Source organism: Chroicocephalus ridibundus, chromosome 3 (assembly GCF_963924245.1).
Source record: "Chroicocephalus ridibundus chromosome 3, bChrRid1.1, whole genome shotgun sequence".
NCBI classification, from domain to species: domain Eukaryota; kingdom Metazoa; phylum Chordata; class Aves; order Charadriiformes; family Laridae; genus Chroicocephalus; species Chroicocephalus ridibundus.
In genome coordinates this window covers 44349983-44615980 of record NC_086286.1, presented here as the reverse complement: position 1 = coordinate 44615980, position 265998 = coordinate 44349983, and the positions used below count along the sequence as shown (strand labels likewise).

The 265998-nt window shown below is 38.6% G+C and overlaps 2 protein-coding genes and 1 long non-coding RNA gene across 5 annotated transcripts; 2 read left to right on the top strand and 1 right to left on the bottom strand.

Moving 5' to 3' along the window:
* The first annotated feature begins 45617 nt into the window (after positions 1–45617).
* On the top strand, positions 45618–208069 carry FMN2 (formin 2). Of its 2 annotated transcripts, XM_063328951.1 has the most exons (19): positions 45618–47379; positions 65122–65288; positions 79465–79612; positions 85632–85693; positions 99059–99091; positions 102347–104052; positions 105153–105297; positions 117551–117638; positions 138710–138771; positions 146298–146389; positions 146538–146667; positions 147640–147786; positions 149639–149698; positions 149881–150001; positions 159945–160037; positions 174288–174339; positions 190277–190426; positions 204487–204568; positions 205984–208069. In XM_063328951.1, the coding sequence occupies exons 1-19, from the start codon at positions 45816–45818 to the stop codon at positions 206008–206010; spliced, it is 4929 nt and encodes a 1642-aa protein (XP_063185021.1). In that variant the 5' UTR covers positions 45618–45815; the 3' UTR covers positions 206011–208069. The 2 variants fall into 2 exon arrangements, with proteins under 2 accessions (XP_063185021.1, XP_063185022.1); XM_063328952.1 differs by lacking the exon at positions 99059–99091.
* A 3606-nt stretch (positions 208070–211675) lies between these two features.
* Positions 211676–251413, bottom strand: GREM2 (gremlin 2, DAN family BMP antagonist). 2 transcript variants are annotated; one of them, XM_063328949.1, is made up of 2 exons: positions 250974–251413; positions 211676–214574 (listed from the first exon to the last, which is right to left on the bottom strand). In XM_063328949.1, the coding sequence occupies exon 2, from the start codon at positions 214571–214573 to the stop codon at positions 214067–214069; it is 507 nt and encodes a 168-aa protein (XP_063185019.1). In that variant the 5' UTR covers position 214574; positions 250974–251413; the 3' UTR covers positions 211676–214066. The 2 variants fall into 2 exon arrangements, with proteins under 2 accessions (XP_063185019.1, XP_063185020.1); XM_063328950.1 differs by lacking the exon at positions 250974–251413 and adding an exon at positions 231269–231386.
* On the top strand, positions 250529–258624 carry LOC134512991 (uncharacterized). The gene is made up of 3 exons (XR_010070289.1): positions 250529–250589; positions 255830–255904; positions 257382–258624. It is a non-coding gene; the product is annotated as an uncharacterized LOC134512991 (long non-coding RNA).
* Positions 258625–265998: the final 7374 nt, after the last annotated feature.

Genomic DNA, 265998 nt, shown 5'->3' with positions numbered 1-265998 from the left:
GATTTACTTGCAGATTTTTTCTTAATTTTAAATATTAAAACGGCTCAGGGGAGTTTCAGTTACCCCCGACAGAGACTGTTTAATGGAAGGAGTGCAGGGAACACAGGAGAACATTAAGATAAGCGCTACTTATTTCATGGCTTATTCCAACATGTATTGCGTGGTATGCATATTGTCCCTGTACATCTCTATGCACTACGTATATCTCAGAAGGATAACGCATGTATAACATAGTACTGTGCATATGCATCCGGAGAGATGTACACACATCTAGAGCAATGTATACAGATGTATATACAAACTTATGCTGAAATTGTCAGCCGTGGTAAATATTGCCTTTGATGCCTCATCAGTTGTAACTGGACAGTGGAACTGTGTTTAAGTCTGCTCTGCGCAAATAATGTGGGTTTTCAGTCTATTGTGCTGGCTCTTCAGACATTACCCAAAATTTAGAAATGCAGGACCAGATACCACTTATTGAGCTATTGCATCACTCGGTTTAACTCCATTAGCTTAACTGAAATCACTCTGGCTTTGCCAAACAGGAAAATAAAGGCCTCTATTTCTAACAGTAGATTCTATCCAAGTTGACGTAAGAAATAGGGCTCCCAAACTCCTATGTTCATGTGAGCATCCCTGTCAGTTTCTCAACATGGGTGCAGGAATCCAGCCACTATTAAAACAGTTTGAGGCAAATGTCACAAATATATAAAGACAAAATAAAGCAAGCCACCACTGCAAATTGTTTAAGGTAACAAGAACAGCGGTCCTCCTATTAGAAATGAGAGGAAGAAATTATCATCCTCCCTCATCCCACCCTATTGCTCTGCCCTTTCTGTTGCGTGGAATAGTATTTCATTTCCACAGGTGGAATTTGCAAGCTTTAAAAACCTTTTTTGCCTGGTAGGACTGGGAAATGCAGGGTTAGATCTAGATCGTTCACCCTTTTCTGTGTATGTAAACAAGAAAACCTTGACTGAGTTTAACTGGGGTGTATGATGCTAGCCTCAGGGAAATGGTGAAAATGGTGGTAAACCATTCAGCTTATCTGTGGTGTGGAGACCCAATTCTTTTTTCCAAGCTAGTGAAGCTGTACAATTTATTTAACTTGGCAGAAAGCGTGGAAAAACCCCAAGACATTCAAAGTTTTATAGATCTGAACATCCTCCTTGCATAAGGGTGAATAAACACATGTGAACACTGCCCAAAAAAGTTCATAGGATCATGGAATGTGTTGGGCTGGAAGGGACCTTTAAAGGTCATCTAGTCCAACCCCCCTGCAGTAAGCAGGGACATCTTCAACTAGATCAGGTTGCTCAGAGCCTCATCAAGCCTGGCCTTGAATGTCTCCAGGGATGGGGCCTCCACCACCTCTCTGGGCAACCTGTTCCAGTGCCTCACCACCCTCATTGTAAAGAACTTCCTAATGTCTAATCTAAACCTGCCCTGCTCTAGTTTACGCATATTCATTATGCTCTCTCATATCTGCTCTAGTCATTCAGCGTATGAATGACTCCGTAAGCCAAAAGCACACACCAGCATCACTGACCCCGTTGGCGGAGCAGCCTGATGCCCCACTCGGGCCTCTGCAAAGACACTCTAGGACTAAATAACTAACTTAGTCTAGGGCGAAATAAGTAGGCATTAATATGAAAGCGGGATTTGTTTGTCTGGGTGCATGTGCATTTTCCAGGAATTTGATGGGCAATTCTTACTCTTTTCCGGGACAAAAAGTTATTTAGTGCAGTATCTGGAATGAAAGAATGCTTGAAATGCTCTAGTAATCATTACTCGACCATGGCTAATAATCAGAAAAGCACAGGACATTACTGTACAATGAGAACTTAGATTTATTTTTCAATTCATTCATAGAGGCATAGTTAATTTACTTCAAATACTCAAAGGCTCTGAAAAATTTTACACTATCATGGAAATAACATCTCTGGAGAAGAATCTGACTCCTTGTTTGGCTTCAAAATATCCAGTCCCCCTGAGACTATTTTTCTTATGGATTGAAATCTTTGGGCAACAAAGCAACTGTAGTCCTTCCTCAAATACTACCTAGTCTAGAGATGTCAAAGGGAAGAGGAAGTGGCCTTCATTAATTTGTGCTTAACGAGTCCACTTTAAGAATTATTACTGTTGTGGCACAGACCAATTAACAGCACGAGGGTAAAAGAGACAGCCCAATTCACTTTGAACCCTGCACAGAGCTGCAGCCGGCCTTGTGCGGATACGTCACGAGAAACAGACCCGTGCAGCATTTCCTGATGCTCAGTACTTTTCTGCACTCACTGCTTTTGTTTTTCATACGGGTTCAGTCCCCTCCTGTTGAATATACCTACTGAATGTACCCACCGAATGTAGCTATTCAATACCTACCCACTGAACATACCTATTCAGGACTCCCTATCATCAATATAGGAGTATGCTATTTTTTAGCATTTGCAAAATTATATGAAATCGGATGTAGCTGGAGTTAAGCAGCTTTGTTCCTCTGGCAGTGTGAATTTTTCTGATTCAGAAATGCATGCCATTTGCTTGCCTCGTATCTGCATTTATGATCTTTATTTTACAACTGACTGTTATTAGGACAAAACCTTTCCAGTGTTCACGCGGTGGAAGTATCTCTGAGTAAATATTTGGCTCCTTTACTCAAAAAGAGTGTGATTCCTTGACCATAGGCTAATATGAAAAAACTTCTGTGTGTGAGGATGGAACAGGCTTCATCTCCCGCTCTGCCCACACACTTCACTGCACACGGTGGCGGGTCCCTTCAGGCTCGTTTTCGGGGCAGTGTAGCTGCATTAGTACTTGCGCATTTCCCCGCAGTAATTGGTACTGTCTGAGGAGACCTAAGCCTGTGAGTTTTGCTCCCTGCTGTGAGACAGGAATTATCAGTATGAAGAACTACCCCACCATTCAACGCAAGAGAAACTTAAACTAATAAGCATGTATGCTGTTTTTTTTTTTTTTTGTACTCGGTGCAACGTGTACCAACTGGCGCAGTGCCCGTCCTTAGAGGGGAAATAGAAAGCAAGACGAGAGATTCACAGCTGCTCTCAGCAGCACGCCGCATAGGGAAGGGTCACTGAAATCCGTACACTCAATGCACAAAAGCGTTGATTCGAAAGTTGAAGTTTAAAAAAAAAAGCATGGATTACCATTCATTGCTTTATGAAATAACTAAGAAAATACTAAATATGACGTGAAGCTTTGCAGTTGTATGATGTCAGAAGAGGTCAGTGAAGGAGACGTAATTTTATTTCACACTAATTAATTGGCCCGGGGTCTCTAGAGGTGTCCCCTCACCCAGTTGGATCTTACCCCGATCTTTCACGCCTCTTCCACCCCAGAGCCCCACACCGACGGTGGCGGGACTCCTGCCCAGCACCGAGCTGGAAGGGATCTCTGGCCCCTTCCACCCCGTGATGGGAAGGGTGTGGGCCACCACACCAGCCAAGACAAGTTGTTACAAGAGTCATAAGCTTCCTGCTTCTGTTTGGAGATAGCGGGTAGTTTTCTGATAGAAAGAGAGATAACGTAACAGGAATCTGATGGACATATTTCATGTGTTTCCTGATATGTTTTTTTCTGTTCCTATTACTTGAAAGCTTTCTGTGCTGTACTTCTGATTATGGAGCAAAACAAGTGCCAGAGACAATATCTGAATATATGTTTTTAAGGCTTGAATATTTTAAATAAATTGACATTTTCCTGGTTCTTTCTGATTTTGAAGTATACGGGCAAGTTACATGCAGTAATTAAGCAGACCAGAAATTGCTTTCATAAAAAAGGATTTGTAATTTTACCCCTTATCAAACGCTGATTTTCTTCAGCCAAAAGCAGTGGAGCTGAACTTAGGGTAAACCAATGAAATAATCAGGAAGCAGTAGAAAGGAGACCCTCACCTTCTGCTACATAAAAAGACAGTGCTTGAGCATTCACTTAAAGTCTGGTGTCCATTGATCTACTCCTAGCCACCCATTTAGATGCTATGCAAAATATTAGCGTTTTTAAAATTACTGGCCAAGTTGCTCTTTTTTTTGCTATCAGCTGCCTTACTGCCTAGCAATCCTTCTGCTGACTAATTAAATTCCATGTCTCAGTAAACTCTTAGAAAGAATAATCGGTCCTAGCTCATATTGACGGCGGTTTGCAAAACACTAGCACATTAATTGGAAGAATAGAGGTAGATAATCATGGAGTGCAATTGTTTTCCTCTGTACCAATGTTTTAAAGGAACCCTCCCTTTCCCAGCTACTAAAAACAAGAGTAAGAGAAGATACACCGAGACAGACTGAAATGCTTTTGTAGGCGTCCTCCCCTCGGGAATGGCTGCCAGCGCTGCAGTCCTGGGGGCAGGAGGTGGATGGCCGTGTGTTGGTAGAAAAACCAACGCGTTGACCCGGGTGAGGTGTCCTACGAGCTCTCACATTTCTCCTTTCACGGCTCGGGTATCAGCCCAAAATGTGTTGTCAAAACTTGGCTCCCGCTGAACTATCACGGTGGAACATCGTGCTCTTAAGAGATTTCTCCTGCCAAGATGCTTTAACATCTTTTTTTTTTTTTTTTTTAACCCTCCACATAAACTTAATCAGGTGGCACCTTCCCGTGTGGAACTTTCCTTGCAAATATATTATTGTAATCTACAAATGACTTTTACCCTGTATGCCCCTGATAACAATTGCATTAATGTAAGCTGATAAACTCATTTCTTTAGTTGCTGCTCATAGAGTGGCTTGCTAGTTCAGATAAAAAGTAAATTATGTGATATAAAAGTCATATCTGATTGTACAATAATACAGTGTGTGCCAAGCAGTTGGTGAGGTAAGGTTTACGTAACCACTAGATGTTGCTTGAACTTTTGAAATGTATTTCCATGTGCTTTTTTCCGCTCCAAGCCCAACGCGGGGGCAGAACACAGAACAAGCAATTTAAAAAAATGTAATTGTTTCGATTAAAGTAATTGGAGATTAGAAGTTGCAAGAGGGGTAAACGATCTGGAGAAGGTGTTTGGAAGTCTTCATCGTGTACATCCTTTGCTTTGGGGGAACCCCTCCGCCTGGGAGGGCTCTCTTTGCAGTCCTAGATTTGTAGGAGGAAATTGTGACTCTGTTCATATGCTACAATATTTTTTGGCTGCTATTGATTCACTTAACGACGCAGTCAGTTGCTCGGTGAAATTACTCTCTGCTCTCTGACCGGTGGCGAACGCCAGCCTTTTCTGGGGGCTGATCCAAGCCCAGCTCCAGCTGATGGAGAGAACCCCACCACGCTTCTTCACATGCACATTCTTCCCCCATGGAGGGGCAGGAGGCAGCCAGACGCCTGCCCCACGGCGCGGGGCTGCACTGCGTGGCCTCCCCTCGGCCTCCCAAACCTCCACCCGCACCCTCCTCTCTCCGGGCACCAGCCGGCAAAGAAACTCTCCGGGAGAACATAGAGCCATCAGAGCGAGCCAGCGGCTGCCGTGTCTCTCCTTCCACTTCTCTTCCTCTTTCCGGCTGCCCGGTGGCAGTGTAGTCACGCAACAAAAACCAGTGGCTTCTAAAGTCATTTCCAGCTTAATTGTAAACTGCAGTGGCCTTTATTCCCAATAGCATTAGAGAAAAATGGAAATGAGGAATCGCTCATCTCTGGCCCATTTATGATGACCTTTTTTTTTCTTTCTCATTTAAATGATGTACGTATAACACTTATTTGTTTGGAGGACTGATTGCAGGTTACCGACGCAGCTTTCTGATCGATATTCTAGCATATCCAGAGAAGAGAAAGCTCAGTCGCACAAATGGACATCTTGCATTTCTTTTTCCTTCCATCCCGAATTCATTGCAGGCAGTTTAAAACTCACCGCCAGCTGCACGAGTCTCTTCCTGTGTTTTTGGCAATTGAGCAATTTCCTCACATGTGCCAGGGTTGTTCAGGCTTCTTCCTTTATCTGTTTCCTTACTGCTGGTGTGTGAATTAGCGAGCTTTTGCCCTTTTGACGGCACACAGAGTCTGTTTGCACCAGCTTCGGGTTGATTATGTTATCTTAGGTATCGGGAGCTGTGGTGTGAATCTCCTCTCCCTTACCTTATTTTACAGCTTGAGTTAGACCCTCATCATTCTCCATTATCACACGCACACAGACAGGGGGGTTTGTCCAGTGCTTTTAATCTTCATAAAATTTAATAAAATAATCAAGTGCATATAATCGAGGTGTTAAAAATACCGATCCATAATCCATCCTATTACTTTAAAGCACCATATCAAATATATTTTCCTATTAGTTGTGGAAGCAAATATCTCAGTGCACAGCCATGACTAGTTATGTAGTCTATAATGAGATCTAATACAAAACAGATAGTCTTCAAATATTTCATTAAATAATGTGACCTAATTCATCCTGGCTGAACAGACTGATTTTAGCTCAATCCTGCTGTTAAGCCTTCTTCAAAATTCTCATTAGCATCAATGGAAATTCTAGCAGGAGCAGATAAATCAGTTTCTCTTTATAGGACAGACAACTAATGCTTTGGTTTTGTATTTCTAGTTAATAAGTGTAATCAAATTACTTAAAATATAAACACTTAAAGCCTGTTCTGTGCCCTCAGGGAACCCCTTTCACTATCCCAGTGCAGTAAAGCTGCATATAGCAGGATATATTCCACTAATACCGTCAAAAATATATGGGTGTATAAGACTAAACAGCTTAAAAAAAATCATACTGTAAATGACGTGATTGAGTGAAATTGTATGTATATTTTTCAAGTCTTCAGAATAGTTGAAGTTTTAACTTATTTCAAATTTTTAAGTTGAAATCTATTCATATTTGGAAATTTTGTACAACCTTGTAAAGTTAAATACTATGTCACTGTAATTTATTTTTGTTGTCATATATTGACACATGCTCATTTATATATGAAGTGTACTGTTTATCAATTGCTTCTAAGGCAGCAATAAAAACATGAAAGTTGTTCTCATTTTCCCGTCACGGCTGTCATTTATATCTAGTATATTTTTTTACTTTAATACTTTTAATTCTGTTCCTTCCTAAAAGAAGTAGCGTACTGAGTTCTTACCTGTATGTCTTCCGGTGCTCAGTCAGTACATGGGCTGTTCTTGCCTGTGCAGCTACGAGAATTTGGGGATGCAGAAGGGGGTGCAAAAGCCCTAGAGAGAGGTTACCACCTCAGTGCATCACCCCAAGAGGAATCAGAAAGTGAATGGGAACAAAAAGTCGAAACTCCATCACTTTTCCTACCAGTTTTGGTTTTACTTTTTGGTTGAAAGGTTTCCACATCATAGCACGAGTCCTTTCAGGCTCTGTGAAGTGCTGGGCATTCAGACCTCTCATGAAAACGAGCGTGAGTAGAAGTTACAGAGTGCCTTAGAAAATCAGTCCTGATGTTGAGATTTGATTCACTAAAAAAAAGCTCTTCTCCAGTTTCCCTCCATCTTGTGGGAAATGCTTTAAAACCTGCCTCCACAAGAACAAACTGGGGGGGGGCGGGGTTGAAGTATTTCCCACCCCTTGTGCACGACGGGATGTACCAGCAAATTCCTGGCCGTATGGAGGGCTTGCACGTGTCCAGCTTTTCCCTTGGTCCAACCCAAAGGCTAGGTGCATAACAGAGGGCAAATGTATTTTTCCGTATGTCAAGGAGCACCGGTTGCTACGAAATGCGAAATCATCTACAGACTTGGGAGTGCCATGTCTACAGCCGCTGTAAAGCAGCAGGCCTGTGGGCAGTGGGCACAGTCAGAGGAGTCTCCTACAGCGATTCAATTTCTTTTCCTTCTCTCTGATCTGGGGAACATAAACGTAAAGATAACATTGATAGTACAGGCAGCTAGAAACAATAAATTTTGCTTTATACGATGGTCTCTGCAGTAAAGTACTAGAAGAAATACACAAAATACTGAAAAACAAAGGGAATACCCTGGACTTTGACCACAGATAACATAAAAGGAAAACAAATGGATGTTGTAAAGTAGGTTTGTTTACTTTGTATAGATACTACAAAGGTGGACTATTTTCTTGCTGGATGTCCCTCGTTATCTCCTTGTGTCATGAGCCTTTCTTTTTGATTGCTACCAAACTTTACCTGTCCATCTTCCCTCCTTTTATTCCAGGATGGAACAGATTTATTATCACTGTCACCCTTTGAGGAATAAGTGCGAGCTGCGGATCACAGAGTGACTGCGGTGGCTGGAGCACAGCTGGATGCAGCGAGGGGCTGAGGGTGCCACTCCTCCTGCCCTGGCTGGCTGAGCCCCCTGTGCCGGGCTGGGCAGGGAGAGGACACACATGGCAATTACTGATGGTCACCTGGAAGCAGTAACTCTCCACCCCGGTTAGGGATGCCTTCCCAGCTGGTACAAATTAGCCAGCCAGAGTATAAATACACTCTAAGAGAGGAAAGGAAAGGGTTGGGGGGAGGACAGGAAGGCTGGTATGGCTAATGGAAATGCCAGCTGAGAGGTGGAGGCTGCTGCTGGTTGGTATTTCTGGTGAGTCTGGGACCTTCTCACAGCAGTTTGTGTGGCTGAAAGGGGCTGGGAGGTTTGCTTGGCCCAAGCGTGCAGCATAGTCTTAGCCAAGGTCTGGTTGCTGCGATGCCAGCAGTGACAGCTCCCTGTCTTGAAGATTCCTGAGGGTTATTTGTGCTGCATTCAAACATCGGTTGCTTCAAGTAAGGCTAAAACAGCGGTAGCTACAGATTAAAATTCTGGATTAAGGATTTAAAGATGCTTTTAAGCAATTTTAAAGTAACTCTGGATTGGGACTAAAGCAAATTCCTGATGCAGGCACCTCCAAGCTGCGTAGTCCAGCTCCAGTTCAGAAGCCCTAAAATAATTTCTTAAAAACTACTCATTCCTAATCCTCTGAAAACCCTCAACCTTTTCCTTAATGCAAATGGCTCTGTGCTGCACTCCTTATAAATATAATTTGGGCTGCTTTATTAAATAAAACAATAAGCTATCCCCATGACTTGAACCAGAGTAATGTCTGCCATTTCGGCAGCTGAATGCATCTGCCTGACACAAGAAGAAAATGTAAAAGCACAAATCCTTTTCTCCAGCCAGCAAGCTGTTTCCCGATGAGGCTTTCAAAATGGAAATTTACTTCTGCTTCATTGTACGAATATCCATATCCTGGGTTTTCCAGCATTTCTGTCAGCCAGCTGATACAACCCTTCACAGCTTTTTGGGTGTGCTACTTAATGCAACTGGACGTGGGTTCCAGTGAGCAGTTTGTTTCTCCTCTGAAGCCATTTATTCTGCTGTGAAGTAATAAGTCGTTGGGGAAGCATGGGAAACTGTTGGCTTACTGAAAGCATTTCCCACAATTTTTGTGTTTCTTCCATTCAGCTGGGGCAACAGAAAAAGCAATGCATCTCCTAATGCTGCTCAAACAAAATCTGAGGGTGTATCACGCTGTTCCTCAAAGCTTCCGCCTACTTTCTTGCAGTTGCTTCAGCAAGGATTTGCACTGTGACTTAAATACACAGTCCTGTGCCTCTGAAATCCAGTGGATAAGTATCTTTTCATAGCTATGAAGTGTGGCTATCTGGCAGATTTGTACGTGTCTTAAATTAAAACATGCTTATCTTGAAGAAAGAAAAGATGGGATTTTCTTTCTCCAAAAACGTCCATCAGGGATACAGAGCAAAAGCAGCATCAAAGTCTCCAACTACTATGATGCAATCCAAAACCTCAACTTTCCTGTAGGTGCTTTTTGCAGTGTTAAGGACTTATCACAGTTGTAGCCAGTCCAAAATATAATTACCTTAAAGCTGATGGTTCCACGCAGAACAAACCAGGAGGGATCTTGCACATAATGAATGAGTCTTGCCTTTGGGTCATTATAACAGAGTATGAGAACAGTTGCAAGGGTCCCTTGGATATAATAATTATGTTATCAACAGATTTTATAAATGAGGAAATATTTGCCTCTTGCTTCTCCTGTCTGTAACAATAAAAGGCTACAGATGCCATGGAAACAGATTTTGTGGGTTGTTTTTTTTTTTTTTTGCCAGGCTGCGAAGGTTATGAAGTGCTTTGCCAAATGTCTTCTCCTCTTGATACATGTGGGGACGGAGGGCAGGACAGAAGCCCCTGGAAATAAATGCAATCTATACAGGCAAAAAAACTTCATACACGGCTCTGACTGCAGCAGTGTTCCCTGTAGAAACTTAGAAAGACATGAGAAAATAAGAAGTGGATATAACTGTGAACAGGAGAGATCTACCGAGCGCAGAGAAGGAACTACAGGTTTATGCATAATTATGGTTTTATTATGGATATTAATAATTATTGTGGATATGTAATACATAAATGTGGCTGAGCATGCTGCCTGGATTTGGAAGCTATGGACTCTTTGCCAACATTGTCCCTTCTGAGAATAAATATCAGTATTTTGTTGAAATGGGGAGCAGGGGGAAAAGAAGAAAGGACCTTGCCTGGAAGAAAATAATCTGGGATTTCCACACATTTCATTTTAAGAATCGGCATTAGATTCAGCAGCTGTTCTTTGACTTGATGTGTGATGAAACTAAGTTGTCCTAATTCTCAAGCATAAGTCTGATCTCTCTCTCTCTCCTGAACAAGGATGTATTTTTTGCCTGACTGATTTGCGGCAGTAGTAGTAAATGTAGAATGTCCAGCCCTTCCCTTGTATGTTGTTTGTAGGAAAACAAGGAGAATGACTAGACAGTAGACGGTTAGGTGAGATGAAATACCTCCAATGGTAAGAACTATTAAATTGTAATAAAAATGAATAGCAAAGGAGGCTGCAAAAATACGTAAAGCATACATAAAGATTGGTCTAACGCTGTTACAGAAAGCAAGAGAGAGAATAACATCTTGTCATCAGTTTTCTGAACTTTCTCATGATTTTCTATTTGAGTGGTTTGAATGCTCTATCTGTCAATACAGCGTGTTGTAAGCCTTATTGTGAACACCTTTTCCAGAGCAGACCAAAGAAGAAAGGAGCTGCAAAAGCCATCAGAGCTACCCCTTCCTCCCTGCTGCTGAGTAGCACCTAGAAAACTGCCCAGGCTCAGTGCCCGGGTCTAACAACAGTTAACTAGCAGTACCTGCTTCTTACTGTCAGAAGACTTAAGAGTTACCTGACCACAGGAGCATCTAATCTGCATGTGATCACTTTCTTCAGGAATTCCTTCATATTGCAGTTGCTTACCATTTTAAGAAAATTATTTAAAAACAAACAAACAAAAACAACCAACCCCAAACCAAAAAACCTGGCTTCCAGATATTGTAGCTCTTTCTTACACAATAGCCCAATGCTTTCATAGAATGGATAAACCAATGGATTATTAGACAAATTACAGGCAAGGTAAATTTGCGATCAGTTCATCTACTATTTTTGTGATGTAACAGAAACAGGACAAAAGTCTCTTATAAACCTGGGATGTTATGAGCTGACTGAGCCAAAGGCAGGACAGTCAAAACACGGGGAGGCAGGGAATGAAACTTCACCGAAATAGATTAATCCTGAAAAGTTATGACTTCTTTCTTCCTTTCTGAAGATGCCTGGGGAGACTCTTGATGGAATATGAATTTGCTTTCCATCTAGAACAGTGGCTCCAAGTGGTGAGGTAAAATTAAAGCCCAAGAATTAGAAGGTGTGATGCTTTGCTACATGGCAACACCTGCCCACTCAGGTGGCACACAATGCACCGAAAGACCTGGCTCTTCTGCTGCACCTGATTCCTCATGAGGAGGGGACTGGGTTTAGGTTGGAATTTGTTGAAGTCACAAACAAGTGTATCAGATTGGAAGAGGATTAGATGCTACAGGAGGGCATCATCTCTAATGATGTATGTATATAGACTGTTATTTGGTCACAAGGCACAATACTTGCAGGGGTAACATCATGACTGGTAAATCTGTGTGCAACTCCTGGCAACAGAGCATACCGTATTAGCACTCCCTTCTCCAGTCTAGCACAGCACTTGCAATTCTTCTTGTGTGCTCTAGGAGGATTATCACTGGTAAACAGCTTGTTGCTTGTGGTTCAGCTTCTGGGAGAGATGTTAATACCACAGTCGAGAATTATCCAAAGAGAGGAGGTATGTCATAAACCATTCAAGACAATCTTAAGGGTGGCAGAATGTTTTGCAGCTCCAACTGATTTTGAAGAGAGCATCAGTAGCAATGGGTGCCAGTGGCATTGATATCTTCTGTTACCAATGAGTAAAGCTTGAAGATCACTGAGTTAAACAGTTTAGCTGGCAGTACAGATGATGCTGTTTGGGATTATGACGTAGCCTTTGATTCCACTGAGTGCATGCCAGTCAATTCCAACTAAAATCCACTCGGATGTTCAAAGGACTGAGTATGTGATGTGATATTCAGTGATGCATTACGTATTTGATGGTAAAAGTAGAAGCTGTTTTACGCTTTAGGTGAGCTTCATCTGGATTGCTGCAGAATGACTCATCTAATGTGGATATCTAATAGAGGTCCTCATGAATGAAGCTATTTGTCTCAATTGACTGTAAGAGGCATCTCTACAAGTAACTCGCATTAGTATCTCTGTTGCAGATATTCGAAGTTCTTTGTATTAGTATCTCTGTTGCAGATATTTGAAGTTCTTTGTGTTAGGAGAAATGCTTATGTTCAAGTTTAAATTACTAGTTCTAAGTGTTTTGTACATATGCAAGGAAAAGATACAGTTGTACAAGTTTACAAACTATGTTTACGATTACACCAGTGGGATACGGATCTGAACACTTCCAAAGTTCAGGCCATAATAAGCTCTGGGGCTTTGGTGTGAGACTAATTGTAAGACAAGGATGAGGCTAATTACAACAGAGTAAACTGACGTAGTAAGAGAAGCCAGATCCTTTAATCCCATAAACATACAGATCAGTTAAATGCTGAAGCAGTGGGGGTGGCAGAGGGTTACTTAGTCTCAAAAACTGTTCCAGTTCAATAGAGGACATCTCACAGAAGTGAAGTGGCTTGTCTACAGTCATAAACCAAGGAGATGGCTGTAGCCCTGCATGCCGGGTCAGTGGGAACCCAACGAGGTACACACTGTGGCTCTTTGGGGGTTGTATGAAGGAAGCTGGGAGGTGACACAGCCTGGACAGCTGACCCCAACTGACCAAAGGGATATTCCATACCGTATGACATCATGCTCGGCAATAAAAAGCTGGAGGAAGAAGGCAGGGGGGATGTTAGAGTGATGGTGTTTGTCTTCCCAATTAGCCATTAGGTGTGATGGAGCCCTGATTTCTTGGAGATAGCTGAACACCTGCCTGCTGATGGAAAGTAGGGAATTAATTCCTTGTTTTGCTTTGCTTGCGTGTGAGGTTTTTTTGCTTTACTTATTAAATTGTCTTTACCTCAACCCACAAGTTTTCTCACTTTTACTCTTCTGAGTCTCTCCGACCTGGGGGGAGTGAGCGAGTGGCCGTGTGGTGCCTAGTTGCCAACTGGGGTTAAACCATGACAGAAATCAAAGGACACAGCTCTGGAGAAATACAGAGTTGGGCAGCTGTGCAACTGGAGAAGACAGTGCTCTGCATCCTGGGCATCCTGGAGGATGGTGTGGTCCCAGCAGCAGCTTCAGGCTGCAGAAATGCAGCATAGCAAAGCAAAGAAAGTGCTTTGACCTTCTAAGACGACAGATAGCAAGGGAGAATGTATATTGATTATAACAGGGAAGGTGAAAGACTGCCTTTTAAAGAAGTTGTAGGTCTCGGACTCTTGCTTATACCGGAAGGCGAGAACTTGTAGTTTGCCTAGAACAAACAACAGTCATGAGTCTGTTTGTTAGAAGTACAGCCTACAGTACTGAGATCAGAAGAGCTACAAGGCAGATCAGCAGTCTTCACCCTGAATTTATACATTACTTCTTACAATTCCATCCTCTCTGTAAATGTTTATTTTCAGCTTTATATTACATTACTATTATATTATATTTTATTATATTTTCAGTTATAATGAGTTCTTTGGGCTTGGGTATTGTGAACTTCTCGGTGTTGACATTACCACAACAATGATAAACAATGCATTTTTCTATTTTGTTTTTCCTCTGATTAACAGAGCTGCAAAGTAAAAATTAAAAGAAAAATCTTGTATTTCATTTTTGATCATATTTTAAAAATGTTTAATGCATGCAAAAATATGTATGCATTTTTTGTGCAGGATGACTGAGAAGCCTATGGTATCATTAAGTGCATATCTGTGCCTATTAAGGCTAGGCACTGCTAGGCACAAAGCATTAGCCACCTCATTACACATGCATTAAGAGAACAGGTTTTGGTAACAAGCAACATCACACGGCTTCCTTGATAAATGGCATGTGCCTTGGGAAAAGCCCTGTCAGATGTGGGAAATGTATGGCAGATGTCCGGGGGCTGCTCTGTGAGCAGCCTGGTGGCACTGATTAAAACTCCGCTAAATTGTATTAGCAAGTAGGTTTGCTATTGCCAAAAAGAAATTAAATCTCTTTCAGAGTCAGACATTTATGACAATACCCAGAGCAACAGTGCTTATATGTGACCGGGCAGCGGAGCTATTGCATTTCCAAAAGGAAGAAACATGTGGAAGCCAAGGTCTGACCTTATAGAAGTGCTCTGCCACGCAGTAATGTAAGCAGGCTTCCTCTGAGCATTTTGGGGAAGAAAGGTAGCAAGTGACAGAAACCTGTGCAAATTGCCCACCCTACGTGCAGTTATGCCTTTGCACCCCAGTGAAGGGATTTGTTTTAGCGACAACGTGGCTGAGATGAGAATTTGTCTGTGAGAGAGGAGTGAAGACCTCTGTAAGCAGCCGTGGGGGAAGGACAGCGTGACACAGGGAGCGCGCTGAGCTTCACGAAGGCTTCCCAGCAGCCGTGAGTGAGGCGGTGGGGACCGTTTGCCTTGTGCGATAAGGCACGATGCCTTATGTAAACTGAAATAAAAATAATATTCTTGTCGATCTATAGCTGTACTAGCTTTATACAGCTCAGTAATGAGAGAATTAAAAATCTGTGCTATTTATTTTCAGTCCCTGAGGCAAGAAGAGTTGGCTCAAAGCAGAGTCATCTACTGGTTGGCTTGATTATGCTGAGGTTACATTTAGAAACATGTCATTTTAATTGTATTTCTGAAGCTGGGTCTTTCCATACATAACGGAGTTACACCGTAGACTCTGTCCCCACTGCCCATCTCCTGTTACCTGCATCGTGAAATATTTGATCTTCATGGATTAAGGAGTCTCAGCCCCTTCTGCACAGGGAAAAAAGTACCAAATTTCTGGGGGAGGTTTCCTTTCACGGGATAGTGAGGAGAGATGCTGATTCATGACATGTTTCAAGGTTTCAGTGCTGCTTATTATGCCAGCAGTGTCCAGCCGGCGGTGAGCATGGTTGTTGACTAGACAGGCTCACTGCACTCCAGCTTAAAATTTGTGGGAATAAACCTGGACTTTTAAACATAATTCTAGTAATTTTAAAATTGTTTCTAATACTAAAATATGCCTGGTGCAGAAAATTACTTTTCACGTATAGAACGAATACAATTTTCCTTTACTCTGAAAAGAGGGGGTTTTATTTATTTATTATTTTCCAGAGTATGGATACTGTAGCCATGACAACAGTGGTTGCCTCGAAGAAAAGTGTGGGGATGCAACAGACATGCCAGAAATGCATTATCTGTCAGGATAAAAGATTGCTTTAAGACCTTTGAGTCACAAAACCAAAGTACCTTACAGGGCATTTTAACTCATATTTTTTTTAATCTGAGAGAGGCAGGGTGATCTCCTCAGCAAGGCAAGTGAATGAAAAAAAAGCCCCACCTTTACTCAATCCCTGTCTGCATTCCACTTTCTAGGGCCTTGACTAGTATATTAGAGTTACGGCACGCAGTTTAAAAAATAAAGGTTTTTTTTTCTTTCCTTCTATCTAAAAATGGAAAATATTTTTAAAATTTCGATTTCCATAAAACGTAACTATGTGAATGTCTTTGCAGAAATCTAAACGTGAAATACCGAAGGAAGGAAGGTCTGTTCCCTCTGCCCCAGCCAGATATTTACAGGCTTGGGTCCCCTTCCATCCCAGCTGGAATTTAGGATGTGGGGCAAAAGCACTCCATCAAGTTCAGTGGGGATCTTCTGTTGTATTCAGCACATCCTGGTTCAGTCCTTCAGGCTATATTTCCCCTGGGAGCCTTAGCAGGCTTCCTGATTTAGCTCCATGTAGCCTCACATGTATACTGGAGTAGGGTGCCAGCAGGTAAGTGCCACGCTGCCAGAACGATAAGGTTTGGGTTACTTACAAACTTCTGATGCCATTGCCACGACATGTGGGGTCTCAGCCAGGAGAGGATCCCTTGGCTGACCTGGTTGCAAATCATGCTGTAAAGCTCACAGTGTAGGCACCACGAACCCCGGTGTACCATGTGCCTGGTCCAGCCATCACAGAGGTGAGAGTCCTCATCTTTTTCCTCTCTGAGCAAGCTCACAAACAGAGCCTGCAAGACTGCATCCACAGTAAAAGTTCACATTGTTTGACAATGAGACTGGGGTTTGGTTTGTGTTCAAAACATAGGTATGACCTTAAAGTGCACTACTTTTTAACAGAATTAACCCCGTTGTGAGGGATGCAAGCCTCCGCCTGCATACCTGTGGCAAATGTGCCTGGCAATTCCTTATCCCTATGTCCAAGCATACGATCCGCAGAAGAAAGAGTTGCGGGATCCCCCTCCCTACTGCATGTAAAGCTTGAGCAGAGAATAAATGGAGCCAAGCATTAAACTAACTCAATGTGCTGCGCTCCAGTGAAGGCGATTGCCTTGCCATTGGGTTTGCATTGCCTCTCTGCTTACCCTACCGCATTACGCTTTCCCAGCAACATTTTCCGTGTCTTATTTTGTTTCGAAGATGCTCAGAGTGTTCAAGGGCTCACAGGGAACTTGCGATCAGCTGAGACGAAGTCATCAGAGAGTAAGCTTATAGATGCAAAAATGTGCCATTTGTACAGGATTTCAGTAAACCAAGTTTTCATGCTATGAGCTTATGAACTAAAAAGGTAAAATCAGACATTTGTCAGTGTTTCAAGAGACTAGCGTGTTCCCTGCAGTGATTGTAGGGACCTTTTTTTCAGTCTAATTTTGTGTCCAAACACTTTCTGTTGCAAGTAAGCCACAAAATGTCAGGATTAAAAAATCATCAGTCTTGGTGGTTTCAGCATGAAAATAGACTTTGTTTTAGAAAGATTTTCTCAAATAAAGCAAATTCTTCAAAGTGCTAGGCACACAAGAATCAACACACAGCTAACCCTAAAATCTGGGTGTATTTTACAATTTAGGTGATGATTCTCTACCTGCAAGCCAACAGTGCCATCCACTGATTTTTGTATGTTTTCACACAGATATTCTTAAAAAATGTTCTAAAACAACAGGTGATCCTAAAAGCATTTTTAAGGATGTCTGTATGTTGTTTAAGAGAACAGAATTCTTTTGAACAGACCAACAAATAATAAAGAAAAAAGTCTATTTCATAGTCTGGTGGGGTTTTTAATGTATTTGATCTCATATCTGCAGAGGGCTTCTCTGCTTTTGCAGGAAGCCGACCTGTATTAGTTAGACATCTCATCCTCATCTGCCAAAAATTCCAATGTCTAAAGATCAGATGGAAGTGAAGACTCTGGTTATAAAATATTAACCCTTATTCATTTTTCAAAGGGCCTGAATTTGTGCTGATGTCATGCATCGCTCTCTTAATCCGCTACATGCTATAAAGGGCACCCAGAGACTGCACAAAGTCACTCTGCCAAAGGCGTTAAATACATCCTCTCTCTCTCTGAAGGGGAAGTGTTTTGATCCAGGACATAAAATCAGTTTCTACACTACAAATGGAAAAACTACAAAGGTCATGTATTAATATTCCCAGAATTAGGGCTGTTTGTTTATTTATGTATTTATTTATTTTTAAAGGATACAAGAGGTAGGAGGAATTATTTAATTAATATTTGTTTTTTTAAGCCTTTAATGTTTGGCATTTTAAATTATGTTCTGTAGCTCTGAGTGCTAGAATCATATTTATTTTTGTTTGGTTTGCCTTTGGCTTGATTACGTGCAAGCACAGATTACTACATAAGTACCTGAGATACGCATCTACGGAAAGACAGAAAACTTTTCATACAACTGTGAAAAGCCATGCCGTAATTTTAAGAATCAAAAAGCATCCACTTTTTGGTTACTTTATACCTGCATATCTACCTTGAGGCTGACCATAGCGCTACCCTTGCTCTGCAATCCTGTTATGAACTGAAGGGTGTCCTTCTACAGGAGCAGCCCCAATGAATAGCACTGCGTTACTGCCGCAGGCTCTCATGTGCGTGCTTACACTCTTCTATTTTCCCCAGGGCTGCAGTGTAAGGTACCTCTTGCTCTTATTTCCATAAGATCTTGTCACATGTAGAGGGAAATTCTTTTTCTCTGGTTAATTACCTTTGCAGTAACTGCTCTTCTCAAGCATCGCTTCTTAATTGCCTGTTGGCCATTTGGTAACTTTGTATGTTGTTCAGATAAACATGTTTTGTATGCCATAGTAATAAATGTGAGCCTCCTAAATTTGAAATACAATAGTTAAGTTTTGAAATATTCTAGTAAAAAATTATGTTGGAATAACATATTGTTGGCGGGGGGGGGGACAACAACACGACCCCCCTCCTTGCCAACAAACCAAGGGAGTCACTTCTCTAATAACCTGTTACAGAAGTAGTTGGTTTCAATTGTAGTAACTGTTTTTTCTGCAAACCTCAGCAGCAACAAGTAGGTGGCACTGCATGATCATTTGAGAGACTGCAGGGTGACATGCAGAGCTGGGCTCAATCCCCAGGGCATCCCCACAACTCCGTAGGGCACAAGTGTTACCCAGTCCTCGGGCTGGCAGCAGAAGCAGTCTAGCTACAAAAATAAGTTATAAGAAAGTATGAAAATATATCAAGACAGTTGATATTTTTTAATTTTTTAAAAATTAGATCGTTAAAAATGGATTAAATATGTTCTCCTGTTAAATTTACTTGTAGTCTTTTACATTAAGTATACAGGTATATGAGTATGTGCATCTATAAATCTACATATACCTGCGCCATGCACACCATCTCAACAAAATAAAAGTGTACATCATGTTAAATAGTATTTATTCCTAAATTTTACTTTCTGGATGAGCAAAACCCAAGAAAGTATGTCTTCAGTAAAACAGTTCTTGATCATGGTTCTTGGATCATGGTTCTTTACATGTAACTGAACATTACACATCACAAGGAAAAAGAAAGACTGTAATAGAACTACATAAGATTTGTTCTCCTGGTGTTTTCTTCAAAGGCAGAACATCTAGGAGCTAATCAGGAGGGGTCAGTATCATCTCAGGGTTTTTCACTCTAAGCAAATATATTCATCTTATTACATCCTCCTACACTGTATTGCCAACAACTCTCAGGGTGCCCATGCAGGCAAATAGGCAAGGCATGCACCCGAGGAGGGTCTGAATACCTGCTGCACAGAATTTCTCCCTTTCCAAAGACCGTGTACCCCAATGCCATACAGACTGCTGGACGCAAGGGCGGGAAGACCAGGTTCACCTTTGCAGCCATGCCACCAAGCGCGTCCCCTGTGCCGGCTTTCCTTCCCACCCACTGCACCTCACAGTGCCGACGGGGCTATGCCCAGGCTCAGCCAGGGCCAGGGGCTGCCCCACACATCCCCCAGCTCATGCCCTTCTCTAGCTGGGGGCCAAAGTCTTTCTCTGGCCCCAGCAACTGAGAGTTATACTCTCACCAGGTTTTCTACATATTTAACCAATTCCTGCTCTGCAAAAGCGTTGTACCACTGCTAACTCTTGTGTTTACACAAAGGCATGCCCTCCTTGGCTAGGAAGCTGCCCTACGGGTGGACAACGTGTGATACTGTGAATCCCGAGTACATGGATACACCTATCTCAAAAGCTGGAAACCGTTCAGATATTATCTCAGGCTTTGGGTTTTCTGCTGGTTGGATGTAGGCAGGTTTTGTTCAACGTTAAAGGGCAATGCGTTACCATTTGCAGGAGCCTTCACCTCACCGCAGACTCTGTGAGTAAATAAACCGGGTTCCCTGAAACACTCTGCTGGGCCTGGGGCTGTGAAGGCTTTCCATCATTTATGTGGGCCACTGGCATCAAGCGAGCTGTTTTTTTCCCCCCCCTAGTAAAAATGCTTTCATTTCAAAAATATTTATCATAATACATTGCTGTCCTCCAGGTTCCACTCATCCAAAAACTAACAACCTCTGCCCTATACAATCTGCTTCTTTCTGCCCTGACAGTAAAGGATCGTCATTTTTTCACAGATGTCTTCCCCTGTTAAGCCCAAATGACAGATGAAAACACTATAACTTTGTAACAGTCCCGCCACTGTACCCTGCGTTTTTTCACATTCATTTCCAGGTATGAATTTTTTCGTATCACTTTAACAGAAAAAGACAACTCTTCAAAAGTAAGAGCAAGAGCCAAGAAGTGGGAAAACAAATACCTGGGGCTTGGGGAGGGAGAGCAGTTTCAAGGTATACAAAAAGACTGATCAGAGAAGGAGCCTAGGAAAGGAAAACCTGGGAACAGGAAGAGAAATATGGTGATTTTTAAAAGCTGCAGCACTGACAGCTTCTGTGGGTTTGGTGCTAACATTGAGGTGTTTTTCTTAATGCTCTACTTTCTGGTGTTACATGCTTATACGCAGTTTCATATTTGCATGGTTTAGGGAAAAAACTTGATTCAAAATCTGTAAGGTATATTTGAGTAATAGCAACTGTTCTAAAGAAATTGCTAACTTAGCTACACTTATTTATTTAGATGCAGAAGAAAAGAATGTAACGCTGAGCAATAAACCAAGGCCATACACCCATTGTAAGTGCTGTCCTGCTGACATCACTGGTAATACTAACAGAGATTGATTCCCAATTTCAGCATTAGATTTTTAATTTGTTATCTAAGCCTAGCTCCACTTAATTAGTTTGCTCTATCAATACATGGGAATGAAAACCCATGCCTGGGGACTGTTTATTTTCCCAATACGCTATTTTGCTAATCAAACTATGCAGAAAAGACCAACAAGTGCATGTGAAAACAAAACCAAACAGGTATGCATTTTATGATCAAAAATGCACAAACCTGCACAGAGTTTTTCACAACTTAACTATTACTGCTTCGTTCTGCAAGTGTAGCTGATAGAGACCTAACCAGTGGTACTTAACCTACAGCTTTTTTTCTGTTGAACCAACCAACATGCTTGCCTTCACACAAATACTTAAACCTTATTTGGTTAAAAGGTAAGTCTAGGGTTTGATATATATTCTCATACTGGGGCCATCACCCTTACCCTCATGGCTAAGATAAATACTTTGTAATGATTTCAGTTAACTAATACAAAGATGGACTTTGTGCAGGTGGAAAAGCCTGCAATGTGTGTGACCATTTATATCGTATTTTGGGACAAAAATTGGAAATTATTAGATTCACAGTACAATAAAATGTTTGCAAAAATTAATTTGGGAATAACAGAACAATCTGTAGCCCTGCTTTTGATTGAAATGAAGTATCTGTCAGTGCCTAAATAGAAAGATTTTCCTAGGGATTAATCTCAATTTACCCTCCAATTACTGTGCTGTGTCACAGGTGTCTCCTGTCTCCATCACTCTGCCTGCATCCAGCTTTCTATCTGGGCAGCACCTCCTCTGGTTCACAGCTGTGAGTTTACTGAACCTCACTGAGGGTAGCTCTTGGAACACGCACCAGACATTATTGTGTATGAGACAAGCTTTTATCAGCCCAGTAGAGCCAGACCAGCCCAAGGTAAATTCCGCAGTGGTGATTTAAAAGGGGAAAACTGGTGTTGCTTATCAATGTTAACGCCAACAGGCTGGGGCTCATACAGCTACCATCTTAGTTGGCTTCCCAGCCTATAGCGTGCAGCTCTGGACTGTGAAGCCGTGTTACATCTGCTCTGCCTAAAACAGCTCCAGAAGAATTCAGCGCCAGCCCTGACAGTTTTGTGTGTCACCATGCAGGCAGAGCAGAGAGAGAATCTGCTCCCAGTGAGGAGGCAAAAAACCCTTCTGCTCTGCCAGCAGGACTGCCAATCTTACGGGAAGGCATTCAATAGCTTCCTCCTGCTTGAAAGAGTGTGGTTGCTTCCCACAGCCCCTTCTTTTAGCAGTCTGCTGAGGCATCTCTCCAGCTCCGTTGGGCCAGGCCAAGCCCTGATCCCCCATCAGCCACAGTGGCCAAATGACTGGCCCAGGGCTGGGGAGAAGCTCCTGCTGCCATTGCTTAAAGCAGCCCCCTGGGACCCTCTTCTCAAGGGAGCTGGGCTGATGGCTGTGCTCTCAGTGAGCACCTGCCATTCCAGGCCTTTCCTGTCAAGTGATGTGATGCAAGAAGGAAGGGGAGAAAAAAAACTTGTGCCGTATTCTTTCTACCTAGTCTCTTTTTTGGCCCCTATTCTAGTTTCTCTATTGCCTGCTTATCTTCATTTTAATTTTATTTTATTTTGGCTAGTCTCTCCTTTGTCCTGTTCTATTCTCTGCCACCATTCAAATGCAAGAGGCATGTATGCTCACTTAAGGGTATAAACAGGGATTACCCTGATGACTGTGCAGCATGTAAGTTGTTATACTAATAGCCATTAGCAGAATAGAGGCTTTCAACTTACGCTCTTCAGGGAGCTTTTTCTTTTCCCCTTTTCCCGTATTTTTAAGCCTTTATCATTTTCTGGTTCCTCCCTACAGAGCCCACAGAGAAGGAAACATATAAATCCTTTGTTGACAGCCTGAACGCAGCACTGACGCAGGCACTGGGACAGTTGTGGCAGAGCCAGGAGAGACAGTAACGAGGCACAGGTGTGGTTTCACAGCCTTGCAGAAGAGTTAGTTTCTAGTGATGATCTATAAAAAGAGGAAAAAGTCTGTCTGACTCTCAGTGCTCAAAGAAGATATGTAGGGAGGGCATCTTAAAGCTGAAACTTTATCAACTGAGTTCATCACCCTGAAATCCATAGGAAAAGGTAATTGTATCCCTCTACATTTGGAACTGTGTTTTTTTTAAAGAAAAACTTGACAGTATAACTTTTTTTCTCTGATATTCACCAGTCAGTTCTTAGCTGCTAGCTGCTTGACACTGTTGTCTGGTACATGCAAAGCTCTGGAAAGAAAGAGAAATATCCTCCTTTTTTTCCTCTTGTAAAGAAATATTATCCAAATGCTTCTTGGCAGCTGATGATAAGAGCACAGCCTGTAATACATTTCTCCAATTAATTTCGGGCAAAAAGCCAGGTGTTACTGCTCTTCAGTTTGCCAAACCTATACGAGTGCTTAGATTTTGGCTATCTTTTTTTTTTTTTTTGACCATTACAGAGGTGGAGGGAGTCAGCATTAAGTCTTGCTATAAGCATTTGATCAGGTATGAGGTTAAAGAGAAACAAGAGCCTCCACGCTGATCCCTCTGAAGGTAAGTCCTCTGCCATTTTAGTGAATTCCTCAGACTTCTTCTGGGGCTAAGCCATAGTTTTAAGAAATGTATCTTTATATAGTCATTTAAATCAGAATTGTTTAAGTTTTGGGGGGTTTCATGAGCTACTCTAATTTTTAGCCAGTATTATCTCTGTTACAATTTATAGTTATATTTACATCATAAAGGTATCTTGCAAGAAGCCTTCTGTAAACAGAAGCAATTGCGTTTTTTTAATCAAGTTGTTTATACAGCTAATGTTTTGCATCTGAACTGGATGCAAAATATAATTTGCTTTGTTTCAAACTAAAATACAAAGAGGTTACCAAGTACAAGACCGGGAATGTTTATGGCAACACTTCTTTCATGCATATATCTTAAAATATCCATAGGCTGCTGAGGAGGGAGGAAAATGTTCATACAAAACTTTAGGGTTTTCAATAAGAAACTGAGCACTGAATGAAGAAAAAGGCCAGAAGAGGCAGGGAGTGGTATGTAAGCACACAAACTGTACAGCAAAACAACATGTTTTTCACAGTAGCAAACATCTAGGTTGGTGAGTTGGTTTGAAAGGTACTGTGAGGAAATCTGTCACAGCACTTATAGCTTCAGCTTTAGGCAGGATATGTTTTTGTAACCAAATGTTAGAGAATATCTCTCTATGTGGCCACATTAACATGGAGTTTTCTTTCCATCTCTTACATGAGGAATGTTAAAAGGAGATGGTTGTATCTACAGCCAGATCTTCCTCTCTTTATCCTTAAACAGAAGCGTCTGTCTTATTTGGTGCAACTTGTGCCACCAAGCAAGTAGAACTTTAGACCTTCCTGAGAAGTGGAGTCTGAGGACCCCAAAACAAGGACACGGCTTTAGTTAAAGTGAGGAGCTTCTTTTAAGGACTTGCACTTTTCAGTGACTTGGGCCCAGGCCTTGGGCTCGAGGCAGTTCTGTCACCGAATTGCTGGACAGCTTTTGGCAAGGTACTTTGTCTGTCCGTGCTTCCACGCTTGTGAAAGGGACACAAGAATACCGAGACATCTGTGAGACTTCTGCTGCTGTTGCTGGACCCCTCCTGATTCATGAGTTTGCTGAGCATGCAAAGTGTTACTTAAAAGTTCAGCTGCATGAATTACCCAGGATCTGCTCAGAAAATGATGACAGATGCTAGAATTCATTTTCAATTTGAACTGTGAAACACTTTCCCAATCCTTGCAATTGTTAGAAAACAACTCTATGGTTTCCTGTAAACAAAGTTAACAACTTTATTTTCTCAATGATCAGTGTAGCTTTTATCTTCTTTATCTTCTTGCTACCTTTCTCTCATCACACAGATGCTTCTCTTTTAGAGACTGTATGATAGACCCAGTAGGCAGAGTGTTAGACCTGGGAGTATTTTCGCTGACATGCACCTAATTTCTGAGGTAATATAGTACATTCCACAAACTAGGATTATGATTCTCCTCAGGCACAGAAAAGCCACAGAGAAATCCTGCTTGCTGCTTTTTCCTGCAGCCAATGTCAGCTAACGGAGTAATGAAGTTCCTGTTTTGGACTAACCCTGACTGCAAGAATTGCATGCTTCCCAGTAGTATAGTTATATTAGACATATTCTGTACTATTTCTGGCCATTTCTGCTGTCTGATGGTGTTTGGTTTTTTTTTTTTTTTTTAAGGTAATAATGTACCCTTTCAACAGTAGTCAAAAATGTTGGACTTTTCTGGGAATTCTGCCTCAGCCTTTGAAATGCAGAATATGATGTAAAGGCCAAGTTGATACTCTAATTGTTTTACGACTCTCTCTGTCTCCATAAAATGAGTGCTATCTCTGTACAGGATACCATAAAATTTAATAACATCCATCCAGTGTTCTGAGAATGCCTTATATCATATAAAAAAAAAAAAACCCAAACCTGCTTATGCAAAATAGCTACCTTAACTTGTTCTATGCAGCACTCTGTAGAAGCTCTGACAAAGCAGTATGATCAGCAGTATTTCAGTAAGTGGGTTTGAAATAATGACCAGAAGGTAAAATAAAGGCTAAAAACTAAAGACAAATTTATAGAGATTTATCACTTAATTTCCTATGGGTTTCTGTGCCCAAGAGATGATTCATCTGACAAAATGCCCACCAAAAAAAAAAGGATGTTAAGAGACTTTCTTTTTTTCTTGCTGTGTATGTAAATTAAGATACGCTTCTAAGGAGTAATAATGGAAGAACAGACCTTCATGTTATTCCACAATTTGGCTTTTTCCCATGTCCTTTGAGTGCCTCCACGCTTCTACCTTGATCAGCAACTCAGTTTAAAATGCTTAATTTTTCTGGATACAAGAGTTTCAGTGCCTGGATCATCACAAATACTGGCACATCACGCATCTAGCAGCACCGAGAAATCAGATCAAATATTATATCATAGGATCTGAAAGCAGTGAAAGAGCTTGCTCTGTGCTGAACTTTCAAGCAAAGGGAAGTGTACTTACTGAACACATTTCCTTATATTAAAACTGTTCTGTTTACTGCTTTGCACTTCTGAAATGGTGATGTTCTCCGAGTTATAGTTCTTAAGTTTCATGTTGTGTGGCTTTCAGTCCTAAAGTCACATTCTGGTACTGGGAGTAGGATTAGAACTTGGTGGGCACTTAATGTTCCCTTCAAAATCTAATGTAACTTTTAATTTCCAGTATACAGAAGGCAAATAGCAAGGCTATTCCAGGATACTTAGCTGTAAAAAGCACCTCCTCTGAGGAGACTGTGTTCCATGAAGAAAGCAGTGTTCTGACTTCTTGAGAACCTCTGCAAGATTCTTCAGCTTTTGTACCTGGTGAATCAATATACAAGAAATAACATTTCTAGCTTCCGTTCAACGGCTTATGGGGGAAAAAGGCAACTACCCTCATTTAATCTCATTCTAGATACTACTTTGGACAGTGGAAAAAAACATTCTTATATTTCTACCCTAGGCATGATTTTTGGCAGGGCAATGATTTTAATACATACTGTCTTCTACTTGTATTTCGCCAAAGTTAGGTTTGTATTTGTGTCCTGAACTTAAAAAAAAAAAAAAAAAAAAAAAAAAGACACAACCAAGAAAACAAACAAAACCCGTGTCCTCTGGTTCTTCTTCCATAGTTGCAATTTCCTAGACACTGCTGCTGAATATGACAACTTCACTATATTTTTTTCCTGACGGGTAGAAAAAACAAATTAAAATCCACTTTCCCCTCTTGACTGACTGGAACCTTAGGACATGTGTTGTAGCAAAACATCTCCATATGGGCGCTTTCCTTGTAGGGCATCAGTTTTGATCAACCTTGTCTTAACATTAAGATAGAATGATTTGATAATTGGAGGAAAACAGGTTCAGGAGCAATTTCTCTGGCTTGCACCTGCAGTTAAATTAGCTCATGTAGTGCTAAAGACACAAAATACACCCGCCTGTGTGACTCAGTAAATGATCAGTGCATATCCCTCCTTGGGGCATTGAAACCTGGATCATAAGTTCAGTCTGATAACTGAAGTGGAGGGAGCTCCGTAGGCTGGTGAGACGGAGAATATTCAGTCTCTGTTTAAGTTACTGCTGTGACTGTTCTACAGACAAAATGAATTCAAAAGGAAGTTTTCCCATTCAGTTTTTAAAGCAAACTTACTAGGGGATTTTCTATGTGGAGGTGGTTTTTATGGTGGTGGGGTTTTTTAAACAAAAGATATTTTTCTGTCCCTCCTGTAGTGCAAGCAAGATAAGAAGCTATCTTCCTTCCTCCAAATACCCTCACATTATTTATGACTTCATGAAATAATCTCAAATGATGTCTTCATGATAATCTTCCTAACCCACTCAGGCAGGATAAATCACCTTCTTTTGGACTGTGGAGTTTTCAGATGGTTGTGATGTCTTTGTTCTCTCTAATTCAGTGTCTTAATAATGATAATGCAGTCAATGTAGGTGAGGAGAAAATGGTGAGCTACCTAATCTCCTATAGGTCTATTCCTTACAATCTGGGGATGGGGAAAAAACATCACGAAGCAAGAATAACGTGATGTTCCTATGACTATGTTAAAAGACTGCTGGACTTCTTCCTTCTGAAGTATCAAAATTTCACGCCTTTTGGCTAAAACTATGTTTGTTTGTTTGTTTGTTTTAGAGGAATGCTTAATTCTTTAATCTAGACTGAAAATATGACAAAGAAACGTAACATCTTATGCTTTCAAGCTAAATGAAACAACTGTTCTACTCGCTGCCTCATATCTAGCTTTTGGGATGTGTATACGGCGTTATGATGGATCTAGTTTTCCCCAAGAATTACATATCTTTCAGGAGAATTTTGAAAGCAAATGACAAGACTACGTCTATTCTCAATTATTTTCAGGCATCGGACATATCTACCAGTATGGGTGCTACACCACATGGATAGCAGCTCTTACGGAAACACTACCCACTGCATACCCTGGCCATTTCTGTGGAACACAAGCACTGTCTGTGTAGCTCATGCTCATTCAGTCTAACATGCCTACTATATCAGAAATGCATATGAAGGGGGAGTTTTCTGACATTAATTCATCTTTGAGGGACTCGATCACTAAACTAGATTGATATTAGCTTCTGAACAGAAAAAAAATCTAGCTAAGAGTATCCCTTAGTAAATGGCTTTGCTTCTTTCCTTTGATTGTCCGTACCAAACATAAAAAAATCAGCCCATTTCTGGCAAATGTTGGAGGGACTTAACGTGCAAGTACAATAAGGGTGATCTGCCCATAGTGAGGAAGTCTGATATCCACAAAATGTGTACAGGCTTTCCCTTCAAAGCACGCATTAGACAGCAGGTATTTACTAGCAGTGTTAGAACAACTGCTCTGCACCACTGCACACCTATCAATTTCTTCTCTCTCCTGCACACAGAATGCCAAATTGGTTTGCTAGTCATTTGGTCAACTCTTTGGCTGAAGGTGCAAGAGCTGTGGGAACCACGGGAAAAGGAGAAAGAACAATATGACTTCATTTTGTCTCTGTTTCCCCTTAGAAAAATATCAGTATTATTCTCCCAGAACAGTGCAAAAGTTATAGAGGGATAATGTGCATGTATTGCTTTCATCTGTCTAGGTTTAACTGGGTTTGAGTTTTTTCTCTTACTCATGTCAAGAGGCCAAAGATTTAGACAATTCTGAACACTCCTTGTGGGCTTCATGAGGACTTCAATTTTTTGGTTCACTTTAAAAGACCACGGAGTACAGAAAGGAACCATCTTAGGTGGGAGGAAGGCTTAAAATAATCTGTGTAACTTCCATTTACACAGAGAGGAATAAGAGTCTGTCAGATGCTTGGACCCAGCTACCTCTTGTCCTGTAATACAATGATTCAGGGACAGAGTTATGCCCCTCGAGGTCACCTTCTGAACATGAGACTTCCTCAGAGACTGAGATGAATTGGAACAAATGAGAGCTAAACTCTGAGCGTCTCCATTACTGCAGTCCTGTGAAATGTAAACCACAAATCTGTCTCCCTCTCCTCGCCCACCCCCCGCCCCATGAATGTTGCAAACCTGATGGAGAGCTCCTTCAAATCTAAGACAATAAAAACAATTCCCCTTACAAAATTGAAAAATGTGTTTAAAATAAATGAAGAGAGGGAAGGGAGCTTACTGGAAGCTTAGGTGCCAATCACAGATTTATTCTAATTCATCACTTTTGCCACTCAGAGGTGGAATTCATCCCATTTAATTTCTCAAACTCTGACATCCTTTTAAAATCAAAATATCAGATTCTTCCCTGATTTGCAAGCAAGTCCTACTTCAGTGAACTTGTAATGACATGAAAGACAGGACAGAACTTTATTCAATATAGCTTTCTCTTTAACGTACTACATAGCTATGTATCATGTTACCTTGAACACTTGTATTATGCTACTGTTCCTCACAAAACCCATGCATACTGTATTTTCAATAACTTTTGCGATAAGTCTTTTAAGCAGTGAAATTTCTCAAGGCATTTATGATTTTTTTTCTTTTAAACAACATTCCTGCAAATGTCAGTGGCTGTTAACATCTGAATCAAGCTGTTCCCAGTGCATGTGACTGGAAATGGTGCCCAGAGCAAAAAAGCCAGACACTCTGACTCTTGTATAAGTACAGTCTGTGTGGAAAAGTTACTACTGAACACAAGTAGAAGTTGCTGAATCCACATCAGAATACATTTTGGCAGGAAATAAGGTAAGGCTGCATAATGACTTTTATTATTATTACTTTTATTAAAGGTATGTTTTAGAAATGGTCTAAGAGCTGAGGAAAAACACGATGAGCTGCTGAATAAGGATTCTGGCTGGACACAAGGCTAACTGGCTCACACGTTGCTGGCAGTATCTGGAACTCTCCTGGGATTATACTGGAATTATCTCACAGGAAAGAAGGCTGAATTTGGGGTTTTAGCGTATAGCCACCCCAGGGAGCAGTTCTGAATGGCCTTATGCTCTTAAGAGGTTTTCCACCCTCTAAGTAGAAGGAATGCTATCCGGTAACCAGCTGTGCATAAGGGTAAAGGGTATTTATAGCAATGGAGAACAAAAGAGATTAATTGAACTTTATGCACATGTGAATGAGACTTATTTGGCATGTTGCATGGGTGGCATCAAAGACAGAAAAGTGTGCCAGTCAGAGATGGCTGGGCTAGGAGCAGCTGCAGACATATACTTGCATTTTATCTCCAAAGGTGTTAGTATACCTAAATGTATTTCAGACACAACACATTGACATATGCACGTACTTTCAGAGAAACTGGAAGATCTAAAAACATAGCAGAAAATATGTAACTGAATCCCTAACTGCCTATGAAACTCCCAGTCCGGAACAGAAAAGCTTTTCTGTTGTTGTAAAAAAGTTGATTATACTTATAAGCTCATATGAGTACTCTAAACTTCTTCTGTCATTTAAGAGTAAGTCTTTTTTAAGACCAAACACTGGATGGCCTATACTGGGTAGTTAGGGTGCATGTATTGTTAAGATACTACTTTACTGAAAGAAAAGAACACGCAACAGTAATTAGCTCCTTCTCCCCAACCTCCAGCTACCTTCACTTATTGTTACCCACGCTGTTTGCAGGCTCCTGACTATGTGAAAGAAACGTCTGTGGCTGCATAGTCCTCTCCCTCTCCTCCATGGTGGCTTTGAGTCCTAACGCTACGGGAAGATCTCTCAAAGCAAGCTGTAGCTACAGAATGAGACAGCTGTAGTCCTTTGTACTTTGTTTCCTTCCTCTTTCTTCCCTGCCTGCTTACAGGTTGTGGTGCTTATTTAGGAGAGGGGAACAGGAGAAAGAAGTAGCTATGCCATACCACCACCATAGTCACAGGAGGTTTGCTGCTTCGGCAGCACATTTGTGTCCCTATGTAACTACAGGACAGGGTCGTCAAGCTGCCCATGTAACACTTGACTAACTTATATTCCATGGGGCCCAGGCTGCCTCCTTGAACAGATGGATTGTTTTTTTCCTTTTCTTTCATCACAAAAGTTCTTTTCTTTCCTGTGTACATCAAGACAGAACATGGTAGGGGTAAACTAAGAAAAATACATGCTCAACTAATTTGACAAAGGAGGTTTATATCATGTTTCCAAAATAGCCTTGGTGGAGCGTTAAACAATTTGTACTCGCCCTATCTGTGCTGGATATGGATTTTGACTTAAGCCCAAATCCTCCAAGAAAAACACGATGAGTGCATTAAATAAATAAATAGCTGATAATGAGGTGTTACAGCAGCTCATGTTCAATCTTCCAAGATCTGCAACTGATCTCCCTAAGCTGGATCCTTATCATTTCTAACTGATACAAAGTCATGAGTTGTCTAGAGGTGTCAGGGGTGGGTGTGTGTATGTAATCTTACGAAAGACAAGAAGTTATACCCTTAGTGTTTAAAAATAACTAACCAAGTAGGTGGCTTAGTACATCAGACACGTTTTATCTGTTTTGGGATGATAAATGAGGTACAATATAAACCCCGTTTCTGTGGATATTTCTTCAAGCAGCAGAAACAGTCTGAAATATGTGCAAAAGCCACAAACTGTTGAGACAACTAATACCACATAGTTCAGTTACATCTGTGGGCCTGTAGAAACCAGTTGTGCTCAAGAATGCAGAAGAATTCAGAAGAATCCTGTATTTGAGGTTTTACTAAAAATCGCTTTAACAGAAGAAAGTGAGGTTGAATGTACTTTCATGTAATCATTCGACAAATGATTCTAGAAAACAAAAATCGAGATGTGCTAGGTAAAAAGGACATTTAAGTAGTGAGAACTTATTTTAGATAGCTCTGAAATAGTCTTGTAATCAATTCCAGTCATTGAAATTCTGGGTGTCTACATAATGTCTATAATGTAGCTCTGTCTTAGTCATCATAGGACAAGTCCAAAATAGCCAAAAAACCAGCAGTTTTCAAAGTTCATCATACTGAACATATACAATGATTTTTGCAGTTTGCGTAGATACACACACCTGACCTGGATCAAACTTTTTTTTCCATTTTGCAGCATAAGAAGAGAATTTTTCTGTTCCGTCAGAAGTCAATAAATGTTTATATGTTCAAAATTTTAATCCTTACTGGTGCTAAATTCCCTGTGATGATGTCTTCACATCTGAACATAAGAAAACTCTGTTTCCTTGTGTTGAGTGAATTTCTCTCCGATACTTTAATCATTACATTGTGATCTGGAGGTTTGCCTGCTTCATGCAACAGCCTGGGCCTTTACTATCTTTTCCATCGGAACTTTATGACTATTTCTTCAATGTTCTACTCTGTAGCACAGCAGTTCACACACAGGCAAATGGAGAGTTTAAAGTTATGTTCTCTAAAGCTGCCTTTACATATAGTCATCATAAATATTTCAAGACTCTCTGCACTTATTTTCATAATGGGACCAGAAGAGAATGTGGAATGAAACATAATCATCAAAGAATATGCATAGCTCACAGCACACACTATAATTAAAGGAATTCTTAAGTAACTTGACGTTCTATCTCTTTGAAACATAAGCTATACTACATGTTAATATTTGCGTAAGAAATAGTTATCTAGGTCATGAACAAGGTATTTCTGTCTTTTCTCTGTATGGCTTTCTCAGAAAGCAGCAGGCAGGACCATTTCAGGCTACACCAACTGGAGTATCAAGGGTTCTAGGACACAGCTGGAGCCGACCCTAAATGAAGGAACAAGGCAGCTGTGTCAAGATACATGTATATTTACAAATAAAGAAGACTTTTGTGTGGGTTTTGCCTTAAGGTCTCTCTGAAATCTGTGCAATTAGGGCTTTAGTTGGCAAAAAAAGCAGCCTTATTAATAAAAGATTTGGGCTAGTGCCAGTTTAAGGAACTGTAACTTTGCCGGGGACTATAGGAGTTGAATTAAAAATATATCTTTAAAAAAAAAAATTATATATATATGGAAATCATTTGACTTCTATTTTTCAGAAAAATAATAGATCCTTCATGCTACTAAACAGATGTTTATTCACAGCTATTTCCAGTTGACTTACTCCTGCCGGTATGGACAACCTTGAGAACTGTGGTTTAGTGCAAAGCCATCTGACTTCCTCTCTGAGACACAGCTGGACTTTTACATCAGAGGAAGAAATGTCAGGCTGCCAATAATGCAAAATTTCACACAGAAACATTGAACTGCTTAGAACCCTGTTATGAAGTTTGAGATATTTTAGATTAGCATTGAGTTAGAGGGGATAGAAGAAGCTTATTTGGGTCTAATCAAATATTGACATGATGCTGGAAGAAAAACAAGAGCATCACAAATAGTCCATAATGGGAGTGAACAACAATAAATTCAGTGGAGTGGAACACAAAAAACCAGGATGAATTGTCTGCATATATTCTGTCAAAGTTTTTCCTCCTTGTTTCTTAGACTGATAAGATACTTATCTGACAAGATGAAAATAAGTGTATTTTCTAATGCTGATAATACTGCTTCATCTGTAATCTTCCCATGCCCCAGATTAAAAAAAACCCAACAAAACAAAAAACAAAAACAACACCCACCCATCCCCCCCAAACCCCCAAACCTTATCCTCTGCTGTACTTACAGAATGTTTAGTGCACGGTGAGCCCTTGATCTAGATTAGGGCTTAATGTCAATATAGATCCTCTGACAAGAGTTGCCTTCATATTTGAATCTCATATTTGGCTACAGTATCTTGCCACAAAAGCAAGAATGATAACAATAAGAGTTGAAAATAAAGCTTAGTATGTCGATGTGAATAATCATGTGTTCCTGCAATAGGGCAGGAAAAGTCCAGCATTTTGGTATCTGTGAAGCAGCAAAGGTGTTCTTCGCTCTTTCAGTGCTTGAGGACTCGTGTATTTGGATGAAATGAAAATAGGAGGCTAACGTCTAGGCCCACAGTCGAGCCACCCCAGAACCAGCGAGTTCAAGGCAATGCTCTCTTATGATGTATTATAGAAAAGATTGATCTTCCATCTGTCTTCAATTTTCCTTCTACAAATCTTCCTTCACTTCCTTATAACACTAGTGATTGAGCTTTTCATGTCACATTTGTCCCATGTCAGTGACACTTATGCTCTGTACTGTCCTGACCCTTTCTGTAGTTTATTGCCCCTTGCTTTGAAAGTGCTGACAGATTTAGTACTCTTTTCTTTCCCACCTTTACGTTTACTTGTGTGGTGCTGTACACATGAAATGACCACTTAATTTTACTAAGCCATGACATCTGTCCTTTCCACATCAAGATTCTTTCTCAAGCTCATAATTTCTGTAAGGCTACTGATATTTGCCCATCAAATGTCTCTGCACTGCGCTGTGGTGCAAAAACAAAAGCAGTAAAAGGCAGGGGGAAGCGAACAAATGTAATTGAATTAATGAGGTTATCCATGTGAGTCTACTTAGGCTGTGAGCTTTCTGAGGTAGGAGCAGTACACTTGTAACATTTGGCATAGTGTTTGGTACAACCGGGCTTTGACTGATGTGTCTATGAGAGCAAAATGCAGCTAAAGTGATGCCCTGAATTACAGCACAAGATTGTTTGTAGTTATAAGACTTGATTAAAACAAAAAAATTAACAAGCCCCCTTGTCTAAGGACGTAAATTAACCTGGATGATAGACTTATTTACCTCTAAGGTGTCTCCTGCAACGTTGTCTGTACTGATCACTGCTAGAGGCATGATATTGAACAGATGTACCATCAGTCCAAATCCCAATTTTTTGAGATGATACATGCTGAAATATTTCCATTTCTGTGGATATCGGGAAGATTTCTGGCTCAAAGGCACATAAATAAAGTGCCAGATGACAATGTGAATACCCTACTTAAAAGTCATGAGTCTTCTCATGACTTTTTTTTTCACCCTCTTTCTTTAGGCTACACTAAAGAAGCCTAACCCTAATTTAGTAAAGCAAACCCTTCCTGTAATAACGCCCTAGGTAAGACTAAGCTAGCTTAGAAAAGACCATAAGAATTTTTTTAATTGAGCCTTTAATCTTTTTCCCCCAGGTGATGTTTTTTCCCTCAGTGCTGAGTACATTATGTAAAAAATAGAAAGATAACCCTTCTTAGGGCATAATTTATCCTTCTCATTGTACACATATACAAAATGGTCAGCTGTTATATGGACAGTTCACACAAAGCCTCTTTAGGTTAAATTTAGAACTGCTGCTGAGCATTTCAATATGGTTTACTTGAACATCCTCCCTGAACATAAGTGAAATAGGAATGATGTATCTCATGCCATTTGATGAGTGAAGCTGATCAGCTTAGATGTTAGGAAGGACTCTATTTTCTAAATAATTTTTTGTAAGCTCTTAATATGATGACATCGGCAAGGGTGGGGACAGAGCATAATAAAACATTTGCTGGAAAGTTTTCTTGCCAACTGTTGCATAAATCAATGCTTTGGTATTGCTTCAGGTTTCATAACTAATTTCCTAAAGTGCTCTAGGCTGTGAAATTTTAAACTAAAATGTTTTAGGAGAAATTAAGACCTTGAGATGTGATGCAAGCATTGTCTGAATTATAACTCTCGACACTGTTTGCCATTCTTTCTCAGAATTGAAGCTTGTAGTAGTTAAACGTAATTGTTCTTAATCTCTTTTCTACATGTTTTCTCAGTGGAAACTGTCTAGAAAAAGATAGAGGCAAATATTTAATTCTTTCCTTTCTGTTTCTGACCAGCTTTGTTTGGATTGTGACACACAAGAAGACTGGAACCCAACTCAGGGTCACCATAAAGGTGAAATGAATCTGCTGCATAAAGCTAAAGGAAATGGTATAAGAATTACAGATAAAATAGATGATGAATACAGATTGTCCTTTATATTGTCAGTAACGTCTTGACAATATTTGAAAGACACGGGCATTAATGTTTAATAGTGCTAACTGAGAGCCAAGATAAGGGAGGAAAGTAAAAGCAATGAAATATCCGAGCTGTAAACCTGTGAGGTAATTTAATTGTACTCCTTACCCACGGTAATGGGTGAAAGAAGGTGATGTTTAGTCCTACATGCTTCTGCTCATTACTGGCTATCTATCAAGAGATGGAAGTAACTCCTTTCATCACAGCCACAGATGTGAGTCTAGGTACAGTGAAGATCTTGGATTAAAACACAAAATGAGAGTGATGTGATGGCACACCATTTAAGGACAGAACAGTTAACACATATATGAGAGAACGGGGATGGTTAGCAGAAGGAATAAATGGCACTAAAAGAGAAGGTGCGTTAGAAACTGGCAAACTAAGGTAGGTCTTTGAAATGATCAACAATTTCAGACAAAGAAACTAATTAAGATAAACAAGTGTAGGAGAAGAGATGCCTTTTTGTAGCCAGAAGCAGATCACCCACCATATTGAGAACATTCTTGGTCTGTGGATAACCTTGGAGAAATCATGCAACAAGATGAGACATCACACAAAAAGTTCTGGGATATAGGGGTGGAGATGAAGTCAAAGGAGAGTTGCTCATGACAAGAAATTCAGTAGGACAGTTTATATCGGATACTTGGTCAGACGAAGATATTGAAGTTGAGGAAGAAACCATAAGAATATGGAAGATTAGGAGTGGGTATAATGAGCAGAAACAGTCATCTGGCAAAATTTTAACTTACTGTTCCTCATGGGAGGGACTTTTCATTCCCTAACTGGATCACCCTAGTTGCTCTATGTATTTAGCCCCACAGAAGATGTAGTTCAATGGTGGCCTCTATGTATGGCATAATCCTTTTGATATGAAAACATCATCATCCTAATTGAATTTCCTGACCTTTATCTGGGCATTTGGGTTATTCAGCTGCACCATGATTCTTTTGTCAAATAGATTGCCAGCTGTTCATCTGCAATGTATTTGCTTTAGAAAGACAATCAGCACCAGAACTCGGCTTATTATGATAACTATTCCAGCTGACAAAAGGAAAGCCATTTTAACTACAAAACCAGTAGGAATTCACTGTGCTAATTAGGCTTTGGATCCTTCATGCTAAGGCCTAGCCAAGGACATAAAACATGAGTTATGGATTGAACCCACTTTACTTAGCTGCACCTGTCTTAGTGTAGATAAGTCCTACCTGAACTAGTTCATCCTAGACAGGCAGCCAGAACTGCTTGGACATTAAAAATTACTGTATTTAGGTGGATCTGTAGCCCATCTGATGTTCTGTGATGCTGTGGCTCATTAAAGCCAGCTGCTTTATTACACTGCAGAGTTAAGAGAACAGGCAAACGACAAAATACTTGAATACAGACCAAACTGATTTCACCAATAGCAACATCCAGTTCTGGGGTACTTTGAGGGGTATTCATAAACCTGATCTGCTCGTCTCCTCTATATGGGAACTTAGTGGAAAGAACTAGTATTCTGTATAAATACTTCAGGAAATTAAATTTTGGTGTGCTAAATAGTTCTACATCTAGCCTTTTTTTTCTACATAAGAAGCCCAGAAAGAATAGACTCAAGGCCTTGAATCAGGTTTCGTAAATTCCTCTCACTTTCCTGGTCTCTCTTTCCCCTATTATGAGAATATATAAAGCCCTAAACCGAAAGTATTGGGACAACTAAGACTGCACATGTTTAGACAAGGCAAGCATTTTCCTGAAGAGGGGCCACAACTCAACCAATCACTCCTCGAATTGGAGAATACTATTCGTTGTGCATCAGCAGCTCTTAGCAGTATAAATGATAGAGACTGCATCTATCCAGACTATTCACTGCAGTAGCTTCCCCTGACCTTTACTTACGGCATGAACTTGAATTGTTATAATTGCTAGAGCAATTTCAGTTTAAGCTGTAGTGTGGAGATAAATAAAGGCAGAAATCTGAAGACAGCAGTTACGAACCCCTGTCTGGATGACTCTTGCTAATCATCATGTGACAACAGCAAAGGATCAGAGTAAGAGGAAATAAAACCATGAGACGCTAATATTACATGTGATACATACTATTTCAGCTTTCCTTTGGTTTCCTCAGAGCTCGTTTCTTTTCTGGGTTCTCGGTGCTTATCTTTCTCTGTGTTCAATGCTGGTTTATAATTTTACTTTCAGTACACTTTATTCAGTCCAGCTGAACTCCTATGAACTCTTAAACAGATGAGGGCATTCACATTTGTTCATTAGTTTAAGTAGTGTTCACCTTGCTAACATTGTAGACTGAAGTAAACCAAAGGCTAGGAAAGAGATGTTCTTCCCTATCTATCAGGCTGGATTTGTTTAATCCCAAATGTGATTATGGAAATACTATTAAAAAAAAATGCATTCTAATTACTAAATGTATTTGAGACAATGCAACAAATTTGTTAAAAACTGTTGGGTTATCTTCAAAACCATCCTATCTTGTAAACTAACTTTCCCAGGTGGTTTACAAAGTGAGCTTGCCCCAGGGTTGTTCTCTCTAGGGGGGACATATTTATAACAATTGATAGGAGGATGCTTGCTCTTTTAAAAAGAACTGAAAGCTGATCAATAGCTTTTTTTTTTCATTTGCCACAAGCTCTGCACATCCGTGTGTGTGTTTGAATGTCTGCAACAGAACAGAAAATGATGCCTAAGAGTGTAAAAAATTATGAACCGTATTTTTCTCTCCACATATTTTTAAAAATAAACTACGTCACTAGTTGAAATCTTTCAAAAACTGAGAGAAAAACTTTATCTTTGTCAACTTGTCCTTCAGATTAGTAGATACATGTTGCAGTAGAAAAGATAAAATTAGAGCCCTAAGTATTTAAACTAATCCCTTGTCTCCTACAGAAAAGGACCAGTCACAAAAATCTACCATTGTTTCATGGCATTTTGGATTCTCTACAGGCAAAAAGGTCCACTGATACGATCAAAGTCCACATTTTTCAACCCTGTCATTAAGTACTCTGGGAGTTGTCCAAGAAAACCAAAAAGACAATACATAATTTTCTGCTTGATTTAACAGAATATGTTCTTCTCTAAAGAATGAAAATGAGGAGGCCCAGTTTCCTACAGATTTGTATTCTTTGTTCCTTTCTCTGTCCTCTAGTACAATAAATCTCTTCTCTTCTGCTCTCATTTTTCCCTATGAAATGCTTGTTTGTGGTGAGTAGTCCTAAACTATGTGAATCCTGTTCAATTGACTGACACAGTCAGTTCTGCTTATCTTTCCCTCCCTCTACCCAAATACTGATTCTGTATGTGCGTGAATTTTGCCGGGGTTTAATGATCTTCATCTTAAAAGCTTGGTTGATGTTTCCTACTGTGTTCAAAAGCTATTATGAAGTCTGAAAAAACACTCTTATTGCATAAATTTCACTCCCTTAGAAAATGAAATTTATAACTTAGACTCTTACTCTGATTTTTACTGTACTTTCCAGGGGTTTAAATGGTAGAAACTTTCTTATTTGTGCTTCTTTGATAGCCTGGTCAGCAGATATTTTGATAATTATTTTTTCCATTATGCAGCCTACACTATGTTGCATTGAATTTGCTTAGCATATATTACCAAACAACTGCTGGCTATCTGCATTTGGAAAAAAAATTGCCTGAAATGAACTCTGTGCAAGGAAAAGTGGGAGCTGTGGCACAAGATACCTCACTTTTCAGCCTGAGATAGAGAATAAAACAGACTTTCACACTTCCCTATTGCTTGGGTTTGGTTAAAATACTAGTGTAGCATCTTGTATTCCAAATACAGGAGTCCCTGGCTGCAGTATCTGTAGAGGCCTGGATTTTCAAAGACTCTTTCGGTGACCTGACCCTGACCTGCAATGCATACATCTCTGGAATGCTGGCAGGGTTTTGTGTGCAGCTGTTCAGCCAGCCCTTCCTATATAAGTAACTATGAAAGGTTCTGTATAGCTTTTATGCTGAAAAGTATATTTTACAATAAAGCAGCAGTAAGAATGTGGAAATGTTAGGGGAAAACAAGAAAATGGCTTGTTGGAATGTGTATGGCTTTTCCTATGTCAAGCTGATCGTATTTTTAAACCAAAAAGCTCTGTTTCACAATGCATAAATGTATTATTGCATTTAGGTGAGAAATCCAGGAGGTTAAACGCTTCACAAAGATTTTGGCTCCTAACCAGCGGGCATTCTGCAGCATAGTAGCTGGCAAACATTGCCTTGCTGGAGACCCTGCTTCTTCAGATATGTTGATTTTAAATGTTAGTTCTCACTAGCTAGAAATCATGCAGGAGAAAGTTCTGCACTACGTAGTAGGTATTTGAAAATCCCAGTCATCATTTTCTCACGCACCTAATAAAAGCTCCTAGGCAAGCCAAACACTCGCCTAGGATCATTGCTTGCTAGGTTCAAGCTCCTTATAAAAGGAACCTTTCCATAGGTAAAACAAGTTTTCTCATTAGCTGGATCACCTCAACTTAATATAAATACAACGCCTAAGGCATGATTGCAAACTGCTCAGACAAATATTAAAAGAAAAAGCAGAATCTCATTTCCCCTAGAAATTAAATGAGGCAAGGGCAGGACCAGCTTCATCCCTAGCCACTCTGGTCTCTTAATCCACATTACATTTTCAGATCTCCTGACTTGGTCCTTGCCAGTCAAAGAGGTGATGTGAGTCTGCTAGAGCTTGTCAAGTCATAAAAGATAATTCTCCCTATAGCTGAAAGAGATGGGGGGTATGAAGGCAGGAAACAATTTTCAGCTGCTCAGAGCACAGCTTTGGCAGTACAAGGGAGTATTTAATGGCAGTTGATGCCTTCTGGAGAGAGAATTTTCCAGCACACTCAGTGGCAGCCAGGGGAGGCTTCCCATTGCCACAGAACAGCAGGAACAGGGACCTGGATCTAGTGCTGGAGTGAACGAGAATGAGCCCTCTGCTTGCTTATGAAAATTAAAGCTTCAGTAACATAAAGATAGCTGTGAATATCCTGATCTGCTTGAACAAACCTTTCTTCGTACCATCTGCATTACCATACCCCAATCAGTAACGTGACATCAGAGGACTTAAAAAAAATTCCGTTAGTCTGTGTGCCTTTATCTCCAACCCAAACCCATGCACATCGAGCCTCTAATTAAAAAAATTGATCTCTGCAGAGCGTGTATGGCACAGGTGAGGATCCACTGGGCCCTCCCTGTGCTCCCTCTCCAAGCAGTAGCCCTGTCTCCCCGGGTACGGGGCAAGGGGAGGCCAGAGGAGCCATAGTGCCGGGGGGAGCAGAGCCCAGCTCCCAGAGCACCTCCATGGCACCCGGGCCCTGCAGTACCATGCGGCAACTCTCACACTGCTGCTGCCTCACCCTCAGTGTGGAGGCGAGACAGGTCTGCCAGTGGCGGCCCAGGCCTTGCCTGTGGCCTTGGAGAATGAGGTTCAGCCTTCTCCAGCAGGCCTCCACCCTAGGCCGCCATGCTGTGGCTCCCCCCCCAGGAAAGCACCTCCCATGGGCCGCAGTTGCCTCCCCCACCCCAGCTGCTGAGTCTCCTCAATAGGGGAGGGGGGCACAGAGCCCATATATACACATGTACATAGCCTGTCCAGACGCTTTGGGCTCCTGGAAGAGCTGGCCATGGGTGCAGGTAGAGAGCCTGCCCCTCAGTCACCACACAGGGCAATACGTGCAGGGCGCATGGCACGGCTCATCCACGGGGTGCATTTGCTTGTCTCCCTCCATCTTTACTGCACAGTGGTGATAGTGCTTCTGTGCAGGTAGCCACAGCGTCACTGACGGGGTGCTGTTTTGGGCATGTTGTGTGTTGCCTGCACTCCTGTGGTTTAAACTCTTCCTTGGGATCGTACTGGTGAAGCCTAACCCTGCCCCAAAGGCTCGGCTCCCAACAGGCACGGCCTAAGGCAGAGCTGCACAGTAACAGGGCGTTATTATCTTCGCTCCACAGGGACTTGCTCAATGACTACTATTGCGAGCAGAACAAAAGGTCACAGTAAATAAATCATGGTGAAAACTTGTCCACCCCAAGAAAGCTGTGTCTCCCTGGGGCAGGCACCCTTCTCTCCCCCCAGGCAGCCTGTGTTTGTGACAGGCCCAAAACGCCAGGATGCCAACCAGTCGCCTGGCCTTTTTGTGAGGAACAGGGGCGGGGAGGAACCCTTCTCCCACCATCCCAGCCCCGCCCGGGGGAAGTGCTCTGCCTTGGCTGTGCTGCAGGAGGCCGAGGCGTGCACCCAGGTGTGGGCAATCCATGCTGCCCACAGCCCTTCCACTCCCAGCAGGGCAGGCAGGCAGGCAGGGCTGGGGGGATCTGGACACCTTTCCAGAGAGGCTGCAGTAAATGGTGACTGTTGTCTTGAAAATAATCACAATCTCATAACAGAAGCTTACTTACTTTTCTAACAGGAAAGCGTTAAATTGGAAGTCTCCGGGAGCACAAGGACAATATATCTGGAGCTGTAAGTTTTGACTCTCCCCTGTGCGTTGCCATTCCTGTTTCCTGAGCTTTGGAGGAGAATGAGAGGGAGTCTTGGGCCTACGCCTGCAACTGACCACTGGCAAATATTAAATGAAGTGGGCAGGCAGGCAGGCAGGCTCAAGGACTAGCCTCAGTTGTTTGTCGAGAATTTTTAGCAAGCTAAGAATGAGTTATAGTTACTCTTAAAAGTGAAATATCCTAAAAACCCTAACTAAAACCTGCACTTTACCCCATTTACTTTCTGCTGAAAGTCTCTTTTTTGGTGTAGAATATTAAATACATTCTTAGCTTTTAAAATCTAGTTTATACTGATGCCAAAATGTTCTGGTTTCTTGCTGACTTTTAATAATAATATTGTTTTTCTTCAGAAGCTAAAAGACTCCTGAGAATAAACAAACCTCAAAGCATTAACATTTGTTTTTATGTTTGGCTAATGTTAACCTTTTGTACTTTCCCACAAATGCTGATTGAGAGTTATGTCTGTCACTACCACTTTGGGATAATTTGTGTTCTGCCCTCACTCTTGGTTTTCTTTTTCTTTTTTTTTTTTTCCCCTGTAAATGTATTTTCTGTGCCTTATGTGGAATAACTAGAGCAAAGTCTTTGATGTTCACATGTGTATCTCTGTTTGCATAAGTATGCCCATTTTGGTGATGCTCTTTCCCTGTATAGATCAGAAATCCTAGTCAGAATCCATGATGGGTAGGATACCACATTCAGAGGGATTATCCAGAAAATGATTTGTCTTTTTTTCTCTTGTAGTTCTTTTGCTTTTAGGATTACAGCCACAAATTGAAAAAATGGAATGATTTTTAGTGTAATATATTTAAATTTGGGTAGTATCTATGGCTCTACATTTATATGTGTTTTTTGAAGAACTTACTCATCAGGATGTGCTGTATGAAAACTTCTAGGAAATAGTGCTGATACATGATTAAACCATTATAAGTTTCTAATTAAAAAATGAAGATCGGTCTTTAACTTCACTGTCTTATAACCCCATCTTTGTTGATGGCTTGGTTTTGCAGCATCATTTGCAGTATAATTACTGCTGGTGAATTCTCATTAGTTGTAATGAGAGTATGGTGTGTTTGTAATGCAAGTTTACAGAGAAGGAAGGAAAGGGAATGTTTCAGAACATCATTGTAATTCTGCATTTCCCTTACATATTCAGTCCACAGTATCTTTAATTACTTCTGCACTATGTTAATTTCTGGCGGATTTTAGTGGGAGAAAGAGCTCTTAGATGGTGTTGAAAGCTACAAGTACTCCAGTTGTAATTGAGGGTCAGATCCTTGTCAGTTCTAGTCAGTGAAAATACCCATTAAGGTAGTATTCTACTACTATGGTTCCCTCAAACTGTGCCTTAAGTGATTCTTACTGTGTATCTTCAGATAGCCTGAATTTACCTGAGCCTTCAGAAGCCTTTTGCAAGTATGTAATAATGTGGTAAAAGGGAAAATACTGCAAAGAATTAGAAACTAAGTAGGATAACAGAAAGCAAAAGCAGGAATGGAGTCAAAAAGCAAAATCGCTTAACGTGCTCTTGCAGGTTTTGCTATACTAGCTCTTTCTGAATGCTAAAAATGTAAACAAAAAAATAGATTAATCACTTCATTAGGTAAGTGAAAACTAAAAAAAACAAACCCCAAAGCACTGAATGTACAAAGTTATCTGATCCGCTTACAACACTTGAGTTCTTGTAGGCAGGTGGCTTCTTGTGTCTGAGCCACAGGCCCCTCAGGGCAGGACTTGCATCAGAGCAGTAAGTGACCAAGAAGCACAAGGCAAAAAAATTTACTTGCATATGGTATTGACAGTGCTATTCTTTCCAAATGGCATTCACAGCAATTATTTAACAATGACCACAGCCCAGATTTGTAAATGTATTTAGTATCCCCTGGAGAAAACAGTGTGTAGGAGGGGGGTGGGAGGGTGTGTGTGCCTGCATAGTTTTTGAAGTGTGAATTATATTCTTTCTCTTCTTATTCTTTAATGTGTATCAAGGCAGAGGAAAGCAAATTAAACCTTTGGTAGGAAGAGAATGATGCCAAAACTAAGACTTATGTAAACCAATAGGATGCATTTCCCTGGAATGATGTGTTAAGTAATCTCTGGTGAAAGGGAAATTGCTACTAAAGCAGCTCAGAGGTATGAGGAATACATAAAGTCTTCCACAAAAAGTGAGCCTAATAGACCGGGCAGTTTAGAGATGATAAATCATAAACAGAAATCTATGTAATTACTTCTTGGCTGGTGTTGAACCAAGATACTGGACTGCTGAACTGATCCAACTTGGCAATTTGGCATTCTTATGCCCTTATTCCAGTTATTTTAAATCTAAATCTTAAAGGTGGAAGGGAGTACCTGTCTAGAAGTTCAGGAAACATATTTTTGAAATATGGATGCTTATACATCTAAACCAGATATGGAGGAGGAGAAGTAACTGATTAAAACTGTTGCACAAGCTTCCAAATTCATTAGCTAGTGGCAGTGTTTAAATCAATTATTAAATGTATAGGGTGAAATATAGGAATGCTTTACTGTATCCTTTTTCTTTAGTAGCATTTGAATAGTGCTATTTTTCTTGTTTGTTTTGTCTTGTTCCATGCCAGATGTTCTCATCAGGGAAAACAATGGTGGTGTGTTTTAATATTGATGAGTTGATTCTCCTGGGAATAATAGTATATCTACCTTTTCAGAATACAAATTGTGAGAGGTTTTTTATAGTGTAATTACCATAATGCATTGAATTTTAAGTGCAACTCTTTAAAACTGTGGAAAGAACTTTTTGTTTATTATCTTTCTCCTATCTACTTTGAGCGACTCTCATTTTAAAACTGTGTACTGTGTTTTGGTGGCCTGTAAAAAGTAAACATGTAGATCACCAGAGGTATTGAGTAATCTTGTCAAAGTAGCATATGCCTTAGCACCTTATAAACTATTAAATAATCATAATATTTCTCTTTCCGAGGCTAATCGTTTATTCATTTAAACAATTGTAGGGTAATTAAAGTACCTTGCTTTAACTTTTTTTTTCCCCCCCTCCTCCAGAAGCTTGAACTTTGAAGTCCTGAAATTCTAAATGGTTTGGTGATGAGCTGCGCTTGCCATGCAGGCAATAAAAACGGTGGAAAAAGAAGTGACTTTTATAAAGGAAATACTTTTCACGGAATCCTTCCTAAAGAAACAAGAGTGCGGCAGGAGCCCGGAGAGCCGGCGGCTCCGCGAGCAGCAGCCATTGGAAGGAGCTGTCTGCGGCTCTCAGTGCTGTACTGAGCATGTCCCAGCGGAGCCCACTGCGAGCAGCACATTATGCAAAAAGGCAGCTCTAGCAGATGGGAGAGAGGCACAGCAAGCGTTTGCTTCGCTTGCATCACCACCGCTTGAAAACAAATCTGCATCGCTAGAGGGGATCTCGCCGGCAGGCCAAAGGAATGAAATCCGGGAGCATGGCTTGATTGCTGAAGGTGTCGCGCTGCGAAAAATCATGGGGAATCAAGATGGGAAGCTAAAGAAAAATACAGGTGATGTGCATGAAGGAGAGGATGCCTCTGGGCCCAAGGATACAGACGGCACAAAGAAGGTATCGGGAAGCAGAAGGGGACTGGGGAAGCATGCAAAAGGAAGTGAATCCGGTAAGAAGAAGGGTAAGTCGGACTCGAGGGCCTCGGTGTTTTCAAATCTGAGGATCAGAAAAAATCTGTCTAAGGCTAAAGATGGGAATAGTAGTTCACGGGAGGATGTTTTGGAAAGCCAGGCCTTGCAGGCTGGAGAGCTGGACAGTACTCATTCAATTGTAACCAAAACTCCAGATATAAGCATCTCTGCGGATGAAGGGGGTCTCTCAGACACAGATGTTGAACATTTTGAAATCAGAAATGAAACTGTCCCAGCTGCTGCGGAGACACAGGATGGACAAAGGACCAGCTCTGGCTCCGATACGGATATATACAGTTTCCATTCAGCTACGGAACAAGAGGATTTGCTTTCTGATATCCAGCAAGCTATTAGACTGCAGCAGCAGCAGCAGGGGGCAATTAACGCTGGAACTGAGGACCTTGTCACCAAAACAATGGGCCGACACATGGCTAATTCGCAAGCAGCCCCCTTAGATTTTGAACGGTTTCTTTCAGTAACCACCACTGACAAAGAGAGGAGCCCAGACACCGAGGGGGCTTTTCCAGCGATATCTGAAATTGCAGAAAAGATTCCCATCTCCTGTGCAACTGAACATGAACTGAAAGAAGCAGTAAATGGCACAGGCTCTCCTGGTAACGGCTTATTTGAAACAGAAGAACGTAAGCTATTGATTGAGGAACCAGAACAGCTCGTTGCTGGAGTGGATGCTGGAGCTAGTGAACTAGAAGAAGATCTAAATAGAACTGTGGTAGAAAATGGGTCTCTCACACACAGCTTCACACAACCTTTTCCAACCTCGGTAGCAGATGCTGAGACTAAAATTGCTGAAGTGCAGGCTGTTGATTTGCAGAGCTCAGAAACAGAGGATGGTATTTCAGATGCAGGCCATGATCACGCTGCTGAGACTCAGGAAGGGAAACCCACTCTGTCAGCCAGTCAAGAGGACCTGCATAATGATTTAACCACAGAAATGAAAAATGGCATTTTGTCCTCCGAGGGGACAGCAGGCAGTCCAATGCTTGCTTCCCGATGCTTTAAGCCCTATCTAATTAATCCTTGTTACATCAAAACCACAACTAGGCAACTGAGTTCTCCCAACCATTCACCATCTCCCTCCCCATCCCAGAGCCCGCTTTTTACAAGGAAGCAGGAGTCCTTCCACAAAAAAGAAAAAGTCTCTGTCAAAAAGCAGAGGTCTGCTAGTTTGGCAGGTTTATTTAGTCGTTCAGCAGACTGGACAGAAGAGGTATCTAATCACAAATGTGAGATAACGCAGAAGGTGGGCTCTGCAGGCTACTTGGAGCACAAGGGGTTTAGAGAGAAATTTCAAACAGAAAGAGTGCCTTCGACTCATTCAAGAAAGTCCTCAGGGGTGCAGGCTTCTACAGAGACGTTTCCCAATGTCTTTTCAGGTGAGTGACATGTATTAAGGTTTTTTCCAGAGAGTCTTTGAAAATATATTTAAAATACTTGAATGCAGTCCTTTGCATGTACTAGTGTCTTTACTTGTGCTGACAGTTTTAAAATCGAAGGCCTGATCTTACAAACACAGTCGCATTTCATTAATGAGCATAGCCTCTCTATTCAGTGTCAGCCTGGCAGTACTGCCAGTAAAGGAAGTGCATAACTCTTTGAAGTTTTTCTTTCTGCTTTTCTCCTTTGTCTAAATCCTGTAGGAAAAGGCTGGATGCCTGAAATTATTCTTGTTGAAAAATGCTAAGAGCTGCACTGTTTTAGGCAGACCATCTCTCGGCATAAATAGATCTTTCGGATGTGAAGCTTTCTGTAACTGTGATCCTGTTTGGGGTTTTCTTGTGCTAGGAGCTGTTCTGATGTACTGTAAATATTTGAGAGCTGCACCTGGTGTTAGACTGAGGCAGTGATGAGGATTTGCTTAGTACAAAGAGGAAAAAGCCATGCAAGCACAGATGGACAGCACTACAGAAAGGAACCCATTTCCCCTTCAGAAAGGGGAACGGGGAGGAGAAGAAAATGCTAATGACTTGAAAAGACAGCATAAAATGGAGAAGAGAAGGGAAACTGTGGGTAGTACAGTTTGGTAGCTCTGGCCAGCTGCTGCTCAGGCTGCTTAAGGTGACTCATTCAGGAAAGCATTCTTTTACCTTGCCTGTTAGGCAGCTTGCATTTACTCCTAAAGGCATAGGAATATAGAGTTTACAAATGAAACAGTGTGAATAGACGGTTATATTTTCCTGCACGTTGAGGTTATTTGACCCTTTCTCTTCCCCCTATCTGAAGTTTCTATATAAAGCTAATCTATTCACAAATAGAGAAGGCCTCTGCCACATAGGAGGTATTTATACAGAGGAAATATATTCCATTTATTTTTCAATTTTAAGAAAACTAGAACTAAGGGAATACAGAGAACATGCCCTATTAGCAAGCATTACAAGATTAAAACAGTTGAATCTATAATCAGGTTTGTTTTGAATGGAAGTCTGTTCTAGATGCGTGAGCACACTAACCACATATGTACGGGAGCTGTTTAGAAAAAATGCAGTGAGAATGTTTTTGTCCTTTTATGAAAACTAAACAAAGTATGATTTATGAAGGGAGCAATGACATAATTTAAAAATCACATGTAAGAAAAAAGCCATCAACAGCTGTTTTGCATAAAAAGACTATCTTGTTTTATACTGTAGATTTTAAAAATTATATAACTTGTAATTGTTTGCATTCGTAGTTGCTTTCTTTGTGCATATTCTGCTCTGCTTGACATCATAGTAATACTGGTGAATGAACCTGGCTGTAAAAAGAAATTAAAATTAGAGGCTTTTTTGCAAAGCAGCTAACTCCAGGAGTTTGAAATACTCAGGTAAAGCATTAACATTATTTTCCAGATTCAAATTGCAAGAATACTTTCATTCTTCAGTAGTTTTGAACAGAAATCCCCAATTTCAGTCTTGAAAATTAGAATTCAAGTTTTTAACACAAAAAAGTCAGTCCCCTCTACAGGAGACCCAGCCCCCTGTGAAGTGAGCCGAATCTTTTTTGTGTGTTTTAAATCCCTTCCGCCTGTTTTCTTAGCTTTAATTTCAGACATACCTATCTAAAGTTTTACAACTTGAGGTGATCCCTACTTTCAGATTTATAGCATGTAAAAAGCACACTTTTTTTTTTGCTATCAACATTTGACAGCTTATGAACACCTCAGAGAGCAAAGCTTTTAATTGCATCCTCAGTAATTAGACTTTCTTCTTTATGGTGGTGCTCTGATGGAAATAAGTTTTATTTGGCGAACTTCAAGAGCATGGATTTACTTTTTAGAAACCGGTTTTCCAGGGAACAGACTGTTTCACATTTCCTCACGAGGTTTTGATTTACTTATTAATAATTTTTGGTTTATTCTGTTTTCCCACCAATGCTTTAGACTGTTATTGTGAAGGGACAAATGTCCAATGCAACAGTAGTTCTGTCTCTTATGGAAATTACAGTGACCCTCATTTGCATGTACATACCAGCTGTCTTCTAGGCAGAGGACAATTATACCTTTCAGTTCATGCAGAAAAGCTTGAAATGAGGGAACTGGAATTGACGTGGTAACACTTCATCTCTTTTTGATCATTCTTCTTATTTTCAAAAATATATTTACAAGCTGAAAATTACCAAGAATATAGAAATAACAACTAGTGTACAAGGAAAAGGGAAATTAAACTTAAGATTAGTGTTCCCACGGATTGGCTGTCATTGCTGCAAGAGTAGAAACACCTCTTTATTTAAACCAGTCTTCACGGAAACAATTACAGAAATAATTTTCTTGTAATCTGAATACTGCTTTTGAAAAATATTGTATTTTAATTGCATGCATGAGGTGCATCAATTTGGGGATTACCATCAGTCTTTTAGAAATAACATTCCTTATAGTGCCTCATTTCTATCTTTAAAAAAACCAAACCAGCTTCTTGCCTAGAGCATTAAATCCCATCTTGCTGTGCAGTGACTGCAGTGTTGTTCTGCATTTCTAACTAGAATCAAGTAAAATATTCCACAATGCTTTCGTCATCGATTTTAATGACAGCAGGTTCTATGCAGATGACTGGCCTACTTTTGCGCTATGTTGTGGTTTGGCTATGTGCCATTTGGTTTTCACAATGATCCATATGAACTCTTCCATGGCTGTTTTAATGTAAAATGTAGGTGGCAAACAACAGGAATGGTAGGGACTTTGCATATTTTAATTTTGCTTTATGTAAGAAATAAGTAAAGTATGGTATTTCAAATGTGATGCATTGGCTAAGAATGTGGTGGGGTCGAACTTATGGGCATTTTGTAATTCAGGCATCAGATCTATTTCTTTTGTGATGAGGACAGATGTATTTGAAATTGCAGTGACAGTAATTACAAGTTCTAGATTACCTGATGCACAGTGGAGCCAGGGCTTTTATGTTGTTGTCCCAGGAGGACAAGAGCTGAACCTGAATGAATAGGGTTGGCTCTCTCACTTCGTTGTGTGGCAATGAATAATTTGCACTAACATTAAGAGAGTATCTTAGTGGGAAAATGAAACTGATGTTTCCAAACATTGACATAACTGAAAGAGAAGAGCTAATAGATTGATTTAATCCTGGCATTAATTTGAGAGCAGTGATTGCAAAGGAGCTAGTAAGGGTGTTTGTTATATAAACTGAGTATAAGAGTCCTGTCAGCTGCCCCAGATGGTAATTAAGGTTGACCCAGTCAAACCCATGCCCTTTCTAATCTCTGTTGGCTGGCTGTAATACACTTGCTGCATGAATCTCTTTCAAACAGATCATTTAGCTTTAAATTTCTCTTCAAAGATTTGTATTTGCCCTGCTGTAGCTGTAAACAGGAGACAAACAAACAAAAAGTCCTGGTTACCATAAACCAAAACCTGAAGTCACCCCCATGCTTGCGTGCTCACGGCTCTCTGATCTCCATGGAGTGCCGGCCTGCTTCTCACAAATCTCACTGTCATCTGCACCCACTTGCAGTTCCAGCGTAGCGTCTGCAGGCCTATACAAGGGTCTTGGTGACCTTTGTATACGTATGTGAAATGTATGTATATGTATAAGGATGTGAAAACTTGAAAAAATAGGACAAAAGTTTGTGTCTGAGACATAAAGCAGATGGTGTTAGATACTTTTTCAAGGTTTTGTTTCATTCTGATTCATGTGATAATGCACACAATATGGATTGTATCTATTGACATCCTGAAGAGACTATTTATTTTGGAGCTGTTATTTGACTACTTATGGTTTACTGTTACACTGATGATTTTTGTTAGCAGTAATACAAATGTGTCTTTTATCAGATGGCGGGGCAGTGCAGCCTCCTCTAGCTAAGGGAGCTGCCTAACAGCAACCCTTCATGTGATATGGGATCATGAGTGTTGCTAGTAAGCATCTGAAGGGAAAGATCCTCCTCTTTTTGCCTAGGATCCAAACACCAGGGGTGGGGGGAGAAGAGCTGCAATACTGCACTCCAACTACAGTAAAACCTGTTTGAAAATGGGCTGCAATATGTTATTGAAAGACTGCTGAGTGCTAGTAAGTTGCTTTCATGTTACTGCGCCAGCACTGCAATATGGGAATCGGAGCAACATGAGTAATGTCACGGGAATGCAGTGCTGCCACAGGCTTGTTTTGATGGGGTCTCATGATTAATGCTTTGATCTTTATCTAGAACTTCACTGGGAGTACAGTTTTTGGTCATGGGGTTGAGTGGCTGCATCTCTTCTCCTGAGCAGCTGCCCTTTTCTGAGGTCTGACCGGCAGCCTGACGTGTGTCTGGAGTAGAAATGTGTTGTCCTGGATGCCTTCTGGTCTCTTTTGGTGTGCAAACAGGGAAAGGAAAAGGGACAGTTTATAGCTGGAGGTCCATGCATCTCTGCTTGGATCCGAGACATAGTACCAGTATAATATCCATCACACGTGGGATCTGGCTAGAGCTGGTCATTAAAGGCCATTGTGTGCTTCAGTGATTTAATTTCTCTGAAAAGAACAGTGGATTATTTCAGTGGGAATCATAGACTCATAGAATCATTTAGGTTGGAAAAGACCCTTGGGATCATCGAGTCCAACCATCAGCTCCACTCTACAAAGTTCTCCCTTACACCATATCCCTTAACACCTCATCTAAATGACTCTTAAACACATTCAGGGATGGTGACTCCACCACCTCCCTGGGCCACCTATTCCAGTGTCTGACCGTGAAGAATTTTTTCCTAATGTCCAGCCTAAACCTACCCTGTTGCAGCTTGAACCCATTCCCTCTTGTTCTATCGCTAATTACCTGTGAGAAGAGACCAGCACCAACCTCTCTACAATGTCCTTTCAATTAGTTGTAGGGAGTGATGAGGTCTCCCCTCAGCCTCCTCTTCCTCAAACTAAACAGTCCCAGCTCCTTCAATCGCTCCTTATATATAGTTATATATATATATGAGTAGTTATATGGAATTTAAATTTGAATATATTTCTTGTATGTAATTGTGCTTTATTATTTGTTAAAATATTTAGAAATTATTTAATAGCCTGGAGGGGGGTGGTTTGTCCATTGGGTTTTTTGTGGGGTTTTTGTTTTTTTTTTTTTTATTATTTTTTTTTTTTAAAAGTGTGCATAGGCTGCCTCTTTGCAGAGAAAGCTCTGTTCCTTGAAGCAGGCCTCACCTTTTTCTCCATAATAAACTTGGAGTTGAAAAGCATCTCCAGGAGTATTTTAGGCTGCCTGAATATGAGGGATCAAGCTCTAATGTGAATCATGGTGAATGCTAGTTAGCCAAGGCATTTTGTTTGTGCTGTAGTTTAACCGAGCTCAGGATATGGCCAAGTGTATTCCTTATAAACTACTCCTGCCAAAATTTGGACTTACATAAGGAATAGTGGTGATGAAGCACATATGTGTAGGTGTTCCTGTGACTGTGGCTTTGATTATTTTTAGGTACATTTAAAAGCATCATTCTGTAGCGGCTAGGTGGAATATGAAAGTTTCTGGAAACTTACTTTTAGGCACACAGTTTATCTTTTGAGGGGATGAGGTGAGCTGATACAAAGGGAACAGGGCAGAAGCAGTGAGAAGCTGTGAAAGGAACGCGATGGAAGGATGTGAGGGCTTTACATTGTGTCACCTCATTCCTCCTTCTTCATATGATAATACAAGGCCAGTTGCATTTCATTAAGTGTTTTAGAAAAGACAGAAAAGTGGGTTCAGGAGCTGTGTCACACAATTATTTCCTTTAAGCGGCAGCAACTTCCTGCATTCCTACATTGCAGTTCATGTGAAGAAAGTTAGGGATCACAAGATGGTCTGTGTTACCATGAGTACAAAATGACATTTCCTCATTTTATTTCCGTATTGCTGCTGTCCAGAATAAGTTTCCTTCACAATGACGGAAATGGCTAGGCTTTCTGACCACGAATAGGAAGTGGATTATGTTTTCTGATGCAAAACCTTACTCAGTTCTCGGATAAATACAGAACATGACTTCTTTCATCTGTAGATGCACAGATGATAGAACCCATTAAGTCAGTTAGCAGTTTTGCTACAGTAAGAAGCCATGCTCATGGGATTGTTTGTATGTGTGTGTAAACAATGTCACAGTTGTAAAAGTAAATCCTAATATACATAAAATTAAATGGAAATATATACATACAGAAGAAGTACAAAAACGTCTGACAATTTAATCTTCTTGGTATGTTGACATATGCAGCTAAATAGTGGCAGGTAAGCCTAGTCACAAATGGAATTTATCATTGAGACATTCTTATTTGTCAGTAAAAGTATGAATTGTTTGGTCTCAGGATCTGTATGAAATTAATCAGGAGCACCAGAGCTCTGAACTTGGTATGAATTTGAATCAGAAGGAAGGATAGATAACTTTACTGTGGAACTAATTACAGGAGGCAGCTTTCATTCTAGACTTTATTTGATGCCAAGATCTGGCTCAGATGTGCTGTGAAGATACGTAATAGGTAGTACGTAACAGGCGAAAAGTAATTCTTATCCTTTCCTCTTCCTTGCACTGATAAAGAAAAAATCACTGTACAAAAGAACTCAGTGCTGCAGTAACAGTGTAATTAACCACACTGACATCTGCTAACAGTCATGGAAGAAAAGGTGGTTTTCATTAAAAAAAACGGGGGGAGGGGCAAAACCAAAACATTGTCTTCATAATAGAGGGCGTGTATCTAAACACTATTTTGTCATGCAAAGAGTCAAGGCAATACAATGTGCTGAGAAAAAGCTGAGGGACATATCTGATTACATCTACGAAAGAACATGAAGGTCCAGTTATAGCAAGGGAGATGTGCTTAGGTTTTATTCAGATGAAGTCTAGAAGAACATCTCTGCACAAACATATGGATGTGCATATATATTTTTTTCATGGAAGGTAGTTCTAATTTTCTGCTTTTCCTCTTTCTTCATCTTACCCGTTTTTATTTATGGATACAAAGAAGAAAAGCTTTTGTACATTGTGATAGTTATTAAAATATCAGCAGTTACTGAAGTTGGAGGAGCTTGTCAGAGCTTCGGTGCACAGGTCCTGGAGAGGAAAGAAAGCTAAGGCATGCTGGGACTCTAATGAGTAGGTTGAAAGAAATTTGTTATTTGTGTCCCACTTCAGAGGCTTGCTAGTTCGGTTCAGTTGTGTTCTGTGACCTGTAGCTGCTTGAGCAAATACTTGGATTTACTTCTAAGGTAGAGATTGGCCAGACTGTATTAAATGTCAAATGAAATCTAGAACCCTTGGGAATAAAGAAGTTTTACAAAATTGGCTTTGTGTGTGTATCAGTTTGGACTGACAAAAGATGCTGTTAGTAGTAGCTGCCCAAAAAGACATCAGAGGAGCTTCTTACTTTAAAGAGCTAGGCAGAAATAATTGTAGCTTTCCAGCAGTCTGTGAGAACCTGGCATGGAATACCGCATTCACATCGCAAATCACCACAGAAACTAAAAGGGTAAAGACGGGCAGAATTAAATACTTGCTGAGAGGAACCCAAGCACCTGGAAGACACAGTATGAAAGTTGCCAGAGATGCATACGGTGTCTTAAAGATTCAGTAGGCAGACACGTATAGATTATCTTTATCATAACCTGCTATAATTAGGAAAGCTTTAGTAACATACTTTTGTAATCTGCAATAATACTGCATTAGAACCTGAAGAGGTGAAAGGAGACATGCCATATAAAGTTGTGGGAGGGTGCACCTTGTTTATATTTTTAGAAAGACATTTTGTACTATGTACCACAGCTGTATCATAGTTGGAGAATTGTTTGGTATTTTAAAACTTCAGCTTTTTAAAGATATTAATGACATATAAGATTTAGTCTTACCTTTCACTATATATATATAAAAAATATATATAAATATATAGAGAGAAAGGTAGGGATAAAAGCATAGTTTAATACTTTGTGTCAGCTTATCCTCGTATACATATGTCATATATCAGAAAATTCAGTGTGGGGGAAAGGTGTAAAATCTTAGTCACTGTGGAAGCAAAATTTCAAGGACCTTAATGCTCAAGTTAGGGAGACAGAATGCCTAAGAGACTTGCTAATCTGCAAGAATTCTAAAAGCACTGTCACAGGTCATCACAAATATATTTTGAAGCTCTGGTGACAGCAAAGTTAGAATACCTGCTTTTTAAAAAAGGTGTAATATTGTTGTTATTGCAAATAATCCAGACAATTTTAGTCTTCTTATTTTGACTGCAGCAACAAGCAAGGTTTTGAAACGAATCTTGAAGGAGGAATTATAAGATATAATTAGGTATTGGGTATATGATAAAAGGGTAAAGAAAAATGGAACAAAACACAGCACGGTTTTAGCAAAGATCAGTAAGACTGCGTTGATAGCTTTTATGTACAGCTGCTTTCTAGACAAAGCCAAGAGTGGTAGGAAGGAGTTCATCTGGATTTCCGTAGAAAATGGCAACACTGCAAATCACTTACACAAAGAAGAAAATTATTGGTGGCTTTGATAAGGAACACTGTAGTGTTACTTCTCTTCCACCAAAGAGCAACAGCTTCTTTTTGGTCTATTTCTACCTAGTGATATGATAGGCGTGGTCAGGCTGTGGAAGTTTATTCCATGATTAATGCAAGAGTGGAGCTGGGTCCTGACCTTTGTCCTGACATTAGTGTTTGCAGGACTCAACCTTTTCATCACCAGGTGAAATCTGCAGTAAACTTTTGTCTTTCTGTATTATAATACAAATTTCAAAATTAAGAACTGCACTGGCATTATGAGTTCATTTATCAGGACCAAGGTTTGCATTAATCAGTTTTTGACCTGTCTCCTCCTGCCTTTTCCAGCATGATTTGTGCAAGTATAGCATATGGTTAAGTAGTCTTTTAACAGGTCATTGGGGGTATGCTGAAATTGGTGTTGTTGCCATGTCTCATAGCCAGCACAAGTGGAGCAAGCTGTTTTAAATACAGCTGCTTGATTCGATTATGGGATACTAGAGATAAAGAGTGAGATGGATTGGGTTTGTTTTTTTTTTTTTTTGAAAACTCTTTGTAACATCCTTTCTGGGGTGGCTTTTTACTTCATTAAATCTGGGGTCTTTCCTTGTCATCTTTATTTTTTGGGGAATCCCATTTTCAATTTTTTTGCCAGAACTCTGTTTTTTCCATCAGGGTGTTCCTGGAAGAATTTCAGTGGCATTTGTACAAGGTGTCACTTTTGCCCTGTGTGCACTGTGGTGGCCCCAGGGGTGGCAGCAGGATTGTCTTGCCAGCAGCAGCTTGTGCCGTTGCTTCCAAAAGGGAGCACGCACACATGTGCTCCCTGGCTTTTTTGGGGATGTCTTGAACACTTGAAGCTTGCTACCATTATGTGAGTCTCTTTCTGTAACTGCATAGTGGGCTGCTTGTTCTAGCTGAGCAAGTTGAAATCTCAGTGATAGGGTTATTCAAGCTCTCCTGCACAATCTGGAATCTGTTTAAATGATTAGTGATAATTGTGGGGCTAAAATAAGGGGCTTTCTTGAGCGGCACAGGGGTTGATACACTGTGGTTCTAACTTAGAGCTAGCCAAGAGTTTTCATGGAAAATTTTTAAAAGTCAAGAGGGTACTAAAAGATGGGACAGTATAAAGGGAGGGAGACTGAGATGCCAGGGGATTCAGACAGCTTGGCAAAAGTAAAGCATGGTGTTTACTGTGACAGTCAAATACAGGACTGTGGGTATGAAATCAATAATTGATAGTTTTATTCCACTTGTTTGGGGAGTCTATGAATGACGTTAATCCATCAATCAATTCCAAATCACTGGAATTTAATAAATATGTATTTCTGACTTTGAAATTACACTGAACTCTGTGTAGACAGGCATAGAAAACTGGGAGTGCAGAGAGAGATAGCGTTGATGTATGTCATTTTCCTAATTCTCCTGTTTAGACAGACTTTCCGCTATTGACTTCTGAACTTAAGATGATACGTGAGTTCGGTTCATGCCATCCATGTGAACAGTCAGGAACTCTGGAGACAGAAAATCAGAAAAGAAAGGACAATCCTCTCGGGCATTTCCACGCATCCCTAACTTTAGTAGCATTCTAAATACTAAAAAATATAATATATCAACAGAATAAATATTATAATTTAATATGTTCTATATAATATGATAATATAAGCTTTATGTATATAAAGAAATCAATATATGACCTCTGGGTTTTTTTCCCTTAGAAACATATGTATGTGTACAAGCAGTGAATGCAGATATTAGCTATTACACTGATAATAAAACCAAAAGGAAATAGGACAGAATTGTAGAAATATATAACCCTAGACATTGACAAGTTTTGTCATTTTTATCGTGTATGTTGCTTGGAAATTAGACTTATGACATACTTTACTTTGTGTTTATTCATAGCGGAAGGACTCAATTATTTATTTTATTTTTTCTTTTTCTTGTGAAACCATGTTGTATATGTAGGCCTCTTGCTTGGTGTTTTTTCCATGTTTTATGTAACCAGGCTGTGAGAAAACTGTCATGTGGTTTTAGGAAAGTATCTGTCAATGAAAATTCAATCCCTTTTAAAAAAAACCCAAACAAACAAAAAAACCACCTCAGCCAAAACAACCTCACAGGATGAGAGATCTGGAACAGTTTCTCAATCTAAATCAGTGGAGGATTAGAAACTCTGCAGTGAAAAAGAACAATAAATGAAGTCTCTAATCCTGGAATATTGGGCATAATCTCCCAGGTCAGGCTTCAGGCAAGCAAGACGCTAAATTCATTTGTTATTTTTTTAGTGCAAATGTATGCTTAATATGCATTTATGCAGGACTTGGGCTTCTTATTTGAAGAGAAGATGAGATGACTAGAGTACTGATTTCCAGTTCTGTTTCATTTCTGAGGTTCCACGTGCACTTTTGAAAACCTCTTCTTTCTCAGCAGTCACATGTTACGTATTATATTTAGGCTGACTGGTACAGATTAGCTGAAAAACTTGAAACGCTTATGAAATGAAAGGAAATATTAAAGAAATGTAATACTTTTGATCCTTGAAATATTAATTTTAGATGTGGAATAGTAGTTAGTGCTTTGTATATTTGAGAACTAGGAAAGTATATTAAACAGTAGGAAGGTGGAAATGAAATGTGGTTGATTTGCCCCTAGGAAATTGTTTGACAAGCTTTTGCTGTGTAGTTTGGGGAAATACAATGAATGAATAAAACTTGTAAAATATTTAAGAAATGACATGTAGTTGCAGTTACTAGCTCATTTACAGGTAAGCATATATGGAAGTCTTTGCAGTATTTCTGTCTCTCGGATATGTTTGTTCTCTTCCGACATTTTGGGGAATGTTTGGTGCTGCACAGTTCAGGTGTTTTGCCAGATGATTTAGGCGTGATTCAGCTGTGACCTTGATGGTAGTATATGTAGAAAAGGAGACAAGAAAAAAAAAATGGAAGGAAGGAATGCTTTAGGGATATATGTGGCAGCAGATATCTGAACTATGATATTTCTTAACTTTTGAATGCTGTAGAAATCAGCTTTTCTTTTTATCCATTTTCTGCTCTTTATTTTTTTTAAATTTATATTACTGTGTTCAGAATTGTAATCCTTTATGGATTGAAAAAATGTAATAAGACTACAATTGCCTCTTTATATTTTGCAAGACTAACAGAAAACATATTCTAAATGGAAGTACATCACTTTGTCCATCTCAGTCCTTTTCCTTTTTTTCCTGTCCTAACGCCCAAAAATAGAGCATTGCCTATAGTACTTTTGGCTTCAAAGCTTATGAAATCTCTTTGCTGTGTGAGCATTTATAATCTCACTGAAGTTGGGGGGGAAGGAAGAGTAAACTGGGGAAAAGAGGGCAAGCTGATTTCAGTTTTTGAAAATGTAAGCAGTACGTGCATGAGTCACTGTTAACCCTTGACGTGACTCGGCGCAGGCTGTTCAGGACTGGTATTACACTGAATCCGTTCACTCTGCATTGGGGAAAATGAAAACTGAAAGTCTGTCTCCAGTCTGTATAGGGTAAGATGTGCAGATGCAGCTTCTGTACTAATGGTGGAAGTGTGGTGTAGTGCTCTGACTGTTAGAATTGCGGGAGATGGGCAGAAGGGGGAGCTTTTGGAGTATAACTCGTTTGAATCATTAGTCTCAACTTGTGCTCCCTGACAGCTGTGCCCCTGGGCTTTTGCAGATGCAGTGTAAGGAGGATAGGAGGCACATCTTTAAAGATAAATGTGAGTTTATAATAGCATGATCATCAGCGAAACAATATTGCGAGCTCTGCTGTAGTGCAGGGCCTCACTGCATGCACATGTGGCTTTTTAGTATGAGCGTGAATACTGTAGTTTTCTCCTCTTTCTCTCTTCCATTTGTCCCTCTCCCTCCCCTCAATAATTAAGCAAATCCAAAGCCAACAACAACATGCTGATGGTATTGCTAGCTCGTAAAGATTTTATTGCTCTCCTTATTGCTCCTTGAAAGGTTGGTCTTATAAGCAGATTGGACAGAAAAAGAGCTATAATGTGAATTCGTTGAGTTGGGATTTCCCTGTATTTCTCTGTGGACAGTACTGAACATGCTTTCATCGTTCAATAATTCCATAGGCAAACATGCATTTTGGAAGAGCATAGATCCTTATTTTTAGTGTCTGCTTGAGGACAAAAAAAGGTTGCCCTGGAATAGAAGGTAACTGTAATAGAAAGGCCCAATGTGCTTCCTTCTAAAATAGGCAACCTCTCCCATCAAAAGTGACTCATAGTCCAGGTCATGACAGATAAGGTAGTTCTGACTACCAGTACTGATGGCCAAGGTCTGTAGCAGTTGGGGCCATATGGAAGGAGGCATAATACATACACACAGACACCTCTCCAGGCTAAGGAGAGTGGGATTATTATATTAAATTATTATATGTATATTTTATATATATAATAATATTTTGCAAAACTTCATTATTATATTAAATAGCATTTGTAGAATGACTTTTGAGGTAGGCTTCCTTTCCTTGCATTTGAGTAAATATGGTTGCAGTAAGTCTAAAATTGAAACCGGTCATTGAAGAATACAATTACCTGCATTTTTCAAAAAGGGAGACAGTATGAATGGAAAACGTACAGGGACTTGTGAATTGTAATTCTGCAGTGAACAGCTTACATGTTCAACAGTTTTTGCCAGAGGTCGTTTTGATGAACAAAGTTACTAAGGTCTTGATCATATTAATAGGATGAAGACCTGTAATGTCATACAGGAGATCATAAGATCATAGTGCTTCATCTTAATGAGGATGGGAGGAAGCAGCAGATGACATGGAGGTGGGGACACGGAATTTGGAAGCTGAGCAGACCTAGGCTGAGCTATGACAGCCGAAGTATCACAAAATATCCATAGAAGACCAGAGTACCTGATACTTCCAAACTTAATTTCATGTTCCCATTCTTTTAGTTAATTAATTGTTTAATTCTTTGTGAAAAAAGAAAAGTCTTTTTATCCCTTACTGGGATTTAATAAGTCATTCTAAGTTCCTAAAAAATAACTTATGAATTTATAGTCGCCTTATTTGCTGCAGGGTTTTGGCAAGATCCTCAGAATACTGATTTGATCTAAGGCTGAAATGTAACTGTGGTTCTTCTCTAAATCAAAACTTGATATGCCTCCCATCCCCCACCAAACCAATACTTAGGGGAAAAGTAAGAATAAGTTCCAGGAACTTTATGACCTGGGATTTCTGGGAAGAAAAGTTGTTTAAAATATAAAAATGAGAACTTTTTTAACCTTTTAGGCAAAAAAAAAAAAGCTGAAAAATCTTCATTTTTTACTATTTTCATGGCATGTAAAGATAAACAAGAGAAATTGCTTATTTTGCATTTCAATCCCTGTAACAGAAACCAGTTAATGATTATGAAATCATTATTCATTTAATTATTCCAGGTCACTTGCAACCATCTTCACCTATTGAGAACAGTTTCAGGTATTTACCTCATATTCATAACTTACATGAGGTGATTAATGATGTCTGAGGACATCATTGCTGGATTTTATTATAAACCAAAGATGAAAAATTGTAGCTCAAAATCTTGCAGTTGAAGTTGACTGGAATTCAGCCTATGCATTAAATATGGCTGTGATTTTGGCTTTGCTGTTTGAGATAGAAGAGATTGAGGGATTAATATTGTACAGTCAATTTCAAGCATATAGACACAAAGTCATTTTAATATGAATTAATTCCAGGCATCTGTAGTGCAGATAGATGGGGTGGTGGCAAAACATTTCTGGTTCGAAACAAAAGTAGGTAAAAGCCTGCGGAGGCCATAAAGAGGTATTTTGCTATACCTAAACAAAAATATAACCTTCATCTTGCCCTGAATCAAAATCATAAATGTGCAGGGTTTACCTCCTCACTCCTCTTTAAGGAAAATATGTACTGTCCTTTTTATAGCTTTGGCTATTTTTTATGTTTGATGAGGGGTGGGTGGTTCTGACACTTGTAATGATGATTCAATTTGATGATAAGCCCTAGCTGGTTAGGTACACAACTCGAATGGCCTAACAGTCTGTTCTAAATATCTTGCCCAGTAAGTGCTTTAAACATATAACCCATATATTGTTGGTACAGAGATTTTTTTCACAGCTGTTCGCAGTGAAGCTATTTCTGTATGCGTTGAAAATTCAACTTTTTTCAGCTTGCATTTGGTAAAATGTGTTAAATGAACTGGAAAAATATATTTCTGTAATTCAAATTTCTGTGTCTTTTCCTCAGGTCGCCATAGCAATTGTAAGGAACAGGCAAGCTGTGTTAGAGCCCAGCTTTATCCAAACATTATTACCTTTGTGTTGAGAACCTTTATTTTTTTGACTCAATGTATATTTGATGGGAAGGACTGATTAGTTGTTGTAAAGTTAGTTTGAATTAAATGATTGATTCTTTTAGGTCAAAGTACTAGCTGATATCATTAAATAATTTTTACTACCCTATTTATTCCAAGACTGATAATACACTGGAGAGAATGCTTCAGGCCCAGATGGGCAAAATAAAGTAATGCAGAGTACAGTAAGAGAAATTAAGTTCATTAATGACTTTTTTACACATATTCTATATTGTCTGAATGCTAAAGTAGGTTTAGGCAGTAGTTAATAATCACTAAGCAACGACAGTTAATAGGTAGTTAATAACCACTATACAAATTAAACTGCAACTGAATGGCAGCTAAGATTCTGAACAAAGTATTTGATCTTTAGCAAGACTCTTAAGTGCTACAAAAATTAGCAAATGAATCGGTGGATTAAGGAAAAAAGAAAAGCCTCATTTCCTGTTTTTTCACTTACAGGTATTAGTCCTGTTAATTAGGTTAAAGCAAAAAAGGGGGGGAGGAGGGGCTATTTTGCTTCTGGATGTCTAGGAGAAGACTAGACATGAAGAAGACAACGTGACAAGATGATTTAAATGTTGAACCATCCAGACAAAAAAAAAATTAGATATATCAAGTCTGACATTCAAAAATCATGGATAACATTTGAATATTTAATATAGCATGAAGGAGTAGTTTTCTTGCATAGTCCTATTTTTGTGTGTGTGTGTGTTCAGAGTGCTCTTTCTCTGATGTATTTTCTTATTATTTTTCTTCTGTGCATTTTAGATAAATGTAAAGTATTGACATCCTCATCACTTGCAGTCTCCCATTTAACGAGACAGATTTCCATGTTGTTGAACTTTACTCAGTGATATAAGGCGATACTATGGTCATATGATGTCCTTTCCCCAGAAATGCTAGCAGAAATGCTACGTATTGGTACTCTGGTGCCAGTGTGATGCCAGTCTTGTGGTCTTATTTTTTTCTAAAACTTGCTTATATAGCTTAACTTCAATATTTATAGCGAGGAGAATTCATTTATTACAGTAAGAGGGTAGTAACTAGGGTTTTTAGTGGTCTTTTACAGCACCACTAAGCATTGACAACTACAATCCCAAAGAAAAATTACTAAAATCACAAAAATGTCTGTCAGCACATAGCTCCCTATTTGTGCGTTGCTTCCGTGGTTTCATACTATTGCCTTTCGTCATGTAGGAGATAGCTGTACGTTGCTGCAACCATGGGTACATTGTTAAAAATCACAGTCAGTAAGAAAGCCTGTCTTCAATTAATTAATGACTTTGAAGTTTTAACAACTGAACTGTATCCTTAGCTAAATAGAGGGATATGTTGAATAAGCAATTATGTTATCATCACTGTGTAGGTGGTGAAACCAAGGAACAGAGGCAAACTAATCAGCAAACATAACAAAACTTGTGTATCTTACAAGTTTATCTTCTGGCTTATCCCCTTCAATGTACTGTGTTGTGTCTAACCAGAGGCTAGGAAACTTGGCCTAATAATTCAGAATTATCAGATCTTTAGATGTGGAGTGGAAAATCTTAGAAATAACTTCTAACATTTTAATGTATTTTTTTATTTTAGGCTCTATTGCTATGTGAAGTTAAATAATACAGAAACTTTGGGTGAAATGTCACTTAGAATATCCTTTTTAAATTGCATCCAGATGTTTAAAAAAAAAATATCTTTTTAGTATATTCAGAAAGCCTGGGAAAATTTACATTTTGAATAAAAACCAACATTCAAACAGAAGTCTTACATATGTATGTAAAAAACAAGTATTATTATTATTGGTTTTATTATTATTACTACTTTAAATTACACTAAAATGTTTTCTCAATGCACTAGGTGTTCTGGAAAATACCTTTGTCTTCCAGTGAGTAGATGAAAAAAACCAGACTGTAGAAACTGATTTAGGTACAAATTGTATTTACAGCTAGTTCATACTAAAACATGAAATTAACTTATTACTCCGTCTGCATTTTCTCTTCCAGTAGATCTTTTTCATATCTTTATTTATATCCTGTAAATCTGAACTTTGGCATCTTTTGAAATTTTAGAGCTTAATCAAGCAATTTAGTATTCCTACGATGTAGACGTTTCTACAGCCTGCGTAGATACCTATTTTTTGTAGTCTCTTTCTGGCTAACTGCACACAACACAAAGGTCTTTCAAACCACTAGCATTGTCTCTTGTAATATACTTTATAACATATGCCCTCCTTTCATGCTCTGGTGAGATAACAAAGAAAACACTTTGATCGTGAAATCTGGCCCTGTAATAGGAGTAAGTCTCTCTTCTCACTCTTCAAAAGTTTTACTTCTCTGAATTGCTGCTTGTGGCACTGCATTTTAGTTTGGAGCACTCTGCTGCTCTGGAGCTGTATTAAATACAATTTTAAACAGAATAGTTATCAGGGTGGGATTGGTTTTTTTTTTGGTTATTCTTCTTTTATTGAGAGTTTCTTTAAAGAAATAGAGCACAATTTCTTAAAGACTATGATCATTTTATGATTCAAAAAACAAGGGCTTATTCCAAGAGTTGGGAGACTTGATTCTATAATAACTTCGTGTGACACCCTTGGAAAAAGTTACTTCATTTCTTGGTAATATCTCAGTTTTCTCATCAGGACAATTGTATAATATAAATAGATGGGAAATTGATGCTACAGTTGCATCTCATGGGTTTTTTTTTCCCCTACTCTTCTCAAGAATTCTTTTTTAATTTCTTATTTATACTTCTGGAAGTAGAGATTTTCAATAGATGATGTAATGCCTTAATCTTTGTGTCCCGTAGATAGCTACAAATTCTAATCGATCTGTGTCATCACCTTGGCAGGACGAACTCTGCTGGAAAAGCTCTTCAGCCAGCAGGAAAATGCACCACAAGAAGAAGCAGAAAAACTATGTTCTCGCATTATTGCAATGGGTCTTTTGCTTCCATTCACTGACTGCTTCAGAGAACCATGTAATCAGAGTGCCCAGCAAAGCACACCCACTTTTGATGTAAGTACTGAAAAAGTTATCTTTTGTCTGTTTCATTAAGCAGGACATGATTTATCAATGGCTTATCAGTCCTGACAGAGTTCAGTTAGTCCTTTTAATGAAAATTGCCTTTATAAGACTGGCCAGCTATTTTTTCTGAGCTCAGGTGTGTACACTTTTATATCTAAGTAAGTCTAAGTTTTAAAAGGTGTGATTTCTTAACTTTTTAATTCATGTCTTAGTCTGCTATACTGTTCTTTATATGTTGTTTTCATGAAGTCTTTTTCTTTGAATAAAAGCATTCTATAGGACGAGCAACATTTCAGTCCAATAGCTGCTTCACTAAAAATATAAATTAAAGGAACAACAGAAAATAATATGTCACAAAACTTTACAGAACCCAAATGGGATGTCTATGCTAGATAATTTTTTGCCCCTGAAAAGACTTTTGATACAAAATAGTGCAAGAGTCCATGCAAATTTGTTGGCATTCCGGCTACCGTTTTATCTGCACCTTTGGGCTATCTGACCAGAGTGCTGTTATTGGTGGTGTTTGCATGCTGTTACAAAACTGAGGTATAGACATCACCTAATGTACTTCTCCTTCCTTTTGGACAATGAATTCAACATTAGGTTGTCTTTCTGTTGTGTGATACTGTACAACCCATGAAATTTGACAGTGAACTAATTTTTATGATCATTGCCATTAAATTTTATCTTTGACACTTCTTTGTACTGGTTTATGTGACTGAAGGTAATCAGGGTTTTTCTCTTCTCTAACTGACTTCAAAATAATGTACAAATATTAACTAATCTGCTTAATACCTTACTGGTATAGTTAATATCATCCCTGTTCTACACATTAAGCTGAAGCTTGGTTGGCAATACTCAAAAAATGATTGGCATAGATATGAGAGGATATGAGTCTTTTTAACTCTTTAGATCTTTCTCATCTTCCCTGAAGAACAGTTAGTTTAACACAACTGGTGAAGGGAAAATAGGTAGAATAAATTTGTCTGATGAATTCTTAAAACAAACAAGCTTTCCTAGATAACCGAGCTTATCTATAAAATCATGGTCCTCTAACAATAATTAACTTTTATGTTTGTTTGGTTTTTTTTTTTTAAAAAACCCCAATGTTTAAAACATTTTCTAACTGCTTTTTGAGATTAATTGAAAAATGGAGTGTGACTGTAAAACTGAGGTTATTCCGACATCTTAAAATCACACACCATCTGAAAGAGTTTATGGTTAATATACTCAATAAAGTTACTGGAAAAGATGTGTTTATTTTTCAGGTTGTTTAAAACAGTCTGGCAATGTTTTCAGTTCTGCTTTTACCATATATTCAGCTAATCTCTTCTTTAGAGTATTGAATACAATGTTCTTTTTAAAAAAATTTGTGCTCGCTTATAAAGAGATTTTATCAAATTAAAAGTTTGGAATGAAGCAAAAGAGGCTCTTTTGTTAACTGGTATACCATGCTTTCTCTGAGTAAGAGAATTACTCTAGTTATCTTTCACTGACAGCATCCAACAGGATGGACTTTTTAAAAAGAAGCAGTAGCCTAGCCTAGTGCCATGTGAACAGTGTGTCAAAGTCAGCAATTTAAGATGTTGCTGGTTTAGCAGCAATCTTAATTTGAATTGGACTACCAGTAAGCCACAAATGCTCCGTTACTATTTTTCTATGTAAGTCCCCTAAATAGATCGTGCTCCTGTAAAACAATGCCAGAAATGGTGTGAAGCACTGTGTATATGTATGCAACTAGTAGCGCGTCCTACTTCAAAGGAGCGTATATCTGTCTTGAACACTAGGATCTCAACAACTGAATTTCACATGGCACATAGTTGAGAGCTGCTGCTATTGAATTTGGGAATATGTTTCTGCTTCAGGGCTCGGTGATCACAGTACAGGAACATCTACCTGTTTATTCATTTACATGCCCTACAAGGGTGAAAATGTTTAGAACTTGCAGTATACGTTCTAATGGCTAAGAACTTAAAAATTTGGCTTCTCCTTAGCTGATTTTGCTTTTTAGAGTGAGTGAATGAAATATCTTACAGAAAATAAATGCTAATAGTTCTGTAAGGAAATGAAACAAGTAACAATTGAAAGCATGAAAAACTTATGTCGATGCTGTATATTACTTAAAAAAGGACAGGTAAGATCTGTGACTCCTGTCCCCTCTTGCATCTCTCTCCATGTTTGTACTTTGCTTTTTCCTTATTTTGTTTTTCTTTTTTGTTTGTTTGCTTTTAATTCATTACAGCAGTATTTAATGTTGATCCAACCATTGATTTCAAAGACAGGAATTAGACTAGCCTTAAGTAATACTTAAATTTCACCCATCTAGAATTAGGAGATACATCATCTTTCACCGTATTCCAAAATTGGGAGCGCAGCCAGTCCCCTATTCTTCCTTCATCTCTGAGTTCATCAGATGTGCCTCCAGTTCCAACCTGGATTGCCTCCAGTTTGGCTGGTGTCCTTTTCACTCAGCTGAAACTGCCATCAACAAAGCTCCTGTAACCCTGTCCTGGTCCCAGGCAGGTTTGTCTGCCACCTCGTTGTCCTTCCTCCCTGCTACATGAAGCTCTGGTGCTTGCTTGTTTCTTAATGTTACTTACTTGGCTGTTTTGATTTTTCTCTTAGTCTGGTTCTTATAAAGTCTCTTAGGTCACTCCTTTAGCATGTTTTTTTGCAGAATTGCCAACTTTTTTTCCACTTAAATCCTTCCTTGAATCCCTGCTTTTCTCCTTTTGTGACTGATTCCATGTATTTCTGAGCTTTAACTTAACATTTTTTCAGGCTGAATAAAATCCATGATTCCCCTTTTGCTTAAGTGTGGTCCCACAGACTTTGTTTTTTGAAGATGTTAGGTTACAGTTTATGAAAATAATTCAGTAAGTTTTGTTCACTCTCTGATCTATTGCTCATGGCTTGAGATGAATATAAACAGATTATTTAAAAGTCCTATTCTCTCACTCTGATCTCCTTTTCTGGATGTCCTCCAGTGAATCTAATTTAACATAGCTAATGCTGAACTCTCTGCTGTCTTCAAATGTTTGCAATTGCACACACACTCTGATTATATTCTTGTCTTCTTTATTACTCATGCCCGGTGGTCACTTCTAGTTCTCCCTGTCTTATAACTGTGTATCCAAATCTTGCGTCTCTTAGTAACACAAAAGATATCTGCTTTTTTCTTTCTTCCAAGATATTCCAGGCTTGATGTGGGTCTCTGCCTCACCCCATTAAATAATTGTACACAAAGTCATTTGCTGTTCTCATTCTATACTATTTCTTGCTCTTCCACGCTCTCTGTCTGCAATTAGGCAATGCATTAAGAATACAGACAAATTTCACAGCTCATGGTTTCTTGGGCTAGTATTGTAATGGCTGCTGGGAGCCAGTTTAAATTAAATTCTTAGCACTCGTATTTCTGGTGTAGGTTACACTTCGTGGACATGATGCTTACTCCTTTGTTAGTATATGGCAAACATGAAGGACCAAAAAAATATCCAATGAAAGCATAAATCTTCAGAGAACTAGCAGCTGTCATCACAAGTATCCTGAAGATGGTGTCCAGTTTTCAGAGGCTTATAACTTGGTCAGATTTTTGACAAATTTTAATAATGATTGGAAACGGCATGCTCCTGAAGTATCTCTGACCTTTTTGTCAAATTTCAAATCATAGACCAAAGGATAGAAACTTAAAAACTGTTTTAAGAATTTAGGAGAAAATTTTCATGTTCTATCTTGGCCCGTTTTATCAGTTATTTCTTTCGAAACAGATTGTGGCAGATGCCCAGAATAAAAGATTAGTCTGAAAAATTAAAGTTGAACAAAGCTTTAAAAGTAACAGAAATAGACAGAGTTGGGTTTTTTAAGATGTTTTCTGTTGAGAAGCAATGGAAGCTTTTGCTATAGCTCTTCCTACCTACTCATCTAATAACATAAAGAGTATCTTAAAGAGCAAGTAAATGTACAATGGCAGATTCTCTGTCTAAAAATATGATGCCCTTTTTGCTAGTTTCCTGTCTCCTGGAGAGGCTGCTAGTTATTGCCTCATGGATGTCATGACTTCTTACTTGTGAGGCTATCTTTACAGCCTTTCATTCTTCTGCTAGTATTTTATAAAAGAAAAAAAAGAGGGTTTAAAAATGATTTTAAAAAAAAATTGGCCAAGGAAGTAAATGCACAATTTATAGAAAGATAGATTTTTAACAGTTGTGTTCAAGAAAGTTTCTAAAGTTTCAGATTAAAATAAAATATCCTCTGACTGAATGATATGTAAGAAACTAATGCTTTGTGAAAAACTCTGTCAGTCCCAAATGATTGTCTCATGTTATTAAATATGTAGTGTTAATAAATAATTGTATTTCTGTAGTGCAGGTATAGTCCTAAGCTTTTTAGTGTGTTACCTCAATATATTATCCTATTAGAGTAAAATAAACAGAAGGCCGAGCTGGCTAAACAGTGCATCTTTGGCAAGTATGTAACCACAGGCAAGTTTTGCAACTACTTGTTGGAGGATCACAATTTTCAACAAGTAGAGATCTCATCATCTGCTTAGCTCCTCTATTAATGATGTATCACAGGAACTAGGAGATAGCTGTCTTTGGAGAGCCATCAGTAGTGTGTGTAAATTATACACACTTGCATTATAATTTAAACTGTTCATACACCAGTAGAACAAGCTGGCATTTTCCTATTAATGCAAGGCAACTTTATTTAGCTTCACTGGGCTATTAAGAAATACTGACTGTACGTAGTGTTTGCATTTTATCCAGTAGTTGCATTTACTAAACATTGTCAATGTCTATTCCCTGATTATGACTTCCTCTTTAGGATTTTCCAGTTTGTAATGTGCAGTCTTGAGTGATGGGTGTTTTTTTTCCTTTCATAGCAGATTTCTGCTTTTTTTCTGATAAGCTTTCCAAGTAGTTTTGTGTATTGTTTCTGAACATTACATTGAAAACACATTCTCAGTGAAAACTTGTGATAGAGGCTTTCTATTATCATTTTGCAAGTGGTTTTGAGAAGAAAACTGAGCATACCTTTGTATCCATACTATACTCCTTGTTTGGGGAACTTAATCTCTACTGCATACTGAAGGGTCCAACAACTACTTTTTTAATGTGTCACTAACCAGCAATATGTTCTTCCATATGTGTCTGAACTGCATGCTAAGCTTTCATCTTTATTTCTGGTGTCATTTTGATTGGACTAGCTCTCTTTACGTCTTTTTTCAGTGCTTTTACTGAATGCTTGAGTACTGCTGTTAATACCTTCTTGATTTATAAATTATTTCAGCGTATTCTATAATGAAAGAGCTAAGCGGACATCTTCTGGAGGGTGTCTTTCTTTACTGTGTTATGATGTGATTTTATACACAGGCATGTCTGACAGTTTGGAATAGGGACTGCCTGATGTGTGATTTGTAGTTCTGATGTCTGACTAGATTGTCATCCATTTACGAAGTAACACTTCCACAAGGAAGCAGAGCGCCAGACAGCATAAATGGAAAATGCTATAAAAATGGCTGTTTTCCTGTTATCTCCTGGACACCTGTGGTGATGCAAATGCATTTTAAGGAAATGAAGACACTGCTTGCTTTCTGATGAGTAGTAGCAGATGGTGGGACTCTGCAGGTCAGCTGGAAAAGGAGTTAGTGACACGAAGACTTTGCTTAATTTTAACTTATTTGCACTGTTTATGCCAGTCTGAAAATTAGTAGTTAAACAGATTGCAGACAGACTCCTTTCTCAGAAATCAGAGAGCCAAAATACCAGTGATCAGTTTCCAAAGAGCAGCTTTCCCAAGACTTTACTTCAGCTAGGAGAACTTCTGTTCCAGCAGCAGCACGAAGCTGGCAACAATGCAGCATTTCTTCAAGAAGATTTTCAATGCTCAGGAATAAAATGTGTAAGACTGAATGTATGCCCATCTTATGAAATTTGTCATGGCGGTATATTGGGGGTCAGTAGCAAATGAGACTTTAAAAGTTAACAGGGGAAAATTATGGACTAGAGCAGAGAAAACAGATTGTTCATCTGCTGTCTTAATCTTTGTTTGTCATGTAGGTTGCCATGGCAGTTGAGTTTGGCTAAATCAAAGCCCTCATGTCTCCTCTTCCTTTTCCGTTGCCTAGTCATACTTTGTGACACTTTATCTTTTGTGGTGAGCAGCTCTGCATATTCCTGAGAGTAGTAAAATGGAAACAATTGGATGATCACTGGGCTGAAGTATTCCTATTATGCTGTTTCCTTGCTTCCTTTTAAAAATTATTTTAGTTGCATATTTATTTTGTAGTTGTTACATCTGGCTCTGCAGTCTTCTAGCCTTCTCTCTTTCTTTTTTCTTTTTCTTTTTCTTTCTCCTTTCCGATTACTTGTGGTGATGCTGCTGTATACATGTTCAACTGAGATATTTTATATGTAGGATATTGCTAGGTTTTCATGCTTCTTTTTGTAGAGAACGTTGCTTACCTGCTTGATATTCTGAAGTACTGCTTCAAGAGGCACATACTGGGTATTAAGTTTATACCACCTGTTTAAAATTTTCAGAATCATTGTGCACAAAGTGAAGGCAGTGGTCACCCTGTAACCTGAAGAGATCTTTTATTTTGTGACTTTCTGTACACTTTCATCGCCTTCTGTTCTCTTTTTTAAGAATGGCAGTCATAACACAATGTCTTTTTTTCTAGTTTGGAATTGAGAATACAGTGAGAGTTGAATTTGTATGTATTGCATGTCTCTGTGTTTTCAAGAGGAAGATTTTACAGCAGTAATGATCACCTTTTCAAATGGAATAGAGGTGAAAGGAATTTTCTAATTAAATAGATTTCTTTGGAAACTTTGAATTCTTCAGAATCCAAACTTATTGCAGGCCAGTGTCAGTGGAAACAACTCCTGATGGAGAACCTTCTTGCCTTGGCTTAGAATTTCTGTAGAGAGTGAATGAGAAGGGATGCAGTGTCAGGTGGTCTTAGTAACAGCTGATAACCTAGTGGTCCTGGGATGTGGTCTACCAAGTGGGAGTTCAAGTTAGATGTATAAAGAGGCTAGATCTTGAGGTTCTTCTGTTTCATAAAAGGCTAGCCACTGTTTCCTCTTCCAAGGAAAGTTTGTTGTAAGCTCACTGTTTTAACTTAGTAGGCTATATTAAAAGTAGGAGTTAGTGGGGAATGAAAAGACAAAGAAAATAACTCTGGAACTGAATGAGAATAGATGTGGAAATCTGAAATTTAGTTTCCTGGTTTCCTTTCCCCATGGGCTATTGGCTCTGTTGGCCTCTGATATCCCCAGAATACAGTGTTGAATCCTGAGCAGTTTGATGTGATCAAGCAAGTTTGTTCTGTTTTGTTGAGGAAGTGGAAGTAATTTCATAGGAAATAAATGTTTCATGTTTTTTTGACACTTGTGTTTTTAAAGGAATCATTGAGGCATATCAGTCTTCTGAAAAGAAAAAAATCACTTCAGTAAAATGCTCATGCATCAAATTTAGTTCATGAGGATAAAGGGCTGCTTCAGCCATATATTACAGTATTATGACTAACTTGCTGGTTTTCAGCCTTGAAAGGCATCTGTGCTCACTAGTACAGCCAAAGGTAGTACAAGCTGAGAGCCACATTTAATCACTGCTCTGGTTCTGCCAGTTTGTTACTGAACCTCTCCTCAAAAAGTAAACCACTTTCCCCATTCTTGATAGTATTGATTTCTTTATTTTAAAAGCTGCTTAAAATAAAGCAGTCTCCTGCTGATGAGAGCATTTTGAGGTAGTCTGGCTCTAATTTCTTGAACTAAAAGCTTGCATGTCCAATTAACTATTTATATGCATTTATATGCAGTGGCAACATGCAGTTGGCTTTCTTTCACTTTAGAGGTGTATACTTAGTATATGAAAATGATTAAACTTCCTGAATGGAAAAAAAAAATTCCTTCCATGCACTTGAGACAGTGACAAGCAGTCAAACATGGAACAAGCTCTTTTGACCCCTTAGCCTGGAAAACACCTCCCGAGTCATGGAGTCTGGCCCCTACTTATCCCAAATACCATAAAATGTAATTCCTCTATAAGTTTATCTAGTTTCATGTTAAATGCGGTTATACTTTCTCCTCTCCCCACTCCTCCAGATCTTCTCATTGGAAGGCTATCCATGTCCAGACCAATTTGATGAGTAGGAACCTTCTTGTAACTACCCCTCTGTGATTACTCCTGGCCCATTGCTACCTGTCTGCAGACACGTCAACCCTTCTGTCGTCTTCTCTTCAGGATAACTTTGAATGTTTGGGGTTCTAGTGAAAAATTGTTCAAGTTTACAATTGGATAAGGCCTGATAAGGATAAGGCAAGATAAGGCCTGATTCCATCATGACTTAACACAGGAGTCATCAGGGAAGTGAGTACCACTTCACTCTAGTGTAAGAAAGTTTAGAGGTACTGCTAATCATAGAATGGTTAGAGTTGGAGGGGACCTTAAAGATCATCTAGTTCCAAATCCCCTGCCATGGGCAGGGACACCCTCCACTAGACCACGTTGGTCAAAGCCCCATCCAGCCTGTCCTTGAGCACCTCCAGGGATGGGGCATCCACACCTTCTCTGGGGAACCTGTTCCAGTGTCTCACCACCCACTTCTTCCTGATATCCAATCTAAATCTACCCTCTTCCAGTCCTTTACCCCTCATCCTATCACTACATGCCCTTGTAAAACATCCTTCTCCAGCTTTCTTGTAGGCCCCCTTTAGGTACTCAAAGGCTGCTATAAGGTGTCCCCAGAGTCTTCTCTTCTCCAGGCTGAACAATCCTAACTCTCTCAGCCTCTCTTCATAGGAGAGGTGCCCCAGCCTCCTTATCATCTTTGTGGTCCTCGTCTGAACCCGCTCCAACAGGTCCATGCCCTTCTTATGTTAGGGGCCCCAGAGCTGGATGCAGTATTCCAGGTGGAGTCCCATGAGAGCGGAGTAGAGGGAGAGAGTCACCTCCCTTGACCTGCTGGCCATATTTCTTTTGATGCAGCCCAGGATGCAGTTGGCTTTCTGGGCTCTGGGCAGACATTGCTGGCTCATGTTGACCTTCTCATCTGCCAGCACCCCCAAGTCCTTCTCCTCAGGGCTGCTCTCAGTCCATTCTCCCAGCCTGTATTTGTGCATGGGATTGCCCCAACCCACGTGCAGGACCTTGCACTTGGTCTTGTTGAACCTCATGAGGTTTGCACAGGCCCATCTCTCAAGCCTGTCCAGGTCCCTCTGGATGGCATCCCTTCCCTCCAGCATGTTGATTGCTGCGCACATCTTGGTGTCACCAGCAAATTTGCTGAGGGTGCACTCAATCCCACTGTCCATGTCACCAACAAAGGTGTTAAACAGCACTATCCCAGTACTGACCCCTGAGGAATGCCACTCATCACTGCTTGCCACTTGGACATGTAGCAGTTGACCACAACTTTTTGGGTGCAACTGTCCAGCCAGTTCCTTATCCACTGAGTGGTCAGTCGGTCAAATACATGTCTCTCCAATTTTGAGACAAGGATGTTGTGCGGGGCAGTGTCAAATGCTTTGCACGCAAGTCCAGGTAGATGATGTCAGTTGGTCTTCTGTTATCCACCAACACTGTAATCCTGCCGTAGAAGGCCACCAAATTTGTCAGGCACGATTTGCCCTTAATGAAGCCATGTTGGCTGACACTGATCACCTTATATTCCATATGCCTTAGCAGAGTTTCTAGGAGGGATCTGCTCCATGATCTTGCTGGACACAGAGGTGAGACTGACTGGCCTGTAGTTCCCTGGGTCTTCCTTTTTTTCCCTTTTTAAAAATGGGTGTTGTGTTTCCCCTTTTCCAGTCAGTGGGAACTTCACCAGACTGCCACAGCTTCTCAAGTATGATGTATAGTGGCTTGGCAACTTCCTCTGCCAGTTCCCTCAGGACCCGCGGATGAATCTCATCAGGTCCCATGGACTTGTGCACCTACAGGTTTCTCAGCACTTATGTGCTTCCCCCATCTGCTGCTGTGCTGAGCTAGAGAGCAGAGGCTACTCCTGATAGTAGTGTGCTTCTGCAGTGCCTCACCTTTCCCATCTCAGCACATGTGATCTGACTGTGTGTGGTTTGTTTGGGTTTTTTTTCCTTGAAAACTGTCAAAATACTTCTTGTTGGATTTTTTCCTAATTGCTAATTCATGCTTTTGCAACCAGTTTGGACAGATGTGTATACATTTACTAGTGTTTCAACTCCATCTCTTGTACTTCTTCTAAGTATTTCTCACAATGGCTATCTTTGTCCTTTGAACTGAAAGCAGATAAACCGTCAATTAAAAACCGAAGTGGCGTTGAACAGAAGGCCATATTAACTGCATATTTCCAGATGCAATACAGTTGCCAAGAGCATAGGTTCAAGGTTGCACATTGTATTCCTACAGTGTGGGATATACTAACTAATCTCTAATTCAGTCTGTGGCCCAGGGAAAAAACCTGTTCTCCCTGTGTGAAAAATGTGTGACCCCTTTTCTGAAAGCTCAGTTCACCAGTATGCCTTCTGATGCTGGCTGCAGGTCTAGCTCATGGCCCTAGTTCTGCATCCACCAGCCTCTTTCTATATGGCATTTGCTAGGGGTCCTTGATTTCGGTAGCTTACAGCATTAGCTTCCATCCTTAAAGACTAGGAGGAAAGCCTATCTTTAGCTTAAGCAGTGAAGGAACATAATTAATATTTAAAATATTGTGTACCTGAAATGTAACACTGTGGTACTTGAGAATGAAAATTTGATACAAAAAGCCATTCTTTATGTCTACTGAGAGCTGGCTGGGAAGAGAGAGAGTTAAACTACAGACCTGATTCTCTGTGACTCTATTCTAAACACTAGCATCTATAAGTGGTAAAATGTGTATTGATTAGGTACCATCAGATCCTGCAGGCACTTTGCCTCGCCCATGTGCGAATGCTCTGCAGTTTTAGGAAGCAGTGGAAAGTGCTGTGTAAGGATGTGTGGAAATGAGAACTCTTCTTGACATCATGTTTAGTGCACTGGACTCAGACAGCTTTAAGCTTTCAATGTCCACCGCGAAATAAGTCTGAATAAATAAGACTGGGATCATCCCTTACAAGGATATATATGTGTAATTTTTTCCCAAAAAAGAAGTGCTTTAACTAAATAGTGGATTCTGAGCAAGATGAAGTGGAAATTCTAGATGTATTCAAAGCTTGATCACGGTAAGAGTATTCACTGGCTGTACTTAAAATGATATCTAGTAAAAATTGTCTCTGAAATGAAAAGATTAAAGGAGAATAAACTGAAACTCTAGGTTTGGCGATTCTTGTATTACAATTAATGATAAAAGCAAATCTGGATTTTTTTAATTATTATTCTGTTTCTTTTGCTTGAATAGTACTTTAACACCATAGAATTGGCTGCATATATTTTTCTTCAAAATGTTCTAATAATTACAAAAATTAAAGGCATGATCAGATTTGGAAAAGGAGAAATGAGATGGGTTAGTGGATTAACTGATGAGGAGCTAAAGAGAAAACATAAAAAGGATTAGATTTTGGACAGTATCTTGAGTGAGTAGGTATTAGGGCATACAAATGATTCATCTCTTCTGAAGGGCACAAAAGTGGGCAGGGTTAATCTTTTCCCATTTTAAGTGTAGTTTATGGACTATCAACTTGAAGTCCAGACCTCGAGACTACTTTTCTGTCATAAGAGGTTTTCATATTTTAAATTATAAGTTTGCAAGTAATTTGAAGGTAACTGCTGTTAAATACTTTGTTTGTGTGTTGAATGCAGATACGTTTTGATTGTAGTGCATGTCCCTACAAGGCATTTTTGCAAGTTTATATTTACCTCTGTAAATTTCTATTACAAGATGAGTCTATTCCATCATACTTCTCTATGTTGAATTGTGAATGAAAAGAATCCCAAAACAAAAAACAACACAAACCAAAAAATACTGTCTTTCATAGTCACAAACAAATCCCCCATGTTGGGTTAGGAGTCAGTTATGGAGTTGTGTGATGTCTTAATTTATAACTGTTCATAGTTTATATGCTGTAAACGCTATCAGTAAGAACATAGGTACTTCATATTTTATTACCCTCATAATGTATCCCATCTGTACAATAATTCTGAGACATACCATGGTTCTTCTACTACATCTTAATTCATGTAGACCAATCATTCTTCAAAAATTTGTTGTTAAATGATTGGACTGTATCTTTCAAGAACAGGCATGGTGAAATACCATGTCCAGGAACAGTTTAACTGTTTGTCTTCCTCATTCATGCTATGTCAGTATTATCTATAGTCTGTTGTCCTCTGGTTTATTGCCCTATAACCCTGCATGTAATCCCACTGAAAGTCGACTGTCCTAACCCAGCTAAATGTTAGTAAAACTTGTTCTTCCCTGTGTTCCCTGGACTGTGTAAGGTGGTAGAGTGGACAAAAAAATTTGGTTCTGGTTTGCCTCGATTACTTTTTTGAATCTTATTTTCCTCTGTGTTCTTGAGATTTGGATAGTGCAGAAACAAGACAAATAGCAAAGTCCAGCGCCTTTTCTTTTTCTTTACGCAGTACGTACAGTACTGGGTATTAGGCAGAAACCCAAAAGTACATATTCTCTAAAAAGCTGGAACTAGACAAAGGGAAAATTGCTAAGTTACTGAAAGAACTGCATTAATTAAACCTGTTTGGATGTTCAAATGCAGTAGCATAGTAATGGGAAAAGGATAGACTTTCCAAGGAACATAGAGTTCAGGGCTATGTGAAGAACCTGATGTGATTTTGTATTAAGCTTTTTATCCGTTTATTTTTATATTTATCTAAGATGTGTGTATGTGGCTGGATTTTTGCCGTATTTTTCATGCTGGAAAAATGAGCTTCCCTTGACCCTGACTGTATAAGGCACCCTCTCTAATTCAAAACTCTTTGCTTTATAACCAGCATTTGTCTTTTCTAAGTAAGTTGCTCTCAACAGAATATTATCACTCTTACCACAACTTATTTTTAGGCAAGTAGAACTCAGTCACACAGAGTAGTGATTATCCCAAAAACCAGTGTTAAATTATTTTGTTCTTTCCCCTGCAGGTCTCTTCAATGTTTAGTATCTGTAAGTTTTAATCTAAAAATTAAAGAAGCATCAGGAGAAATATCTATTGCCAACACTTTACTCAGGCAATAGCATGAATGAAGTTTAATGAACATGATCCTTGGAAGAAGATATTACTGTGTGATATGATTGTATTTTCATCCTGTGACCTGATAATTTTTTTTTGGCAGTTTTGTACTGCAGTATTTGCATATTTCCAAATCACTTACTAGGAAACTCACACAGTTGCTGTGATTGATCTCTATGAAGTTTACAGTATTATAAATATTTGATCACAAGGTGTGCATGTTGATGAATACTGGGAGTCACAAGAACAGTTACTTGAATCGTGGTCAGCTAAAATCTTTCTGTTGGCTTAAAGCGTAAGTTTGCCCTAGTTGTCATCAGACAGTCTGGATGTCTCCTACTTTTAATAAGTGAATCAAGCTCAAAGCTATTGAGTAATAAGGATATAATCTGATTTGAGCTCAGAGGATTGAGAACGCTTTTAGCTGTTGGGTTTTTTTTGTAATTTTATTTTAAAAGCAAACCCACCTTTTGAGCTGCCTTTCTAGAAATATGGAAATATAAATGACAAAAACAAGGTTGCAAAGAATAAGTATCTCAGTTTAATTTATACTGAAATAATCCTGCTTCTTTTCCTTGCTTATGCATTTGGTGTAAAAAGATTACATAGAGTGTGGATTGAAATATTTTTCTCTAGCCTATAATCTAGCCATATGTAAAGAAGTACAGTCATGATGGACAGAGCCTGTTATCTCTCTAAGGAAAGTGGCGGCAAAGAGTTCCTCATGCTCAAAAAAAGTGCTGAACTGTATTCTAGCATCTTATTGTGTTGTAGATAACTAAAAAAGTAGATTTTCTGATGTTAATAGAGGTAATTCCAGAACTGAAACACTAAATTATTTTAATATAGACTTATTTTACGTCTTTGTCAGGAGATGAAGAGTATAAAAACAAGTCTGCCTTGCTATAGGGGTGGATATCGAGCTATTTGTGTTGGAAACAAAGGCTTTGATATTTTAACCTTGTTTTTCTATATGAACTTCTCAACTTTTTTTTTTTTTTTTTTTTTAATAACCACAGCAAGACCAGCTTTATACTTGGGCTGCAGTTAGCCAACCCACACATTCATCAGATTACATTGAAGGAAGCTTTCCAAGGAGAATTCCATCTGCATGGCCCCCACCCAAACCTCCAGATGAAGAACAAAGACTCAAACTTACGGAAGAAGGTATAGTACTTGGACACAGACAAGATATATGTATGGCATGGGGGAGAGCTGCTGTCTTTTAGAATCCAAGTTATAAACTTAAGATAGTAACTTCTTCAAAATCAGGCATTTGTTAGATCTTGGATTAGCACCAGAAATAATGCTAGCTAGTATGAATTTAATCAACAATATTCAGCAAAAATGCATGCTTTCTGTTAGCAACCAAGATGTGCATCTGGCATCTGCTGACTAATGGATTTTACCAGGTGTTGTGACCTTTGTTCTTTTCCAGTTTACATACCTTCAGAGCTATGAAATATGGGTACTTTTCTGTTCTTAAAAATCTGGAAAACTTCAGACGTCCACTGTTGGTATACTGAAAGTTATTAGAGTAGTGTAAGGTATTCCTTTGTGGATTCAGCAGTCCCCTGCTGACAGAGATGTAGGAAAAGTGTACCTGAAAAATAAATTGAGGTCTTGTTTACAAAGTCAGTTTATTTTAGAACTTGTAGGGTTACTCTACCAGCTGCATTTCTGAAATCTTCTGCACACTCATTAAAAGCTTTGTTTAAGCGGAGAATTAAACCAAAACAAAGTAAAACTTCTTGTAGCTGATAAAGAAATTTAGAAGAGAATTTCAAACCTGTTTTCTGTTAGGAGTGTTGGTGGGCAAATACCACAGTTTCTTGGAGGCTTAGCTTTGCATTAGTTAGTATTCAATGGCTCTCACACTTTTAGGCTGCATTCTTCCCCGTGATCTCCATGGAGAGCCACTGGATATTATCAAATTTTCCATTTCCTACTACTCCTTTTTTTCATTGCTCAGATTTGAAGAATTAACTCGTTATTTCAACAGATCTCTTTGTATTGCTTGTAGGCTTTGGGTGGAGTTAATTTCAGGTTTGCTTCTCTTTGGGACTTCTCTACCACTTCCTCTGGAACACGAGCACAGTATTCCTTGCATGGACACCATTTATCATGGCAATGTTTCACTTTTACTGGTATCACTTATTCCAGTGTTCACAAGCGAAATAAGTGATGCCAACAAAAATGCAGTACTGCTATATTATTCTGTTTATGCTGTGGCTTTTACCGAAGCAGCTCTATTAGTGGTCAAGGAAATGTTTTTGCATCCATCTCGCTGATGCAATTCATTGATGAGTGTGGAATGGTACAGTACTGGACTGTTGGGCTAGTCCAGTTTTTGATTAGCGGTCTACTATTTTATGCTGTATTTGGTGAAAGTGCAGTCATATATGGTAGTAGAATTCATTAACGTGTACTCTGAGAGGACAGGTTGTGTTTCTTGACTTGGAGACTTAGCTAATGGGCGTGTGATCAGAGTATTTATGAACATACTCTGCAATGGCAAAACAAAAGGGTGAATGTTTTATTTTTTTACTTTGAGGTTTTATCCCGGCAGAGGCTGGAGCAAGTTAACAACAGTTCTGTTGCTCTAAAATCTAGAAGAACATTGATTACATAAAATATTTTGAAATGTAAATATTTTTACCATTTGGAAGGATATTTCTACCAAGAGGATAGATAATACTAGGAATTTTTAAATGTATTAATTTTATACATGGTTTGTTTCCATCCTACGTTGTTCTATTTATACCTAGTACATGGATGTAATGTGTACACTACTTATCTGTTCCTTATCTCAACCACTGCCCTCGCAAAACCTGCAAAAATATTAAGAAAATAGAAGTAAAATGGAAAATTATGTATTGTGACTATTTCTAAATGGAATATAAACAGTTCTCAAAATTTATTTGAGGTTCTGACACTTAAAAATTTTACTGCAATTTTGGGTTTTTGTGTGAATTTGCAGTGTAGGGCATGGAGGGAAAGGAAAAATTATAATTGTTCTGAATACAATTCAGGTAGATAAATAATTTAACTTTTCATTTGATTGTTTGCATGCTTGCCATGTAAAATAACCTGGAGGTGAGTGATGTTTCATGTGAAGCCTGAAGGATAAACACCTTTCCCAAGATTTTTAACTATGTTATGTATATGCATCTTTGAAAGGTGGAGGGGGCAAGCATTTTTTAAAGGGTTTAAATTACTGTGTATAGACTAGCTGTATTTTGCATTGTATATAATTATTGCTGTATGGATTAAAGAGATACAATATTAACATTAGAGACAATTATTGATAAAGTAAAATGTCCATTTGAGACAAAAGTATTGATCTGGGGAAGAATGTAGCAGGCTATTTTTATATGTAGTGTCTTTATTTTTATTGCACATTACATATGTTAGCATGAGGACAATACTAGGCCTTCAAGTTTTAAATAAGATGAGAAGAAATTCTGCAAGGTCTTAGGTAATCTGTTCCTAAATTAGCAAAGTACTTTATAATTTGTTTAATATAGTATATATTAAATAGTTTTGCTGTGTGCTCTGTGTGATGTGGAGTGTTCGTTTTGGTTTTTGGGGTTTTTTTTAGGTTGGCTATTTATTAAAAAAACTGAAGTTTGGAAATACCTAATATGAATTTGGGTTCAAGTCAGCAGTACTTATGCCAAAAACATTTTAAGTTCTGGATTCAGAAAAGTTTTTGGACAAAATGAGTTAATATCACCAATAAGATCAATGTATATGCCACTAATTTTCGATCTGAATACCCAAAATCTGTTTCTGTCACTTCTTATGGTATTTGACTCTAGCACTCTCATACCCCAGCACATTGCCTGAATCTGAACACCACAGGGTATTTGAAATTTCACTGTTTTAATGCTTTGCTTGATGACAGTATTTCACTTAACATACAGGAAAAGGCAAGCGTGCAGGCACTAGAGCCCAGTCATCCTGTTTCCATGTGACTGTCCTAACAACCTGGGCAGAGACTCAAAGATTATACGACTTTTTGTGCAAAATGACAGTCCCAACACACTAAATCTCTGTGTGGGTTTACCCCCCGAAATCTAAGTTAGTCCCTTTAACAAAACCAGGTTTGTCCGGACACTTATTTCCTTTTTTTATATGAAAAATGAGAGGGGGGGGGAGTTTCTCTTGGGTTAAAGGAAAGGTTTCATTTGTCCTATAGTATTATATAGCACATTTTTCCTTTCCTTAACACCTTTTTTTTTTTTTTGTGGTGGTGTTTGGTTTCAGTGGGCTTTTTCTTAGTTTTGCTTAAACATAAACTCCTGTTTGTGCATGTAGATTGTATTTGGTGAATTTTGGCAAACTAACCTTAAAATTAACTGCAAGTCACCCTGAACTAAACTTATATTTAGAACCCTTTCTAGAAGAAAACTTGAGCGCCGTAAAAAAAAAAGCTAGACAATTCTGTCAAATTGTTAAATATTGACAAATATGTAGGAGCAGCCTGTTCTTATTTTTTTTAAAGAACTTTTGAGTAAGGTAGGTAGTTTGTGACAAAATGCATAACAGCAAACATTACTCTAAGTTGTGTGTTTACATGTCCTGTCTAGTACAAGAACATTAGCAAAGAATAAAACCTGTTGTGAGCAAAGATCAAGTTAAAGTTTCTTTCAACCATACAGGAATCTAAAATGGTGTACACAGGCCCTGGGGAGATCACCAGTGCCCAAGTACTAGTGAAGTTTTCCTGGTTTTGCAATTCAATCGAGGTAGGGTTACCCAAAAAAGTTCTCTTCCAGATAATTCGTAAAACAAATCTCACAATTCTTTAGTTTAAAAATGTTAATACTCTTCCCTTCCTTTGAAAGAGATATTAATATCTTTCACCAGGAAATAAGAATTCACTGGTTTTGGTGGGGTTCTTTTGGTTGCAATGAGGAGTGACTGTCCAATTAATTAGTAGCACCCTGAATTTTCTTTGGTAAATGGATTCTGAAAGTCATCAACAAGGCATGATTTACCCATAGTAAAAACACGTCAAAATGAGAGGTGAGTTATTTCCTGTTAATGACAGCCTATCCTCATCCAGCTTCTTGTGACTGGGAACAATTCTGTTAGATAAGACTTGAAATTAAGTAAAAGTAAAATTAAAAGTAAAAAAGATTGAGGATTGTTAGTTTTCAAGGGGTAACCTTGCAGCATAACTGCCACTGGCAATGAAATTTCCCCATTGTATGTCTCGCCTCCCAACAGCTGGGATTGCCAGAAAGCTGTGAGGAGGCTAAATGTCTAGGAATTATGAATCCAGAGGTTCTGGACCACAACTGCTTCACTCTTCCTGCAAATGGGCAACAGATTTGCCTTCTGTGTAGTGGTACCGTTAAAAGATACAAGAAGGCTGTGAGATGCACGTGTTCTCTGGGCAGGTACAAGAAAAATATTTTTATTCTTGTCTTGGGTACAAGGCTATGACCAGTTAAAGAGACATCAGTAACAGTAGCTGCTAAGCTGGTTAGAGATCTTTGCACTGTGTGCTTGTGCTGGTGGGGGGTGTTTTGGTTTGGTTTTTTTGTTTGTTTGTTCTTTTTTTCTTTTTTCTAGTTATCTCCTATCTAAGCTAGACAACTGAGATAGAAACTGAGGCACAGAGAGGTTCTTTAAGGTCAGAATGGAAACCAGACCTTTTAATTCAAGCCCAGTGCTTTAACTTCAAGACTTTTTTTCTTCCATAAATAAATTAAGAATAAGTCTTTGTTATTGTTTGCAATGGCTTACCTAAAGACTTGAGGGTCCTGAATGTGTATTGGATTGTTACATGCTTCTGTAATTTCCAGCACAAAATACGTTATTTCTCTTATCCAGCAGGCAATCAAAATACAGCACTGTAGAAACAATGAAGGAATGTACAGTACATGTCTCTCACGGAAATAAATATTAGCACAATCAAGGTTTTAATGTAATTTTGTTTGTACTTAGGTTTGGTTTAAATTGAAATGTTTTTATGAAAACAGAGATCTCAAAGACAAGTATTGTCGAGAGAATAGCTATCCCTGTTTTAAAATAAGAAAGGGAATCCAGTTCGGGGTGGGGTTATGTTTTGGTGCCCATTTTCCAGGTAAAATGTGTAAATAAAAGTTCTTAGTCCTACTGCTATTTTATTTTTTATTGTCACAGTGATAGTTGGTGGTTTAAAACCATCATTCTGGGACAAATATTTTTTTTCTCCATTAAAAGACATTAATTAGTGATGGAATGCTTGGATATTCATTAGGATTCTCATCAGTTATTCCAAAGTAGGAAATAATTGAAGAAGAGACTACTAGAATGAAGTATTGCTGTTTCATTTTTCAATGTAAATGAGTAATGTGGTCAAAATTCAAAAAGTCAGATTTCTTTGCCCAAAAGGGAGAGTGTGGAATTCAGTACAAAGGTGAAGAATTTTGTATCCTTAGCTTGAATGTCCCCAGTTCTGGGAAGCTCTGACTGGACACTTACACAAAAGTGTACAGTCCCAGACCATCCGTTTGTAAGGCTGAGATGCTGTAGACAGTGAATAATAAAGCGAGAATGAAATTGAGATTTCTCAAAATGTATTTGCAATAGTGAGGCCAGTTGCTTTCAAGCACACTTTTAAAGTGTGTGTTTAGATCTGTGTCACTATCTGTCTTATTGTGGGGAATCTCAAATTTTGATGGTAGGGCAGAGAAGGGCCAGAGGAGGATAAGAAAAAGACACTATAGCTGCCAACAGTAATCTTCTGGCCTTCTGTGAACAGACACAATCTGCAGACCTTAAGGACAGAAATGCTTTTTAATGAGATTGGATGGGAAGAACAAGCATAAGAACTTTTCCTTGACCTTCTATGGAATGTATATAACAGAGCCATAAGTAACTATTTTTCTTGGAATCGGGAATTTTGACAATCAAAATGGACTCCTTTCAAGTTTTATATGCTATGCATTTAAGATGATAACATTTAATGTTGAGTAATAATAAATACATTGCAAATTGAAATCAGGCTGGCTTTATTTATGCATACAACCTGTTCATTTAATTTTAGATGGATAATTTGGAAAGTGGGACAGCTAACAGTGTTTTCTTTTTAAGTCTACTCTCTTTTTCATGAAATTCATAATGTATTTGAAAAGATCGATGAAAATTTTTTTATATAGAAATTTTAAAATCTGTATCTTTTCAAATTCAGAGTTGAGATCTACTGTCCAAGAAACAGAAAAACAATGCATAGAAGATGTTCAGCAGGTTCAGGTAAGATTCTAACAAATGTTTTGTCTACTGTTTTGTAAAAAGACTGGGAAAGCAGTACTTCAGATATTTTTGCAATAGTTTGATGTACTGAATCTTTGAAAGTGTGGTGTTGATTCTAAATTTTTATCTCAAAATACTTACATGTTCCATAGTGTATCTAGGTACAGAGATTCAAGGTTCCTGCCTGCCTAAAGTGATCCTTGTAAAATGTTATTGTTCGCTTTGCTCAGAAGTTAACACTTGGTTCTGGGGGTCTGATGGTATTACTAAGGAATAGCAATAAAAGATCTGGTTATATTAACTAATCTACAACAGTTCATGTGACTAACTGTGGCAGAGATTTTTTTCCCTGTTTCTCCACTGAAGCTTATAGGTAGTAGGTGAATAGTTTTAGGGTGCCATGCTGGACTTCAAAAGGAGATAATGTAATACTGCTACAGTGGCGACTTAATCTGGGTTATGCTTGTTCACTATAAATATATGTTATAGTCGTCTCTAAATGTGGTGCAGTTTGATGGAGTTAAGGAACTTCGAATTTTATTTCCTCAAAAGACTTGCTTATTTTCTGTGAAAATGCTCTATTCACAAATGCCAGAATTATCTTAGCAGTGAATAAGACTATTCAATTGTTCTGGAAGTCATGAAGAGGAAGGCAAAGTTCTGGTTTCCTTAAATCTTGGTTTAGAACAAGGAGTGACCAAAAGCTTTTGATGGGTTTTTGTTGTGGTGGTGTTTGTTTTTTGTTTTTTTTTTTTTTTTCTTGATGGGGTTTATTTTTGTGGGTTTTCTTTGTCTTGGGTTGGGTTTTTTTTGTTAATAACTGTATGGTTCAAGCATCACTGCATTGAACAGCATTTGTGAAAATGATCAGTGGTTTGCTTTTGAGGGAGAAAACAAGCATGCTGCTGATCATTAGACCTGCAAATTTAATCCAGATTCAATCAAGCATTTTATGAGCATGGGTGGGGAGAGTAGGTATGTTACCTTTATGTTTTTTTGTCTTGCCAAACAACATTATAGGAGTTCCTCTGGTCAGTTACCTAAATTCTTCTACCTCCGTAGTTAAGAACATTTAAAAACTAGAGCATATTAATTAAAAATAATACCATAAAATTATTCTACACTGCAATATTTTCAGTTTAAACTAAAATGTATTTGTCCCATGCTATTTTTATATTTCAGTAGCAATGCTTTCTAGTATTTATTGTGAAAAAGAATTTTTTCCTATACTTCCAGAAAAGTATCATATGTAAAGAGTGTATTTAATCTGTCTCTAGGATTTTGATTTATTATAAGAAACAACCTATATAAAAAGACTTTTTTTTTTAATTGGAAATGTAATTAATGGAAGTAGGTTCATGAATGCTTAGGTGCTTTACCTAAAAGAAACTGATTCTTTTGCTATGAGAATGAATTTTAACCAGCAGCGCTAGAGCACTGTTTGATTGCTTGAACAAATAACATTTACATCAGGTTGGGGTTTTTTTCTTATTTTTAAAACTAGCTTATTATGTTCTAGCATTTGCTAGCGTTGTTAAGAGATCCCCATCCCTCTTGCTCAGTGTTGATCTTTTATAACAGTAATGTGAACAACTTCTATTCTGTACTATTATTCATCAATGAAGAGCGGAAATAACTATTTTGATTGTATGATCACCTCACTTGCAGAAAAGCACCTCAAGTTTTTGCTATATTATGTCGTCATTGTTCTTCTGGTTTATTTTGAAAAATCAGAGTGGAAGTTATTTAATTTGAAGAACTGTATGTGGATTAAATGTTTTCATGTGTTTAAACTATTGCTCTACAGTTCCAAACAGTTGAGTGTATTCTGCTTATCTATCAATATCTCTATATATCAATCTACAGAAACATCTAGATAGTATAACGGTCACACTAACTTTTTTCATCATGTTTGTAGATAAATTCTTTACTTCAATCAGATTATTCTTGGTGTTATTTGTACTTTTTTAAAGTTATGAAATACTATGAAATGTTTCTATTAGAGATCTAGCCTCTCTTATTGTTTGCCTAGCTTGTCCATAGGTTTTCATTCTGAAGAAAGCAAGCATTGGCTGAAGCTAGCCAACTAGATGATTTTTTTTTGCTTTTCTTTTGATACATGACAAAGGAAAAGAGCCCTGGTGTAAAACTTGAAACCGATCAACTAAGTCTACTTACAGGCTTCTTCCCTCATCCTTCCATCGGAAAAGACGTTTTCCACATACTATTAAAATAATTAGAGATGGTCTATATTGACACAGAAGCAAACGCAAATGTAACATGATGCTGATAATTTATCTCACTTATGATAAACAGTTAACTCTAAAAGATTCAGGATAATTCTAAATTAAAAGCACAAGTAGCACACACACAGAGCCTGGATTCTAAACTTCCTTGCTACTGGAAGGGGCTTTTTTTAATATCCTCTCCATTTCCTTACCTTTACAATGTTAGAAATAACCTTCATATTTTGCAGCATAATTTGCTAAAGCTTTTAAGTTTCAAGGTCTTTTGAGTTCAAAAGGTAATTTCTAAAAAATGCAATAAAAAAAGTGAGGACCTGGAGGTGTGCTTGCTTTTAGTGCAGGAATTGGTAAGCGGTGGAAAAATAAGAAAAATTGGCAGCCATTTCAAGTCCTGTTTTTGAAATGCCAAAGAGGAGCAACAATGTCTGCTTAGTCTTCCCAGAACAAACAGAGAAAGCTTTGTTAGTCCTAAATCCTTGAGAGAAGGAAGAAGAGAAAAAATGCATGTCCTAATTTAGAAACTCTGGTTTCAAACCTGATGTTTAGGTTTGACAGCTGTACTTTTGTGCCAGAGTCAAATTCCTTTCTGTTTCGCACCCCTGATCTTCTGTGGTAACCTTGCAATTTTCCCTACATTTTAACTCAGTTTTCAGGTTTGCTTGATTTTGTTTACGTGGTAGGTAAAAACAGAGTCTTAGCAGAAAGGGAGGGGCGGGGGAAGGACACATCTTACAATTTTTAAATGAGTACATGAAAACTAGGCTTTGGTTAGTAGCGGGACATCACAGAACCAAAAACCTGAAGTTGTTCGGAAATCACCTAAATTCCTTGTTCTCTTATATGTCTTATTTTTAAAATATTTTAAATGTCTTTTTTGATCATTTGTGATGAGTGCCTATTCTGAGTATCACACAAATTTAAAAAGAAAGCCATCATTACGTTTATTTAAAGGTCATCATCCGGATGTAACGAATTCATCTTCATGCCATTGACAATGGCTGCTCTCTGTAATCCTGTCTCAGGAGATAAGGTTTTGCCAGACTATTCCAATTTCTAGCAGTTTGGTTGTGAGATAGTTTACACTGAGTATTTTAGCTATATTTACTGCGGAAAAGCTTGTCATCAAAAAATTCTTACGCCTGTAATGTTTCCAGCTCAGTTGTTCACTTTGGTTTAGTTCACCCCATTTAAACCAACAAATAATCCCTCAACCAAAATTATATGCCTTCTTGGAACACCACGTACTTCAGCTGGTAGTAACAACCAGACAAAATTTTTGGCAGTTCTCAGGCATTGAAGACAGATTTATGCTGCGTGATCTATTGGTGCACTTTCCAACAATATCAGCGGGGAAGCCTTAAAAACCTTAAATTACAGGACACATTTTGCCATGTTTGAATATACTTTCCACTTTGAAAACATTATAAGTCTGACTCTTGGAGTGTCCCATTAGAGTATTCCCAACAACCACGCTTTGCTGGTAACCCCTTTCTCAGCTTTTCAGCAGGGACCTCTTTTCTTACTTTTTCTTTCTTTAACTACAAATTATTATAACTCCTTAGGGTACTAACTTAGTGACATTTGAAATGTTCCAATTTTGACACTTAGTAATACAAGAAAAAAGGTTGTGAAATCCTTTAGGATAAATGAATAATGTCTATTTAGAAAATATAGGACTGTCGTGCTTTAACCCCAGTCAGCAACTAGGACCACACGGCCACTCGCTTGCTCCCCCTGTGTTGAGATGGGGGAGAGAATCGGAAGACTAAAAGTGAGGAAAAAAACATCGTGGGTTGAGAAAAAGACGCTTTAATAGGTAAAGCAAGAACCACCCACGCAAGCCAAGCAAAACAAGGAATTCATTCACTGCTTCGCATCGTCAGGCAGGTGTTCAGCCATCTCCAGGAAAGCAGGGCTCCATCATGCCTAGTGGTTACTTGGGAAGACAAACACCATAACTCCAAACGTCCTCCACTTCCTCCTTCTTCCCCCCACTTTATATACTGAGCATGACGTCATATGATATGGAATATCCCTTTGGTTAGTTGGGGTCAGCTGTCCCAGCTGTGTCTCCTCTTAGTTTCTTGTGCACTCCCAGCCTAATTGCTGGTTGGGGGGGTGTGAGGAGTAGAAAAGACCTCGACTGCTTGGCAGCAACCAAAACCAGCAGTGTACTGTCAACATTGCTTTTTCATCCCAAATCCAAAACATAGCACTATACCAGCTGCTAGTATAGCAGCTCTCTATCCCAGATGAAACCATGACAAAAACATTGGCGGGATTGGGATTTATTTTTTATTATTATAAAATATCACAGCTAGACTTTGTATTGGAAGCATGCATGCTTCTCAAAACTCTCTCTTAAAATTTCAGGAAGATGTTTCTTTACAGGCGAAGGTAAAATAAAGAAGATAAATGTAAGATTTGTCTGAAATGGTGAAATTATTCTACTAAATGTACGAAATGAATAAAAAGGGAGATTTTAAAAACCTGTTTTATTTTAGTATTACGTGGCTTTCATCTGGGTAGACGTGAACTGTAGATGAGACTGGTTAACAATTGTGTTCAACAGAAATTGGAGGAAAATTGGGAACTCTTTCTTTATGATCTCCCAAACCATTCTCTGTCTGTGGCTCTTTTTACACTGCTTCGTTTTACGTGTTCTTTCTTGAGACATTTCTCAGAAGAACCCAGTGATCCTGGGAACTCCTCTTCCACTCCTCTTCCGTCCCTTTACTATGTATCAGTTTACTTTTTGTAAGGAGGAAGAGAAAGTTTGGAGAGTCAATAAACAGTTCTTCTAAGACAGTTCTTTTCCTGCAAAAGCATGATTGCTTAAGTCTTAGATTTCAGCCAGGAGAAAAAAGGTACACATTTGGGTTAAAAAAAACACCAAACCAAAAAAGCCCAAAACCAACAACAAAAATGTATGACATATTCACAAGGATCTACCATATCCAGTTGTCTCATAGAGGAAAGAAAGGAGTCTGAAAGAAGCAAACTTTTTTGGAAGTTTTCCATAGGAATTGAATGATAGTGAGGTCTATACCTATTGCATTTTTCAAAGTAAGCCCTATAGCTAACTGATGATCTCTGTCCTGCCAAATAGAATTGGATATATTGTTTTAAGGAGAACTGGGATATCTTAGCTTAAAATGGGTGAGTACAGGAAGCATATGTAGGCAGATAGTGTTTTCTCATTAGCCTTGAGAATAAATTGTGCTTTACGAAAGGAACAGAAAGAAACAAATTTTGTGTGAAACAAGATGATAGAAATCTGGCGGAAGACTCTACTGCCGGGGTCATAGGAACGGCTGAAGTGCAGAGCATTTTGCTCAGGCAGTACAGGGGAGTCTAACCTCTGCCAAACTTCCATCCAGGATGTAAGTACTATGACTTTTACATTTGTGTTCATGAAACATAGTTCTTATGCAGAAGTTTCTAATATTATAGATGGAAATTTGTCTTTGATTCTTTATATTAGAATTCAGTCTTCAGTTTAAAAGTGCTGCAATTTCAGGTTTCTTTTTGGTTTGTTTTTAGGAAGCCAAATAAGCACTAATAGATTTTTCATGTTCTACAGCTGTAGCAGGTAAATTAATTGAACTTTTTAAAGTATGAAGTGAGGCTCTCTGAGTTGAGACCTCAATATAATTTAAACAGAGATTATCTGTTCCAGTATGTTCTTCTTCCTACATGACTAGTAGGTGAACTTTGTGATTAAAACACTGTCTTCTGGTAATGTCGTGATTTCTTAGGCTCTGAAGGAAGGATGAGAACTCAAGTAGAAATATTGGAAATTAGGGAAGTGTTTAATTAGAGAGCCTGAAAAGCATTATAAACAAGTCGGCCTACTCAGCCACTAGATGGCAGTTAAGTATTTTTGAATGGACTCTGCAAGGCACTTGTAAGTCACTTCTGGGCGATCCTGCAGATACCCTAGAGTGAGAAAATGATTTTATTTTTATTTTTAGTCAGAAAGTGGTGGCTTTCTAAAGGTTAATAGGTTACCTGTAAAAAGTGCTTACTTTTACTGTTTGACTAAGTTTAGTAATTGAAGCATCTCTCAAAGATCATAACACCATCTCCTAAAAATAATAACAAAAATCCTGAAACATTAAATGTTTAGAAAGTTCTGTTCTGTCACTCTTAAGTTGTTTGTTTTGTTTTGTTTTTTTTTTCCAAACCAGTGAAGGGAACACATTTAATTTGGTCTATGAGACTTCTGGATGACCGTCTTTGTAGTAATAATTTTAAAGTTTTTCTTAATTTTAAAGTCTTACTTTAAATAAGGAGCTCAGTTTTCTTTTGAATATGAAATTCATTTCTTCAACCATAATCCTGAATCTTTTCCATTTAGTTCTGATGAGGGAAAGATTTTTATGTTTTTTAAAAAAAGTGCATCTGACATCAGTTTTATCTATTAACTGACATACATAAAATATAAATCATAGACTCCGTATTTACATAAAAATAAATAAAGGAGTATAATATGTAAAGCCTGTCTGGTAGAAAAATAGAAGCAGTTAATTCTCAGAACAAATGTTAGTATTTTGTATTATATCCAGGCTTCACAATACTTGGATTGACTTCCGTTGTTTTGCTTGAAGGCAGTGTTTGCTTCTTTAAAAGGAACAATACATTGGTATAATTTTCAGTTGAGTGACAATAGCGCATTTTTGCACTCTTCCTCCTGGCTATGGTGAGACTAAAATTTGTTTTGTTCCAATCTGTGTTCTTGATGTTGATGTCAAGATGAAGATTTACTTATATGCTCATTTCAATTTGTAAGGCTCTTTATTCTGTTCTTCCTCTGATATGTGTCATGCTGTCTCAATTATAGCTTTGAAATAACATAAAAACCATAGAATAATTTAGGGCTGAATAGACATTAGAAGGTCACGCCGTCCAATCCCTTCCCAACCAGCACTCTCCCTCAAGCAAAGGCTAGTTTAGATGTTTGGTTGTTTTTGTCCAGATTTTGCTAATCTCCATGGATGGCTATGTGGTAGTGCTAATATATACTTCCTGCTTTGCCTAGTCAGTGGTAAAATAAGTCTTGCTATGTTTCTGATGTGTTCTTTTGATAACAGCTTAAGGAGATGAAAATCTGTGCTCTAAAAGCATATAAATTTCCCATGAGTTACTACTAATTCAAATACTGTGTACTTACAGGCGTTGATTAAAATTCTCAGGAAACTACTGGTTGAGTTCAAGTGATTCATCTGGTTTCACAACTTCCACATCTCATACTTTTATGAGAATATGGCAGTGTATAATATAAATTTTGACTCGTAATTATTTCTGTATTTTCCATTTTGACTATGGTTTATACTTAGACAGAACCAGACAGAGTTTTTTGTCATTTTAGATACAACTTCTTTGAAAAGTAGCACCAGCTTTAAGCTTCAGGCAATAACGCCTGAACAGTGTGCTTGCAAATTCAATCCAATGGAAGCTGACTTACGATTTACAGACTTCTTTCTTCTGTCATTCATGGTCAAACAAGAAGAAATGAGAGTAAAACTGAGAAAATTATTTATTTTAACTAGAATTACTTGGTGGTACTTAAAATCGTTGGCTACAGTGTGAGACTTTCTTCTTTCTCAAGACATGAATTATTGTATGGGATAGGGCTTGGAATTATCTCTTTTCTGTCTGTCTGTGATTCTGAGCACTAGTGTGTTTTTCTCTTGCCATTTACAGTGAGCTGCTTGTAAAACACTAGAGGAGCACTGTCACTTCTCTGAGGGAGCGATGAATAGAAATGCACGATAGGCATGCAGCTATTGAAAATGCAAGTTTAAAGCGTTTTTTACTTTCTTCTCTGGCTTCTCACTCCTTTTGCTTGTGAAAATAGGTAAATTGAGAGAGTGTTCATTCCATCTATGTGTTCCTGGTCAAAGCAAGATATATTGCAGAGCTGTATACTTAATTATTAAAATACAATATTTTTTCTTAAATTCTCTCTCAAACTGAAATCATATTTCAGATGAAAATCTATAAACTCCCCTTCTCCTAAAATTTGGTTTAAATTGGAAGTTTTATTATTTCTATATGAAATTTCTCTCACCTTTTAGAGAGAAGTGAAAGCATAGAGTTTTTGTATATTCAATGGTACCATACTATATTTGGATTATATAGAATATTTTAGGTACTCTACTATTTACCTACTTTCCAAAATGTTTTAAGAAGAACTCCACAGAAATTAAACTCAAGAAAACAGATGAAGAAATCATATTAAGCACAAGAGAGCGGCATGAAAGAGTGTGTATATGTAAGTTTGTGTGTATGTGTGTGCATATGTGTCTATACACACACATACAAATGCATGTTTCCATAAAACATGTCTCCAAAGAATATCTGGTCACTTGAAAGAAAATTTCTACTTGTGACATTCCTAACAGCACAGACTGATCCCATTTGTCAAGTTGGCTTAGCCTATTGGAGAGATCTCATCAAGTCAAAAGTGAGCCATGTTCTAAAGATTAAATTCTTCTTTTATTTCTCTCAGTATTAAAGATCAAGTGTCACTTTACAGTGGTGTAGAGTCTGAGAATTTCCACAGAACGCTGTGTGTGGAAAAGAGATAAGAAATGTTTTTTCTTAGTGGAAATGGATATTTCTGTAACTTAGAAATATGCTAAATTATTTAAAAAAAAAAAAAAAAAAATAAACAAAACAAAAAAACCCACCCACAAACAAACCAAGCCACAACCAGAAAAATAACCATAACCATGGAATATTGCCATACTTGAATGACAACTTAAAGCTGAGAAGAATTTCTGCTCCTTGGATACAAAACAGACTAACCGGTTTAACTTCTACTTAGATCAAAAGATAGCTATTGTTAGGTTCTCCATTTTAAGTTGGTATAAGTAAAACCAGTAAGACTGCTTTTTTCTTTTCTATATTTTTAAATATATATTTTTCTTTTACTTGTTCTTTGGAGAATATGCCAATAGATACATTCAAAGCCAAAAACTACTGATAAAAAAATAACTCGCATATTCCTGAATGTTTAATTACTATCTTTGTTTTCAATATTCAGCTTTTCTTGAAGAACAAATGATTATTTTCTAATGTCCATGATAAAAAAAAGGTTTTGCTTAACCTCTCAAAACATAAAGCTCATCTTTGATTTGATTGTGATTGATTTAATGTTCTCTCACCTGAAGTTATACAGCTTTGCTTTTAATATAGCCTTCACACTTTCAAAGAGCTAGGGAAGCTGACTGACCTCCAGCCCCCTGCCTTCAGCATGTTCGTGGATACATTTGTGAAGACTCTATTCCATTTCTCCAAACTTTTTCTGTTGTGAGTAGTAGGCTCGTATTTCAGGGTAGCAAAGACTATTCATCCCTTTCTACAAAGATTTATTCTTACTGTGGATATTTTTTGCTGCGTATTCCCTGCTGGAAGCCTGAAACAAAAGCAACATGTGAACCTCCCATTTTGTGGTCTGGCTGAACTCTTGGATAAAAAGGGCAAGTACTGTGTAGAAGTATCATACTCTGAGCAATTGCTTATCAGGTTGTGGTAAAGTTCACCTGGAAAATCATTACCTTTTTTGACCTCCAGTACCGGACCATCAGGGAAGAAATTAAAGACTTTCCGAGTCCTCCTTCAAATTCAGATTATTAATGTTCACATTTGGGGCAGTAGAATCCTTACTGTTATTTCTAGCGTAAAAACTAGTATAGTTTCTGTATACAAAGAACACAGAAATAATAATAGAATAAACTAGTATACATATCGACTGCTTCCCAGGTTGCCAGTCAATCTCAAATTGAATTGAAAATTAAGAAAAGGCCGGGTGTGAAAAAGCTCAACTCCTTTTGCTAGTATGCCGATGTGGTTAATGATCAAGGTATGCCAGATTTTATTTTGTGTTTTGACAGAATGAGATGGATGGTTGCCTTGGCCTGGATACATAGGAAAAGTACTCAAACCTTTTCGACTCATGGTTAAAATACTTTAGGACAAATGCGGGCAATAGAAGAAAGGAAGTGATTCATCACGTGATAGTCATTTCAATTAACAGCCTAAATATTGAGCAGAAAATAAATCCAGAACAGGTTTTATCCCAACTTTTAAGGAAATCTGTGACTATTAAGGTACCTGTTGCTTATTGGATTGCTGACGTAGGTGGCTAGGTTTTAGTTGTCTCTTCATCTGCTGAAAGACTCAAGTGCAGCTAATTCTACTCTGGAAGTCTCTTTGCGATCAACAGAACACCTAAAAAGACAGCAGAAATAGGCAAAATAAGGTAATATTTAAATTAATAAAGTTGAAACTTTTTTTTTAATAGGGTTTTTTCCTCCTCTTTTCTTTCTATGCAGGTTCTCATTTACATACTTGTTTTACACTGGGTGAGTGGCAGAACAGTAAAAACAGTTTCTGGCCCAAATGAAGCTATATGGAGGGGTAAACCTTTTTTGAAGACTTCATTGTTTACTACTGAACTGTTTCATGCTTCTCTAATCATTATATTTCATATATGCTAGGAGAAGAGCCTTCAAGACATGAGGTGTGGGGTTTTTGTGGTTTTGGTTTTTTTTTTCGTTTGGTTGGTTTTTTTTAGATAAAGATGGTCTAAAACTTTCTGGGCAATCGGGCTGAAAAATGTTATTTGTGCAGGCTAAAAGTAATATTATGTAAGATGACAGTAATTACACTTGACTGCTGTGTAGCTCCTAGGGTGGTCAGTGGTTCTGTGAGATTTTTATTTTATCTTGTCTTGTCTGTAGTCTACAAAAATTCTTTTGAGGTTCCTATTGTAGCAGAACTTGCGGATAACCTAAGGTTATATTTCAGCTCAGTTAAGAGTCTTACAACTTATAAAGAGAAAACTCTTTCAATCTTTGATGCATTTCAAGTTGGGTTTTGGTTTTTGGTTTTTATTATTTACTAAAATGGGAACTGTAAAGAACTGGGATCTTATCCTCTGAAAAGCACTTAGCCCAGGGATAAGGAATTCAAACTGTTCAGGAACAGAAGCTTCAAGAAACTGAATCGGAACAAAACTGTGTTCTTCTGACTTCCAGCTTTAGAAGTTGGCATTTGTAATGCATGCATCTTTCTTCAAAGGTCCATGCTCCCTGCTGATCCTGTGTTTATTTATTTGAATGATTGGAATTGCAATAATTATTGATTTCTGCATGTAACGGTGTTGGGTTTTTTTGTCACCCGGGGTAGGTTATGACAAAACCTCTTGGTTGAATAGGTGTGTCTTAGCGCTTTAGCTTAGGAAGAGCTAAATAGTCCCAATGCCAGCACAGTGCAGGCTGGTATAATCTGTCCGTTGCAGCGTGTCGCTGTGTGGGAGATTAGCTCACATCCACCAAGTAGAGTTTATCACTTCAGGCAGGGCAGTGCATTACACTGTTTCTATTCCAGCGTTCGCTTCTTTAGTGCTGTCTTGGGGAACTGTGCAGCATGTTTCCTTGTGGTTGTAGGAAAACCATAAGCATGGAGCATGTATCTCCTTTGTTGCCGTACATGCATCTTCAGTATAATAAAAGCTTCTCAAAAAAAGATGTCATCTCGTGGTCTGTGGAAGAAAGTAGTATCCAATACTAATTCTGAATACTCCTTCAGCAGTTCCCCCGATGCCATTGGCAAATTTGCCAGCTTTTGACTCAACTTCTACTACTGTAAAACTAAAATGCTGCAACGGGCCTTGAGGATTAAGGGAAATGTGAGAGTTAGTTAGATGGATGCTATTTTGTTTGAATGCAGATCAAGTGTCCATCAGTACTTCTCATTTGACAATCACTGAAGCACTGAAAATGCCAGTTAAAATGTTGTGTTTCCTTTTCTGGCAAGGTTGATCTGCAGTTGCAAGAAGCAGCTTTGAAAATGAGACAGCTTTAAAAAGAAACCTGAATAGAGATCACATTTATCTGAATTAAATACTTACTGTGGCACTACTTTGTGCCATTTGGTGAGCATGCGCACTCGAAATTTTTCACATCGCGTACAAAAGAGGCATTTATTAACAGAGCAGTTGGAAAGAGCATCTTTCCAAGTAACTGGATGCTGCTAGTATTGCCAGGTGTTGACTTACTGGAAGACCCGAGGGGTCTTTTATTTTGCCATCTCAGTCTTGTTTAGCTTTATGCTTCTATTCCCTGTGTGTGCTTGCAGTCAGGTAGCAGCTTAGATTCTGAATCGTGAATTCTGATGTAGAGAAACTAAAAGGTTAATGTTTTGGGGAAAAAAAATCAAGAAGTATAATCCTATCATCTAAATATGAATTCTACCCAGAGAGGAAATTTCATGACACTAAGTGACAAATTGCTGAAAATGATCAAACTGCTGATGCAACTTGTTGGCTTGTAATAGTATAAGTCATTAACTTCTAAAACTAAACTGTAATGTGTCTTTATTTTTCAAATATTCCAAAATTGCCATTAAGATCTGCCATTATGTTTATTTTCAGAAGAAAAAGACACATTATGGCTATTCATAAAGTTTATAAGTGAATGCAAGTTGAGATAGATAGATATAGATAAATATATAATACACACACGCACATATATGTGTATATACACATATAGACCAGTGCTAAATTTCACATGTGCGGGGTTTTTTCTGCCTAGAAATTTAGTTATAGAAGGGTCTGTAGGGTTCAGTCACTAATCTGAGAAACTAGGACATCATACTCAGTAGAGAAGGTAGCTGCAATCTGAGCTTTTATACCTTTGAAGATTCTGGGCATGTTTTGTCCATATAGATGAGCTTTATGCTGGACATCTGATGTGCACATGTGGAAAACATGACAAGATTGGAATTAATTGGATGTCATGTATGGGCTTTTGGTACATGTGCAGATCCAAGTGTACAACCTTTATACAGTAAAGCCAGTATTCCCAAATCAGTTGGATACTGTACACATACAAGTCTATCAGTGCAACACAAACACCGTCAGGCCAGCGGTCCCAGATTGAGCATTGAATTCACTGCACATGGAGCACGTACAACCTGCTTGAGAAATGCTTGGCACCATTCTATAGCCATACACCTCTGGAATTCTTTTTCCTGCTCACGTCTTTCACGCTGAAGTCACCTGGATAAAGCAAGGCTTAAGCTTCCACCTTTCTTTCTTTCTTTACAGAAAGAAGACTGTTCCACAGTACCTGGGTCCTGGGTAAGAACTCTAGGCAAGACAGAGTTCCCTCATATCTCTTTTAAACCCCGTAGGTTTCTGCTGTGGAATTGTCCTTTGGATTAGAAAAACCTTCTTTTCATTATGTGTATTTTTTTTTATCTGGGTCTTCTGGTTCTTGTCAACAGCTTTTGGCCATCTTTTACATGTGTGAAAAATTAAGTCTTCCTTTGCTTATTCTTCTAAGAAAACGGTCTAATTTTAATTTCTGATTGGACATGTATATTTTGCATTTCCTTCCTTGTTGAGGATCGTGGAAACTTGCTGTGGCTTGTGTTTGATAAAGCCCTTTCTGATGTAGAGAAAGGCTTTAAACTTCTTGCTAGGGGAAAGGCAGAAATCTAATTAAACTAATCTGAGAGCATCTTAAAAGTCTAAATGAAAAATATCTCTGTTTATCTAAAATAATTACTGAAGCATATAAATTCTCAGGCTTTGTTTTGTGTTTTGTTTTGTTTGTTTTTTAAACCAAATAAATTCAAAGTATGTAATTTGCTCTGGATAAATATCTCTTGATTGTTCATAATACACTGTTTCTGTGAAAACTTGGATATTTTGGTGATTCTTAGGTAACAACACATAGCAAAAATCAGGTTGTTTGAAATGCCATGTCTCAAGGACAGCAGAAAAATTGTTTCTTAGGGCCTAGGATAAAAAGTCACTGGAATTCATCAATAGAATCTTTTTTTGTTGTTGTCTGAATTGCTCAATCAACTCACTTGATTTCCCGTTTTTTTAACCTTTAAAAAATACTTATTCTCTTGAAAGAAATTTCACGGTCTACAGGGTAATTTCTCTTGTAAACAGTGAATTCTAGATTTTTCCTGCAGTTCAGGTTGAATTTCAGGATTCAAGGATTACCTCTTTTTCTTGTGAAAAGTTGGATCCAATCTCCTGAATAAATGAGTTTTTAAAACAGTGAACTGTTCTGAGATCAGCCGTGATTTAGGCAAATCGCTTCAGAACTTTTAAATATAGTGTCTAATCCTGTTGGCTTCAGTTTGTGGCAGGAAAGAATTTTCCAATTTAGATAGTATTGGGAAGCTCTATCTGTCAGAAAACCCTTGGTGGAGTGTTCTTACAGTGTAAAATGGGAGCAGAGGTGAGTTACAGTCTGGGGAACCTGGATTTGTTCTCAAGTAACTGAAAACTGTTGTGCAGCCCTAATAATACTAGGAACACACATTTCCTTTGATAACATTGCCTTTTGAAGAATTGATAGGCCTTATTATTGTATTTACAGGTGACTGGTAGGGGGATAAGAGCAGATGAAACAAAGGGGTAATAAAATATTCTCTTTCTGCTTTATAATGAAGTTCTTCAACAAAATTGTTGCTGCTACAAAGTATTGAGCTATTAGTGGAAACTGCGTGCCTTGAAGCACCATGAGTAGTCTGTAATGGAAATGTCTTTTTCAGCCTCTTTTGCTTGTTATAATAATGTTTGTTAATATGTCTGCTGTGTTCATTCCTTCACTATTCATTGAAAAAAAAAACCCACATTTTTTGATGTTCCTTTCTTTCTTTTACATTTCTCTTCAAAATTTGGGAGGGAAGCCTAGTTGTAATCCATAACTTCTGGTTCAAACTCCCATTCCAGAAAGTTCAAACAATGTAGAGGATTGTAAGTTTTGATAAAGGTGCTTCAAAATCAAACATTATTTGGTTTAAATGTAGTAGCTGCTGTTTTACTTCTGGGATTGCTTTAGGACAGCTGGGAAACTCTTAAGATAAACACAAAATTGAAATTTTAAGTTTGAAAACCAATTCTGTGCAGAAAAAGTTTTTTAAGTATTAATGAGCATATATTTTATTAATAGTCCCCAGCTGGAAGTTACAACTTCATTTTCCAGAAAGAAAAATGACTTTTAAATGTTTCATGTGTCAAAGGATGAGATGAAAAACATCATCTTCCTGAAACAAATCAAGGCAATTAGTATATCAGGTACTGTATGTTTATTTGTAGGCTTCTTTACAAGACCTGTAAAATCTGAATACTTGAAAGATTTCCTATGAAGTAAGCAGTCTTATCCATGAAGCTTATGTTTTTATAAAAGGGAACAAAAAGGGACTAAGTAACTTTTGCTGCAACCACTTGGGAAACCTGTTGCATGACAAACTTAATTCAACTAAATGCTTGAAGTTCTGACCAATGTTCCGATTTTGAAGAGGAAAAAAAAAAAGTACTAAAAAGTAAAGGCATACAACTGGAAGATAATAAGTTCTTTATTGAAACATTTTGTGTTGTAAAGTCATGTCTGTTCTGTCTCCTGTTCAGCTCTCCTGAATAAACACAAATGGCTATTTTTGTACTAGGTTGCTTCTTCTGGTACCTTTTGATAAAAGCACGTACCCATTAAATTTAGTACCATTTGTTACTTGTATTTATTTAAAAACGTAGGAATTATCGTGCTATTTAAGGTTAATGGTTCCTCTACTCTGTCTGCAACAGGCAGGATCAGATGCTTCAGAGAAAGATACGAAAAAAGGGGAAACTGTCAAATACAGAATAACTATTCAAGACAGGAAGCTTTTCTAATGTTATTCACTCACAGTCTGTCACTTGGCAGAGGAGTTTCAAATTTTGGGTGGAATGAAAGTTCTCCCTTAGTTTTGTCTGTCTGCTTTTCCTTCCCAAGCATGCTGGCTGGAGAAAAGCATAATTACTCTGTTCTGAGATCAGCTGTTTTCAAGAAGTGCACATTTGTTATGTTCTGCATTCCTAATCTGTGTCGTATCATTAAGGTGTATATTGAAACTCAGTGGTCAGTAGCACGTTAGTCTGTTATGCACAGCGCATCCCTTTGAAGAAACACTTAGCATATTTTCAGTTAATAGAATGAAAGTAGTGCAGTGCCCTTCCCACCAATATGTCTGCATATCCATGTGTACACAAATGCTTGCAGTACTTGTGCTCAGTGGTTGGTTGTTTTCTTGGTCAGAGTATGTGGGGGGAGGGAGGGGTTGCTGCTGATTTCCAGTTTTGCCAAATATAATCACAGTCTAAAACATGCTCATACAGATGAAGGTAGTTTCATACTGAAGCAATTTTCCTAAGCTATCTTCTTCCACTGTAAGATGCACCTAGCCAAAATGATACCTCTGTTTTTAAAGGTTTGTCATAACTGGCTTCTATCTGAACATCTGGAATACCAATATTCTTGATCTATTTTTTTTATATATATAGTGATGGATGTTACCTGTTTTGTGCTTATTATGTATTTATTTTCGTTCAAAGGATGACTTTGAGGTGAAGTCTGAGGAGCGCGCCAGTGTCATCCAACAACTTGAGCAAACTATTGAGGATCTGAGAACCAAAATTGCAGAACTAGAGAAACAGTTCCCTGCTGCAGAGGTACAGACTGCTGGGAGGGAGCAGGAAAATGAACACACACATGCAGTCTGTGGGGAACTCAGCGGTGTGACTCTTCAAAAGAACGGAGAGGATACTGTACCTAGGACTGTGTCACAAGCAAGATCTGTACAAACATCACCAACGGAGGATTATTTAACACACACAATGCCTTCAGCCAATGCACTGCCACAGCCACCCCCACCACCGCACTTAGAAGGGGGCAAAAGTGAAGGGCAAACTCAGAAATTGCCAGCTCTAGAACTACAGCCCACGTTCTGTTCTGAAATTTCCTTAATTCTGTCACCGAAGCTAATCTCGGTGCCGCTGGATGCAAGCCAATCAGTACAGAGTACAACGCAATCACCTCTTCCAGGACCCAAAGTTAATTTGTCCCTTGCATTTGAAGGAGAGACTGAAATGCCAGATTCCCATCAGCTTCTAAGTACTGTAGATGTGACTTGTAGTGAACGTCCTCCTTCTTTGACCCCGGAGCCCACATGTAGCATTCCCCCATCATTGCCAGCCACAGAACCAGTTGCTCCCCTGTCTGGAGCACATGGCCCTTCCCTTTCCACTCACATGTCCATGGCAGGAGTACCACCCCCACCACCCCTACCCAGCTCAGGACTCCCTCCTTCTGCTGGCTTGGCAGTGCCACACCTGGACCACTCTTTGCCAGGCATGCCACCACCCCCTCCTCCTCCTCCTCCTCCACCTTTGCCAAGCGGGGAGATATGGATGCTGCCTCCAGCCCCTCCTCTCCCATGTGCTGCAGTACCACCACCACCTCTACCACCACCTTTGCCTGGAGCAGGAGTCCCACCCCTTTTGCCCAGTTGGGGCATCCCGCCTCCCCCTCCACCACCACCACCTTTACCTGGAACTGGTGTCCCTCCCCCACCTCCTCCTCTGCCTGGCCTGGGAATGCCACCCCCACCCCCAGCACCACCTCTGCCTGGAGCAGGACTGCCACCACCTCTGCCCGGAGGGGGCATCCTGCCCCCGCCGCCTCCTCCTCCACCACCTCTGCCTGGTGCTGGTATCCCCCCTCCACCACCTCTGCCTGGTGCTGGTATCCCCCCTCCACCCCCTCCACCTCCTCCACCACCTCTGCCTGGTGCAGGTGTCCCCCCTCCACCTCCTCCACCACCTCTGCCTGGTGCAGGTGTCCCCCCTCCACCTCCTCCACCACCTCTGCCTGGTGCTGGTGTCCCCCCTCCACCACCTCTGCCTGGTGCTGGTGTCCCCCCTCCACCTCCTCCACCACCTCTGCCTGGTGCTGGTGTCCCCCCTCCACCACCTCTGCCTGGTGCTGGTGTCCCTCCACTACCCCCTCCTTTGCCTGGGTTGGGGATGCCACCTCCAGCCCCACCACCTTTGCCTGGAGAAGCACCACCACTTCCAGTGCCAGCCCAGGGCAGCACCCACCCAGCAGTCCCGCAAGTCGGTGGGTTTCTTCCTCCTCCGTTACCATCTGGTTTATTTGCAATGGGGATAAATCAGGAGAAAGGAAGCAGGAAACATGTTATAGAGCCCTCTCGGCCAATGAAGCCTCTTTACTGGACAAGAATTCAGCTCCACAGTAAAAGGTAAGTCATAGGGTTGTGAAGAGAGCGGTATTTTCACTTTATGGCTGTCCTGATAGTGTCGTATGTTATGAGCAAAAGTCTTTATTTACTGCTAGGCAGGTCTTTGAGACAATTTTATTGCAAACAGGATTTTATTTATAGTTGGATATGTAAATGGGGTGCCCATTTTATTTAAAGCACACAAACTCTGAGTAGTTATTTGCACATGAAAGGTCTTTGAGGGTAATGTTTTCAGCTGTCCTTTGGGGTTACATACCACACACTGATCAGAGATCTAGGGGTGACTGCGTGCCACTAAGCGTTCTGTGAGATGCTTTTTAAGATGTCGCACTTGTGCTTCCCCTCAACTTTAAAGATATCATTGGTCTCTCTCTGGATGCTTGCAAGTTTTGGTAGTGTCTTCCTTCTGGATGAATGTGTGCTGAATGCATTTTATCCTCCTCTTTCCTTTCTCCAGTGACCTAGAAATCCTTTTTTTTTTTTTTTTTTTTCCTCCCCCCCCTCCCCTTTCCACCTTGTACACTCAGCAGGCAGATTAAAACTGCAATTTATTCGCATGGCAGCATAAAGCTATTCTGGTAGCCCTTACTTTGATATGACCTTGCTGTACTTTTTTCAGTTGTGGATGCTTTTTGTTTGTTTGTAAAGTATCATTCTTGGTCACAAAAATAAGTTTCCTTATTAATGTTTTCTTTATGTCTTGGAGTACTGATTGTAAAACTCTTCTGCTGTTATTTAATGATAAATTTCTTCTTTCTTTTGAAGTTCTTGCCGCTGTCACACAGGTGGTCTGCAGATAACTACCTATTTATGCTTCTCTTTGTGTCCATGTCTGTATGTTTTGTAGCCTATATACAGCCTATTTATATTCCTGTGTATGTAAAGGGTGTGACTATAAATGAGCCTGACCATTATTGTGTGTGAACAAAGAGGCAAACAAAGAAGTATGGGGGAGAATCAACAGTGTATCTTATCAGAATGCTGCTAGTAGAAATTAGGCAACAACTTTTAAATTGCTGCTATTTTATTTTCTTCATTCCTCCATTTATGACCTTATTTAGTTTGACGTTGCCCTACATAGGTCTTTTGCTTAACTTTAGAGATTCTAGTGCTTCACTTGTGTGGGAAAAAATTGAAGAGCCTTCCATAGATTATCATGAGTTTGAAGAACTGTTTTCTAAAACAGCTGTTAAAGAGAGGAAGAAACCCATTTCGGACACCATTACAAAAACAAAGACTAAACAAGTGAGTACTCATTTAATTTCAGATTTTTTTTCTAGGCTGGTTTTTACATAAAGACAGATTTTTGCATGCAGCTGAGATTAATTTTGCCTGGTGTGAAATTGTTACTCTATGTATATATATATACACATCGCATAGAAACATAAGAAAAGAAGAGAACGTAGGGTGGGTTTCAAAGCTATATGTCTTAAAGACTGAAAATTTCTTTTTTAATAAATTACTTTTCAAGTGTGTATTTTCTTTAAAAAATCTTTGCTTTATCCATTTAATTAACAAAAATAAAACTAAAATAATTAGGTGCATATATGATGCTTTGAAATTGACTGCACGTGTGTAATGAGTGGTATATAAATTTTTCTGACTAATTTTATAAATTAAATAATGAGTTGCATATGAACTATTATGACTTCAGAGAAAAATTATGTGTAAGAATCTAAGTCCTAATATTATACCAGTCATAACAGTTGTTTGTGTTGTGTTTATATATATATACTGAACATGAAGTTTATGCATACAATAAATGACAAGTACAGTTGGGAAAATCCAACATTAACCAAACTGGTGTCTTGAAATGGAGTGGTGTACAATAAAATTAGGAAGCATCTTTTAAATATAGGAGTTTAAACCCTGGGGTAAGAGAATTGAATCTGGATATTTACGTGACTAGACAGCTGTAATTGTCTTGGTATCTGTGTAAAAATCAAATTGTGGTGGTATGATCATTAATTTGCAATTAAACTCTCAGGCTGTAGAGGAGGACGTTCTTATGTAGAATCCTAAACAGCAGTTAAAGTTCTTTCATCGTGTGTTCATTCCTGTTCTCAGTTCAAGACTAGGCTGCTCTTTGTATCATCTTTTAACATACAGGTTAATGCTATACAGGATTTTTTTTTCCACATTGGATGTACAGTAAGACTCTTCAAAGTCTCCATGCAGTAGATCTTATGTTTGGGTACGACCTTTCCACCTAGTAGTTCTGGAGATCTTGCCCCCACAGACACACTTTGGTCAGCGATATAAACATGCAGTTGCTTTTTACTGTGCTGGCAACCTGCTGCAGGCAACAGAACTGGTAATGAAGTTAAGATGATCATGCCAGGGAGTTGGATAAAACCTTTATCTGGATGGATGGGAAGGATAGTTCAGCCACGCTCGTGTAGCTGTTCCTCACGTACCTGTGTGCTGTACTAGCTGGGATGGGAGAAAAGGTAACGGTGCTGCTGCTACCTTGTCCTGCAATAAGTTGCCAAAGTGAGAACACCTTTGCTCTTCTTCCCTCCTTCTAGACAAAGCCTCTTTTAATGGTTACTCTTAACTAAATTAGTATGATAGCTCTTTAAGTAAAAAAGGAGTGCAAAGGTATACCTGATGCTTTGCCTATGAACTGTTGGTCCATTCACATTTCATGAGGTTTAGTGATGGCAAATCTCTAAACAGAGTACAAATGGCAACTGTTTAATTCTGTAACATAAACAGTGGTTAAAAACAGACAGTGATTATGAATAAACATTAGATGTGGATTTTAATACTAAGAGTATTTATTTTTCTTGCAGTGACAAAAATTTAGATATATTGTCAATAAATAAATAAAATATAGATAAAACTAAATGAAAATGACTGACTGTTCTTAACTTCTTTGAAGAGAACAAGTTGTTTATGACAGAAATTTCCACACAGAAGTTCAAGGCAATCTAAGTAGGTCCCATCGTCTAGAATGAACATTCCTGTGGGCCACCTAAATTGACAGAAGATAATCTCCTGTGTGTTTCTCTTCCTCTAGTGATGAAACAAATGTACTGCTCTCCAAATTAGAGAGAAATTGCGTAATGGAGAAGTCTGATTTGTTGAACTGTAGTATCTGGGGGTAAAAGATCAACCAAATAGGTGATTGCAGGCATTCATTAGAACTACAATTAGAGCTATCGTTTATTGCAGATGTCAAAGTTAAATGTTCATGTGTGCAACTCCAGTTTGGGCTTTTCATAGTACTGACATGATACAACTGAACTAGAACAGCTTCACAAATATATTCTACGTATGCCCTCTCAACAGTTTGGAATGCAGGCCTTCATTTTTGAAATTCTCTTCATGTATACCGCAGTAAACACTTGGATAATGAAGTCCATCCATGTTTAGCAGAAGAAGCAGTTATTTGGAGAAAGCATGGCTGTAATTCCACAAGTATGTTTTTATAGGAAGAACCAAGTGCTGTTTAAGTGGTTACTGACTTACATGGCTTCTAGGATAGTTACGGGCATTGTAAAGATCTTACAAATGGTGTTTCTGTAGTGAGTTTTACAGGGTCACGTTATGCAAAGCAGATGTGGTCTGTCACCTGTTGAGCTATGAAGGAGCATTGTACAGAACAGAACCAGGACCCGCAAAGCTCTGCTGATTTCCAGAAACACTCTAGTCTGGCAATTGGTTTTCCTCCTTGCATTGATGTGCGGGTGTGCTGAGCGGATGTATTGCTTAGATGGATTGGATGTAAAATACTAGCTACACTGGAAATAGTAGTCAGGAAAAAATGCCCAGATAACTTTCGAATGCATAAAATATTTGGTACTCTATGTAAACATCTGATTTTAATAAAGTAATGTTTTTACTGTAAGCTGGAATAAAAATTTATTTACAGAGGAGGTCACATGGTGGAGGGGGGAATTCTAGCTAATCTGAAGAAAGATTTGATAGTTTTGGGATGTTTTAGTGAGTGAAAGATTAATTATTTTGGAGTATGCTGCTGTTCTGCACACAGAGCTTTTTCTGCTATATGCCATAAAGTATATGCATGTGTTTGCTTGTGTATGTATATAGATATGCATGATATAATAATTCCTAAATGGTGACCCCTTTTTAGGTGGTAAAATTATCTATATTGTTGCGGTTGTTTTGGGTTTTTTGAGTTAACGATTGGGATAACTTCACCCTATCCAAGTATTGGTTCTGATTGTTTTTTCCTTGGCATGAGCATCTGCAAATAACTTAATACAAATCAATAATGCTTTAAAAAAATCTATATTAGATCTAGCACTGAATGAAGGCCACATTAAAAATCCATTCAGAACTTTAAAGAAAGAGGAAAAAATTACGTGTTAATATTTGTTTGAGAATGTAGCTGATTTTATTCTTACTGTCTCTCATTTGGCTATGGCAAAAGCTGTGATTTATTTTTCTCTGTTAATACATATATGTCAAATTCTCAGCTGCTGTAAATGTGTGCAGGCTCACTCAATGAGAATGCCTACTAAATCTTCAAAGAAAGTCCTTTATGGGCTATATTATAGGTGGGGCTGCCATTGCTACCTATTAAAGTGGTCTGGCTTTCATTATAAGTCCCTGTTGTTATAACTTTGCCAAAATTTAGCTCTTTAGGCTGCAAGTTTTGTTGGGGTTGGTGGTTTTGTTTTTTTTTTTTTTTTCCCCCCACACTGGGTGTCTCCTTCATTTTGCCAGTGTTAAGAAAGAAAACAAAGTCTGGTTTTGCTCATGTCCACGTAGTTTCATAGACTTGAAATATGGAAATATTTTATCAGATACATGTCTTGTTAGTTGTGTAAAGGATTTCTTAAACTTTACCACTCTACAGGCTATGTCTCAGTTCCTGTTGCTCAGGAGAGACTTCAGGTATAATTCTGAAGATTTTTTCTAACCTTGTACTGGCAGATTGGACAACAGGGGCAAGAGGAGAGAGGCAAAGGAAGATTAAGATTAATAACTGGGGAGGGAGTGAAGGATGGAGAAGATCTGACAGATGGAAATATAGAGCATAATAGGTCTGATTCTGTGTCACCTTGTGTTCTGTCTAAAGTAATTTCTCTCAGAAACTTGTGAGCACAGAGTATTCTTGACCTGGATGATCTTCTCAGCAAATAGTGGATCTCATCAAACCTACGGTGTTTGACCAAAGCGAAGCGTGAAAACTCACTCTTGGAATGTCTTGTTCAGCTGTGCCGTGTAGCTACAATAGTAGTTTTGGTTACATAGCTGGATGGTATTTTTCACAGGAACCCTTTCCATAGCTGGCGTGGACTGTGTGGAAGGACCACAGTTCATAATGATTACTTAGGAAATTAAGCTGTCACCTGAGTAAAAAATGCTTTTATCAGTTGTTGCAGCACTTAAAAAACATATAATTAGCGAGGCAGGAAGGAAATGGATAGTCTCATGATCAAGGCCACGTACTCAAGAATGACAGTAAATGCAATATTAAAAATGTACTTACATACGGTGTACATTGGCCAGTGTGCACTGAATGGGTTCAGTGGAAAAATGGTACATAATCAGAAAATCTTGATATCAATGCCGGCATAGTAAGTATGCAGAAGAGGCTGAGCTGACTTACATAGATTGCTTTCCTAACTTTTGAACGGTCATCTTAGAAGCCTCACTGATAATCCTCTAACTGTATTTTTGGAAAATAATATGCACATAACTGCAATGAACTTTTTGAGAGCAGACCATGTGTTCATCATCTATTATGTAAAGGAAATAAAAATGTTGAAGATATTCTCATATGGAAAGTCCATGATTAATCTATTGACATTAAGATTTTGATCTTCCCCTTCTACCCCAGAAAATAAATAATAGGTTACTGAAGTTTCATTCTGTTTCAAAAGCCTTAGATGCAAACAAGATGTATCAATAAAACTGTTTAGTTAATGATTTCATGATTTTTGAATGTTTAAGTAGAACATAAAGAAGATGTGGTAATAGAATACCCCTAGAACTAAAATGCCACATAAAATAAGTATAAATTGGTAAATAAGGTAAATGCCATATTGAGTTAACAGATAAAAGTTTATTCGTGTTTATTCATTAACAAGGAATGACAAAAAGGGAAAAATAATTTTCTGAAAAGGAGAGTTTATTCCCTCTGCAGGCAGTGGAGGCACTGTCTTTCTGTAGGAGCTTTCTGTATCTACACTTATTGGTCTATTACCTGTGTTAACAGCACAACCATTTGCCACGATTGTATGTGCTCTCCAGAGGTACAGTTGGGGTTCTGCTGCCCCAGCAGAGAGGAACTTTAGAGGACTTGACTGATGCATTGTTTTTATTTATACAAGCAAATAATTAATAATGTCAGGAAGTTATTTATGAAATTAAGTAATATCTCACTTATCTGGCTTGTAAGAATAATTTCTTTTATGAGAAGCTGTATGAATGCGATCTCTGTTTTTACCTCTCATTCTCTTTTTATATGGCTTATTGCATGTTTTGTTGTTATATTACTTGTTTTGTAACTGTATCTACAAAATTCTCTTTGTTGCAAACACATTTTTACCGGTCTGTCTCTCTCTATCAAATATCTCTACTTGTTCAGGCTTCCCAGGTTGATGTCCTCTATTAACCATGTGCATTTCTCATGCTTGTTTCCTTCTTGCTTTCTTTTCTTCAGATCACGTATTTGCAAGGTTAAAAATAAACAAATGAGCTTGGCATCTGATAATCTTGCAAACTCATCTTGTGACTTAAGAGCTCTGGGGGTTTCTCTGTTTTGTTCGGTGTCCTCACTAGCATTGAAAGGTTCTGCTGATGTAATGGCCTGTTTTAGATCTGTTGCTGCTTACGGATTCTGTGTGGGTGAGAAAGGTTATGTTCATTTCTTAACCAGTGTGTAGAGTGTCAGACAATGGCATCATTGTGTTTCCCTATGCTCTGGAAGACCTCTGCAGGGGAAGGTCTTACTGAAAGTTTGTTCAAATAAAGAGAAAAATAGGCTTTGGATTGGTGTGAGTGAACTGCAGCTCTTCTGTGAGACTGAAAGCTGCATATCTAAAAATCATAGCCCAGATCTTGAATCCCAGCAGAAAGATAGCTGCTCTACCTTGGGCTGTGTACAATTCTTGCTGTACCTGACACTGTTGAGTAGAGGCATCTTAGATACAGCCATCTTTTCACGCAGGTTGGCGATCTTGTATTTCCATAGCCAGTAGTTCTACACCTTTTCAAATACTTTCTTCTCCGTCTCTCCATGGTGCTTCTGACTCTCTCAGTGCAAGGCCTCAGTGCAGTGGACATGGCAGCATTGGATGGCATCAAGGGAAGAAGAAAGGAAAAAATATGGAGATAGCAATACGCATGTCTTCTCCCATCTCTCTGTCCACATTGATTTTGCTAAGGTGGCAAGAAGCAATGCTTTTTTAGTACAGTAGTTTTTTAAATCTGACCAAGAAAACTCAGATTGTTATAATTAGATGTACGTATAGATTGAATGTTTTTCACCTAGAAATTAGTTAATTAGTTTAGTACAGTGGTCATGATGATTTAGTAAAAAGAAAATGTACTTATTTGTATTTCTGTCAGATCCTAACTGACTTACAAGTTAAACAGATTTTTACTGTAAGCATGAAGATCAAGGTTTTAAGATTGTTATTTTTTTATTGTTATAGAAGTACAAAAATCCTCTAGATTTGCAGATGTGTTTATTTTGCAGATTTTTTTTTTCCTTATGGCTGTATTTTATTACTTAGTGCTGACTTCAGTACATACAGCAAGAATGAAAAAGTTGTTATATTCATTTGGAGTAGATACTGTGAATAATGTCATACTTCTGACTGTAACTGTATGTCCCCCTTTAAAAGTGGGAACGATGAAGCTTTTACAGCATGGGTTTTTTGTTTGGTTTTTGTTGATATCTCCTGTTAGATATCATATTGGGTTATCACCTTTCTGTTCTGTGTTGGGGTTTTTTTGTTTGTTTTTTTTTGGTTTGTGGTTTTTTTGCATTCATTATCTTTCCTTCCACCTCCCTCCTTCCATGTCTGTCTCCCTAATTTGATGTGTTAACTTTTTATAAAATAATTAAGACTGTTAATTTCAAAATTATTTGGGTATGCAATGTGTTTTGCAAGAGTTTGCAAAAAATGTGTGTAGTTGCATGCCTAACTTGAGTACATGGTGACAAGATTGTTCATAACAGTTGGGCTGATCACCTGTAAAAATCACCTGCTGAGTGCATTGCAGACCGTGCATGAAAACTCTGGCTTTTATACAGACTTTCTAAGGAAATTTTAGCTTTTTGGGTTTGATGTTTTTTTAAAGAGTTTATATTGTAGCATCTGCATTGCTAACCCACAGAGACATTTTGACAGTTACAAACATAAGATCTAAACATATAGAAACTAAACTTGCGGTACCCTTGTCCTTTAGCTGATGAAAGAAGGAATAACTACAATTGTGGTACATAACAACGAGCTAAACTCTGAAGGAGGAGCTTTAGGTATGCAAAAATAAAATCCTTGTGACCTATTTTTAAACTAAAGACTTTAAACTTTGCTGTGTATCTCCACCTCCTAATCCAGGCCTTAAAATCAGAATATTGTTGTTATTTTTTAATAAGGGACATTTTACTGTTGTTCAGCATCCTGTTGAGGAACACAGTGCTTATCTAACTTATTACTGTGTATCTGAATCTAAGCAATTTAAGTGTTTTTTCATCTAATGTCATAAGTGAGGAATATTAACTGGGGTAGTAATCTCTTAGTAAAAGGTTACTTCTACAGTAATAGTTTTATGATATTCATTTAAAATAACACTATTATAGTGATAAAACAGCATAAAAGGGCATGAACTGTTTCTCATCCATATCGTTAAAAGCTTTATTTATGAAAGCACAGTAGGATAGTAGATAAAATGAATGAAAAGTAAATATTATGTTTAATCTTTACCCTCAAGCATAAAGTTACAGCATCCACGAGCTTGCAGACGCAGCTACTTGGCTGCACTAATTTGCATAACATGTCAACAATCTAGAAAGACATGACAAAGAGAATGTTGAAACCTTAAGTATCTCCTTATAGATTGTGAGAATCTTCAGTGGGGGAATAACCAGTTAGTTTGCAGAGGGGATTCGAGGTTTGATTAGGGTAGAAGCCGGAGAGGTGCTCAAAATTACACTTTATGATTGATGTTCTGTGGTAAAAGCTGAGTTGAGTTAAATCATTATGTGCCATCAGCACAGATATGCTGTTAGACAGCCGGCACTGAGTGTTGGTTTGGGGGGGTTGGTTTTCTTTTTATAAGGATTAAGTAGAAATGATTGATCTCCTCTTGTACCAAAATGTCCTCACTACTTGAAGTAGTCCCCGTTTCCCCTCTCACATTTGCCAGTACTAGCCAGAAGTCACCTCTGGATTTACCTTTAAAAAAAAAACAAAACCACACACACACACACACACACACACACACACACACACACACACAAAAGATTGTTGTCACAACACTTAGGGAGAAGATGACCACAGTACTGCCCTGATCCTGTCCCTTAACATCTGTTTTGGAACTTTGGGGTTTCTGCATCCTCTCTGGAACAGTTACAAGCTGTAGGCCTTTCTACAGTGGAGTTTCCTGCACGTGACTTTTAGTAATGTATAGTAATTTTTCTTAACTGGTGAAAGCCTTGTGATAATTTTGCTTAATGCTGGCAGTCAAAATCAGAATCAGAGAGCGAGAGTCGTTGCAAAATTCCACGCATTAACTAAATATTATTCTGGGGAAAGGGAATCTTTGTATTTTTGCTTCAGGATTCTCATCAAACATGTGTCTTGCATTACCTTTCACTAAATATCTCTTTTGACTGTTTTTGCTTGTTTTAAACAATCAGGAACAAATTTGGCATGTAGTTTGTTTACTGCTTAACAATGAGGACCACTCAACAATTAGAAAGTTTGTCCTAGACTTCAGGCTGCAGATAATATCTCTAGCTTCCTTTTTATTTATTTTTTTAAAATTTGCTTAAAGCAGAGTTCCAGAATCCAAACTAAAAAGGAGCTGTATATTGTGTCTGAGGCTTTAGATCTTGTAGAGATTGGAGTTATCAACCTTTTGTTGTTCCGCCTTTAAATGGCGTCACTCGTCTGTAGCCTGTAGGCCCAGACTATGCAGCTGATTTATTTTATTGTTTTATTTTTAAATGTGGGAATAGCTTTAGGCACTTATGCTAATATTCATATTTTCTGAATTAGTGTTGTATTGTTACAGGCGTTCTATTGGAGGAAACTATAGTATTCATGCAATTGACTGAAATGGGAATGAAATGCATAATAAAGATTAGTATAAAAGTTGTCAGAGAACATACATTTTAAATAAAGCCAGACAAAACTGGTAGCTGCTACATAAAAACACTTTATCTGTTGCTCTTCTGCACCCATTCACCTGACAGTCATGCTCATTGGTATTCTTTCAATGCCATTTTCATCCAGAATTTTGGCAGCAAAGACAACCTATTCTTCATGGGTGCAGTGCTTTTTCCCCTGTGATCACTGGAAAAATGTGGCGCCCCTATCCATCAGCTCACTTTCAGAAAAAGCAGCTGCTTTTTCGTGCCAAGTTTTAGGCCAGATTCCTTTTAGAGCACAGGACTTGAGGGATTTACTAGGCAGCTAAATCTGGTTCTATAGCGTTCATGGGAATCACGCCCCTTAAGAAATCATGTCCTAGCCTGCAGCATAACCATGTAGCTAATTTATTTGGTTCTTTTTTCTCTGTTGTTGGTCCTCTTGCTGTGTTTGTAGACCTGATCTCAGTATCTCTGAGCTTCAAATTGCTGATGGGTGGTAGAAACAGTAATTACCAATTTGAAGGGAATATACCAGTATATGGGTGCTGACGCCATTGAAAGTAGGAGAGTCCCAAGAACAGACTCCAACTTATCCTTGCTCTTTGGGCCTCCAAGAGAGGACAGTGTAGTTTGCTTCCTTTGGAAGGGTCAAGGTGTGGACCATTCCTTGATCCTAGCTGTGTTCACAGCTGAATGCATTTGTAACATTGTTTTGGGGAAGATCATTTAACAAAGCTATTTCACTCTCTGTATTCTTTTTTTGTTTTGTCTTACTCTTAGCCAACATAGTAGCCTGCATCAGTTTCATTTCTACTTCATTTTTCTAGAATATGAGTGACAAGAAAGGTACACATTTACTCCAGATGAGCTCTTGCCATTTTGTGTGGCTATTGTTATTTCTTTATAGGAATTTTGGAATGGGTTTGCATTCATTCTTAATTCACTTTTTTTTTGGTCAGCTTTGGGATAGTTTTCTTGTTCAAAATAAAGACAACAAAGGACTCCCTCCATATGTCGATGACAGCAGAAAGATTAAGTTATTCTATTATTGTGAGATGTTTCAGACTTGAGCAAAAGCAATAACGATGGGGGCTGGAATCAACAGTTTCCCCAATGTCTTCCGTACCAAATTAAGTCTTGTCAGCATTGTTGGAGTGGACAGCTTTAAGGACAAGTTTTTGAGCTTTGTTATGTAACATACTGCATTGTTTCTTTGTGTTGCTCTGCCTTTTCTGGAAATACGGGTTGGTAGCAACATCAGTTAGAGTTTCTACTCTTTTTGAATAGCTGCAAAGAAGGAAATAGGTAATAGCTTCTTTTTGCAACAAGAAAATCTGGTATTATTTGTCCCAGCTTTATCTCAGTTCCAGGCTTAAATGAGATTATATTCCATTTATAAAACACTCTAGAGTGATTATAGCCTATTAGAAGGATAGTGCAGGGTATTGTAATTACGTTTTTCTGAATTACGTTAGTTTTCCCTTTGAATTCAGAAAATCTAACCGTCATATCCTATTTCAGTCCATTTGACTTCAATTTTAAATTCTTAATAATATATTACATGGATTAGACAATTGCGTAGGAATTTCTTGCTAATATTTGACAGATGACATCAATAGCTATGCCCTGAATTTAGGTCTTTAACCTTCTGAACAATAGTTATGACATACTTCGATTCTAATGGTAAACCTTTTCAGTTCATGAGTAGAATGCTGTGTTTTCACTTTGCTGTAGCTAGTTAGGAATCTATGAGGAAAGGAGGATAAGATACCTTCTTAACAGATGGTTATGAAGGTTTAAGGGCGGGAAAGAAATAATAAAACAATTAGCCAGCCAAGCATATCCTTGGAAAACCTATACTGCAAGCACCGTGAGTTTCTCAAGTTTCCTTTCCTAAGCAGTCCCAGTGGCGGAGTTCTGGGTCAGGCTATTACTACTTCTCTTCAGCTGTTCCTCAAACATCAACATACAAACCTGTGTCTGAAAACTTAAGTGAATCAAAGTTGGCCAGGGGGCAGGCACCTTGTGGGTACCTTTGTGGGTTTTTTTAAGACATGGATTGGTTCATGACATTCTTTACTCTGCCTAAATTAATTCTACTTTTTCTAATCTCATTTCTCATTGATTTGTAAATAATTTTTCCAGTGGGGCTGTAGATGATACAGCACCTTGGTGCTAAGATGGGAACGTGTAACTTGAAAAAAATATGTATATGCTTCCTGACTGCAATGTAAGAAGAACTTGAACTTACAGTTCAAATTATCTGGCTTTTCTTCTTTCCTCCAAGTGATTTACAAAGGTTTTCTTCTGTGTGTTTAGTACAGTGTAAAACTCAGCAACCTGAGTAGATTAAGTATTAACCTCTTTCATCTACGTAATGGTTGTAGCCCTGCATTGAAAAGTACTTCATCTAGAATCATGTCATTTTACAGATAATGGTCCTTTCCTGGCATTACTTGCTTCTCATACCAATGATATAAAATTTACAGTAAGTTAACTTCAAACAGCTTAAAGTCCTGTGGAAGACAGTCTGTGAATTACTTGTTGTTTTTATGCTTGCAAAGCAAATATGTATGAAAGTGTGTTTTAATGGCTAATTTTAACCTCCAAAAGCAAGATGTTTTGATGGCTTTATTATTTTTTTTTGTTTATTTTAAAAACAAAAAGGCTTTGAGACCTTTTATATTCCCTAAAAGTGATCAAAGAAAATCCCAATATGTACATGGTTATTTTGCTTTTTAAATAAAATTCATATTGGCGCCTACTACGTCAAACATTCAAATAAAATACAAATTCTCACAGTTTTAGCTTACATCAAAGATGGAAATCATTGTGTGGTTTTAGAAACCAAAGCAATTCCAAGATAGACACAGTTGGAATTTTTTTTTTATGTGACAGCTTGTTTCATACACTTAGTAACATCAGTGTGAAGTTGAGCGTGTGCATCCTAATGAAGGAGGAAGTCTAGGGGAACTTTTATAGTTACTCTCTTAGGATTAAGATTCAACTAGGTGACATAGTTGCACATGTGATGGATTTATGTAGCAGAAGCAAACTCAAAATATAATAAATTACTCATTTTTAGATGTGCATATAGACTACAAGGTACTATTTCTTGATTTTGTTGTTAGTAACGTGAAGTATCTTGTACATTTTTCTGTAGATTAATACTAATAGTTGGTTTTCTTTTGGCAGGTTGTCAAGTTGTTAAGTAACAAAAGATCTCAAGCTGTTGGAATATTAATGTCTAGCCTTCATTTAGACATGAGGGATATTCAGCATGGTAAGTGAAATGAGCATTGTTGATTCTAGCTCAGGTAACATCATTACTACTCTGGAAATGCTAATTACTTCTATCTTTTGATATGTAAAATAAACTAATGAGGTGCTTTTTTACACTCCATTTTTCTGAAAATAACTTGTTCTGGCATTTATTTTCCCCTTTCTAGTAACATATTCCCTTGTCCTGTATGGAAAATAAAACTGATTGTTTGCAGAATTGCCATCAGGTATTGAAGTTGTATAAAATACAGACACTTTGGTTTTGGTATTTCTGAGGAAGAAAGTGTGATGTGTTGTTTATTTTAATTCAGATAGCCTCAGGACATATCTGGAAAAGTGACTTACAGCATTTAATTGAGTTGCTGTATAAAATATTTCCTATTTTTGGGTTAGCACAAACTGTGGAGTTCTTTCATCTTCAACAGCATTTTTTATAAAGGGAGATCTTTTGGGGGAGTGTAATACTTTTCATATTTATGCTGAGACAGTAGTGCAAAAAGGTGAAAAGTGGAATTGCATTTATATTCAGAGCATCCCTTATGTTTCCCAAAGGCTTTGGATAGATTTGAAGCAGATTGAATTATCCTGTGAAGTGCCAGCCTATCTATTAAATAAATGTGGTTTCAAGTATAACACAGACTTCATAAATCACAAAAACATCTTGTGAACTTTCTAGGCTACGTATTTACAGCCATGCATTCAGTTTACTATGATTTACTTATTTTGTGAAATTATTCATAAATGGAACAAATTTCAGAGCACTCTGTCAGCTAGTGAGTAACTCTTAATCACAGATTTAAGCTTTTATTAAATTGTTTTGATGGTTACTAGACTTCCTCAAGCTGAAGCACTTAGGATGGTAGTCATAGAGCAAGGCGCCAGTACTGGCGCCAAGAAGTACTTGGTATTTCCAAAGCTGGCAGATGTAGTTCAGTTAAGTCATAGAGCAAAATCTGAAAACAATGATATGGTCCTTTCCTTCAGTCAAGTATTCAACTTGGTTTCAGTTAATAATGAGAACCTTATGAACAAAGGAGTCCGCCTAACATCTGTGTCTGTGGTAAAGCCAACACAAGTTCATTGAAAATTTGCTTGCTTAACATGCAACACTAACAATAACATGGCATGAATGTCAGTAGTTGAAGGGGTCAAACAATATTATGCTTAACCTTTATCCTATTACAATATTAAGCACACATGATCATCTAAGAGCTCTGTGCAGATTTTGTATATTCCTCTTTCAATAGCTGTTTTCTAAAACTAAAAGTCTTTGCAAATGGGAATTTAGTACTGCTCTTATTCCCTTGCTGTGCAGAAATGATTGAAGAAACATGAGAGAACTTTTGTCTGATGGGGCAAATTGTGGAAGTCGTTGGAAGATCCTGGTGTTGAAAATGTTTTGTTTTTTAAGAACATAAAATAGGCGTGGAGGAAAGTGGTGAGGAGCAGGAAAGAAATTTGCACAGTGGGGGCAAGAAAAATAGAGGAGAGATCTCACCAAGAAGTATTTCTGGCATCAGTGACTCCATGCAGAGTTCTCCAAGTGATCTAACCGTAGAGCCCATGGAGAAATTATAAAATCACAAGCCCAAGTATTTAGCTTCACCTTTATGCATACACTATTTTTACTTGCTTGTTAAAAAGTAAGGGGTTTACATATTTCTGAGTTTTATAGCTTAATGGTTTATCTGCTGCAATTTGAATATACTAACGAGAAGGTACTATCAAAAACTAAAATAATGTTAAAAAGTGCCTGCATTAGCAAAATGGGCAGTTGACATATTAAGATTAAAGATGTTGACAATAACTAGAGCAAAAAATGTGCTCAGTGTTCTTTGTCCCCTGGCCCAGGATTTTAGCGGTGGTCTTGAATTTTTGCCACGTTTAACGTACAAATATCCATACCTCACTCAGTACAACACAAGCAATGTTTTTTCATAGATTTGAAAGGCAGTGAAACGGAATTTTTTTTTACCCTCACTCTGACAATTTGTGGTACTAGGCAACTTTCTTTATAGCCTTTCTTGTAAATGTTCCTTGTATTACATATAAAGCATATCTGTGGGATGCGGTGTTCATGCATATTGCGGAAGAATTGTAATTTGTTTTTTATTATTTCTTTTTTTTTTAATGGCCATAGAAAAGCACCCAGAAAGAGGAACTTTCAGTGCAGTGTGGTATTCAGTCCATTTCTTGGTTTGCATTACTATTGTGTTTCATTTTCTAATGGTTTAGACAAATCTCAAAGCATTACAGGAACAGAAAGGAAAACAATTGCGCTGGGTATTAATTCACCTAAGGAATTTCAAGTTTTAATTCACATTGTGCTTAACTCAAGAGCTTAAAATAACTTGAAACCTGGGAAACTATTATATTTAATGTCTTGAAATTTATTTATTTTTTTGTTGTTTTTTTTTTGTTGTACTTTTGTTTGCTTTTTAAGATACAAAATGGTGGAATATTGTCTGAAAGAAATGATCCTTGATGAAAGATTATTTTCTAAACTTGAAAATTTGAATTGTTTATGCTATTTTGTTAACTGATCTTGAACACGTAGCTACTTTGTCATGTGTGTGTGATCAGATGGCATTTAATGGAAGATCTCAGAATATTGTAACATGTGCTAAGTGGCTTTCTTTGATGATGATGATATCCTTGTTAAGTATCTGCTTGTAGAATTGCATTTGTCTGCTCCTGGCTTTGAAATTGGTTGCCAAACTCCCAACCCCTGGTTTCTTTAAAAAGATTTTTACAGTAGGGAAGGAGTAGTTGCAGTAAGCAGAGCACATTTGTACTGAACTCTAGTACGTCTTTCTAGTAGTGCTTTAAAGTAGAGTAGGTTGATTTTTGTTGTTGTTATGTTTTGGTGTTTTTCGGTTTTGTTTTGGGTTTTTTTTGTTTTGTTTTAGTAAATTATAATTGCTAACAGAACTCCCAGCTATTTTACGCAGTCTAGGCTAGAACTGTAAGAAATGTTGGTCTCTTTGGTCCCAGTGCCATTTCTCTATGTTATTAGTACAAAAATGAGTCCTCTTCTCATGGTTTCTCTGGTTTCACACAAGGTTTTACTGACACCTATTTTTTACAGTCATCTATCAACTCTGCAAAATGCTTTATCCGGGCATTTTGCTTGCTTTTTTATTTTTACTGTACCGCAAATATCCTTTATCTAGTATTATGTTCCCACTGGAAATATAGCGGTATTTGGCTGCATGACACAGTCAAGGCTTGAGAAATGCCAAACAAGCACTTCTTACATCTTTTTCCTTTATAGCTCGGGTTTTCTTCCTAGAGAAAAGATTTTGGTTTTAACATTAGTCTTTTGGGCTTTTTTCTTTAACATTTCAGAGAGGCAGTGTGTGCTTAAATTAGAGATACAACAAGATTCCAGTTATCTGCATATGATGAACACCCTATACATTCATATATAATTGCATGTTAAGCCCGTGTCTGCGTTTAGGGACTGTGTCTCTTTTAAGTAAGAGCTCTCTTTTTAATAAAGTTGTCTGTCATCATGCGAAATGTAACAACTGTTTGAAATTGTAAGGATGTTGCAGAGAATATGGTCATCAGTGCCTTCCCCCCAGTCCCTTTGCTCCTAAAGGTACAATGTATCATCTTCTGTGTTTAAGCTTCTATGGCTGTCAACAAGTGCAATAACAATACCAAAAAATTCTTCTGGGTGTGTGTAAAAATAGAAGGAAAAAATTAAACTGAAGATGTAGGCCAGAAGAAAAGCAAATCTTATATTTCATGCAGATGAAAATTACATTTACTACACAGTCGGATTCAGATCTAATATTTATTGCCAAAATGGAAATTAATATTTTGTTCACCAAAATCATCTTAGTCTGAGTGTGCCTTCTAAATGTTGAAAGTAGAAGTCTGTCAAAAACCAGCATATGCCTTTCTCTGTCTTTTGAAGTTGTCTGTAATCTTTTGCAATTCAGTAAGTTTCCCTTAGCTGGGTTTGTCATTGCAGGCACTGTGTTACTTCTGCCATGGCTGCAATACTCCTATATTTCTGTAGCGTTTTGTATAGCACCTTGTGGTTGTCCTGGCTCTGTTGGAAGTAGTTTAGTGATTTTTGGACCACCTTTCTCATATCCTCATTTAACAGGTCATTTTCTTCCCCTTTCTGAGACACTGGTTGTCTACAGAATTTGATGGAGCTACCTGTCCCATTATGGTAACTGGAAAAAAACCCCAACATATGGAAGAACAAGGATCTTGAGCATAGGAAACTTGAGCATAGGAAGTTCCACTTAAACATGAGGAGGAACTTCTTTACTTTGAGGGTGGCAGAGCACTGGAACAGGCTGCCCAGAGAGGTGGTGGAGTCTCCGTCTCTGGAGATGTTCAAAACCCACCTGGACGCGTTCCTGTGCAACCTGCTCTAGGTGACCCTGCTCTGGCAGGGGGGTTGGACTAGATGATCTCCAGAGGTCCCTTCCAACCCTAGGATTCTATGATCTTTTTATTACAGCTCTCAACTCATAGTTGGTCATCAATACTAGGAAAGGCGGTTGTATAAAATAATGTAATAGGAAAAGTAGTTATGTAAATGGCAGGCAGATTCACCTACCAGCTGGTGAAGCCCAGCCTTTTAATCTGGATTTGAGATTATTTTACTGGAAGTTGTATTTCTGGCAGAGCTTGGTCTGCTAACAGAAGTACAACTTTGAACAACAGACGTATCTTCTGTCCTGAATTCAAGACAGATGTGCAGGAATTGAACATACTTTAAATGTTACTGGGCAAAATAAATGTTTGTTCTTTAGTATTTGGCTATTAGTGACAAAGGAACAACAGGAAGTCTTGGTTTTGTTTTCTTACTTGACTGCTCACACTGACACTTAGAAATTATGAGCTAGGAGAGACTTTATCAAAGGTTAACTGAATGATTTCACTGGAGGAGGATGACAAAATGTCTCTTATGCTGCATTATTGAAATTTTCTGTGCAGGAGTATTTCACGCACTGAAGTACCACATAGTCTCAGTTGTCATAGGTCCAAGAGATGCTCTAAATGGAAAGCAATCAGGAAAGAATGACTCAATATCTGGAAAGTAAGAATCATGATTAGTTTATCTTATGGAAGATTCAGAGGTGATCTGAGAATTATTTATCCTAATAAAAATGTATGTGTATAGCATAATCATTTGAACTCATAATACTGAAATATTTGTCAAGAATGGGTATCTTCCCAAAAGACATTTTACTGTTTAAAAAAGTTATAAGGACAAAACAATACACGATTGGATCAAGTTATTTGGACATTGTTATGCTGGAAGGTAAACCAGCTGCCCAAAATTGTTATTTCTGTCCATTTAATTTATGAAAAAAAATCCTGGATGTGAGGAGAGCCCTCTGGAGCCCTTGACTGGCCACTCCTGACAGAGGCAGCTCGTGAGGAAGGACAATGAAGGACGTTGGAGACAGGTTGGATTTCTAATGTGGCGTAAACCCCTGAGCTGTGGGTGAAGGCCCTGAAATCCAGTCCTGACTACTGAAAGCATGCCTGGAGTCGTCTTTCTATCCTCTGAGATTTTCTGAAGTTTAGTTCACAGTGATCAGAGGACAATAAAGCAATAGCAGCAGTTGTTAAGGAAAAAATACCACCTCAGTTATCATTTTCTTTAAGTATGAATGCAACATGTCAAGATAATGAGGGACAGAAATACTCATATAACCAAGAAAGGAACTGAATGTTTTATGTGACACACCCTTTTAGAATTTACAGTTAAAAATAAATGTATAGAATTAAACCAGTTTTCTGTAGTGCAAAATATATTTTAAAGAAGTTAGGTTTTTTAAATGAGGAAAATCGTATTGAGTGTTTTCACAATATTTGAATCAGCAGAGACTAATTACTGCCACATTGGATAGTTTGGATAATTAAAGATTTTTGTTGTTGTTAAGAACATACGAATGTAATTTAATAGAGAAGTTTTGTAAGAAACTGTAACTGCATTGTTTGTCTGTTGTTTCAGTTGAAACAGTTTATTTTTTTTTCTTGGAAGTCTGATTAACTTTGAAACTTTGAGAGAAAAGTTTCAGGAAAGTTCTATTCTCCCAAAAGAAAAAAAACAGTACTGTTATTTCCCATTTGTGTACCGTGTAGTCACTCATGAGAGGGATGATTACAAAATTCTAAGCATAAAAGCAACAAAATGTAGGCTATTAGAGTTAGTACCATGCAAAAATGGGGAGGGGTGTGGTGTGTGTTAAAGACCACCTGGTCTTCTTTCCATAGCAGAAATATTTTCCAGTGGTCATACTTTTATACATTCCAGGACTACATAAAGATTTTTGCATTATAAACATTGGGAAAGGCTTATTAATTGATTAAGACCTTTCAATAACAGTCACATATTTTTTCATTAATTTGAAAGGCTTAGAAGAAAAGGATGTTTGCCACAACAGTGCGTTTGTGATTTGCACTTAAGATGAGGATTTAGTAAAAACTTGCAAGGTGAAATCTTTTTTACTGTATTTTTCTTATCATTCCTCTTTTAAGGAAGCAATTAAAACTACATGCTGTATTTGATCAAACAAAGATCTCTCTATCTTAGTACCTGATCTCCTGTGTGGATAACCAGTAAAAAAATTTAAAAAATGAGTGACACTGACAGCTCATTATGTAATTTTTATAGCTCTCTATTTCATCTTTTTGCAGTAGTCGTCTTTCTCCAAATTGAAAAGTTTGTTTGGAATGACCTTCATACATGTTGTCTGTTCTTTTGATTTTTTTTTTTTTTTTTCCCTTGTCACCAGTCTACAATCCACAGTTCTCTTTCCTCTCTTTGGAAATGAGGTGACTAGCTCTGTATGCTATTTTCAAGATTTATGTGTGCCATATGCCTATGCCATGGTATCATATCATCTTCTATTTCAGGCTCCATTTTTTTCTGTATTGTTACTGACATTCTGTTTGCCCTTTAACTGTTGCTAATTATCGAGCGTATGTTTTCAGAGATCTATGAAAAAAATCTGAATGTGTTTTTTGGGGCAGTAGTTGCTAATTTTGTATCCATCACAGTGTTTTTACAGTTTGGGGTTGGTTTTTTTTGGAGAGTGTTCCATCTACTTTACATGTATTGACACTGAATATTTAAGAGATCCTTTTGTACATGTTTGTGGTCAACTTTAAAGTGGCTAGCATTTATTACCTGCCAACATCACCACCTCACGTTCATTAGCACCAGAACCTGCAAAGATCCTAGTAAGGCTCCACTGCTACAACTCCATACTTTGAAAACTGATCCGTTCATTTTTGTTTTTTTTTTTTTTTAATTCAGAGTAGACCTTTCCTCTTATCTCACAACAGTATGATTTTTTTCTGAAGCCTTAGCTAAGGATTGTGAGGAGCCTTTTGCAAAACCAGTATCAGTCTGATCACTCTTACCTGTGCCTTTGTTGACACCATCAAAGCAATACCATTTAATTTGTTGCTCATGAATGTCTACAACAAAATGACAGGCTACCTCTCTTTCTCATTACATTGGTTTATCTGTATGTTCTTTAAAAAAACCTGTTATTCCATATAATACATAGATATTTTCCAGGCACAGAAGTCAGGCTGACTGGTTTGTAGTTTCCAGCATTATCTTGGGAGTTCTCTTAAAATTTGCATTTGTATGTTCTGAAACTTGTTCAATTTGAGACGGTGCCCAAAACGTATCACCCAAGAAGTATAGAACTTGTCTGAGGATTTTTTTGACCTTTTCTGTGGTTGTGAATCTTAAGACAAACACTTTGTTTAACATTTTCTGATTCTCTTTCTTTTGTGCTCTTTTTACAGCCAGATTATCGGTACGCCCAACTGTTTCCTGTCAGGCTTCATATGTCTGATGTGTTTGAAAGCAGTTTTATTACTAGCTTTATGCATTTGGCAAGTTGGGTTTAGACCTTTTTGTTCTTGTCCCATTTCTATTGAACTTACAAGATTTTGCTTTTCTGTTTTCTTTGGCTGAATTCCACTTTTTGAAGAGTATCTTTTATTTACAGGTGTCTTCTGTGCTCTTATGTTTAATCATATATGTGTGTTTGAGGAGTAGGAATACTAGGGGTATGAAAAGGCTAGGGGAAAAAAGGGTGCTTTTGAATTTTTTAGTTGATGATGTATTTTTTTTTTTCCCTGAACCTCTAATGTAGTGTCTGTAAGCTTCCTTCTGACTGCCAGGCTTTCTTGCCCTTTTAACAGGCTTCTCATTTTAATGTAATTCCTCCTTGTAAAGTCTAATTTTATGGTGTTATTTTTAAAAATCTTTTCCCCATCCTATAAAGAAATTTCATTTAAGGCTGTTACGGTGTCTCCAACTGTTTTGTACAGTTCTCTCCTCTTTTGATATTTCTGCCTAGTTGCTTTGAGTAATAATTGTAGTATCCTAAAATTTAGACTCTGCGTGATGTCTCAAAAATATATTCAACAGATTAAACCTTCTGCTATTATGTTTTCTATTATCTTACAGCTTTTACCATTTAGAAGTCATTATTGCCATGCTGGTTGAGTGATCTGTAATAGGGTAAAAAACTGCGTTTTTTTTCTATTTAGGCATGAACTCCCTCAGTAGGGATCTGTTACAATTGATTGCTTTATCTTAAGTGACTTATGCTTCCTTCGGTATTCCTTGCCACTCCTCTGCAGTAACCAATTATAGCCCCATATGCAACCTTATATTATTAGTGTCACACTGGTTATCGTTCTTCTGTTTCATTCGGAACAGCCATTAAATCCATCAATAAATATAAATTTGCCGGTTGCAAATGCTAGGTATACCTGGAAACTATATGGAAACACATCATCTACACAGCCTGCGCTTGATCTCTTGAGCTCTGCTTCTCTGGGTCGTTTTGCTGACTGACCTCCCTCGGTTTATTCCCGGGGGTTTACACCGCTCTCCCCTCCATCCCCGCCGGCTGCGGGGCAGCGCCGGCCGCCGCCGCGCACCGCTACCGCCGCCCCGGCCGGCCCCGGGTCCCCGCTCCCGGCAGCAGGTGGCAACCGCGGCCCGCGCTGCCGCCGCCGGCGGGGAGCTCGGCGCCCCCGGCCCGGGAGACGCCGGCCCGGCTGGCGGCAGAGCCCTGCGTCGGGCAAGGTGCTCGACCTCCGTGGCCTCGGCCCCGCTTTCCCGCTGCTTCCCGGCCTGCTTCTCGCCCGGGGACACCCGCTTTTAAAAAATAGTTCCCAGTGTAAGGAAGAGAAAGGATGATGCGAAGGTGGCAGAGTGGTTTGTTTGCTGTATCCATCCATCATCCGTGGTAGGGTAGGGTAAGAAACAGTGCAAGGGGAGATTATGGTTAGATGTTAGAAAATCTTTTTTTCTACTGCAAAATTGTGAAACATTCAGTTTGAGAGCCTGCGGTTTCTCATGCTGGATTCCTGTCACATTCCTGTATCTGTGGCTTTATGAGGTACCTGGGTTTCTCCTACTTTTTTCTCTTCTTTCTCTTGTTCTGTGGTGATCCCTAGATATTGAAAGATCAAAGTTATTTCCAATGTTCTGCTGTTCCACAGGAAACCTCCCCATGCAGCATGTATTAGACTCTATTTCAGTGTAATGTGTTTTCTGTTTTTAGTGAAGCTGCAATTGCTTTAGCTACCTTGACACAAAATATAGCTCAATGGCATTGAACTGAAGCAATACAGACTCCCTGTTGTAATCTTAAAGTCCTCAGTAGGCCGAATCCAGTCATGGGTACTCAAATAAATACACATACAGGTGATTCCAAGTAATATTTCATTATTTCTTTTTTTCTAAAATGAATGTATTTTGCTTTTCCACATATCCAGGCATTTGGTTTTGTTGCAATCCCAGCCCTTATTTCCTTCAGTTATTAATATCGGCTTTTGAGAAACACTTCGGAGCATGAGAAAAGATGGAACTTAAACCATAAACACGCATCCTTCTGTCCTCAGTTATCACTGTATTGTGATTTGAATTAGCAAAGCCGTGTCATCTGTCATCTACCTAGCCAAAAATCTTTTTGCATTATTTTCATAATCCCATCACTCTTAGAACATGGACTAAATATCACAAGATCATTACATCATTTTTTTAGCATCTGTAGCTCTTTAATACTGTAACTTCAGAATATTTGGTGAAAGGCTTAACACGCGTTAGTACAATGAAATCCCTGGTGTTTATCCATACGTCAGACTCAGCAGGCATGTAGAACACCAGGCTACATCTAAACTGCTCTCCAGTGTGCCAAAAAAAAAAGAAATTATTTGGAGAATAAATTGAGAGTGTGTACTTTTATTTCGGTGAGATACTGAGATCATCTGACAGAGGGAAAGGGAAATTTGCTTTTGAAAGGAAACCTCTCAAATGTTTTGTGTCTGTAATTCTTGAGCAAGAAAATTTGTATTTTGACTTGTGATTGGAGCAGTTGACTATATATCACTATATGACTATATATATACTATATGCTTTGCATATCTATAATTGACTTGCTTTGCATGATTTCTGAATCCCTGTAAGTTTCCATGTAGTGTTTTCTAATTAGCTCTACTATTACAGATACTGATATCATCATACAGAACTGGCTACCTTGAACCATAAGCAAGGAAATCTTGTTTCTGACTGATCATGCATGTCTTCATGGCTAAAAGAACTTCCAGTACTTTCTGTTGTAAATCATCCAAAGGTAGCAACATTCTGAGTAGTCTCTGTAAAATGATTTAGGCTTGTTGATGTTAGAGAAGACTAGTAGAGAACTTCAGAGGGACCTAGCAAAGGGCAAACATGCAGCTTAACTCTAGATTTTTAGAAAGAGCATACTAAGCATTTAGTCTGGCTGCTAAATAAGGCATGACATGTAATATTGCCTGCTAATTTCTGCCTCAAGCCATTAGTCTGTATAAATACGAACATTTTAGCAGTATAAATGATCTTGAGTTCCAGCTGAAATTCTGACCCTTCAACCTTTTGCTTTCTTTGAAGTCACTGATAGTTTTGCCATTTATTTTGGTGAGGCTAGGATTTCATACAAATACTTCAAGTGATGGAGAAGTCAATGTATCCCATGAAACATTGTTCAAAAGATTAATTTCACTCACTTTTAACACTTAAATATTCTTTCCATAATGAATTTGTCAGATTAACTTACAGACATCCTTCATTCTTTCCTACTTCTGGTCTGTGCAACTACAGAGCCATCTACTTTCAGATATCTTCTTGTGCAGGTATGCATAAGAACTATAATCGGGTTGCCTCTTAACTTTCTTCTGTATAAGCTACATAGATCAGGCAATTAAACAGAAAGACAAGTTCTTGAAGTTATTTTGCTATTTCCTTTGTTGGTCTCTTTGATATTTCACCACCTATAGCTCTAGTCCAAAGATTGTTTTGACTCATCTCTCAAGGACTGACTAGAAAAGGAGTTTTTTGTTAGTCATTGGTCATGATTACTAAGACTGTAATCAAGAAAGTTCTTTAGGTGACTTTGAGTCTGCTCAGGAAAGAGCAGCTCTCCTATTAACATTGCCACATGGACTTCACTGAGGATCGGCAACTACTTTTTTAATATCTTTCTGTTTGGAGTTGGTATAGATATATTTAGTTGCAATAAGCTGAGAGCAGATTCCTATGGAAGCCTAAGATACTTTATCAAATAAATTTGCAGAGTGCTATATAACTGCATAAAACTGGTATATCTTTGCCATTATTATGAGGGATGAATTGTGGTCACTTCATCTCAAACAAATAAAACGGCAAAAAATCAAGAGGTTCAAGGGTGGATTAGAGGAATGATTGAAGAATGGAATGTGTGTGTGGAACATGGAAAGATTGGGGACTGTTCAGAGCTGCTCACCGTCACAGAGTAAGGCAAATAGTTCAGAGATTCCATACAAAAAAGTTAGCGTCCTTCTAGTGATTATAATGTTAGAATAAGCAATAAATGATTCTTCCGATAGTTGTATTAATTTTAACCTGAATTTATTCTTGACTTTGCACTACTTTAAACCTGTTTCATCTTTGCCACTAAACTACTAGATGATTCCAAATAAGTATCTTTGTCCTCCCCCTGCGTTTGTTTATCATTTAGAAGGAGCTCCCTGAAGCATGAAAGAGAAAGCTTGTCTCTCTGCTCATGGATTGGACTTTTCAGAGTTAGCTGTAGCTTTGTTTGCTTGGACTGATAATGAAAGTAGATAAAGTGGAATTAAACCAAAAGCCAACAAATTTGAATTCTGAAAAAAACCACACATAATTAAAAGTCTCAATTGGTTTGAAGGCTTGTTTGTATTCCAAATAAGTCTTCCTAACCTCTTTTTGCTGCACTCAGTAAGAGATGCTACCTTGTTCTGCAAAGCTTGACTTGCATATGTCCTTTGACTGTCACAGTTACACCATCACTGGTACCACAATTAGCCTGTGGAACTCATGAACATGGTGTCTTTGAAATACGCATTGAAAAGCGCTAGGGCTGATGCGGATCTAAAAAACGTCTAACACATGGGAAACCCAAATTTTATTTCAGTTGACTCATGAATACAAAGCTATAAATTGTATCTGTCTGCAGACAGATTGATACACAACGTCAGACCTATTGCATATGTGCCTTGCAGCTGATGTGTTTGTGTAGTTTGTTTGTATAAGGAAAGTATAGCAGTCTCCCCACAAAAAGTGATACAGTTGATAGGTATGACAAGTTGCATTTTGAGAACCTCTAACCAGGATGCCTGAGGTGTGCTATACCACCTTAACAAGAAAGTGAAAAAGCTTAGGACAAGCTGATATTGAAGTAAAAGCCAATAGCGTTGGTTTTCTTATAGCAGTAATTTTATTTTCTGTAACAGAATTTCTTACGTGTAAAATATATCCATATGTCAATGATTAATTTTATATTCAAATCTTATTCTTGAAACACTTTTAAAACACATTTAAGGGAGAGGAAGTTTACCTAGAGAACAACAAACCCCTACTATAAGCATAAAGCACAATTTTTTTTAATTTATTTAAATGTGTCTTATATCATTTGCATTTGTGTAGTATGCTAAGCCTTAAGTAGCATTTGGGCAGTTATCATGGTAATCCTTTCCAGTTCGTTGAAAATCTTGAATCCTGCCAGTCAATCTTGCACTTCAAGTTCACTCTCCAAAGACCGGCCCCTGGCAGGTTCATTCAGACTGTTTGCTCCTCTACACGCTATAGTTTAAAATAAGCATAATCTGGTAAAATGCCAGTCTTTTCTCAACCTTCCTATATCCCACACCCATGGTTTTTTCACCTGCCAAATTCAAACAAATCTTATCTAAACAATTAAGATAAGCATTGAAGTACTCTCTATAGTCAAATCAGCAAACCTCTCAAAACCAGAACTGAAATACAATCTCTCTAAATTAAACAGTCTACAATGGCAATCATGTTTGTATTTAAACATTTTGTTCTGAAGGGATTACAGCATTGGTCTCCATTTTTTTTCCTGCCTAGACAAGAAGGCGACATACTGAGTCAAACAAAATGTATTTGTTCTCTAAGAACTGAACTTGCACACTTTTTATAAACAAACTGTATAGGTGTATGAAGTTAGACTTCACATAATCAGTAACTGCTGTCCTTAACATAGTAGGCAATTGTTTGAAAGGTATGTAATGCAACTGTTTATATTAACTATGTATAACTATATATAAAATCTAGTTATATATTTTGTTGTATGTGTGCATATATATTCATATGTATGTAAAAAAGCTCTATTGATACAATTTTGTTGCTATATATTAGGGATACAACATTAGGGAATAGTAATGCTAAGGATAAATATCTAAAAAACTTAATCGTGTTTGTAAGAGAAGAATCAGGACAAAAAGTGATAGTAAAGATTTGTTCTTTTTGATATGAAGTCTCCTACTCCTGTTACTTCAAATTTTGCAAATGCATATTCTTGCTTAATTGATTCTCATTTTGTTGCTTCCCAGAAATGTGAGTGCATGTTCTTGAAGATATTTAAAAATTTTAAGTCCTTTAAAAACAATCTGAAGCAACAGCTAAGCTTAATCCATGGCTTCTGCTTGAAAATTTTGTATACTGTTCTGGTTTCTTCCACAAGCTTCAGATCAAGGTGAATTACTGCCACAATAAAACTGTTCTAAATGCTGTTGCTTGCCTCTGATCCATGCCGTATGTACTGGTGTTGAAGATCCAATCTTCATTGTGCTTTGTGCACTTAAAGTTTACATCCTGGTAATGTTAAGAGTATTTGCTAATGGATAAACATATCGCAAAGGTACTGAGGGCAAGCAGGTAGCTATTAATACAAAATCGTTTTAAATTATGCTAACTCTACCCCATGCAGCATTCCCTGCCTACCCGTTATCAACAGGGTTTTTTTTTTACAAGTTGAGCAAGTCCAGATAGTCCTGTTTAAAAAAAAAAAAATAAATATTTTCTTTCACTTATTTTCTGAGAATATTTAAAACTTACATAATCATGATTCTTGTGTGTTTCGCTGCAGCTCTCATTAGCACAAGGACATTTGATTTTACCACTGTATTTTGCATATTTATGTAAGCATGACATTTATTTCAGAGGCCTATTTGGGATTTAACTTTCTGCATTAAGAGATTCACATTTCTGTTGTTTGAGATAAAGAAGAATCCCAAGAAAATAGCAGTAGCTGTCAAGTTTTTGGAAGTATCACAGATAAAAACATTACTTTGTGCAGTAGGCCTGTGTTAGATGAATGATGCCAATAAGCTCACATGTGGGGAGAAAAAAAAGCAAAGGCTAGCAATTTCTGAAGTTGTGGATTTACTATTTAACCAATAAAAGACTGCAATAAAAGACTGCGGATTTTGCAGTTTAGTTGATTTTTAAATATAATAAGTTGGATTTAAATCTGGGTTTACTTAGCAAGTGGCTTGATATTGCATCATACCAGAATCTTTATAGCAGCAAAGGAAGCCACTGCACTTTGATCTTCTTCTAAGGCTCTCTTGGCTCTTTTGTTGATGAGAACGTTGAGGCAGACGTTTTTTCTTCTACTTCTGATTTGAGCAGTTCAGCTGTCAGTCATTCCAAGGAACTTGATGAAATTCTCTACATTGAGGCTTTTTTTTCTGGTTTGCTTGTATTTGCATGTGTGGTGTTCTTGCATTTTCTTCCAAAGACATCTGTCAGTTAATGTTTCCATTCTGTATTCAGTGACCAAACAAACAAGTTTATTTGTTTTTTTTCTCTAATTTGTTGTCAGAAACATTTCATAAGTTGATCAGGCTATATACTGTCTGTTTCGCTTACATCAGAATTTTCCATTGCATAAGTTTTTGCCAGTACGTTAGTTTTCTAATGATGTTGGGTCTTGACTGTTTGAAGTCTACTACCCATACATTATTCTTGGAGCAACTATTTTTTTTAATTAACTCAGAAATTATCATTCAAGGAAGATCATACAATGTGACACATTTGATTTACTCATCTACTCATGTGCCTTTTTTACTTCCAAACATCCTTTTTAGATATTTGAAAATTAATATTTTTAATCAGTGTTCCAAGTACAATTACTTGAAAACATTTTAGAAGGTTGAATTACTTTTAATGCTACAGTTCTGCCTTAAAATTATGTAGTAATTTTGAGACTCTATTTATGTACTGCTTATAATTTCTATATAATGTAGATACAGGTTCTTAATAACAAGAAAGTGCATTTTGGTCGTAAGACTGGTTGATGCCTTTTCTGTTTCTTTCACTCTTCAGCTTGGAGTATTATTCTTGGTGCATAGATGGTTTAATTGTTAACATGGAGGAGAATTACCTGGGGATGGAAGTTAGGAGAAAGTACAATGGAAGTTGTAACCTCTCAGTATCTTGTAATCTTGCATGTTAGAGTCACACAATGGGCAGAACAGCTGTGAAGTCCCCAGATCTGTGCCCTACACAGAACTGTGTAATAAAAGTACTGTGATTATCTGCTGTAAAAGAGGAGGTCCTTCATTCACTGAATAAGAATCAGTCTGCCTTTGTAATCTGCTGAAGTGACTGTTACTGTCATTTAACAGAGGAGGTGTGAAGTCTTGAAAAGACTCTTGGTGCTCTTCTGGAGCAGGTGTGAAAGTGAAGAGGCAAAGATGTGCAAGAGGAAAAGGGGAGTGGCCTCTTGGAGTGATACTTCTTGGTTTTTGGAGAATCATGGAGAAGTCAATAGTGGTGCAAATCAACATGAAGAACTTGGGTGGGTGATTTGCTTGTTTGTCTCCCCGAAGCATGGATCTGAGTGTAGCAGGATTGGTTCAAAATTCCTTTTGCAAATTTGTGGTGGTTTTGCTTCAGCTACTGCTTCTTTCTGGGGAATTAAACTGTAATCTGTTGTCAGACAAGTAAGATTTGGAAACCACTCAATCTGTTTTTGGGGAGAAAGCAGTGCTTCCAGGAGGTCTCAAGAAGACGACACTCACTTCTAGATGGAGTCCAGAGACAGAAAAGCTTAGAAATCATATTTGGAAAGGCCAGAGAAATGGAGTGTGATTTGAAACCTACCCTGAGAAAATGGGAGACATAGACCAAGATTTGGACTGAATACCAGTATTCTGAAAGTCATCCATAAGTGAAGTTGTGCTAATGAGTTTTATGACATAAAAGTTGTATCCAAAGGATCAGGTTGATAATTCTTTTTCTTCTTCATGAAATTCTACCCAGTGGGAAATTCTCAATTTTGGCCTTTTCATTTTAAAAGGAAATTCCAGAGGTTTGGACTAGCAAACAGAATAGTTTCCAAGCACTGGGTAGCACAACTAGTGCTTTCCTAGTTGTACAGTTTATGTAAGTGGTACTATTGGTGGATTTAGATTCATAGCCTCAGGCAAGTGTAGGTTTGCTGTGTCTATATTGCCTATCAATTTTGCTTAAGTGGTAGCTGGTAGTTCACATGCTCCTAGATATATAAATAATCAACACAAATTATCTGTCCTACAATTAAAAAAAATTACAGCTACTTCCTTTTATAGTCTTCCTGAGAATACACTGTGCATCCTCCAACTTCCTGCTGGTGTTTTCTCATGCATAGCTTCTTCAGATCATATTTGCTGGCAAAAACTTTGATCTTGTTGGTTGCTTGGTTACATATTGTGTTCCCCTGAAAACATGTGGGTGGTGATTGTTCATTATGTTGGGGTGGGGTTTTTTGTGTTGGTTTGGTTTTTTTGTTCGTTTGTTTTAATAATTTCTGTGTTCTAAATTGGCTTATATATATATATGGGAGAAGGTGGTCCATCTCTTCTCAGAGTTCAAGTATGCCCCTGAATATAGTTGTGCGCTTTACACTAATCTCGCTTGGTTTTTAGCAGCATGATTATCCTCTTGTCAGATGAAGTATCTTCTAAGGTGCCTAATACTGCAAATTAATTGATGTTAGTAAGCATAGTAAGTCTTTGTCTCTCCGCATATTTTTTTGATTCAGTTTATATTGTAGAAATATAGAATGGAATGGAAACTCTTCGATTCGGCTAAAATTTCTATATTCTGCAGTTGCATAAGAAGGATATAATTTCTGTCCCAAAGATACCATTTTAAATTGCCATGTAGATTGTGACAAAAACAATGAGAATATCAGGAAGGTTTTAGACCAACAAGAGATTCCTTAAGCCTTTATTTTGGATACAAATCTTTTGAAATCTCTTTCCCTTCCTCTATAGCGTCAAGCAACCCTTTGCGATTGCTCTTCAACCCTTCTCTTTACTGGGTTGATTTTCTGTAAAAATCTGTTGATCAGTACTTGCTTAAGAAAACCCTAAAACTCATTGGTTTGTAGTTCCTTGTATTTTTGTCTGTGCATATTTGTGTGTGTATCTGGGCATACTTGGTTCAAATTTGATTTAATCAAATATGTATATTTGTGTGTATGTATACACACAACTGTATATATGTACATCGAGTAATTTTACAGCATTGGCTTGAAACTGGGGCTGGCTTGCTGGTTTTATCGGCAGCAGTGGCAGTAGGAATGCAAGAAAATAGCAGAACTATGAGATCTTGAAGGTAAGAACTAAGTGCCTGAGTCTGATGTGATTAAAAGAAAATTGTTTCTATTAAAGTAAAAGGCAGCAGATATTCTTCACTGTCTTACGAACGTATTGCAAAGGCTGGATGATGTGCTGGCTATTAAAGATTGTTTCATAGTGGTCCAGACCAGGAAATGACAATGTCAACTTTGAAACAAAAAAATCACTTTCTAACATAGTGACATGGGTGAAAATATCCAGTGACTGTAAGACTATTATAAACCCTACTCCAGATGTTTGCATCAAAATATGCTGGAGTTATAACATAGCTCAGAATATTTTCATACAAGGAAATTGATGTTTCTCTGTATTTTTCGTCATTATTTTGCCACCACATATGGTTAGAAGTTTGTGTAGTGACACTGATTGTTGGGAGGGAGCAAGTTTAGCTAGTACACTTGGCTACATAAGGAAGCTTCACTGTTTTTGTCAGTTCAAATTGTCTAGGTAATGGAATTAAATATGCAACAGTCATGATTTATTTTGCGAACTATCATGTTCTGCATGACAATGCTGCAGTACTGCCAAGGAACAGAAGTTCATCTCCTGATTCCTCAGAGCGGGGGGAGAAAACCTATGGTGAACATTGAAAAACCTTAGTGGGATGCTAGAGTGCTATTTATGAACATATACATCTTTAGATGAAATATATAGAAATATGTTTGTCTTGGGAGGGGGAGATTTGAAACATATATACTAGGATCTAATTTCTCCAAGTCCTTGTCTCAGACTGATTTGTTTTAAGCAGCTCCCTGAAGTATGTACACTCTTCTGCATACCTGTTTTGTTGAAAGTACACAGACCTGGCACCATTGTGTTTGCCAGGCGTTCTCTTATCTCCTGCAAGCATTCAAACAAAAGTGTTCTATTGCTCCCTGAGTAATCCGTGGGTGATCTTAACATTGAGCAAAAGTCAGAGCAGGAACTTATGTCATATTTCTTGGTGCAGGAGCAGACAGTCTCTGGAAGGAAGGGGAAGGGGGGTGGAGCAGGGAGAAGACAGCCGCAACTCAAAATAAATAGTTGAAGGGTTGTGAGTGTGTTCATATATGAAAACATTGCGTAAGTGTAAGAATGATGAAATGTAGGGATAATACAGAGTTTCATAATATATCCTGGTTTTAATAAAGCTGTTTGTATATAGGCTTTGACATATGTGTTTTCTTAAAACAAAGCTCCCAAACTAATCTAGACCCACTTTCTATTTGTGTGTTAATTTTAGTATCCAGTTCTACAAAGTGAATTTGGCACATTTTTAAGCATGCAGATAGTCCGACTGAGCAACATGGATTATCAGATACAACATATACTACAGTACCTTGTTGAGAGGGCATCTTCAAGTCTCTGTTGCAACAATTACTACACTTGGGGGGCGGGGGGGGGAGAGAAAAAAAGCCTGAGTTTTAAAATATCCCAAATAATTAGTCACAGATTTTTGCATGTGCCCCCTCCCCCAAAACAAAACAAAAAACATGTTGCTTCCTGAACTGTTAACTGTTACACTGCCACTATTTTTCTGGTAAGGTTTGTGAGGTTTTTTTAAATATTATTTCTGGAAATAAAATAATTTTCCTAATTATTGTTTGTTTCAGTCCTACAATTTAGCTTCATGCCCTATTTATAGATGCAGTGTAGCCTGCTTAGTTTAATCAAGATCTACACTTCTTTGTTTATAATTTTCTTATACTGTAACTAAAACTATGTCTCAGGCCTGGAAAGGGGAAACATGATGAGTCCCAGACCCAGAGAGGTATCTCTAAAGGCTTTAGAACAATCGGAAACAAATGAGCTTGAATTATATTGACTTTAGTCTTTAGGTGTATACACCGAATTTCTCTGTGACAGTTAGGGAGGTGGATTTATAGGAGATAAAGCAAGCTAGTCCTGGGTTTCTATCCCTGATCAGTGTTGCAATTTCTAGCTTAATCTCACCTGGGGGATTATTCTACTTATTGTACAAGTGCACATACACACACACACAGAACCCATTACAAAAAAGGGTAGAAATTAATGAAGGGCAAAATGGAAAAAAGAGTGGTATAGTGTGATAAAAATAATTTATTACCATCACATACATTCTAATCCAACATTCTAAGTTTCTTTCAAAATTTAAAATCTGGATGAGGACAGCTGGATGTATCTGGCTTTTAAATGAACTGTCAGTGTGCTTGCAAAAAATATGTAAGAGGTAGACAGAAAAGTACTATTTTTAAATAATTCTTTGTATTAGCTGAGAATAATTTTTCACTAGTTTCCACAAGTATTTCCTGTGCCTCATGAAACGTTCCTAATATGTCTGAGGAGCCAGGGTTGTGTTCCTACAAGTGTGCTCCTCTTAATGATTTTTTTTTCTTTTTTTTTCTTTTTTTTTCTTTTTTTTCTTTTTTTTCTTTTTTTTCTTTTTTTTTCTTTTTTTTTTAATGTCCAAGTTAGGTAGATGGAAATCATTCTCTCTGATGTTGAACTGGCTTTTTGACACTGAAAAAATACAGTATGTGTGTGGCGCCAGAATTGGTTGGGAACAGGAAAGGCATATTTTGTATCTGTACTAAACCTGTCGGCTTAGTGCATAGAAGACTTGACCCTTGTCAGGTGTCTTGAAGTTAACTGGCTGACTTATGGATTAATCAGTTTAAGACTGAAGCCAACCAGTGACAGGAATGAGCTTTGTTGTGTGAGTGTGTGTGTGTGGCTGTGGTGCAGATTTACAAATTTTTATAATGCTTTCAGTCGGACCGTGAAAGTCTGATGTAAAGCTTATCTCTGATCTCTGGCTATGGCCATACTCGTGGGATCGTGTTTGTGTGTTTGGGGGGAGGGAGATAAATTCTTTAACACTTGACACCTGGCTCTACCAGGTTTTTAGCCCATAGTCTTAGGAATGGCAGTATCTAAGGCATTAATAAAGTTAAAACCCTTAAGCTGTATGACCAGTGGGTCATAAAAACTATTGCTGGGTATTGTGCTCGGTCTTTCTTTCACAGCTGGATTATCATCCTGACAACTAATTCTTGGTTTTTTTTGTTGTTGTTGTTGTTTGTTTTTTTTTTTTTTTTGTCTTTTCTATAGCTGTTGTGAACTTGGATAACTCTGTGGTTGACCTAGAGACCCTTCAAGCCCTGTATGAGAATGTGAGTAATCAGAGGAAGTTCATATAATGTAGGAATACCGTAGGTCCATGTGAAGGTATCTTTGGTTTGCATAAGTAATATTCAGAAAGCTTGTAGAACGTGTCCTATTTTGAAGTGACTTTATTTTCCCAAAAGCAATGAAAATAATGGTAAACATTTAAATTGTATTAATTGCCATTTTGTGTTTCATATAGCGCATGCATTTTTATATAAGTAACACAATCAGCTTCTAAATGAATAAACAGAAATTGGTTTGGGTTTTGTTTTTTTTTTCTTCTTGGGTGGGGCAGTCTTTTGTCAATAGATATCAGACCTTGCACACCAGGTCTTTGGCTTCACTTTGTAATTTCATTAATATAACGATGCTGTTCAATTTAAAAAAAAAATGTTTTAATAACAGCAATCATTCCATTTATGGAACTGCAGCTTTTCATTATTATGCATTATTATTATTTGCGGGATTCCTCCAAAATAATTTTAACTCTTTGAAAGGAAAAGGTTTGCTCTAAGTTAATGTAATAAAAAATAGTATAAACTGCCAGGGGCTTCATAAATGTCTGGTACTAATCATCAGAGAGTGTTTGACCATTAGGTTTGCAAAATCAGGGATTCAAAATATACTCAGGCATGTTCTAAAACTTTACAAAGCCAGTCACGTGTAAAATTCAAAAAAGTGGATCTCAGAAGCATGTTTCTGCCTTCAGCTGTGGCCAGTGAGCATTACTCCCTTCTCCGAGTTCGTTGCTTGTGTATGTGGAGGTCTGGCTAGGCATCTTTGGAAAGAGCTAATTTACCCTCCAAAGAACCTGAAAATCTGAAATGAAAAGCTGTGAGCCACAGAATGGCATTGAAAACCAATATATGCTACTGTATTGGATTTCGTATTCCCTCATGGTATAATTTTGATAATTTATTAATTATTTTTACAACATTCAGATTTTTGGCTTTTAGACTGTAGCTTTTTATGGCCTACGTTGGAATAGTTTGTTGATTGTTGACATTTCTTACAAATAATCCACATCAGGGCCTGAAGAGAGAGACAGTAAGCTCTAGTCCACTTTACAGAAAACCCAAAAAGCTAAACAAAATGAAAAGCAAAAATCTGACAAGAACTAGGAACCACTTCTAGTCTTATTTCATCCATGAAGAATCAACTCGTTCAATGTTCCACGGGAATATAATGGTCAAATGGGAAGCTTATTCTAAGTGCCCCCAAATCTTTAAACACTTCTCATCCTTATGCCACAGCGTTTCTGGTTTGGCCTGTGTTATTTTTATTTTGCGTTATTCTTAATCTGCTCCCTTACACAGCACAGCTGTATCCCATTCCATACATTCTTTAGCATGTAAAATATTGAAGTAGTTTTAGATATTACATATGCATGATTGTGAGAGATTGTGTTGTGGGAAGTATGGATACTGCCCTCATGACCAGTTCTTGCATACTTCCTTCTTTTATATTGCATAAGACTTTTTTTTTATTTTAGTTTAAAAAATAGTCCTCCTTTGTGGCTAAGGTCCTAATAGGACACTTTATACTTTTCAAATGCTTTCTTAATGTCATCTCCAATATACTTCAGAGTTCAAGTATAATACATTACCTATAAATTTGCAGTTCATTGAAATAACCAAATGCCATTGTGTTCCTTTTGACATTACCATCACTACATACTACAGAAAATGTCTATGAAATACTGTCCTGATTGAGGAAAATATCATATGTTAATATCAGGCAAGACTCAAAAAGTTGGAATGACTATAATATATTTCCTTGTTTTGAATATAAGACAGATCAGCCCAGCTTTATCACTATATTTACTTGGGTACAAGACAGCAAAAAACCAACAGTAACAAAGCAACCAAAACCCAAAAAGCAAGGAACAAACGAAAAAAAAACCCACCCCAGTTTATTTGGAGAGAACTTCATAATGAGTCCTGAATTTTAATCCGATTGATAAAGTTGTGTCTTGAAAAAAGCATTGTTTTTAATTGAATTTTATTTTCCATTTTTACTTTCAGTCTTTGGTCGCACCAGACCTTGCACTTGCCTCCCTTGCTAGCTTCACTAATTATAACAATATTGTTCGTAAAAACAAAAAAAGCGTAAGCAATGGGTGGTACCAGAGGGCCTGGCATGTTTGATTCCTCCCTTTTTTCTCAGCCTCATCCTGTGTTGTAAGTGGAGGGTAACTTTGCCTCATTTGGCTACTTTGTAGCCATTAACTTAATTTTTAGTTCTTAGGGTTTATTTATTGGATTTGGATTTTTTTGCTGGATACTTAAATACCACTGTACTAATTCTAAGCCTTTCTGTTTGATCTCTATGGAACATATGGGAGCATTTGTTTTACGGTCTTCCCTCAAAATGTAATCATTTTTTTCTGATTGCATATGTCTGGCATGGTGCTTTCCCTTCTTAAATGTGAATGAAATTTGGGCAGTCTCCAAACCTAAACACACCCTAATTTCAAAAGCCACAGTCCCGAGGGCTCAATTCCTGTTTACTGAGGAATTAAAGTCTTGTTAAACCACAAAGTTACTGTATACATCTTAGTGACTTTTTATAAATGAAGAAACCCACACCCCACCAAAGACCCAAGCTCTCAATAATTTATTTAATACTATTAAGTGGTATTGCATCAAGTGAGAAAGACTTTGTTACTGCAGTGCTGTATGGTACGGTCACATAGCTCTTACATAGTTGTGTAGTTTGCTTTATAAAAATTTGTTTAAATGTGTTGATAATCAGCTGTGTATTAAGATCTAGAAAATTTTAATAGGAGAGTCTTAATAGATAAAACTACATGTGGAACACTTACTTTAATGTGCTCTTACAGAGCCCCTAATAGCAATGCTTTCTGGTGGCAGCTGTAATTAGAGAGGGAGAAGGTAGATAAAATTCAGTGGAGTTGTCGATTAGTGGTATGTGGTTAGGCCATATTGGTTGTGATGAGAAATGTACTGATTTGCAAATAAGTGAATATTTACTTTGAAAACAGGTAGCCTCTTAGCAGCTGAGATTGTAGCTAAAATATCACCATTCAAAACAAGATAAGTGTGCCCCTGCTTATGTCTTCACTATATTGTGAAAATAAGTGTATAAAAAATGGGTTAAAAAACGTATCAAAGGATTATCTTTGATCTGTGGATTTGTCCTTATCAAATGTCTTTACATCACAAAATGAAACGTGTATACTTTCTTAATTTGATTCCTGGTAAATTGTCTACCCTGTCTCTTTCTTTAAAAGTCTTAAGTTAGTGCTTTCAAAAACCTCAAAATGCCATCTACAAGAGCAAAAGGCCCCCAGAAGTCTGAAGTGCATGCCTCTGCTCTGGCACTAAGATTAAAACCTTCTCCTCCATTATTTCTTGTGATTTTGTAAAACTGGCAATTACAATGCAATGCCTTAATGTTTTTCTGCAAATATTGTACCTGACTTCTGATACATGACCCAGCTTCAAAGGAATATGATAGTGGCTATTAATCTGGGCATTTCTGTATATTCTTGTTGTTTCAGTTACTTTTGACAATATTCTTTATACAAGTCACTTGATGCTTTTGAAATATGTAACATTAACTTTGAAAATCAAGTTGACCAGAAAAAAATCCAACCCCAAATTAAAAAGCTACACACAGTTAAACTGATCTTAACTAAGAGCTAAGGTTCTTTGCAAGGAAAAAAACCAAAAAAAAAACCCAAAAAAAAACCAACCAACCCAAAAAATCCCAAACCAACCAAAAAAACCCCAAACAAACCAAAAAAAAAAAACCCTAACCAGGAAATGTAGATTTATGTTGTGAAATGAAAAAATAGCCCTTACCCTATATTTGGTCTTACCAAAGTTCATAAGTTAATACTCTGGCAAAAATGGGAAAAGTTAAAACTAAAGCAGTGTATTTTTTGCAGTAATTTGTGTCAGATTTATGCTGTCTGATTGTAGATATAGTTGATACCAAATTTTGGTATATTATATTACTTTGTTCCATTTATGATGCTAAATAATAGCTAAAATTTAAGGAAATAAATAGCAGTGACATTCAAAGAGGTGCTAATGCAATCAGATTAATGACTTATGACAAGTATATATTGAATGTGTCCTCTCTTGACACAAATTTTGGAGAGTAATAGAAAAGCTTTTTTTTTATTATCCATCTGCAAATTAGAGAATAGATAAACATTAACTGTAAAGCTAACTGATAAAAATTCTGAGAAATAATCTTCAATAATATCTGTGCAGAAGTTGTGTCAGCCTTATTCCTTTTCTATCATAATTTAAAATAAACATAAATCAGAATTCTGGATACCAGAGCCAAAATTAGGGACTTGAAACTTTGATTCTGAACTTGCACCATATACTTGGACCTCTTGATTTTAGTGCAGAGTGTAAACCGTATGTCTTGAGTTTTGCTCAGGCCTACACGAGTGGATCCTGCCTAGCCATTGTATCTTTACCAGTTGTTATTTCTTTGCATACACAATCTGAGAATAATGGCTTAAATAAGGAGCAGTGAGTCTGCCTAACCTTTGCCCATGGATTTGGTGGAGAAACAGTAACTTCTTGAACATGAATGTATCTAATAGATTGCTGTAATAAACACTCTAATATTTCACTATGTGTAGAGGACCAGAAGAGAGAGCATTCTCACTATTTGATTGCAAATAACCATTCAGTTTTATGCTCCTTGCTAAAATATTTTCTCCTCTTCATCTCTTATGAAAAAATTTCAAGTGATTTCCTTTTAGTTTACCAGAAAAGAATATACTTTAGACATTGGTCAGAAATAATAGAATTCAATTTAAAAACTGTTTAGTGCAAAAACTCACTTTTGCAAAAAACTTGTTTACAAGTGTAAATTAAATAAATTCATTTTTGAAGTGTAAGTTGAATAAATAAAATAGATCTTCCTACAAAGGCATGTCATTTGCATACCTAGACCTCCGTGGCTCTGAAGACGTGACTACTAGAACAACACTACCTCTCTTGGCATTATTCCGATTTCTAAAATCTGTAGATTTTATCCATTGCTGAGAGAGGTTTTTGCTGATTTGAAAAGAAATGGAAGATTTATTTTTCTTTTATTTCTCCATTGGTAAGAATGTTCTAGATGAAGTGAAGAAATCTCCCATTTACACCTGCTCCCTAACAAAAAACCAAAAGCATCTTTCTCCTCAACAGCACCTGCAATACTTAAGTAGAAACTTCTGCAGTTAGTTGCATCTTTCCTAGTCCTCACCCGAAGTCCAGATGAGTCATCTTCCACATGAGATCAAAAGTTGATACAATTTTCTGATCTTGAAAATTCCCTTTTCCTCAGGATAGAATTATACAAGCAAAATTTACTACTGTAATTATATTCATATGTCCCATGCCTACCTTGACAGAAACTTTATCTAAAAAAAAAAAAGTACTTTTGGAGTACAAGAGACATGCACATATTGGAGTGAGTCTAGTGAAGGGCCACAACGATGATTAAAGGCTTGGAGAATGTATCATACAAGGAGAAGCTAAGAGAACTGGGGCTGTTAAGCCTGGAGAAGAGAAAGCTCAGGGAGAGCTTATCAGTAGGTACAAATACCTGACTGGGGAGGGGGAGTAAAGAACACAGAGCTATACTTAGTAATGCGCAGTGTAAAGACAAGAGGTGGTGGGCTTCTTGAAATTAATGTACTGGAAATTCCATTTAAAAATAAACAGCTTTTTTTTTCTTTTTTTTTTTTTTTTTTTTTTAAACTACAGAGATGTCCAAATGCCAGAACAGGCTCCCTAGAGAGGTTGCGAGGTCTCCATCCTTGGAGATATTGAAAATCTAGCGGAATGTGATACTGAGCAGCCTGCTCTGGTTGCCTCTGCTTTGTGCCAGAGGGTTCAACTGGACGATCTCCAGAGGTTCCTTCAAACCTCAGCTGTTCCATTGATCTGTGATACAGATACTACCACCATTGTAATTTCTTAGTGTCGAGAACAGTTTATTGATGGTGGGTGGGGGGGTGGTGTGTTTGCAGTATTTCCTATCTGTTGGGAGTATTTAATAGATGAGATCAGTCTACTTTAGGGAAGATGACCCTTGAAGAACATCACAGAAGTGCTGGCTAAATATTAGGATATGTAGTATTCAAGACAGATGGCTTTGCAGTCATTTCCAGACTTCTTGAAGTAATGAGAGAAACTCTAAAGTGCTTTTGCTCTGAGTGACTCTTCAATCTCTTAATCTTTCTGTTTCACATCAGTATTTTCTCCCTTTTCACATGAAAAGATGTTCAACAACCTCAGTAGAACTGTCCAAACCTGACTTTCTGGTTTCAGGTTCCTGATGGAGCTATGGCAGTATGATGTGGGATAGTTCCATTCCTCTTCTGCTAATTGTGCAAAAGTACGCAGGAAAGAATGCAGATGCAGCCTATCTTTTGCTTTGGCGTTATTTAAGTATTTAGAATTTAATTTTCCACTGTTGTCTTCAAGTTCTATGGTGGAGTAAGTTTAAAAAATGTGTGTAGCGTTTTCTTAAAGGAATAAAAGTAGATATATTTACTTCAAGGACAGGTTAGATGGGGCTTTGAGCAACCCAGTCTAGTGGAAGGGGTCCTTGCCCACGGCAGGGGGCTTGGAACTAGATGGTCTTTACAGTCCCTTCCAACTCTAACCATTCGATGATTCTTCTTTCACTCTTACACAGATTCATGTTTTGAATCTGTTTTGAAAACTACCACAGATCTCAAAAGAAGGGTCAGAAGGAGAAATTTCCATTCCACTTTTATTCCTTTCCATACTGTTCCATTTTCCACTTCTGCAACTGGAAATAATATTTTGTCTGTAGCATGGAGCACAGAAAGAAGTGAGGCTCTGTTTCTTTTGATTGGAATATTGAAGGAAAAACCGCACAATGTAGCACAGGGTTCTCCAAGAAACTAGGCGGTTTACATGTAATTGTTTTGGCTTATTAATATAAAAACGAAAATCATTTCACTCCAAAGAAGTATGCAGTAGTTCTCATGTAGTATGGTATGTATGATAGTTCCATTATAAATCAACTATCTTTTGTTGTTCCGTAGTGTTTTCCAAATACCAAATAAAATTTAAATTGCAGTAAACAATACAAATCTATTTTCATTTTGTTTAAAAAAAAGATATTATTTAAATATATATTTAAAGCTCAGATTGCATTCAAATGCAACCCAACATATTTGGAAAGAGAAATACAACTCAAGAGGAGAGTTCTTTGATCCAAAGACTTTATACAGCCAAAGAAAAGGGAGTGGGAATGAAGATTATTGTCTCAGTGCATGGTTTAATGAATAAATCTTTTGCAGATTACTAGTGGTCAATAATATCATTTGGAAGATGTTCTGTTTTCCATCAGATGTAGTTATACTTAAAATCACTCTATGGACTAAGTAGTTTTACCATAAGCAGATGCTAGAAGAAAAAGAAAAATCTGTAAGCGTGATTTATTACAAGAGCATCTCTATCTGTTTGACTAGGTTATTAATTAACACTTTTTAATTACTTTGTTTCCTTTATTCCAGAGAGCACAATCAGATGAATTAGAAAAAATAGAAAAGCATAGCAAGTCATCCAAGGAAAAAGAAAACGCCAAGTCTTTGGATAAGCCAGAACAGTAAGAACATACTTACAAAAAAAACCAGTTTTGCCCACTTAAGAAAACTTTCCCTGCTCTAGTAAACTATCTAGAGATCTTATAAAAGAAAAAAAATACCGTACTTACTGACAGTGACCCATATAATTTTCTTTAATCACTCTTACAGGTTCCTCTATGAACTCTCACTAATTCCCAACTTTTCAGAGCGTGTGTTTTGCATCCTGTTCCAATCAACATTTTCAGAAAGCATTTGTTCAATCCGTCGCAAACTTGAATTGTTACAGAAACTGTGTGAGGTAGGTTGTGCTCAGTGAAAAGGTAGAGCTAAATTTCTGATATTTAATCTTGTTAAGTTGTACTCGTATTTCAAAAGTTTTCTCTTTATTTACTTTAAGTACTCATTAAATCTGAAGGACAGCAGAATAGAACGTTTTATGATTGTACTTCAAAGCGAATTTTAAGGTTAGCTTTTGGTACTGAACTGTATCATATTTTTGCCATGAATGTATATCAGTCTCTGAAAAATAGTCTTCCCTCTTCATAGTGAGCGTATCACTCCTTTCCAAGTGAATGCCAGTTCAGTCCACCTTGCGTTTGCTTGGATTTTTGGAAGTGCGCAACTCAACAATATATCTGATTGCTATCTAACTGATTTTAGATATGTTGTCTCTAGCTGAAAGAAAATTACTGGAATTTTGTGGTCCCATGCAAAACAAATACATGGGTTTAAAATGCAGGTTTCATCAGTATTTTGATAACTGAAAACTAGTTGAAATATTTTATTGAATTGTTTTACCATTTAATCGATATTTTTATTTGATTGATTAAATGTTTTAGTTGTTCCACGTGGGGGTGTTATGAACTTATTGAAGAATTCTCTCCTAAATTAAATATACCATTCACCGTACCAGCATCAGTTAAGGAATTACTATTTTGTTTTTCTCAACAGGTCATCTCTGATAATATTGTATAGATTTCCTATTATTTTTTTCTAAGTATCCATTTTGGAGATAAAATTCTTCATTCACAAAAAATTACACATTGATATTATTCTATTTCTACATGTTGCAGTAGAAGGTTGTTAATTCCCTATGTTTGACCCTTCATATAAGTATTACTTCTAAACACAGTTGTTAATTCCCTATGTTTGACCCTTTATATAAGTATTATTTCTAAACACAGTATCAACAAATCTGCTTGTCAGTAACACTGTTAACAGTAAATATTATGAGTTTGAACAGAGAATTGTTTCTTTTTCTATTTTGTAGACACTGAAAAATGGGTCAGGAGTTATGCAGGTCCTGGGTTTGGTTCTTGCCTTTGGAAATTACATGAATGGTGGAAACAGGACGCGAGGACAAGCTGATGGGTTTGGACTAGATATCCTGCCAAAACTGAAAGATGTCAAGAGCAGTGTAAGTTGATTCTAGACTTCCTGTAGGCCTGAGAATGTCAAATTCTCAGAAAATTACTTTGTCTCCATTTCCAAGTAAGTGGTGTGAAATTTATGAAGGCATGGCAAAAGGAATTCTTTTGTTACTATACTTAGCTGATCACACTTCTAGAGTTGTATGTATTTATGTACAAATATTAAAATGAACCCTCTCTTTTCATTACTGTACAAAAAAATTATGTTAAATTATGTCTTAGTTCCTAATCTGATATGTATTTGACTTTTGGTACACTGCATAGTTTTAACTTTTCCTGTATTCAAAAGGAATACTGTGATCCTTACAGTTAAAACATTTGCTACAGAAGCGGAAACAGTTTTAAAAGAGGAGTTAACTATGATTTGATGCTGATTCAAAATATTAGTGAGGAAAAAGAAAAAATGTCACTCCTGAAAATGATTGATAGACATCCTAAGCATTTGGGATAACCCAAAATTCATTATTTATAGATATCATGATTACAGAGTGTGCATTTCTTATTGGACCATGGAACCACCCCAGTAAAGAATAATCACAGCAAGTACTTGTTGATTTAAGATTTGTCTGGTAAAGTCATCTAAGTAAGGAGAATGATAAGAAGTCTGTTTCTTGCACAGTGCTGAACTCCAGCTTGTGTGTTACCAGCACTTTTTTGGCTTTGGTTATCTTTGGTTAATCTTTGAGTCTCTATGGCTATGACAAAAAGACTCATCTGAATATGGACAGTGATATGAGGGAAGGTTATAGCAACAGTCCATGGGGCTTTAAATCGGCCCCTACATCTATCTAGTGAGTCACGGTCAAGATCTGCTACTCTGAAAGGGGCAGAAAAAGAAGAGTTTGTTTCCCTGCTTGGTCACTTGCTAAATATATGTGCTTTAGCTTCTGGGTTAGGTAATGTGAACAGACTGTTGTTTACTCTGAGTTGAGAGACCATGTCAGCCATTTGCCTTTAAAGGGATGGAGGAGGGATTTTGGCATGCTTGTTTCTTTGGTAAGCCAAGGGAGTGATGATGTGAATGAATCCTTAGTACAATGTGTTTTGGAGCAGTTTACTTTAGCACAGCCTTCTGGTTGACTCTAGATACATCACCAGTTTTAGAACTTGACTTGGTAGATCGTTTAGGCACACTAAATTTGGTTTGGTGACTCAGGTCTTTAGTACATAATTTGCTGGAAATATTATGACTATTAACCTTGCAATTGCAAGATACATCTTTGGTTTGTTTGCTACTGATCCCTCAGAAAAGTTCTTAGAAAATAGTTTTCTGAAGCTATCTGAAAATGTAATTCTGTCAAAAATCCTCTTCAAATCAAAGATTTTCCGCTGAAGTTTCATTACAGAAGGGAAACAATGAGAAAGTTCCCCCAAAGACCCCCAAAAGTGCCAAAATTTCATTTAGAAAAATAACTGTCTTCGTTTAATTTAAATTTGCTTTGGTTATAGTTATAGATTAATAAAAAGATCTGAATGTTGACAAACAAGTTGTATACATCAACTCAGAAACAATTTCTCTTTTCCTTCTTGTGAAATTTCAAAATGTAAGGGTTGAGTTTACAATCAAGTAAATTTCAAAAATCAGGAGTGGCTTACAAGAGTGTTATATCTTTCCATTATCTTCTTCAATGATTAAATGGTATTTCAGAGCGTTGGTGTTTTGGTGGGCTTGGGTTTTTCGTAATTTGTTTTTTTTCTTTTTTTTACTGAACGCACCAAATCATCAACGTATTTTCTGTAGTTAACACTAAGTAAATATTTTATTTGCATGAATTATCATTTCTGAATTTTTTTCAGTGAGTTTCAGTAACACAGCAAACTTTACTCTCTTCTATACAGGACAACAGCAGAAGTCTTCTATCTTACATTGTCTCATACTATTTGCGTAATTTTGATGAGGTGAGTGAGAATCAATTTTGCTCCTTTAAATTCAGGTTTAAAAAATCAACTGACTAAATTTGCTCTTCTGCAGTACGAGATGAAGAAATATGCACAAATATTCTTTGTGTGTTCAGTTATATATTTTAGTGTATAAAAAAAAAAATGAGCACTATGTAACTGTTCATTTGTGTTTTTATCAGGATGCCGGAAAAGAACAATGCATCTTTCCTCTTCCAGACCCACAAGATCTCTTCCAGGTTTCACAAATGAAGTTTGAAGACTTTCAAAAAGATCTCCGCAAAATGAAGAAAGATTTGCGAGGTACGGAACCTACATTAAGTACTAACTATGTGTTACCAACATATACCTGCTGTTATTGTTTGTATCATTTTGAGAACTTAGATGATAGTCTAAAAATAGTTCTGTATTTTTGACTCCTCAATTACTATTTTGTTTCCTTAATTTGCTTTTTCATGACCATTTAAGCAATAATTCATTGTTTTCTGCAGATAACCTGGAAAAGGTTATCAAAATAAACAACATCGAACCAGTTAGGTTGAACCTTTTGTTTCAAAACCAAAACCAAAAATTTTTTCTTTTTTTAAACTGATTCCAAAAAGTCTTTCACCATAAAAAGAACTGCAAAGTGTTGGACCGTGTCCATGACAAAAAAGGTTGATAATCAGGTCCAAATACTGTCTAGCAGATAAAGTAATATATGGCATGTTGTTAAAGACAGGTTATTTCAACTGACTTTACTAAAAAATAATATGCAAAGGAAGCACTTTTTTCTCATGCTTGTGGAATGATTTCTTTAAATGAACTCAACAAGCTTAAAATAAGATGTACTGCTAAACCTTAATAAAGAACATGTATCACGTATAATACATTTCTTCATAGCAGTGGGAAGTAAGCACTAAGGTTAAGTTAAGCAAGAGTACAGTTTGCACAAATGATGGCTAATATCCAAGATCTTCAATATTTTTTCTAAAAGTCTCTGCCAGACTGGCCAGGTATGTACCATTATGCTAAATCTTGGAGAGAAGGATTCAAATCAAGCAGTGAGATGATCTTTATATTTCTGTTGCCTTGCTGATTTTGAATATCATGCCTCTAGAGACCAGGAAATGGTTTGGTAAACCATTAGTCCTTGAACGCTAGAATAGAAGGTTTTCTATTGAAACAAAAACATAACATGGTTACCAAACGATATCTGACCTTCACTTCTTACCTCTATCCATCTTTCTGTTTGGATGTTTTAAAATTTATTTTAAACAGTTAGAGGTAGTATTTAAAGTTGCATGAAGGTCACTTAGCGTGATACTGGGGAGTAAACTGCAGCACCGTCCACTTGCTGCCCTGAACAGTCTAGGGGACAAAAATCTCACAGTTCAGTCATGAAAATTTATTTCTATACTTCTTGCAACTTTCAGATTATCTGAGGGCTGATCTCCAGGCTTGCATATAGAGAATAAAGATGCTTAGGTTTGATTCAAAAAAGGTACTTGAATTCCGGAACATATTTACGAACATCTATGGGGCCAGACATTATTCCTCACAAGCTCACCAAAAATGATTTTATATAGAAGAAAGGCTAAATATTTTTAGATCAAGGTTGAAATTTTCACACAGGCATAAATCTCTTATGAAAAAAATCCACACTGCAGTGATCAAAGCAGGGGTTCTGTAAAAATGGAAATTACATGCTTTGCTCTGCCATCAGGCTGCAGTTGAATTCTTTCTGTGCTTCCAGGCCTTAGGCTGGAGTCTCTGTTGTCAGTGTGTTCTGTAGTTAATGAAACTGAGGAATAACTGCAGACGTCATCACTCTTTCTCTATTGCCTTTGGTACAAACTTTTCAGGGACAGCATTGGCCCTTTTCTGCATCCCCTCCTGGATATGAAGCAACAATTTCAGTACTAGTCTGCATTCCCCTTCATGACTTTGTCAGCCCTGAGTGATGCAAAGTGCTTTGCGTTGGCTCTCTTTTCCAAAGAAAAGTGTCACCCTAAATTAAAAATCATTTGTGTTAAAAAAAATGTATGACTGCAAGAGCATTCACTAAAACTTCTAGGTATTCCAATAGCTTAATTGTTGTAATGCTTTCAGCAGGACAGAATAGCCAAGCTTAATGCCAGTTTTTTTTAAATAGGGTACAAATGGATATTTTATTCATTTTAGCTGAATGGATAAAAAGACTTCAAAGTGGTTTTCCTCTGCATTTAGTTTAAGTACACTACCAGATTTGCTAACTTGCATCTGGAACCTTATGAGTCACTAGAGCTAGCAAGTGCCTCATTAAATGACTGAGCAGGAAGAAGGTTGTAGAATGCTGAGAAAATTCTGACAAAAACCAAATTATGATCCTCTTCTTTTGAAGTCAGTGAGAAGAGTATTGAGTATTCCTGAGACACACTGATTATCACTGACTTTAAAGCCATAGAAATAGATGCCCGTGAATGTATTCCGGTTTTATAGTGAGATGTGGACTGTAGCCTTGGACCTATTTCATCAGTGATTAGATGGAAGATTTCATGAGAGGATGGATTTCACCATTTGGAGGGTGTGGGAGGTCTGTGTTTGCTTTGTTCTTTATCACTGAAAAACTGAAAATTGCACATAACATTGAGGGAGACAGTATCACCAGTTTAAGGTGTCCAGTTTAACTGTGCATGTTAATTTCAAACAACCTGCAAACCATGCACAGAGATACCACACTTAGTACAATTGGTTCACCCAGGAACAAAAGCTTCTGAAGATATTTTATTTCTGTCTTAAAAAGCTTTCCATAACAATTTTTCAAAGGTAAAAAGAAGGATCCTTTCATAAAATTTTGGGGATGGTTGAAAAACAACAAAAACACAAAGTAGAGGAAGGTTATTATAAAAAAAGTAAAATGGTTTTGTAATGATAACAATAGCAGTTCATTCTAGCAATGCTGTATTTTGCCATCTAAATATGTCAGTAGTGTTCACAAAGACATGCAGATATAAATAACTTTTATGGTTCTGTAAAATGATTTTGTTGTCGTGCTCTTTCACAGTTCTGAGCTTGGGCTTATGTTTGTATTAAAGGAGTTGTTGTGCTAGTTGCCTAAAAAGAAAAAGCAATCGTGTTATTCAAACCTGTATTCTTTCAGCCCTTTTGACTCTGGTGGTTCTTGTCCATTTTTAAGTTTTTTATGAACTGTATGCTTTGCAGTTTGTAAGTGTTAGAAAAAAAAGTCTCTTCTGAGATTTCAGATTAAAAGTGCAAGTCCAAAAGACTTTCAGAAAGTATGCTGTGTGCCTGTTCCAAGTTTAAGACAGAAATTTACAATTCTTTTTTTTTAAATTGGAAAAAAAAAATCCCCCCTAAGATTATAGCTACACTATCCATGTAATATCAAATTTGCCTGTTGTTCAGTTTTGGTTTTTTTACTGAAAATATTATTTAAATGTTATTTAAAAGACTACAGGGATAAAGTTTATATACTAGACTTTTTTATTTATTTTTTTTAAGACAGAAGACCAAAGAACAGGTAAATCCTTTTGCTAACAAACCAATTGAGTTTGGCTCCATCTGTTGCTCCCAGATTTCACAGCTCTCCAGGATTCTCACTTTAGCCTTTTTGACTTCGGTGACATATAGTTTGTTAAGCAACTTGATCTGCTTTTGATCTCTCCTGGCTGTCAGCAACGTTCCTTGATGCAGTCATGCCAAGCAATGACTTCTGTTTCTATGTCATTCCACAGAAGAAACTTTAGCACTTGCCACATGACTTAAATCAACTCACCATGTAAAGAAAATGGGGCATCCAGGGTCACAAGAGCAGTGCATGACTCTCGCTGATTAGGACCTGTGTTCTATATCTGTTATTATCAGTATACTTTTCTAGATGCTTCAGAATGCTAGATGTGGGGCAGAACGATAGGGAAAACGTGTACTGAATCGATTAATGTTTTAATCCTCTCTGCTCTGACATTCTCTGGAGGTGCAGTTTTGATTTAGGAGAATGTTGGATTTGTGGACCATGAAATTCTTCAAGACATGTATTTAGTTTAGGAAAGAACTAGGACACTAAAATGGCAGTATTTATGAAGCACTTATGGCAAGTTAAAACTGTTTAGAAGCTGGTCTTTAGCTACACATTAACATTTTAGCTTTACAATAGTAAGTTTATTCTTGCAAATCAAAAACTAATTCATCAGTTGTCACTTATTGCAAAACTCACTGACGCTCAGCTAAAAGGGGATTAGAAACAACGTTGGGCAGAAAATAAATCTGACTAGTAGAATTTTGAAGAGATGAATGATACAACGCAGACTGCTACAAAATCGAGCTGAAGTCAGTACTTGTTTATATGTCATAATGTTGTCATATTAAATATCTTTCATTGAAAATGGATTACAAGTAATAATTATGATAATTAAATATTATTTTTGTTGTGATGCTTTCTTTTCCTACTGTGAGTGTTTACAACTCATTGAAAAGCCTCCATCGATAGGAAACTAGGCTGTGTGGCCCAGTACGCCTCTTTGATTTGGAGTAAATGTGACTGAGAATGTTTATAAAGTGTTAAGCAGTTGCAGAACACTTTGTATTTTAAAAAGTATGTTCCAAGAAAAGCCCCACGGTAACTTGGAAAAATACACATTCACAATTTTTTCTGTGCTTCTTACAGTCACCTAAAATTATCTATTCAGCTTGGATCTGCTAGTTGTAGAGCTGGTATGTGCTCTTGTGTTTAATACCTGCTGTGTAAATCAGAGCATTGGAAGTACCATATTGTGCAGTAGAAAGACTTTTAAAAGTTGAATTTGACGCCACCCCAATGTGGGACTGAGAGATGCGATAGTAGTAGGCATGTTATGCTTTGACCCCTTATGATTTCTTTCTCACATAGTTATCTCATAACTACTTAGCTTTTGACAAATCATTCCTCCTGCCTCAGTAATGGTTACCCCTAACACCTAGAAAAAGGTCTCAACCCTAAGAGTGCAGTCGAGTTGTAGCTTGAGATGGAATTTTCCTCTTCGTAGCCAACTCTGTGTCTGAGATGCATGGATAAGTTTGCAAAGTAAGATTGCATCCACTGTTAGTTCTTTTATAAGTAAGATTAACATTTGCAGGCTAAAATAAAAAAAAAACAACCACGCACCATTCTATTTGCACATCATCCTCTCTCTCTCACAGATGCATATTCTCGTGTATTTTCATATTCACAAGACACTGTGTTTCCATCGCAGTTGTGATTATGGGACTGGGACTTTGGCGACATTTCAGTGCCACCTCTTGATCAGGAACAGACGCGGTATTAATTTCAACTTCAATTAACAAAGTTAAGCAGCCTAAGCCATTTAGGGTCCCACTACAGATGACAGAAAAGGAAGGGATTGCTCTCCTAAAACTGATTGTCTTCTCCTAAAATGGGGTGCTAAGGAATTCATTGCCTCATGAAAAACTTTCTGTTTTAAGATACTTCGAAGTATCTGTGTTTCTGTTATTCTCTGTCAATAGTTTTGCTATAAATGGGAATTAAGAATTTTCACAATGAAGAAACAGATCTTTTATTTTTTTACATGATCCATAGATCCTTATTCTGATGAAAAGATGCCTTAAGTCTATTATAAAAAAATTCCAAATCTCTCAAGGTAATTATTAACAAAATAATATAGCAACATTAGCAGTTTTGGTCAATCCTACAGTTATCCATACATTCTACATTTACAGAAACAGCTATTGTTTTAATTAAATTAAATCTTTACTTTTGCCTACTCATTAACAGCTGTGCATCCACAAAGTCTAGCTGTTTGTTCAGCTGTCACTGAAAGGGTTAATTGCTGCAGCTATGCAGCATGCAGACTCCTAAACCTAAACCAGATGTAAACTAAAGCCAGGCTTTCAGTCAATCTGTGAGTCATATTTTACTGTCCTTAAAACTCCAAACAAGGAGCTGTCTATGGAAGCCCTTGAAGACTCAGCAGTTCTTAGTGTAAGTCTTTACAATTCCAAAAAAATAAATAAAAGAAAATTAAGAGGTCTTTCTGTACTTGTGGCCGAGTTCCTCAGAGTTTATCTTTTGATGAGGCCAGTATTGTTTCCTTTTGGTAGAGTCTAAGCTTTCTTTTAAAGTCACAGGTTGCAGCTGCAAGGAATCCAAAAAGCACTGAGGAAGTTGTGAAAACAGTGGCTATGCTGTTATGTACTTCTCCGGCAAGGAGAACACAGGCACATCTCCTGTGGCCATCTGAGTACTCAGAACCTCTGAAAATTAAGGACATAATTTCAAAACTTCCTTAAAGACTTAAAAACAAATAGTGTATCAAATCTCAGTGCAACTTGTGCTTTCAAGATCTTAAACAGTCTTGAAAATCCACTTAAATTCTATAGGACTTCTATAGATAAGTATGTGGTTTCAGAAGTGACTACCCAAAACATCCTAATGGACCTGTTTATTACTTATCCAAGATAATTCACAGTTCTGCTTGCTTTCTTACTGTGCTTTTGGTGGGGTTTTGTTGTTGTTGTTTTGTTTTGGGTTTTTTTTTAATGTTTTGAGGGTGTTGAAAGAAAAATCATGATGCCCATTACTATCCTGACCAAAGACAATACAGTAAGCCTGAGGAGCAGCTGCTCACACATTTTGTTCAAAAAGGCATATTTTAGGATTAGAAGACATTTGTGCTTCCAAGGGCTAAAATTTGGTATCCAACAGAGCTAGTTGGAAAATGTGCATTAAACATATTCTGGATCTCAAACGCATTTTTAATTCTCCCTTTTTAAAAAGTAAAGCAACTATTTTCAATACTGAGACTGGGTGCGTTTTAGATCACTTACCAGAATCGCTTGGTGAAAGTGTTAGTACAATGCACAGAACGTTTTGTGACTCTTCTTTTCCTTTTCTGTATAGATGTCTCTTAACCAATGTTAGCTGTTGTGAAACTTTATGCAGTTTTAGTATATTGACCTAAAAATAAAAAAAAAAGAGGGTAAGCATGCTAACACTTGAAAAATGGCAATTAATTGTGTTTTAACATGGAAATTGAGAATAAGAGGAGATTCTTGAGATAATGGATGCAGCTGGAATTGCAATTTTTTAAAATCTCTAAACTAGTTTTGAACACAGATTTTCACATCAATTTCCATATCAGGAGCATTTGAGAGATCTGTGTATGTGTGGGCAAAAAGCTACCAGTTTGGATTGCCAAAATTTAGAAGGTCCTCCCACAAGAATCCATTTGTGTTGCTTCTCTGCAAAATCACATACAGTCCTCTGCAGCATGTGATGTTAGAGAGGAGAGGAAACTAGATGGACTTTTGGTCTTTTCCATTGCTGAGATATTGCTTATATGCTAATATTGGCTTAGAGGGTTGGAGAAGAGGTATCTCCACCCACGCCGACTCCTGCTTAGGATTCGAGATCTTTGGAAGGTATAAGATTGGTGCATGAGGACTGGGTATTCAAGGCTACAGGGAACTAAAACCTTCACCCTGCTGCAAAGCAATATGAAGAAGTTTTTATCTATCTTCATTCCCGCTTGGGCCATTCCAGGTTGTGAGATAAGCTTCTGCCTAGTGCTTGGCTTTTGTGACTGCCTACATGACTCTCATTTGTGGTGCCTTAAATACTTTTCAATTCTTTCGTTATAAAAAAAAACTTAAAATCTGCTTAAAGTAAACTGAGTTTAGGAATACGCTAGCTTTGTCTAAGTTTCTCAGTTGTGTACGCATCTCCTGAGACGTGAAAATAACTGAACCTGTGAGAACTGGGATGATAACAGAGCAAGTTTTGAGCCTGTTATCAAAAAAGACAAGCTTTTGTTTCAGACAAAACGTTTACAAACTCGTCACAGCAGATCCATTTTGCCAAACTATTCCTTTGATATCTGGGAAGTTTCGCTGGGCTGTTTTGTGGAGAGAAATGTATTTGAGTATGAATCTGAGGAAAAAAGATAATCAAATATAGAAGACTGTTGGTATTCTCACATACTTTTTTTTCCCCCTTTTTGCATGTTTCACATCCACATTGCTTAGAAGTTATGAAATACACTTCTGACATAAACATTTATTCAGTATCTTATTCCTTCACTTGGGCAGAAATATTGGTAACTGCTAGTGTTTTTTCTTCCTTTCATATGGTTAACACTTTAATTTCTTTAGTTACAGTGAAGAATAACAATACCTCATCCAAATAGTGGGGTTTTATACTCTGGTGACAAATTACAGAACATCGTAAATGAGTGCTAAATCTAACAGTTTGTGCAGGGAGCCCACGATTCCGGTCTTGGTGCTCTGGAGAACTGTGGAACTTAGAAGAGCTTACAGGCCTGTTAATTCCTTAATGAAGAAAGCATCTGATGAACTAGTTTGTTTTAAGCATCATAACACTGATATTAGTATGGTGATAATGACAGCATTTGTCCTATTTTTAGAGGTAGAATGCCACGTATATCTTTCTATAAAGCAAGAAAAATGGATTTTTTTTCTTGTGTTTCCTTTTGGCTTTTAAATGACTTAGACATTGTTTGCAATTCAGGAATAGGGTCAAAAATGGCCTGAACTACTATTCTTTTGAACATCGCTGATTTTAGTCTTCTAACGGGAGAAGAGGAGGGAATGAACAAGAAAAACCTCTCCCGAAAACTGGAGAAACAAAGCTATCATTAACTGCACTCCCTTTCCCCCACCCCACGTACATGCACTAACAAATCAACCACGGAGGAGCTTCCAGTATCTGAATGGTTAAAGAAAAGACATTTGATTCTGACAATGTTACATGTTTTTCTTTTCCATAGCAAGTTGAATAGAAAGGATAGTATATCCCTGCATTTCCTTATAGGCTTTGAAAAGGGACTGCTTCAGGCTATTGGCACGGGTATAGGCTAAGATTTTTGGTGGGTACATATCTTCATAATATCTATACTTCTCTCAAATCAGCTGAGAGATCAGGAGTTCATCATGAGCTGCAGACATTAATTCAAGAGAGTATAATGTACTTCTGTGAAGAATATGTAATCTATATTCTGGAAAAACATATGGAATTTGGGTGGTATTAAATGTTATGGTAGGTTCTATGGCATCTTTCAGTTCTGCCACTTATTTCTGAATAGGAGAAAAGAACAATAAAAATTCTGTAAGTCACCATCAGAATGTGTTCCTTTGCTGAACAGTACATAGCTTCACTATTTTTTTGTCTATCATACACAGTAAGAAAACTTGTGGTCGTTTGGATCCCCTCCTCATTTCACATGTGTTAACTAACATTTGTTTAAGAACCTGCAAGATAATTTGGGAACTTTTGGAACATGATTTTGTTCATCCTGTTTTATATGGAATTTAAAAGTTTCCTTTGCTGAGGTTATCAACACACCTTGGTATTTTTTTTTTTTTGTAATTTTTAGACATCGCAAAAACATCAGCACAGGAAAGGAAAGTTGAATCATTGTGCATTTACAATCTGTAAGCTGACCAAAAGTAAACACCTATTTATCAACAGAACAGCTTCTATTCCATTCTGAAGGAACAGGTTTCTCCAACCTTAGAAACATTTTGCATACAGCATAAATTAGCTTGGATAGTTGGTGGAAGGATGATAGTACCGCCTCACCGATGAATAATCTGTGTTAGGGTTGCTTCAGGCTCCAGCTTCTCTGTCGCGGTCTCTAGTGCAGTAAGAACCAAGCTATCCTACTCCAAGGTCTCTCACAGAGCTCAAACCACGATAACTATACTCTTACATTCTTTCACTTTAATCATTTTGCACTATCACTTTTGAACAATGCAAGGCACTTCACTACGTCTGTAGTTTTAACAGGTATCAAGCCCTCATCTGTCTCTACTCACTAAATTAAGGTCCTTCATGCTATTTGGTGCAGGTTTTGCATCTGAACTTTGTTTTGGTTCAAGCATTGTTACCTGGGGCCAGGTATATTAACATAGCCTGGGATCTGAGTTTGTAATTTTGTTCCCATACATTTTTCAGCCCCTTGAATCTGTCCTTTTCCTTCAAAACAATTGAATGCTTTTGTTAATTTTTGCTACCATTCATTTAAACTAAGACACTGTCCACAAATTATCTGTATATTTTGGCCAAAAACATTTGACCGGGAACATAACTGTTCCTGAATATATTATCATAGTGTTTGTACTTAAGTAGTGTGTTTGAGGCACATATTCCATCAGTTTCACTGGCTATGCATTAATTTAAATGTGTCTTTTATTGAAGTATGAAGATCCATACTATGATGTGTCATCCTAAGCTAATCTGTTACTTCAATTTCAGCATGTGAGACAGAAGCAGCAAAAGTTTATCAGCTATCACTAGAAGAGCACCTCCAGCCTTTCAAAGACAGCATGGAGCAATTCATTAGTCAAGGTAAATAATGAAACGTCACTTAACCTTTTCATGACATTTCAAAGGAAAGTTATGGGAACAATGTTTATACATTGTGGGAAAGGGACTATTTATTTTGGCATCATAGAAAGATGTGGATTAGTTTAATCAGATGCCACACAGTTCTAAAAGGTTTGCAAAATGATTCTGTTGTACTGTAGGTGACTCACGCTCTCTTGCATGACAGCAAAGACAAATGCTATTGGCTTGAGTGTGTGATCTTCTGGTAAGTTCAACATTCCAGGAGAAAACAATTTTACAACCTGTATTCCTTGAAAAATTATTGAAGCTGGATCTGTTTCATTAACTTCTTTCCAAAGAGATAATTCTTTTGTATGCGCCAAAAACATGGACTAAGCATAGCAAAAGTAGTTAAAGGTTTTCCAGATATAAGGCAAATCCATATGAAATACTTGGATGTGATTAGTGGAAAATGCTGCAAGCAAAAATACATTAGAAATATCCATGATGAACTGGCATCCCGAGTGATAGAAAGAAAACACTTCAAAAATGACTTGACTATGCTTTCAGTGCTTTACTTTTCTTTTGTGAGAATATAGGAGGGATAGACAACTTTAATTTTTTGACTAGCTGTATATCAGAGCCTCTCTTGAAATACTACTCTGAAAGAATATACTCTGTATTGACCAATTCACTTTTTGACGCAAGTTAGAATTCAGTGCATCAGGGTGACAATGGCTTGATGAGTACACTAATGAAATTTTAACTTTCTTGACCACTTTGCTGCTCCTTCTGCTTTGATATTGCATTTTGTAATAGAAGGCAGACCTGTTATCTCCTGAGCAGGTAAGTTATGTGAAAAGTCAGTTTCTAGTGCTGATTCAATGGAGCTGTCAGTAATTTGTTAGCCTAGAGCTGTCTTAGTGAGCTATCGTATATAGAAATAATTATTAACTGAATGTACGTTATGTTTGAGAGGCCAGTCAGATATGCATTTATCTCTGCTTGGTTAAAATATTCAAGAAGACCATCTATCCGAACTTTATAAGTGGAGTACGTATGTTCTAGTATATACTGATCCATGCTATAGGACTCTTAATTACAGTGAATAAATTCAGCAAAACCACCATTTTGAATCATCAAATGTGAACTGATGTTTTCTAAGACAAGTGTCTATTAACCAAACCTGGCAAACAGTATGTTGTCTCCAGCAATAATAGGTATGAACTGCTTTAAAACTGGATTCTGATTATGTACATGATGTATAAATGTTACATTAGTGGCATGATTAAACAAGTAGCAAGTGGTTTACATTAGGTTTATATTATTATTTATATATATAGATAGGGTACAATCAAATCACAAGTTGGTCTGAAAGAGATCACTAATGGTATACTGTAAATCATGCCATATGTTTGCATATTAACCTTAATAACAGAGCAGGAAATCAAACATGGGGATTATATTTCATCAGACGTATATCTGTTAAATTTCTTTCACTTCTTTTAGAAACCATTCTTTCAGAAGTATCTGACTCTATACTTTAGCTTACTTTATGATTTCTGACTATGACTTCCAGAACGTAATTATATATAAGCTATATAGCATTCTGTTCTGGTTTTGCAAGGATACACAATTTCCTTTCTCGATTATGTGTCAGTATTTCATGAAAGTGAGGAAAAAAGGGGGAGGGAGAAAAAGAAATGCATCTCATCCATTGAGAAATTTGCTGTGTTCCCATGTTAACAGTCGATATTGTTGGGTGCTTGACAAAAGGAGAAACCCATAATGTCAGTAAGAATATCATTGTCACGTTTTAATGAAAATAACTGGAAATGTGTATTGTGAACACAGTGGACTGTGACTAAACAATTTCTATATTTATTTAAAACTGTAAGACGCAGTTTGCAGAATTTTGTCCCGGTGTAAGAAAGACAAAGGTTAACATATAAGAAAAAAGAATCCCTGGTTAAGTTCCAAAAATAAAGTAATTTTAAATACCTTTCATTATGAAATCCTTTGTTTTTACTTCATGGGATTGAATTCAGACTTGAAAGAGGCCATGTTTAAAGCAGGATTTCTCTTTCCTGTTCAGTGTTTGACAGGCTTTTGATCTAGATATTTTTTCTAAGGGCTTTTGTTGTTTATGTAGACATAATCGATGAGTCTTTTCAGCTAGACTGCACACATGATCATTTAGAAAAACAGAGGGACAATTCTTGGCACCTTTTGGGGATTTGTGTTTATATAACATATGCTCTGGGCAAAGAAAAATCAAGCTTTAAGTTTTTATCTTTTCAAGTTCCGGTTTCTCTAAAGTCAGAAAAAGTTTTAACTTATAATTCAGATGAAAAGCATTTTTCATAGGGTTGAATAATTTGGCACGTTTATATGATGCTTTTTCAGAGTAGATAATGGGACCCAAAAGTTCAAATAGCTAGTTATTTACAGCATATTCACTTATACTTGTTGCTAGCAGCTAAAATGGAAAATCGTTTCCCCATAGGCAAGAAAACTTGGACATCAAATTAAATATCCTTGGCAAGGGGTTAGAAAGGCACTGCTTTATAAGAATTGTTACTGTCTGGCACAGTTACATAACTTTGAATTAAGTTACTGTAACTAGTCTAGCTGATTGTTAGTACTGATGTGTTAATAAAAACTTTTTTTAACGTTAACACTTTTATTAGATTCATCAGAGACAAAAAAGGTTGTATGTTATTAGTTTCCTTGTAAAGGTTATTTCATTTGAAAGATAAAGAAGGGGAAGAGGCAAGAATGTGTTCAGAGTTGTAACATTTTAGATGAAAATGCTAGTTGTATGTATGATTGAGGCTGTTCAGAGTTTGCCTTGCCAGCCTAGTCAGTATATTCATTAAAATATGCAAATTAGTGAAAGCATGCCAGTCCTTTTTCTGATGGACTTTCATTCTTTGGGGTCATTCTTAAAATGATTGTTCTACTTAAGAGAAGATCAAACTACCTGTCCTATCCTCCTATGCATTTGATTTCTGACAGTCTGTGTGCCTCAAAACCTCCAAAGTAGTCCTTTCTGTTCTTCCACGTTTACTCTCCTCTTTTTGGGTCCACATGCTGCAAATCATCAGTCACACAGTATATAACGTGATGCTTTTGTTTTCACAAATGTTAATAGTTTTTTCTGGAAATTCTCTATAGCCACAGGATTTAAAAAGGGAAAAGGAAAAAAGAAAGAAAGGGCGAAAAAAAAACAAAACAGAGCAGCTACTTTGAAAAAGGAGGTTGGAGAAAAATTGTCAGAAAATGCAAGACTTTTAAAAAATATATTGTTTTGTTTGTTACATATTTCTAAGCATTTCTTTAAGGGTTTCCAGTGTTTGAGTAATATAAAATATAAGCATGAAATTTAGTAGAACAACGGTCTTTTTCTAATGAAGTTATTCAGACCAAACTGTAGAAATTTAAAAAGTACTGTTTGCATCTCCCCAGTATAAGGTGTATATATTCACTGACGTTTTCTGTCCTTGAGTTATTCTCCACAAATTATCACAATTTGAATAAGAGAGATTGCAAAGGAAAACACTATTTGGGAACATTGTCGCCTTTGTTCTGTATGTAGTTGTGGATAGATAGGGACACAAAAACATCAGAGATTACATTCTCCAGTTTAGAAAGCTTCAGAAATTACTGCTTTTCCTAGGGGAACTGTGTCTGGCACGCAGGACGGTGGGGAAATACTGAGGGCGCTAATCATCATGCAATTTGTAGAGGAATTACATTAGCAGTTAGTAATCCTTTAACCTTGTCCCCACTTGATAGGATAGCCAGCTCATGTTGAAAGTATTGTGTGTGCATGAACCACAAATGAGAGTCAGTCCCCAGGTTTTAACTGTGGTTAACTTTGCATTGAAAAAGTGTCTTTGGGTGTTTGCATTTGGGTCTGCAGCTAGGCTGTGAATTCTTGTCAGCCTGATAAGGCAGGAAACTTATGACAGGAGGCAGCAACCATGACTCCCTCGGAAAAGTAAGCCTGGTTTGGGAACTGGGAAGAGGCAATATGTTGGAAACACAGCTTTTCCACTGAGATTCTATAAATTGTGTAAATGTCGCAGACTTCAAATCTGAGCAAGTTATCCGATGTCATATTCAGAAGCCAAACCAATATCATTAGTTTTAGACTTCAGAAAAAGCATTATGGTGTAGGAAATTTAAGCACTAGAATACATTGTTTGTAGAAGAAGTAAAAACATAATTTTCTAATGTTTAGCTAGTTCATCTAAAAACATTGGGAATAATTCCAGTATGATTGCAAGTTTGGGATTACAAGGTAACCATTCAGCCTTTAGTTCCTTCTAGTCCTATTTTGCAAAATTCTGCAGTTCTACTTTTCTTAGTGAATGCCAGCCCCAGTTTTCATTCTGCTGGACCCAAGAATATAGACTCTTCTCCAGACCCAAGTTCTAGCCACATCCTCATGATCTTGCAGAATAAAGATGCTAAAATTGTCCTCTTGGGTGAGCTCTCTGTAACCATCTCCCTCTTTTGCCAGGAAGAGCATTCAGGAATCCAGTTTCCAAACTGTTAGTAAATGAATGTATAAATCACAAAGTGTATTGTATTTATTGCTGTAGCTCCAACCAGATAGTTGGCCGTGACTTGTTCTTTTAGGTCAAGAAGCAAAAGGCTGTGCATCATCATGATGCAATCCATCAAATGATGGATTGTGAATGAGACTAAAGCATCAGACTGAATCTTGGATGGCTGGGTTCAGTTCCTGGCTCCAGAAGTACTGTAGATGATTGCGAAATGAATGCTGCTAGGGTAATCTTAATTCTGGCATTTTCTACCCCAGAATGATTGATTTTGCAGATTCTATTTTCTTTAAATGTTTTTTTATAATTTGATTAATATAAGGGAGAACATAGCACTACTACATAATTTTTCTAAAAATAATTTGAGAAAATATGACTAAAACACCATTAAGAATATATACAAATAAATGTTTTTCTGTAAAAAAAGGAATGCATAGAACATTAAGGGGTTGGATATTGGTAGATTTATGTGGAGGCATTCAGTTTAAATATTATTATTATCATCAAAATATACTCGTTACTAAGATTAAAAAACCCAAAGTTTTTCATTTTAGAAGAATATATTGGAGGGATATGAAAAGCAAGCAACATAAAGTCACTAGAACAAAAGATGCAGGAATTCACACTTAAACAGATTAATTCCATGAATGTTTATACTTTTATGTTAGTATTCATTTTGTTGGATTATTGAAAGAGCTTTTAAAACCTGTTCTTTGAATGCTGAAAGTATTTTTTAATCTCACACTGACATCTTAATGCTAATGAATAGTTTAACGTCAGTATTGTGTAAACTTGTCCCTACCTCAGATGTCAGCACCTCCATTGGTGTGCATTATTACATAATAATCCTAATTCTGATTGTGTTTTATTTGCAGCACTAAACAGGCTTCACTGACTTAGCCGCACCTTGCCTCAAAGTCCATGAAAGGCCAGACCTTTACACTGGGGCTAGCAGCTGTTTGTGCCTTTGGCACAGGACCTCATTTAATCGTTTTTGTAGACACCAATGCAATGATTGCAGGCAGCACAGGTGTGGTAGAGTAAAAAAGGTATTTTGACATTATTTGGGAACAGATCAGTGCATGAGTGTCACAATAGCATGGTACAAGTCATCCACCCCAAAGTGTTCTGAATAAATGCAGCAGATTACTGAAAATACCAAAAACCTTGTGGATAGTTAGGAGGGAAAAATTAATTCGCATTTTAAAATTTCGTCTCCAATAAAATCAAAAATGTGTTTAAATAACATTGATTTTATCACATAGTTCTTGGGATGGAGAAAGAAAAATAAGAGGATGACATTAAAGCTTAAGTAAGAGTATTTAGCTCCTTCATTGGCCCTAATCCCTATGGCATGACGTGTTCTCCAGCACTGCAGAGTCCAGGCTCACAGCTAACAGCCGCCGTTTTAAATCAGGCCTGAAGTCTCTTGCAGTATCTTTACTGTACCTAATAACATATATTTAGTCCTAGGTATGCCAGTTAACTGCATGTCTGTTTAGTGCCTAGTCCTGACCTGACTGAGGCTTTTGAGTGTAGCATTTTAGAATCCGTAGCAAGGAATATGGGGTGAGGAGCTCAAAGCTGCACATCAGATACAATGTATGAGTGTGACATACGACAACGTTATAGTGAGTAGTCACCGAATGCAAGTAACTAAGTATGATGGAGTGATTTTCTTTCTTTTTTTTTTTGGTTGTTTTGTTGGGTTTTTTTAAAGTGCTGGACCTGGGTCCCAATTCTCCCTCCATTCAGCTGACAGCAGATGTCATCTTTCAAAGGGTGGCAAATAATCTATCTTCTTACCAGACTGCTGCCTGCAATGCATTAAAAGAGGACACAAATAGCAAAATGTGGAGAGAGTTCACATCTTGAAACGTAGCATGTATGAGGAGTAGATAGGACTTGTGCTGACTTATTTTGTTATTATATTAATTAATGATAGTTATTAATTGAAAAGTCAGTCTCCTTTTATAGAGTCTGTTGTTGTTAGGTTTAAATTTTTTTTAACTTTCAACAAAGACCAACTTTCAGTGCTCACGTAGTCACTGAGAATTTAAACTGTGGTTCCATGGATCTTGGTCATAATCTATGGGGCTGACACATAATTTGAATTGTTCCTGTTGTGTGAGAGTGTAAAATCATTGCAAAGTGCAATTGGTTGGAAGCAATATAAATGTCTATGCACATGTGGTGGAAAAAAGTGGAACAACATAATTAGGAAAATTTCCAGCATACTAGATGCTCTATCTCCAGTCATCTTCAAGAAATGAATCAGAATGAAGTATTTAAATGTTCTTTATCATGTATGTAAGAAAATCTTAGAAAATGGGGGAGTGGAGTAAGTATTCTTCATGCTCACATGAATTTGTCTGTGAATTTGTCATAGGAAATAGAGAAGGATGTAAAACTCTTGCTAGGATTCCCTGAAGAAATTCTGCTTTCTTTTTGCAAAGTTTTCTTAGCCTGAATGTACCTGATAATAAACCATCCAAATGTACTTGGATCTTTGCTCAGTGTAAATAGAAATTCTCAAAACTATAGCAACGTAGCTCTAATGACTCATTGAAAAGGCATTGTATCTGTCAAAAAAACCCCAACAAAACTGGCTCCACTTGAAAGTTACTGGAAAGCACATTCACAGCTAATTATAAAAAAATACTAGTTAACACTTTAAATAAAAAGAGAGGAAAAAAGGCAAAAAGATTTAGGACATAGACAAGCAGATGAAAGGATTTTTGTTGCCTTCCATCTGAGATTACTCAGATGCATTCCTGTATTCAATTACCTGAGAAGATGTGATATTCCCTTAAGAGAGATCAGGAGATCAGAAGGGATGGCAGTTTCGTGCATCTTCTTACTCATAGCCCTTTGAAACTGGTTCAGCAGAAATAGCTTAAATTGCAACAGGGTTTGGGGCCAGACGGTGACTACAGACAGTAATCACTAGGTCAAGATCATACCACAAGTCAACAACAAAATGTTCTTGTGGAACAAAAGCTCTGAGAGGGTGTTTGAATGCTGTTTGAGTAGACCTACAAGGTCTACACGGAATAATTCCTGAATCGGAACCAAAGGGTCAATTTGTTTCGTGGCTATGCTTATCTAGTGTATTTGCACTCAAAGGACACTGATAATTCTTATTAACTGTTAGCTATGAGTCTATTTTTCTCATGAAATTCCTGGTATTATTGCATATTTGATTTTAAGCTTAAGTTTTAATGCTTCTTTTTTTTTTTTTTTAAAGGCACTAAGCACAAGCCCATCATCATTTAAAAATAAACGATCATCTAACTTTTCTTTACAATCTTCCCCCAAACCCACTTCCTTTTTGATAGTTTCCATCTAAAATGGCAACTTAATTCTTCCCAGTGCCACTCATGCCCCCACCAACATTAGTCTTATTTAATAAAACATGCAAAGAGAATAAACAACAACAAAATCAAAAAATGGAGGAAAAACAAATTCAGAAGTCTGAAGGGGAGAAGAAGTATTTTTTTGTCAATAGCTTTCTGATCCTGGCATCTCTGCTGTTCTGCTTTGGTGTTTCAAGGTATTTCAAAACACAGTGTTGAATAGTATGCTGATTGCCGAATAAAATAGCTATAAGTATCGTTTTGGTGTTTTCTGGGGGCATTTAAAAGTACATGTACTACCAAGGAGAATGGAGGAATTCTCTCAGGAGCTCTGGGAGAGGTCTTGTAAACCGGAATCTTAGACCCTAATAACAGCAGTGTAACTACGTGCCCTTGCTTGTGGTGGTTGTTCATCCAGTGTTTTCTCTTTCTGTCTTCACTTTCTTTCTGTCCTACTCACATGCATGAGATACCTACGGAAGGTATCCTCATGGCCTCTGTCGGGACCTCAGGTCCTCAGATCTTAGTGGAGCTGGGTCAGCAGTGACAGGTGAACTGCCTGATGTTCCATACACTTTTTAAGAAAGTCTGTCCCTCAATTTTGTTTTTAGTTTTGTTTTGTTGCTATTTTTTTTTAAGTTTGTGGCTCTGCCAGAGGAGATGTTTGGTATATTAGTATAGAACAGCATATATTAGTATGTATTATATATACTGCGATATAGCTGCAATTCACTCAGCACCACTGTGGAAAAAAGTATGTCCTCTTTAAAGATCCTGGTAAACCTGCAGCAAGAGTTTGTAAAAGTGTTAGAAATAGTTTTCTTTTTTCAGTAAAAAGGATTTCTAAAAATTCTACTGCTTTTCAGTAATTTGTATATAGCACAGGGATAGAGTAGTCCCAGTTTAAAACAGACCTCCCAGTTAGTCTTAGGTCAGATATTTCTTAAGAGTTTTAAATCCTCTGGAAGAGATGATAGAGTGAAATGCTGCACTTTCAAACGAGAAATTGCAACAACTGATAACAGAGACAACAGACGTTATATGCAGTATCTGTCCATACAGAAAATAGTCTGTACATACAAAAAATAGATATGTAAATAACTTTTTTAAAAATCAGATTTAATGCAGAAGGTATAATAGTTAAATATGGAGGAGACTAATATAGAAAGTTTATTGGACCTAAAACGAGGAAATACTTGGTGATGTTCTTAGTTGACAGAGTAGCTTGATTCCTGCAGAGATTTTAGCATAATAGGTTTGAAATATCACTTGCCATTGAGGTCAGAGGAGACAACTTGTGGTCAAAAAATGGCTTTTATGTTCTTACCTTTGAAACCCTCTTCATTTCATTTAATCTTCTAGGCTTCATAAAGAAAATAAAAGAAACAAAAAAAGGACTGTTCACAGTGAAGAGTAAAGTGAATTATACTGTTCTTTTAAAGACCATTATTTTCTAGAATGCCTGTGTATACTTCTCATGTTCAATTTTGTGAGATGCTTCAGATTTTCATAAATGCATAGGTGACTTTAGTATGGCTATTCATATATGGGCATTTACAGTTTATACGTAATCTTTGCAGGAGTCTAATCTAAAAGAATTGGAAGAACAAACACACAGAACAATGGCATGTATCATTCTGGAATATGGGTATATGCTGATAACGACAAATCTTTCCTGAATTAAGTTAATTAGACTTTGTTTGTGAGGCCTTGTTAGAAAGCTCATTTTGAGTTGCATGAAAGCAAGTTTTATGCCCCCAATTATAAAACATCAAGCAGTAAATTTAAGCAAATACAAAAAGTGGTAAGATAGAAATTAGAACACGTGAGTAAATTTTGAAGAAATACACATATCCTGTAGTTAAAAGAATTGACTGAAGAATCTTAGATAGAGTACAGTCCTCATGCTTGGTAAGGAATGTCGTAGGAAGGAAGGAATGAACTTGCATTTTGACAAAACATATGAAGTATTTAGAAAGTATAGACCTTGTTCTAAAGGGAGACCATCTTTAAGTAATCTCAAGGTATCTTAATGGAAAAAGCAGGCAAACAGTGGAACATTGTCCAACAAGAGGGCATTAAAGATGCTTTGAAAAGAAAAAGTGAGAAGATAACGAATTCAGTATATGCTGTAAATAGTAGATAAGGCAGTTTTGCTCCATGAGAGGTCACTTTCACTCTAAAATGTTCTTTTTTTGATATGGCAATGTTTTTCAATATGACCTGAGGTTATTTTTCAACTATATCCTTTTAAGTAGATTTTTACAGAATATATATGCCTTCAGCATTATGACAGATGCATATAAAGCCCTACAATATATTGAGTGTATGCAGGCAGAGATATAAAACTAAGTTTTACCTCTGCTTACTGCTACATTACATGAAATATAGGGGCTAGTATTTCCTGTTATGATATAGTCTTTAATAGATTTGAGGAGGTTTAGTAAGCTAATGTCCAGGATCAAGAGAACTACTCCTTAGCAGGGCGTTGGAGAAAAGATGATGAGTCAATACAATATGGAATATTTTCATTTGGGAAAGATAACTGACCCAAGAGCTGGAATTCCTGCATCTGTCTGAAAAGCCTGCAAGCAGTTGCTGCTTCATTGAGCTGATGGATTCTGAATATATGTGAAAGTGGATGTGGCTACTGGATGACTACAAGGCTTCTTTTAATGTTTTTCAAAGAAAACCAATAAGTCTTTCTGAAGTAATCTTGCTTCTTGAGAGTAGACATAGAGAGAAATTTTGGTGGCAGAACAGAGTGCTCAGATGTGCTCAGCTGCTACAGTATCCCTGGAAATGACCATTTTTTCTGCATCAGCCATCGCCACGGTGATCACTGTGAAGCAGGTAGCGATTTTCTCCTTTTTACTTCACCTGTTGGAGGAGTTCCCTTTTGTAAAAGGAAGTACACGTTTCTCCCAAGGCTGTTCTTTTGAGGTGAACACCTTTCAGCTGGTACTTAGCACTTAATTGCTATATGCTGCCAAGAAGGAAGAATGCCAAACTGGTGCCTCTCAGGCACTCTCTTCACAGTGGGGATGAACTGCTTTGCAGGACGAAGTGACAGTAAAGATGCGTTACATTGAATTAAATGGTGAAGTCTAATGCTCTCTGGGACACTTAACTGAATCTGTCATAACTCTGAATTTTTTTTCCTTGCCTACTCAAACAGGAAAAATGATTGAAAGCAGTTTACCAGTGGGGTGATTAGTACAGAGAAAAAATACCAATAACCACTAGGTTAACCAGGTGATTATAGTGCAGGCCAGTTCCAGAAGTTATAGGAATCTCCAGCTCCTTCAACATCCAATAGTTATTCCGTTGTATCCAGGTGATAGTAAGACTTTTGTGGTTTTGGTAACACGAGGCTTTCTTCCCTTGCTGGTTAAATCTCAATGCATGTCTTTGACTAGCCATTGTCCACAGCTTTCAGGTGTTTACTGTATCCTAGTGGAAGAGCAGTCATCTGAATTTTTTCTTTGGCCAGGGAGAGGTTCCGATTGTACATACCATATATTCTTCTCTTTCACTGGTGCCACCTGTCATCTTGTGATAGAATTGTTTTCATAGTGTTCTTTAACTTTTTATGTCTGGAAAAACAAGAAAGCAAGTGGACTGGAAGTCAGATTTACACTTGAATAATATCCTTTTGATAACATGCAAAAGGTTTAGAAGTGTCATCACGTATTTGGAACAGACTACAAGGGAATTCTATTTTAGAGAAAATTCTTTCCTTGCAAGACTCTGTTTAATGCCAGCAGGTGATTTGATGCAGGTTGAAATATCTCTTTGTGTGTATAGTAGCTGCCTTACGCATATGTACTTATTACGTTTTTTTAAAAATGCTATTAAATGCACCTGCATCATTCAGGGATTCTCAAGATTCTTTTCATTGTGTAATACCCATTTTCTATGAAATGGTTGGAAGTACAGATAGCTGAAGTATTCTTTTTCTCCCCAGCCCCCTCATCTCTGGACAATAGTAACTTTCCTTTTTAATCGAAACAAAACTTGCTCCAGAATGGGGATGTTCTGACGTGTTTTGATAAGCCTAGTATCATATGTTGTGTTCGCACTCTTTCAAAAAGTAAATTGTGGAATATTTGCTCCATTGTTGGTGGGTAAATGATTGTTTGTAAGTACGTGTAGAACAGTCGAAATAAGGAAAAAACCAAAAACCACAAAACTAGACAACTCAGATGATGGTATTTCCAATCAATCCTGGAAGTTATAAAAAGAGTTATATCCTACAAATATAATGTATCTACTAAAAGAGTGTCCTAGGCTGGAACATGCTAGCCTCTGTTTTCAAGCATTGTTTAAATGAGAGGAGTCCAAATTACATTTTTCAGTAGTAGAATTATTTATTTTAAAACTTGTATCTGCAGATACTTAGTGAAAGTGTTAATGCAGAATTAGATATTGGATCTCCCTTAATCCAGGGAGTTTATATGCAGTTTCTTCTCTCTTGCACCATATGGTTTTACAAGTCATACCTTGACTTTCAGGATTGAAGTATGAAGAGAAAAAAAAAATTAATGAAATTCTGTCAAAGCTGCCAGGTTTCACCTGGTTTCATGTCCAAAGCAAGGCAAGGCTTTCAAGAAAAACTCTAAGTCAGCCCAGATTCACTCAACACTGGGCCCAAGTTCACTCAAAAGGATTGTGAGCCCCCACAAACCTTTTGAAGAATCTGGGCTGAGTTTCAAGTCAGTATTGAAACCTGTAATCAGGCAGGCTTCACGTGCTCTTGAATTTCCTTGAGAACACTTACCCAGCTCTCCCTCAAGTTTTCTGTGGTTTGCTGGGATTTTTTTCACTTTCAGCAAAACAATGATGGAGCCCGTGTCTTCAAGTAATTATTACTAAATGCAGTGTTTGCTGCTGCAAACATCCAGGCACTGCTCACCCTACTCAGCAGACTACGTTGCTACTAATAAAAAGCATTTGCAGCATGAGACATAGCTCTGATCCTTGTTCTGACTGGAGAAAGAATAGGGAAACTCCATTTGTGTATCTTTGCTACAGATTTCACATGTCTCTCTTAGTGTTAGTGTATGTTTGTAAGTGCTGTTGATTGAAACATTGTAACAATAGTGAAATACAGAAAAATAGTGGTTATCTTTGTTCCCTAATAATTCCATTGTCTTTCTCATTTTTGCCAAATTTAAAATCAGGATTTTCTTTTTCAAAGGTCATGTGTCTACAGTGTAGAAAAATAATTCTAATGACAATAATTGTAGAGCTGCTAGGGAAAGTCAAGTGAAAAGTAGCTTAAAGGTCTGTCCTTCTTTTTTAGATTTCTATATGAATTCTGTACCATTGACACTTGTTTCCAGGATGGTTCAGAGCCTCTTCATGACCCAAAACCCTCTGACTCTTGGGAATCCTAAAATTCTCCTTGCAAAGTAGCAGGCCTAGTAGTCCAGCAGCCTGAATCAACTTCCAAACTAAAAAGCTTTTGGCTAAAGCACGCAGATCTTAAATGGTATTTAAGTTGTACTACCTGAATGACTATATAAGTATAAATCTCACCTAAGTACACATGCACAGAGCAGTTTGTACTATTGTTTTGCACATTGATGATGACAAAGTTAGTATGCACGTTCTTGTAGATCTTGTGTATCAGAATACCCATCTAAGTTAAGTGAAATAGGGACAAAATAAAATATGAAAATAGATATTTTTTCACCAATGTGTTGCAATGACATTCTCATATTTTTTCATTTCCTTCACTTGGTCACCAAATGATAATTTTCTTCCTATAAAAACAGTCATGTTTTCAACATGGGCCCACTATGGCGCTAATACATCACTAACTGATGTGTGTACGGGGAGATGATGTGTGCAGGGAGAGGGAAGAGAGCTTTTATTTGTAACTGTCAAGCAACTTCTAGAAAAGCTGTAAGGTGGAATCCTTCCTGCTCTTCATTCAGCTTTTCCTCCTCTTTGTAGACCACTTCCCATATTTGTTAAGTTTTCAGAATAATTTTTTAAGATCTGCTTTTAAGTCACTTTGATGACTTGGTTGTTGTTTGTATTACTGCAAGATTATTTTTTTTTAATTTTCAAAACTTACTTCGAGGTTTTTTTATGGTTGTGGGTTTGAGTTTTTGATTTTTTTTTTAATAGGGATATCAAAATTCATGTAATTTTGTTTGCGTGAGTTTTGTTGTGTTTTTTTTCTTTCAGAATGTACTTTTCTTTCATGATGTACTTGAGTATATCCTCAAGTGGTTTCTATACATTTTATACATGACATATTTACAATGAACATTATCCTGAACAACATATTTATCTTCCACCTTGTAGCTAATTTTTGGATTGTATTTTTACAGCTAAAATAGACCAAGAAAATGAAGAGAAGTCACTGACAGAAGCACATAAAAGGTAAGAAAGAAGAATGCAGTAAACCCTTTCTTTGAAAAATATGTTTTGGTAGAAATTGCTGTAATGGTAGTTAGTATTATCCTATTTTTGAATAGGAAAAGAAATGCACTCAGAAAACTAAGTAGTATTTACTTATTTGTCAATTTTAATTTGACAATTAGGAAAAAAAAACCTGAAGGAATATAGACATGCAGCATACCTTTAGAGAAATATTACACGAGTCCTGTCTTTCGGAAAATGAATGTACCTCAAGTATAAATTAATTTAGAATATACTATTTGTAGTCAGAGAAAACTGTTCATACTACAGGAGAATCATGGTGATTTGACAGACACGTAGCATTCCCCAAACAGCAATTATTCATTAGGTTGCACTTCCTGTGCTTATAAAATATCTGCTTTAAAATAAAGAATGAAAATCTGGTTTTTTTAATACATTAATGATATGTATAATTAAATGTGACTTCCTTTGTTAAATTGCTAATAGATCTTCAAATAGGTTTTTTGTGGCAAAAAGCAAAATATCTCATTAAATTTCATTACAGATGTGTGCAGTTGAGAGAGTTTTCAAAAGTGGGAACTTCACTGCATTGCACAACTTGTGGTTTCTTCTGATTTTTTGGCAGTGTTCTCACAAAGCAGTATTTAAATGGGACAGATTTTTATCTGTCCCAGCAAAAGACCAAAATATGACACGCACCGTTTATAGTCCAGGTTTAGTGAAACTGACAGTCTATGTTTGTTTTCCTTTCACTAAAAATATCATCTTCTTTTTGTACTAGCTATAACTGCCACTGAATATATGCTAATGAATATATTAATTAGATATTCCAAGAGCTGGGAAGTCTCTCAATAGGATTCCAGTAAAATATACCACTATAAAAGGTTCTAGTTCTTACTGCAGTTTGTTAGCCATACTATGTCCCTGATGCCCAAACTTGCTACCTGCTATAATGCCACAGTGCAGTTGACATCTTTCCTGCTACAGCACCGCATTTTCTCTCTATTCCCTTGGGCAATGCACTAAAGGTAGTACTTGGATAGGAAACCAAGGAGAGAGCGGATGTTCCTCCACCACAAGAAGCTCCCTTCTTACTTGTAAGGAGATGGTAGGTCCTTGAGTGCTACATCGGTGATGCGGGATCATGATGGAGAAAATGGACCAAGGGGAGTATTGCTTTGGCTTAGTATCATACCTCTTGCTCAAGTATATGAAAGGCATTCCTGACATTTCTTAGGTTTGTTTAACTGCTGAGTTACATAATTCTTATCCTTAAAAATGCCCTTCACAATAAAACTTTGAGAGAAGAAACTGCTGTTAGAAGAGATTTTTGTGATCTCTGACTGCTCTTTTACGGAAACTGTTTCGCCTGTAGAAAATGGATTAGACTACATGTCCAAAGCTGACAGCTACCTAAGGACAAGGAGAATTTGCATTTGTTGAGAAATCTTGTGACTCGTCACTGTCTTCTGGTGCCTAATTCACTCTCCATTCTTATTTTTTCCCTTGACTGCACTGGAACTATCATATCAAAAACTTCCTATTGGTACATCTGGCATCCACAATATGAGGGAAAACAGTAAACTGCTCCCTGGATTCTCATTCAGCTTGGTCTGCTCCTTCCAACTTGTCCTAATTCTTTCTTCTCCCACTATGTTGAGTGCAGCAGCTCCTTTTACATAGTAGTTTGTCAAAGAAGAGACTGTTCATCTTCATTGTTCTCTTTACTGTGAATACCTAGCAAGGATAACATCACATGCAAAACCGTTTGTGGAAGACATGAGGAATTATGCTAGGACAACATTAGGGCAAACTTATTTTTTACTATTATCTAGGCTGTATTTGTTGTTCCTTCCTTCCACCTTTACACTGAAATTCTTAATCAGATTAGTGGTATCTGTTAAAATATCGAGGAATGGTATTGTTTTAGTATTTTGTGTATTTATTTCACCAAGATTTTTATTTGGGCTTAGAAATAAAATGCTTGGGATCATTTTTGGCAGGGCGTGGGTGAAAAAGAAGATGAGAGCTTAAAAATATAAATAAAAGATTAGTTAGATTTGGCTAATCATAGGTAGAACAGCAATGCATAGAATGACTAGACAAGCAAGTAGTGCAAGGAAAAGTGATGGATTAGATGGAGCAAAATTAATGTGATTAATGTGCTTGGATTTTCCTTTTTGAAGTGGATAACTTCAGCCCATATGTAAGTTCAGGTCTACTCCACAAAAAAAATAAGATTCTTTTTTTGTTGTTGTTAGTTTGGGCGCAAAATATTAAAATATAAAAAATATAAAAAATATTAAAGCCTATATCTCCATAAAAATACAAAAGTCTAAAAGAAAAGCTCTTGCAGCAATAACAAAAGAAAAAAAAGTTTCTAAAATGAATAATGATTTGGGGAAAATGCAGCAATGTGTATTTTAGAAAAGCTCAGTTGTGCAATAGATGAGCTGAAATGGAAAGTTAATCTTCCACAGAAAATAAAGACAAAGAAAATGGAATGTCTGCTCCAGGGACTCCATACACTGTATAGCTGTTCATTTGTCACAAGTGAGAAAATGTTTAATCGGTTTTGAAATGATGTATTCTCTCTTTATTTATCGTGTTTAGTGACTTTAAGAGTGTCAGTATGTAAAGTGTTTATCCAAGGAATGGATTTCTGGCACATGGATAAAATGAAAAGTGAAATGTTTAGCTCGCAACAGGCATATGTTCCAAGATCTCTCTGAGTAAGTATCCTGAGATGAGAAGAAAGCACACAGGTCTGTGTTTATCTAGCTTACGCAGGCAGACAAGGAAGGCTCCAGCCTGGTATTAACACTGAAGTGACATGGAATGTCTTCACCAAACCCCAAACAATTACATCATTCCCTTAACAATATTGATAAAGTGTAATAAAAAAGAACCTGGCACTTTCCAATTAGATCCTCATTGCTAAATACTTGAGAAACTGTGAAATACTTGACAAGTTAAAGTAAAAATCACTGTTTTGGGGGGAGGGGAAAGAAGTAAAAGAGCAGAGGGAGAAGAGGAGAGGAGGGAGAGATCCTTCTATATTTTAAGAGTCCACAGTTTCATGCCTCTTTTTTTTTTTAAGTTATGTCCTCTGACTCAAGATCCATAGCTATATGCTTAATTCACACAGCTGTATATTACATTTTAAAAACTTTAAAATTTAGCATCTTTGAAAAATGGGAGATACAGCACACTTTCCTCCTAGCAACAAATACGTTCTCTGTTTTCTGTATTTTCATTTACTTAACTTTAATTGTCTCTAATCTTTCAAGATGTGATTTTCTCTAAGCAGGGAGAAAAAAATAGAAGCACTGTTGTTTCCAGTTATGCTTAATACAATTTTAGAATGAGATAGAGTTTGGTCACAGTATCCATAACAAGTAATTTGAAGTTATTGTCAAAAGTTTACCACGCTAGGACAAAAGGCAATAGCAACAGCAGCAATATAATCTTGCTGCATTATAGTCAGAAATGAGCTAGTTACTCCTCCTCTTGCACTTCATTCTTGAAGAAGCAACAGCTAAACAATCTGACTAGAATTATCAGAAACAGTATTCAGTGAAGCTGAAGGTGCTGATTCTCTGCCTTGCTACCTCTATTCAGCTGAACAGTTATGAAAGAATATCATGTAGCTTTATTACTTTCTTATAAAACCTTACCCAGTATTGAGTTCTGATCTCTTTGGAAGGCTTCCAGATTAGGGTCTTTTTTAGAAGAAAATAAATCCAGACTCTGTAACATTGATCTCTCTTCCGGTGAAATAGTTAAGATGATCTTTTCCTTCCCCTCTACCTGCAATGATTCATCTCTTCTTGAAATAACACCTTGGGAGTGATTCACAAATTGGACTGTATATGTTTGATTTAGACCTTAGACGCAGCCAGATATCTTCAATTCTTTCTGCTATCTCTCAGTCAAATAATGAAGCATCGGATTCTAAATTCAGTGCCATAGCACTGGAAATTGCTCAGTTTATGTTTACCCATAGTGCACTCATGTGAGAGGCAATGTATGCTGAGAGTCTCATAAGAACATTACAGATCCTTTTATTTCTAATATTTCAGATAGTATAACCCTGCTTGAAGTGACAACATAGGTCACTAAGACAACAGTCGCATATAATGGTGATTTGATTTGGGGTGAAGCCGTTCACAGTTTTTCCTGCTGTGATGCCTAATAAGGGCTGGATAGACAGAAATACCACTCACTATCATGGCTTTGTGTACATCACTGGTATCAGCAAATCTGAGAATTTAATCTGTTCTTTAGTAAATCTCAATACATTATGAGAATACATACTTGCTTTATAAAAAGTCAAACAGGATTTCCTGCCTTCTGACGTAAGTATCAACTGGGGAATTTAGGATGCGCATGGCTGGTTATGGAACACTTGTCTTACTGTGTCAGGATATTTTTATTTGGTTTATTTTATAATTTGCTCCTAATGCTTGCACATTCCAGTGATTTTTAGGCCTTTAAGTGCTTCCTGAGTGCAGCCTCCCAGGCACCTCTTCTGTTTTCAGGACTTTTAATAATCCATTTAGCAATGTGTTGTTGCTTTCTTTGCTGTAGCAACAAATGACATTAATTTTGAAGAGAAATGTTTACCTTTAAATTCTCTGCAAAGAAAGTACTCCTGACACAACAGTCTTCCCAGACTTCCATTGGCTTCACTGAACATGAGACTTGGGGAGGAACAAAGCTTTACACCTGCTTATGAGCTGACAAGTTGATGACACTTAGAGAAATAGCAGACAGTATGGTACAATGGCACTGCTGAAAAGCAACACCTAGAAATGTAGCACCTAAGTCTGGTAATCCTTTAAAACAGTAAAACAGTAAATGTTCCTCCCGCCTCGCTACCCTCCACACAATAGTTTGGATTGTTTCCAAAAGTGAACTGTAAAGTTAAAGTGAAAATTGAGTTAATGATTGAAATAAAGTGGTGAAAAGCTCAGAATGGAGAGAGGTATGCAGTTTTAAAAAAAACCCAGCACAACACTTTTAACTGAACGGCAAGAATATGCTGTTGGACATCTTTCAGCCATTCATCCTTTGTTGGTTCCTTTACTGTTAGGGGTCTTTTCTCGCTGTGTGGCTCCCAGCATGCAGACTTGAATTGCTCATGGTAATACATTTCAGACCGTAGGTATACATTAGTTGCATCAGCAAAAAGTAAATACTTCGTGAGCAAAGGAAAATGTGTATAGAAGAAGCTTACAGACTGTTAAACAGATTGGATCGTTCTAGTTTAGCATCCTGTCTCTGACAAAATATCAGGGCCTGTAAATATGCAGTAATGGAAACTTCACCGTCAGTTCAGTTATGTCAGAAAGTCTTTTCTGAAATATGGGTAATTGGTCTTTCCCTGAAAGATGAAGTCTTTGTCCTTTTCTGAAAATATTTGCCAAATGACTGCAAGTCCTTAACCATTCGCATGATTGATCTTTGTCTCTAAGACCATGATCTTTTCTTTCGAAGACGTTGGCCTGCTTACTTAATAAAAAATAATATTTTTTATTGGTTTTAAATTAGGTTGCATTTAATGGCATTCAGTACTAGTATGAACAAATGGTAATAAAACTTTTAACAAACCAGGGTGCAATTCAGAGTTCTAATATTCTACAACGTAAACTCATTTTTATGCAATTTATTCTACAGTTCATGTAAAGGACCTATGCGTAGATCTTACAGTAAAAGATAAAGGGTATTAGTTTAAGGTGCAAATACAGTTACACAGGTAAGTAGCATGGATAATAACACAGCCAAGAAACACCTTGATGATAATATAATTAAAATAAGTGGGGTCTGATCCTACCCAAAACTAATACTATAGCATTAAATTTGGGATTAAAAAAACTAACGGAAGAATCATGTTGCTACTAACATTAATGAAAAAAAATACAGAAATTAAGATCTTTAAATGTGACATATTGTTTTGTCCTGCAGTTTATGTCCAGCAGGTGGTTTCACTGAATAGTTCTCAAAAATTCACGATATTCCTCTTGAACTGTTACAGCTGAAGTAAAACGCTTGTGTGCATGTATGTGCATGCACACATTGTGCATCAGCTTCTGATTATGTTCTGTAGTTTTTTTTCTTTCATCATATTGTCTACTTGAGCTGTTTAGTTAGATTGTTTCCTAAGACTTTCACAGTATAGCGTTCACATTTGCAATGGCTGTGACTTAAATGTGGGTAACACTTCTGCTTTTACTCTCTTGTGTTGATTAGCCACTACAGTTGTTGCTTTCTTCCTTGCTGTATGTTAAAATTTACTTTAAGGGTTATTGTATTATATTCTTGTTGTCATGTATATGCAAATAGAAAAGCAGAACGTCAGGGATATGGTTTAATTAGGTCAAAATTGCATTAACTCATCTGGGAACTATCCAGTAATAACTTGTACAATATAGGTCATTCCTTCCGTAATAACTTCCAGCTGATGGAAGGCTGCCATCAGCCCCTCCACAGTACAGGGCTTGCCTCAGCCTACTGCTGAAACCCCACTGTGCTTCTCATATATAGAGATTAAGTGGCTAGGAAAAAAAGTGTTGCCTCTTTTCCTCAGTTTGTTCTTCGGCCTAGTTACCTTGTTTGTTGTCTTTCTTAACAAGTTAGATCCCTTCTGCACTGCGTCTTCAATGAATGCCTCTCATGGGATAGCTTACACCTGCTTATTTTCTCAACTGCTGCCTGAAGGATGGTTCTACCTTAATTAGTCTGAGGAGGTAAAAGTTCCTTCTGCACCCCAAAGGAAACAACTAGGGCAATGGTCACCCCAGACCAGAAACACCATGGCGCCTTCGTGTAATCCTTGGAAGGGATAGGAACAGCTCCTCCAAACATGAGAGAGTGTTCATAGGCCAAAGGAGTATGGTTTATTTAGTTTTGCTTGGACATGTGAATAGCAATGATTTGCATATCCAGAGTGATACTGTTATTTATTACAATTTATTATCAATTCCAGTGGCTGCCACTTTTTCATTTCAACTTGATCCTTAGAGAAAATGCTATCCATTTTTCTCCACATATCTAAACAAAGATACTGTTGCTACTATGAAGAGAATGTAGTAGGATAAGTTGGGAGTTCAGTCAAAAATGCCTAACGTTTCAAAAATACGTGTGAAGACCTTTTCAACCTGACACTTCGACTACCCAAATTTTGAAGTCTTTCAATTTACTTTCATGGTATTTTGTTGTAATCAACTCTAAGAATATGAGAGCCCCCATGAATGTTTCTGTTTTCTCCAAAGGCTGGATTTCTTCCATGCATAGTTGTGCTGGCTTTTGATGATATTAGGGAATCCTGTGTTCATGCATGTTAAGGAGAGAGCTCTTGTGCATTTAATTAAGTAGGAATGTTCTTCAGAGCAAACCTGAAGAATTAAGATGAAACTGCATCACAAAACATTTAAAATTCTAGGAGGTTCTATAATACCCAAGTATTTGAGAGCATTTTTATTGTATAATTTTCGAAGAACAGAAACTGAAACCTCATTTTGGCTTGAGCACCAAAATAGAAAGAGCATATGACAATACCTCCAATCAGACCTGTAGATTTATTTCATTTGTTATTTTTAGAGTGTTTTTTTGCAAATGCACATGTATAAAAATTAATCCATGCTGGGTTATATTCTTAGAGTGTGGGTTAATATTTTATGTTCATGAAATCTGTTAAAGCATCTGTGTGGTTTCTGTCTAGATATCTAAATAATCCGCTCTAGGTTTAAGGCAAATTACTTCTTATTTTGTTAGATAACTCCGACCTTGACCCTGCATGAATTTCAGTTATAAAAGTGTAGGCCATACCATGGGAGCAGGCAGATTACAAGTCTGAGGTTGACATCAATAAATCAAAAACCTCATAATTTTTTTAACACGATATTTAGTACACAACAGTTACACTACCTCCATATGTAATTATAACCTCTTCAAGTAATAATGATTGCTCAGCAGGCCTCCATTGAACGAGACAGTGAAGAAAAGGTGTGTTAATAGAAACATCTGGAGATAATTCATTCTACCACTGTTTCCTTTGTCTCCTGGCACCTTATTATTTCTTCAAGTTCAACTGGCCAAGGATTTTTTTAATATGTTTGAAGCTTATATGTTAGTTTTTTTAAGAGAGAAAAATAGTTTTCTCTGGGATATGTTACTGGGCTTGACTTTCCAGTGCACACTATTACATGATCTTGTTTTATGCATGCTCATATCGTATATGCCCAGTTTAGCACAGAGCTACCCATGTGCCTACATAATAGCTTAGCTGGCATGTATGGGCATGATATCCACGCTAACATAAAATTAAAAGCATTAAACTCAGAAAGAGAACCTACATGTTCATGCAAAGTATGCAGATTACGGTAGGTTGCAGCTAACACCAATGCATCTAGGGAACTGTGAATACCTCAAACCAAGTTTTTGAGAGGAAGTTTGAACCTGTTTAAAATTGTCATTTTGAAATGACAGGAGAAAGCACATGCAAATTAAAAATGCATTAGAAGAGTCATGCTAAAAAATATTTGCTTTTCTCTCTGAGTGGACTGTTAGAATACAATTGTCAGAGACTAAAAAGAATGGAAGGTTAGCTCTGTTTTTTAATGTATTGTCTCAATTCATATTTTAATCTGAATAACATGTTTGAACAGAGACATATAACCTTTAAATATGCTTAACAGAATTTGGGTTCACATCAATGCTAATTACTGGGTGAGCTGTGACTGATGAATGCTTTGTACATGATATATTGAAGGTAGCAAAAATATCTCTAATCTACACTTCGTGACCTTTGATTTTGAAATGGCTGGAGTGTGACTCAGTCTGTGCAGAATGGCTTTTTAAACACTGTATTTTCTGTCATCAGAAAAGTCTGCCAAGGTAGCTCCATCCTGCTTGTGACATAATTTAGCACCTAATCTATGCCACCTGGAATAAAAGATGGCATTGTTGTGTCAGCGGAGAATTTGCTTACATCAAAGCAATGCAAAAAAAAAAAAAAAAAGCCCAAACAAATCAAACCCAAACATATAGAAGGACCAGGTTGTATCCTAGTGTTTTAGAGAAGAATGGGCATAAAAATAGGCAGAAAAAAATAATAATAAAACCAGAGAAGGAAAATCTTGAAGAATACTACTTTTAGATGTAATATTAACTGTTATTCCTGATAATCTAATGATTCCAGAAGACACAAGCACCAAGAAGTGATCTAGCAAATTTCTTCATCATACCTTAATCTGGGCACGATAAAATTAATTTCTAAAATAAACAGATTGTGAAAATCTCAGTGCTGAAGTTTGCCTTTCAACAAAACTGTAATTTAAATTAGTTATGGCCATATTATTTTGCTACTTTGCTACCCCTATTATGAGGAACTTTGTTCCTGAAAGACAGGACTAAAGAAATACCTGCCCATTGAATGATGTAAATAAAAGGGTCTGGAATAACAGTTTGAACTGAGGTTGAAATGGCAATCTGATATGTGAAGGTTTTATTCATTGCTAACTCCACGAGTTCATCAGTGCTCTAAAAATTTTAGTTTTCCTAAAAATATTTGTTTTTAGTGCAAGGTTGTATTCATAATGCCTATTGAATATAACAGCCTATGGCACAGTTCACGCTCTGCTTCAGTTACTGGGTCTGCTGCCTTCAGCGTATGGCATGAAGCATGAAATATTTAAGTTGTGCATTTGTGTTACTAATCAGTGTGTACAACTGATAATATTGATCATTGTTGATGAATATTAAAGCTGTAAAGCATACCCAAGATTGGGGGGGGAAGGAATCAAAATTCTCATGAACAAGGCAGACTGGCCTGTCAAAAAAAAAATTTCCTGTTCTTCACATTGGATGCTTTTTGTTGGGCGTTTGCTGTGGGGAAAAAATGGTACCTCAAAGGTAGAGATATCTTCTTTTGTTCTTGTTGAAGCGATTAATTTTCATCTAGTCGGAGCAATAAAACACTTTTCTGTTTAATATGAATTTATAGGAAGCAAGGGACTAGAGATGAGGGAGATGACTTAGGATTCAAAACATTGCAAATGTTTGGCAGGTTTTTTTTGGAGGAAAGGAAAAATCTCTTGAGACCTTTGTTTTCTAAGGAACAATATTACAAAATCCATAGTTACACAATATAAATTGGCAAATGAAATAAGAGATTAATGATTCTGGCAGCTGACTTAAGCTGGCATGTTATCTCAACTTTCTTTTTAATGTAAGAAAAATACTTTTCTTCTTTAAAAAAAAAAAAAAAGGACCCCAAGAAATTTCTTACCAAAACTTAAGTACTAGATATTTTGAATGAACCTATGTTTATTTTTGTATTTATTCACTTCTTATTATGCAGGACAAGGGAAAGCACTGAGGAGAGGCAATGGTACTTTTTAAACAACAAAAAAAAAGGTGAAGAAAGTGATGTAAAGTTATAGTGCAGAGAGGACCCTCAACAAAAAATGTCAAAAGAAAATACGAGGCTGCTTAGGATGCTGTGCATATTAAGTTTCCTCACAGCCTTGTGCTATCTCAGTTAACAGGATGCTGGTTCTGTTTCATTTTTATAATTTTGTGTGACTGTCAAACTGCTTGGTGTTCTGTCTTAAGACTAGCACTCATTAACGCTTTCAGATGTTGAAACACAAAGAAAATAATGTACAAAGCCTTTTCCTCTTTATAAAATACAGCGAGAATGAATATGACAATTCATATGATTAGCTTTTCCAGGAAGCAAGTACTGTTACTTATACACTGTACTGATCTTCCCTATGTAGTCATCAGTTCAGGATCAACACTCTGAACAGGCTTATATGCCTGCCAACTCTGTTTGGCTTTAAATATAACTCATGTCAGATTTAAAGTATTGAGAGGCACATATAGTCTTTTCTCCCCTTTCTGCCTTCTTTCTTTTGGTAGACTATGCTTAGTTCTAAATTTTACTTGTTATTTTAATCAAACGAAAATGTACCTTAGAAGCTCTTGCCTAACTCAGAACTGCTTCTGAAACACGACTGCTTCATAAAACCAGCACTAAGACTACCTGTTCTTCATCTCAAATGTACATAAATGGTGCTTAACAATTTGTAAAGCCAAACCCAAGTAGTCAAGAAAATCCAGGTTCGAACTTCAACCAAAATATGTAATCTGTTAAACAATACAGAATCTCTCTTGCAGAATTGTAGAAGCATTTTTTTCTGCTTTTAAATCCACGTTGAAACAAATCTTTACTCTTGCAGGTGATTTAGTTTGCTGTATGTGGAAACCAGGTGCGTGTGTGTTTGTGTGTGTGTGTGTGTTCGTTATTTCTCAGAAAGGTTAGCCAGGGTATGTCTGTACCTATGGTTACTTTGTTATTTGTTTGTCCACAGAAGCCTCATCAAATGATGCTGCGATGAAATGACTGCTGTCCATTGCTTAGTATTGTTGATTTGTCTCCTTATTGCTTTTTTTTTTTTTTGAGCGAAAGAAATATTTTTGTGGTTGCCAGCTGCTGTCTCCTCTCCCTCTCCTTTTGCTTTACCTTCTGCATACATTCACATACATATATGCCTGTGTTGTACATATTTATAAACTGGCTAATGCATTGTACACAGCAGACTTGAATCTGAATCATTGTCTGCAACAGCTTGCTAACTGGCTTCAGAATGGAATGGAAAAGAATTGAATAATCCATAGCTGCTCTTAAAATATTCCTAATGGATCATATCTATTAGCTAGAAATTCTGTCGATGAGCCATTTGCAATGTGAATGGCTTCTTTTCTTTCTCATGTGATTAAATTTGGTTTGGCTCTTAGTGCATCCATTCCTTCCTTCCCTCCAAATAGAAAATCATTTACATAGTCTCATAGTTGTACACAAGGGAGCACACAGAAAAGTCCAGTGATTCATTCATCAAATTTCCACATTTGAATAAGCAGTGAGTTCAGTCATCTCAATCTGCAGTGATTTTTTCTGAATTACACAAACACTTGAACCAAGGAAATCAGAAGATGAGAAAAGGAAATAACCATCTTTCTTGATCTTATTTCCTTCCTTCCTTGTCAGGGATGAGCAACTCTTCCATTGTTTTGAGAGGTTGAATATTATTTAATTCTCCTTCAGGGCCAGCATGAGGGATATGAAACCCAGCCTGAAATCTGGTTGAAGAATTCTGGCTTTTGCCGTGTCAGGATAAGACGGTGGTGTGAACATCACTGCCTTATTTTTAATCATGCTTGAAAAGTCAGGAGGTTTGAAGCAAAGCCAGTGACCTCCTTTACGTCTTTTGATCCCTGAAAATAACTCACATGCCCTTCCTTCCCTCTTCCATGACTGCTATCTCTTCTCTAATTCACATTCCTTTTTTTTTTTTTAAGGCACTCACTAAGAGTACGGAAAACTATGAACATTTTCACTTGAGAAATGGACACTAAACAACCTTTGCAATACATGTTTGGTAATAAATGTTTCATTTTGCAGACAGGTGAAATGAAAGCCAGAGATGTCAGATGAGTTTCCCAAAGTTGTACGATGCAGAAATTAATCTAGGTATAGAAACAAAAGCCTTCTGAACTCTAGTCCCTTATTTGATCCAAAATGTCTGTGTGCCTGCACAATATAGTCAGGAAAAGTATCAATGGTAATTGCAGATATTTGGTTTCAAAATCTACTGAAGGATCAACAGGAAAATTTGAATGGGCTGCCCCACTGAAAAGCACCAGAGAAAAGGTATTTGCTGCCTGGCTGAAATCTGAAAGGATGATATCTAGTCTTGGGGTTATGGTGATGTCATCCAAATTTCTCTTTGTATTTAAAATGCATGTCCCCTCCTGGAGTCAGCTTTGAGATGTGTCTAGTTTGACATATGTAAACATTTCCAAATCAGATATCTAAACAGCATGGTAATGTAGAGGATTTATTGCTGTGCATGTTTTATTCTTTGATGCATTTGGATTCACTTTATTTGCTTTGCATTTCGTGTGTGAATTATGCCACTTTGTCTTTCTTGTACTAAAAAAATGACAGCATCAAATGTAAAGCAAGCAGGTTTCCATATGTCTTCTGAATGTCCTCTGAGAGACTTAACTGCTAAATAAGCGGAGATCTCTCTGGTTGAAAAAAAAAAAAAAAAGTGCTAACTGTCTTGACTGTTTGATCTGCACATACAGAAAAAATATTTGATTCATGGAGATTTGTGCCCTGAAGTCTTACTGTGTTGCAGCTGATGTCTTGTGCGTTGTTACTGGGCATTAGAAAGGTGTGATGTATTAACAATGACAACTCGGTACGCTGCTGCTGTTTCATATTGCACAAACAGCTTATTTCCCTTACCTCCCAAAGTAACTGCTAGGGAGGCAAACAACCTGGTTGAGCATTTGTCTTCTCTCTGTAAGCCTAGAAATTAAATTACAGCTTTTAGACACATCTGTATGCACGTGTAAGGTTGTATTGATTATCCAAGTGGTCAGTCCACAGGGAGATTTTCAGTTATGAGAGAAAAACACATTGGCTATCTCCTACTCCCACAGGATAGTTGGAATAATTGAAAAGTAATGGAAGGCTTTGCATCTCCAATAAATGTCAGTACTGTTTATCAAATTTTTTTGAGCATTCTCCTGTACAGTATGATTTTCATCTTGTCTTGGCTTCCTGTTTCTTGGGATGTTTTCCTGTGAGGGAATTCTATGTCATTACCTCAAATATAAAAGCGTTGCTTAGGATGGCCATTCACTGTCAAATTCTTTTCACATTATTGTCATTTGCAGAATGGTTTGAAGACACGTTTCTCAGAACAAGACTTCTTATTTGAATGTCTGATCTTTCTATGTTCTGTAAATCATTAATGGCCTTCATTCAAAGAGCTTCCTTAAAAATAAGCCATTGACTCAGCTGATGCCTCCAGATTTCTGTCTTGTCCTGTATTCCTCATGTTCTTTCAACAGTGTTGCCAGTTCATTCTGAAAAATCAAATGAGCCTTTTATATGACTTCCCCACCAGCCAGCTCCAGAGCTGGAAGTCTGGGGGAAGGGACTGGGATGAAAACCAAAAGATCTCCCTGATATGTTTGCAGTCTTGCAAAAAGTTGAAAATATGTGAAAGTAGGCAAAAAGTTTAAAATATAGTGCAGCTGACTGATGAATGTCAGGGATAGTCTTTTTGAGTCGTCTGTGGGACCACAGGATAGATGATAAATACTTTCCCCAGTATAAAACTGTGGGAAAAGGTAAATAGGCAAGTAAAATGGAATTTTTTAGTTTAATCAGTAGTAACGCTCATCTATAAATCACTTGGAAAAACATAACCAAACCCAGCCACAAAAACCATTCTATTTCTTAGATACGCACTGACTTACAGAGCAGAATGCCATGGTAGGCTAAGTGAGAGAGTGGAAGGAATGGTTCACTCAGGTAAGGTGGCATTTGAGTATCAACGCAATGGCTTAAAAAGTGACGATGTTTTTGTCTTTTTTATTTTTCTGTGCTGCATCTTTGTTGCTCAACAGCTTCATTTTGCTTCAGCAAATGGAAAAGTGAATTACAAATCAAGAGAAAAAATGTGTAGAATTCGGTAAACTGATGTTACTTCTTTAAGCTGTAGGCTTTTTTTTATTCAGAAGTAGGATATTTATGTAGACATTTATTTTTTATGTTGGGGGAAAAAAACATGGAGTATTGAATTTTGAGAACTAGGACAAACAGTTTCACAGAGACTTTGTGAGACTGACCCTTGTGAATGGTTGAATCTTTGTATATTATTGTCACCATTAAATACTTTAAATTATAACAACTGTGAAAGCGCTCAATCTCCACTTACAATAGTCCATGAAGGATACAACTTCTGTGACTAAAATGACATTTCCATCCATTTAACTGGAATTGCATTTCTTCCCATAATTAAAGTGATTAAAACTGTGATGTGTATTTCATAGAAAATTATCTTAGGGGCTGATATGTGGTAATAGATGAGTAAGCAAACATCTACAATTATATTTCAAGAGAAAGCTTTCCATAGAATTTTTCATAAAATAATGAACTCTCCAGCTTCCATGTTGAGCTTCAGATGAGAAAAATGTTCTTAAAAGCTCCAGTATTTACAGAACATTAACTCAAAAAATAAAATGGAATAATAGTTAATCAAGCAATTAATTTTCCAATGAATTCTTCCACAGCCTTTTACAATATCCCTACATATTTTTAAATTTGAAATAAAATAGAAGCAATTCAAACTCAGAAGTTTTTAAAATTTAATTGCAGTCACAGTCCTCACTCAGTGTTGGAAATGTGACCTTTGCATTTCAGCAGCAGTTCTTACTTGAAGTGTAGCTTTTGTGTTTAATAAGCTACTTTACTTTTGCTGTACTCAGAAGAGGTGGTTGGATCGTCCTGGTAGAGTCGTGATGGGCACCTCTTTTCTAGCACAGTTTCTCCTGGCCCAGTTTTCTGTTGCGTCATTTCTTGTTTAGTACACATCAGGTTTGATTTTTAAGATTTCTGTGCAGGTTTCAACATAAGCCATCTACCCTAGTGTGCTATAGTATAGATACAACAGAACTGGAAGTACTTTGTTTATAGTCCTTTATAGGCTTTGACTCTGTGTTTTGAAAACAGCTTTAAACACAACAGAAAAAGCAGTATATGGGCAGGTGTGGATGCCTGGATTTGCAGGGCTCTGGACAGTGCATTCATTTTAGGTTCTGCAATAGAAAATACTCTGGTCAAAACCAGAACCCACGGTAAATGCCGGATCCCAACTTTGCTGAAGAGTCATCTTATATTGTGTATATGCCTCTATGCAAAGAGCTCAGAACTCTTATGTTTTAATTTTCTTTTATTTTAGATGTGCTAATAAGAATAATTACATATCATGTCAACGTAAAGTAAGAAAAACAAAAAAAAACCTGCATCAGCGGGTAATGAAACATTTTCTGGTTTTGCTTCCTTTGACAGCTTTTTGGAAACTGCAGCCTATTTCTGTATGAAACCAAAAATGGGAGAGAAGGAGGTGTCCCCACATTCTTTCTTCAGTATTTGGCATGAATTCAGTTCTGACTTCAAAGACTTCTGGAAGAAGGAAAACAAACTTATTCTTCAAGAAAGGTACATTTGTTTGTTTGTTTAAAGGCTTTTCTCAGAGAATGTTATTGGGAGCAATCGCACAGAAACCAGTCAGCCACACTTCATTAGCACACAACCTATTGAATGCCTTTTGGATTTTTCTCCATATTTTTTTTTTAACAGATTTTTTTTTCCCACAGTTGTTACAATTTTTAAATGGGACCTTAATATCAATTTGTGCTAAATTTTTTCAGGTCCATTACCTGAACAAGTAACTCCTATGCCACTATGAATCCAAGCAATGGGAGACTTGTTTCAGGTCTGAAAGTTGATTAAAGATTTCCTATTGGCACATTTAGTGAAAGCAAGTCAAGGCATAAAGACGTGATATATTGTAAATATTTGTCCAATGACGCTGGAAAAACGGAAGGGAAGCAGGAAGACAGAAGGAAAATGTCAATTGACCCCACAGTAAGAAAAGACTCAGACTGAACCATATTGCAAATCACAGGCCATGGACATGAGCATGTGTGGTATATATGGCATAAAGAAAGGAGATAGTAGTTTTGAAAAATTACCCATATTATCTAGTCCACGTATGAGAAGAGCTATGAACTTTGCTTTCATCTGCATGCAGTTATTGCATTGTGGTCACCCTTGGTTTATGTTATGATGCCAAGAATTAATCAGTTGTTTAAAAAGTAATAAATGCCATATAAGGACAAATTAAACAAATACAAACATGAAAATTGTAAACACATTATATAATCCTACATCTGTTAGCAACCTTTGTGACCTTGGTATACAGATAATGAAGCTACTTCTGAGCCTTCATATTAACAGGATTGAAGCTTGATGTTCATTAAATGATTGATATCAGTGCATGTTTAGGTAACTTGACAAGAACAGGCCTCTCTTTCAAGATTACTTACCCTATGTAATTATCACAGACGTCAAATTACTGGCTTAGGAATTCACTGAAAACTTTCGTAGGCACCTATATGATCAATGTCATGTCTATGCTTAGTGTAAGAACATACATTTTGGAGCAGTCTCACAGTTAAGAAAACTGGATTCTGCTCTTATTGCAAGAGTGTGGTGCAAATGTTATCACAGTACAGCAGCCCTCTGGGGATCTATTTCATTTTACTGACTGTCTGACTTAATTTTATGTAATTAAGTATATCTCCTTGGAATTGAGTTGACAGTTAAATACCGTCTTTGGTTTCCTACGCGGGGATTTAGCTGCCAACTGAAAACAGGTTAATTTCATTTTGTATTTTTTATAGAACAGGATTTAAGAAAAATGTCCTTTCCTTTCCAAAATACTAGGCTGTTTTTTTCAAAAAACAAACAAACAAACAAACTGCTCCAGAGGGTTTTCACTGCAAAATATTTTTCTTTACAAGACATTAACTAAATAAGCACAAAACCTCTTCCTCCTATTTTTCTTACACATCTAAAGCTTAAGAGAAGAATGGAATTGTTATACAATCGTTTGATTCTCTTTCAGCTCAGTGTATGAGTATGCTAAGAGAATGTGTTGAAGCAGCAGAGAAAATAAGTGGCTGCCAGCTGGTTCCTTCTAGAGCAGGGGTGCTTTTAGCCTGCAAGAAACTGAACACGTATAACCTACAATATGGCTCAAGGTGCAAGAGGCAACAGGGAAGGAAAAGAACAGTGAGAAAGGGCCTGCAGTAGGAAAGGAAACTGGGAGATCCCTAGGAAGAATGGCAGAGAGACCCAAACCCAGAGCTGATGGGATGAAGGAGACTTTCCCAGGGGGACAGACAGGGCTGTGTAACAGCAGTCCAGGAAGTCACTGAGATTGAGGCTTAAAATGATCCATCCTGAAAATCACGGGTAGATTTTTGTTTTGAATTTTAATTTTGACCTGTCTCATCAAGTTTAAATCTTCCTCTTTATAGATTTTGTTTGTTCAGCTGAGGCAGGGTTTAGACTTCGGAAACCTTTGATGTCTTGGTTTGTGCTCACCTCTCAGATAAGTTTGCATGGTGCTGTTTCAGGTCTGGCAAAGTCAAGCTGTCCTCATTGCCTTTTAGGAATTAAAATATTTTGGCCAAGTTGGCAAATTGTTAGTCTTACTGCCAAGTAAGACAAATTATTTTCCCCAAAATGAAGAGTCGTCTTTGGTAAAACAGCTGTCTTATCAAAGCTTTCATGTGGAAAATACTTTGCCTCCAATCACAGTTCAACCTGATATCTGAAGTTGTCCTCTAGGCTTTTTTTCTTGAATTTTCATTTCCGCTTTTCTTAGCGAAAAGCAAGAAGCTGTGATGTGAAAGCCTCTTGGTATTGAGAAGTCAAGGGAGAAAAATTTTCGTGGAAAGATAAGCGTTGCCCAAAGGTGTAAGAATGTACAACATGACGGTTTTCAAAATCTCAGCCTAGATCGACAGATCTGTAGGTGACAGAAATCTGAAATCTCACTATTGCCACTGAAATAAAAATGATTATTTCAAGAAAATAGATTTTACTCTTTAGTTGATGTTCTTGAACGTTTTTCTGCTGCTAAAGTTGAAGAGCAGGTGAGAACATTATTGGTCAAAGTAACTTGCTGTAGTTTTTCATTGGCAGCAAAGTCCAGCGACGGATACAGTGAGACTTTTCCTTTTTTAAAGTACTTCAGTATGCCACCTTTGATGGATTATTTACTAGGTTGACGCCTCATGAAATGTTCTTTAATTATGATTATTATTTCCAAAATGTGTAACTTTAGTCCCTTTTCTGTTTTAGTTTGATCATCCCTCTTTCTCATGCCCTGGTTGGTTTGGGGATTTTTTTGCCTCTTCTTCCTCCTCTTTAGTTTAATAAACTTTTATGCTGTGGGCAATGTTTCTAGAATATTTTATATCCCAGTTTTCATACGGACTGTGTAGGGAAAGGAATTACTTGCTAATACAGGCTGTTCCTTATTTAGTCTCTGCAAATGTGAGTCACACTGGTATTTCCTAAGGTAGTACTACTTTTTGTTACTAATAGGTTAAAAGTGTATCTTTTAAAGAAAGCAGTCAGCCAGTTCTTATTTTAAACACTTCACTCAGCATTTCAACTTGTGTATTGCTTTGCCAGGCATTTATATGCAAAAGATAAACACTGAAGTGTCAGACTTCATGTTTCCTTACAAGAAGACGAGAGAAAAAATGAAGAAAAATGGGGCAAGGTTAAAAACAAATTAATTTTTCGGAAGTTTTCTACTGCTTTCATTCAGTCCTCTTACTTGAAATAAAGCAGAACTGGAAAATACCAGCTGTAGAGAAAATTATGCATGATAAACTTAAATACAGTAGCAATAAAAAGAAAAATCCACCTGAAAATTACAGTGAATGTATATGTTTGCCAAAAGGTTTTCTTGAACAGTGCTATTTTTTGGGGGTCACACTGCAGTCAAGGCTAACTGGAGCGTTTCAATAGAAATTATCTGGGTTATCTATAAAATTCTCAAAAGTATTTTGTGGAGGTTGAAATTTCTGATGCTATGTCTATCCTAAAGATGTATCCTTTTAAGTGAAACTTTTCAAAGTAATACACCTTATTTCTGATTAAACAACTTTAAAACACAAAACAAACAAAAACCACAAAAAACAACAAAAGGGAAGCCACAACCAAACTTAATGGGGCATGTTTTGAGTTTTTAAATGTTGTTGTTATCGTTGTTCTTTCATCGTATATTTAATATGTCACTGGTAGTCTATGCTTTGCACTTGTACTTTGAAAACTCTTGAAAGGTATTTGTCGGTATAGCTTGCACCTTACATGTTGAGAGCAAAGAAGTCAAGAAGAGCTGGGGTATTTTCCCTAATTCTTTTTCAATGTTTGGAAAAAAAAAAAAAAAAAAAAAAAAGATTTTGAACCTTGCAAACTTCCTGTTCAGCATCCTCATTATCTCTATACGTCTTTCAGTTGCTGCATGCCCTGAGATGCATGTTGCTCTCCAAATATATATCGTCAGATAATGCCCAGCTGCAGTGGCAGCTATGCAAAAGCGTCACCTTCTTAGGAAAACCTTTACGGGATCACACCCCTGAGAGAGAGAAAGGGGCAGATATCGGTGCCCTGTAAGTGTGTATATAAGGTATCTATTGCTCATAAGCTCAGTGTGGCCCTTGCCTTTATGAAGAAGCGTGTCACTGAACAGAGAGTAACTGTGTCAGGGATGCCAGCAGAGGAGAGTTCATAAGCAGGATCAACATGATGGTAAAAATCTGTAAGTCCCTCATATCTTGCATCACACTAAGCTTGAGAATTTCTTTTGGCTGACTTTATTCAACCCTTTAACTCCCACGATAAATCTTTGACACATTAAAAATAATCTATAAACTCAAAAAAATGCACTCGTCTCTCAAATGTAGAAGTTGCCCGTTCCCGTAAGAATAGCGGTTAAGCTGGCACCTGGTGTGTCACACTGTGTATATCTAGATGAAAGGGAGATTCCTGGCCAGCATGTCTCCACAGCTCATTGATCTCCTCCTGCAGAAAGACTGGTATGTCTCCCTACAGACTTCTCGGCAGGATGATTTAAAACTTGCTGTTGAGCAATTTAAAGTCTGGCATTGGATATCTGTACGTTGCACAGTGAGGAGCATATTGGTAAGCTGCCACTTCTGCTTGCAGAGGAGGGCATTAAATCCCATAGCACGAGCAATGTCCTCTCGGAGTAATTTAGGGGATATTTTGTTAACGGTTATAATAGGAACCAGTGAGTCAGACTTGAGAGTGAGAAATCGGGGGACATGGGAATATGCATTTGCAAAGAAATGTGGAGAAGGAAGGAAAGAGAAGAAAAATGTACGTGGAGTGGCAACATGAGAGAGAAATGATGAAAATGTGGAGTATGTTTAGTGGGGTCACATTTTGCTTGGCATGCTGTTGTAATGCCAACTAAAAGCTCCAAGCGTTATGTTGGTAAGTCGTTATGGGTAGATACGTTTTCTGGCTTGGGAACTTTAATCTCAATGTCTTTATTGCTCTCTAGTCAACCGAGTTGCATGCTGGTAGGCTTGGTTTTACAACTCATAATGACATTTCAAAACAGAATGTAGCTTACGTGACTTTGAACTGAATAATTAAAAGGATCTTCAGTTTTTGAGAATATTTCAAAATTTTAACTGGAATATAATAGTTTTCTGATCAGAAGATACTGTTCAGGCATTGGAAAATCTACTTAAGCCCAAACACACCAGCAATTCAGAAGCTAGGAACAGTCCTTTGAGGCAGTGCCTCACAAAGAGACAATTTGCTCTCCAGCTGAGAGAGGCTGCTCAACATTTCAGTACTTTTTTTTCATTTCAGTATTCATTTCAGTACTTCCTTGTGCACTTTCGGCAATTAGTCCTTTTTTTCAATGAAAACACCATCATTTTTTGGTTAGGGGAGGAGAGCAGTAACTTTCAGTTTTAAAGCATTGCTTTTGAGGGAGAAGTTTGTGAAAAATAAAAGTATTTGGACATAAGTTTCTCAATCTGGATCTTTGGTGTAGAAATTACTTTTAAATACCTTAGTTTAACATTTTTAAGTAATACTGTGTTTTGTAAGGCAGGAACAAATATTTCCACTTGCAATTGTAAGCCAACTGGTGCATACAAATAGTAAACTTGAACAAAGTGAAGGATCTAGTAAAAAACTAATTCCAAATCTGTGATCCTTCCTAATTTTTGTGACTAGCATGAGGCCAGATTCCAGAATGTTCCCACATAAACAGCAGAAGGGATTTTCATCAGTCCCTTCTTTATTTACCTGGTGATTGTGGTGTATCATGCTGGCACATTACATTGCATCCTAGTACGTGTCTTGTGCATAAAAGGAAGTAGATACCAATCATCATTTCATAATGAAGTTTGCAGCCTGTTTTCATGGCTATAATGTCAGACTGGTTGTGACAGTTTAGGGTATAGTGAGATGGGATACCACGATTCCTACCATATAGAGATTTTTACGGGCTTTTAAACCCCTTTGTGTTCACCACTTCTTGAAAAAAGAATGACATTTTCTGAAGATAAAAATCAGCCCAACATACTCAACAGATATTTGCATATTGGTGAAAAATATTGCACCACTAAAAATTTTAAGCAGAATTTTTGTCAAGAGGTGCTACACTTTCTATACTTGAGAAATTTTTTCGTTCCCTGGTAAATGATTACATTGGTATTTGAGGTGCAATAAATTATTGCAGTGTTTTATATATGAGCAGTATTTCTCATTAAAATATTTGTCCACAAAAGTTTGAGATGCTCACAAAGACTTAAAATCTACTGTAATCCAGACTGATCCTGAAGATGTTAGATTCCTTGGTTACTGAGAGTTTGCCAAATGAGTGCATGGAGTTGGCATATTAATGGCAACATCCATTAAGTGTAAGGGCATGGCTGTGTTTTATGGCATGAGTACAGGGAGTAGTCTAACATCAGGGGGATTTTTTATATTTTTGGGAAAAGCCTCGCTGTGTCTGCAGTCATTTTGAGTCATTACATAATTATGAATGGGCACCTTTTGATATGATTATTTTCACCTGATGCAGCAAAGTTGGAGGCCTCTTACTTTCCCATCTCCTGCACTGGAGATCTCTAATTCTGTGGCTCTCCGGCTGACTTCTACTTTTTTTTGCTTTTCTTTCCAGTGATCTCTTCTATTCACTCAATTCTCATCTTTGCTTGTACTGCCAATCTTGTAGCTTTCAATTATCCAGTGTAGTAGCCCCCCGTATACCCAATGTAGCAACTCATCTGTCCAGGGCATGCCTCCATATCCTCTTCAAGATAGTCTCCTTCTCCACATAGTTTGTTCATCAAGTCATTCCTTTTTACACATTGCATTTTTTCCTTCTTTTACCCCACCTGCTGCTTAAAAATGTTTTACAGCAAGCACATAGTTTCACATTTCCATTCACTCATGAGTTTCCTTTCTTTTGCTTGCATATTATGTTACCACTTTTACCTCACCTCCAGTCTTGTTCCCTTCCCTTATCATTTCCTGTTGAATTTCCTAACCAAATAGCGCAGAATGCAGCCAGCTTCTTTGAGAGCAACCTGGCTTCAGTTCCAAGAAAAACAATGCAAGGTGATGACTATCTTTTCTTAAAACAACTTCAATTTTCATATGCAAAGTCTGTAGGAAAGTGATTTCCATCTTGCCTGAAGGTAGCCAGATATAATATGAAATACTGTCCACTTTTACAAGCAAAAAGATAAAAAATTAATTTGATGGCAGAAATCAGGACATGTATTTAAGTGTGTATATGCACATTTGCATTTTATTAGAATCACAGTCATCCCTAACTTTATTTTTTTACATCATTACATTTTCAAGGTGAAGTTGTCTTCAATGCTAAAGTTGTCATCTTTAAAACATGTTTCAGTACAGTATCCTTTTTTGTATTTATGTGCATCTGTGTATCTCTGCTTGGATAGGAGCAGAATCCCTAGATCACCGAGAACATCATTGCCAGATAGAACTGAGTGAATACTTCTGAATTGAAATTCTTTCAGAATATTTTGAAGTGTGTTGTGGATTACAGTAAGACTCTGCAAGTGGAAAGGTCTCATTTTCATTTCAGTTGGCCTCAGTTTCAGTTTGCTTCCAAGCCTTATTTTAGGCCCGTTTGACATGATGCACACTGAAGGAAATCTGAAATGTATTCCCCAAAGTCTGCTCTACACTGTTGACAGAGGAGAGATCTTATTCAGGGTCCTGCTACAGGTTAGTCTCTGTGTTAAGTGGCCAAATTAAAACATTTTAATCTATTTGTCCTTGGTCCTCCGAGCCAAAGTATGATTAATCGCTGTGTCTTTCAGCCAGCCATTGTCTGTCTCTTGGTCCTCCATGCAAGGAGCTGGCAGGGATGTCAAGACAGTCTAATACATAATCTCTTTGTTGGTAGGCAGAGGTTAGGTTTCATCCGTCAGTTTGATGGGACCAGGTACGTCACAATGTGCTTCTTATCTGTATAAAGTCAGTTACTGAATCATATCTGTGTCATCACTTCAACCCTATTGGCGTGAAAGTAAAAGCTCTACATCTTTTACTCTACTTTTATGTTGGGAATTGTAATTTTCCTTTCTGCTTTTTCACTAAAGAGAAACTCCTTAGCAAAAAAATCATTTCAATATTTTAGTAACTGGGTCAAAGAACAAAATATAGGCACATTGCTCTGGCATAGTTTTCAAAGAAAGAGTTTTAACGTTTTCTGCTCTGGAAGTCTTAAAGACATCTGGCACTTGATATTTTTGCTGTGGATTTTTTTTATTCATTTTTATTTGTAAAGGTACTGTTGTTATTATTATAAACAAGTTATCTCCAACCCAGACAAACCTACATAAAATATTTTGGCAACACCCCTTTTATTTATCTGATAATAAGCACTTAGTAGTATAAAGAGTATTGGCCTCAGCTTTGTTTTATGTTTAAAAATACAGAATATCTGCAGAAAAATGTCTTTCTGGTTTCATGAACTATACTGTCAAACTGTAAAAGTAATGTCTGTCTGAGATTATCGTGGAAGTTTTTGTGAGCAGCTCTACTGTCTAAGGCATATAACCTCCCAGCTTTCTCACTGTGCTTACATTTGTCAAGTCATAGTGCTCGCTAGTGAAGTGTAAGGCTACCAAGCCTAGATGGAGCCAGTAGGAAATGAATCTGTCTGCCACAGATACTTAAGACAAAATTATTAATGTTTAGTGGCAGGAAAGTGGCTCCCCCCTCAATGGACTGAATGATGACAGAAAGTCTCTAAGCCTTGATAAGGTTGTGGCCAGGCTGGCTTTTGGTCTAGAAGGTAGATAAAGATACTCTGTCATTTGGGTTTGTAAGGATGTCTGGTTTCCTTTTCCCGTGTGCGTGCCAAAGTATAACTTGCTTATTCATCTTACAGACTGTCTTTAAACTTAATCATAGTTTGTGTATGTTTGTCTGAATAAATATGAGGTAGAAGGAGGTGAAAGTGCTGGAGAAGAGTTTTTACTATGATGGAAATAAGAAACTACTTCCTTTGTTATGGGTGACAATTATTAGGCTCTCTGAATCTTATTAAGTAGCAGATTTCGAGTCCTTGATTCTTGGGCTCTCTAAGTGACTGGCTGTTCCTTCACTTGCAGATTTTTTTTTTTTTTTTAACTGATCCATGGGTTGCCCACTGTTGTACATTCCCTACACGTTTTCTTATTGTTGGGGCTGTTAGGAAGTATATCCTTTCTGAAATAATGCAAGCAATGCTTTAGCTAAATTTGGTATTTAAGGAGATATGAGTGTCTGGATTCGAGTTAGGAACACTCTTATTTAGTATTTATAGAAACTGCCCTGGGCCTGATGGTGGGTCACTGCTGTTAATACCTCTCCTCTTCAGATTACTACAATGAGAGTTAAGCGACTCTCTGGTTGTCTAGGCTGAGAAGAACAGTTTAGCAAAAATTGCTAACGGTAATGCAGCTGATGTTATCTTTCCTATCAAACTGATACTCTGACTTTTAAGCCATAATTGACATGAGATGGGACAGGGGTTGATAGCAAATGAAGCAAAGTCAGTTTACTGAAAGAAAGTGAGTTTGAGAAAAAGTTGAAAAGCGTGAAGTGAGATAGTTTAAGCATCAGTCTAGCAAAGAAGCTTAGCACTCTACAAGCTTGCAAATTATTTCCATCATGCTTACGAAGTTAACTGTACCGCCTGGCTTCTTCAAGAGTGCACTATGTCCCTTGTCACCTCCGTCTTGCTCGCCCACTCTCAGATCATGCCTTGAGCATCTGTCCTGCTTCTGAGTATTTGGTTGCAGATGAGGGCAATGGCTCTATGTAAGAGACTGACAGCCTCTACAACAGAAATTATTAGTAGCATAGAACTAAATAGTTTAAGTAAAAACAGATCTTCAGAACAATAAATGGATCTATACACATGCCTGCCTTTGCCTAAGGGTCATAATTCTCAGGAACCGGGGAACACCCACCTTCCTCAGCCTCTTTTTCCACAGCCTCCCCCTGTGGCAGCCTATCTTTCCACATAGGGCCTGACAATTGACTCCCCACTCCTTTCCTAGGAATGTCTTTTTAACTGTTTCATGCTCTTTGAGCTCTTTGTGCTCTGCATTGGCAAGGCAGCAGTGTCACTTTGGCCTAGAGCCTGGAAGTATGTCATTGCTGCAATTGCTTCCCCTTTTGTGACTGTTGGGAGGCTCACAGATTCATAGCTCTTGTGTTGTTTTCTCCAAATATCCTCTTCCCTCCTCCCAGTATTGAATTAGATCCATTAGTTTCTTCATGAAGCTCTAACCACCCACCATAGTTGAATAGTTAACCCAGTCTTCCTGATATAACTACTGGTGTTCATACAATTTTTGTACCTTTTGGTCTTAGGTTATTATCTTGCACCTCCACAGTGACCAGGGTCTCACTGAAGTCAGTGGGAAGTAGTGCAGGAAAAGCCTGAGCAAGAGGAAAATATGCAGGAATTTGCCACAGTGAGAAATATGAGTTGAACCAGGCATGAGTTGACAAAAAAAGGTGGTTTTGCCTAAATCTTGTTAGTTTCATGGATGGGAAGATGATGAATCAGTCAGGGCCAGTGGAGAAAACTTAAGAAGTTGACAAAAAATTGCCAGTGGCAATTAAAAGTTATTTTCCAGCTGAATTAAGACTATTGCCCTTACTTCAAAGATAACCTTTTATCTGCTTTTCCAGATCTTGCAGTTTAAATGGTACTGATTTTTGTATCAAAACATATCCTTTTGCTCTTCCAGAAAGTTTAGGTTATTTTAATTTTACATTTAATAAAAACCTAATGTAGCTGAATGATCAGTCTTCAGAAAATACATTTGCACAATGTAGAAATGGATACAACTTTGCAGGTTTATGATTTAGCACTGTGGAAGGCTAATGATTGCCTTTGTCTCTATATTTCACTAGTCTGCTGACTTTTTTTTTTTTTTTTATAGATATAGCTGTAGATTTATACAGTTCTCCATGCTTCCAGTTGTAACATGGTCATAAACTAAGCCTCCTCACAATGAGCTTTTGGTCTGCTATCTTTACATTTCTAAGGATGTTTCTTGCTGAAGAAGCATACGTATGGGTCGTATTGGCTTCAGCGAAGCTCTGTCCAACCCCTTGAATCTTCCTGCACAGAGAGCGGGATGGGGGCCAAGAGACAGCGAGCTGTCCCAAACCCACACAGTGAGTCAGTGATATGGTTGGAACTGGAACTGAGCGGCTGCTAGCTCTCAGCTTTGTCTTAAATGCATTAGGGAGTAATGCTTCTCATCTTCTGCGTTCCCGTCGCTATGAATAAATAGGCTCAAGCTCCAAGGAATTTCACAAAAGCTCCCAAAAAGTTGAGGACCGCAACCATGCTAGTGAGACCAGAACGTCTTACATAATCCTAGAAAAATGGGTAGCACAAGCTTAAGGTTGTCATTTATCAGTCTGGAGCTTGTGGATCATTTTTTCAAGCGCAGTCTAAGGGACACAGAAGTTCTGACTTCCTCACTCAGAGTGGCATTGTTATTAGCGTTTTGCTGTTTCAAGCGGAGACAGCCTCTCTCTAAATAGCTATTTCTCTAACAGAAGCAGAACATTTATACCTATTACACTGACAGTGACACTTAACGGGACCTGCTTTTTAGAAAATAACCTCTGTCACTGCATTATCAACAGTTCCATTCCCTATGAGGATTTTTGTTTTGAAGTAACATGAGACCCACAGAGAGCTGTGCTATCTTGTGACCTGGTATTTTAGGCGAGCAGTGGCCAATCTGTCCTGGAAGGGGGATATTTAGATGGGACAGAGGCTGGAACTAAAGATTCCCTGACATTTCCTGAGAATAACATCTGGATCTGTGTGAACTGGTTTGGTAAATATTTTTGTATGTTACATATGCTGTCATTTGCATGATGAGTAGTCTGAATACCTGCATATATTACATTGCTTCTATAAAACAGTCATTTTGATAACCCCAATAGTACTTGTACAGTCCCCAGGATTTGATACTAATTTACTCCGAAGTAACATTTCATTTTCTTATTTAAATTATGTCTACCAGTGAAGGGAGACAGCTATAGTTGCATTAGGAAAAAAGGAAATTATATGATAGACGGGCTGTTTTATATCTGACTTGGTAAGAGTGGCTTTTGATGGATTGGAATGTGTCTGACTGTTTGGAAAAGATCATGGGAAGTCAATGTCACAGATACTTTTCCTCCTTCAGATTTAAGTAGAACATGAAGCAGAAGAAAAAGTGGCATTTTAGGAAAAAGAAAATGTCTTTGAATTTTACTGCATTCTGTATCATTCCCATAAGCTTCTATTTAAAGCTATCACCACGTTTTGGCTGCCACTTTTACTGAATCTATTTAAATACATTTTAAAGGTGAATTACTTGGCTGTTTGACATTTTTGTTCTATATTATGCTGCAGCATTCTCTCTGATTTGCAGTCAGATAGAAAGTGTTACAGCTTGAAAATAATAGGTTTCAAAGCCTTTTTTTCCCCCACCTGTGCACCTAAAGGTCTTCCTACATCAATAAAATATAAGGCCAGCAAATGAAGAGAGCAGCTTGTTGGAAGTGCTGGAAAAGAACTGACGTTTAAATTAATTTTTGAAAGTATAAATCTGAAACTTATGAAAAGAACGAGGTGTGGCTGGTGAAGTTGGATAAAGGAGAGATGAATGCGAAGGCGGTTTTTTTAATGTGCTTAGCAGACCCAGCTGGAGTCATATTTTCAAAATCTGGCCCTTACCACACACAAAAAAAATATTTAAAAATAATAGTAACGCGAAGTCTGATTTTCACACTGCCCTGTGTAGCCTCAGTGAAATAGCAGACATGCAAGTGGTCTGGAGATGAACCGCAAGGAACCGGCCACGGATATATCATTTCTTTAATATCATTTTACTGTTGTTTCTTTTTTTCACTGTTGGATAATGATGAAAAGGCAGAGTAAGTGCCATCTAAAGTCTACATTGTTGGCAACAGCAAGCCAATATAGGATTTACATTTTTATTTTGTACTTTCTTATTTATAAATAATATTCTCATCTCTCATAAAAAAAAAATAATTCACACATCTCACACCACTTAATGGCATCATCCAGAAAGTCTTTGAAGCTCAGAGAATTCATAACTTCAATCTGCATTATCAGTGTTTCAATAACCATGTGTGTTTTTAAGGTTGATCTACGAAATGAGTAAAAATGGTGAAGAAACATTTTACAGTGTGCCATTGAACCCACCAGACTGATTCTGGCAGGTTCTCAGTCAGAGTATAGCCCTGTGCCTTTCAGGTTCCTTCCCTATCTGCATGACAAAAAGGATGTTTATCACATCAAAAATGTGGCATTTGGTGGTATTTCACATGGCCCTAGTTTGGTACCATTTGCCAAGTCAGGAAGCACCATTCTTTCACTTCTGGAATCTGCTCCTCTCTTTACCTCCAAGCAGTCCAAGTGCTTTCATCTCCAGGGGTCATGTAGGCCTTGCTGCTCACCCTCAGCTTCGGAAAGAGAGAGATGTGCATAGTGATGTGCGCCACCTTGGTTGTAAACATCACGTTCTTTAATAACGATTCTGCAATTTTCCATTTTTATTTTAAGTTAGAGAGTGAAGATTGTAAATTTAGTTCGAGCTGTTTTGCCATTTCAGATCCAAACAAAACTGGGTGAAAGGGAAGATAGCCTAGTGAGAACCTTTCTTTAAACTCTAGTTGAAGTACTGCGGTTGGAAATGAAGAATGGTTTTTAAACAGTCACAAAAAGAAAAGGAGCTTTCTTAGCAGTGTTTGACATGAATGCTCTGAAAGGTAATCTTCATCCAGTGTATTTTAAACCCTGATATATTTGAATCTTCAACTACAGTAAGTACTGATTGCTTTTCTGACTAGACTTGATTATGCCATTGATTATGCCTGTCCTTGTAAGTGCCAGTCTCATGGTCCAGCAACAGCCATGGAGTGCAAGTGTTACTGTGCAGAGCGCGCTAATGAAAATATGGGGAATAAAGTTATCCACTTGTGTCCTCAGGCCTAAATTTATAAGTTATATACTGCACTGTCTTTGGAAATGGTTTTGGTCCAGATGAATATTTATAAATCATGTCTCGTTTCAGAGTTAAAGAAGCAGAGGAAGTCTGCAGGCAGAAAAAGGGGAAGTCGCTATACAATATAAGACCAAAACATGACTCCGGAATTGTAAGTAAAAATTGTAGCTATACTTCTGTTCCCATCCCTCCTTCTACCTTTTTCTCTTTGCATTTTATAGGTATGTTATTCTTGTAGTTCTTTGTTTTTTGTTGTGTGTTTTGGTTTGGTTTTTGGTTTTTTTTGATGATCAACGTTTTCATAAAAGGTGTTAGATTAACAAACTTGAATGGTGGTTGTGAACGTTACTCCACCGCACAAACATAGCACAAGGAAGAGCAGTGTATTACTGCCCCACGCTGCCCATCTGCCTGCATCCCAGGCTTGGTGTGGGATGCACCTAGAAGGCAGAAGGGCAGTTTCAGTCTTCAGGCTTATTCAGTCTGTATTCACTCCCTTTTCTACAGTTACAAAATATAAGGAAGAATTGCGATAGATACACATTTTTCAAGTTGTATCCCTGTATCAAATACTAGTGGCTTCTGTTGCACTGATCTGGATTTGTTTGGAATAGCAACCCTAGAAAAGATAATACTGTGCTCTGACCATTCTTCTGGAAACAGATAAATAACTTTAATGCCATTAGAGGAGTAACTCTAGTCATTCAACGAAACTTTTCCACTATGATTGCCTAAGCATTGCTGGGATCATGGCCGGTTTTACAGAAAATGAATATTCCTCTAGTGAAAAATTAATCTGGCATCTCACATTAAAATACCTGTAGCTACTGGTCATCAATTATATTTGTAAAATATTATAACTGAAGATTTTTTTTTCATGTGTCCGTGTCCATGCCCTCCCAGGCATGATTTAATTCTTTTCTTTGCAGTCAGGGCTATGTTACTGTAATGGTAAGGTGGTAATTTATTATATTCTAACTAACGTAATCTGACACAGGAAGAAATAACGTTGCATTTATTGTTTCTTATTCTGAATATTTAGGGAGAATTGGCCATGGTTAGTGCCATAAGAAATGTAAATGGAGTAACAGTTTGGTTAGGAATGATAAACTAGATTTCATTTAATCAATTTTATTTGAAACCAGATCAAGATGTTATTAAACAAAAAAAAAAAAAGAAAAAAACCCCCAACAACCAAAACTAACATTGATTTGGATTTTTCCACCTCACCTATATCTTGCCATATGTAAAGACACCGAGAGACTGTTTTTTTAAGAAATAACTATAGGTTTAGTTATTCCTGTATCATTACTATTTGCACTGAAACTGGGACTTTCAGTGTTACTGAAAATTTGCTACAGTGAAAAGGAAAGTAAACAAAAATATTTCACAAGCAGTGTGTGGCTACATTCTAGCTCAGTTCTAGCTTCAAAGGAAATTTATTTGTGAAGTAAATTCTACAGTAAGTATAATTGAATGTTAGCCTATGTATTTCTGTACTTTCATATCTGTGTGATGTGAATTTATGTGTACTCAATTTTATGCTTATTTTATTTTATTTTTCAGAAAGCAAAGATAAGTATGAAAATCTGAGACAAGAAAAGCAAAAGCCATTGTTACCTGGTTACCAAAATGCAACATGCCTGTGGGTGAGGAGTGAGGGGGAAGGAAACGACATCATCCTGATCTTTTGCTTTCTTACCTTTTTGAATTCGCTTTTTGTTCTCTAGAGTTTTCCACCAATTGATGTGTTACTGTACATTCATTCACGAATGTAATCACTTTAATGGAGTGCCCAGCAATAGACTAGGTATGGACTTGAAACACCTTCCCTGTACTCTGTATCTCCTTTGCCACTCAAAAATGGTATTTTGTAAAGTGTATGGTATATTACAAATAGGCCAAGTCAGCATGCATAAAAAGCGGCATCTGCATCAGTTCTGAACATGCTGAAAATTGCATTAAGTTGAACTTCATACGAATGCTACTTGATACAGTAAAACATTTCCATTCCTACTGGCAACATCTGTCTAACACAAATACTTCATGGCACTGCACTTAGATTAGGGAAAGAAATGTTACTCCTAGTGAATTGTTTGTATCCGTTTCATGTTGGCATTTGTAGTTTGTATTTTGAATCGTTAAGTGCTGTTTATACAGTATAATCAATGCTTTCCCAACTTGTTTGGTTGCCCTCCATGACTAAATATTTGTGGAACAAGATGTTTACTGTAACTATCTTTAAAATCGATAAGGCAGGATACTTTTACTTCATCTTTTGCCAGATAGTGAATGCCAGGTGGTATGGGGGTCAGAAATCCAGCATTAAAAAAAGAAAAAGAAAAAAAAAAAAGAGTAAGTGAAATGCAGGAAAATACAGAAAAGCACAGAAGTATCATAGAGAGTATGAGAGAGATTTGGCTATATAGTTTGTTAATATATAAAGCAGCTAATACTTTTACATGAACTTTAGAAGGTATAGTATAGTTTTAACTGCTGATCACTGAAGTCAGACAGGCTTTTGGCCACATGTACGTGACTTCCCTTTTGGAATTAGCTTTACAGTTAATTTAAAACTCCTTTAGAGGGACATTAAAAGATGCACATGGGGATTAACATTTATGGAAAACAGTAGCCAATTCTAGTGACAGAACATAGACTACCAACTAGTTGACATCAATTTCACACTTAACAGAGCTGCAGGCTTTTCCTCCAGGCTCTCGGTGTCCCTGACTAGGAGGTTAATGATTGAAATCTATGACTTAGGGCTTCCATTTTAGACCACATGCTTAATTCCTATTTGCAATTCAGAACTTATATATCAGTTTTGATCTGCTCAGTCGATAATAACCCCTTCCTCCAGTCCTAATTAAAGAGCCCCAAACCAATCAGCCTGATTGATAACATTTTTCTTTCAAAGCGCACTTTTCCTGAAAGCAGACAGTGTGTGCAACTGATTTGGACGCACGTGCTCACAACCTTGGAGCCTGAAAGACACTGGGCTAAGGCAAATGAGCTCTAACCTGCTGGGTTGGGTTATTCCCTGTCTAATCTGGCACATCAAGAGACATTCCTAGCTGTCCAGAGGCTAATATACCCTACAGGGTGTCATAAAAGGGAGTGCGAAATATGACCTCAGGAATCTGTTATTCTTCACATATACCAAGCACTAGAAAAGATGGGGTTTTTTCACTATGTGAAAAGTGAGTCTCCTGTTGCTGACAAACCTATGTGAAAATCTGTACTCGTAATAATTTCTGGCAGGGATATAAATTACCAAGAACGGAGTTCTAAAATTTTGTGTTGATGGGAGTAACATTACTATTTGGGGAAGTGAAAAGAAGACATTATTTGCTGTTACAACTAACTTATAGAAAAAACTTTAAAAAATAAAGCTATTTTAATGGCACTGATTCAAATCCATGTTTGTATTTATGTAAACAATGGTCTTTTCCTCTTAACTTTGCTCCTAAGTGCGAGGATACAGTAGCATGTTTTCATTTGTAGCCTTCCTGTTCCCTTCAGTACCTACAGTATGTATATTACTATACTAAATGAAATAATAGATCATCTAACAAAGATCACTATGTGCAATACTGTATTTAGTGTTTCTATTTCAATTTTTTTAGAATGTTAATTTATATGAAAATAAAAGGAATAATAATTAAATAATTGCCTTCTCTCTTCACTGTCAGGCTATGCTGTAGTTTGCTAGCAACCGTTTGATCCCTAAGCACCACATCCCGTTCAGGCTCCTGTCATCAAGGAAATACCTTTGGGAAGGGGTCGGTGGAAATGGGCCTTCCCTTTCCTTGCCCTTTGGAAGCATAGTGGCAGTAATTTCCAGTTATGTGGATACATTACCTCTTCCCCAGGTGGTGGTAGGAAGGAGCTTCAGAGTCCTTTACCCAATCAGACGATGTATCACTCACTCCTCTGGCTTGTGCATGCCTTCCAGCAGGGCATTTGGCTTAGGTTTGTAACCTTTTCCTACTAACACTGCTATATAACAGCCTCGAGAAATTGCTGTTAGCGCAAAAAGCATTAAAAACTATTATCTGCATATTATAATGTCTTTTTATATATACGTTTTATATCATCGAAGTGTTGTCTAGCAACCTGGTAGGGCTGTCGCATACACATATACCACCCATTTCACTGGACCTGCAGCATGGATGCTGAAAGTTTTTTGCAAACATCTCTCTTGAAGAACAGCGTCAAACGCTGACTGCAGCTGGTGGTACCATCTTATGATATTAAGATACAAGCTGCTACACAGATTTTCCTCTTTCCTGTTACTCAGGCCCAACCTACTTGATTGAACATGTCTCTCTCTGACATATAGCTTATTTCTAGACTTCCATCCAAAGCAAAGCAGCCCACTATGTGTAGCACCAAAGCTGACCGCTCCCAGACTGGATTCCCAGCATAAGTTTCACCACTGCTCTTTTCTTCAGCGGCACGCTCAACTTTTTACAGGATTCTAGACTAATGTTATTCTGTTTGTTTGTTTGGGTGTGTTTTAAAGACGCAGAACACCCTGTTGGTCCCCTCTTCCCCCTTTTCCTGCAACATCAAGCATACCATGCTTAGAGTTGGCTGTAGTCCTACAAGAGTTCTCACAGAGAAGATTCTGAGCTTTTGTTGATCACCAACACTACATATCACTCACTGTTACTTAAACAAATGCAGCAGCTAAATAAGGACTTTCATACCTGAGCAGCAAATGTGACTGACTCTGAATAACAGTCTGTTTTTTATGAGGAGCTAAGATGATTTGTGGTGGTTTGCTTGCAAATTGAAGCCTTTCAGAAGCATGGGGTTTGTCACGTGTCATGACGCAGTAGTGGTTAGCTTTTTTGTAGTACCTTTCATCATCCCAAAGCACTTCCAAAAGTCAGTTAAGTATTAACCAGCAGTGGCAGTGGGAGTGCAATTAGTAGTATCTTCCATAGGTTGACAATTTTTTCTTGCCTGATTTTTCAGTGATCAGCTTAAGAAGTTGGAAGTGGTTATTAACTTTATTGAGAGAAGATAGAGCAAGTCTTTGCATTGCAATGACTTTGTTGCGTACTCTTGGTTAATAAGCAGAGGCAAGTTTATGCCATGTTCATTATACCAGTTATTTAAGTTACACCAACTTTAAGATGCTATGGACAGAATAAGTGGAAGCTGATGGAGCTGAGTCATTCTGAAGAGAGTGTGAACGTCAGCAAAGGGAGAAGTCAGAAAATGATGCCCACCAGCATTCAGGTCTGCTACCCATCAATCAATGAGTGAGTCCAGAGAAGGGCAACGAAGCTGGTGAGGGGTCTGGAGAACAAGTGTTATGAGGAGGAGCTGAGGGAGCTGGGGTTGTTTAGTCTGGAGAGAACGAGGCTGAGGGGGGACCTTATTGCTCTCTACAACTACCTGAAAGGAGGTTGCAGAGAGGTGGGGGTCGGTCTCTTCTCCTGACTAACAAGCAATAGGACAAGAGGAAATGGCCTCAAGTTGGCCCAGGGGAGATTTAGATTGGATATTAGAAAAAATTTCTAAACCGAAAGGGTTATCAAACATTGGAACGGGCGGCCCGGGGAAGTAGTGGAATCGTCATCCCTGGAGGTATTTAAAAGACGGGTAGACATGGTGCTTAGCAACATGGTTTAGTGACGGCTTTTGTAAGTGTTAGGTTGATGTTTGGACTTGATGATCTGAAAAGTCCCTTCCAACCTAGACAATTCTATGATTCTATGAATCAAACGAGAGCCATGTTACAGAACAGGTTTTCCAGGCCATTCTCTTGCTTATGACAGATCCACCTGTACCTGTGCTGTACCTGACGTTCATCCAACCTGCTCGGAAAGGCATCCAGTGGTAAGTAAGTCCATTGCCTCAAAAAGATGGTGTCTTACTGAAGGTAAAGGGTCCCTGTTGAGTCAGCACTGTTTTCTCATTTATTCCCAGCTGCAGCTCAAATTTAAGCTGTTAGAAACTGGGAGTCTTCATTCATCACTCATCCCAAATTGGGGCCTGTCAACTCAGCAGTTCCATGGAGGTAGAGCTTAACATTTACTGTCCCGCTCCTTCCCCTGTCCCACACTACCAGTCTACCTTAAGAAACACTTGATTTATCTGCTGCTTTTTCATCTACCCTTGCCTTGCTCTTGGATTGCTTCCACAAGGGGGAGATTTTTGGGTTGCAGCATATGCCTCTGGCAGGTGGTTAAACTGGGAGAGCTGGAGCTGGAGTCCAGGCTGTACCACAAACAGGAGAGGTTCAGGTGGGTGCTGGGCAATGACGGTGCCCGCAAAGCAGGAGAGTGGCTGAGAGCGAGGTGGGAACGGGAGAGGGGCGTTGGAGGAGATGGCTGCCCGAGCTCCTTTTGAGCCAACTGACAGAGGCACTCGTAAGTTCTGAGCAGAGGGCCCTGATCACGCTTAGTTGGCTAAATTTTTGCAATTCTCAAAACCAACATCTACTAAAAAATAAATAAATCCCCAAACACATTAAATTGCTGAACTATGAGAAGCTTTGGGCAAGCGATGGGGAAGAGAAGAGAGCAGAGAGCTCTTCCAGGTGTCAGCTATAGTGCCCTAAGGGATGTAGCCCTCCCTTGCTCGATGTGTTCGAGGTGCTCCTGCTTCTTTCAGGACTCACGACAGGCATGTCTCCTGGTTACATGGAGGCTCATTCCTCCGTGTGAGAACTCTCTTTCCTCACTAAAGTTCTTCTTTAAGATTGTTTTGTAACTATCTTTTCTCTGGGTTGGAAAGAAAAAGAAAACAACAAAATGCTACCCTAACTTTTGAGAAACATACAGTGTACTCATTCAAGAGCTGATAGCAACCACTAAAGCTCACCTATACATTAAGATATACTCCCCCACCCCACCCCCGAGTAGTTTGGTGCCTATTACATAAGGATCTAGCTATATTTTAAGCCAAACCACTTAGGCCAGGGTAATATTTACTTCTTTTACCACAACTGATGCCAGCAGTTCAGCCAGTGGTGGAGCTTTGGTTGTCATCTTGTCAGTTAACCAAAAAGCCAGAATTTGTGCATGCAGAATCAACTCCAGAATCTAGGATTAGTGCAATTTATTTTTCCCTCTGGCCTTGCAGGTACTTTTGCGGGAGCAGGGGACAAGGGAAGAAGGAGCCAGGCTTTCCCAAGCTGCCAGGGTGAGCCATGATTTACCTGCCGCTGGTAGAGTCAAAAGGAAGCTGAGAATACACTGATCAGAGAGCAGTTGGACACAAGGTGTTGAAGCAAAGCCCGTACACCTGGATGCCATGTAACCCTAGAGTAGCTTTATTATTTAATCTATAATTTAATAGTAGACCTATAAAATAATTACATTATACTTAAAGCATTTCTTCATTTTTGTTTTCATTTATAAAACAAGAATTAAATACAGTTTTAACCGTTACAAGCTCAACTCAGTTTTTACATAAACACAGCTCCTAGAAGGAGCTTTAAGCTGCAGCATATTCATATTGCAAACTGGTGAAAAACCCAGGCAGGGCATAGCTTAAAGATAAAGATTCTTGCACATTTTTTCTTAACTGAAGTTACTAGGGTGCTTTTCTCTCCCTAGCCCAGAATGCCTGACTTTCAGTTCATTTCTTTCAAGTGGAGACTGAGATCCCTGGAGTCTTGGTAGACTATAGCTATTGCCACTTCCCCCCGCCCCCCCACCCCAACACTCTCAAGCCCAGACCGAATGGTGCCCGTTCGGTGGCTGGCACGATGCCGGCAGCCCAGCAGCCGCAGCCTCCTCCGAAGCAATCCCTGCATGAGGAGTCACCACGGCAGAAAAGCCACGGGCGGCCCTTCGCGTCATAGGGCTAAACAGACCTGACCAACCTCATCCTGCCCGTGCCAACCCCCGTAAACCGCTTGGTGAGCTCTGGTGGAGCTCAGTCCTGAAAGCCTCTTAGAGCAGCCTGTCTCACATAATAGAGACCCGTGGCACCGGAGAGCCCTGCCTGGCGCGAGTGCGGAGCACATTAACCCCTTGGAGTGGCTGCATGTGAAGAGGCTGGCGGGAAAGGGCTCCCACAGCAAGCTGGTTCCACTAGACGCAGATGCCGAGCTGTGAGACATGCATCAGGGAGTCGGCGTGTCATTTTTAATTTGTAAGCTTCAGAAAATTGAGCACGCACGGGCTTTGGTTTGGGGGAAGGGGCTGGTTTGTTTCGAGACATAGGATTTTAATGCAGCTGGGACTAATACAGATCAGAACTGGAACAAACGGGATATACAGGACATGCTGAACTCCGTCAACTGAATAGCAACACAGTATGATCTAAAATGAACTGCTAGTGTTCACCAATGCTGATTTTGTAGGACTCAAAAATTGAGTGGACCACCAGTACTGTAGCAGTTACAACTTACTCTCTCCCTGCTCCTACAGCTGCGACCCATTCCAGCGGCACCCACTGATGGGTTTGTCCTTTAACACGTTACCATGGTTTCCGATCATGGGAGAGACACCACTCCCAAAACCTGATGACACTGAAGCAGCTTTTGTATTCAGTCCAGCAATGGCCAAATTTTGTCCGTTGTGCGACAGTGCTTTTATACCTTAAGCGAAACATCATTCCCTTAAGCGTTCTCAGCTCCTCTCCCACTGCCCTCCCGCCTCCCCCGGTCTGAGCAGGCATAAATATAAGGTCATAAATGGATGTTGTCCTTTTTTTTTGGAGTAAGAAACACACACATATCTAACACACAAAAACCTACCGCAAGCCTAGTTAAACCATGTCCATTGTAAGCCAGGCAGCTGACCTAGCAACCCAGTCTCTTACTCAACACATTTTAATCTCTGGCATATTCTGCCGCAAGAAAAATATACACGGCTAGGTCTATAATACTTTAAACAGCTGTTTACTATAGCTAGGTTACAAAATAAACACTGCTGCAGAGACCACGTGTTCAATATGCTCTGACCACAACAGCATCAGATCCCACCCTCAGTCTGCTCCGTGGTGGCGGTGGCTGACCCAGCGCCTCGCCCTCGCCCCCGCGCTTCGCATCTGCCCTTCAGACAACAAGCCCGGTACCCTTCGTCATTGCACAATTAAAAGTTGTCTTAAGGAGGTGAGCATCGTCAGAGAGTCTCACTTGCTTTTCGCACGTTACTCCTCGTCACTCTCCCTCATCTGCGTCCCCCACAAGTCCTAGGCAGCACCCCAGCGCTTCCAAGGCAGGGGCGGCAAGCTCCGGACCAAAGCACGGGGAAGGCCTTCTGGGCTTGTGGAGGGACTGGAGTGTAGGGCAGAGGGCTTTACTCCACACAGTGGAAACATTTAATGCTGGATTCAGCCAACTGGTCACTTAGATGATCAATCCCAACTTCTGGGAGCCTGCTCCACTCCAGAAGATTCAACCGCCAGATGATATTGGAAATACAATGAAACTTTATGGTGAAGTGCCTAACAGCCCATTAAAAAGCATTATTCCAGTAGGCAAGCGACAAGGAGCCTTTCCTTGCTGGAGAGATGCCTCCTGAAAGAAAACGAAACACACACAAAAAAAAAGAAAAAAAAAAAAAAAAGGAAAAGGAGAAACAAACCAACAAAATGGACAGTCTGCTCGGTGGGAGCGGAGAGGCAGCAGTAAATCTGATGGGGGCAACACCACGCAGTCGCCACACGCCTGCTCTCACAGTTTGCCTGAGTTGTTAAGATTCACAGACATGCACCGGCACTGCTTGACCTTCTGAATTTTCTTGAGTCGGAAGGGTGGGTCCAGCTCAGGGCACTCCAGCTGCACGGTCGAAGAGGTGACCTTGTGCGGCTTGCAGAAGGCGCAGGACTGGAAGGACTCCTCCTCCTTTTTCACGTGCCGTGGTATGTAGAAGGAGTTGCACTGCCCATAGCAAAAGCGGTTGATGATGGTGCGGCTGATGCAGCCCTCCTCGCTGACAGTCTGCCGCAGGGGCTGCGTCTTGCACCAGTCGCTCTTGAGGTACTTCCTTTCGGTGACCACCAGGGCCTCCTGGCTGGAGGCCAGCACCTCCTTATTCAGCTGCTGCCTCCGCTCCGAGTGGTTGCTGCTGCTGTCTTTGTAAGGGGAGGGAATGGCGCCTGCAGGACGGTTTTTCCTGGTGTCTGTTACTCGAACCAGCGCTGCCATCAGACAAACGGACAAGGCAAATTTCCAAATCATCCTGCAACGGCAACACAAGTAGCTGTTAGGAGGGACACGGCTTCAAACCACAAAATTGTAATGGAGTTGACCTTTACGCCTGCTCTTAAAAAGTGGAGATCTTACCGCCTTTGTAATCCCACCACTTTTCCTAGGAGATCAGCTCTACTGTACGGTGATTATTTATCACGAAGAGGCCAGGCCTTGTGGAAACTCACGTCGCTCCCCCCTCCGCCCCCACCCCAAGCTCTCCAACTACTCTTTTTTCCCCCTATAGGGACACTGCTCCTTTGATGACTGAAACAGTGATTTTTACAGAAGCTTCAGCCAGAAAGGTTTCCTCCTTCTCTGTGAAATCCTGGGCCAAACAGCTGGGCAAAATCCTGGCTAACGAAGGCTCAGGACACTCCTGCCAATACTGTGACAGCTGATTTGGGGATGGCAGGAGAGAAGGGGAAGGGAATACCAGGTTACTCAAGGTGAACTCCCATCTGCCTCTCCAGCCCCCGAGTCCCTGCCCAGCTTTGTTCCATGTAGAAGTAGTGAGAGGTGTCCAAAAGCATATTTTTATTATTTTAAATTGCTTCTGAAGTTTCTTGGGGCTTTTATGGCACTTACAGTCTTGCATTTGTTCTCTTTGTGGGAGGCCGAAAACTTGATGGATTTATTCTTGCAGTAAGAGGAAATGCTTAAACACAACTTTGAGGACTTCATTACTGCAACGCCTCTTAGGCAAATGGTTTACGAAGGTTTGTAAACAGGAGAGAACTCAATATTTATTTTAGATGTTAAGGAATAGGGTAGAGCATAAGCCAGTTGCTAAGTTAAAATAGTCAGCCAGTTGGCAAAAATATTTTTTCCTATGGTTGTCTATTAGGATTTCTTGTTCTGTGGAGCATCTCTTACCAGCTCTTGGATTTTCATCAACCACTTGTCCAATTCAGTTTAGTAATGTGTCTCGATGCACTTCCAGGATATCAGAGTAGACGTACTAAATTTCCTCATAAAGTCAATGCTCACCAGTGAACTGCCACAACTCATTTGACACTTCATTTCACGTCGTTCTCCCTGGGAAGGGAGAACAGAGCCTCTCTAGGGTGCCAGAAGAGTGTGCAGCCCAGAAGCTTCCCGTTCAGAGGCAAGGACACGTCAAGTCTTTCTAAAAGTGCTCTGCTCACCTTTGTTCTTAATGGACTGTGTTTTCATAACAGCGTATAGATGAAAGACTCAGCCGTCTCTTCCCAGTAAAGCTTCAAATCCTTCCAAGTAATGATTTATTTTCCCTTTAGAGTGATGCCAAGACAAAAAAAATGACCATCACGCTGGTAAATATAGATGTGTCTAACCACTATAGACACTTGAGATGCTGCACAGGTACTGCTAACATGAAAACGTGCCATTTTCCAAACAAAGACACCAACAGATCAAAAAAGTGCTTGCGACAAAGGTGCAAGAGAAGACAACAGCAGCAGTAAAAAATGCTTCTCACCTAACAAAGCAGACCTAACGTATTTAACCCCTACAGAGATAAAGAGATGGAATTACTGTAACAGACTCAGACTAGGTGAGCTAACATCCCTTTAGGTGATTTTTCGAAGTTTACGAGATCTCAGTGTCAGACCAACTAAATTTCTAAAGGAAGAATTCTGAAGTGCTGAAGGACAGGAAAGTGCTAATCCTATAGCTGTGAACAGAGGATGTTCTGATGCAGAGTTAAATTTCACCAGATTGAAGCAGAACCACCGCTAAATGGAAACCGGTATTTCTAAACCCCAAATAAGCTCATTCATCTGCAACCGTGCCAGCTGCCCACTGACACCCATTGCAGCTATGGGTACTTTAAATCAGTGGCCTATTTTCTCACTGCTTAGCATTCAGCACACAAGTCCAGAAGTTTTGTCCAGAGTCTTTAAATGAAGCAAGACTAGACTTGGCTTTGCTCGCGGGTATTGTCGCCAAGACCATTGGATGTCAACCCACACAGCCAGGCCAAAACCTAATCAGGTAATTAGTTTCAGTTGAATATAGTGTTCCACGCTTCCTTGCAAACTGTTTTCATGTTATTCTGCACTGATGGCTGCATTTCAGTAGTAGATAAAACAACTGATCCCCACTGCTTTGTGTTTTATGTAGAAAGGGGAGGAAAAACCCCAGGAGCTACAAGCCTACATCTTCTAGAAAAAGACAGAGGTGAGCTCTCCATAAGATGCCTTATGCCAACACTCCTTAGGCGTACTCTTCTACTCTTCTCTTGAAACGCAAGCCCACAAAGGAATTGTGATAACTCTGCCATCCTTCAGGGAGGGGGTTTGGTCCTTTTCAGCAGGGATATCTCCTCGCCAGTCTAGTTTCTCTGATCCTGGCGGAGAAGAGGATGGCTTCAGAGGCACATTGGAATGAGAGACACGCTATTTCCTCCCTCCACCCCTTCCCCTTTTCTATGGGAACCCTGTCTTACCATATCTGCCCTGTCTCATCGCAAAATGCAAGTTGAACCCATTTCCCTTTCGTGTCAAGGATGGGGTCAAGTAGAAAGCCCATGGAGGAATTCAGGAAAGCCAGCAGAGAGCTAACAACTCAAAGTCTACAATATAGAGAAATATTATAGTAGCTTTCTAATTACTGAAATAGTTTTATGTAGGCATGGAGAGCCGTTCAACAGAGTAAGTAGGATTTATTCACTAAGTCTATGTTTATAACTAATAAAGCGTTACTAATCAAAGCCCCTATTGTAAGGTTATAAACCAAACACCGCAGTACATGTTAGCAAGTACTTCTACAGACAGGTAGGAACACATCGCCTATTTCTGACATTGATCCTTATCAAACCTGGTTCTTAAAATGTTTACATAATAGAATAATAATCTATTTTACACTAGCAGGTCAAATGTGCATCCTGTCAGATCATGGAATTTCTAATCACAGGGTTGCCCCTTACTAGCCTGCAAATCACCCCTTTCTAAGCCCTGGCACACAAACCCCCTATTCAAGCAAGTAAGGGTGCAAACAAGGTCACCTGGTGCCAGCAACATGCCAAGGACTACATATATTTTCGGTACTCGCATGCAAAGAGAGGAGAAACCTCAGTATTGTCAGAGATCATGTTGGTGAACTCAGCCTGAATGCAAAGCAACATGGTGAATGCAGCCTGTCTGCAGACAGAGGCGGGATGAGGAGAAACACAAAACGTACTGGAGAAGAATCTGGCGTCTGGCAAGGACAGGGCAGTTCTGTCCTACTTAGATGTCACAGAATGTAACAGCATGTGGCGGAGACCGAGCAAGAGAGAACTGCCTGGAGAGACCAACATCTCCAAAGCTTGCAGGGATGCCAGCCTGGGCCCAGCGCTCCCACTGCACTGGGGGCTCCCCATGGCGGAGCGGGTGGAAGCTCCCGTGCCACAGTCTTCAGCTCCTTCAGGCATCGTTGCCAGCTGTTGCCAGTTCCCACCCCTTTTTTCCAGCGCGTGAGCTGCTGCAGAAAATAACTTAACCTCAGACAGCAAGCAAGGCCTAGCTGCACTTACATTTCACGTGCTAAGTTTTTTATCTCTTTGAGATAAGGGAATCAGCATCAAGTCTGAGTTCAAAAACTCATCAAACCCGTCATGCTGGAGCTGGGCTATCAGGTACCCACCCAGGAGTGTAAAAAAATCCTTGGTCGAGGAGGCAAGAACGCCAATATCCAGCTCTGTAATCCGGGGAGGTCAGGGCACTCAGCTAGGAGGGGAAGACCCAAGATCACTGTGTCTGCCCTTAGCTTTATTTCTTCTTTGTATCCAATTACTGTGTAACATAAAATATCTACCAAGGCAGGCTCCCTCTTGCATACCGACCTTCTGGCCCTATAACTCATGCATTCTTGAAAGCAATCCAGCTCTGGCGCAGGACAGGCAGTAGTGTAACCCCCAAAATAGCCTATAGTTTTGTGGTTAGGGCACTTCTCTGGGAATTGGGAGTATTGGATTTGACCTCAGAATTCAAGTGCCTCATTTTTGGAGAAGTCCCCCAACGCAGAAGTGGGTGCTATGTTCTGAAAGACAGGGCAGGAGGTAGTGGCGGTGCCCATCCGTGCTGAGTGTCTGCTCCACCACTTCTGCTGGTTTTCAAAGGCGTGACCAGTTTTGTCAGCTCAGGATGCAGTTTCTGGCTAGGAATTCCTGTTTCGTAGATCAAGGGTTGCAGGTGGACAGAAAGAGGGAGGTAACTGGAAGATGGCTGCGATATTTTATGTTAGCTGCTCAGGAAATCGGCAGGTGTGAGACCCATTTGTTTGGTTTAGCACGCAACACCTGCAAAGCACCCGGCATTATCAGCATTCCTGGAAGCACCCAACTCTCTGATACAGGTATGACATACGATCATCTCCTCTGCAACAGGCCTTCCTGGGAGGGGTTCAGAAAAAAAGCCCCAGTTTTTTAAAATAAAAATAATCTGCAAAACCTGTCTTACCATGGAACTTGAGTGCCTACCTGTTTAGCTTAGTCACAGGATGGATTCAGCCTCTAAATACACATGGAAGAAGATTTAGTACTATCAGACCTATCCTACAGCCATCAAAAGCAGCATAAGAGCTGCTGCTTCTAAATTTAATTAACAGCTGAAGAGTTTGCCTTGGAAAATCATTTCTCTTCAACTACCAGCAAAAGGCAGGCATCATAGGCTAGATTAAATCAGGTACAGTTCTGTGGCACAGAACACACACAGTCACATTTGACCACCTGCATCACTCTTCTCCATTTTCCACCCTGCAAACTTCAGAGACACGAAAGCTCTCCTTCGGGACCAGCTATTCAGCTGACAGTGGGAATCCCTGTTACCAAAACATTTTCTACTTCCCACTTACTTTCGTATTAGACCTAGTCAAAAAAGAATCTGTATAAACCAGCCATACATATATTAATGTAAGAACACAGTGTACATGGTCAGTTCTCAGCATTTTAAGATGGGACACAAGAAGTGTTCCTTGAAGACAAGCCAGGCAATAACTTTTCAAAGAACTAAAACTTGGCTTTAGCAACAGATGTGGGAAGCCAGGAAATATCAGATTCTCTACCAGGAAGCCAAAAATGCTATTTATTTAATTTATTAATAGTTAGGCATGATTCTAATGGTACAATGTTCACATGAAGTCTATACAAATCAGGCATCTTTGTGCAAAGGAGGCATTCAGCGCTAACTTTTCCCTTTTAAGTATCCTTTGGAAATTATTGCTCCTGTGTCTCAACAACGTCAGCAATAACTGAACGCTGTACTGTATCTTTATTTTTGCAGAGCCACGGGCCTCTCGGTAAATCATTCCATCATTAATAGATCCTCATTATTAAATTGCCAAGACTGAGGCCAGCCACAACAACAAAACATGTAGCAGTCCGGGGGGGTGGGGGAGCCAAACTTAAAAAAAAAAAAAACTCCTCCTCCAAAAACCCAGTACTGCAGCTAGAATGTGTTATTCAGATAAAAAATCTCTGCATTTTAGCAGTAAAGAGGAGTTAGCATGGACTAGGAACACTAAGCATCACTTTTTAAAACCACTGCACGCAACACCAAAGGGAATAATTGTTTGAAAAACAATAATTAATGCCATTACAAGCAGAAGTTTTTCCATTCTTGCCCTCTAAGAACCTTCTATAGTGATTTGAGAGAAAGCTATTTCATTGCATCACAGCTCTAGCAGTAGGTGGTAGAGGGAGAAAACATTTCTTTCAGATTTAATAAAGTCCTTGTACCCTTGCTGGCTGGCTTGGATGGAGATCCTTCCTCGTCTTCATCCTTCCCTCTCCCTCCCACCATGGAGATCCAGCCTTCTCTCTCCCTTGCACCAACACCTCTCCCCCAGAGACAACCAAGCAAGCCCACAGGGAACACTACAAAGCTTTGAAGGAAACAGGAAAAGCCTCCCTGTGGGTCTGGATGCCCCAGGAACCGAACTGTTCTGTCCAGGCTCTTGTCCTGTTTTTGAAAGGGAAAGGTGGGGCTGGGTTTCACTGATGTCAGCCTGCATTCCTCAGGAGAGAACAGCATTTCCTCCATAATGCCAGGATTTGTAAGTTCTCCTTGTCAAGACAGTTCCTGAAGACACTGAATTTAAAATATTGAAAAATAGAGTACATCATCAACAAAACCAAAGTACATAGAACAAAGACACTGGTGAGGACAGTCTATGCTAAGATAAAGCTAGTTGAAAGTAACTCAGAGGATGCTGCTTCAAACAAATTTCAGCTCCTGCTATAGATTTTCTACAACTGAGAGCTTTATCTTGAATTCTCCCCGAAGAGGCTGGGAGTTTAGAAGAATTCCTGGTCCGTGCACAAACATATAAGTGAAATCAAGAACTCAAACAATTACTCCTGTCATATTCAGCAATGCGTAATGTGTCAGATATGTTATTTTTAGGACAGCAGCAATTATGAAGAAAACTTGAAGGTAAAATCAGCCTTGGCACTAAACTTAACCAGCTCAAATATTGGGTTTTTCTTTCATGTTTTGTCCTCTATCTTTCTTATCTACCTTTACTGCCTCTAAAAATTCATGTTTATAACCATTGAACCATTCCTTTTTTCGGGAACTTCAGACAAGCTCATTTGAAACAGGTTTGAATGCAGCTGCTCACTTCATCAGAGTTAAGAGATCACATTACTCCAATGCTCTTCTTCGCACTGACATCCTGCCAGGAAGCATATTGATTTAAATACTGTATTACTGATCTATGGTATTAGACTCTCCACAGGCTGAATCCTTCTTATCTTGCATAGCTTCTAAACCTGTGCTTCACTTTATTTTTTAAGTAGTATGAGTATTGGAGGAATTGAGAGAAGTTTCACATTTTTCAAAGCCAGGGCAAGGAGTTTTTGAGGAGAGTCACTGAAGATTTCATCAGCTGAGACATCAGTTTTGATCTGTTATATCCAAGATATGAACTAGAGTTCCAGAAGACTGGAGGGAGGAGGGGGGGAAGTATTGGCGAAGCCAGCCCTGGAATTTTTCTTTGAGATACATTCACTAACGCTTATATCCATGATATATACCGATGCTTCCCCAAAAAACTCATAGACATACAATAAATGCAATTACCAAGGCAATCACTCAACTAGAAGAAAACAGTGAAGGAAACCATGATCCAAGTCTGTTTTCTTTTAAGGCTAAATGTTAGCCCAGTAATACAGTGAAGCAAGACACTATCAACTTAATACTGCCCTGTATTTATCAGTAGCAAAGATTTGATTCCATAACTATGTCGGCATTTATCATTTTAACACAGGAAAAGTAAAACAAAGCGGAAGAAAGCTGCAAGAAATGTAAAAGCTAAGTCATCCTACAGTAGCTCTGGTAACACAACAATGCCATTTTTAGGGGAACAGAACTCAGACTGAATACTAACAGGTAACTGGGCAAAGTCTTTTTGGAATATTGTAATGATTAAAACTCCTAAAATTTGTTGCAATTTCAGCTTCAGGAACTTGTGGTTTTAGAGCCAACCACAGACAAATGTCTGCCTGGTGAGCACATGTGAATTGTCCCAAGCAGAGTGAGATGTCCTACTCAGAAGTGTCTGGGTAGTCATCAGTACTGGCAGCACATGCAACACTGAGGAAAAAAGGGGGAGTGGGAGGAGGGAAAAACCCACAAAATAAAAACAGATTTCTGCTAGCCGTCCGTGAGGTTGATTTTCTTTCTCCCAACCTGGTTTTAGAGAATGTTGCAGTCAGGGGGTGGGAGGAATAAATAAAAGAAAACTCCTTGGATACAAGGAGAACAGTTTTTTGGAAAGGACCGAAAGTTAGTTCTCCTATGGATCTAAAACGTGTCCGTTTGCATGAGTGAACCAGGTTGAAGAGATACTTGTTCTCCTTCTCAGTGTTCCTCAGCTTTCCAGCATGAGATAAAGAGCCCCAAAGAGGCAAGTCAGTTCTGTTTGCACATGAACGTTTTGTCCAGCAAGCAATAAAAGCCTACATTTAACTTTATTCTTCTGTGCAGAAGGCAGCTAGTACACTCCCATTTGGCAGCGTTTCATTCAGGAGAAAACAGCAGACTTCTGCCCTTGGGAAACTAAAAACTAAATCAGAAGGGAAGCGGTGGCTTGAGCAAATGTCTTCATTTGTGACCATCCCTCAGCCTGTTGGAAAGGAGGACAGTCAACACAAGAATGGGGAAAGTTCAGCATTTAAATACAATAGCTCATTTCATTGCTTCCTCACTGGAGAATCGATACTACAAAAGACTATTTTGCAATGAGTAGTCTCCATTATATTTTTGTTGTTTGCATTACAACATAGAAATCTCATCCAAGACCAGTGCCTGACTAAGCAACACAACTTCAAATATTTGTAGACTAACTTGGTGAGCAACATATGGTGGGACCAGAACTGAGCACAGAGGGGAAGTGAGTTATTGGAGGTCACAAATTAACTGAGAATGGACCTTTTCCAACGTCTTTCAATTGCACTGCATGGCACCAATGCTCTTCTTTTTGCTGATCAATCCAGATTTGTTACCCTTAGACAAGCTTTTCTTTAAAAACCTTATACTTTTGTATATGGAAATGGTTCTGTATGAAAATTTCCTATTTAGTTTCCCTGAGTTTTGATAGAACAGAGATGGAGTTAGGAGCTTTATCGCTTTGTAGCTTCAAACAATGCACTACTTCCAGAGCACACGGCTCATTTTCTAGCTCCCAATAAGGGAGAAGACCGTCAGTCTTCAATATACACGCATTACTGTACTTGCACCGCTCCCAGAAGACGACATTTGGATGAGATCTGTTCTAGAAGAAAACTGAGGCCTGTACATTAAAACATCATAAAAGTACTCAAAAGAATTTCTGCTTGCTTCTGTTAATGGTCAGAAAAATGCAATTACTTCTAAAAATCAATAGGTGGCATGTAATCTTGTATATGAGAAACACAAGATTAATCAACAGAGAAGTAACATTTAAATTTTCCCGATTTTCTGGTACATTCAGATACTCGTATTCTTTCAGGCTCTCTATTCAAGACACTGTCCTCGGTTACTACCTTATGACTCTTAAGTAGGCCTGTGCCTGTTTGAAAAATCTAAGATGTTATTTATAGTCTAGTGTTTATATTATGAATTTTTGTAAGTCAATATCCTATTTATAGAGCTGAAACACAGATGGTTCAAATAAGAATTGCTCTTATCTCAATATCCTACAGGCTAGCCTTGCTATTAGGTAACATGCAAATTCCCATACAGACAAAATTTCAGCTATGTATCCCACTATTTTCCAATATGCCACTTGCAAGAACCATGCGGCTCTATTTCCATAAAGATGTCTTTAAAATGGTACAGATTTATTGCTTCAAGAGTTTTTCATTTACATTTATTTCTGCTTAAATTTGACTGACAAAGCATCAGTCCTCACGACTAAAACTTACAGTAGTAGTTCTGGGGACAGACTGCAGAAGACCTATGCTAATGAAGAAATAAAACAAGTATTAAGCCAATTCAGCTTGTTAGTCACAACCAGGACTGTGCCACGCAAACATGTAATTAAGCACCTTACCAGAATGATTAGTTTCACAGAAGACCACTCTTCTTCTCAGTGAGTCTAAATCTAGGGAATCCTCTCATCCCTTTTTTGACTTTTCTTTGGTTAATAAGCAACATGCGATTCCACATCTGACAGTTCCTCACAATTACATTTTTCAATCCACTGACCAAATTTCAAACAAGTTGGACAGCAAGGCAATTTTGAAACTCCTGTTGCATTACACTAAGTGTGTTTTCTCCTAGGGTACCTAGGAAGGCGTTAACAGTATTTCAGGGGAGGGGAAGGGGGGAACAAGTCAAGGATATCACACTTCGGTACCATGGGTGGCATGAGTGGTAAAGAGGATGTTTAGGGTTACTGTGGTGGACTGGCACACCAAGCACATCCATAGAAAATCAGAGTCCATGAGCTCTAATGTTCATATGTAATATGAGACACCTTGAAACAACAGTGGGTCACCTCAAAGTTTTTAATACATTCTCTTGCTCAGGGTATAAACTGGCCCAAGAGCTAAGAAAAACTTACTTGCACCACACGTAGACAGAAGCCAGGCAGTAACGAGTCACTGCTGCTCACCATACACAGTATTCCCTTTGGCTTGATCCTGTAATATTTTGTATTCCCTTTTGTTCATGAACTTACATGGAAAGTTACAAGATGTTTTTTTCTTTCCCGAAGAACACCAGGTTTCTTTTTTTGTGGATTACCTAACCGTCCATCAGAATCCCCATTTTATTACTTTTGTTTCAAATGTTTAACTCAGTTCTGGGCTTTGCTCTGAAAGGACGCCTGTTCACTCAAGGTCTTGTATGGGAAAATTCAGGTATGCGACTGAAATGCAATTCAAACCTGGGAGAGCTGAGAAGCGCAGCAACCGCATGCTCTGATGATTGTTTGCATACGTGCATTTGGAAGCCTATAAACAAAGAAGACATTTGGAGTTCGAAACCTTCAGAGTTATATGGCTTCTTGGCTACCCTAGTACGTGCGTCAGTTGATGTCTTGATAAAAGTTCTTCAGTTTGGAACTATTCTGACCCTTATTTTCAAGCTGTTTTTTAAGATAACAAAAGGAATTTTCATTTCTTTCACTACATATCTATTGATATTTCCAAATGGACAGTAATGCTTATGGTTGTCATAGCTGTCAGCTGGAACAAGATAAGTCACAGCAGCTGATGCTCAACAAGTGTCAAAAGTACAGAACTTACAAGGTGCTATAAAGTCAGGAATACAAATAAAATTGTAATTAGATATGCAATATCAACATAAACATTGCTCAATACCTAAACATTTCAATATCATTTTCTATATATACTGGAAAATGTATAGCACACAGAATGAATGGACAAACTCCACTTTACTCACTGTTATTGGCGGTGTGTGTCACTTAACTGAAAGGTGAATTTTCAGTGAAATGCTGCAGGATGACCTGTACTACAGGAAATTTCACATCCAAATACTGGAAACTGACTCCATCCCTCCCACTTCACACTGATGGCAACACGTGGCTGTCCCACATCTATGTTCTTGTGGCTTTGATTCATGCTCTGCTCAGTGATTCTCCCTCCGTCATTGCCCGAAGAATGTAAATATTTGTTCTGTCTGTATTCTGGTTTACAGACTTGGCCCGTTACTGAATATGAAGGCTGTAATTCAATCACAGAAGGATCTGTTGCCATGCATAAACTGGGATTTTATGTTTTATGACTTAGGCTTTGCAGAGCAGCCGTCTTCCTACTGACCTCCCCCTCTCCTTGCCCATGACTGAATTATAGTTCTGTCTCTAATTGAAGCCTAGTATTATTCTATTTCTCTTCTGCCGAGAGGAAGACCAGAGCTATCATTCTGAATACACACCAAGCCACAGGAGCCTGGATGAGGTACTCTAATGACAGGTCCTCCTACACAGCACATTTGCAGTCTTTCTGCTAATTAATTTGATTTCCTTTGTCTAGACTAACATAATGCAGCAAGTTATGCTCATTTAAAGGAGGATTGTTAGCCTTTCAGTTCACTCCAAATGAGGAAGAAAGAAGAGTCAATAGAGAGGAATCCGGGGGAGACTGACTTTGTCCTTGACTACACCATTGCTTATGTTTTCACTTGACCAAGACTTTGTCTCCAGGAGAACCCGAGACAGGACTATCATCAGAGAAGAGCCTATAATCAAAATCAGATATCGTCGGTATGTGCACGGCAAGGCAGTGGCAGTTACACAGAAGGGTTCTGTCTACGATGCACTGCAGTCAGCAGCTTTCTTCCTGGCAATCACTTGGCATTTACTGTTCGCAGCTCCTGACATCCTCAGAGGGCTGAACAAACGTGTAATTAAAAACACACACAAGCTGGTTTCTTCAGTCACCCTTCACATACAGTAGTGTGCCACTGGACTAGTAAATCAGAGGCAAAGCTAGTAATGGGAATTAATGAAGTAACTCCTCCCTATTCAGAAGGCCAGACCTCCGTTGGTCAGTTTTGACAATGATTGAAACTGTGGGGCTGAGCAGAGTCTCAGAGCTGAGCTGTCAGTCAAATACAGGACTTGGGAAATGGAGTGATGCGTGATAAACAGATGAACCGACTTGGATTTGAATGTTCAGCCTTCTGAGTAGGGTGGGCAGATCCAGTTTTAATACCCAGAAAGAAAAGTGACAAGGAAACACACATCATACAGGTGCACCGTGGAGTGGAATGAGTCCACGCATGTCTTAATAATGGCAGGGAAGACCTTTGCCTACAACAGAGGAAGAAGAAGAAGGGAGGAAGCCTACAGAGGCCATCAACAACCTCTGCTGCTCACAAACCCATAGAAAAGCGCCAGAGTTCCCCTTTGGTAGGCAATTTCAGGATGATTTCTAGCCTTGTAACCTCAGTTGCATTTATCATTTTGCAGCATCAAAGAGGGGAAGGATTCCAACTTTGGGACTTACTGGCTCAGGGAATTTTTTTGGCTGATAGTAACTGGGGACCCTCTTTACATAAACACAAGCAGAAGATAAACAGCACCTAGAGGCTCTTTATTAATTTAATGTGACCTTGTTTTTTTACTGTGTTTGGCCATAAGCCATTCATACTGTGTCACCATGGTTAAGGTTTGAATATTTTTCCATTACTCATGCTTTCAAGCTCAGCAGAAGTAGACAATAAGTAAAAGGAAATCTAAAGATTTTTCTCTTTGGCTCTTCCAGAAAGCTATTCTCAGAAACACGGGGAGGTATCTCGGAAAGAGTTAGCCATACCTAGCTATAAATTTCAGTATGAGATGGCAAGCTCCATTTCTCTTCCAGGTCTATTCAAGGCCTGTTCCTCAGCTCTAACTTAGGCAGCAATTCCTTGAAGCTAGAGGAGAGAGATGACACTTCTGTTAATCTTTGATGAGCTCACATTACTACATAGAAGGACAAAGATACTGAGACTCCATTTCATGTCAGTGCTTGAATTGATTGAGAGCAGTGAATTGTCCAAATGAAGTGGCCAAGACGGCTTCCCTTCTGACACGACATCAATGTTGGACACTAGCTAGCATTTCCCTACGTGACCAGTAAATGCAAGACCAATTGTGAAGAGCAGGAATGAGTAATCAAAAAGTTTGCTCATTCAGGGTTTGGGTTTTTTGGTTTTGGGTTTGTTTTTTTTTTCACTCTTATTACAAAGTAGTCAGAGAACCTGTTGGGCATTACAGTTTACACCATTTTACTAATCCTGACACTTAGTGCTGTTCCAAGCATTTGTATAGAATCATTTTGGTTGGAAGAGACCTTTAAGATCATCGAGTCCAACTTAACTCCTGCTGAAGCAGCAAGGGAGAGTGATCAACCAAAGTGTTTGGCAAACTACTTGTGTTTGTTTTGTGTTGGTGTTAGGAGAACCACTACAAGCAGTTTAAACTTGTTTATACCATCCTATTAACCATTCAGTTGGCTCAGCAACTGAATGCTATCTCCATCTCTTCCTAAGGGCCATTGTAGTTGATTAGACCAAATAAGATCATCCCAAGGGAAATGTTCTGATCCATAGGTGTGCTCCGGTCCCTGATCAGTGATCATACACACAAATCACTCATTTATGACTGATTTAGACCACAAGTACAAACAACATTATGCACCCATGGACGTGTCTCTTTCTAGACTTCTTCCTACGTCTTCACTAAACAGTAGACTTTTTAAAGAACTTGTGTGTAATATGGGATTAAAAGGATAGAATCTCAGGTAAAGCTAGACAGAAAATATTTTCTGACACTATGAGAACTAGACATATTGAAAGCTTCATCTCCATATTGGAGGAAAAATTAAGTCCTGACCATTGGCCTACATTTTCACTTTGGAGCAGCTGAACTATTAAATTCTGAATTCATCCTTATTTTCCTTTTGAAGAAGGACGTGAAGTGAGCAAAAATTGGTTTTAAGATACTTTCAATATAAAATTATTAAACCCTCAAAACCCACAGAGTTAACATGAAACACCTTTTTGCCTCAGTAATGGGAAAGCCCTAGAAAATACACATAAATTGGACTAGGACCTTCAGTCCAAGGATGCTGATACCTTTTCCTGTGAAAAAGCAAATTCAAAAAAAGAGTTTTGATCAACACTTCACCTGAAAACTTTCATTCCCATTGTGTGGGGACACACACACACACAAAAAAATAGTTTCAACTCTGAACAACCCTTGGGGTCAGCTACCACAATTCACGTAACATGAGGGTCCTCAATGGGTCAAGGATAACCACAGCCCCATGGGATTTTTTATGCTTGTATTTTGAAAGGAGGCTCAGTAAAGAATTTGGCTTAGCAAAACAAGACTATGCTTCCTCTCTTCCCTTACTTAGTTTCAGAACAACAGTTTCTGCTTTGAGTGATTATTTCAGCTTCCATAATTTTTCTCCAGCACAAAATTGCAGAGAAGCTCCATACAGATCAGACCAGCGATTTGGGTAGCATAAGAACATGGACAATGTCAGACTGTCAAAGAGAAATGGAACAGCAATTAGGAAAAATACTATGAAAAATGCATCTAGCAAAGACAAAGCTAAAAGTAGCTCACCTGCCTAAAAATCTGCTAACTTGCCAAAACCCATTTTTCTTAGAGGACCCTAAGAAGCTCCTAATTAGGACAAAGACCAATGAATACTAATTGCCACTTGGCAAAATTCTGCTCATTAAAAACACAGGGCACATTTGTGGGGTTTTTTAATTCCTTCCTGCCCCCAAAATCAAAGCCTTGTTTTACGATATGAATGACATAAAAGGCTTCATCAGAGCAAGTGCACAATTTCATATCTACATTTTTGTTATAAGGCTGAAGGGGAGGACTCTCAAGCTTATTTAAAAAGAAAAAAAGGAGTGCGAATTAAATCATTAAACTATATAGTTTAAGCAGAATACACAATGGCACTGCAGACTTGAATAGGAACGGAAGCAAGAGAGGCACATTTGGATTAATAAAAACAGACATAAGAAGGCAAGCTACTGAGTGGGTTTACAGCATAAATGTACAGAAGACACAGAGAACCCATCTAGATACCGTGGTTTTAATAAGGTCCTCTCTATGACTATTCTCCACCCCCCTCAAAAAAAAAAATTGTTTAAAGCTGCTTGCCAAATCCATGGCAAAGCATCTAACAGAAACCAGAGATGAGATTTAGAGACACTTTAGAAATAGGTGACAGGGACATACATGTCACTTGAATCAACGTGAGCAATCCCGCAAACTCCTGTTCCCACACCTACAAAGCCTCCAGTGTCATTTTGGGCTGCAACATCGCTTACGTGTTTATACACCAGTGCCTCTGCGGGGCGCCCAGATGCACGACTCGGGGGGTGGTAATGCCGTCCTGCTGCCATTCACACAGAAGGCAGACAAGGCTTGGGAGCCACTCAGCAGCTCCCCAACCGTCCTGCTTTGTCAGTTGTGTTTCACATACACCCAACCAACACCGCTGAGCGGAAAATGAACAGCCTTAACTACTACCAGTCATCCAAAAATGTAGCCAATGGGGCACACTACTTATCTTTCTCATAACCAGCTTAAGCAAGAAGCTCTTCCCAATTAATGAACATAAGCTTAGAGTTTCAGTACCCACATGAACTGAAGGTAATTCCATTCACATTCCCCGCTAAAAAAAACCCCACTAAAATCTGCAGAAAAGGGTAGTGGGAGAAAAAGTACAAAGAGGCATTACCCATACTTTCTGTTAAAGCTGGGTTATCAGATAGGGATTAAACATAAAAATCATGGACCTAAAGAGAATTATAATACTATACCCAACATTATTTTCCTGTCTTTAGGCTTTGTGATGTAGGTGGTGAGGTCCTGATTTAAACTCCCTGAATTTTATCATTCTCCCTAAAAATTTAAGAAGGTCATTTGTCCTAGGTTTTTGAACCCAAACGAAAATAATCACAGACCAAAAGAATTAAAACCTATGTGTTTTTCTCTCAATTTTACATTCTGATAAGAATACTGCAGGATGTGGGTTCAAATATATATTCCAGTTATAGATATTCCCTGTAGAATAGTGCAATTCCACTTTCAGGTAAAGTAATGGCACGGAGAAAACCCTGTACCTGACCTTGAGAAATAACCAAACCAGCAATTAATGTCAGCTGGCTATATTTCTAATTGCAACCCGTGCCCCTCTGAGATAAAGCTTAAATCACCTCTTGCTGTCACCTGGTGCAGGCTGCACTTTGATTGATTCAAACTGTGAGACACAGTCCCACAGCTCCTGGCCCCCGCTGGCACCACCTTTCCTCCACCCAGCGCACGCAAGCGTGTGTTCAAATATATATTCCAGTTATATATATTCACTGTAGAATAGGGCCGTTCCACTTTCAGGTCAAGTAATGGCACGGAGAAAAGCCCAAAACACAATCATGTGTGCACACACTCACACACACGCACACACGCAGAGTCCTCGGCCACCCTGTGCCAGGACTAACAACCATGCAGCCACACAGTCAGCAAGACGAGTTTGCTGATCCAGCTGAAAAGCTATTATTTTTTTTTTTTTTTTTCTGTTTTGCCGGCCGGCTTTCCATCTGCCGGCAGGATCAGTGGCGCCGCCGGGGCCCCCGTGCCAGCGCTGGGCAGCTCTGCCCTGCCGGTGCCAGCCTACGGGCAGGCTGCCTTCCACCAGCAGAGAAGCCGCACCCTGATACTCCTTTCCAAACTGGGGCCTGGGAACGCTGTCACCCAACTTACCTGTTTCAGGGTGGAGGAGGCTAATGTAACTGGAAGGGTGTGGCTGATAAAGGCGGCGTTGACTGACAGGACTGCATGCTTTGGCTTCCTAGATGAGATGCATGGTCCTTGTATCTGAATGGCTTGGTGCTAGGGCTACAGTCTCACAGCAGTGCGAGGAAATAAAATAATAATAACAGGATGTTATGAGTTGTACCATTTCAGACGGTACGTACATCCAAGATGCTTGTATAGGCTGGCACATCAGAGGCAGACCCTATGGAAGATACATACTCCTCCACAGTGGCCACCGGAAGTGTCTTAAACATTGCAGCTCGCTCTTCGACCAGATTTCCAAAAGAGGTATGCAGCATTTATCTCAAGTTCTGAATGGATACGAGGTACTTAAAATGAGGATCTTTTATCTTATCTTGAAAATGTGCCCTGCAACTGTAGTGCAAACCTAAATATTAAAGATGGAAAAAGAACCATGAAAATGTAGTGTAACTGCTGCATCCTACTCTCTGACTTTTGAGTATCTTGCCTTGTAATTTCAAAGGTTTCTTCCACCAAGGCTTTGGGTTTTTACGTGATTTAATAAAACCACTGGTTAGACTGCTTAGGAATAATCTACATGACATCGGAGGTACCGATGCCTTCTCCTTCGCTCTTTCTCCATTATTCATATGCCCCCCTCACCCGCCCTGCCCTAACACCTACCCTTGCTGGGTTCTCCACATCTGATCCAGAATCTAGCACTGAAGACCGTGGCAAGGTGTCTCTTCTTCCTTTTTGTGAAGATGCTACATACCCATGCAATTAGTGCATTGCAAAATTAAGAAAACTTGAATTTAAGGACAAACAAACAAACAAGTAATGTGGCTTGGTGAAAGAAATTGGAGGGACAGTTTTCCGCTGTCTTTCCAGGTAACAGATGAGACAAAAATGCTCATGAGGCAGAATCAATCTGCTGGTTAATAACCTGAAAAAAGAAATCTATGAGAAATTATAACATAATTTGAATGCAAACATTTGTCCAACCTCCCTTTCAGAATGAAGCACCGGAACCGTAACAAAAGTTGTTCACTTGTTCTGTCTATTAAATTCACACGGATTTTAGGCAAAAGCACAAGTTGTGCATGCACATGACGTGGTAAGAAATGGAGTGATGATCTTAATACATGAATGAGAAAAACAGGAGACAAGTTATCCAGGTGCATTCGATCAGCAGAAAGCTGAAATAGCACCTGACCAGTCAGGGTCTAAGGTGAAGCCTTCAATGCCAAAGAGCACCAGCTCATATCTCTGCCACCCAGTCAAAGGGTACAAATACCACAGTGACGAGCCATTCAAAGGGCACAGGCTTATGCTCAGAACCTGTGCATTAAGCTTCTCCCTTGTTACTGAATGAAGGCATCTTCACTCTCCAAAAGCCAAGATAATTTTGAGTACCATGCGGGCTGTTTTGCAGTTAACTACAGTTGCATATATGCATAAATCTACTGGACTAACCTCTCATATAGGCATGAGCTCACACCATTTCAGTAATTAGGACTCTGGTTAAGAGAGGATAGCTTATAAACTAACACTGTAGAAGTTAAGCAAACACTTAATTGTCTTCCTGTATTTGGGTCCAAAAGCCCATTGAAGTTACCAGGCATCAGAAGAAAAGCATGGCAACACACCCTACACACCAGCAAGTCAAAAGCATCAGGGAACGCACCCTACCCACCTGTAATTAAAAAAAAATAATAAAAAGGTTGGATAAGTTTGCAGCCTGTTGCAGCTTTTTGTTAAGTCAACTGCCATACACACACCCCCCAAATTGTATATTGCTCCTGTGTGCACTGATGTCTCTCACAATGGCCACCACAGTAACCCGTCTGTCCCAACATGTTCCACAGTAGGACAAGAGACTCCTCATAAAAAAAAAAATCCAAAAGCAGAAGCTAATTGTATACAAATCTCAAAAAGCCTCCCATCAGATCTATGCCCACCACACTTTGTTGATGGTATGCTGAGGACATTAAGGACAAATCGAGGTTCTATTTTTGGACTTGAAAACATGGCTGCACAAATGCAGAATGGAAAGCAATAGGTTATGTGCCAGTTCTGGGTGCCACGCTTGAGGAAAGCCATGAAGATTTCTAGAAGGGAGGCAAAGAAGAAAAACAGGAGCATTTATATACACAGAAACTATAACTTAATGTGGCAAGATTGCAGAAATCAGGCATCTTTAATACAAAGAAGCAAAGACCAAAGGAGTGATGTTAATAGCTTTCAAAGCTATACATAGCATACAAGGCTATCACAAAGAGTGAAACAGTATGTCTTTACCCTTCACGGATGCAAATGCAATAATGTCGGCAAATAAGATTTCAGACAATATTCCTATTAACAAGCACCGACCGTGATACAGACAGTGAAGCATTGGAACTGATTTGCCTAAATTTGTAGACTTATCATCAGGCTTATTAAGGAGAAACTGACACAAAAGGCGAAAAAAATTATCACCACATTTGCCGGGAATTTTGTTAGATAAATGGATTGTAACAAGGAGGAGATGAGCCAGATGACTTCTCAAAGTCCCTTTAATTCCCTTTGAAGTAAATAAACTTGTATATATTATATGGAAAAATTACTGTGCTCCAAAGAACCATCTTTATAACAGAATTTTTCCTAGTTTTCTGTCATTTCTCTTCTCGTCTTCCTAGGTTTTTATGCTTCATGCTAGCTAGCACAGAAAGACATCATCATTCTTTTTGCAGTACAGCTTAAGGTACTTTTGCTATGGGAGGCACTAAACCACTGCTCAAAGCCAGCCTTATGTTTAACACACTGCAACCTGCTAATTGTCAACCTACCACCTTTATAATGCAGATACTATCAGATTCCTTCAGAATTAAAGGCTCATTTTGTTTTCTTTTGTTGTAGGCAGAATATGTAACATTTGTTTCATGCTCCTCCGTTGGCAAGAGGTCAAGACTCAAGATTCTGCAGAATGCCTTGGGTTTTCCAAAATTTAGGTTATTTAGGGAAAACATTCCTACTTTATTTGTTGAAGAAAATGAATGCCGTTTATAAATCGTTAGGAAATAAGTTACGTTCCCAAAGCATACTTAAATACCCATAAAACACACACCCACACCATCTTCCACATAAGGCTAATTTGGGCAGTTTTAAACTGTCTTTGAGGACTGATTTCTAGCCGGAGAAGTCAAAACTGCTTAATTAGCAGCGTGGGTAGACAATAGCGTGCCAATATCACGCCATATCGTACTTTTTCCTCCCAGTCCCTTTGGAGCCAGAGCGACAGACACGTTGAACTAGAAGCGGGGCGATGGTGCTGCTGCACTGGCTGATGGAGCCACCGAAGTCCACAACCAGCAACTGAATGGGGCAGCTGAGTGGCTTCTCATCTGGAGGCCTCAGGACAACAGGACAAGCCCAGAAACAAGCACATCCTCGAAGATCTGAGGCAAACTGCAGAGGTTTGCACAGACCAAAACATCTGTATTGTCGTCGTGACAGCAAACACCCAAATTTTTCTCTATTCGTAATACCCATAATTAACAGGTGTGGAATAGTTTGTCAACAGCTGTCATCATAAAGCTATGGTATTTGTCCTACACGCACAGCAATACCCTGTGAAGATGTATCCACTGTCCAACCCTCCCTTTCCCACAAAGCCCAGCAAATAAATAAATGAAATTGCCCTCAAACAGAAACTGAACACACACTGGAATTGAAGTCCACTTTCCCATCTGCCTGTTTTATCGTCCCAAGATTGAGATCAGCTTTGAAATTTGATTCACTTACTGTTGCTAATTCCCTAAAATTAGCCTACAGAGTAAAGGCATCTCCTCAACATTTTCCCTGTGAGGAACTGCTCCCCTACCTAGATATAGTCTGCTATTTTTGACTACATTAAAGAGGTGCAGTGGTATCGCAGTGTGCGGGTTCCTAAAAACCAGGAAAGAGTCATTCACCTAAGAGCGACTTACAACACTAATATTGGTTATTTGTTTACTGTTATTTACTCTTACTATTATTTATTTACTGTTATTTAGTAGCCGTAATACAATTCCTCTTAGTACTGCTATTCCTGAGAGAAGCCAGTTGCTCTGGTATGTATTTTAAATCAATGCTACGTTCGTACTCTCTTGTAACCTAGTGCAAAGCAACAATCGTGTGGATATGCCCACGTTCAGATTATAATAAAAAGTACATCCTCATTGCCAAGGAATTACTGCAGAATGGAGACAAAAGGGAAGTTTAATACAAGATGGAATCCTGAAACAGCAGAGGATGAGAAGAAGCCGCAAGGCTTCAGGCAGTAGGCAATACTGCAATGTTTTCTACCACCAAGAAATCCCACACACCACTTCACTGTGTCCAGTAAGCTCAGGGGGAAAAACGGAGGGAGGGATGAGTCTCTGCAAATATGTATTTAAAATTATTGCTGAGGATGTATCTGACAAACACCGACTTCATTAGAATCAATTAAAAATAAAAATATTTTACTTCAATAGAGCCAATAATTTTACCTTATGGGAATATCAATACAGAGTCCTTGAGGTTTAAAATATCCAGTCGTTTAGACCAGGCAAGGCTCTGTCTTCATGTAGACTCGCTTATATTTCACACAGTTCAGGTGTACAGAAAAAGTACTGCCATTAAAAATACTCAGTCAGTTTGAAGTAATCAGCAAATGCTTACAGAGGAGTTATTGTGACAGCTGACAGATGAAAAAAAAAAAAACCACCAACCACACCAGAAATGTTTACCAGGAAGTAATTTAAAACAATAGGTTAACAACATTTAAGTTCTTGGAATATCTTGTGATTCCAATACAAATTGGTTTTCATTTCTTCCTAGTATCGTGTTTCTTCCTTAGTTATTTTGCATATTTACAATTTTATTTTACTTTCAATTGACTAAACTTCATCTGGCTATAAATGGGGAGGAAGGATGAGGGGAGAGAAAACTCCACAAATGTCTGTTTTCTGCCCAGTGGAACACATTAAGTAAACCTAGCCCAGTTAGTCCTAATCAGGGCTACAGGAGTCCTTGGCTATACGAGAGCACCAACAGCTGAACAGGTTCTATAAACTGTGGCTAAAAAGGTATGTAAGTGCTGTAAGGCTGAACAATTTCCCTCATTTTAAAGATGTACAAGACAGCAAAAGTCTGGAAGTCCTGTTATAGGCGCCAATGGAAACCCCAACTTTGCTGCTTGCGTTAGTGCCTTGGTTTTGCGATTTAGCAGAGCTGCCCGACAGGCTCAGACGGGACATCCAAGAATGGTTCAGTCTCCCATTACATGCCTTTCTAAGAATTTTGAGCCTACAATAATTAAATAACAACAATCCACCACCATTTATTTTTTTTTCCCCACAACCTTAGATATCAGGGTCTAGGAAGAACTGAATGGAAGACCATTGTGGGTAAAACAGTGAGGTGAGGGAAGAGGGAGAAAGAGCTGTAATACAACCTGCTGTAAGGGAAAAATGTAACAGAATGAGGAGTTTTTCATTGCATGACTGCCATATATTCTAAAGCAAGAAATAGGAAAGTTTAATTAGAATCCCCCCATATCCCATAGATTTACACTCTTGGCTGGAGCCAAATTAAGATCTGATTAAGGTTTACGTCAGAGATGCCAGACCTCCTGAAGTCATTAACTTCAGTTTTGACAATGATGACAAATAACTGACTATTTTTCTGAAGCTAATGCTAACTTTCCCACAACGTATGCATTAATTGTAGGCTTCATAACCCGAGTGTCTTGTTTGGTACAGTTTGCTGGCTGGAAGGCCCTAGTTTCTGCCAGTTGGCTGTACCAGGCAAATCATTTAAGCAAAGGAGGGCTGATCCTAATCTCTCCTCATGCAATGCTAATACAGCATCAATGAAGAATTCAGTATCTGTGTTGCTCTGTGTGCACAGCTCCCAGCTGAACTTTGGACTTGTGAAATTTATTGTTACACAGGAGTTTCTCATCTTGGAGTAAAATCACGTTCAGTGATCCTCAAAAGTATCTGGGAAATCCCAACGGCCTCTGAAAAGCTCACCAGCTCTGAACTGTGACATTCTGGCCACTGGCACCCGGGGCCATTCCCTATGTAAGGGTTTGACAGCGGAGGGGAGGGGGTAAGATGTGTTTAGCTGTACTTTGGATCTAGTTACATCTTCTTATAGCTCCGAGGATTTTATCACCTTTAGTTCCAGAGTGTAATTTAACCTATGCATTCAACCCTCATAGTGATCCTTCCCAGCCTTCAGTTCCACCTTTTGCCTTACATAAGGAAAATCTCAGCACATCGATCCTAAAATGGAAGCATTAAGAAGCATTTTGCAGCATTTCTCAGTCTTTCTTCCACCTTTTTTCCCCAGCACTTCTGTGAGAGCCTCCACTTATGAGAGGCAGGGTTTTGGAAACACTCATTTCGACAGTATTATCTGACGTTCAATAATTCCCCACCTTGGCACACCGATTTATGAACACGGTAAGCCAAACCCTATCGACAGCACAAAGAATGCAGGTGTCTGCCTCACCCAGGGGAATTCCTGATGCGGGTCACCTCATTTTTAGGTTCTTCAATAGTCCTTATGGCGATGCCGCTACCGAATTACTTCGGTTGCTCAGGTCCACATTCCAAAGCAGCTGCTTTGGAAAATCAGGGCTTGCATTTCCGTAACACTTCGCAGCTCAGTTCACAGAGCACTTCAGTCCATTTGGAAGGCACCTAGGCAGGTTACCACAAAGCAGATTACCGTAGCTGCTACTCTCCTGCTTTTCTGCAAGGCTTATCGAGTCCAGGCTTGGTCAGCTTCATCTAGCTTCACAGCTTCACATACTGCGTAAGGACTCTGCAAAATTCTCTATTCTGTAACGCTGAGCAAAGGAAAATCTTAGCACTCTCAGATACAGATTTAAGGTGAATTGCCCAACGTGAAACAAAAAGGCTGCGGCTCTGTATTACCCAACTAGTGCTCTAGACATTGTTATTCGTAGCATTCATTTGACCTTCATAATCGGCCAGTCTTCTGCATAGTGAAAATAGGTGGAAGGGAAGAAGGCAAAGGCTACTTTTACCCTCCACATATCTAAACAGTGCCAGAGGGGCCAGATACATTTGGATTCTTCCTAAGTTACTCAGAGACCATGCTGAAATATCTAGAATAAAAGTAAAAGGCTCCTTTCATTAACTTATGCATGTGTCAAGGTTTTATTGCAAGTCATATATATGTGTGTGTGTACATGTGTATATATATACGTGTATGTATATATGTGTGTGTGTGTATATACATATGCAAGGCTGGGCTAACAGGCATATTCTAGGTAAAGGGTAAGCTGATATGAGAAGGTGACCCAGGCATAATGGCAATGTCACAGTGGTTCTTGATTCGAGATTTTTTTTTTTTGTGGGGCAAAATAACATAATCCTATGAGCAAAAGCAGTGAAAGAAAAAAAATGGCTAAATACTTAACCGTTCTCATCCTGGAGAGCAACCCAATAAACAGGAGCAACCAAAAGCTACAAACGTACAACCCTCCTCTTCGCAGGCACCAATGATTGCTGTCCTAAGCACAGATTCAAAAACATGCCAACGTTGGTCTGTCTTCCTTTTCCCCTGCACATTCCTCCCGCAGATCTCGAACTACAACTTTGTATCAGGGAAATAGCTGCATGCCACGAGATGACTTGGAGAGAGACCACTGTCTCAACATAGCATGAAGATGACCAAATAGCGACAAAGTAAATCACCCCTCAAAGATAAGTCAATAGCGAATAAGTAGTTTTATCTGTCAGGAGTTAACATGCAATGAATTCTTGCAAAGGTTACACAACACAAAATCTACTAGCAGTTAGATGCGAGTTCCCTCACACATGCTAACCAAGGAAGCCTCCGGAGGAATAGATCCCATTTGACTTCTTGATGAAAAGCCTTAACAACAGCAAGCTGTATGTATAAACTCCTAGAAAAGGATTACATCCTAAGAGATTGTTAGCTTATAGCCAGATATCTTACGGTAAAGATGCCCTTTGTAATTATTTCTTGGGAAATGTGTTCAATTTCCGTTTAAAAATATTTAAAACCACCAGTGAATGAGGGGAAGAGTTTATAATGAATAAAAAAAAATCCTAAAGGTGCTTAAAAAACCAAAAACACTTGTTGAACACCACCATCCCCCCTCCCCCACTCTGAACTCATAAACAGTCTGGAATTTAACCCATAGTTAAATCTGACAGACCAGTGAAAAGCTTAACTTGTTTTTCACTTCTGTCACTATTTGCATTTTTATTTTTTTCCATTACATAAAAGCATTGATCTGTTTGGATTTTCTTCTTGAATATACTTTTCAAGTTCTCGTATATATTTCTACCATGGCATGATATCTGTCCTATAAACTCTGTGACAACATAGCTTATGATGTTTAAAGTATTCTATTTAATTAAAAGAAATTAAGCATCCTCCTAAAATGTGCAAGCAGCAGTTGTATATTCTGAAATTCAGGATGTAAGTACACATCCCTTAAATTTTCCTAACTTTTTGAATAAATAGATCCTCTGAGGTTCCCCAGATAAGATATATTTTAGATTACTTAGGCTATCCAAAGAATGTTTTTGCCACTCTGTGCAATTAGAGCTGAAAGTGCATTTATCTTGCTATAAATAAGGTGACTCTTAAAGAATGAAGTTCAGAAGTGTAAATGTCAACTCTTTAGTGGACATATCTTTGATAGGGTAACTCCGTATCTCAAGATACCTAGGCAAGTTTCACTCAAATTTGAAATTAATTCTGACTTTTATAATATATGTAAGTTCAAAAAACTGATGGAATAATTTCAGAATTAAATTATATGAGTTTCATCATAAAACCTAAGTGTTTACATAGCCGTTTTGAAAGTTACCATTTAAATATGATATTAACTTAGAATCACTCCCAAAATTGTATATAGTAAAAAAAAAACAACTGAAATGTACCAGAACAATCTATGTATGGAATAATTCAGTTCATCAGAAGCAAATCCTCTATTCCCTACTTTAAAGTACTTGGGTTTAGATACACTACTTCAAAAGGGAAAAGTGCAAGGGCAATTAGTTGTTGGTGTCTCTTTCTTTTACTACAGTAAAAATATATTTTACAGCTATGGATGACCTTGTGCAAACCATAATCAGCAGCTTTGGATGTCCCAGGTTAGAAACGTTAAATAATGAGGACAGCAGAGCAATACACGATGGGCAGAAATTCCCGCTATATAGAAGGCATAGTTAACAGTGGCTTTTTTTTATAAGTATCAAAGTATTTTTGCATTGTGTTGAAGTAATACAATGTTCTACTCCTCTGTGCAGGAATTAATTTAATTCAGTGTGTGCAAATCTGCATCAGAATTCACATCCTTATAGGCTTTCCAGTAAAGCGAAACATCAATATTTTTTTTTTGCATCTACACGTAAGGTCATGGCTATCTCTTTTACCTACTATTCCTATTTGCTTACATACACATATATCACACTGTAGTAAGCAGTTTGTAATAGAAACATTTAATGCTTTTTTAAAAAAACTGTTCAATGACAGTAACAGTTTTTACAACCCGTAAAGTGACCCATAAGGTTCTGTTCAAACAATGACAGCATTATACAATCACGGAATCACAAAATGGTTTGGGTTGGAAGGGACCTTTAAAGCTCATCCAGTCAAACCCCCTGCCTTGGGCAGGGACATCTTTCAATAGACCAGGCTGCTCAGAAAAAGCCCTGTTCAACCGGACCTCGAGCACTTCCAGTGATACACGCAGCTTCTCTGGGCAACCTGTTCCAGTGCCTCATCGCCCTTATTATCCTGTGTTCATTGTTCAGAAAATTTGTGAATGCTGGCCTTTGTGCTGTCTCTTAAATAGCAACCTTATTCAAAGATCTTCCACACTTAGCAACTGAGCCTGACTACCTAGACTACTAAGGCCACCCAGTGATACCAGGGTTTTCAAGACACCATGCAAGGAGTTTGCACCTAAGAACGCTGTCAGCTAGAGGACATGCAGTGTTTTGAACACTTACATCAACATTTACAGCACAATTTCTGAGCGAGCTTCCCATAGACGTTGAGTGTACCATTTTAGACACGCCAGGCGTCACAAAGAAAGCCTGTAACAGAATGAAGACACAGCCTAGCGGCTAGCTGCAGAGCCAAGGGCAAGACAATTCCTTCAGCACAAGTTTAGACCTATGCCCAGCTAAAGTGACAGCACAGGCATAGCGATGGGCAGCATAACAAAGCTGGAATACTCAGCGGACTAGTAATACTTTTAAGAGACTATTAGCTTCTGCCACCTCGAAGAAATTGGTCATGCAATGAAAGCAAAAGGCCATCACAGAAACTTTAGGAAAGGTTTACAATTAGCAAGATGACAGCACTTACTTAAAAGCAAAACTGAAGCATGAGTCTCACCCCAAAAAATTCCACCAGCTTTGCTATCTGACTAACTGTTATATATGTTAGCAGTTTGTACCATGCATCTGGAAGTTCAAAAGTTATAATGCGTTTGATGCCCAGATTAAGGCATCAGCCTTAATCATGATAAAATAAGCCAGTTTTCAAATGTTTTTAAAGGAAAAAATAAATATCTTGTGGAAAATAATCTAATTTGGAATACTTCATAACTAAAGTGATTCTATGATTCTAAAGTAACTTCTATTCTATGATTCTATGATTCTAAAGTAACTTAAAGTTCACTTTTATTGAGAAACTAATCCTCTCTTTAATTAATATAAATGTAACCATGCGTGTTCTAATATGACAGTAAAAACCAACTAATTTTGCATTGTTCTGTAATCAGTAAAGATAAATCTAAACCCATGATAAAAACAATGATAAATGCGTTTCAGTATTCTCAACAATTATGCTTAAGTTTCAGTGTGGGGAAAAAAAACAACCAAGAAGCACAGCATTAGCACCTCAAGCTCCCTACGTTTTACACATTCAGAAAAAGTAACAGCTTAAGTCAATCACGTTTGACTGCTATCCAGTTATTTATATGAGTAAATGAAGCTGGCGTCCGAGTGGGGAGATGAACTGGCAACTTGCCGCAGCCTTGAGTTACAATTTGTATATAATGGAGCAAACTGCAAGCGCTCTGATTGGAGCCTATCTATGTGGATGAAGCTAAGCAGAAGAGTTCAAATAGGCAACATTTTATTTTAATTAATGAGGAAGTAAGATAGAGATTTCTTCAATCTGCAGGTGAAATTGCCCAGGACAGATCTGCAGAAGAACTCGGCTCCATCATGACCTGAAGTCTGGACCGCCTGTAGAGTTAGATACCCAACAGTCTCCCTTGAGATAGGAAACCCTTGCTGTGGACTTCTCACCCATGCATTTCCAGTTCCACTGTCTGAATGGAGCAGCTAAAACCAAAGTGAAAATTCTCATCATTGTTGGCAGCCTGAGAGACTCCACAACACGCTGGTCTGTGCTACGGCCACGGTTACAATAGAGAGGCACGCACCATAATGAAAGGATAACTCAGCTGGCTGGGAAAGGTCATTTCCAGTGATTCCACACCTTTAAAGATCATTTTGGATGGGAGTGGAGTGCAGGAGAAATTAAATTATTCCTCCTCAGCACAAGTGTGTTGAACATGATGAAAAAGATTTCTTGAGATTTGAGTATCTCGAAGCAGATTAGCAGCTCACATTCACATCTTACAGGAATCGGGGAAGAAATGGTTATTTTCAAGTGACTTCACAGATAACATACAAACCCACAAATTTCATACAAAAAAAAAGATGATCCATGCTGTTTAGGCACTTTTCTAAGATATTCCAAAGCTGAGAGCAGCTTAGAAATAAACTACTTTCCCTAATTGTCTTTTTATCAAATAATTGTATTACCCTACACAGCATGAACAGCCCACAGCAGGAGCTTCCATAACCAACAGTGACTCCATCCTGAAGTTTCTACTAATTCCCGACACATGGTGGGAATAGTCCACTGGGATTTTCCGGTGTTCAGAAGTACGCAGTGAGTAGCTGCCCACTTTTGCAAGATATCTGCCATTTTGGAGGTGATGAAAACATTTGCAACAGTAGCTTATGTATTACATCATGATTATGCATTCCCCTCTATGCCCGATACTTCAAAAAAATATTTCCTATATGCATTTCATAGCAAAATTACTTTGTTCTATTTTCTGATTTGTAAGCATTTGTGTCCATGTAAAAATGACCTCTTAACATGTACTTAGGAATGGAAAGCCATGCCTGTGGCCTTTTCTTTCTCCAGAATTCACTCTCTAGTTGAAACATTGGCCAAGGCACAAATAAACAAACATTAGTAAATATGAGACTGGACTGCCATTGCTTCTCAAGCCTGCCAATACCAGATATGGATCCAGAGATACTGCTGGCTTTGCCTCTTCCAGAATAACCTTTCCAAGGAGCTACACCCTCGTCTAGCTTGCTCAGATTCTGAAAATCACTGTTTATGACTGTGGCTATAATAGTTGACCTAACCAGAAGTGCCAGGAATCAAACCACAGACTTTGGAAAGCAACAGGATCCATAAGCTACAGACTCCTTGTTTGAGAGGCTATGGTATGAGAGTCCCAATCCTAAGCCACATGAGATGGTCATGCCAGGATAATAGTTCACATTCTGCAAATCACAGCCATATTGTTAAGTCTTTCAACGTCTGGCATAGTTTTAAATGGACAACAAATCTGTTTGTCGGATAAAGTCTGAACTGCTAAATAAATAGTGATAAATTTCCTAATACCACTGGGCAGAGTGTTCCTGCAAGTACAACGTGTGTTTATCAGTTTCCCACTGAGCTAGCGTTGACTTTCAAATTTCCTTTAATCCTATTATAGTAAACATAGAACAGCTCTCTGGCAAACAAGAGTAACATTCTTCCTGTAATATCATATCCTTCTTTTAAAGAAACCTTAGAGATGTCCAGAAAAGAACTAGTCTCAACTTGGAATGACACAGTAAACTTGTTTCCAAAGAAACTAAAGTTTTATAAAATATTGGATTTTATACTGAAAAAAACAAGACTATTTTTATAAAGAGAAGATTGGCAATTTCTGATAGGTACTCAAAATAGCATTTGCACGTATCATACTTTGAAAGTCAGCTATTGAAACACTAACATAAAAGTATTTTTCTAGTTGGAAGCAGCCTAGCTGAGCTGAAGGGTGTAGAATTCAGAAAATAGTAGAAAATTCCTGGCATTTTGGATGTAGAACTCAGAAAATAGTAGACTGTCGCTCATGAAGGAGCTTTTTCAGTGCTCCTTCAAGAAGAAAGAACATCAAGTGCAGACGACTTTAAAAAAAAGCGGATAAAGAAAACCAAATGGGATTTATTATGGTACAATTTGTATTTAAAGCTTCTCTTCATTTGGGAGGAATTTATGGTAGACAAAGGTGGGATTTGTCTAACAGTTAAAAAAAAATAACCTAGATCGAGCTGTTGAATAACTTCGTGGAAGTAACTGAAGGGACTTTGGGAACCTGAAAGCGAGACAGTTTCAGATGACAGAAATGAGCTCAATTTCCAACCGCGTGCATTTGTCTTGCTTGCTTCAGGGTTCCTACAGAAGAAGGGTCATTACATGCAACAAAAACAGCATACAATGGTCCTGTTTTCACACATCTTCTGTGATTTTTGAATAAAAGGATAAATTTTCCTAATAATCAGTTTATGTGACATTTGAATCTTCAGCTTCAGATACCCTTAAGAAATCATGACTTCTGGGCTATGACTTTACTTAAGGCTCGGCTTCAGTAAGGAACGGAAATATTAAAGAGGCAGATCAACAATCTTTCCCTGCCTACACAGAATCCAAGGTGCTTATAAATTGTTTTTGTTTGTAAGTATTCACTCTTAAGAGTATCTGGGCAGAAGCTGTTCTCACTGAAGGATCAGGCATAGTTTCCATGGGCTTCATTAATGAAGAACATAGACCAAAGTCAACAAACATGCCTAGTATAAAGCCACAGTGTGTAGTAATCCAAAAGGTGTCAGCCAGGGAACAAATTAAATCGAAATAGGAACGATAGCCATCTCTCTCTTTATCAGGAGACTTTACTGGATGTATCCATTAAGTCATGCAACACGCTCACATATTCCCCATCTTCTCTGCTTGTCAACCTCTTCTTGTCCTTGCAAAGGACACTGAGCTCCAAATTATGTTGATGGAACAGGAACTGACAAACGATAGATGGATCATAACAAAAAACATGCCTAGAGCAAGGATGTCTGACATCTGAGAGCCGGGATGTTTTCATTTTGGATAGAAGCTCTGACCCACTATTTACACCCCTGTCCCAAGCTCTCCCACATATTTTTAAATGACTACTTTCCAGATGTTATCTCTATGGAGACTGGCCAGATTTATGGGAAGGATCTCGCTCAACTCTAAGCCCAACTAGTGTTTTGGCCTCACTGGAAGTGAGATTAGGTCTGAGATTTGCACCAGGAAAAAACTGCTGCTTCGTGCCAGAAACGGTCATGCAGAATTTCCACAATGCACTGTGTTTGCAGTTTGTTAGCACTACTGTAGAATATCAGGCTATTTGGCATTATCGTAATAGCGCTTAAGGGGAGCAAAAGAATAGACTAGACATGGCTGCAATCCACCACAAAACTGCGCGCACATGAAGAAGGGCAGCTAGTTCTCTTGTAGCACCAGCTCAATGCAGTTTTCCAACTCCAGCAAGTGTTTGTACAAGACAAGGTCAACAACGCACTCTGCATGAGTTGTACAAATGCTGTTTCCAAGTTTTAAGAGAAGTTAAAAATTTGGGAAATTTTTAAGATTTATTGCTGTTAAATCCACAGTCTGGTGGCGTATTTGTGCATTGCCCAACACACTCAATAAAAACTGGTTCCAAAATGAAATTTGGAGGGTAAATAATATATTTTCCTTTCCCAGTGTACTTTACTTCTCCCACTTCCTTAACACAAAATAGGCAGAAATGTAATCTTTATGAGACTTTTTGTATTTGAGTGTATCACGGTTTTCATTTCCTCTTAGTTTCATTACAAAGTATGGTTTCCTAAAATACTCTCCTCCTAAAGAATAATGACTTTAAAACTGTCTGGAATGAGAGATCAATTTACCTTTTTCTTTCTATAAAGATGCTTGTAGTAAAGACAGTAGAACACATATTTCTATATACCACATACATTTACAATATAACTAATTCTACATGGCAGCACAGCCTCTACGAAAAACTGACCTTACTAAATCCCCCTTAATTTTGTGACTAATCTAAAATATGCTGCTATAACTCTTACAGATATTATGTAGACTGCTACAACAGGAAAAAAAAAAATACAGAATCTCATAGATAAGCATGGTTATGCCCAGAAGAAAAAAATGAATGTGAAAAGTGGATGCTGTAAGATGACTTTTTGACAAAGACAGGTTACAACTGAAGTTGCCACGATTGCATCACTCCAGATATTGAAAGACAGATTGCCCTCTGTTTTGACGACCTGGAGCAAGACAGATTCTTATGGCCTGTTTCCCTTTCTGAAACAGGCTTCAAAAAAATCTTCTTAAAAAACTGCTAATAAAAGTCTTAATGCACTGAGAACAAGAAATAGCATGGTCTCAAGTGACATACCCATAATCAGATCAACTCATGTTAAAATCTACACTTCATCCCACAGAGCGGCTATGCATCGCAATAAGGTTTGGAGTAGACAACCTCCAGCAACAGAAATACAGTCGTCTGAGAAGACAAAGCTCTCTTGTTTTTCAGTTCCTGTCGTTCCAAATAGCACAACATTTTCTGCCTTCTAAAAGCAGTCTTGGAGCAGTCACAGTGATCCAGAACAAGAAGCAGCTTCATATCATTCATGCTATACACACACAGCCCTATGATTTCCATCACGATCCCTGTGAAAATGTGTGTAAAACTGAAGTCTCAGCAAGAAGCCCAATTTTTGCAGCAATGGCGACCATCCTCTGTTACTGACTGAGAAGGATTTGATCCCTAATTGCTCCCATAATGTATTTTCTAGTTAGAAACGCTCTCATACAAAATATAATGGTTTATAATTAACAAAATCATCATTCAATTTAAAATAATTTTCACAAAAGAAGCAAACTAAAGAAAAACAAGAAAGTGCAAAAAAGTCATCCAAATCACCAAACAACAGAAAACTGAAAAGTTTTCAGCGTTAGAGTGGAAAAAAATGTTTTAGCATTTTTTTTTAAACAGAAGCTTTAAATTTTAAGTGGATCTTTCTAAACACGTCCCTGGGCATCGCACATTCCCACCTGCTTGGGGCAACTGGACTCCAGAGCCGGAGGATGTTTCCCATGATGGGCTGGGACCCAGAAATGCCACCACAGGCGGCACCTTCTTCCTCCACAGCAATACATCTGGTGTGCTATGGGAAATGTAGTCAACCAAAATGCTGCACCCACAAAACACGGGGCAGCATTTCTAAATGACAGTTTTTCAGTTTCAAGCCAACATTTCTCACCACCCCCAAAGGCAATGAGGAACATAAACACAGCCCCGTGAACCTTTATACGCAGAAGGGCTACAGCCGGTGACTGGCAAAAAACCATGAAGAAGCGCCAGCAGTCCTTTCCTAAACGCAACTGCAGCATTCACATTCACCAGACAAGTACAAGGCTGCATTATCCAAAGTTCACACTCAAAAAGTAGTCTGCTATCACATGCCAGACTATAAAATAAAGTAAAACAGCCATCTTCTTTTAGAAGTATGGCAGCCCCGGCTTGTTGCAGGGTTGTGCTCTCCTGCTGAGCCAGAAGGAGCTTCCTGGTAACACATGTGTGCGTAGGCAGTGGTGCAAGAAGCAGGGACTATCCCGCACCCCTGGGAAAAACGTCTAGTGTCTGCTTCAAACTGCACGGTGCATCCGTACGAGTGGTCTGCAAACGGACCAGGCCTGCGTTAGCAGGTAGCACAGCCCAACAGACATACGGAGCAAAACATTTAAGGTGGAAGACTTTCTATCAACACTGTACTCATTTTATAGGGTTTTACTTCAGGATAGCTCTGGTCTGGTCACATGCACTGAATTTCCAGCAATGACTCAATCACATCTTCTAGTTTAGATTCATCCTAAAGGAATCCAGCTGGCCCACCATGAGGTATATGGAGATGGACAGTAAGTGGGAACAACTGGAAGACTGGCGTCAAAAGTACACTCCCGACACGAATGACAACGCTAATACAAATGCACAACCACACCCACGAGCATCTGTGAGAGCAAAGTCAAAGACCTTTTTGTGCTGCTCTTGAAGAGACTCTTCGGATGTCAGTAAATCTGCACGCTGACTCGAACTGCTCATTGAACCAATTCTAACTCAAGCATCAGAAACTGGTAAATTCCAGTTTTTGAATTCCAAATTGGAATTTACCAGTTTCTGATGCTTGAGCTAGAATTATTGCAATGTGAATTCAGTAATAGTGTGCGGAGAACTATGAAACTGAGCAGTTGGAATTTACCAGTTACCAAATTTATCAAGCAAAACCAAAGCAGGACTAAACTATTTATTACAGAAAAGGATGATCTGGATCTACTTTCATAAGCATTGACAAACGGTGACTGAAACCAAGCGTTTTCCAAAGGACAGGATTTATCAATATAGTTCAGTTGGCAATTCAGATATGAATTTTTACCCTCACCTGATACTGTGGAAAGAAACAAAAATCTCCCGAGTTTTATTCTTCAACTTCTCGTACCTTTGTTCTGTTTCACATTGAAAGTCATATTGCATGACAGCACAGCCTATTTGAAAGCTAAATAAAAAGCAAATAGGTCAGCTAAACCAATGAGCTCAAAATCTAGGGTTACTGGCGTTTATTTTTGTGGCACCTTTTTAGAGGTCTTACTGATGCTTTTCACTGACACATCTTTCACCTACTTACCATGCTGCAATGGAAGGCTGAGCAAACCTCACTGTCACCAGGCATACCTGCTCCCCGCGCACAAGAGCTCTGCACGATCAGTGGGCTCCAAGAGATGCAAGAAAGCAAAATCCTGCCTGCTAGGTTTCTCACTTATCCTACAACAGAGATTTAGCAAATCGGTCTGCTCTTTTCAGCTTCACAGTAATCACGCACAAATGCTTAGAATTTAGGACTTCACTGCACGTCTGGGATGATGGCAGTTCATGAGGACCGCGCAACAAAAATGAGAGAGAGAGGTCCCTCGCTCAGAGCCTGAATACTGAGACGGAACCCTCACATCCTGGCTCTCAGTAATACGCAGATTGCTGTGCCTTACTTCTATTCAATTGTTCTTCTCAGAGCCCTTCTTTAAAATCTTAGACTATTATTATTCCGCCTTAACTTTTGGAAAGAGATGAGGAAAGGCAAGCCGGAGAACTACACACCGAGTTTAGCAAGCAAAGCATCTGCATTAAAATATATCAGGCATCCTAAGCAAATATTTCCAGCGGCATGTACTTCTTGGAGTTCAGGCAACAAACTAACCCCCGAAGGGAACACCGTATCTGTATTGTATTGGCACTGGTGGGAAGACAAGACTCTGACCCAATGTTGATTTCTCCCTGGTTTAGCAAGAAATAGCCTTGAAGCGGCCTGATAACCAGCTTGCTAATTAGGGCTCTGTGCAGACATTGCTTGGTCTTGCACCTGCTGCTTCGCGAATCTCGGGAGGACCGTGGGATTCTTAACCTGGGGCTTTTCCTTAGGGAATCTCTGCTGCAGTCATTTATCAGGCTGAAGTTCACTTGACACTACTTATCGGGATTTCATTCAATTTATTTCTTCTCTTTCAGAGAAAAAAGAGGTTGAAGTTGTTATGAGCTGTTAATTTTGCCCTCAAAAACCCACCGAAAGTTATATAACCACTTTCACAACAGCGTGCTAAAAACAAGAGTTGTTCAGCCAAATGCCACTGCGAGTTTTTTATAAGACCTGTGACTCCAATTCTGCAAGACCTGTGAACGCGCAAATATTTCCTTAGCTTTAGCAGAAAGTCAAGCAGGAGCTCCTTGTGAGACAGCCATGGGTTTGTATTACTATAATCCTCATTTGCAAGGGGAAAAAAAACAATGTATACGCGTATATATTATATATATATATTTCCAACTCATGACTTCAAGTAATGCTATTCGCTCTTGGAGCTGATCCCTCGTGGGGTTTCATAATCGCAAACCATCATTAACCCAAAGCAAAGAAAGAAAAGTACAAAGGGGCACAGGTTTCAAGCAGGAGATTATTTCCCCCCCCCCCCCCTTTTTTTTTTCCACTTGGGAGGGAGCGCGGAGAGGGCACACACGACGCTTCAACCCCAAAGGGATCCGGCCCTTCAGGTAACTTCCCTGGGAGCAAAGCCCCGGGACCCAGCCGGGAGCCGGCTCTGGCTAATGGAGCTCCGCGCCCCTGGAAACGCCCCGCGGGCGGGGGACGCGCTGCTCCCCGCGGAGACAGACAGACAGACAGACAGACAGGCAGGCAGGCAGGCGGCGGGGACCCCGGCGTGGGGACGGGCAGGGTGGGCGCCCACGAGGGGTGCGGGGCGAGGGGCTGCGGGGCGGCCCCGCGCTGTCACCGCCGCCGCCGGCCCGGCCCGCAGCCCGCCCGGTGCGCCGCGCCGCTGCCTGCCCCGAAGGGGCGATGGGCGTCGGAGGGCAGGGGAGGAGGAAGAGGACAAGAGAAGCGGCGGTGCCGGAGCAGGACGCCCGGCCGCCCCATACCTGCAGGGAGGCGGGGAAGGGTCCGCAGCGCGCTCCGTCCTGCCAGCTATAGATCCTATAGGTCCCAAGGGGGGACGAAGCGGGGTGGCGGTCGCCGTCCGCTCCTGCCGCTGCTGCTGCCGGCGGTGGTGCGAAGCCCTCGCTGGCTGCAGATGCCCATAGGCGCGCAGTGTCCCGGGGGGCGGGGGGCAGGGGGGGGAGAGCGGTGCGTGGAGGGAGCGGGGCGGCTTTGCCGGTCCCGGCGGCGGAGGGGGAGCTCGGCACTGGCTGGGCGCAGCCGCTGCCCGCCGAGAGGATCAAGCCCCAGCTTTCGATTGGCTCCGGTGGCCCAAACAGCCCAGAGCAGCCCACGCCAGCCCGCCCGCCTCCCCTCCGCCGCCCCACACGCTCCGCTCGCCCGCCGCTCCGCTCCTCCCTGCCCGCCGCCGGCCCCGCAACCTGGTGGTGGGCAGATCTAAACCCCCGCTCCTTTTCTCTTCTTCTCCCCCCCCACCCACCCGCCTTTTCCCTAATACGACGTCCAATCCCGAGGCTTTTGTTTATGCAGGGACATTCTCACCCCGGGTCTGACAAAACACGCTCTCCTTTCCCTTCGCATCTTCCTCCTTTGGCCGCAGGACCCGCAACTTTAAGCGCTCATGACATCTTGTGTCACGCTCAATATTTCAGCCCCGTTTGTTCTCCGAACATTTTAAAAAATAGCCCTAGCTGGTAAAATTAAAAGCATGCAGCGCCTGATCACCTGAGGGCTAAATCTGAGGTAGGACAAAGCATTCTTTGCCCGAGTTTAGTTTGCTTTTCTTACGCTGTTTGGGTTCCTGGCCCTGTCTTGGTTAACTACACGTCAAATCATGGCATGCGCAGAAAATAAAATCAGGATGCTAAGCCTCCTCTTCCTGAATCTAGGGTTATTAAATTGTAGCGGCTGTGATTGTCATTCCTCAGTGCAACGTTGATGTTGGTGTTCTTTTCGCTCAGGGTGACTTAAGCGGCCTATGGAAAAGGATTCTCCCTCCCACAGACGTTCTGTAGTCTTAAGTCAAACCTTAGACCTGTCTTCTGGGCAAAATGGCAATCCTTTGGTTTCAGTATGACCCTCTGTTCAAACAAGAATACAGCTGAACCAGATAAATAGGCCCTTTGGGTTTTCTCAGTGCAGGAAGATGTTGTAATATTTCCAGTAAACATGTTGGCAAAATTGCTTATTAAAATTAGGGAGAACAAAATGATCAGTTATGTACTTTTAATTAGTGCAATGACCTGCATTTAACTGATGCTGTTAAGTAATGGCAATGTCTGTTGGTACATCAGGTGCCATTAAAAGTCAACATTTGTCCAAATTTGGCAGACTGTAGCACTTGAAACAGAGAAGGGAGTTGCAGAGATACCTTTGCATGACAGCAGCACGTACATTTTCAAATGGTAACCTCCATAACTTCTTTAATTGATTCTGTATTTAATTTTTTTTTCCCCGCAAAATTGTACGCTATTTGTCCTTCTCTAGAAAGCATGCATACTTTTGCCTCTTTGGGGCATACAGAACTAGTTAAAACAAATGCTTTTATTTATTTATTTTTTTTGTTCAGGCAAAAGTCAGAAAAATAAAAATAGAAATATTGAGAAATATATAAAACCAGACATATTTAGAAATATTCATACTTGTGGTATAATCCATCCCTCATTTGAAAAGCTCTATTAGCAAAAACATCCCTCGGTGAATTCAGTGGAGCTACACCTCTAGAACACAAGAGTAACTAAAAAAAAAAAAAAGTTTCCTTTTTTTCCTTCAGATATTGCCTATTTATTTTCCTGGGAGAAATGAAATCACTACTTTAGAGATCAAGCTACATTTCTAGCCACGGCCCAACAGGCACAGCAGCCACTGCATCTCCATCACCCCCACACACCTCTACAGCGGGCATATTTCTTCCCGCACCCTCCTTATCCAAGTCACCAGCTGATTGTCTTTCAATATTCCCTAAGCCAGAAGGTGGTGCCTTCCTTCACCCTGACTTCTTCCTAGGAAGAGTGCTTACTCTTGAATCATGCTCCAGTTTCAACCCCTTTTTTCAGCGTCCCCTTTTTCTCCCTCGACAGACGGAGCTGTGTCGGAGGAAGGGGTACGGCTCCCCCGCTGAGCGGCTGTTGAAGGAAACACCGTGGCAGGCTGTTCCCTTAGGCCTCCTTCCAGTTACTAGTTTTCAACTGTATTATCTTATCATCTCTATCCAAATTTTATCTCCTGCTTTGTGTTATTTTGGGGAAAAGCTCTGCAGTCAATACGGAAGTTTTCCTGTAATAAATTCTTTGTGCTCCTCCTTATAACCCAGGAACTTTCTGTGGTACAGATGACTTGGGACTTCATAAGATTTTGTCCTTCCAGAGCTGCTACTTCCCGTTAGCCATTCTCAACGTTGTGTTTGTTTCCTTCTGTGTTAGTTTGGATTCCTTTACAGCACTGATTAGGTTTCCCTCTAGTCTCGTTCAATTTAATAGCTTTTAACCTGTCCGTTTTATTTATGTCTGCTTAAGTGCTTATTTAATCTTTTCCCTTATAACTATAATGACCTTCCACAGGTTACTATAATCCTAGAAGGTATGTGGGGAATTTAAAGATTTAAAAGTCGTTTGACTTCATAAATAATTTTTATTTTCTCATTACATGCCTTATGTTTAAAACAGGAATGTTACATTTTCTATTTGATCAAAGTTTGTTTTTCACACATATTCCTTCCACATATCTAGTAGCGAGGCTAACTGAGACTTTTTTTTTTTTTTACAATTTGGTTAATGAGAACTGCAAAGGGGGTTGATCTGCCATAGAAAATACATAGCATGTTTATTCTTTGCTCTTGTCTACAACCAGAGCTTTATGGCATTCAAAATACTTTAGTTAGTTGTGCAGGTTTTTGTTTTGATTTTTAAAACTAAAATAGTTATATGCTTCAGATATAGCAATTACCTAGAAATACCAGTTTAAAGTACAGTCATATTGGTATCACTGCATCTTTCCTCCAGTGTGACTTCTATTGTGTGCTGTGCTTAAACTAACAGACTAACCTTTTAACATCCCCTGGCAATTACAGAGCTCATAATTCAGCAAGCTGTTGAAGCATATACCTACTTTTAATCTACAGATTTCATGACTGCATTCTACTTCTGATGTGGCCACGTTTCAGGAATGACTGTAATCCATGTCTTTTGTCTCACACTGAGACGAAACACAAACAACTGGTGCCCATCTCCTTCACAGCAAGGACCATATCTTCGTCACTGCTGTGACAGAAATTCTGTTCTGCTCAGCAGCACTGAACACAGAGCTCATCTCGATCTGTGAAGACATCTGGCAGGAGAGCCTGCAGAGCACGAAGGGCTGTAGACCTGAGAGATCTGGTGATTCCATCATACAAGTTTTCCCTGCTTGTAAATTGACATATCTACAATGAATGAACAAACTGGTCATTTGCCGCAGGTTAGGAACATCTCTCTCAGGCCCTGACTAAGCAGCCAAGCTCTGGAGCCAGGAGCTGGGCTCAGTGCTTTCCTAGGAGATCAGTGTCCTGAGAAGCCTGACTGTCTGGCTGGCATATGTTTCCAATTCAGGCACAGGGGGCAACCCCACAAACTGCTTTCACTGCCTTGCATCCCCTTTGGTTTTGTGCTCTTCCCACCTCTTGATTAACCTGCTTTATCTCCTTCTAGTCCTAACTCATCTTTATCCAAGACTTTCCGTACAAGCTCTTTGATTTCCTGACCTTGCTCTTGGTTTGCTCTTTGGCTTGGGGTATCGTTGATTTCTCTGTTTTCCTGAGCGTGCTTTCCATCTGGAGCCTTGGGCTGGTCTGCCCTCTGTGACTGACTCCTGGTCTTGAGTTTCCCCAGTCTCGGTGGCTGGACCCACCCCAGCTACAGTCACTTCGCACAAGTATTCCACTTGTGGCTCCTTGATAATTCCCATTTAAAGCCACCTTGCTTGAATGGGAATTACAAAACATGATATCCCACTGCTGACGCAGAGCGTTTGGCACATAGCTTATCTGTGTGATAATTCAGCCGCCTGTGGAATAGGTCGTAGCGGCAATATTGGGTCGTGGCTTAGGAGAAGCTGCGAGAATGCAGGAGAATGTCGCGTCCCCCTACGATTAATCACGCTTGTCAAGATCTTCAACAGCTCGTACTGTTTTCATAGACAATTAGGCACCTAAATGCCTTTGGACACAATGCACCTGTTTTTTAATTTGGAGTCCTTTATAACATTGTGGACTCAAGCCAGAAAGGCACTCTAAGCAGCAGCAATTTGGATCCTGTTTTTTCGGTACTTTATCTCTGCTATGAAAAACAACTCTAAAATATGGCTCTACCTGAGACAGGGCAACATCCCATCCCGGGACATGAGTAAATACTTCTTCTAACCCCCCAATAATGAACTTCATTAACATGGATAAACCTATTCCTGTCAAAAATGCCATCTTTACATTTCACAGTAGACATGAATGAAACTTTCTCTGTCATGCCTTCAAATGTAAATTGCTCCGTGCACTCCTTAGAAGCAAAAGAAAGCGCTAACACTTTTCTCTGCCTTTACCTTCTTTCCCTTCATTCCCAGTAAAATTTCACTGAAGTCTAGCTCTACCCAGATGCCCTGAGCCCATCTGTACGCTCCAGGAGCTTGCGCGTTAGGTATTTAAAAGTTGCCTCTCCCTTGTGTGTTTCCTTGGAGGAAATGATTGCTCCTCACACATCTACCTTTGAAAACTCTTCAGAAGGCTCACAAATTCAGTTTACCGGATTAAAAAAAGATGAGTCCACACGGGGCCTGAAATAAACTTCTCCTTGACTGGAATTTTTTTTTCCAGCCCGGGGATGATTCCTACTTAGCCTGGTGAAGGCTTAATGATACATGCTGCCATACCGGTTTTGAGGAGATCGTGGTAAGAAAAGGGGCAACTAGTGAAGAACAGAAAAAAGCAGAGGGAAGGAGGGTGTGAAATGTTAATGCTGTCATTCCCTTTTAAGGCAGAGTGGGTCTGTAGATATTCACTGGTCCTTTCTCAGAACATGGTAGCCCAAAACACGCTTCTCAACACTAAGTCATGAACACTTTACAAAATCCTTGCATTCTCAATTGAGGAACCTGAGCTACCCAGAACCCTTCAAAAATTGCTCATCTAGAGTGAAAGCAGTGATGTCATATGCCAAAGCATTACACATGTCCAGGCCTATATTTTGTCTTTCGTACACATAGATCTGGATTTTTCCTTAGAACTGCTTTCAATGACAATTAAGAGAATAAATTAATGTAAAGCTATCTGAGGCCCGTCATTCCCTTTCTCTAAATTAAACTTAGACACTCCTTTTTTTACCCTGTTTTGATGATGCGCCAGTGGTTTTAGAGCAGATGATCCTGCCTAAATCCAAGCTGCACTGAATGAATGAGGAGACCAGTTAACCTCCACTCCATCTCTGTTTTCTCTGGTTGGATTGAGAGACTACCTAGCCAAAGAAGAGAGATGAGCCGCAGAGAGCAGCAGTCTTTGGGATGAGTTCTCTTCCTTCTTCACTGTCATGAAGGGCTGTGGGGACATCTGGATCTCTAGGGAACATCACTAAATAGGACCAGATAATCTCAAAATATTAGAGCCAGACCAGCTCTCTCATGTATGATTCACTTGCCGTATAACGACTAATAAAGGCAATATGTGTGGAACCAGGAAGGCAGCCAATATAGCTTCTTCCAAGAACTGTGAGTAATTAACTGGGTCCCTGGTTAATTTCTTTCATGAAAAATGTGTTGAGTGAGATTCTTACAAGTGGTGCTCTTTGTGTGACGTCTCACTCTACTCCCAAGCAGCACAAATTCATGCAATTGGAAAGGAAGAAAAAGGAAAATACAAAGTTTCAGAATCTTAGGGGTATTTTTTCTCCAGATGCAAAAGCTAACACTTCCTTGCTCCTCCTCAGTTCCTAATCTCCTGGTGGTTTTCCTCTCAAAACCTGATCTATAACCCAGCCATAGATATCGTATCCTTGTATAACGTGCTCCAGCTTCTTGCTTTAGTTCGAGGTGTTTCAAATCTCTGGTGTTCCAGAGGAAAAACTGTTCAAAACTTCCCTAAGACGAAAGACGACTAACTAGTTGCAGCATGTCCCAAGGGAGAAAAAACTCACCCAAAGCACCATGTTGTCCTTGTTTGTGGACCTCACATCACAGCAGCTATGAAGAAGAGGAAAAGACGATCCTCAGCCTGCTCAGTCACTCTTACATCTCGTTAGGTGTAACACCTCCGGTTCTTTCACTCTGTGTACTTCAGGCTTTCCCCTATTACTGCTCTTGAGGTAGCCCATCGCTGTTCATGAGTGAGACTCTATGTCTTCCTTGAACTTAACAAGCATTTTCTTCCTCACTAGGACAGAGCGAGACGGCTGTGGGAGATGCTTGAGTTGCCCAAAACAAATGTAGCCCCCCCCTCCCCAAGCAGAGGAGGATGCTCCAAGCAAACAAATAAAATGATGGATGGTTCCTTCTGACAGCAGGGCAGATTTTAAGTGACAAGAATCCTGCCAGGGATACGTTGAGGATGGAATACATATGATAACAATTTAATATGTACAGCACACAAGGGAAAAGTTTATTAATATCACATGGCGCAATTGAATTAGATATTTTAATTAAACCTAAATTTATCTCACTGATAGTGACTGTCAGTGGATGTTTTGGGAAATACATGAACATTTCGCTGAAATCATTGGTTTAAACAAAAGGATAGTTTCCTCTTTCAATATTTCAAATATATTATGATCACGTCAGCTAAATGTTGCGGAGAAACAATATTAAGCTGCTACTGAATGAGGTAATGAGGTGAGAGAGCATAGAATATCCTGTAACATAACATTTGCCACATATGACTGTCCCAGGCAAGTCCTATTCTTTAGGAAGCCTCGTAAACATAATGTCCAGTCTACATCCCCTTATGTTATTTTCTTAAGATGCTTTTTTCATAACCCTAGGAAATAAATAGATGTGCTCAGGGACCAGGAAGACTGAACAACAACAAAATTTGTATCACTACAAAAACATTCACATGTATTGCATGAAGTAGAAAGGGACCGAGATTTGGCCAAAACAAGTGGAATCTATGATTTGTTGGGAATCTAGGAATATTTCTGCCTTTTTTAAAGTGAAATGTACCAGTTTGAAAAGCACCAGCTTGTTTTTATTGCATAATTTGACTCTGTGGATTGAACTATTTTTGCCAAGTTTTGTCAATCTGCCTGGCCTGTTTTATACAATTTACGCACAGTTAATACATCATTCATCAACTCTGTGTAAATGATGGGATTTTTTTTTTCCTTCTCTCTGCTCCTAATGTCACACAGCTATGTCTGCCCAGTTCTGACTAAATTACCCAGCTAAACTTTGAGATATATATGCACATTAAGTAACATAGCATTTTGTTTCTTCATTCCTTCAGTTCCTTCTTGTTTTGTTATTAGTTAATAACACATCTTTGTCAGCTGTAGGTGGATTCACTGTGAAGAGTCTTCTTTTAAACAACAAAATAATCCGTAATATGCTGTGTTATGTAATGAAAGCGATGTATATATAGAGAGAATATTTATGCACAGTGAGTTTAAGGAAAAAAGAAATAAAGGTTTGTCTTTTCCTCTTCTTGGAGAGAATTTCTTGAATTTGAGCTGGCTAGGTCCTTTTCCCCAAAGGCATAAATATAAGGTTAAAACTGATGAGAGAGCAGAACTACCAAATAAGATACGTCTCAAGAGCAAATCTGGCATCTGACCAGCTCTATCACAAGTGCTGGGAGCAAGACGTGCCATCTTCCCACGCCCGGCCAGGGGCCTTGAGAGCCTGGTCAGCGGCTGCCGTTCTGCTGCCCCGACTTCCATGAGGACCACTCACTGCTCACCTAACTTGCCCGCTGCCTCATGGGAGGCTGGGCTGGAACCTGAATTAATGCACGTGTCTGTCTGTTCTCAAAAAGCAGCTAGCCTTTATGAACGCTCAAGCAAACTATTTAGGGAGTTTCTCAGTGATGGACTGGGATTATTGCCAGAGTATTAAACATCAGAGGGCAGGGTGCTTCAGGTGGCTGTACCTAACGACTGGTAAATATTCAGTTTATAGACAATGAGGTGCCTGACTATGCACATAAATGCGTAGTGAACACACAAGCCTAAGTGCATCAGTAAATCCATTTTGATATCAATAATATATAATATATGCTATATATTTTAATTCATGTTAAGTTATGCAGGGACAAGAAGAGAATCATCCATATGGAACACAAAGCATTCAAGGCAGTGCAGGAAGATTTACTTGACACTGCATTTGGAAAAGCATCCTCCTTTCTCCAAGGGACATATTTGATTACAACCAGGTATTTATAAAGCCTCCAGCTCCAAAGTCCTTGAGGATCTTCAGCAAGTTAAAAATGACAGTACTGCTGTGCGCACTTATGTCTCTTAACACGTCATGCTATATAGCATCTGAATAATCCACTTTTCTATATATGACAGTAAGCCTGGGTAGGAATAAGGAGAAATTTGCATGCTAAAGAAACAAGATTAGACCGCTAAAATCATACCAGGAACAAGAAGGCAAGACCCCCCCCCATAATTACCTTTCTTCTAGTCCTAGATCTATATTTTCATTGATCAACTTTATGAGTCTTCTTGTTGAGAAGGGGGGTGTGTGTGTGTGATGGACAAGTGCAGTTCATACTATTGCCTCCTATTAAGCCAACTTACATAATTAGAAAAAAAAACAAACAGACAGACTTCTGAATATATAAGCACATCTTCAGGTCTGCTTTCAGTACCAGCACTGTCTGCTTAAATGTTATGTAAGACGACGGGCTTAGTGCCGTACCCTCTAACCATTAGGAAATTCAGAAACAAACTTCTGCAGCTCCTGAGGTGCTGTGGGGAGCACATAGCTGCGATATTACTTCATGTAATGAAGTACTATGTACATGAAGTACTATATACTTCATGCAGGTGCCCTGGCCATCTGCAGAGGAAAAATGCACTGCAGATGAGCAGAACTTCACAGTGTAACTACAGCAAGGTGACTTGCACATATGCCGCCTCATTTTCACAAGTAATACGCTTTCCTAAATCTAGGGTCTGGTGGAGTGGAATAATCTGGAACTGGAATGGTCAGGATGGGAGGAAAACAGGCATGAGGAAAATTATGAGAAAGCGCTGGAGACAGAAGGATTTGACAATTCCAAAGTTATATTGAAAGAAGAGATGAAGCAGCAATAGGTAAAAGGGGCAGCATACCACCTAGAAAAATCATGTATAAAATAGAACAGGACATTGGAAGTCTCTGATGTGTCATGCTACTTTCCTCTGAATGTTCATTGCACTGGTGCAAAGTACTCAGAGAATATTTTTAGGACTTTAAATAATTTCAGTTTTGCCTATGCAGTTTTTCATGTTCTGGTTAAGTAATTAAGTTTTATTCAAGCAAACATCTGTGGATGCCACGCTTCAGTCTGAGTGTGCAAGTATTTGCATTGGATGCGTTAGAGCACTCATCCACGTGGGTAGCATAAACAACACCAGGTAACCATTGCAATAAGAGTATCAAATATAAAAAAAGTAGGAATGGTCTCAAGTATAGGTACGGTAAATTCTTTTAATGCAAATATAGCTGAATGGCTTTAAATACTGACCAAATCTGATGATCTTATGATTTGCAAGTGGATATTGAACAAGTATGGAAAGAGTGAATCCTAGAGTAAATTGTTTTCTATAGCTGTTTTTAGCAGCATATTCTCTTCTCCAACTCTTTGAACATATATATATAAGTTTGGATCATAACTCACATTTCTAGTAAAAAAAAAAGGGGGGGGGCATTATTTTTTTTATCGATAGGAATCTAAGAACATAGTTTAAAATAACCAATTATCAGAATTTCTCTAAGGCTTGGCTCGGGCTTTCCTTTGGGTATGAGACTATTGTACTAACTTTCACGTGCATACTCAAAAAGAGAAGACCTGAGGCATAAGGCTTGAAATTAAGGCTTGCTTTTCATTGACTTATTGCTATTACCAAGGCCCGGGGAAATCTGAAGAATCTTGCTAATTCTGTCCTCAAAGCCCAGGTAGGCAGAGGGTGATCTTTTTAACAAGATAAACCAGTCTAGATTCAAAAGTCTGCAGTGACGGCCTGCCTATGCAATTCGTATACCCCTTATTTCTAATCTGAATACTTCAAAACACAGCTTTCTGATACTGGATCTTGTTATGCCTTTGTCTGCTGGATTAAAGAGTTCTCAAAGCATTCCTGAAGCAGTTTCCTGAATGCTTTCCAATTTTTCAAAATCCTTTTGAAGGTGTGGATGCTGGGGCTGGACACGGTATTCCAGCTGACAGTTGAGTTTCATTACCTTGAAATAAGGATTAACTGGGAAGTCAAAACTACATAACTTGGTGTAGTGACATTTCACCTTTGGTGACCTGGGTTTAAATTGGTGTTTGGTCAGCAATGGAAATTGTTTTGCTAATCTTATCCTAGCCCCTTCTGACGTTTTTCCATATCAAAAAAGAATCGCTTTCATTGGCATAATTTTCTTTCCCAACTAAGGGCAGGTCCAGCGCCGGGGTGGCTGAATAACAGGTTTGAACGGCAAGGACACACTGACGGAGCTGTGTCTGTCCCAGGCACGCGCTGTTGTTGGCTCCTATGGTCCCAGGCACAAACATGTTCCCAACAAAAGCTGCGCGTACGTGAACTGCAGCCCTTTCCCCTGCTCTGACCTCAGGCAACAGCCAGCACAGCCCCTGGCTGCATCCTTTCTCCCTTTGCTTGGTGGTCCTGCCTGAACAAGGGAGAAGGAAGCAATTTTCTTTACAGCCTTAGAATGAAATGATATTTCACAGCTGCAAAATTATATAAAGACTTGAGGCTTACAAGCTGAGCAACAGGAAGCAACCCAATTTTAAAACCACTTTTGCACTATAGAATATTGCCAAGCAATATGCAGTGAAGAGAGTGAGATGTTTCCAAATGCTTTTTCTTCAATAAGTTAAAAAAAAAAACTATGACCACATACCAAGTATTTAGGCAGTGATCACTTCCAGACTATGAAGAGATAGAAAGGTAGGTCAGGAAGGAGAGAGGCACAAAGAAACCTTATCTTGAAATAAACGTAGTTGGTGCATATTGTTGTAATGTAGTTGTGCCTATATTGTGGTTTAGATAGACTGACTTGTTAATATTTAAATACCTATGCATTAGCAAATGTATAGCTATGCTCCTGATACAGAGCTTTTTTTAATTGATTTAAAATTAATTTTAATTAATTGATTTAAATTTAATTTAAAACACCTTTCTGCTAGATGCTAAAGTTAAGACATAGCTGTTGGGATTCATCTGACCTAACATTAGCTTCTAAAAAATTAGTTCATTCTACTTTAAGTTAGTCACCTAGGTTCCCTTTTATGACTGGCAGAGAGAGAAAAATATCTCTAGAGAGTTATTGATGCCATAGCCTTACACGTGTCATCAGAAGAAATTATTTGCTTTATGGAAGTGCTTCTTTCTCTCCACTCAGTACCAAAAAAGCTAGAGAATTCCTTTCTATATGATGCCTAGTTTTTAGGAAACTGAAGTTAGGTAGTTGTGGTGGATGCCCCCACCCGTGTAGATTAGAAATGTGTATCGATATTAATGGCTACACTCAAAGTGTTTAATCAAAGCAACAAATAATTGTCAGCTTCTTCATAGCACAATTTTAATACAGTGATGCCCAGTTTTGTGAAGAAAATAGGATGAGGAATTGTTAGAAGACATGTATGAGAGCCCTGAAAGGAAATCTGTGTTAATTGCAAGAGCTATTGATGTACCTGATGTTCATAAGATGTGATACTAAACTAATACTCCAGCAGGGATGCCAAGGAAGAGGGAGTTAATACAATCATAAATTAATTAGTGAAGAAGGGTAAACTAAACCTTCATTTTTTGTGTCCAAAAGCTCTGTAGGACATAGGATAACCTAGCCTATGGAAAGTTAGCCTTGGAAAATTATGATATGCCAACTCCATTCGGTTTACAGTTTCAGTAAGAAGAATTATTTGATTGCGGAGGGATTCATGTCCTTTGGTAGCAGAAGACATGCATCTCACCTAAATACCCTGTAAATTCTGGCATGGTACTCTTGAATTGAGCAAAGTAAAGGAATTATTAGTCAAAATCAGAGCTAATGGTAGGCCTCGGCAAGTTGCTTTGGCAGGATACTACCATGGAAGAGAGAGAGGGGAAAAAAAAACAAAAACCAGACTCTGCCTATGCCAGAGATCTAACCTGGATGTTTCCACTGCTTTGCTGAAGAAAGAGCTGGAATGTGGGGTGTTGTCACGGTCCTAGGCTGGAGGCAGCCCAGCTGGGCTCAGTTTCCCTATCCACCTGGAAGAACAAGGAGCAGCAAGCCTGAACTGCTAATGCTTTCCCTTGGCTCTTCCTTCATCCCTTCGTAAGTTCCTGCCCACTCTTCCTCTCCTGTCTGTGGCAGAAATGCCTGGCTCTTGCCCGCCTCCACTCGCTTTGGAGAGAGAAAAATCAACTTTGCTTGCACAACTGAGACCTCACAAGCCACCTCTGGTCATTAAACCCTGACGCTCTCGAGGTGTGCAGGCACAACATGGAGAGGTTAGCAGTTGGCATGGGAAGCTCTGTAGAAGAGATTGAAATATTCTTGCATGTAGAAACATTGGGTTTGCTTCAAATTGATGTAATCTACGTTGAAATGGCAACTGTTTTTGCTGTCCAGATGACCTGTAATTTCCACTAATCAGTTCTAAAATCTCAAACAAAATGGGGTTTCCGGTCAAAAGATCAATTGATATAAAATACATTTATAATTTCTTGTTTTGTTATAAACAGTAATTTCATTGCTTTCAAAAAGAAATTGCAAAAATACCATGACAGAACATTTTAAGTAGATACATGATTCTGTTTCAAAGTTTCTATTTTTTCCTGAATGTGTTCAAAACTTCCTGGAGAAAATACAAGATTATTCTTCAAGCAGAAACATTCCTCAATGTTTTCTTTTAAAAATCTCTTGATGAGATGTATTTGGATTTCTGACCAGCTATTGCCTTAAATCATTTCATCACTGAGTACAGTAAAAAGGAGCCTCACTTGGTGGAATAGAAATAACATCCAAGCAGCCTCATCTGGAAGACTATTGGTGGTAGCAGAGATCTGCAAGGCTTTCATTTGATTAGCAGAAGATCTTCAAAGTTTGTGAAGTAGAAATGTTTCCTGCTTCAGAAGGAATAAAGGTAAAAAATAGCATATAATTCATGTTCAAGGAAGAGAATGAATGAATTGGTTACTTTCTTGCCAAATAAGATGTGATAGGAGATCAGGGTTTTTGGGACTGGAATAGATACCGAGATGGTGGTCAAACACTGGAACAGCCTTCCTAGAGAGCTGGTTGATGCTGCAAGCCCATCAGTGTTTAAGATGCATTTGGACAATGCCCTTAATAAAATGCCTTTACTTCTGGTCAGCCCTGAATTGCTCAGGCAGTTGGACTAGGTGATCTTTGCAGCTCCCTTCCAAGTGAAATTATTCTATTCTATGAACTAAGCAAAACACTACATAAAACACCTGTGGACTTTCTTTCAGAGGGTTCAACAGTTTAATGTACATGCAGAATTGTCACAATTACAAAAACAACAGTGTTATGAACTTCATAAATGTATGTTCACTGTTCAAACTGTGCTGTACTTTTCAAAATACACACCTGTACGCATGAGATTTTCAGAAGCCATAACCGTTATCTTATTGTTAGCTGCCATTTAAGGCAATAGTAAAACTCCTCTAGTTGGAAACAAAACTAGAGCAATGCCGAGCACATCTGGGAATACCACCTGCTCTGTGAAAACAGCGTAAGTGATAATTTGCCGCACCCCAAGAGGAAATATTTTGTGATTTTCCCATTTATTATTAGCATGTAATTAGTTGAGCAGAGGATGGAAATTTAGATGCCTGCACGGACAAGTACAAAAGGCATGCTAACAGAGTGGAAGAGAAAGAGGGAAGACAGACTATCAATAAACTCTGTCAAGGATGTTGGCACCATCCGATATTAATGATCTGCCTTAGACATCTAAAGATAGAACCTGTGTACCGGCACAGCCACAGCATGGGGGCTCTCTCCGTAGTTTAGACTCCTTTTTAGAAGACTCATCTGAATTGAGGGCTGGAAGATAAAGAAGGTAACCAGTCTTTTAAGAATTTTACTCCAGTTCTCCAATGTGCAAACTGGAAAGTCCACATGCCGTGAAGCCTTTGAGTGAACCCTAGTTGCAAATCATTTCAGCATACTAAAATAAACAGGGCTCTTTCACTCCATCTAGAGCCAGAGAGGCTTGGTTTTCAACTTCATAGACTCATTTAAGGAAAAAAAAAAAAAAATATAGGAAACGAACGCGTTTCCATCGCAAGACTAATTACGTGTACAGTTTTGGCTTTACTCCATCTAGTGGCAACTGGGCAGAAATTCTCCTCCCTCCATGCAACAGCAACAACACGTAAGCTGTGGCTGAAAGTTCGTGTTGGATGTGTTTGGTATTGTTTGGGCATGTTTGCAGCCAGTGAAGCGCAGAAGCTGTTGATGAATGGGCTTTGATGTGTTCCTCACCGACACAACATGGTTCCCATTACACCACTCCACCCTTGGTACAGGAGCCTGCTACGGGAACTGTTAGAGAGAAGGCAGGAGGAGAAAGCGCTCAATGCAGGTGGGAGTAATGGTCTGCTGAGTGCCTGTGAACAGGGAGTGTTATGCTAGAAAGGTTTGAGAGAAATGCATTCATAGCTTCTGCTAAAGATTTCTTAGGCAACAAAAATCTAACAGGGAAGAGTTAGATTCATTCATAATTCAGTCGAACGTGTCCTAGATAACTCAGTCAAAAGTCTTGGATCAAATCTTGTTTTCCTGGTCTGCTAGAAGCAGATCAGTTCTGTACAAAGCCTTGTAGGTATTCAG

Coding starts and splice junctions, on each gene's coding strand:
- FMN2 (XM_063328951.1), top strand. CDS start 45,816: ATGGGGAATCAAGATGGGAAGCTAAAGAAAAATACAGGTGATGTGCAT. Junction 146,668..147,639: donor TGTTACAGAAACTGTGTGAG/GTAGGTTGTGCT, acceptor TCTATTTTGTAG/ACACTGAAAAATGGGTCAGG. Junction 160,038..174,287: donor GGAGCAATTCATTAGTCAAG/GTAAATAATGAA, acceptor GTATTTTTACAG/CTAAAATAGACCAAGAAAAT.
- GREM2 (XM_063328949.1), bottom strand. CDS start 214,573: ATGATTTGGAAATTTGCCTTGTCCGTTTGTCTGATGGCAGCGCTGGTT.